This window comes from Pezoporus flaviventris, unplaced genomic scaffold, assembly GCF_033815535.1.
Source record: "Pezoporus flaviventris isolate CSIRO_AGI_PZ_B2104156 unplaced genomic scaffold, CSIRO_AGI_Pfla_v1 ptg000083l, whole genome shotgun sequence".
Taxonomy (NCBI): domain Eukaryota; kingdom Metazoa; phylum Chordata; class Aves; order Psittaciformes; family Psittacidae; genus Pezoporus; species Pezoporus flaviventris.
In genome coordinates, this window is record NW_026892631.1 from 13,083,767 (window position 1) to 13,327,559 (window position 243,793).

The 243,793-nt window shown below is 42.5% G+C and overlaps 3 long non-coding RNA genes across 5 annotated transcripts; all 3 read right to left on the reverse strand.

Moving 5' to 3' along the window:
• Positions 1 to 79,359: 79,359 nt before the first annotated feature.
• Positions 79,360 to 89,297, reverse strand: LOC133280494 (uncharacterized). The gene is made up of 3 exons (XR_009747186.1): positions 89,156 to 89,297; positions 83,205 to 83,282; positions 79,360 to 80,084 (listed from the first exon to the last, which is right to left on the reverse strand). It is a non-coding gene; the product is annotated as an uncharacterized LOC133280494 (long non-coding RNA).
• A 12,518-nt stretch (positions 89,298 to 101,815) lies between these two features.
• LOC133280534 (uncharacterized) lies at positions 101,816 to 185,335 on the reverse strand. Its single transcript, XR_009747209.1, has 3 exons — positions 184,973 to 185,335; positions 183,982 to 184,146; positions 101,816 to 102,313 (listed from the first exon to the last, which is right to left on the reverse strand). It is a non-coding gene; the product is annotated as an uncharacterized LOC133280534 (long non-coding RNA).
• An 11,131-nt stretch (positions 185,336 to 196,466) lies between these two features.
• On the reverse strand, positions 196,467 to 243,522 carry LOC133280531 (uncharacterized). 3 transcript variants are annotated; one of them, XR_009747206.1, is made up of 4 exons: positions 240,779 to 243,522; positions 214,251 to 214,374; positions 200,022 to 201,170; positions 196,467 to 196,502 (listed from the first exon to the last, which is right to left on the reverse strand). It is a non-coding gene; the product is annotated as an uncharacterized LOC133280531 (long non-coding RNA). The 3 variants fall into 3 exon arrangements; XR_009747207.1 differs by lacking the exon at positions 200,022 to 201,170; XR_009747208.1 differs by lacking the exons at positions 196,467 to 196,502; positions 200,022 to 201,170 and adding an exon at positions 211,422 to 211,705.
• Between the last annotated feature and the right edge of the window lie 271 nt (positions 243,523 to 243,793).

Below are 243,793 nucleotides of genomic sequence, written 5' to 3' on the forward strand. Positions count from 1 at the left end.
CAAAGTCTTAAGAAGTGTTTGACTGCCCGTGGCTTTTGTGTGCATCTCCAGATGGCAGATGCCATTTTGTGTTTCACATTAATTGAGTAAATTTCCTTGCTCTTTGTACATATTGCAGAGGAAGCCATTCTCTGCTTTCAATAGGACAGAACAGCTCTTTGGCATCAAACCCTTCTGGTCTGGTGGTACTAAAACTGTTTTAAGGTGGAATTCTGTGAACAAGCTGTTGGCAATGCAGATTTTCTCTATTGTAGGTGGAAGTCAGACGTTTAACAGCTATCTTAGAAATATCTTGAGGGTTGTTCCTGGTGGATTGTGAAACAAACCCGTTAGGATAACCTGGAGGCTGAAGACATAATAAGTTATGCTTTTTCAGTGTTCATTCAACTAAAGGGAAAAATAACTCTTTAGTCTTGGTGGGCACCGTTTTTCATTCATTTTCCTGCTGGTTTTGTTTTTCCCCTCTTATTTTGTAGATATTAAGGAAAAAAAAAGAAAATCTCAAAACTTCACTTTGTGCCAACATTAGTGAAGTTGTAGAAATTTGCACTGCTGCTTTTGGGGGCACAAGCAGCAAACGAGGGTGTGATGGGGCCGCCACAAGTAATACCTGAGGTGCTCCCATATGGAGGTTAGAGTGTTCATAAAAGTTAGGTGCTGGTGATAAGGGGAATTTATGCACAGCAATGCTTTAGGAATGGCTTCATGTGTTTTTACACCAAGGTAGAATGAGTCCAGCGATCGGATTTTAAATCACCCTTTTTAATGTTTTCTGAATGCTCACTCTTCAAAACTCCCTGCCGATGGGAGGCAAAGCAGATATCCTGCCTGTTTGAAAAAGAATATAGAAGTTACTGCTCATCAAAGACACCAAGATTATATGCCATGTTATTAATCAGATTTTTATCATGGTAAGTGGTGTCCAGATATAGTTGAAGTGGGCAGTGTACATAATAACATAATTATGGGTGTTACAGTGACGTAACAGCAGCAGGAGCCCGGCTCCTGACTCCTTTGTTTTCCATTCACACCCACCATGATCTACTGCTATATTTAGTTGTTTTTCACAGTGCTACCTAATACTGTCATCCCAAGTGTTGTTTTGTGGTTTTTTTTTAAGGAAAAAAATAAAGATAAGACTGCATTGATTTTCCATGGAAGCCCGAATGCTGGAATCTGTTCTTGCAGATGATAAAGGGGGGGGGGGGGGGGGGGGGTATTTTTGTTATTTTGGGGGGGGGGGGAGGGAAGGTGGTTATATTATTGTCATGTTCTGTGTGTGAAATGCAATTGGAGTCGGGGCGGAGCGGCAGCTGGTGGAATCCATCCCAGTTCCAATGCCTTCTGTAGTCCGGGACTATCCGTGTCTGCTGAGGAGCTGCTCCAGACAATTGAAGGCAAGCTCGTGGAGCATGAAAAGAACTGAGATTATTATATAACTAAGTGGTGTTTGGGGATTCCAATAAAGGAAGTTTTGACTGCTGAATTGCTGCACTTCGGCAGTTCTCAGTCTATCATTTTTGGCACAGCTTGTTTGCACGGGCTTGCAGTTCCAGAGGCACCTGAAAAACACCCGTGTGCTTCTCAGGTAGCACTGGGATGATGTAGGGCAGCAAAGCTCAGACCCCAGGAGGTGTTTGCAGCAGGAGGTGTTCCATTGCGCTTACACCCCATCACAAGCTAACTTCCCATGCCCAGAAGTTAGGCATTGCGAGTGCCCCAGAGGAAAAGATCTCATTTTCAATCCAGAGCTTTTGTGGTGAGATATACCCTCTGTGGTGAGCTAATTATTGGTATATGGGGCTGTGTGACACCTGTGGGCATTGTGCTGTGGCCCACAACAAGAGAAAGAAGAGATTTAATGCTTCATGGAGCACTCTTTTTTTCCATCTCTGTTGTTGTTATCACAGAACTGGCTCCTAAAGCAAAGCAAAGTCTTTGTCAAACACCACCAAATCAAGTGCACCGTGAGTGAAGCTTGCAATGCGAACATCAGAAATGTCTTCTGTGTTTAGGAGCATAGCAAAGTGTGATGCTGCTGTCAAGAAAAAAGCCCTCTCAGGAGTCCCAGACTAGATGAAGACACAAGCCCAAGAGCCCCGGAAGGATGTTGTTTGCCAGCTCTACAATAGGTTTATTCAGCAGGAGTCAGCAGGTTTGCCTGTGTTCCTATGGTCAAAGCCTCATTCATTCTGTGCAGCATAGGTCAGCTCTGGTGCAACTATTGATATCTGTGGAGCACTTGCCCTGCTGCTGTGATTTAAAGAAAATTAGTGTTGTAGTTACAAAGCATTAGTGACTCCTCTGTGTTGTATTTGGTGTAACATTGCAGCTCCCTCTCTCTTTAGTGGAGTACACATGCTACGTCTCACCCAAAGCAGTGTGAACAAAGATGGAGAGGGGGTCTGTATAGGAAGAGCTTACAGAAATTGCAACCCTCCTCCCACGACCTCTTAAAAAGTATTTTAACAGCAGACAAACCAACCTGCTCTCCTCGGTCTCAGCCTCATTCTTTTCATACGTTCAATGACGCTGCCCTAAGGATCCAGGTCATTCCATATTTATTTGGATTTTAAATGACTCCAGAACAAATAAAGCGCTATTCTTGCCTTCCCCTGGATCTCTTTTGATCACCTCAGCTCTGTGTAGGAAAGTGGCTGCAGTGTATCACCAAGTCACTGGGTACTTGGGTGTGTTTTGGTCTGTTGCAGTTTTTGAGAGAGAGATGCACGATGCCATGCTGAGGCTGCCAAGGTGCAAGACAAGAGGATCACCTGTAGCCAGCCACATAGAAGGCAACGAATACATCGAATAACACTAGCGCAGACAACTGATCTTTGTCTACTGCCAAGATAAGCACTTCTGCTAATGAGATCAATGCAGCCTTCCGTATCTAATAAGGCTTACGCTCAGCTTGATGAAGGTGAAGACAGAAATTCCTAAAAAGCCTGATTTTAATAGCCGTGTTCAAGCAGAACTCCCTTTTGCCTCATCGGGCAGTGCAAAAGGCTCAGAGCATAGGACAGGAGATTAGGATCTTGGACAGAGGAATTCTCTCCATCACTTTGCATGGCGTGTGACAAACCACTGCCTCAGTTTCCCTGGCATCAGAGTGTTGCTCCCTGTTCCCCAAAAGAGTTGTCTGAACTGAGGAGCATGAGCGAGGTTCTCATACGCCACAATGCTTAAAGCCAGAGCAATGCCTATAAATATGTAAATGGGAGTTTTCCTTTATCCTGGGAAGGGCTGGAGCTTGCCTCAGGGGACCTTCTCTGACTTCAGGACTGGTTTCAGTAAGTACCCTTGGCAATGCAAAATGAAAGTGCAGGACTAAATGAATTGGAAGATGTGCATGCAGCTCCTGCCACTCCCCAAATACCTTTCCCAGCTCTGAATGCAACACAGATTTTAATCATGGAGCAACAGATGATTGATGGATGATTAATAGCTAATTTGTGAGATTCATTTAACTTCATTTTACTTATACACCATATGTAGAATTAGTTAAGGCTTGTACAGGAAAGGAAGTGATGAGCCATTGTTCCCATTAAATTATAATGACAGCCTTCCTCATCACTGTATATTTATTATGTAAGAAAAGGAAATGTCTAGTAAAAATCTGTATAGGTTAATAACACCTTCATAATATAGTCCCTCTTTTCTATTGACTTGAATAGCCCTCCTACTGACTTTTACTGGATTATTAGAGTTAATTACATCAATTGCAATATAATTGATTCTTAAATACTATGTAGGAACCTCATACAATTATGGAAAAACAAAAGTCATCTAGACATCTCCGATCAGAAAAGATTTGGAATTCCTGCACATTTAATTCCTGATAATCACCAGTCAGTTTGGACATTAAGATTGCAGGGTTTCTTGTTTTCTTTCTGTTAGGTTTTGACAGAATTGATAGTTTTACAACATTTAACTCAGTGTGCATGGAAATATAAGATTAAAGAGACGAATGTAATTTGCTCAAATCGTTACTTCATCTCCTAAAAGTGAAATGTATTACCTGCCTGTCTGTGTTAAAATACAACTCGTGCTCACACATGCATACTCAAGAGGGAAAAAAAACAACCTAGAAATACGTATTTATCATTGAAGGTTGAAGTCCTTTATCCACAGGTGCAAGTGTTCCTACAGATCTTGCTTGCTAAAGCCACCGCGGGCCCTCAATGTAATGACATGAAGCAAAGCTGAACACTGATCTCCAGGGAGCAGAACATCTATGTGCTATTTCACTGAGTAACTTTACATCAAAACGCTTTCTAAAGGCCGGTCCTCTTTTCCAGATGAAGATTACAGACCATTCAAAAGAAGGTGCTTTAAGATAAACCCTCCGAGGCACACTACAACATTATTAAGCGTAGTTCAACATTAAAGCCAGTCAGGCATCACATATTTTTGTGTCTGTTCACGGTCAGAGTCCCCTGTGGTACCAGTGGAGGAGATGTTAGTCATGGCTTTTTGGCTGGCTTTGTTGCGGTTCTCCAGTGGCCTTGTAGGAGCCATGCAGAGTTCTGTGAGAGGGAGTTTGCTTTGTGTTTGTAGCTAGATTGTGGTGCTAAAGTCTTCACAAGGTAAATCCAACACTTCTAATGTTGCTCCACTGAATGTCCTCAAGTCAATTCAGTCGGGGTGGGGATACCACTTCAGAGTTCCAGCTGAGCAATAGGTGCAAGTTACTCTTGTTTTGCAAAATGATAACTTCTGTTACTGTTATGACTTTTTATTATTAATAATAATACTTCTGCTTTATAGCTTAATGCACACACTTAACCACCCCACGGCAGCCGGCTATCAAAGGCTTCCCTGAGGAAAAATTAAGCCATTAGAGCAATAAATTATGAAAAGACTACGTCTAAGGGCACCATCCACCTTGTTCTCACACCCGCTTTATGCATTAAATAAACCATAACATCCTGTCCATCGTGCCGTCAGTAGGGGTTAAGTAAGTCACTGTAAATGAGCTCCAAATCATAGGACATAGCCGGCTTCCAAGTTTTTTGTTTGCAAGGAGAAACAGCTCCAGGCCTTTTGATGGTTCAGGTCTTTAAGGAAAGCCTTTTTTCCATTCCAACTACTTCCTGTTAATGTGGAAATGAGAGGAAATGAACATTAAGCAGAAGGATGGGCCCATCCTTTTCCAGTCGTGTGCCTAATTTGTCAGGTGCAATATTGGCACCTGGAGGCTTGTTTTGGCTGCAATTACATCCTTGCTGGGGAAATATCCGAATACTTGTAACTAACGGCATAGGACTTCAAAGAGTTTTTGTTACAGGGAGCAAGAAGAAAGGCTGCCGTCATTAGAAAAAGCAGTTGAATAGCCCAGTTTGTTTGCAATGGTGTAATGGTTATGAACAGCAGTAAGTTGAGATAAAAAAGAAGATACAAAGCATGTGACATCTCATTCTAAAGCTAGCAGCGACCACTGAGCATATAAGGAGGTCCACCTCCTAAACTTGTCCTTGGAAATATGCTCTATTTTCTGTAGCTTGACTATGGTCTTGCCCTTCTGAATCTTCTAAAATACCCCATTGCTGAGGACGTGTATGTGCATTTCAGTAGGAGGCGTAAGTGGTTCGTAATAGAATTATTTGTGGCCTTTGAGCTACAGAGATGGCAAAGCTGTTGTAAGGGGCTCCGGATCTTAGATCAAAATCTTCACCCTCAAGGTGCCAGAGCCTGTCTAGTGCCTTTATCTCATGCTGAATACTGCAGTCATACTTCGTTCTGTGGGGCTTTGGATTAAGGGAATGCCCAAGAGGAATAAGGGTGCCCATGTTGGCCAGTATATTAGTAGTGTACCTCTTTGGCTGAATCTGTAGAAAAAAATGTGTTTAAGGGTCTGGTAATGGAAAGGATGAGACTGAAGTAGAACTTATTCCTGAACTATGACGCAACTTGGGTTGATTTGGATTTTCGGAGCTGATTAGTTTTGGACCAAAGTAACCATTTATGTGCCACTTCTTACAGTCATGAATTGCAATTGATTAACATCTGGGTGTGGGGGGAGGGGAGGCAGTGTAACTAATTCTTATTTCATTTAGGTAAACTATGGTAAATCCAGCCATGAGTGATATATACAGATCTGCAACTGTTCTGAAAGCAAATCCATTCAGATCAGTGAAATGAGATAACAGACTTGGGAAATCCAGCTGCTGTGCAGATGTTGGGTGGAATTTCCCAGGGAAAAGCAGTTATGCCGTTTTTCGTGTCTGTTTCTGCATCCCTTGCTCAGGAGGGCGAGTTACAGCAGAGCAAGCAAACCCCCTCCTGGGGAAGCATCAGTGGATTTGGGATTCACTGACCCTTTTTTCCTAGGTTAGTTCAATCAGTACCTGGGTTAGATGGAAGCCTGAATACCCTGGAGGTATTGAAAAGAAGAGTAGATGTGGCACTTAAGGGCATGGTTTAGTGGTGGACTTGGCAGGGTTAGGTTAACGTTTGGACTCGATGATCTTAAAGGTCTCTACCAACCTAAATGATTTCATGATTCTGTGGTTTTCCTCTAGTAACTTTCCCTATTTTCCATTATCCCATAAACACCAGCAAGGATTAATGCTGCAAGACACCTGAGTGACCTCTGCCTCCACAGATGACCAATATTACTCTGATAGTTCCTGCGGCAGTTTGAGTGTGTACATTGCCAGCATACAGTGGCACTGCATGATCTAGGCAATTTACTTTCTTGCTTTGTAATTTTTAAGCTCAATTATGTCATTCTCTACAGACCCAGATGCCATGATTTTGAGGAATAGGTAATTTGTCCTCCTTGTAGATGGATGCAAGAGCCTCGCAGAGAGAATACAGCCTTGCTTGGGTGACCCATTCCACTTTATGTCTCTGACAGAGGCACAACTTCCTCCTTTGGTAGGTCTCCTGGAACATCCTTTCCCATTGCGTCAATTACAGCATTTCTCCGCAGCTCCAAGGAATAGGAACAAATAAATCAAACAAACAGGCTTTGGGGGATGATCCTTGACAGCAACAGCGATTGTCAGCTACTTAGATTCCTCATATCCCTGGGATCAGCGTGCTCCTGACATGCCATTTGCACAGCCTGGGAACGGTAGCACTCGGTACTTCCTTTTCCTTTGTTTTAGAGAATTACAGAGCAGGTCGTGTGCTGGTGCAAATAGAGCTGGTTGCTCTCCACACTGCTATCTTTTGTACCGTATGTATAGCTTTGATAAGCAGCACATGTGCCTGCTTCCCGGCTATACAGTGTTTCCAGTCTGATCTCAGGAGTGTAGCTAAATCAATATATCCTTTGTGATGTGCAGATGGAAATAATCTCCAGGAAGATGCATTTCTGAGTTTTGCCTAGGATGTATTTAGTTGAGAGGTACAGCTGGCTTGTGGAAAGGTATGATCCAAAACCATATTGGAGCACGCTGCTAACCCTGCCCAAGCAGCTTTACGCTGCCCTTGTGGTCCCACCGTGACCATCAGTAGGGCTTCTGGAAGGCTCCTTTGATGTGAAGGGGATTGCCAAGGCAGAAAGAGGGCCAGCCTACCTTTACAGCCCCGTGTGCTCTGTCACTGGCTGCCAAAGCCTCCACCACACCTCAGGGCATCACTAGCTGCCTCAGTATCTAATGCTCTTCAGTCCTGCTCCCTGAATTGGACCACATGCAGACAGGGCATTTCCATCCTAGCATAGCCTAGGTAAAGTTTGCTGATGTGCTTCTGCCTACTGATGCTCGTTCATGGACCTAAATCTAGATTTCAGCTTTGCAACCAAGAGCAAGCCCAAATGCCCCCATGTTCCATGACTGCTTGGGGTAACACGTGGATTCAGGTTCACTGTCCAAAGCTCTCTGCAGACTTGGAGTTTCCCACCTTATGGTGGAAGAGAATTACGTTCCTGATAGTTTTGCCCAATTCAAGCCCTTCTGGATGCTAAATGAGTAACATACACAAAGTAAAGGCACATCAGCAATGTAAAAACACCTTTGTTTCCTCAGAGGCTTGTGCTATGAAAAAATGACACTATGATTTGAATCAGAATACAGGAGGATCTGTCAGATCAGTCACACCTGTAAAAACACAGGCTCAGTATCAATACCTGCATCATTCATGACACGCTGCTAATGAAATAGCATACGGGTGCGATTCAAATAACCAAAGAAGAGCGACAGGCGTTTTTTGGCTGGATTCATCTCAGCTGTTAGAATGGGGCAAACGATGCCCCGTTTTCCCTCCATGGATTCCCAGTGAACCCAGGGCAGGAAGTGCTGTACCTGGGGTACGCCATGGTTTTAACATGTATTTCCCCTGTGCAAGACTGGCTGTGAACACCTGAGGTTTGGTCTCTCCCAGAGCAGTTCCACAAGAAAACCCTAGATCATGCAGTGCCACCGTAAGCTGGCAATGTACATACCCAATTGGGCTCAGGGACTGTCTTTCCTGGAGTGGACATTTTGCATAGGGAAACACACATCTAATCTTACAACCCCAACACTTCATTCCTATACACGCTTTCTAAGTACAAGAGCCCCTTGCTGTGTGCTGGAGTCATGTGGGAGCTGCTCCTTCTCCTTCTGGGCAATGAAGTGAGGCAGGGAGCTCAGTGCCACCACCTCCCTCTCCAGGGAGGCCAGTGCAGGCTGCCTTTTGTGCCACAACAAGGGCTTTTCAAGGCGTGCTCTCTCCCTTACAACATGGTTGGGTTATTGAGTGTGTACCCACATACACAATGCCTCCAGAGGGTGAGCAGGGGTTGGAGCACTTCCCATATGAAGACAGGCTGAGAACATTGGGGCTGTTCAGCCTGGAGAAGAGAAGCTGCGTGGAGACCTCAGAGCAGCTTCCAGTGTCTGAAGGGGGCTACAAGGATGCTGGAGAAGGACTCTTCATCAGGGACTGCAGTGACAGGACAAAGGGTGATGGATCCTTTCCAACCTGAACCATTCTGATTCATGTATGCTGATCTACAACAACTTTCACTGTAGGATCCCTTAAATACCCCCTGCAGATGTTATAGGGAGCATCTTTTCCTGTCTGAGGAGCCCTTTGGCACCCTGACAGATGGAGCACACATGGTAGCATGGCCCTGCTCCTCCTGCAATGCCTCATACCCTGGGCAGGATGGTCCCCCTTGCTCAGGCCAGCACGCTGTGGTGTGGCATCGTCTCCTAAGGTCATGCACCAGTCAGCCGCAGGGCGCTGGCATCCCTTCACAGCTCTGCTGTTTGTAATACGTATTATCAGCGCTGTGATAATGCTGGAAAATGGCTGCTTCTTTCTGAATAAAAGGAAAGTTGCTGCTCGTATCTCAAGGATAAAAGCATGTCTGGCTGGAAATCAGTGCAGGGTGCTGAAAGCAGGCAGAGCAGCTGAGCCAAGCACAGTGTTCTGTGTCCCTGGAGAGCAGTGCTTCAGTTCCCCAGAGCAAAGGCTGCTGCCTTGGTACCAAGTGAGATGAACTTCCCCCTCCCCTCACCATTGCAAGCAGTGGCAGAAAACCTGACCTGCTCTCCAGAGTTTGGTCTTTGCTGACCGCAGTGACAACCAGCCATATGTCTGGTTTTCACACCTCTGTGATTGATTTGCCTCCTCCTCTGGTCCAGCACCCCAAGTCTTCTTCCTTCACCTACCTTTATTTGGCCACCCTGAAAGTTAAGATCCTATGTTTTGTGTATCGCTTGTGATACAGCTGCAGGAGGTTTCAGCGGGTTTTAGGATGAGGGCAGCGGAGTGATGCTGCTGCAGGACAGCCTGGCAGGAAAGGTGCCTGCAAAAACTCAGGTCTCTGACCCAAAAGGAGAAGGAAACTTAACAAACGGAGTCTGTTTTCGCGGTGAACAGGGGCAGGGTGAGAAGGGAATATTTCTGTTCTGTTGCCAAGGTGTGAATTCTGCAAAATGGGGGGCCTTCCCCCTTGAAAGGTACTCAGTGTCCTTGAAGATACCATCTTAGTGAGCTCATCCGCCAGCACCATGCCCTCGCTGGGACTGTGCGTCTGTGCATGCACACTCGCCCAGCACAAATCAAAACCCCTTCCTTTTAACAAATTCACAGAGCCTCACAAAAACCTATGGGAATATCTGGTTTTGCATGCAAATATTTACCAAGTAAAAATGGATACTTTTCCACAGCTCTTAGTCCCAGGCTTCTTGTGCACAGAAACTGCCAACTGTACATGCATGCTGGTTTGGCACCGGGACAGCGCATTCCCTAGAGAGCAGAATGAAACCACAAACTCCTTTTGCTAGGGAAGCCCTTTCCATGGAGCAGGTGAAAGCATGCTAAAGTCACCCTTGCCTCCTAGCCTGGCTGTTTTCTGAATGCCATTTGAAAACCTCTCTCCCTCCTCCCGCTGTCCCCAGTTTTATCCCTCTTTCAGGAGGCAGCCATCAGCAACAAAACCACAATGCGGGGCTTGGCTGGCTGTGTACATTCAGCAGCTGCTCTCTTCCAAGTTCTGGGCAAGCCACAGCTATCCAGATTCCCACTTGTCCTATGTCTTCTGCCTCAGTTGCAGTACAGCATCTTGAGCTAGAAGGACCACTAATTGACCAGCTTGGACAGGTTGCCAGCACTGCAGTACAGTCAGCCTGCTGTCCCCTGTTGTCTGTGCCTTTCCCCCCTTAGCTACACTTCCAGCCCTTCCTGATCCAAAGCTTGTGACATCTTCCAAGTCCTCCTTGCATTCAAGACTCTAATTCGGCATGTGGTATGCTGTGCTTTTCCAGCAGGCTGCTTTCTGCCATTATCACTCCACCCAAGTGAATGTTCAGGATGGGTATGCTCTTTCTCCAATTATTGCAGAGAACCAAAATGTAAGCAATAAGCACTAAAGCCAGATTTGTCTAATACGAAACATCCAGCAAAATCTTTGTGTTCTTCTGTAATTACTCTGAAATAGTTACCAGCCTGGTAAATAAAAATACAATTCTCTATCTTAAGAACCGATCCGGTGTTTTCTCACAGGGTAAGGTAAGAATGTGATTGCAGTTTGCTTTAGCCCATTTCTTCACGTTGTTCTGCTGACAGGATTGTTCAAAGAAATTGTGCTTTTGGAAGGAAAAGGTTAAAGTTTGCTACTGATATTCATCAGGAGATGGATATTTAATCTTTAATCTCTTGTTCTAGGCCCCTACTTCGGATCAACTCATTATCCCGAATAAACGATGTGTCATTCCCATTATTTATGTTTCACTGCAGCCAAAGTATCTGGACCTCGTTTTGGTAAGCACCATTCATTTCGACCCATTCAGTATTAATCTCCCTTCTAACATCTTTCCTGTCCTATGTGCTGTCCCCTATTTGCTTTTATGTTTTCCGCAGAGTGTTTATAAAAGGATAATCTTTTACAAAGCAGACAGAATTTTTGTGTATAAACTGCTCTGTTTGAATGCCTCATTGATATACCATCTAAACTGAAGTGTTCAGCAAGATTAGTGCATCCACTGAGCCACTGAACTGGGGAAAAATATGGGAACTGCTCCTTTCTTTATAGTGAGAGAGGGTAGCTAATGATGCCATCTTCTTTTAAATAGGATACTTTTAGCAGATGGACTCAGAGAATATGAACACATTCCACAAATAAGAAGTAATCAACAAAGGAGGTGGCTTATTGTGGCAAATAAAAGGGGAAAAGGGCACAAAATGTATAGATTAGGTAAACACCCCCAGCCAGCTTCTATCTTAGTGAAAGGGGTGTAAATGCAGAATAATTCAGCCAAAATGATGCGAATTAGTGGTGGTTTTACATCATTGTTGCTCACATCAAGATCTGGTCTCTTTGCGACGTGATTGCTGAAGACTTCAGCTAGGATAGGGGCTTGCAATGCCTCGAAATGCAAATGATGCACTTTTCTCTTTCTCTTGCTGATATCAATTTCCAGTAAGAATGTGTTGAGCACTATTCCCTCCTTTTGTGTGAAGTAAATAAATGAAGGCTGCCTGGCACACATAACTTACGCTTATTTCGGCTGTCTCCTTTGCAATGTGTATCTGGTGACATCGGGTGCCACTGACACACCCTCCGAGATGCTGACGCTGTATGTTAGAAGAACACAGTATGCAAGTGAATCCGTGCCCGTATTCCCACACTTAGATGGGAAAAATCCCAAGCAGACATGTGGTAGTATCATTTGAATGGCATAGATTCTTAAATACATTTGTCACTTTGTACACTTGCCAGCTCTTCTTTGAAGATATAAACCACCAAGCCACTCCAAATTATATCCATCATGACTCCGTCAACATGTAGCACTGTTTAGTATGTTATTTTAGTTAAATTGCACTATTGTTGTCCATCTATTATGACATAAACTAGGATTGGTGCCCTTGCTTTAATATGAAATCAAAACGGGAAGAAAAATCCGGGAAAAAGAAAACGTTGAGAAAGTCATGCCATTCGTTCAGCAGCAAAGGAACGCGAGGAGGAATATTAGGGAGGCTGGAAGCACAAAAGGTATCGGGCACCCCTAGTTCCTGCTTTAAAAGGGATCACTGGTGTTTATGCTGGGGCTGTGCATAGAGAGGGATGAGACCCCTTTGGACGGCTCCCGTTGTCATTTTCAGTTCAGCTCCCCCACTGATATGACCCAGACCTGACTTCTAATAAGAAAACCCTGTCCATGGCTATTTCTGGAGCCTGTCAACACCACTGCAAGGTTAGTGAGAGCAGTCTGCGGGTCGGGGACAGGGGTAACCCAGCTTACTGAATTGTCATTGTTCTTTGTAGATAGTCCATGTAATTTAGTACACAGAAGCCATCTCAAGGAAATAATTGCCTGTGCGGTCCTAAGGAGACTGGTAATAAGAAAATGAATCTGTCACTTTCTGGTTGCCATTAGTTGAGGTTAAAATCTTTCCATTATAGCTACTATCCGCTGCCCTGTACGTAGTTTCAACACAGGAGAGAAAAAATCATCACCGTATTTGGCACAAATTGGCCTACATACCAGGGGGAAGCAACTTTGGACTGGTCTGGAGAGATCTAGAGCTACTCTTCCAGTGCTAGGACCGATGATCTCCAGACCTCTGTGTTCAGTGGTCGGATCTTCTATGGAAATGAGTGCAGTTCCTATTGTGCTGCTGGAGGTCAGGCATCCAGTGGTACAAACCAGAAGACATATACCCAACAGACCCCTGCAATTTCTAGTGGTTTTCACCAATGGAGATATGAACTATATAGTAAAGATATAAAGCATTTTTTCCTTGCAAAGGTGATCAGACATGACCTTTCTGGCCTTAAAGTTGCAGTGAAGGAGCAGTGCTTGTTAATGCAATTTATTGTCTAGCAGTTTTTTGTGATGAACCATCAGGTTCCTGGAAATCCCACAGGAAAGAACATCTTTGTAGGCACCGTAATCACTGCACAAGTGATGCAGAGGTGACTCGTGCCAAGGCAGGGTGCCCATGGCTCTGCAATGTGTCGGACTTGCTGTACCTGTGCAGGTCCACTGCACGGTGCATTGCATTCGCTCAGACCAGGATGTGGCAGCCCTGTTGCTTCTGGAGTCATCCCGCCGTCAGGTCTCATTGGATAGATTTCTCCCAAGCACAAATTCAAGTCAGTAAAGACCTAATGGAACACTCTTTGGAAAATATTAATAAGCAATTCTAGGTGCAGCGGCATGGGGACAGATTTCTGGCTGATTTCTTTGCACTTAATTAACCTGCTTTTCTCACGTACCCTCTGAAAGGGAATTCCTCTCTGCCTGACCACATGGTGGGACTGGGATAAGCCCACCACGTGTTTGTATGCAAACCTGGGGCACTAGGTCTGCAGTAGAACAAAAGAGAGAAGAAGATGAGTGAGAGAGGACCAGAGGCAGACTGAGGGAGGTTGGGCTGGATCCCAATAGGCCTGCTTTCATAGAGACGGGTAAAGCAGAGTCAAGGAAGTAATAATAAAACCCATAGGCTCTCAGGCACAGTGTCCATACAGATTAAAATAGGCAGGAAAGTCGGAATGGGCTAGTAATAAGTGTGCAAATATAAGACCAAATGAACATACACTGAAGAGATGATATGATATGGTAAAATATGATGTGATGATCTGAAATGATATGATATAATGTGCCTTTTTGCAGCAGGCATAGAATCATAAAATTATTAAATCATAGAATCATAGACTTGGACATTGGACAGACCTCCAAGGTGGAGGTAATCCTTGTTGGAATAGTCTGTGCCATAAGGAAAGGATCATGTCCACCACCAAGATACACTAGTGAGGTACCTGTATTCTCCCTGCATCCCTTTGACTCCTGATTAAACACTTCCACACTGTAAGGTGGGAGGATGAGCAAGTGTGGATTGGTTAAGCCTCTTTTTTCCATGGAGTCATGACTACATAAGGAGATGGGATGCCCATGTGGAGGCTGCATGCCTCCGTTTTCTCATGTAGGATTGTGGATAGCAGGAAACAGACCTGGCTGTCATTAATGGAGATTACTGAAAGTGCTCATTGCTCCTAATCTGGGAATACACTCACATAAACGTTAAGCAGCGCCTTGATTTGATCCTGACCTGTAGTGGCATCCCTGGTGCTGCTGCTGTGAGTTGTATTGATGCTGGGGATGAGGCAGCTCCCACATCACCTTTTCCACACATCTAGTCCTAACCATACAGATATGTAGGCAACGCATGGGGGAAAAGGAAGGGAGAATGCTGGAGTGACAGTGGTTAAAGAACCAGGCTAAGCCATTTCCTCTGAGGCATGAAATCTGTCAGAAGATAGTGTATTTTTAGGAGCTGACTGCAGACACTGAAGCTGTACATCTCATTGGTAGAAGAGCATAGAGATCTAGGCACTAACACGATTAATACCATGTCTCAACAGAAGGGATTTCCCACACTTATATTGCTCAGAAATAGCTTTTCATAAATTTGATGTGAGCACTTGGCAAAAGAAGCAGCCATCAAATACCAATAAAAATATGTTTGTGATACCTGAAATGCACATCTAAAGAACCAGAGAACATTAATATTCCAGAAGGATTCTTCAGGTACCCATAAAAATCGGATGTTACAGGGGCTCTGTCAAGGTGGAGAGCTTCAACCCTCAACTCATCATAAAATGTACATTGTCAAATTTCTTACTGTGAAAAATCAGGACTTCACACTAGCAGCACTGACCAACCAGGTGGCTCCGGCGTGCCTGGGATGCATTTGCTCTGTCAAGCACATATGGAAATCCTTTCCTTGTGGATCCATTCAGGTTTTGGGCAGTGAGGGGCCTGGATGTCTTGTTGGAAGGGGGGTGCAGCCTCTCTCTTTATGCCTGAGGTGGTGCAAGGTGTTGCTGTGCACCCAGGGAAGTCTCTTTTTAAATAGTATTCCTCATAGGACACCATTTTTAGCTCCCCGGGCAGCGTGGCTCCATTGGAGGGTCCCAGGGGCTAGCGAGTGCAACTGCTTTTAAGGTTTGCCAAGCCAAGAGGCTGCTGTAGCTTCTACATCAGGATTGTGCTTTTCTCTTATTCCCTTCCTTCTGCTCCCCCCTCAAGTCCCTCCTCTGTAAATGAAATGAAGCTCTTCCGGGGGTCCCACCTGGGATAACCAGCCCCGCTTGAAGAGCATAATTGGGAATGTTTCGTACAGATGCTGTCTGAGCACACAGAAATGACAGAGTGATAGACACAGCTTAAATCCCTAGACTGCCAGACAGATAAAGATGGTCTGTCCCAAAACCTGCCAATCCCTCGTATCACCATGTCAGAATGAAGCAGAAAATTTTCACACATCATCACTTGTGTAAGCTTGAGTCCAGATCCTTGCACCCTTACTCAGAGTTAATAAGTAAGTTACATGGTTGGCACGAGTAGTGCTGCCAACTTCTGCAGAGCAGCTCCTGGAAAAGGAACCTACTTAAACCTGCAACTGGAATTTAAATACCAAATCTGCAACAGTTCTTTAGCTACACTTAAGGCAGCACTACACTGTACTTTAAATTAAATTAGGAATCAAATTCAGCGAAAGAAAACTGCACTTTTTACCTTGCTGTCTCTTCCTATGGCTATTAGTACGTTGAGGGCTCAGATAAACAAATATGAATGCACTAATAGCTTTTTTTATTGCCCTCACTAAAGAATCCTGTTAGGTCTGGAAGGCAGGTTTTAAATCCAGAGCAGACAGTTGTAATTGTGCTGCCTTATGTACACAGCCCAGGCCACTCATTTTGCACCCACCATTTCACTTCATGGTATCATTTCACTTATGGGGACATTTCTGCACATCTGAATACATCCCTACACAATGTGCTTTGCCAAGTGAGGTTTTCTGGACCTGGCTTTCGGGTCCCTTCAGAGTTGAGGAAAAATTTCTGATGAAAGCTAAATCAGTTAACACCAAATTGGGTTGATAGGGGGATCCTTGTCTTCTCAGCTAACGGTATGAAACCAGATAAAGGGGTTGATTTGACAGCTGAAGAGATTTCCAAAGAGGGGTCATTTTCTCCCATGACCAAATAATAGAGAGATATGCAAGAGTATGTGTGTGCCTTTCAACAGCAGGCAGAGTCCGAGAGCTTACTTATCTCTAAACGGCTTCTCTGGTGTCTAAAATAAAGAATGAAGAGTTTCTGAACAATCAGGGAGCAGAAGCTTTCTCTGGCTTGCCTTGAGTGACCAACCGCACCGGGAGAACGTGTGGCCATGTTCTCGGTAGTGCCGTGTGTGTTTTCATTAGGCACAGAACCTCCTCAGCACCATGAAAGATCGAGCCTTTACAGCTTAGCAGTGTAAGTGCCCCCACACAGTACTCCACTGACCACCTCACACTGCATTTATCCCACAGTTGTTGAAATATCTCAATGCGCTCTTGTTCGTCTGGGGTTGTCATTGTCTTCACGGAAGTCTATGGGGGAAAGAAATTGGATGGTAAATACCTTAGGGACAAATTTGGGCTCCTTTGCACTAGCTGATGTGGAAAAAAGTCTGTGGCTCTTCCTCAGTTTCTTTTCAAAGGGCCTGACGACTGTACTATTTATTTGCTTACTGTTTATTCATTTTACTAGTTATTTATTTACTATTTCAGTTTTTGTGGTGTTATCATTCTCTCACTCTTCCCTTTTTTTGTTCTTCTGAAGCCATTAATGTGAAGAAGGATTCTTGGACTCAATTTCTGTCAAGGTGATCTTCTCTTTGATCTCCATTTTCTTCTCCCCTTTCCCCATGCCCTTTTCAGAAGATAAGAGGGTTTTGCATGTTGCACACCATCTAACCAGTCTTGAGGTCTGGATGTGGAGGCTCTGAAACTACCAAGGTTGAATTTCTTGGATACCTCGATCTTCTTTAAGGAAATAAATACACTCTCATTCACTGAGGGAGAGGGAGGTGGAAGGCAGTCGGTTAGTAATGGGATACAAACCATTTAAATCTAAATTGACAGCTATTTGCATCTGAAGGTTGTTGCTGGGCTGTGTGAAACAAGCTGTGGTTTCCATCCAGTTCCTCATGAAAGGCAGCACCACCGCAGCGTTCAGTATCATTGGTTTCATTCCTTCACACGATTTCAACTAAAAGTGCCAGCTTTGGGGGGTTAGTGAGAGTTCTGCCTTCAGTTTCAGTGGCCCTGGATCATGCCAGAGTAGAGAAAGAGCCTGAATTTCCCAAGATACAGGAAAAAACCTTTAGGGTCAGGGAAAATGGGTGCCACAAAGAAATGTCGCATTGCTCTTATCCATATTCTGGATCACAGTCTCAGTGATTTTTAGCCTGGCACTAGTGTTCATTTTTAAAGATGTTAACAGTTGCTGGAAATTCGTTTTCTAGTGGGCTACTTCTAGTTATTTCTAGTGGGTTACTTATAAAGTTCTGGCTAGCTGCAGAGCCATACGTAACTAAAGAGTCCTTTCTCACAGAGACATATTTTAATACCCATCAACAGCAAAACCACTGAAGAATTCCAGGGGTGAAAACCAGGAAAGTAGAATAAGAAACACACCCTTCTGATCCGTGAATGGATCCGTGTCTTCTTCAGAATGGTGTCTCTTATGATGCTTTACGTTGAAACTGAAGGCAGTGTTTTAACACAGCTTGCATAATCTTTCCATGTGGTTTTCTGCTGTGCCATTACTGGACCCCTCTGTGCTGGCTAACTCCTCGTGCAGAAATTGTTGACCTGAGCACTCTGTAAAAAGTACCTTATTTCTTCTACTAGGATTAATGAGGACATTTTATGCACGTTATAAAGTTTTGCTACATCCCCGTTTGATTTGCAGAAATTAAATGCTTAACGTAGTTTACCACCATTGACAGTATGCAAGCTAGTAAAGTAAGCAGCATAGGGCTGACATAACTGGTACTATTGTGCTCAACTGTATTACCAAATAAAATACAAAAGAGCTGAAGCAATCTGGAATGACTGAAGTAGGTAAATGACACCAAGAATTATGCAGGGGACAAGTGGGAGAAGTTTCTCTCTCTCTCTCTCTCTCAGTGGGTAGCTGTGTGGTTTTAAGGTTGTGAACAAGTGCGTAGCATGCTTATATTGCCACAGAATCATAGAATCACAGAATGGTTTAGGCTGGAAAGGATCTTAAGATCATCCAGTTCCAATCCCCTGCCATAGGCAGGGATGCCTCACACTAGACCATGTCACTCATCCCTGCCAGGGATGGAGCATTCACCACTTCTTTGGGCAACCTGTGCCAGTGCCTCATCACCCTCACAGTAAAGAACTTCTTCCTTATATTACTGTTTTCTGTGGTGCAAATGAAAGTGGTGTCATGTTGTCCACTTAGGAGGGAAACTGGAAGCTTGCCCCTGCAAGCAGAGCCCTGTTCCACAATGGATTTTACTTTCATTGTGACATTTTGAAGGTACTAAATGGTAATGACACATTGCTCCAGTAATTTTTGTACAATGTCTCTATGAGCTCTCCCCATCTGTCATGACAGCATTAGTCTTGGCATCTCTGATGAAAGAATCAAAATTAAAAGGGAGAACAAAAAGTCGATTTCTAATGGGTTCCAAATACCCATATCTTACAAGCGTGAATTAAATATTGCTCTCATCTTGCAGCCTTTCAGCCATATTACATGGATAAAAACCTCAAAACTATTTAAAATTGAAAATCCTGTTAAAAGATGAAATATATATCAAGTAAAATAGTATTCAGCTGTTTAACCTGTTGATAGGCTGTCAGCTGTCATTTCATTTGCACTTCATTTGAATTAATAAAGAGTAAACCATAAACATCATGATTTACAGTAATATAAAAGCTATTACAAAGGACCTTCATCATAAGCTTCTTTGTCATAAAGCTATTGTATCTTAGTTTCAATCACTAAACACTGTTAAAAACATTTCCTAATACAACACTGCCTGATGCAATATACAAATTCCTTTGCTTCAAGGACTACCTATAGAGATATGACTTAGAATCGTAGAATCATAGAATGGGTGGACCTGGAAAGGACCTTAAGGTCATCCAGTTCCACCCCCCTGCCATGGGCAGGGACGCCTTGCACTAGACCAGGTTGCCCAAGGCTCCATCCAACCTGGCCTTGAACACTGCCAGTGATGGGGCAGCCACAGCTTCTCTGGGCACCCTGTGCCAGCGCCTCAGCACCCTCACAGGGAAGAGCTTCTGCCCTAGATCTAACCTGAACTTGCCCTGTTTCAGTTTGAACCCATCACCCCTTGTCCTGTTGCTGCAGTCCCTGATGAAGAGTCCCTCTCCAGCATCCTTGTAGCCCCCTTCAGACCCTGGAAGGTGCTCTGAGGTCTCCACACAGCTTCTCTTCTCCAGGCTGAACAGCCCCAATGTTCTCAGCCTATCTTCACACGGGAGGTGCTGCAGCCCCTGAGCATCTTTGTGGCCTCGTCTGGACTTGCTCCACCAGCTCCATGTCCTTCTGAGGTTGAGGACAGAACTGCACACAGTGCTGCAAGTCAGGTCAAAGACTTGGAGCCTTTAGAGATTAATTGGAAGTTTCTTCTTACATAAATATTGTAAAAAACAAAAAGCATTTTCATGCTGGTATTCTTGGTCTTTTCTTGAGGCTGCCCCCCTTTTCCCCCAGCTCAGGTTTGCCCAAAGCCATTAAAGTACCTTTATGCCTCCTCCTTTATTTTAAGTAACCCTTGGACAAACAACAGCTAGTTACTCAAACACACCAGTTTGTTTGCTTCTTTCAGAAGTGTCACGGACTTCATGTATGTCATGGATATACGTATATGATGGCAGCTTCATATCTCCTCTTAAAGATTGTTTCCTCTTTTCCTGGATGTGCTGTTCTTTGCAGTTAATAATGGGACCGCTTTTCCCCTCATATTATTTTAAGAACTAGGGTGATGTACACTTGTAACTAAAAGAGATGGTCCAGAACCTGGAAATGAGGCTAAGAAAATTGCTACCCCTCACTTTTGTTCACTGTATTTCTACGGACGTTCCTCCAAGGATGCTCTTTGCTTTTCGGGTGTCTTCAAGACCAGGGTACGACCTGGCCTGTGTCCTTTGGTTTTAATCTCTGGGTTTTCTATGTCATGGCTTAGAAAGGATCTTTAGGTGTCTTTAAGTTAAATGGACTCAGCTTGACTTCAGACAGCAATGGGAAAGAGGGAAAGTCTCCTCAGCACTCTGACAAAGCTGTGCTCAGTATCTGTTGGTCCTGGGAAGGTTTGTCCCATGTACAAATTAATTCTCTTGCTTTTTACCTCCCTATGGGGCAAGTAATGCTTGGTGAGCTCAATGCCATTGGTTATACCTGGAACACAGGAGGGAGTTCTACATTTGAGAACAGTTGTGAGCAAGAGGTTTGGACTAGATGTCCTCCCAACTTGAATCATCCTAAGATCCTGTGATCCTATCTGTGTTTGATGATACCATGGATAAACACAAGTTTGATACAATCAAACTGAAGAAAACTGTCCAAATCCTTTGGGATGCATTTTTGGTTCCCTGGCAATGAAAGTGCAGCTGCTCCAGGGCTAGCACAATAACCTGCTTCAGGGTCATGTGGTCTTTTGCCTTCCCAAATTAGCAGTGATTAGCTGATCATTCACAGCTGGAGGGCAATGTGATTTCTCTGGGAGGAACTCCTGTGCCCACAGCCACAATAAAGAGACAATAAAAGGCCTAGTTTGGGCATTTAGTAGTGTAGTTGTGGGTTTAGTGCATCGATTTTCTGTGTCATGGTATGCTTCAGAATTGGTCTGGCAAAATTCAGTGGGCTTGTGGAGTGACTGTACCTAATAATACACCGTCAGGCTGACACTGAGGAGCACCTCGCTGCCTTGCTTGTGAGCTGGTAAGTTTGCTTCTCCTCGGGTTGGTTCTCCTTAAAGCCTCTTGCTGCCTTCCTTGCCTGCTCTCCCAAGTCAGCGTGTCACGTCGCAGAGCCGATACAGCTGGGTATGCTGCTGCAGGGTTTCAGCAGATCCTGTGTTTGGAGTAGTTTGAGAAGTGTCTAGTGGCTTCATCACGGGATTTCTCTGTAGTGTGAGACCAGCCGGCAAAAAGCCGTGAGCTCGCATGTTTAGGTGGCTTAGTTTGTGCACACAGATAACGTGAGTATCTGCTTGGCAGGGTTTTACAGCAACTGAGCATTCCTGACGCTGCTGCCTCTTTTCATCCTTCTGCTCCCCCTTCCTTAACAGCAGAATCAGCAGCTGTAACAACACATGGAGGACACTTGGCAGCTGCAAGACACAGATGCTGGGCTCTGTAATAAACTTCTCCTGTAGAAGAATCTGAGTGCTTTTGCTGGCTGCTTAAAGGTCCTTATTGCTGTCTGACTCACTTGCTCAACAAGCAGTTACAGTGTGCTGATGGCTGTTGGTAATCACTTGGGGTTATAAGGACCAATCTAATTGACCTGCTCAGTCCTTCAGGGTGCTGCCATAGCCTAGCTTTAATAATTTGTAAGTGAATTGTATGCTTTTCTGGTAGATGTTTAAGAATAAGATATTGTGCAGTGTTTCAGGGGGGCATTGTTTTTGTATCTAGAGATAGGTAATAGGCCTGGTTTTGATCACAAGTCACAATGTCCAAACCAGAAATAACTTCACTGTTGTTAAAGGGGTATAAGCTGTTGTAAATAAGTGTGAGTTGGGTCAGAGGCAAAGGAGAGCTTTAAATGAAGTCTGCATAGCATTCCAGGGCAAGGAAATGGTATATCTTTAATATCAGTAACTGGTGTTTGTTGGAATTGGCCTGTGATAAGGATGTGGGTAAGGACTCACGGCAGGAGGCTAGTGTTAGGATGGTAGTGTTAGGATTCATTTCAGAGAAACCTTGCAGAAGTGTGTTTTAAGGAAGCATTTGAATGTGCAGAGAATGGCCAACTTGAAAGGTTGTCCTCAAGTCTAACTGGGAAAGAAACCAGAAATGGATGCTGGTGGAGATAAAGGCAGGAACTGGGCAGCAAGTCTGGTACATGGCCAAGAAAAAAGGAGGGATGCTAGAAAGAGATGGTTAGAAATGCAAGCAAGAGAAGAGCTCTAAACATCAGGACCCATTATAACATGAGGGGACGTGCTGAAGGGAAATGAGTGAAGAGTGGCAAGGTCAATGATGTGGGGAATGACTTTTTTGGGCAAAAGCTCCTTCTATCTCTGACTAAGAAACTGAAGTAGTGATAATAGCGAAGATATGGCACCAGTGGGAGTGGGAAGTGAAGCATAGGCAGGAGGGAAGGTGCAGTGTGAGGTGGACAGGACAGACCTCCTATTCAGTGAAGCATGACTAAAGGGGCCCAGCAGCAGATAAGACCTGCTCTAGCTGACCACGCTTTGAAGCAGGGCATTGAATTAGGTCATCTCAGCAGTTTTGCGATGCTCTGAATGTGCTATATACCAATACACAGCTCAGGCTAGTGGTAGCTGATGGGAAATGGTACCCACAGGGCACGTCTCCGTAGTACGTGAGGTGCAGTTCCTTATCAGGGGAGAGGTCTAAGGATGGACAAGGGCACCAGCGCAGAATAGGCGGATGCTTCCTCTCAGCCAGCACTAGTGTCACCTTGGCAAGGAGCTACCACCTAATCTATGCCTGAGGAGAAGACTCCTGTTTCCACTTCAGTTAGTCCTGTCTCCTTCATAAGACTGACATTCACATAAATATTTTTTAACTGGGAAAGGACAGTCCTATTTCTAGTTTGTACAGGAGATGTTTTCCTGTGACCTTTCTGTGTCCTTGTATTTGAGAATTTAAAGACAAACAGCTGTCCCAAGCTTCAGTTGGAGGAGGAAAAGGAAGACACCATCGAGCATGAATGTTAGTAACTCACTTTTCCTCTCATTGTCTGGTATATCTAGGATGATTTTTAGCCTTGGAAACAATTGTCTCCCTGATCCCCTTATACTTGATATTAAGTACTATTAGACATCAGCATTTAAAAATCACTTATTAAAGTATGAGTTTTGTTTCCCTTGATGGACATCAGAAACTGATCTGTTTCTTTGGTGGCGGCTTGGTAAGCATTTCAGAAAATGGCTATTGATGCTGAATTTTATTTGATGCAACAATTGGTATCCTGCAATTTTATGATATTCAAGGATTCTGGATCTAAACATACTGCACCTAAATTAATGTGTTACAAAACAAGTCTAGCATTCCTCCAAATAAACCACAGATTAGGAACAAGAAAATGCTAACCTTCGAATAATGGGACTTAAATACCTGTTTCAGCAGTGCTTTCATGCTGCTTTGCTTGCTTGAAAACATGTGAAGTATTTATTTTTAATTCCTATTATCTCGTTATTGCAGGTTTCCTTTACAACGTGGCTCATTTCTAGTGTTAAAAAAAAGGCCTAGTGATTTTTATCTGAGTCTTAGATTTTCCAGTAGTGATCAGTCACACATAGTGCTGTTGGAGCTGATGTTCTAATGTAGTAAACTGGGTTTGGTTTTTCCCTTTCATCAATTTGGTTGTCCAGCAAGCGAAATATTTTGTGACAATTGTCTCCAAGATGCAAAGATAAAAATTAAAAGGTGCCAAGGACTATTGTAACTGAACTATTGCATTAGGAAGCTGAAGGTGACCATTGAGAACTTCTTATTCCTGCTTACATAATGAGTGATGGCTTTCTGACACAAGAACTCCCAATCTTTTATTAAGTAGGCTCTGATTTTGCTAATACAGGCAGGAACACATTTTCCTCCATGTAAGCAGCCCCACAGAGGTATCAATGCCTTGCACAGCATTAAGATCTTCACAGCAACAAGATCAAAAACTACAGGGAAGGGAAATTTGGAAGTCCAGAGGATTTGCTCATCAAGATCAGGTGCTATGGATATCCTACCTTTAACTGATACCATAATGCATGCTTAGAGAGCTCCTCTGATATGTTTCCCCTGCTCAGGGGTAGTCCTGTGCACCATGTCTAAGCTGATGGTTGCAGGCCATGGCAGGATGCAAAGTGTCAGGGTCCAACCAGAGAAAAACCGCAGTGCCAGACCCTGTTTCAGTTTGTGATACCAAGAGTGAAATTCAGGCACAAATGAGGTCAAGTACCATAATCAGACAGTTTGTTCATTACAAATTACAAAAAGACAGTTATAAAAAGGGGAAATTATTGTAATAACGGGGATAGTGATAGGACAGATTGGAAAAAAGGTAGAAAACGAAGCAAGGATTTGGGGTGAAGAGAGAGTCACCACTGTGAATCCAGCCATATCCTGGGCATCCATTGTCATCTTTGTTGATGGTGGGAGTTCTTCAGGGTTTGGAGCAGTGGCCCCCATGAGTCCTTTGGCTGTGGGTGTTTTCTTGGAGGAGTCCTTCTGGAGTCCCCTTGAAGGTACCCATTTTGGCAATGTTTTACTCCCCCTTTTATCATGAGCTGGGGGAGTACTTCTTCCTGGTGGACCAGTTTTTCTGGTCTTTCAGGTGTCTGCAGCAATTCTTGGGATAATGGACAGCAATTCCTCATACCAAACTTCGAGGTAATGGAAGGAAGAGTCTTTATCAGCTCTTTCTCATTCATCCCTCAGTCAGTGGATGGTGGAGTCCCAGTTCAGCTCCTCACTCCCTTCTCCCAGGCAATGAATGGAAGAGTCTTAGCTCTTCCCACCCATCTCTGGGGCAATAGTCATTGGTGTCCCATCTCAGCTTCTCCTACCAATCTTTGAGGCAATGGACAGTGGAGTCTGATTTCAGAGCAGTCTCTCACACCAGGTCACAGTCCCTCCTTGTTCAGGGACTGCTGGCTCTCCCATCCTGCTAGGCACTCAAGCTCCCTCTACTTCCGTGCAGAGACCTGGGTGCAGCCTGGGAGGGTACCAAGCCCCTGAGTTAAGTGTCTAGTTCACATTGCATGAAGTGGTGAGTTGTCCATGTGCAGGGAAAATTAATTTAACCCTTTGGAATAGAAGCTGTAACGACCCTTGGGGTCTCATCTTATTTGCCTGTGATCACACAGAGGTGAAAATTAAGGGTTAGCAGTTTTTCAGCCAGATGAAGACTAAGAGGAGGGTGATAGGAACAACATGAGGCAGCACTGGTAAAGGAAAACCACAAAGGAAGTAATGAAAGAGGTGGTGGTATATTGATAGGGATGGGCCTGTGGAAGGGGTGTTGGTGAATGAGATACAATAATAAAGGGAAGCTGTTGAAGCTGTTTGGTCCCTTGTAGTTCCTGGGTCAGTAGCCGCTGCACCTGCAACACCTCAAGGCTCCCTGTGTGCTGGCCAATGCAGTGGCTGATAGTGCCTGCTGCTGTGCAAACACAGGCAGCTCTTCCCCTATATATCACTGCATGAATTGAACATCTGGACTCCAGAGATACCTTATTAGTGCTAAAAAACCTTGATTCAATTAGACTACAAGATGCACACAAGATAATATCCCTTGCAGTGTGAAGGGCTTATAGGAAGTATAGCACTGGGGAAGGGGGTGGAGAGCACGGAAACTCAATTATTCTCTTATTTCCACAGTTGGTCCATAATAGTGCATAAAAAGGGTGGAGGTTGGAGAGTTTGTATAGCCTAATGCCAGGGATAATTCGAATGATTCCATGTTTTGAATGTTCTCGGTCCTACTTGCTCCACAAACACTGTCTACATAGATGAAGATAAATTAGGGCATGATTTTCAGGCCTGGAATTTGAAAGTCAACTCTTGGCTTATGTGATCAGAGCTACTCCGTTATACATCTGCAGCTTCTGCTGGTTTAAAACTTGCTTTTCTTTCCTGACATTAAAAGATGGATCAGCAAAAACACCATCAGTAAGGCTTTTGCAAAGAGCAGGGGTGCGAAGTACACTGCCTGGGCCAAATTCCACACCAGATAATTCCATTGAGGCTGAGGTTTCAATTGGGCATCGTTATCTTCACTTCCTGTCTCATACTGCAGTGCCGTGCTACTGAGCAGTTGCTGATTTCCTCCTCCCCAGGCCTGGCTGCATGTCATGGTGGGGCTGCAATGTCTCCTCCCTGCTCTTTGCTTTGCTTGCAGGAGTTGTATGGAAAGGAAGCAAAGTGGTGGAAAGTGCCTTGAATTCCTCCGTTGAAATTTACGTCTTCTGGTGCCATTATTTTTGCTATTGTGGAGCAAAGTCATATTTTAAAAACTTTCCTGTTGTTTCTGCAGTTCTATCATCCATTTCCATGGATACATCAGGGGTAAGAAGGCAGCCAGAAGCTGTCAATTCCAGCCACTCACTGGCTGCCCAGTGAGCAGTGAAAAGCTGCTGAAGTCATTAGTATTTTACACTTGAATATAACACAATAGTTTGGACTTTTCTGGTACTCTTCATTCATGAATCCCTCAGCCTGGTAAATGAGCCACTGCTGTAAAATAATTAATTGGGCCTCATAACAGCTTGGTGAGTGTGTTAGGAGGATGTGAAGCCTGGGAGCACTAAAACAACCTGTCGAAGGCCACCCCATGAGTTAGTGGCATGGGTAGTACGGTATTCAGTTCCCCCATTCTGACTCCCTTAGCTCATCCCTGAATGTATCGGGTGTAGACAACTGGAAAATCAGGTTGTGGGAATATACCCATCCTCATCTGCTTAATGATAAAGCATCTCTTTTCCCCTCCAGATAATTCAAGACATCTTTGATTTAGTGAGTTTCAGCTGCAGCAAGAACCATGAGATAATAGAAGGGATGCGTTCCTGCAGGATATAGCATATGCTAACTGTTCATTGAATGGGTTTCCCTGTCCATCATGTTGAATTCCTCAGTGAAATTCTTGCTAGCTCTTCTCTAAGGATAAGGCTTCTGCCACTATGACAGCGAGATTATTCCACAAAGATGAGAGATAATGTGTCATTCTTATCTCTGAACATAGAGTTATTTTTCTGGACATCTCTGACATAAAATATCTCTTAGTTGTGTTTCAGGGAACAAAGTTAAAGAGAAAATTAGTGAAAGGACTTCTTTTTCTGGCTTTTAATATGTCATTACAGCATGCTCTGGTTTTACAGTTTATTTTTCAGTGCACGCTCTTTCAGCTTTTACCTTCTGCTCTATGAGGTGACACACATCAACTGATGATTCTTTCATTCTTGTGCCCTGACATAATCGACTGAAATAAACAGATCTTTGCACGTTAAACAACTGTTTGCAGGTAGGTGGAACTGGTCTCATCAGCATGCTTGCTTTGAATCCTCATTCTCAGTTCCTAAAAGACCCCACAGGTGAATATCGAAAGAGTTATAATGTGTATGGTGTGTGTATATGGAAAGGGTTAGGGTCTTGATAACATGCGCTGCTCAGTAATCCTTAGCTAACTTTCCATCATACTTCTCATTTTGCCAGCAATACCTCTGGAGTTCTTCATGCTCTCTTAGAATTACTATTAACCAAAAGTCAATCCCTGCAAAGACTGTGGGGATTATACAACTAGCTTTTACTCACAGCCTACTTGGGTTCAGCAGTTTTACTTGAGTGAGTAAAGATAGATTACAGAGCCAGGCCTTAAAAATATGATGGCATTACCCAAGTATCCCCAATAGCTCTGCATTGTCTCTTTTGAGTCATTCACATGCATAGTCAATAAAAGTTGTGCCAACACAGGTGGTAATGGTGCCCTACCATCAACCTCTTTTTATTCTCAGAGGATGCTCTTTATTATGACCCTTTGTTTTCAATCACTTAATCTGTTACTAATCCTTACCAAAAACTTCATCCCTAGCTCTGATTATTTATTCCCTTCAATAGTCTATGACGAACCTTATCAAAAGCATTCTAAAAATTCACGTAAATTAATATCTTGCAGATCACCTTTATCTACTGGTTTATTAACTTCTTCCAAAACTGTTCTGCCCAACATTATTTAATAGCTTGGGGAAGGCACACAAAAAAATATTCAGATTTATTTTGACAGCTACTGTAGTGGTTTAGCAGAGCCGTGCTTGGATTAGCACTGTTCTTCTGTCTGTACTTAAGAACTCCATTTCCTGGCATCTCTCTCTTCAGGTCAACCACTAGTTCAAGGTGGAAGTGATAAGTCTGCAGCATCTCAAGTATGCTGGTGTTAGCTCTTGGGAAATTGAGAGGAAGGAAATAACAGTCCATAAAGTTTTGATTGCTTGGAAAAGAAGAGACATTTGTTGAAAGTATGAGCAAGGCCAGCTGCAGAGAGTTCAGGAATGAGCAGAAGTCTTCCTGCGTTGGCTTCTCACTCACTTTAGCTATTAATTGACAGCATTTCGTATTGGGGATTGAGTAGAGGAAGGCTATTTTTCTCAGGCCTGTTAGGGGGCTATCTTACTTTTCAGTTAGTAGATTGGTTCTCTTTAAAGATGGATAGAACAGCGTGATCTGGGATGGTGTGGTGGGGAAGGTTTTGGCAAAAATACTGGCATGGAAGAAGTAAAATAAATGTGCCATGCTCTATTCCTCCCCCAATTTTAAAATATCAGCATTTTGCAAGCAATGGGCCATATGCTCCCAGGGCTTGCAAGCCAAAAAGTATAGCAACTTACTACAAAACCGCTCTCCAAATTCTACACGCAAGCCAAAACCTCCTACTTGGTATGCTGCCGTCATGCCAACTTGCAGAACAGAGATGGAGCCTGAGCAAGGAGATTTGCAAAAGAATAGCAGGTTACACGCAGGAACACATAAAGGGGGACAGAGGTTGGGGTCAGGACATTTGTCCGGCAAAGCCAGCTTGGGGAGAGAAAGCAAGGTAAATTGCCACTGGTAGCAAGCACATATTTCCAGGCCAGAATGGCACCTCTCCACAGAGGCAAGGCAATGAAGTCTCCTTGGGTTGCTCCTGCAAGGCTTTCTATGCACAGGAAGTAGAGTGTGGGTCTGCAATGCTGGGTCCATCCAGTCCATGCTCTTGGCTCTTTGGCATGGACACCATGGCAGAGTGGCTGCAGCAACTCCAGTCCCATCCTGCTGGATGGGAATCACCCTGCAAGCCTATGGTGTTCAGAAATACTTAACTAATTCTGAAACCAGGTTCCTGAAGAATACTAGTGCTGCCCAGAGATGTATAGGTGCTCTTCACCTGTACCTCACAGGACTGTCTGTCTGAAACAGTGAAGGAGAGATCTTTGATCAAGATTTTCCTGCATGGCAAAGCAAGGCAGGAATTAGTCCCACCAGTGTCAATTTGCTTTCAGAAGGAATATACATTTTACTGTGGCAAGACTAATACTCTAGGCACGTGCAAGTACTGGGGAATGCCACCCACAGATGATGGTCTTATGTGTGTTAGACATTTGAAACCTCAGGAGGCTTTTTCCCATGTTTCCTGATCCCTTGGTACAAGGCTCTCCTGTATTTTCCAGACTCCATTTCTCCATGACAGAGCATCTGGAGAGTACTTCATATTCCTCCAGGGATAATCCCGGCAATATTTTAGCCACTGGCTAGCTCAGAGCTCTCCCCTTCTCTGGCTGGTACGCTGCATGCTCTCTGGCAGAGGTTTAAAGCAGTACAGATGCTCAACTTTTCTGAACACTTTTGTGGGCTCAATATGATGGAAAAAAAGAGGTTAAGAATGCCTGTTTGAGAACCTGTACTAGCCCCTATAGGCAGAGTGAATTGGGGTAATAAAGTCACAGGCGAGGATGTATGGAGTGGAGCATATGCTGTATCTTCACCAGGAGCGAGCCAACTGCTGCTGGGAGGATGGGGCTGTGAATGGCCTCCGGACCAGACACTTGCTCAATTTGCACGCCTGCACGGCTGCTGGTGGATCCAGCTGCTCCTTCCCTGGCTGCCTCACACAGCACAGGGATGCTGAGGCTCAGAGGGGCAGAGCAGCTCCTTGGGGACCTGGGAGCAGGCGAAAGGAAAGGACCTGGTGTGGGGAAAATGTGTTCTCTGACCCCACAGCTGTACCAGAGCACTGTAGGTAAAGCTGAGACATCACAGGCTGGTACTTGAATGAGATGCTTCTGAGAAGAAGCCTATGCCTCGGGCTTCAGGCTACAGTTCTCTGCTTTCAGTGGATGGTGGCTTCTACCCCTTTGAGGCTGGTGGAGGAATGCCCAAAGGCAGTTGTTGGGAGAAGCGATAAAGTGAAGTTACATTTAAGCTTCTGCTGAACACTGTATTGCACCATGATTGTGTCGTTTTTAACAGGGCAGTCACTTCTCAGCCCTAAGAGAGCAACCATTGCTGTGCTGTCCTGAGACAACAATAGATGTCAGTTACTGTGATTTTATGGGGTTGAGGTGTAATTATGCTCTTCTTATCAAGTCCTCAAGTGAAAGACAAGATGTACTATGTAAAGCATTCAGTTTTGGCAATAATAATATAATATTTTTTTTCCAGAATGCTTTTTCTTTTTTTAATGTTGGCATCAAAAAAACTTTGAAGAGCAATGAGAATATGTATGGAATTTTCTCATCCTAAAATTTATGTTCCTCTATTTTCTGCAATGAGTAATCAAAGGTGTTGTGCAGGAGTACATGAAACAGGAATGCTCTTTTTTATTTCTTGGGAGATGGCCATCATTGCATTGGGCCAGAGCTATGAGTCAGGGCTGCTGTTTCCTATCCTGAAGTGAGGCATCTCTCTCAGGAAGTCCTGTGTTGTGCTGGAGATCAGAGCAGGTGATAATGGTCTCATCTGGCTTTGAAATTTATGAGAAGAAGATAGAACATGTAATGGAGTCATTATTTCATTTTAGTTCCTTCTTCACATTGCAGCACTTGGAGATGTAAAAGCCGTGTGGTGACCAGATGGAAGGAGCAGGAATGGGGAGTAGTAGTAGGGTGGCTTCCCCATGACTAGTAAGAAAATCCTGAATAGAAGCAAAACATGCTGGGAAAATATGGAAGTCATTTTATCCATACAGAGACCTTCAAAAGAAGTATAAGTTATGAGAATGTGAGCCCTAAACTGAGAGGAGATGGATAAAGGAGGGAAGGGTCAGGGGAATATGGACTAAAAATATGAGAGAAGATGAGTGGTTGTATCCTTCAGAACCGGAGTCCCCTCTATCTGAGGTGAAAACATCAGCAGAGGACTCTGAAGATGAAAAAACCTGAGGAACATGAACTTAAGGTAACTCTAGGGATGAGAGGAAGGAAATAGATGCCGTTTATGTGAGGTTTAGAAATACTCCAAATTGCAGGAGTTAAAAATCGATCTTCCAATCTTCTCATAGTCTTCCACATGCATCTTTCAGAACCCCGGGGCTCAAAATTTCCACCCAGCTTCAGAATTTGGGATTATTTGCCAAGGATTTGTTTTCTTGTTCCCTTTAATTCCATTCCTAAATGTCCATTCACTAAGTCTTGGTTTCGAGTGGTTTCTTTTTTGGAGCTGGGCAAAAGAATTTCTTCTATCAATTCTTAAACTTTCAGTTCATTTTCTGTTGTGGCTATGAGGAGAAAATGCAGTTTAAAATCATTAGAAACTATTTTCTTTGAAAGAATGCTTATTTCATTGTGGACCTAAAATTAATTTTAAGGGGACATTAAGTAGCTGAAACTTTTCAATTTAATTTATACTGAAATGTTTCTTTATATTCTGAGGAAATACTGAACACTCTTGAATTGCTTAATATAATAAAACTAAGATGGAAAGGGGATATGAGTTCTCATAAAGACATTTAGAAGGTAAACTTCAAAGACAGAAGGAATTAGGTAAAGAACAATCTTGGCATGGGATCAAGTTAATGCAAGCCAGTTAAAGAATCATAGGAAGGACCTTAAGATCGCCTAGTTCCAACCCCCTGCCATGGGCAGGAGCACCTCACGCTAGACCATGTCACCAAAAATCTTAATATTAATTAAAATATTAATTTATTAATTAAATTTATAGTATTGATAATATGAAAATAATATGAATACAGTCACACTGGGAATTTAGAGAGAGATCTCCATCCACCCATCCAAGAGGTGATGTTCTAGTAATGGGAACTGAGAAATTCCCTGGTTTAGGCTGCAGCTGGGTGCGCTAATGAAACCAATTGTATCGCAGAATTCTTAGGGACAGAAAATGAGGCTTGTGATGTGGATCAGTTGGTATCTGATGTTTAGGAGTCAGCAGCTGAGTTTGAAAAGAGACTTGGTTGTTTATTTGCACCATTGCTTTATTCTATTAATCACATGCTTCAGGACTTTTGTTTGCAGTCTGCAGAGGTCAGTAAGGGTCATTTTTACTTTTCATTTCTGCACTGCTAGACTTCTAGGTTGGTCTCTCTTTCACTTTTGAACCATGAAAGTGCAGGAGGTAGGCTAAAGCCCTTAATCTCTTGCATGCATCTCACTCGTAAGCTCAAGTTTAAAGAGATCAGCAGATCTGGGGTAAGGAAGGCATTTCCCTATTGATCAGATTGTCAAGGACTACTGCAGAAGAGGGGATTGTCTTAATTTCTTAGGATTTGCAGGAGATTCCACTTAACTGCTCCCTAATATTGCAAGGGTTTGGACTATTGACAATACATTGGATCTTGCTTTTTTGTCTCCTGGGGCTCCTTAAGTTTGCAGCTGCTTTATGATGAAGTGTAAGGTTTGCTACAGACTGCGGGGGGGGGGCATTTTAGGGCCAGTGGTACGTGGACACACACTGGGCAGGATGCTTGTGGACTCTATCCTGCTTCATGTTAGGGCAGCCCAGTGGACCGATAGCATTGGGCTTTCTAAAGCTTGTCTGCTATAGATCAGAAATGAACTGTCCTGAACTGGGCCAAAGAGGAAGGGAAGCAACTGCATTTCAGAGGAACACATTAAGGGTGGTGTAGGTCAGGCACTGCTGCTGGCTTGGGGCTCAGGTGGAAATCACTGTCAGCCCTAAAACAATGCTTGGACCTCCTGCCGCCTAAGGGACGTGGGCAGTGCTTTGGGAAGGGGACAAAATGGCTATTCAGGAAATGGGAAGGCAAGAGGGGGCCCAGCTCTTATCACTTATAGATCCACTTGCCACACCAGGTGGCTCTGGCACAAGAAAGCATCACAGGGCTGCTGGAGAAGTCTTGCTGATGAATTATTTTGGAGCCACCAACAGCTTAGCGATTAATCAGGGAGAAAGATGAATCAAAATTACAGTGATTTGTAAGATGCTGGTGCTCTGCTTTGTAACTTGCACATGCCACAGACATAAAACAGATATGATGGTTTCTTCCTTTCCAGTCTAAACACAGTAAAAAGCCCCCCCCTTGTGCGAAACAGCCAAGTAAGCTGCAATGATTCCTGTGGTGCACTAATACTTGCTGTTTAATTATACCTTTATGAGTGGGAACAGGTAAAAGCGTTCATGCTAAAAATATTTAAACATATGGGTTCTCCTTGTATTTGGAGTTGTTTTTATCTACCAGACCCATAAAGTAGAGAAGCTACATGATAATGCCATATGTATAATAAAAGCACATATTTTGAAGCCTACATAAATGCATACTACTAAAATACAGATCTTTTGCTAAGGAAATTAAAAATGAAAGATAGGTTTAAAACATTGTTAAAGACTATAATGGGAATGGCAAGTGGCATAATGGGAATAATGCCATGGGATTATCCTTGGTCAATAGGGAATAACCAGAATGAGATAGTATTAAGGACAATAAGTCCAATCCTGCAGAGCACGAGCAATCCTGAGATGTGCTGAGCCTGCTCAGCTCATGGTGAAGTCAGTGGGAGCTGAGGGCATTGAACATGTTGTCAGAATGAGGCCCGAGTCAGGGACTTCCAACCTAAGGCTGTAATTTTTAGCCTGGATTTTTATGCAATGCCAATTTGATTTTTATGCAATGCCAATTTGGATGTCTTAGTGGGACCCTGGCACAATGAGAACCATTCAGAGCAGCAGCCAAGTTTTTCTGAGGGGGCCTGATCCCCCTGCCACTTCCATTGAAAGACAGATCCCTGTTGTCTTCTGTGGGGTTTGTTTCTGGACCTGTTATCAGGAGGCGCCCTAAATGCATTGAAAATTGACCGAGTGAGGTACGGAAGCAGCCCATCTCAAAACCCCTGTGCTGCTGGCACTCTGGTTAGGTGGAGCCAGCTTAAGTCTCTTTACAATTGTGAGATGGCCAAGCTGTACAAGTGCTTCTGCCCATTTCATTCCTTAGCACAATAAACCCCTATTTTACATGCCTCAGATAGCCAAGGTTACAGAGCTGTAAGGACAGTGAGAGTCACGTATCTTGATTTTAAGCAAACAGTTTCCTTGGATGGAAAATAACATTTTTGACTCCCTGAACAGAAAAAACCTGGAAAAGCTATCTCCCCCTTTCCCAGAGTCCAAGCAGGATTGTTTTAATAACCTTACTAACAAGGTCTATGTGAAATAGTAGTGACTATGGCCTCGATCCTGCAGTTCCAACACAACTGTCCATGACCGTGAAGGAGTGCCTGTGAAGTGTTTGCAGAGCTAGGGGCTATGACCCTGTCCCACTGAAATCATCAGAGGGTTACCAACTGTTGTGGAGTTTGGGGGTGCAGGATCAACCCCAATACCAACCCCCCTGTGGGCTTCCACAGGGCAAGGCCAAAACTAGCCCATAGTTTTGGCTGCTGGAAGTGAATTCAGATCTTTAATGTGCTTCTTCCCTCCAGCCATGCTGTAGAAGCTACTGTCAGAGAAGGGGGCTTCATTCTGGCCCCTGCAATCTCAGGGTATCTCCTGGGGCTGCATTTCCTTCACCATGCTGGGCTGCAGTGAGCCTGTTGCCTTGCAGCCTCATCAGCAAGGGTTTTTCTTCCTTTTCTTAAGTGGAATGTTGAGAAATTTAGCCCTGTTGAGGCCTCATGGCCACCAAACCTCATTGTATTTACCTGTGTTTCCATGCCCATTTGGAGGTCTATTTTAGCTGCTACAGCAAAATCATGCATGTAGGATGAGGGCAGTCAGAAGAGTCCTCTCTTCCAGGAGCAGCCTCTTGAACTTCCAGGGCAATATGGACAGCTTCCAGAGCTGCTCCTAAAATACTGCTGCCTTGTCCCTTTAGGAGGAACCTGAAGGTACCTCTCAATTCTTCAGTGCACTTTCAGCACTCTGGAACTACTCATAAATACCCTTGTTAAAACATGCGTTTCAGTATGATCATGATGAGCCTAACTGCTAAGTCTGGCCTTACAGGGAGGATGGCACTTACTTCCTTAAATGTATAGTATAGAGCATCCGCATTCATATTTTTAGTAGCATATAGCAGTGGTCCAGCGTTTAGTGTACTGTATGTACTTTTAATAATCTCCATAAAAGCCTGATTTTCAATCCCTAGGCTCAAGCTGACAGTGTAAATAAAATCACCCAAATCCACAGGGTAAGAGAAATGAAAATGACAAGGATTAAAATTTTGTCAAACCTCTTTCTTTTTAAAATTCTGCTTCCCTTCCAATTGGATCATGACCCTCTGTGTGCACAGCTTAAGACCAGACGGTATGCTTTCACTTTTATTCCACTCTGCAGCAGGCTTACAGTATTTAGTGAAAGTCTGTAAAGAATGTGTGCTGTGTAGAGAGTTAATACCATAATCCCCTATCGTTAGGGTCAAATGCTGAATAGAGCAGAAGAATTAGAAAATATGTTACATACAATGGCAGAAAAAATGCATCAGCATGCTGTTCTGTTAACACATGCATTCATTAACCACAAGTAAATGACAATGAGGTAATAGGGTGTATTAGGAGATGTGTACTTCAAGTCTAGTGCGTTTGTTATGAGAACCTAAGACTTGGAGTGAGAATCTAACTGTGAATACACACACACATCGCAGGGCTCTTCTTTGGATATAATTGTGTCCTTCTAGGAAGCACTTAGATGCAAAGATCAGCTTTTAAAATTATTTGGCAGAGATGAACTTTGAATACTCCTTTTTTAAATTTCCTGTGAAGTGCCATATCTATATTTTGCTATCCAAGCACAACAATACATCTGTCTCCAGAGAAATCCCAAGCGTGAATTGCGGTAATTTTAGCTAAGGAAGTATTCAGAAAACAACCCTAGTGCTTGCCTTTTCAGGAGATCCTTAGGGGGCTTGCTACTTACATCGTATAGAATTGGCATGGGCGTTTCATTCCCTTGGGTTTTCAGGGAAAAATGAGCTCGTACGCACTGGAGGAGTGACAATTTGCTAGAAAGAGGAGAGAGAAAACACGTGTAGCGTAGCCTGGAGGACATAAGAATCACACCATAGAAAAATCTTACTGCTATGAGTTAGTTTATTGTGCCTTCCCGTAAGGAAGAGGCTGGGCTTCACAAGAAGGGGGGTGGCCCTATGCAATAGGAAGAGATATAGAAGTTATTTGGCTGCCTGTACTGACACTAAGTAGTGTCTGATTCCCTAATTATTCCTGCTGATTTAGCTGGTTATTAAGGGAGAGAGACAGTGCTGGGCTGGAGATGGGATGAAGGTACTTAAAAACCATCATGCAATAGCTGGTTAATGACAAACTGTGGAAAGCATGGCAGCAGCATGTAACCACAAGACTTTGTCCAGTGCAAGAATTTTATCTTATCTCAGCACTGATCAGTTGTAAATAGGACCAGGCAGCACTTTACCAAGCAGTGTGCGTATGATCTTATGTAGACAAGTGTGCTGGTTCTGCACTGTCACCTGCACAACGTTTACAATTTTGTGCTATTTTCCTTCAGTAGGAGTTGGGAGTGGTCAGGAAATTACCTTTATCTGAAGAAATAAAACAAGAAAAGAAAATTTACTTTAATTTCTCAGATTTCTTTTTCAACAAATTCAGAAAAATCTTGGTTAAAAAAAATTACTTTTCCAAGAAAAAGCTCCTTTAAGAAAAAAAGAGGGGAAAAAAGTCTTCAGAAACTGCTTGACTAGTAATTGAAGTTAAAGAGACTTTAATTTTTAAATCTTTTGGGTTTCTGAAGGTAGAAAAAATGACGTAAAGGGCTGTTGTTTCTCATTAAGTTGCGCGTTTCTTTTCATTTTGAAAGCTTTCTTAAATTCTCTTTGAGCATTTTTGAGTTTTATGAATGGGGCTTTAACAACTGCTGAGCCCTTCCGACAGCAAGTGGCAGGCAACATCAGCAAGGGTCAGGTCTGAAAGGGTTAGTGTCGTATGCCTTGAATGTTGTGTCCTGTAGCGGTCTCATCAGAGGAGTGAACTGCTGAAGGCTTTCTTTCCTTTTAATCCTCATGATAATTTGTTTTACCTACTTCACCATAGTCTGGCTGTTCTTCCTTCAAAGTTGCACTCCTGAAAAAACAAACTTGGAAAAAATAAGTTAAAACAGGAGCCTCACCACTGAAACACAAAAGTCCTCCCCCATGGAGGTGCCTGCTTTTCCTGTGCTTCCCTTGGTGTCAAAGATGTTTTTCATCTGGGTAAAATTCAGCTTTATGGTTTAGTCTTCATAATCTTAAGTATGTATTTCTTTCTACCCTTGGGCAGTAAATGTAGAGTTTATAAATTAACTGTAGTACTCAGTTTATTTCAACATACTTACTACATCATGGTGGACAGCCAAAGCCAGGCTGTGCCAGACTGCTGCCCAAGTAAACCCTGGGGAGGAGATTCACAGGGACCGAGCTGCATATATCTGACTGCAACTCCTGGTTGCAGGAGTGCTGCATATTTTTTAAGGGAAGAACACCTCACCTGGAAACTGCAGACTCCATGAGTAGATACTGTTTAAATCAGTAGATTTTGTGTATTGGTCTTGACTCAGTTTAATATCCTACTGAGTCAGTAGGCTGAAACAATTAGAAATTGTGACTAGAAAGAGAAATGGGGTGTGATAAATTAAATCAAAGACACAAAACCTGTTATTTCTTTGGTGACAGGAGAATACACAGCAATAAAAGATGAAGCATTTGATGTGGAGCTCTTTCTCCAAGACAAAAAAATACACAAAATTCAGATGAAGGAAGGATTATTCAGGTTGGTGCTCGTCATTCAGCAAGTGGCTCAGCTCAAGAAATGAGCCAACAAACCTAGAGCAAGAATCCGATAATAATCACTGCTGTGACTAATTTTCAGGCTAAAAAGGCACAAAAGAGCTTTGTGAAGTGGCTGAGGGCACTGTCACCCTGGGGCAACAGGGTAGTGAGTGGGAGCTATGGCCCTGTGCTTGGTCCCTGGTCTTTGCTTTCCATACAGCCCTCTTGGTCAGGCTCAGACATTTAAATGCCCTACTGGTGGGTTGCTCACGTTTTGTGCAAGCACAGTTATTGTCCATTCACTAGAAAAGCCTGGAATGAAGTTGATTTGTCTTAGATACAGTTATTTTCTAAGATCTGATTTCTGGTTCAGCTGAGTGGAATTGAGCTGGAGGTCTGACTGCCGAATTCTTATGTCTGTGAAGAGCAGATGCAGCCATTTTTCAGACAAATAAGTGAAGAGACCTCTGTGATGCACACAAACTAATGATTATGAATATTGTTTGGATGCTTCAGCGCTCATGATGACTATATGGGGTTAAATCAACAGTGCTGTTGGGAAAACAACCAGAAAAGGGAAAAGAATGGTATCATTTGCTTAAATGATCAAGTTGTGCATACTCCGCTCACCATCAATTTGCATCTTCTTGTGTGGTTCCACACAACTCCTTCCTGTGGTTCAGAAGGGGATTGACTCAAGTTAATCACCCAGGAAATGTTCTCCTCTTGAAAATTACTCAAGAAGAAAGGGAATGAATTCTTCCTAGCAGTATCCATGCCTTGTTCAGGTCAGTGGCAGCTTTGGGTGCTTTTGGAAAGGATCCAAGACCAGTGTGGTGTGGAAGAAGTGATGTGTACCTTATTTCTTAATGTTGGTCTGTAATGATAGCAAAATAAAAGCGAGCAGTTTTGGGTTAACCTTGAAGGAATTTACTGTTCTGAACAAGTGAGGTGACAGTGTGCTTTGTGGAAGTGTTTATGAAGAAGTAGTATTTGCTTCTCACAGTAGCTAAATACCCTCTACCAGAACAACACCTGACCATCTTTCAAATACCTAAATATGCCAGCATCTTTAGTTTTTCTTTTTGTAGGGAAAGTGGCTTGATTAGCATGGTTTTGTTTGCTTGTGGTTGTGCTTAGATGTGGTTGTACCTGGCAACTGTGTGTGAGGAAATTAATGAGGCAAAGTTAAGTCGGAGAGATGAGTTGTGCAATTAATGCTGAATGGGGTGAGATCTATAGTTATTCTCATCTCTTGTGAAAATGAATGAGCTTGCCATAGGAGAGTTGTGCCTCCTGCCTTCATGGGTTTCTCTACATTGATTGGCATTTCTTGGTTTTGATAGCACATCCCAGCTGCAGGATGTAATTTGATGCAAAATCCACCCATGAACAGAGAGTCAGGAAGGCTGGATGATCAGCTACTCATGCCACTACTCCATCTTCACAAAGATTGCTGCAGATGCACCATTAGCAGAGAGGAGAAGCATCATTTGTTTGAACAGAAGGATTCTGACTGATTTAGAGGTTGCCCAGCAAAACATGAAGCGCCACATGTAATACTCCTTTGCCCATTTGCAAATAGTGACCGTGCACAAATCAAACTCTAACATTATATTACAGAGGAAATAAAAATGTATGCCTCCCTTTGAAAAGTAACTCAAAGCTTGATTTTCCCCACACGTGCAGCCACAGGCAGAACTCATCGCTGTCACCAGATAGCTCTTGTGAATGTGGTACGCACATGTTTTCACTTCCATGCTTTTCATTGTAGTGTTCCTGGTAACTGGCAGTTTATTGCCTTGGAAGCTACTGTCTGTGTGCTTTGTTAAACCTGTCTTCTTATGAGCTGCTTCTCTGCCCCTCTGTTAGATTTGGTGTTGGAAAGTGCTATGTAAAGCTGTTCTTCATGCTCAAAGGAAGCGACCATAGTGCAGGACAAAGTATTTCTTAGGAAGTTCTGAATTCACACATACAAAAAAATCCTCCAAGGAACTAAAGGAACTCTAGATCATGTTTAGTGAGTAATCAAAACAGGTATTTGATGGAATTTAGGAGAAACTAAGAACATTTACCAGCATATTTCTTGCCTCTCTTTTCAAAGCAAAAGTGTTATTAAATAATGTAAACCAAAATACCAATATCACAAAGCACAAATCTAATGCAGAGAAATACTATGTACCAAAATAGGTATTTTAAAACTTTTTTTGTTTTCTTAGCCATTTGTGCATCAAAACAAAAGGTGCATCAGAAATACATCTTCACAGTGCTACAGCATCTCCATAGCTTTGAGACTACAGGATCCCCAGGCTGTCATTAATGGAGTACTGGCACCAATTTCAAGCAATTTCTCGGAATGAGTTGTTCCAGTTTTTTGGCTGATTCAAGTTCCTTTACAGTGGCTTTAGGTTCATATAGGTTCCCTGATTTTTGTCTGTGGAAATGAAAATACAGGTCATAGACAGCCCCAGCCAATGAAGGAAGGGGAAGCACAAAGAGCCGGGCCTTAACCCTGCATAGTGTTTAACAGTCTTGGTGCTCTAGGTACCTCTATCACAATGAGGATTATGGGGTACAAATGTAGTTCTGTAATTTAACCCATCCATAATCTGCATCTTTATAGAAAAGAGCTCTGACGCTGTGTTTTGGGGCAGAAGTCCCACTGGGACACCTGAAAGTAAAGTTTGCTGCAAAGATCTTTGCACATTTTGTGTGCAAAGTTTTACTTCTTGCGTTAGATCCAACATGCGTCAGAGTTGCTGTACATCACCCTGACTGGTTCCAAAAGAAACCTTCAAATAAACTAGGATTATTGCAACATTGTCTGTTGAAACGTACCCAGGTAATCCAGCATGGCTTAACTTGGGCAAATGAAATCAAGTAAATTTTATCCGTCTTGCACAATTCGGGTTGGATTTGCTTCCTACCTGCTGTGCAGGATGCTCACAAAGCACCAGAGTATTCAGGTAATGCACGCAGCATAGATAGGGGTTGTCACTGTATCTTAACAATTTAGGAGATGAAGGGGAGAAATGTTAATGCTTTGCATTTATTTACTTTTACAGCATGCCATAAAGATTAAAAATACATTGTACACAAGTGCAGTATTTAATGTAGCACTTTAATTACATTCAAGTGTGTTACTAAATAGTCTTGAGAAAACCTTAATGACCAGCTGTTCTACCCTCTTCCCATATGTCAGAAATGGTTTCAGAAATCACATTCTGGGACAGTAAGGTTGTATAATTAGACAGTGTATAGTTAACACTTCTAGATTTTCCTCTTAAACTGTGGGCCCTTTTCACTAACATATTGTGGTTTGGTGCCAGTTTGGCACAACGCAATTATGCGATGTGCCAAACTGCAACTGAGATGTACAAACTCTCAGAGACATGTTATGATTGCACCATTATCTTTTTATATCTTTTTCATCATTAGGACTGGATGTTTTCTATGTTATGGAAGGTTCAGCTTTTTGTGGCCAGCGAACTTAGTAAATAGGACTGTAAATTTTTAATACTTCTTCCATAATGCCATTTGTCTAATCAAAATTAGATGGTTCCTGTAACCCCACATCAGTTTTCACCAAAAAAGGCATCATTCCAAGAACAGCAGCTATGGATGAAAATTCAGAAGGAGGCACCTTTTGGCTCAGTTCAGGAATGCACTTAAGCACATGCTTAGCGTTAAGCACATGAGTGCTTATATAGAGGCATGCGCTGAAGCTGGATCAGAATATGGTTTATGCAAACAAATAAACCCTTTCTGGAAGGAAGCACGTATAGGGGCAGCTCAGTCTTTTGAACACGTCTTTTCCTGAAAACATCTAAAAATGAGAGTGCTTTTTGTTGTTATTTTGCAAGACAAAACACATCCCCAGTTCACAAGGTTGTGTGTGGGGGGGAAGTCTATGGGAATACATTGAGCACAAGCCGGCAGGCGAGCCGTCAGCGCATAGCATGCAGACCATCCATCCTGGCTGAGCAAGGGGGGCCATGGGAGGCAGCAGCTTCACCATCCTGACAAGGGAGGTTTATGGCAGGTTTTGTTGGGGGGTTTTCTGGTGGTTTGGCTTTTTTTTTTCCTCCCTGAGCTTCAATTTCCAATGACTTATTTAGATGTAAGCAATGACAGCTGTAATCATGTTTTAAATCTTGCTTTGTATCCTTAGTTATCATGTTGTTCAATTAATATTCAGAATAATGGAAGTGATGTGCCCCTTTGAAAAAGACTTGAATGCAGGCCAAAGCTTTGGGAAACTGATTCTCAAGAGGATTAATCAGCATTTAAAACTTGCATTAATAAAAATCTGATCTTCTACTGTGTGGCATGCATAATACTTTTCATTTTTAAGCATTTTATTTTAATAGTGTGGTATCCTTTGTCCTGATTTTTAAAGGGATTTTAAAATGTAACTCCTTCAAATCAATCCTGCTTTGACCCCTGGGCATTCTTTTACTGAATATAAAAACAATGAAGAAATCCTTGGTTCACAAATACCTCTATTACTAAGGATGAGCAAAGTACAGTGCACAAGCACACTTGGAACAGAAATTACATAGAGCTTCCACAGGAATTTGTTAGGTAAGGGCTTGCCTTTTTATGTGAACTATTGGTGAGTAAGATCACAAGTTTACAAATCATTACTTAAAAGTTTGAAGGTAAATTATACTCGGAGAACACACGGAGAGTCCTGGTTGGGCTCCATAAACAGTGCTCGCCTTTTTTCACATGACTTTTCACTCTGTTATAAGGAATATTATTGTACCCCATGCCAACACAATTGAGTCTATGTCTGAAAGACAGACTTAATCTATGTTTTGTGGTGTTCTCCTGATCTTATTAGTGGGTTAGAGAAACAAGAGGATTTTGTATAAAGTTTCGCATATAAATTTGATTCTAGTAAACCAGCTAATTTACATGCTAAACAGCCAGCAGTTGGTAAGATAGTTCTGTCTCATGTCAAATGCAGAAGCTAAATGCATTTTAGAAATACTAGAAAACATTGTTTCTTGTGAAAAAGCATTTTAATAGCAAATAGCTCACTCAGATCTTCTGCGAAGCAGAGAAATCTAGTTGAGAAATTCCTGTATCCTTACTCATGTATTGAAAGGCAACAGTTTGTGTTCTGAGTGTGGACCATCTGCTTTTACTTTGTTTCATACCTAATGTGATGCTTCAGTTCATCATAAACACAATCGGTTTTCTAAATGGTGCCAGAGGTTCTTTAAAGATATTTATATAATCTTGCTGCATTCTAGAAATAGAAGGTAAATGCATTTTGTTTAAAAATGGTGCCTATAAAACGTGCCAAATGGAACGTCAAAAACTGTGTCTTAGTCCAGTCATCCTGCCCAGTGCCTTCGGAATACTGCAGAGAAAAATGTATCACAGAAACTACGCCTTCTTTACCTACAGTAGACAGTGCCGCCACCGTAGGCGGTGAAGTGAGAGAGGGAAGGGCTTTACACAGATGTGCACATTTTTGAACTAGATGCTGATTCAGATTGCCTGGAATAAAAAGCTCAAGATTCCATTCAAGATGCTCTGTGAGCTCTTACTCGGGGAGTTCCTACTGTGTCTGGCCCAGTGATACTCAATGCCATCAATGTCTGGTGCTATTGCCCACAGACCAAAGTACTTCCCCATGAGTGAAATCCTGGCCATAAGAAAACTGTAGCAAAACACATGGTCAAGATTTCCAGTTGTGCTAGGAAGTTTTTGTGAGCTGATAGATGCCTAGATTAAAATCCAAAAGGCTGGATAAAATGTATATGAGCTTTCTACTTACTAGATAAATACCCAGCCAATGGCTCTCATCTCTAGCCTCCCCTCATCCTTACTGTCCCCAAAGAACCTTGCTCCTGCCTGTCTTTGGTACTCTCTGAAGAGGAATAGAGAAGTCCCTCTGAAAGTCAGTCTGCAGCATTTAGATCCATGTTTCAGTTAGCACAAAACTTTGTGTCTAATTTGGAAATAAATACATGGGCCCCATCCTCTTGCACTGAGGTGCCATGACTTGGGTCCACACCTTAATTTTCTACAAACAGAGCGGTTGTGTCCAACCTACTGACCCACAGTAGTGCCTGGGAGTGAAGCTCTTGCCTGGCTCTCTGCATGAGCAATGCCTGAAAGCAAGCTAAGAACATGGCCTAAGTGCAAGACACTGTGGCTCCCCAGCCAGGCCAGCAGATCAAGGGACAGCCTTTGGGATTTTTGCCATACACGGATGAGAGAGGAAACATCCAAAATGATGGCAAACAACTACTGCAGCTCAGCCTGAGACTTCAAAGTGCAAAGAGGGCAAAACACCAATCACCCAGTGTGGGGGTTTGCTGTAGAAATTATTACATGCACTAAAATTATCTAAACCCTACTGCAAAAAATCAAAGCTACAGTTAAGTGAGAGTAAGTCTGATGCATCATGGAGGGAGCCTGGTCCCGTTATTCTGTGTTGTTGGACCACAGTCTTTCTTCTGCTATCGTCTACACTTGTTCTCTCTTTTTAGGCTCCTAATTGCTGTGAGGAACCAACCTCCTTTGTGCAGTCAAGGCTGTTAGTACTTCCACCATAGTTCCAGCCCTTCCTCCTTGCAGCTCTAGACGCCCCTTGCCTGGCTCCTTCTTCCTGCTTTCCTTGCTGTCCAGTCTGCATTGCTCTAGGCTGTGCCTGTACCAGAGTAGATGAGCACAAATCCCACATTCTTTATTATGGAGTCAGCATTTCTTCCTCATTCCTAGCCTGGCTGCTGCCCAGTGGGTTATTTTGGGAGCTACACTAGCTGATCCAGAGGACAGTCACATTAGTGAGCGTACTAATAGCTAACTACTGCTGAAGATTGTCAGCGCCTGAGCTCAATGCTGTTTTGTTTGGGACGTGGATATAGTATCTCCTCCCTGAGGAGAAAGGAGTTAGAGGGTAAAGTTTGTAAGTGCCCAGCACCCAAAGGCTAGCTGAGTGATGGGGAGGTGGCTGGGCAACAGCCCCTTGCAGTGCTTCCCTATAACCAGCAGCGCTGCAAATCTGCATGCTGGGGATGAGAGCAGCAGTGCTGTGAAAGGGATTAATGCTCTGTCCTTACCATCCCTTTCCCAAGCCAGTGTGGCTCCTCTGCTCCCTGGATGTGTGGTCTCCACACCTGCCCCTGCATCAAGATGAGAAGCAGCAAAACTGCAGCAGCACTGCAGGATTGTCCTGTGGGTCTTGGTAGGTTGGGACTAGGAAGCATTGGTCTAGCAAGGAGTTCATGGTTCAGGTGTGTCCTTTCACCCCATGCCTCCCCTCCTGAGAAAGCAAATATTGCATGGTGTGGAGACCAAGCTGTAAGTCAGGCAGAGCATGTAAGGGAACAGGCATTCAGTGGCAAAAGGGCACAGAAGAAAAGGGCAGGAAGAGGGGAAGGAAATGGGTTGGAAGACAAAGTATTCAAAACAACTATGAAATGGTTGGGAAAGACAAATTTGGCTGAGAGCTTTCTGGGTAAGTTTCAATCCTGCATGTGTTCCTTGAGCTGGTAAATAATACTGGTGTCTGGGTATAAAGTGGGGTTCCCTGACCAGGTACAGACCCTACAGGATCTTAGTTTGGTGTCCTGCCTATGATATATTAGTTTTCACTGGAATCGGAAGCAATTTTACCTTCTCTGGTCCACCTGCTGTCCTTGTGAACTGCGTTGTACTTCAATGTCCCTTATGCCTGTGGAGCCAGATGGCCACCAATGACTCATACCACTTTTTTCTGGGAGCCACCTTGGAATACCTTATATCATCCTGGATTAACAGCTCTTTGAAATGTCTTGAGCTGGGCAACTTCCAACACGTGCCATCAGGTGCTCAATACCATCGCACCTTCTCAGCCCTGCTGTCGAGGTGCAGGTCCTGGAGGAAGCCTGACTGCCTCAGAGCAGCCAGTGGGCAGAGGCAGTGGGGCTCTTGCGGTACCTGAGCTTCCTTATCTGGGGTAGATCCCCTCATAACTTTCAGTTGGGTGTTCTCTGAGGACATAGTAGCATCTGTCCTGTAGCAGAGTGCAACCGTGGATGCGTGGAGAACAGCATTAAATCCTGTGGCAGAGTCATGACATGTTGCTAGCTTATTTATTAACCTTTTACTTTCTATTGCAGTTTTTTTTGTGAAAAAAAGGTTATTGTTATACTTGAATTTATCATGCTGTTGGAGAACACTGGGCGTGAGTCAGCCTTGAGGCAGTAAGATAGACAAGATGAGCTCTTGAAGTACCTTTCCAGACCTATTTCTACAAGTCTATGAGCAGAACAAAATGAACTCAAGATGTTTTCCCAGAAGACAGCAAATAAAGGAACCATTTCTCTGAATTCTGCACAGATTGAATATGAGCAAAATGAATCCCACATCTGGTCCATTCTTCTTTTTCATTTCTTTAAAGAATAGATACAATAACGCCATGCACACACACGGAAACCACACACAGGGAAGGTCAAGTCTAGGGTGCCTCAAGTTTTACTTTGTCTCTTTTTGAAATGGCAGAAGATTAGAAAAAAGGAATAAATCTGCATGCCCCACATGCTGAAATAAAATGGCAGCTGCATCCTAAACCATTGCAGCTCCTGTGCTGAGTGCTCCAAAATCAGAATCTGAGAGGGGAAAGCAGCTGGCCAGAAAGGGCTGTTCACATGGAGAGGAAGGCTTCAGAAAACTTTTTGGCTCAGGGGGATTCATGATATGAAGGTGAGTAGTCAGCCTCTGCACACAGTGTCTGAAGGAAGTTGGACCCCTAGTGAAGATGACTCACAAAATCCAGAGTGCTGAGCAGGAACCTGCTTGTCTAAGCCAGTGGCGACCACTGGAGAGACAGGTTTGCCCATCATCCCAGCTCTGAAGGCCACTCAGATGCCCTGATCAGGCCAAAGAGCAGATACAGGGTACGGCAGCCCCTCCAAGTTGTGAATAGTGAATACTGTCACCTCCCAGATATTTCGGATGAGCCCAACCTTGCAGTTTGTTTGCTCAACTGCATTGTTTGCCTTTCCTGAATCTTGCAAGGCTCCAAAAAAACCATATACATTTGTCTTATAAATATTTATTAATTTCCCCTTTGTTAGCTAATTGTTTTGTAACACAGATGACTTTTTTCATTAAGCAGATTGCTAAAATGCTATTCCACAATACATTTATTGTTAATTCCCTAATTAGTTAGGAATGCATGTTTTTCGGATAGTGAAGCAACTTGTGCTTGGCAGCTTAGCTTTTAAAACTAACTTTGTCTTCAGGTTTGAATGTTCAGCAGTAAGGAAGATGCTTCTTAAATGCATTTTCAAAAAGTAAATTCATAAACGTAGGTCAAAATTAATGTAGAGTCAGAATTATGCAATTTGCCTGCACATTAACATCTTCCTACTCTATCCTCTAATAGTATTTCTGAATCAGATTGGTTGTACTCACTTTACCTCTCCCCAGAGAGCAAATTTTTGCTATGATGTAACTGTGCGATGCATTTTGACATAAAGTGAGTAAAAATGATGTCTTTTATTTTGTGCATCAATTTATTTTGTTCATTTTGCCCATTTTGGTGGCTTCTTGCTTTTTTCTGTTCTTGTTATGTATGTGCTTTAGAAAGAACGCATCCGCATTGGCGTGGTTAATCAAGGGGAACTAACCAAAATAATCACTTTCTAGTACTTCAAAATATTCTGTTTTTTTAATGGAGAATATGCATTCTTAAATTAAATATGCATAATAAGTAATAAGTAGTAATAAGAACAAAGCGGGCTCTGTAAGAATGAGTGTTATGTTTTAAGCAAAATGCATTTGATTTGCCAGGTTCAAAACTGCTTTGAAGCAGTAAGAATCAATGCAAAAACTGGGGTGAAGAGGATGGAGAGCCTCATAATGCTTATAAATTGTCCTTAATTGTATGGGTTTTAAATACGAAAGTTGGCAGTGACAAAAGCTAAAAGCCATTAGGAGAGATCCTATTGTGCAACACATCAGTAATTGTAAATCAGAATCTTTGGGGGGGGGGGAAAAACCAACTAGTTTTCTAAAATTTTCATAACTGTACTTGAGACTTGTCTTGATGTTTACTACAATGATGGCATTGTTTGAAATGACATAGCCTAATGCATATATAAACCCAGTTTGAAAAGAGCTCCTAATTAACATGAATAGTCTTCTTCTCTGAAGGTCATTTATTGCAAAGTTCATTTTTCAGCCGAGCATTGCTAAAGTAGTCACCCCACTAACAGCCATTAGATTAAGAGACTTAGGTCTGTTCTCTTCCTGACACTGGGTCAGGGTTTTCAAAGAAACAGGCTCTTCAATGCCAAGAAGCCCTTAAAAATAATATTTGAACAGAAAAAGAATGGATGTAATTATATTGTAAATATTTCTGTGGTTATTGAATTAGTGAAGATAACTCTATTCATTTTCTCTTAAAAAAAAAAATTAAAAGAAGGAAAAAACCCACACCAAGTTTTCCTTATGTGATGTTGCAGTGCAGCTCTTCCCCATGGGACCTTTGATTTCTTCAGTCATAACGATTCATTAAAACCGAGAGACATGGAATATTTAGCATCTGATGTGTGAGCATTTTCACCTATTGCCAAATATTAGGTATGTGAAGACCCAGGTGCCTCTGCTTCCCCTTTGGCGGCTCTGGAAAAGCTTTCTGTGTCTGCATGCATGCCAGCCACTGCTTCTTCTCCAGCAAGAAGAGCTCTCCAAATCCAAGGGGCACCAACTTACCTCTGCCAAACCTACAAACTGCCACTTCACCAGGACTTTAATGGCTGAACCATGACTATCTAATTCTGAAACAGTGTATGTCTAGGACCCCCGTTAACACCATTGACATGATACACATTTGAATATAGGTTTGGAAACTGCAGCGACAGAAAGTTACCACTTGGGCTACGTGACATCCCCCAGTGGGTTTTCTGGTCATGCCTGTGGACATGTAGTGCTAAACGGTCTTTGCTGTGATCCAAAAGCTTGTTCACCCGTGTCAGTTAGTTACAAACAGGTACAGCGTCTTTTGGGCTGGGGTGTGTCATTGCTCTCCTGCATCGTGGTGGCTACAGAGGCGGATACACCATGCCCGTACCACCTCAGTACACCACTAAGGTTCAGGTAAGCCTTTACTCTATATTTATTATGCTTGCCTCCATTTAATCAAGCCTAGGGTGGGATCTTTGATAGTCAATTGGAGCCCAAGTCATTCCCAACCTGGATTTGTATCCCCTTCTCTCCTGGCTGTGCCACTCTCCCTGGAGTCAGGCTTCCTTGGGCTCCTGGTGAGTACAGCTGGGCTGCAGAACATCAAAGTATGAGAAAACCCTTCCAAGTCTGAACAGCAATCGTGTTGAGACAGCAGCAAAGTACACCTCTGCCCCTTCCACTCCTCTCTGTCCCCACACCTAGGCAGAAAGGCTGCAGGTACGACGTCGGGGAGTGGGACACTCATGATGTGCCTCAGTTGTTCCTCCCTGCCAGCTTCCACAGGGTGTTTGCTCCTCTCCACTTGCATTAGCAGAGGGGAGCATATGGGCCTTGGAGATTTAATGTTTCATGGCTTACTTGGCTGTCAAAATGTTTTACATTATTATTTGTTGCAACATTCACGGTGATCATCTTTAAGGAAAAAAAACCCTGTGCGGCAGGTCCCTAGATGCCCTTGCTGGGAGCAGATGTCAGAGCAAGAGCATTGTTAAGCCTCTCTTGGATTTTTCATTTCCCACCCTTTGTACAGCCAACGCGGTGCAACGTGGTGCACGCACAGCCTGGCAGGACCCACTGGGGTGGTTTAGGAAGGTTGAAACGGGGAAACTTGCAGATTTATAGGGCGCCGAGACAGATTCGTAATCTGTATTGATGGCATCATCCCCAACCATGTGACAACCAAAGCAGATAAGCTTACGACTGAACTGAAAAGATTTTTTAAAGCTGGTAATCGATATTGAGCAGCTCAGTCTGTCGAGCTATCGGGTTTGGAGATCTCCACACATGTGGGTGGGGGTGAGGGGAGCTCTGGGTTTGTAAAGTGCTGAGATGCTGCTAAGCCGGTACCTGCTGTTGCTGGGGGTGATTTCAGCTGAGGGGAGACTCAGCAAAAGCCATGGGAAGACTTTGTCTATTAGGCAGGAAGATCCAGAAGCAAAGGGCTAATGAGTAAAGAACCTGAGTACCACTGGGTTGGGGACTTTTGTTGTGAGTGAAGCTCTCCGAGGGTGCTGCATATTGCCCCTTCAGTGCCCCAGGCTTGACAGTCAAAATCTCTTGATGATGCTGAAAGATTCCACAGGGGTTTCCTTGCTTTGGTCTGATATCCCATTACTTACAAGATACTTGTGTTTTAAAAGCAGTCACAAACCTGATGGACTTCCTGAAGGAGATATCTTCCAGTGCTTCTGATGGAGGGGACCTGTTTAAAAATGAAGAAAATGATCTTACTCTTATTAAAAGCATAATGACTTTCCAGGAAGCAACTATTCAAGCCACTGTTGTCCATGGTGCACCATAAAGTAGTCTCTCCTCAGACAGATGCCCTGCCTATCCTGTGCCTTTCAGAAAGGGAACGGAGCTGGTGCTTGTCGAGAGAAGTTGTGTATAGGTTGCACCTCCTCAGAAACAGCATTCCCATGAAAGGGAAAGAAGTTGTCTCCAGATAATCAAGCCTTGTGCTTTGTTTCCACAAGATGAATTGATGTTGTGAGGGCTGGACTGGTTAGACAGGCACATAAAGATGAAGGGAGAAGCTGAGCCTTTCTGTTTCTCTGTATTATAGGGCAAGACAGCTGGGGTTCAAATACACTCTGCATTATGAAGCACCTATTAATATCATCTCCTGATGGAGAACAGGGTATTTTTTTCTTCTTAAATGTTTAATTAGTAGGCATTGTGTAATGTCTTTACTTCAGTAAATTCCAGTTAAGAAAGATTTTGGACGCACATGTGAATGAAGGCTTGTCTTGAAAGACAGAGCAAAAAAGAAATTCATAATCGTGTTTCTCTTGTTGTATTTACTGTTTTGCTTCTAAAGGGAATATTACTCCACTAAGAGATTCATAATTAGGAGGATGCCAGATGGGTTATCAATGTGGTTTTAAATTTTTATACGTAGAGTGCTTGTTTTTGCAGGGGATGCTTTGGTTCCGTGTACAGTAGTTAAATATAAACGTCTTCTATGAGGGGACTGCTAACTATTCCATGATTTTGAATTTGCTCTTTATTTAATCCTTACTCCATCTCTTTTTTCTTCTTTTAGCTGCTCTGGTGAGCTAAATTAATAGAATGGACCTACCAGGTGGAACAATAAATCCTGAAAGCAGAACTGAGACCCACCTGAAAACGCCAACATCTTTACTCAGTAAAAGAAGAGAAAAAAACATAGGACTTTGGACACCTTTCTGAAATGCCAGGGAAAGGTGTGTCTGTGGGCCAGGTGCTTCAGAGGCCAATATGTGCTTTGTGCCATGACACAGAGAGGTGCAGCAGCGTGGAACCGGTGAGGAGAACAAGGTTGGTGCATCTCAGGTGGGAATGACATGCCTTCCTTTACAAAGGAAGGCTGAGAAGTCAAAGGCAAGCAGAAAACTGTGGTGTGACAACGCACCAGAGTCAACAGCTAGAATTGCTGTCCTGCAGAAAGCCTACACCCACTGGGGAACTGGGGGCTCTGCCTCAGAGGGTTTATGCTTTCCACATACTTGAGGGTGGGATGCATGCAGACACAGGCACACGGGTGTATATTCACTTCACCATTTACTCAGTGCACCTCGACCTTCAGCGCCAAAGTGAAACACCCCTCTCTGCAGGATTTATATCACATCTTCATCACTCACCAGGGCTTTGGATCAGACAAAAGGACCGTGTCACCTTTCCTCTCTTTTCTTCTGAGTCCCCTCTCTGTCGTGAGTTTTTAAAGCTGCGATAAACATAAGGGAGCCATACACACTATAATGATAACCCAGATGACAGTGTCAAATCTCCATTTGTTCCCTGTGGAAGTGTTACTGAAGGAGAAGACGCTGTTATTAAACACCAGGGAAGGGTGATCAGAACTGGCAAAAACAACCTCAAAGGACAACAGCAATGGAAATGGACTGAGGGTTAACCGAAGTCCATTAACTAACCAACCAGCTTATGAAAAATATGCATTAGGTTAGGGACAAACCTAAGCCTCAGCTTTAAACTTACCTTAAAAAAACACTTGGAGGGGTCAGCTCATCATCTCTGAAAGCGATTTTCAATGAAAGTACTTCCACATCGGGTCTTGTTCTAGGGAATCAACACCTTGCAAACTCCAAATATTGAACATGCCCTTCTTCTCTGGGATGGAAGGCTGATTGGTGAAAACAGATACAAAACATTTACTAAGGACTTTTTCATTTCAGAAATGAAAGGATTCTGTCATACATGTAAAACCAGACTGGGTTTACGTGTTGTAATCATGTTGTACCGGTGTAAACGCAAGCAGGAAAATGTTGGGCTATCAGCAGAAAATCCCAGTGCTTAATGATAGGGACAATTAGGGAAGTGTCACATGAGAATATGAGGTCATCCTCATTAGAGAAGTTTAAAATTACTTTAGATGAAGTGCAAGGGCGAGTTGTATGGAGGAAGCTCTTGCATGATATGGTGATAGGACTGATCCATGGTTATGTGCTGATAGAGACAAAACTTCATGATAGAGGTTAACTGGGGCTTTACTTAACTGAAATGTAACTGGAATTCAGATGCTGGCTCTGTGACTTGCCACCAAGAGCCTGGCCTCATGTTTTCAAGTATGTTCTAATGCTTTCCATTCCTCTTGGAGAGATTTTATTGATGTGATAGAAATTTCCTTCTTTCCTTCACCTAGAGCATCTTTACCTTTAAAGAAGTTTGTAGTACTGGAGCTCTCATTCAGCTCTGTACATCTGCGCATTACAAAGCACACGTCCCACAGTTTAGCATGGTTTGCAAATGGCAAATTGTCACTATATGCTGTTAATTCATCTATCCCTCTGCTTCTTTTTGGCTTTCCTCCCATGGGCAGGAGATGCTCAGGGAGAAGGCTGACATGACCTTGATTTCTGCAGCAGCACAGCCAGGAGAATTTCTGTGGTGGGGCTGAGGTGCCCTTGGTTTGCACAGCAGTGATAAAGCTCTCCAAAGGCAATGGGGAACATGATTACAATTAGGAGAAATGACAAGAGGTGAGTGGCCAGTGAAGGAATGTGCACCTTAGCTGGGTTTGGGGTAGCTTTCCAAAAACTACTGAACCTCTCGGGTCTTCTGGATGTGAATAAGAAGGGGGAAGTGGGGAGCCATAAACCCCAAAAGCTACTTGACCATACAGCTCCAGCTCCCTGTGCTCCTGTGTCCAGCCGTAACAGTGTCAGTAACCTCCTGCTAACATGGGGTGGTGTAAAAGTTTGTCTGAGCTCCCAGAACTGAGAGACTCTTACCTGCGTCTTTGTTTTCCTCTGTGTGCTAATAACGGCAGCTATATTCCTAAGAAAAACATTCAGAGGACCATGTTATGTCTGTTTCTTAAATTGTGATCATTATGTGACTAATCATAATAATGATATGGTATTAGGGGGAAAAATGTTGGAAGATATTCTCTAGAGGGAAATGAATTTCTTTTTATCATCTACAGTAGTTTATTTCACATATTCATGACCCTCCTGGTATTCTTTTTTCTTTTTTTTTTTGCCTTTTTTTTTATGATGAGCCATAAAAATGACAAAATACATTAGCAAAGTTCTCGGTTTATGCTAAAATGACCATATTCAAAAATAATAACAGAGACTTGTATCAGCAATGCAAAAGATGCATGAAGTAATTGGTGCTTAATTTGTACACAAACTGTCAAGGCAGTTTTCCTCACGGCCTGCATCTTCTGAATTCATTAGTCTCTAATTAAGGCCAGTTGGGACCAGCAGTTAGAAGGTTAAAGAGGTTCTGACAGCCCTAATCATTGCTCAGGAAGCTGAAAATGTATGCAAAGTCTCGGCAGATGGGGTGAGATCTGCTTCTGCCAAGTGATAACTGTTATTCCTTTGCACCTCCAAAGCTGTCATCCTAATAGGCACATTTTAAATTTATTAATGCTCTAGTTACAATGCATACACAGTCTCTAATGGTATGTCATTCAGAGTATATAAACTGAGCAATTAACACATATTACCTGGTAATGGTAAAATTATTTGTTGCCTGTTTGATTATTTTTTTTCCTTCAGTTTCCTAATCCAGCAAGAAGAGTCCTAAGAAAAGACTTTTCTTTGTTAAAAAGGAGGGATTCTGAGCTGCTTGTTTGTTGCCCATTAGTTCTTTTTTTTTTTCTACAGACAAAAAGCTCACAAGCCATAATGAACTTTACTTTGATTTCCAGTGCCTCAAAGATTTGGATTTCAGGGATTATGCGTTTTTTCAGACTTTATATATGAAAATGTGTGTTTTGAATAATTCAAATATAATTGTAAAATGAGATGTATTTTTTTTTTCCTAAATATGATTTTTTCATTCCTTTTTATAAAACAACGTGTGATCTGCTCAGCAAATTGTTGCCCTTCCCACCCCCCTTCACCACTACTTCAGTGTGGCACCCATATTTTGCTCCCCTCTGTGATGGTATCTCTCTCCTTAATCCTGTTTGGCTTAAAGCTGCCTAATCAGGAGAAAGGCTTGGGTTTAGGTCTCTCTGTCCATTTGAAGGCTTCAGCCATGGGAGGCCTTTAATTGCATGTAGCACTGGTGCAATGTTGGGTTGCAAAGGGGGAAGCCCACTGCAGAGTCTCCCATGCAGGAGTGGAGCAGGCACCAGAGCCCTGGCTGTGGTGGGAGCCCAGCAAACAGTGCTAATAATGTGCTGAGATGTTAATGTAAGCAACAGAACAATTATGTACCCAGTGACTTATAGACAGGCCAGGAACCTATTGCTCTGCTAGAATTAATTGATTGTGCTGTGTGTAATGAGCATAGCACAAATAGGGAGGGAGAGCGTAGTGTAATTGAACCGTGGGCCTGGCTCTACCGTCACCAGCCTGAGTCATGAGTGACTTCAAAAACATCAGAGGATTTCACATGGTGCAGTAGCAGCATGACACAGTCCCAGGCCAACTATTTGCTGCCGAGATTTCCCCAGTGCCATTTTGGACCGTAGTGCCCAATGGCAAGCCATCGGGGGTGAAACCCTGCCGGCCATCACCGCCAGTCTTGTGTTTACTTGACGCATCAGCAGTCCTGCTGAAGTCAAAGCAGAGTTTTCCCAGGTGAGAGCTGGGTGGCCAGGCCCTGTGTTAGCCCATGGGACTCCACTGGTGGCCACAAATGGTGCCGGTGCTGTCTGCACGCGGTGGTCCCTGCTTTGACCTCGGGTAGAATGACCCTGCTATACTCTCTCATTCTACAAAAGTACTTTATTCAGTAATCGCATGGCAGATAAGGATCATTAGTACCATTTTACATCAGGAGAAGCTCAGGAACAGAATGGAAAATTACTTGTGCCAGGAGTGAAAAGAATACCTGGAAAACCTAGAAACCCCTTTCTATAAAACATAGAAGAGGGGAAGAGAATCAAAGCTGATAAATTATATAGAACAACTTTGACCTAAATGGTTTTCAGAGAATAGGTAAAAACCTTGATCACCTTGACCTGCATCACTGTTGTATAGGAGAGCGGTACTCTAATGATCTTCACTTTCTGATGTGGATATACAACAGAGCTCTAATCCCAACACCTTTCAAGTTTGAGCAGCACATAACCAGCGTGGTGTATGCTTAAGCCTAAACTTTAGCTACCCCCCTGAGTTACGATAGCTTTATGCTAGGACAGTTCATTTCCACTGAGATCTGTCTTACGAGATTTACCTACTTTGCTCCTAGACCATCGCTAAGTGGTGCAGTACCTCCTGAACTGAGTTTTAGGCTGTACCATGCACCTTTTCCAGGGCTCTAAGCAAAGAAAAACGTTTATTTTCTCCTAAACAGAACACACACTGAGGCAGAACAAGCTCTCAGGATACCTCTGTGTACCCACAGTTTGATGTGTATTCCCATTACGTGGCTCCCCTGTCTCCTCTGAACCAGTATGCTTTGCTGGAGGGTTCTTACTTGCACCCAGCTACTGCTAACTAGGTTGTCCAATACACTTTCAATTTTGGATTGTTGTACATATAAGAGGGCAAGAGCTGAATTTCCTATACTGCTTCTAACCCAATAAATGAGGGTATTGAATTACAGTGGTATAATGTGGTGGGGCTCTGCTTTAGGACCATTTGAGCAGCCAGAAGGCACACCATGTCAATGCAGAGCTAGAAAACCACTCAGCTGTAGAGACACAGCTTCCCATTCCTTCAAGTACCTCTCTCCCAACCAGTCTGGAGCAGAAAAACCAGTGAATATCATGTGCTGCAGATGGACCAGCAACGGATCGTGTACAGCTAGCTGAGTCTGGCATGGTCTGATTCCTCTTGTGTTTGCTGGCTACTTACCCAGCCAACAGCCAGACATTTGTGGGGTAAATCATTTCCAGTTGTTTCACAGGAGAAAACTGTCCAGCAGTATAAATAATAATTCCTCTCTGACAGGGGTTTCAGTGTTTGCCTGTGGCTCTGGTGCTCTACGTCTTCCCTTCGGCCCCCCACCCAGCACATCTCCTGAAGAAGGATATAAACAGACCAGTTTATACCCTTCTACTACAGACCAGTCATCATAGAAAAAAAGAGGTTGGTGCCAACTATTTTCTCTTCATTTTTGTATCTATACATACACGGGGCACAAGTGGAGAGTGTTACTCAAGGCACCAGAAATTCTTGGTCAAAAATAACAGAGGCAAAATGGCTTATAAAATTACGAGTGGCAAAGTCGTTTGGTTCATACCATTTACAATTCATGAAACCTGAGGGACTGGACACAGACCAGGGCTTTGTCAGGAGAGAATTCAGGCCATGTGAAAATCGCTGGATGTTGTTGTGGCTTTTGCTGGCTGGTTTATGCTGAGGAGGCTCTAGGGATATGGAAAGCTCAGCAGCGAGAAGCTTGCTTTTGCTTAAATTCTGCAATCCGTTGCTTTTTCCTTTACTTTCCCCTCTAGGCTGTCCAAGGTGATGCCCTCTTCTCACCGCCTGCCTGGAGTCACACAATGGCCACCTCCTGCCAGCTAGCACAGAGATTTCTCTGCTACTTTCCAGCCTCCTGATGCTGGTGTAGGAAGGTGGCAGAAGGAAAAGGGCCATGCAGAGGATGACCCCATACTGCGCTGAGCCCCAGGTGCCATCACTGGCCCATTGGCATCTGGTGTGGCTTCGAGAAGTCAGGGTAAGCAGAAAGACATATGGGGAGCTGTTGCATAGGTTGGTGGTGTTACGGCTTTGCCCTGAGTGTCATCCTGGGTATCATCCTGGGTGTACCTGCCTGCAGATCTGGATTTTGTTGAGGAGCCGCCAACGCTCAAGATGCTATGGGCGATGGCCTCTGCAGCTGGGAAGAGGTGCTGGATTCCCCCATAGCTCGTGTCTGGAGTGGGAGGTATTCCACCAGCCCAACCACTGACACTGCAGTGTCCTGCTTATCTTCCTGTTCAACAAAGTGTCTTCCATGCAAGGAGCCTTGCCAGGTATTTACTCTGTACCAACTGTTGCCCAGAGCCAGAATCTGGGACCTGTGGTACCAATCCAGTCCATATTGCTGGGCTGCCACGTTTAGGAGGCATTCTCTTCATGGGTGTGCTACCCATCAAACATCAGTCAGGTGAGGACACCACATGCCTGGTGGCAACTGAGTTCTGTGGGGCCATATTGTGTTAAATCATAGAATCAAAGAATGGTTTGGGTTGAAAGGGACATTCCAATCCCCCTGCCATGGACAGGGACACCACACTAGACTATGCTGCCCAAGGCTCTGTCCCACATGGCCTTGAACACTGCCAGGGATTGGGCAGCCACAACTTCCTTGTTCAATGATAGCACGCTGAGGACAAGGCGAGGGTAAACTGATCACTGCTCTTGTGTCTGGTGTTTGCTGCATGGTGTAAGGAGGTGCAAGTTAAACAGGCTTGAAAGTGCCACAAAATGGAGGGCTGGTGCTAAGCTTCATTCAGTAGGAATTTACTCAGAGCAGGCTAGGAGCACAGGCATGAGCGGTTAGGGATTAGCTGCCTCACCATTGAATCTTGTGACATCTGGTACTTTCCTCAAGAGCGGGTGGCTTCTCCGCCTCAAGGCCAACCAGATTTTTCTGCAACCTTGTGCTAAGTTCCTGCAGCAGGGAGAGCCGGGGGAATTAATGCCGTTATAAACATTATTTTCCACAGGGATGGAGTCTCTTCTGGCTTAGCAAGAAGTCGATGGACCCTGTGACATTGCCGAGCCTTGTGGTTACACAGTGATGGTGGCCATGGCTTGGGATAGTCAGTAGCACCCAAGAACAGTCTGCAGGCTGAAAACACAAACTGCAATGCTGATTGCAGCCTCTGTAGTTGGGGTTAAGAAATGCTGTAGCTGTGTTTAAGGGGTTCCAGACACATTGACATTATTCTGTGTGCATCAGAGAAAGCCCAGCAGACTAACAACCACTTGAGAGGGTGTCTGTCCTCCTGCTGTGTTTTTCTTTCTGTCAAAATCCTTAGAAGTGTCTACCTTAATAACTATGATGCTTCATAGTTTAAGTATCTTTACTTGTGTAACTGCTTTATTGCATTAAATGGCCTCTGTTAGTGCTTGCCCAGGGATTTTCTTGCAGTGGTGGTGGAGCTTTCTAATGCTGAATTACCACTCTCATCTCTCTTTGTGGAAAATGGAAGATCAGAGCACCTAAATGAATAACCCGAAGGACTGGCAGCAGCAGAGCCTACTTCAGAGGAGACCTCTGTAAAGGGTTTGTGGGCAGATTCATATTCTTGGGTATATCACTGATAACATATATGGCAATCATCTTTTTCTGAATCATCTGGTGATGTTGGAAAGCTTGTTTTGGATGGTAGGCTAGGACCACTGCGCTCCAGAGAACACACTGTGCAACTCTGGAGCAAGTGAAACAGGGTGAGGCATACCAGGATGTATAGAGCTTGTTTTCTGGCCTGTCTTGGTGTGCTCTTTCAGGCTCCAACACTGCACATTTCACTTCAGTAGTACCTCAGTGCTTACACTTGTGGAAAACCATTCCATTGCTCATGGGACCGCTGATGTGAATCAGTTTTAAGGATTTTTTTATGGACCCTGGTCTCAAATCCTGGAGATTTGCACTGAGACCCTGGGATAAATAGGGGCTAAATGCCTTAGCAGCGGTAGCTGTCTGTATTGCCCTGTGTGAGCTGTAAAGTGCATTTCTGCTTATGCAGTAAACCCATCAAATACACCTCCCCTTTAGTACATAAAGAAGAATTTACTGCACCAGTCCTTGTGTCTGCCAAGATCTCAATTTCATGTTTTCAAGCTCAAACCCAACCTTAAACCAGTGGATATTTTAAAAATCAAAGCTACAGTCTGCTCATATCACCACAGTTTGGCCAATGCCTCGGGTAGTTCTTGCTTGCTGGTTTGTAGCTGATCTCCTGAGCTGGGATTGCCCATGCTACAGAGTTATTGCCATGGCTGCGGTTATCCCTGCACCAGTGCTCCTTGGAGCATCCTGTACTGTGTCTTCTGCCTTACTCTGACAAAGCAACCAGCCAAGCCTGCCTCCAGGTTTGTAAGCCTAAATTTGATGGCTCCTCTATCAACAACTTTCTGCTCAGCATGGACAAAATATGCCTAGATATTTCTCTTGGACCTGGGCATCTCCAGTTTCCAGGGACTACTGGAGGTCTTCCATCTTATTCACACCAGGCTCTAGATCAGCCACTAGCAAGCCCAGGTAAGAGGAAATCAAACTCTTCTTTTATAGTGCCAATTATCTGTCCGGTTAGCCCAGCTTGATGAAACCAGCAGAGATCTGGCCCCATGAGCTTAAAAAGTGCTCTAAAAGTTTTGGTGTAAAAGAAACTTCTTGTGGTAAATGACATATATCATAAAGTAGAAAAAAATGGAGGCATTTATAAAACTAAACAGTAGTGAGTTGTTCTGCTGGAGCTTTCCTGGACATTAAGCGTTTCTCTTTGGATGCATGTACAGTGATTTTAAGCAGATTGTATCTACAATGCTACAGCCTCTGACATATAGTTATTATAGTTGATGCTGCATGCAGTCAAAGCAAGATGTGACTTGTCTACTATACCATGCAAAGGTGAACAGCTCCGTAAGAATCAAGTAGCATAACCCATTAGAGTCCATTTAGAAACTAACAGATATTTTACAGACATTCAACAGACTTTCAATCAAATCATAATCTCAGAAACCTGCCAACAATAAAACCCATAAATTAAAATCAAGTTATATAAGCATGACTTGATGAACCTGATGTAATCTGGTGGCATGAGACGCATATCCTACATTAAGTAACAAATTCCTCTTCTTTTCTGTTATCGGTTAATAGGGCAGAAAATGATTAGCAAATGTTTTGTAGCCAGTAAACCTGAACCTGAACACATTGGCGTTATTTTATACAGGATTATTTGTCATTAATTTCTCCTTAGCATATCACCTCTTTATTAACAAATTGATGGCTGGATAGACTTCCCATTAAAGACAAGAAAACCGTTCTTTTTAAAGGGCTGCAAGGTGCATGCATACACCCAGACAAAATGACCTTTGCTTCTGGGTGGAGCTCCACATAAGCAGCAGAGAGCTGTGTCCCATAGCCGTTCTCATAGTTCAGATTCTTCTTCTCTGCTGGGACTCCAAACTTTGGCTCGGTCTTACTCAAGGGATAACTGATACAGTGCAAACAGTGTTATGGCTGCCTGTAGGAATGAGGGTATCTTGCAGGAATCATGATCCTTGACTTCATGGTCAGGCTTGATGCTTTAATAGTGTTGCCGGTGATGGCACAAAAGATGAAGCACACCGGAGATAGTGCATGAGTAGGTGTTTCTGAACGTGGTTAGGAGAAAAATTCCCATCTTTGTGAAACAGGAGGGTATGCAGGAGCCTGGGTTAAACCATCAGTGAACAAGCTGTCTAAAACAGCATGTAAAGGGCAATTTTGGAAGCGCGTGTTTATTACCTTGATTTTATGGCTCATACAGTTCCATTGCCCTTTGCGGTAGAGGTCCAAAAGCTGCTATCTCTGCTCTTTGCTTGGAATAGCAAGTGCATCCTGATCCTGGAACAAATGCTCCATTTCACACCCTCCGCTGTTCCATCCACCCCACGCTTCAGCCTGGAACTGGTGGAAATAGCTTTTCAAACACAACCAGGTAGCTGAGTAGACCTAATGGAGCTTAATTGCCACATGTTTATTACATTTGCAGAGTGGAGGACACTGCAGTCTGAATGTCTAAATTAATCCTGCATTACCAGGCCAGCTACCATGACATTTCTATGTTCCAGTATAATGCAAACATAACAATTCATTTGATTTCTTTATGTCAGAAGAGAGAATCATACAGAGTATGGAGGTCCCGGTCTTGACCTGGATCTTTTCAAGCAGACAAGGGGACATGAAAGCTGCAGGGCACAGGCAGGTACTGCATGGGGGCAGCTGGGCAGGACCTGGGCAAATAAATGAAACCTGCGTCTTCCTCTGACCTGTCCCTACCTAAGCTCTAGCTCACTCCACTTTATCGCTTCAGGGCTACAGCTTTTGCAGGAGGCAGAAAAAAGTGGGTGCTGGAATCCCACTGAAAGTAGATGCTACATCCCTTTATGTCTTAAATCAGTCTGAAATGTTTGTGGTCGTGATGGTGAAGCTGTTGAAATGTGTCCTGCATTAGGGTGACACAGTTCTTCCTGACTCTTAAAGATTACACCTAAAAATATAACCCTTAGGGATATTTTTAGAGTAACTCTGCTAGGACAACGACAAGCTCCCAAGAAGAATAAGAAGAAACAGTTTGAAAAGTAGATGAGAAGCACAATGCAATTTTATCTTTATTTAAAACGAAGATGCCTCATTTTAACCGAGGGCAGGAGAGTTTCCTTCACATGTCATTTCGCTTGTCTTAAATGGAAAAAGATTTGTGACATTACACGGTCTCTGTTTTGTTCAAGCGATGAAAGGGTGGCCTTATTTATAGACTTATAATATTGTTTAAGTAAAGAAGTCCTGGGTGGTGCAGGAGGTTTTTATCATTGCCAGCATGGTTATTTTCATCGCCCTCGTTTTGACTCAGCATGCAGGAAAGGCAGACAGGGTCCTTGCCCAGGGCTGTGGGAGAGGTGGGGAGCTCCCATGGCTAGGGCTGGGCTGGGAACCCCATGCAGGGGCTGAGCATTCCTGCCTTACAGAGATAAATGAGCTAAAAGCTGTCCAAGTGTTGTTTAAGTGTGAAAAGAAAGAACGACTGTCTCTAGACATGTTTTGCTAAGGTGCCGCTTCTCTTTTGAACAAGCAGCCTCTTCAAAGGGATTGGCTTTTTCATCTCAATGCCGTAGGGAGACAATAGTCAATTCTTGGTACTGAATATCTTCAATTACCACAACCCCTTGCAGGATATGACACTAGAAAGGCTATGCATAGAGAGGATAATTTTGGTTCATAGCCTTTAAATGTTCCCAGCCGCAATAGTGTGGTGAAAGAAGATGTCTTCCAAGAAGTTCACATTACTGGCTGTAGTAAAATAAAATAGCTATATTGTTTCAGCCGGCAATTTCTTCCCATTGTCTTCGTTTTAAAACCCATGCATACTCAAAGGCGAAGGGATGTGTTTCACTACAATTTGAGAACTGCACTGTAACCAAATATTATCTTCATTTTGCTCCTTGTTTCATGTTACTTTTTGGTCCTTGAGTTCTCCAAAGTTCATCACTGGCTGTGACATTACCGTGACTTGCTAACTTTCTCATTATTTCCCCAATCAATAGGAGAACAATATATGGTGTTATTCTGCATTTCAGTTACCTGTCACTCAGTGTTTTATCTCCATTGATACTCCAGGTACTGCTCACAGAAACTAAAGTAGGCTGTCTTGTCTTCCGCTAATCTTGAATGCCTTTTGTTCAAGAGGTGTTTTGTATTCATCAGTCAACTAAGGACTCATCCTGAAGAAGCCCTCAGTCAGCACATAGATCTCAGTGAAAAAGGGATATGCAGCTCTTGAAATATTCATAGCAAAAGGTACCTCAATCATTTTCACCTTTTGACCCTTTGAGGATGAAAGGATTATCAGCAGTAAGTGGCAAATCTTACGGATGTGAAATTTTCATAGACGAAATACCTTGCCATTCTTTCTCATCCACTTTTGGTATTAAGCCTATTCAGAAGGTACATTTATCTACCCACTCTATCTGCCACTACAGTTGTGTCAAACTCAAAACAACTTTAATAAAAGTCCAAAGTTGAAGTGGTAACGACCAAAACCTGGAAATAACCAGGACGCTTTTAAGGGAAGGAAAAATGCCGTGGATGCTTGCTGCTTCCAGCACTTCACTGAGGGGCAACGAAGAGCCCTTTTAGAATGGCTGTAACAAATACAGTGTAGTGCTGTTCATAGCCAAAACTGTCATTTGGGGAATCAAGCGACAAGTTGTCTCCATTTGTTAAGTTAAAATCTAGCACAATAAGTGAGATTTTCTGGTGCTTGTAGTCTGCTAAAGGAGAAAGATGAATGCTGATGGTAGGCAATTAGCTCCTTCAGGGGTCTCCACAGTTGAGAGCAGCAGGCTGCAAAGTCTGCAACAGCGGCTTTAGGAAGGATTGCAGGCAGAAACAGGCTTCTAAAACTGGATAACGTTTCTCAAAGGTAAAAACTAAAGTTTTGCCTGTCTAATAACATCTCTGCTTTGGTGCTAATCCAGGCAGTCCTATCCACAGACTGGCTCCTGTAAGTAATCAGGATCCATCCTTTCTAAAACAGATTAGCTGTGTGTTGGTGATGCCCTCCAAAGCAGTGGCTTTATAATCAAACAGTGGCAGAAGCAGCATTTCCAGTGATATTTCACTAATGAAAGCTTTAGTTAGATGAACATCCGCTGCTTAACAAGTTAATGTCCAAGTGAATATCATCTGGCCAGGAGAAGAAACAGCCTGAAACATGAAATGCAGTTAAGATCCTCAAAGATAAGACAGCATGGTGTCCCTAGACCAGGAAAAGGACAGGCAAAGTTATAAATGAGTGCAGGGATGGCCTGTGGCAAGTCACCTAACCACTCTGTGCCTCAGTTTCCCAAACTGTAAATCTGAGTTAGCATCCACATCTTGTAAAACAAAAAAAAAGAATAAACCCTTTTACTGTGGGGTAATTTGGCTTTCTGTGTTCTGCAGCCCTATTTTGCCTCCTGCTATCTGCATATGAAGTATATATCGCCAGTTAACAGAAGTTCCTATTGCATTATTTTACGTGTCCTTTGATTTCGGTAATGCATCTTTAGGTTCTTGCCATAACTTGGAAATGACTTTGCAGTTGTCTGTAGCATGACCATTGCTCCTGTATGCCCTCTGCTCTCTCTGCTTTCCTCCTAGAAGGGTTTTTGGTTATGCATTCTGATGAGAAGGACTCATGGAAAACGATAGGGGAAAGCAGAGAAAAGTAGTATGCATAACAAGCCAAAATACTTGTGTCTGTCTCCTAAATGTATTTACTTTAGGATTCGGTCCAATGTGCTACTTGGGGTGCATGAAAAAGCATACTTGGTGCAAATAGATAGTAAAATGTTTTTGATTTCTGTTAGTTGTATTCCTATTTAATAAGTATATTGGATAGCAGATTGACAGAAGAATACTCTTGGTTGGAGGCTTCCTTATGGATGACAAAATCACACTCCTGCTCAGCGATAAATCGAATGAATGCAGAAACTATAAAGATTTAGATTTCTCCTGGAGTTACCTCTTGTGATTGGTAAAGTTATTCTCTTCTCTCTATGGAAAAACTCAGGCCTGTGTTTTTTAATATGAATTAGCAGGTTTCCAGGGGTTATTTCAACACTGTTGCTATAGGGGAGAAATGAATTTCTCAAAGACCTCCCTATCAGGTTCAACACTAAAGTCTCTTTGAGACTCAGGGTTTCCAGCAATCTGTCTGTCAGCAGCTGAAGCTGGGAACTTAAGTCTATACCTGGGTACCTGGAAGGTACCAGGGTCTGGGAGGTGTCTAAAGTAGAGTGGCTCTCCCAGATCCTAGTGGGATTGGCTGAGCAACTTACACTGGAAATCAGAGCATGTGTTTGGGGATTAAACACTCGGTTTAGGGCATGTTTAGCTGGAAAGAGCTAGCTCTCTGAGGTCTGGATCATGCAGTAGAGTACATCGCTCCAGGACATTCATCTCAGATGTGCTGTCTCTGCGAGCTCTCTGGCATACTGTAAGGGATGGCATGCAGATAGACTGTCTACCCTGCATTGATGAAGATAGACATAGATAGATAGACATAGAGATATAGCTAGAGATAGATATAGAGAGTTATAGGCATCCAAAGGCTCAACTTCTGACCAGGCTGCGTTCTGCAGCCACTGGCACCCAGATACAGGTTATGCCTATACCCAGAGGTAGACTCAGGACTGGAGGCTGCCCCCTCCAGTGGGGGAAGAAGTCTTGAACATTCCGGCGAGGAGGAGCTATCTCATGCCTGAGGGTCCCAAATTGCCACCACAACTAAGCAGCACTGAGTAAAACACCTGTACTTCAGCCTGGAGCCACTGTCTTTTATGGGGATGGCTGCCTCTTCTCTTCCAAACACAAAGTAAGCAACACCCTGGTGATGGTGCAGCCAGCACCAGGACTTGCCTATGCCACAGTCAGGTTGGTTAGTCACCAAACTCACAAGAGATGGCATCATCCCCAAAGCTGTATCTTTTGACATCACTTCCATGTCTGCAAGGAACATGGAGTTGGAATGTTGTGGGAAAATGTTATGTGGAGAGAGTGCTCAGGCATTGGAACAGGCTTCCCAGGGAAGTGGTGGAATCACCATCCCTGGAAGTGTTCAAAGAACGTGTGAATGAGGCCCTTATTGGCATGGTTTAATGGTGGAATTGGCAGTGCTGGGTTATGGTTGGACTTGATGATTTAAGGTCTTTTCTAACCTTGCTGATTCTATGGTTCTATGGCCCACACTATATCTGCTTTGTGGATATATCTGCTTTTGCAATGCATCTTGCCAGCATCTGGAAAGATTAGCAGTATTGAGGCATGTCTGATCCTGTAGGTTTCATTGTGACTGAAGTTACACACTTGTTATGTGTCTGTAGGTCTAGCTCTTGAGCATAGACACTCAAGATAAACATAATTTAACCACTGAAAACAGAAATAGGAAACAACACAAGCAATAAAAAGCAGTAATTAGAGTTGCTGACAGTGGGCACAGAGAGAAGGTGTGAAGGACGGCATCTGAAGATCCCTTTTGCTTCCTGAATCAAGCAGCATCCTCAGAAACACAGCACAAATTTCTCTATTTTCATGCTTTAGCTGAAAAGATGCCAACCCATGCAAAAGGATTTTCTTTATAACTTTAATTAACATACCCTGTATGAAAAGAAAAACAAAAGCAGCACCTTCTTGTCACGTATCCTCAGTATTAAAGAGCAACAGCAACTAGAAATGAATCACAGTTCCCTTCTGCAAACGGGCTGAGTGTTTTCATGCTGCATGCTGAACCGATTGAGTCGTGAGGAGGGAGCAGCAATATTTTAATTCCATATAGTACATCCCCACCTCTGAATTTATTTACCAAGTATAACATTTATTTAATGTAATTTAGTTCTAAATATTTAAAAGCTCACTTTGTTTAATATGTTTTCAAGTACAAGATGTTAAGTAATTATGTATGATGTGGTGGTCTTTTATTAGGTAGTTAATGACCATCTGGGAATTCAAGCCCCAAGGCAATGCCAAGGGCTTCTGAGTATTAGGTGGCCATTAACATAGTGCTAATGGACTAGCATACTCTACATGATTATTAAGTAAGCATAAAAAAATAGCATTCAAATTAAAATAGGAAATTCAGGTTTAAGGCTTCTCTAGCATCCTTAATTTAATCAGATCATAGTGACCCATATGGCTGTGTCTTGTGTTGAACTGGATCAAACAGCAAAGACATTCAAGCTAGCATCTCCTCCAGACAAACTGGAGTTACATAGCCAGGTCCCTGCTGCTCCCAGGTGTGAGCATCCCCGTGTCACAGCCCAGGAGCCTGCTCACGTGAGGAATTCTGCTGCTGTCCCAGTCCTCCTGCATCACACGGGTGTCAGTAAAATGAGCATGGCAGGATGCTGCCCTTCCCCAGCATAATGAATGGAGCCAAGAGGGATGCCTTAACCTCCTACACACTGTGAGGTCTGGGGGCTCCATGCTGGACCAGGTGGCACCTCGGAGACTGGCGTTATACCAGAAGCATTGGCTGTTCTGTCAAGACTAGGACTGTATTTCCCCACTACTGCACACTTTGCAGTCATTGAATTTTTCTGGTGTTTTCTTTTCCCTTTTAATTAAGTGATGAAAGACAAAGATAATCAAAGATATTCATTGTAAACAAATCAAAGATAAAAAGGCCTGGTGCGTTTTAATATGCTCAGGCAGTGTCGTAGTGCATAAACAATATTTCAGAGAGGAGGTAAGAACAGATACGGATTTTGTTTCACTGCTGCCTCGATACTGTACTTCCCATATGCAGGTATCAACATCGCTTTCATAGAAGTTAGAGACATAAATGATCTATTAGATTATACTGTTCTCTTGACATGATAATGTGCTCTGTATAGACTTGTATTGAGTTTGTGTTGCCATCGTTTGTCATAAAGTCTCCACAGGCTTCAATTGCCCTCATTTTGCCATCAGAGTGACATCTTAATATGGTCTCTGCTCCTCCGAGTTGCCATGACATTATCACGAGATCATTAGACGATGCCAAGTCTCATGCAAGAGAGAAAACCACAAAGAAGAAAAAAAGAATCTAACCCAGAAAACAGTTGTTGGGATTTGAAAATTTCATTTCTGTTTCTTTCGTTGCACTACAGGTCTTTGGGCAGGCAAAAGAGGTGTTTGAACACAAGCTTCAGTGGTAACCTCATGGATGCCTAGAAACAGCCTGGGATAATCTGTGCAAACTATCTTTGCACAAGATGTTAAAACATTTTTATGAAAACAAAAGTGCCTTTATTGTTATCACAGACTTTTTGTTTCTTTAAAAAAAAAAAGGCATTTTTCTCTGGATCTGATTAAAGTTGGGTGTAGGAAATGTGAAGGAAAAACATTAAAAAGAATAAAAGAATCAGTGTCAAACAAGTGTACTTCCTAGAGAAGTAATGGCAGTACATAAAGGTTTAGCTAAAGACTTTTCCACCTTTCTTTTTTGCAGGCAGAGAAAACTATTTAGAAATCTATTGAATAGCACAGTGCATTCCAAAGGGACCCGGAGGAATCTGAGCTCTTAACAAGCTGTATACTTTTGAGGTAACTGATGAAGGCAGCCGTCTCTGGGCTGAAATACAGCTGTTTAATAGGACATAGCAATGCTTCACGAAGCCAAGAGCCAAAGGAAAAAAAAAAGCTATGCCCAAGGTGTGTGCAGTTAATGCAAAATATTTGTGCTGCTATGTCGCTGGAACACACATGATCTCAAGTCCAGGAAAAATTAAAAGGTTAATAAAGTTACAACCAAAGAAACAACAGGACAGTGCCAAGCGAAAGGTCACAAGACAAATGAAAAACACATCAAATGGCTCACCCACTGATGTGCTCTAATAGCAAAATGACCCCCATTAAAATGTTCACCATGAGTGCAGTCTCAGAAGCTCTCCAAAGAATGCATGAAAATGTTGGCTTCCTAAATTAATCAAGTTTTATGGCTTGCTTGGAAATTTTGGTTAGGACTTCTAAATACTAATGTACCACTTCAGCTAATACAATTTCCCCTTGAAAACACACCTTCTTTTCCAGTAATAGGAAGTCTGTTTATTACTGCCACCACCCCAATTTTATGGCATCCTATGTGCTCACGTGTATTACCCAATACTAGGAATGATCTTGGCTTAAATTTTATGTCCATTTGCCTTAATCATTTCGCTCCACTGTGCAAAAGGGAAAAAGAAAATAAAGGTTTAATGTGAAATCTGAAGGCAGAGGGTCCTCACTTTCTAACAGTGTGTACTATGCCCATCCAGAGCAATTATTATTGCTCATTACATTTCCATGCAGAAATCATTACATTTTATATCACAATATGCATTTTTTTATAAGTAAGCTTTAAGCAAATTAGAATACTTAATATGTTTTTTGAGCTTTTGCCAGGCGTGTGCTCCCAAGCCGGTTCCTCCTATTTACATTGTAGCTTTTATCCATTTCCAAATATGAGAAGATTTATCTATCAGATTCTGTGCAAATGCAGTACACAGATAATTTGTAAAAAGCTTTCTTTCTTTTTGTTTTGGTTTCTTTTTTTTTTTCCAAATGTTCTGTGGTTTTCCTAATCTCATCTCTTTTCTAATTTCCTAATCATATAACCTTGAAGTCTAAAGACACAGCCTGTGATAATCTGTGTAAACTGTCTTTATTGTTATCACAGACATTTATAAAAAACCCCCCAAAAACAACACACGCACACACGAGCACACATTCAAAGCTGCCTTTTAAGTCAGACTTTAGTCACAGTTCAATCAGATCCACATTACTGCTACTCATCAGATAGAAAGTGTTCGCGAGCAGGAGGGGGATATTGACTTTAAAAATTCACTGGCGAGGCGTACAGAGCCTGCAGGAATGTCAAAACTCCAACCTGCATTTTGATGTTTTTGCCTCAGGTTAGTCTTGACTGACATGCTTGGAGCACTCTTGTTTGTGCTCCGGCATCCATTAACTGTCCTTGACTCAATGTTATATGGGCCTTTACGGTCAGCTCGGTGCCTAATGGTTACAGCAGATTAGATGCCACGAGGTGTAAGAAAAGCATACGCCTCACTTTAAGGGATCACATTGGTTGGGCGCTGCTTCATTGGGGGGTATTGTTTGATCCTAAATTAATGAGCGCCTGTTAATTATTATTCTGATAACTCTGCTTCACGTGGGAGCATGCCAGGCAAGTGGTGCTGTAAAAAACCAGGGTTTTGCAAAAAGAAAACAAAATGTCAAGGTTGAGATGTCTTTGAGTGGGCTGGGTTTGCATGTAAGGCATTTCACTCGAGTGTGGATGCCGCTGGATGTGGGGAAAGGAAAGTCTTAGCTGTACTTTTGTTCAGCATTAAACAACTGCCTTGCAGAAACAGCTCAGGGAAGGCTTATCAGTCCAGCATAGAGATAGATGTATGCATCTGTAACCTCCTGCAATATGCATTGCTGACTTTCCTACTTTGGCTTTGTTCTTCCCTGGTTTCCTCAAAGTTTTGGAAGAATAATCCAAACCCCACTTGCACTTGGGTTCAAGGAAAGTCTCCCTTTCAAAAAGGGGGTAATGCGGGCACTAAAGCGGTGTTAACATTAACAATCATTTTAATCATTCTGATGTCACTCCCATTAATATATATAGAGAGAGAGAACTCTGCAGGAAGTGCTGACAGGTACAAATGTGCCCATAGAAATGTTTTTCTTTAACATCAAGCCCAGATAAGCTTCGGAGGTGCCTATATTCATTTACTGGGAAGTACTGAGATTAGACAGATGTCTCAATTTAAAAAGGGAGAAAAAAACTCTCATGTAGATGTGACACTTGCTCACCTGTGTTTTTCTGCCAGTCTATATAATGCTATCAGAACATAACCAGAGTTTTGATTTATACCCCTCATTTGACGTTGACTGGCAGCTCTACAGAGAACACATGCAAAGAGATGGTAATTTAGGAATATGGAGAGCTTATTAGGCCAAATGGAAAGAAAAAGATAAAAAAGATCATTTCATTTTACTTCTTTTGAAATTAAATGGGGACCAAAGCACCAAATCCAAACATCCCCACACTGAGGCACTGGGAGCATGAACCTGGACAGGGCCCAGGATGTGCAGATGGCCCCCATTTCTGCAAAAGGTCAGGTGGGGAATACAAAATGCCCTCAATTCTAGCTTTGGAGGGGCTAGACGTTTTAATCTGACTTAATAGTTGAGGGCAATCTAGGTTATTAAATTGACCTCTTTTACTTATCTGAGATATTTCACCGGAGGCGATCCTCACTGCTCTGTGACTTGGTGCTTCTCAGCTGTGGTTCATAGGTGGCAGTGTAGAAAGTGCCCCTTGGGCTCACCAGGTCACCCATAACCACGAAGCTGGCTGCCTACATTTAGCATATTTCCGTTTCAAAACCCTCATCTGCCTCAGCAAACTCCTCCACGTTGAAAAGCTCTAAGAAAAAAGGGTTCTGGATAGGAGTATAATTTCTTCTGGTAGTGTTAAAATTGGCTCAAACTGGCTAATGTTATTGATAATGGCTTGGGGCTTTTGAAACAGCAAAATGTTTGGAATTAGAATATGACAAGTGATTAAAAAACTGAGATAAATGAAGAAAAAGAAAAAGCCATATGTCCCCAAACAACTCGGTCATGAAATGTCAGGAGGTCACATAGCTGACTCCTTTCTTTCACTAGACCATAAATTTCATTGTCTTGGAATAATGTTTTTCTTTCACCCAAAACCAACTAAAGCAGCATTGGAATCCTGTAAGCACAAGGGTGGTGAGAAATGGCTATATATTTTTTCTCACTTTTTTGTGTCTCGCATTGCTAAAGCCACTTGAAATGTCTTCTGTCTTCTGTTTGTTTTCCTTTGGAATCAAGTTTACTGCTTGTGAATAGTTCTCAGCTGACAGCTCTTGAGACCAAAAGCCTGCTTCACAGATGCAGAATGAACCAGCACAAGAAGTGGCTTCGTTGGCAACTTCCCCACAATGTTAAAGACTCTCTGCCTCAGCCCTTATCTAGTAGGTGGCCAGTTTAGTTCTTGTGGGGTTTTCAGGCTTTGGCATCAGTTGTCTACTGCCAATAGAAAGGTCACCTCCTGGTTGGCGTTAATTTGCCTGGAAATTTAAAACCCCACACCTATGAGCATGCCGGGTTGTGTGGATCATCCAGTTGTGTGTTGAGTCCCAGATGGAAAGCATCTGGTATCTCCAAACTTGTGCCATTTTGCATACAACTTCCAAGTGAACCTGGGACTGGTTAGGTGGCTGGTTCTTTGCTATCTAATCTGCTCCAAGTCTTGTGCTGGGCTTCAAAGTAAAATCAGTTAAAATGGGCAAAATAGTCACTTCTTAGCTTGACAATGAACTCAACAGGTTTGGGGCATTGCTGAAAAGATTAATTCAATACAGGTCACAGCATCTCATGTAGTAGCATGGGGCAGGCATTAAGCCTTCTGCCAGGCACATGAATCGCAGTGGGAGCTGCAGGAGAATAAGCACGTTCTGCTCTGGCCTATTTCCTACAAATCTCGTCTTGCTTCTGCTTTCAGGTACTACAAGCACACGGGAACATCAGGAGCTGCATCACTGTGCATCAGGTCTGCTGGGCCAGACCTGGAGCTTTGTCACAAGCTTCAGGACTAGAGGCAGGAGAGTGTGACTATGAGCCATCACCACCTGCCTGTGCTGCTCAGACTCAGTGCTGCAGGGGGACTGGTGCTCACGTGCATGTGTTTGCAATGCACGGTGAATGTGGAAAACAAAGTCTATCCCTGGTCTGAAGACAAATCACAATGTGCTTTACAAACTGTGCCTACTTGAAAAAGGGTCTCAGTGACTTCTAGAGAAGCTCCGTTTCCTGGTGGAGTATCATCATCTTGAGGCTAAAATGCAAGGCAAAACTTACGGCTTCTGGGAACTTCCTTTGGGTGCAGTTTCTTATTAAATGCCTTAAAGGATCTATGTGGATGAGAGCAAGAGGCGTATCGCAAGGTGAAGCAGTCTTGCTTCATGCACTTTGCCACCACATGGCCGATGCCTTGTGTGTTTGCTGGGAGTGAGAGCAGCAAGCCTTTGGTCCTCAGTCATTACATAGAAGTAAGCAGTTGTTGAAATGGCAAGGAGGCTTTGAGCCCTGCATCTCTGCTAGAGGGTGAGACACGATGAATGGACACTGAGAATTGCCAAACCTTGTTGTATACGTGTAGACATTTCTGAATTACAGATGCTTCACCTTGTTACAGCAAGATCTGTTGTTTTGTGGCAATCTCTGCAGAAATCATGTGCCTGCTGGAAGCGTCTGTATCCTGGGGATTACCCTTGCAGAATGTATGTGCTGTAAGTGGAATTTTTTAGTCCTGGCTTTCATTGCTGTGATGGGGGAAGACTGGCTCAGCATGCACAGCTCCCTTCTGGCCAAGGGGAAGGCACTCAGGCTGGGGGCAGTCCTGTAGTCCCCAGTTCTTGACTCTTGATAACGCTGCAGTCGGGTGACAGGAATCGGGATCTCCAGGGCTTTGCCGTGCATTCATCACAGCCCTATTTGTTTTGCTCTGAAGTTTCCTGTGGTTTTCAGCTGCTGCGGTTCCCAGATAAGTGTGTTTGGCTGTGGGTGCGGCTGAGCCAGAGGAGGGTGCCATTTCGGAGGTTTTGCTTTGGGATATTTTTAGCTGGAGGAATAAGCACGTGCACGAGGGAGTTTTCCCGATGGAACGCATGATTTCAGCGCACTGTGGAGCTCACCTCAGTGTGAGATCAGCCACACGGAGCAGATGTGAATAAAAACAGAAGGTACCTTTAAGCTGGCCAGCACTGATACTGACCCCAGAGCAGCTCCCCCTAACAAACCACCCACCCACCACCCACCAATGTTGTTACTCATGTGCAATGCCCAGAAATGAGGAAGTGCTGTTTGATTTTGACTGTGATGTTTGACCCTGTTGTTTAACATGCATCATGCACACCTTTTTATAGATGGTACAGTGCAGTTTAAACACCCCCTAATTGCAGTGCTAGGGAAGAAACCAAAGACCATATGCACCTCAACAAGTGCTACAGCAAGATTTTAGACATGTAGAGGTACCTTGCATCGTGAACCTCTGCACTCAGCAGCCGCACCACCTCGGAAGCACCTGAGCATACCAACCTTCCTGCTGCTTCACCTTGGGGTTGCCTGAGGGCTGCCAACCCACTCCTGTGTGTACAGACCTGCTCTGATTTCCATGGTGAGGCATCCAGCCCACATGCAGCAGCTATGGGCATCCGGAAAGGAGGAAAGAATGTCACCTTGCTTTCCCAGGGTGTTGTACAGGTCTACTCATAGATTTACTCAGGGAAAGGTGATCACATAATGGGCAGGCTTATCTACCTTTTCTGCAGTAACCTACAGTTCTCTCACTGATCTGCTGGGATTTAGCCCATCCAATTTGCTTGCCAAAACAGTCCCCTTGCACCATGATGTAGTGATGAAGGAGTAACCTACACTAGTGTTCTCTCCCTGGTTTCAAGATGGGGTGCTTATGCCATGCTTAAAATGGTGCATGGGGTCACCCACAGAGCCAGTGAAAGGAGAAGAGATGACAAGTACGACATGTTGGATGATGGAGAGGATGGGGCAGAAGGTGCAGGGCTAGTCTTTTGGATTTTTCTTGTTGTCTTAACCCATGAATTTATATGCTTAAGCAGTGTTAGAAAATCCAGAACATCTCTCTTCTTCCCTGCAGCCTCGGTCATTTGGAAGGAGAGCCATGTACTTCTATGCCTGCTTGTCTCTAGTCCCACAAATCTTGCCTTCCTTTCTTCCCATTGGCACCCTTTCCCTAGGGGGAATGCTGGTGAATTGACATTAGCCTATAACCTGGTGCACTGGACCCTTTCCCAGGATGAGGATGTGAACTGACTTTGGCAATGCACTGAACAAAGATCTTGCATTTCGTGGCCAGATATTTGTCACAAAACTGTGAAGGTGCCTACTTCTAGGGTGGGACCCAGGTCTTGAAATGAGGAGGGGTATTCAGGTGCAGAGATGGCAGTAGAGCTCAGGCAAACACATGCTTCATACTCTTATTAGCGGTGAGCAGAAGTTTTAGAGCATCTTCCTGGAGCACTGACCTCTCAATGCACTGTTGTGAGCTCGGGCTTTGAAATTCCTGACTCGTTGGTATCTAAACCCTTCATTTCATCTGGCCCAGCCACGTCTGCAGCAGCCTGGAAGCTGAGAGAAGGGGTGATGAGTTTAGTGCTCCATTAATATCGTGGTATATGTGGAAGGAAAAGTATCAACAGCATCACCGTCCATAAGCAGTTGGAAAAGTAAATGCATCGTCATTTTTATTGCTATTATAGAATATGGCTTTTTATAACTCAACTCTGCAAACACTTACTGGTGTCAGAAAAAAACCTTTAAAATGTGCTACTTATGCCCTTCATTTACTGAAGACTGGACAGTCTTAAATCACCCATGCAACCCAGTCAAAGCTAGGTAGAACTCCAGTTTCCAAAGGATGGCTTAAGTTAATTCTCATACATACCGAAGAAAGCTGAAGTTCTCTAAGCAAATTTTGAGAAAGGGTAATTGCTGCTTGAAATATAGACACAGGGAAGATCGCAGATGATAAAATCAGTGCAGTTTAACGTATTAACACTCATAAATGTTTAAAGGTATATTTATAAAGGACAAATTAACTGTCCAAAGATAACTGTTAAAAAAAGAACAAATAAAGGTCTTCACTTTAGAGATCATCCTGTGAGGATGCTTTTTGAAGCCATTTATACCCTGGGCTTCTACAGCATCACTTGGGAATAAGTTGTAAGATTTAAAAGAGCGATGCATGTTAAAGTAATTCCTTTAGATTCTGCTGCCTTCTCACTTCATCAGGTTATCTTAGTTCTTATGTTCTGGGAAATAATAATCATCATTATCCCATAGTCACCTTCTTTGTACTTTTTAGAGTTTTCTAAACCTATGCATTTTCCAGGACAAAAGATTCTTCACTGTTTTCCCCTCTGTTGTCCTTCCTCACACTGTTTTGTTCCTACACTTGTGGGTTTTATTCTGGAGGAGAAGAGCAGAGCTGCTCTCAGCTCAGGATGTGGCCCCCTGTTGCTGGCATTCATCTCACCTCTTTTCTCAATGATTCCTTACATTGTTCTTTTCTCTCTGACTATCACCGAGTGCTGAATTGAGGTTTTTCGGTGAATGACTCTACAGCATCTATAACAACTCCAAGATCTCCTCCATGAATGACAACAGTGCATTCAGAGTTATTTTTTCCTGTTTACTTTATGAATACCAACGCTGAATTTCACCTGCCTTTCCCCAGCCCCAGCATTCAGTTTGTGAGTTTCTTTGGCAGTTTTCAGTCAGCTTTTGCTGCAGCTCTCCAGTGTCTTTTCTGTCAGAAAGTATTGCTATTTCGGAGTTCGCACCTTTCCCCCATGATTAATGGATGTACAGAACAGCCAAGTCCTCTTCAAATCACATCAGTAACCTCCACTCCACCATTAAAATGATGATTTCTACTTGCTCTTAGCCTTTATTTCATATCTGTTTGTCACTTACTAAACCACATTAGAAGTTCCTTACATTTCTTTTAATGGAATTTACAGTGAGGAAGGTTATGAGCAGAGTTTTGAAAACCCACTAAATAATAAGCAAATTATTAAGTTTGCGATCTCTTTAAAACTGGCAGGTTTGTGTGCATGACTTCCCTCTGAAGAATTTATAACTCTTTTTGGATATATACTTGAACTCAGTTATTAATCTCATTCCTTATGTATTTACTATCAATCCAATCAGGTTTACAGGATATTTATTCTAGTAATTTCTTTCTAAAATACTTTATATTATGCCATGAGTTTGAAACAGATCCACATCCTCATTCTCTCTGAAGAAACAATCTCCATTCACTGCTTCTCCTAAAAACAAGTATGCAGAGGACTACGTAGAAAGCTAATTCATACAGATCTGTATGTCTTACTTTTTTCTCATTCTATTTGCCTGGGTGTAGTTGCATGTTGAGTAAACTACTTGCAAATTTACATCAGAGTTTCTGGATCTGGCTGAATCCTTGAAATGCTTCTGTTTGGCTTTTGGTTGGTTGTCTGATGGGTTTTTTTTAATCTAGAAATAAATGTAGGCTAGTGGGACATTTCCATCCAGTTCTGTGACTCTTTCCACACAGCAAGCTGCTCCTTCTGAAGGTATTCCTCCAACACCAGTAGTTTCCATCTTGCATCACAGATTCCATGTAACCCTCCAGTCCCCTTTTTTGGTTTGTTCTAAGCACTGAACACCTCCTGGTAGAGTGCCTGGGATTCTTTTAATGCTGCGCATCTTTCTTGTTCTGGAAATTTATCCTAAGCAATTTCTATAGACTATAGAGGTATAAATCAGACGTGGGGGTTACGCCTTTGCGTTCTTCTGATGCTCTCAGTTTTCTTGGTCTGGCAGATATTTATCTTGGATTATGTCATCAGTGATTTTAAGAAAATACCAATCTCCCTTTTCTCATTTCCAAAATCTGTCAAGGAAACTATAAAGCCAAAATTCAGCTCCTGTATGTTCAAAATACATATATGTTGCTAAATTTATAAATATATATGATTGGATATACTATCCATATAGTAATTGAATTGCACAAGTATATTATACCTATATTGATATATATGTGTACATATGTGATATGGTCATCAGCTGTTCTGCATTCATCCTAAATCTTTTAGGGGCATTGATCCAACTGCACCAATGCTTTCCCATGCGTGTTCTTTCTGTTAGTATTTCTTGGTTTTCATGGGTAAAATGAAAAAACCCACCTCTCTCTTGTTCTCCACCCTACACAGGCACATTGCTTCTGTTCCTGTTCCTTTAATAGGCCCAAGCCCAGATTTCCCCTTGACCTGATCTGGTAAATATATTCTGAGTTTCCTCATCAAAGGAATATATCAGGGGAAGATCCTTACTTACATTTTCTTGTGATATCTTCCATTTGTAATTGAGTAACACATTCATTCATACGACAGTAAACTGGAATAGAGCCTACTTTCTAATATGTTCCAAGTCTGGAGCAAATAAATATACAACATCTCCCCACACACACACTTCTGCTAGTTAGCATGTGGCAATTAACACTTGTTAAAATGACTAAAATTCCAAATGTGGACATGCTCTGTGAGAAAACCTCGTTGTGATTATACAGTGAGCCTTCCTTCACAAGATAATGGGTATTTTTAGCAATCCTCGTCTCATTTTTGTATGAGTTTTGTCATATCCCAATCCAAAAGAAATCAACTTTGGATTCTGGCAATCGTGTTTTTCCGTCAGCATTTTCACAGTCCAGGGGATTCTCACTTTGTTGTTTTCATTCTCATTTTAGCAAGAGATGCTGAAACTAAACTACCACGGATTCCTGTGATGAAAAGGGTCTGGAAAGGGGTCAGTGGGCAGTGGCAGGGAGATTGGCCAATGAGGTGCTGGGGGAAAAACTTTTGGAGCAGCCTTTTCCCTGTTGCCTTGCATTGCACATAGCTAGTGGGAAGGAAAACACTTTGCTGGGGACAGGAGAGGGGATCCCCTTGGCAATTTTCACTCTTTTTGCACAGGCAGAAGCGACTACCAAAACGCACAGAAGCACAAGTTAAGGTTCAAATCTCTGTAAGATAAAGGTCAGTGCTGGTAATGAGATGCTCATCAAATGAGTTATGAGTTTAGAAGGTACCAGGAGGAATTTCTCCTTCCTAGTAGGTTCATCATTTATGACATTATAAAACAACCAATGAAAGGGGCAAGGATGAGTTTCCTATAGAGGACAGTGAGGTGACAAGAAAGAAAGCACAGTAGGTTTGTGGTCAAAAACTTGTTTGCATTTATTTGCTTGCTTTTACCTGAACCTGGAAAGCAGTGATGGGCAAACCCACTTGACAAGGCGCAGGGGTATTTCAGGTTCTGAAACTGGGAAAGACAGCCGAGAAACATGGAAAAGTGCTGTAAAAGTGAGAGTTAAACAGATTTTCTACCAGTGAGTCTGCCCTAGCGAAGCAGCTTTCAGGGCTCCATCTCAGGCTGAATGAAAGCTGCTGCATTAGGACAGCAGTGAAACAAGACTGGCAATTATCACTGGCGCTTTTACAAGTGAGGAGCTTACAGTGCTCATGTGATACCAAGTGCTTGTTGTGTGCTGAGCAGTTTTTCTGGAAGCCTTGGCTTTGTTTTCCCTTAGTCCTGAGAACAAAAAAGAAATGTTGCAAGGAAAGTGCAGAACGTATCCAACAAGAACAATGGAATTGCGCGTGATTTGTTTAATTCTGAAATCAAGGTCACTTAGAAGTACTACAGCTTTTTTATTTGTTTTATTGTTGGGTTTTGGGTTGTTTTTTTTTTAGGTTTTTTTTTTTTTTTAAAGGTTGTTTTTTTTTTTTTTTTTGGCAACATCTTTCTTGTCATTTGATGGTTCTGTCATCCCAGAACTGTATAGGTTACTGATCCTGCCTGTATTCAAAGCTGTTATTAAGTGGAGTCTTTTAGATTTTAGAGAAATGATAATGGTTCCAAAGATGACAGAAAGTGGCAGCTGGTGACAAAAAACCCCCTTGATAAGACGACAACAGTAAATCAAACTACTGCCACTTTTTCGTTTCATGTTTGTTAATACCACCTCGCCTTTTGAAGTTTAAAGCAAGGTTCAAAAGAGCCAGGTGCTGAATCATAATATTAAAGCAAGTAAGGAGCTCCATGAAAGAGAGGAGATCTGAGAGGGGAAAGCAACAAACACGGCTTTCAACTGCCTTTTGTCGGCCTTTCTGCAGATGTCACCAGTTGTTATCCCCAGCAGAGGCTTCAAGCTTGTAGCAGTGCCTCTGGCTGATTCCAACTCAACGTTTCAAGTGTCAATCAAAAAGGAAGGACGAAGCTTAGGTCCTGGTCATTGTCCTGTGAAAAGAGCCAAGCATTTAACATTGATTTAGCTCCCTCAATATACAAAGATAGAGCCAGCTTTGTGCAGCAAAAGGGCCTTTGGCAAGGTTGCTTGTAGAGCAATTCCATCGCATCCGATGCTCCTTGGTTTAGCTGTCACACTGCAGTGTCTGGAGTCCTATGAAAAGTTATTCAGGAATGAGTGAGCAAATTAAAAAGAAATAACATGCTCTCCTAAATAGCAATGCAAGCTATAGAAAATGCTCTTAACGTCATTTAGCCCTGAAAAGCATTTTTAATAAAAGTATTTTGTTCTTTTAAATGCCTTTTAACAAGGAGAATAAGATGTTTCAGGACAAGAGGAGGCCCTTGTGAAACCCATCTCCACTGGATTGGATTAGCAATTGTATCCACAAAGTGTCTTTGGTCAAGTGCTTGTTTATTTTGTTTTCAAGCCACTTATATTCACTGCCATCCATATACTGCATTATCCTTCCATATGGGTGTTAAAAATGCCCCCAAACCCAATGATGACAAAAAACGCCCTGCCTGAATGCCACAGATGCACCCATTCCGGCTTTCCCATACTTTCTCATGTCAAATTACTGCCTGCCTCTCTCATCATTTTCCTAAGGACACCTTGGGAATGATTTCCTTCCCAGCCATTACAGTCTCACCAGCTCTCACAGGCACTGCTGCTGTCTCTTGGCACAGGGATGGAAATGACGAGTCATTCGGTGTCCATGCTTGGACCATTTTGGCAGGGTCCTGGTAGTGGGTAAGTTCCCAAAAATGTGGTAGAAACCACATTTTTGTCATTAAAATACAAAGTGGAACTGGGTGAAACACAAATAAAGTAAGCCTATTGTTTCAAACAAAGTCAAGACAGGGTAGATTCATCCTTTGTACCTGAAAGTAATGTTAAATTCATGAGGAAAAAAGAAATACTGTCGTTTTGCTTATAAACGTGTTTCCTTATGGGGTTTCCAGCATCTTTCCATGCAAGTTTAGTGCATGAGCGACTGCCTGAGCCACAGGTTGACCTGGTGTCACAGATACAATAGTCTTGGTCCAACAAAATTCTTGTGCATGCATCCAGCTTCAGTCAGATGAGAAAAGAAGTTTAGAGATGGGGGAAATGTTCCCCTTTTGCTGAATCAGTATTGCTTCTGTTTTCTGTTTCTCGCAATGTTTTTCCCCAATATTTTAATCCTCCTCTGTGCAGGGTAAGTATCATGGGAGTTGTCGCAAGAAATAGAATGTTTCCATGATGGCAGTCATTTTGCAGAAGCTTGTTCCCCTTCTTAAAGGCTAGTTTTCTAGTAATACCTTCCTAAGCCAAAAGCACACTGACTGGCAGTACTTCTTAGCCCCAGTGAAACAGCCCAGCCCCTAATAGCCTTGTGCAATGGTAGTTTTTCTGAACGTGGGACAGGGTTCCTGAAGAGCCTCGAAGGAGCCACCTTCCTCAGGCTGCTCGTGCACTTGTGTGGCTCCTGTTACCTGTGATTTAGAAACTATCCAACAGAGGACCTCACAGTATTTGAGTCTATTTTTAGATGTATGTGTCATTATGGACATACTCATTTCTGCCTTCCTCTGTAGGCATTTCTAATGGTCCCCGTAGCTGGCACTTCAGTAGGCAATTCAAGAAAGCATGGATTGAGGGCCTGATGCACTTCTCTGAACTTCCATTGGGATTTCATTTGATCTAATCCATGTCATTTTCTTTTTTGCACTCCCTTTCTGTCAGTTGCTCGCAGAAATGTGCGCTAACTTTCCACCAGGCCCTTGGTCCTATGAGCTGCTCCTTTTCTGCAGCCAGAAAATGGGTCCCTTCCTCATATGCTTCCTCAAAGGAGCGAGGGAATGGGAGATGTTTGTTTCTCCCCACTCCCTGAATGCCAGGATGCCGTACTTCTCCCAGTGCAGAGAGATTATGAAGAGGTGCTGCACCAGAGATGCTGTAGCGCCTTTGCCCTTGTGCTGATGGAGTTTCTGCTGTGCCCTCCAGCAGCATGTGCTGTTCCAGGTGTCCACATGACAGGATTTATCCTGCTCCAGAGCATCAGGGAAATCAGGAGGCAGAGAGCAACTTCTTGCGTGGCAACTGGTCGTCCCAGAGTATTCCATAGGCAGCCAAAGATGCGCTTTGGATTTGGGATCAATGAGATATCAGAGAATACAAATAGGCAATAAGTAAGAAAGCTCAAATTTTGGTTGCATTTTCTTAGAAAGCAGCAACCTGTTGAATTTTTCTGTGCTGCTGTTGGCAGTGATAATGTTGAAACAGCATTTCATTTGGGGTCTTTAAAACTTGCTTGGATAAAAGATCCAGGAGAAGGAACCAGTAGAAAGCAGAAGGATCCAGCAGAAATGGAATCATGTCTGTATATGTGTGTGTGAGAGCAAAATGAAGGTGAAAAAAAGCTGGGAATGCTTTATTCTAAATCATGCATTATAAAGCAAAGCTAGGAAACTGTGGGCTCCAGTGGCCCTAAAAACACTAACAATAGAACAAAGGCTGAAGGTCAAATTTGTTTGCCAACTTGCTGATATAAGAAAGGCACAATTATGGTATGGAGATGGTTTTACCATTTCATTACAATAAGATAATGAGGAGAAAACCAAAAGAAATAAAAAATGATGCAAATGTCATCTTGATCTAGGTTTCAGTCATGGTCACTCACACCCATGTGGTAGACACAGGGCACAGTTACCATTTATGATCTTGGTGGCCAAATCCATCCAGGATATTTTTCACCCTGGCAGTTCCTGTCTTTCAGTGTGGGCTTCTCGCTGTGCTCTTCCAGTAGTACACCTCTCTCCTTGCTTTGCTGAGCCAAATTCAGGCTTAGTTTAAGCAAAGGCACCTTCCTTGAGCCAGAGAGGCTCAGCTTGCACAAGGACAAGATACGATGGACCACCACTGGTGAACGGCTAGTGGAGGTCTGGGGTGCGCTTTTTCAATCACCTTTGTTTAACTATTATTGTCCCTTGGGGAGCTAAAAAATCTCTTCAACAGCTTTGCTGCCTTGTTTGCTGTTTTCCCATGTGACCAAGCTTTTATTTCACTCCCGACCCACAATAGCTCATTTCTCTTATGCTTCCTCCACCTGCTCCCTCCGAGCCCTCCTGCTCCTGATATGAACGTGTTTTTAAGGATCATGTATGTGAGCCACTCATTCCCCTCGGAGGTCAAAACAAAACGAGTTACAGGAGTAATTGTCTATGAGCAAGTAGACATAAACACATCGCAAACCAGTTTCAAAACTTTTTGAACAGCAGTGCCACATACCATATCCTTGGAGGTCATGAGATAATGCATTTGCATTCTTCAGTATTGTGAGAGTAATGTTCCTGGTTGCCATTGTATCTGTTGGATATAATGGCTTCTGGTCACCACAAGTTAGTAGAGGCAAACAGCAAACGATATCACGGCAACTTCACTAATGCAGAAACCATTGTACACCCAGGCGTTCCTCCCTTAAGCATAAAGAATAATTGCCTAAGTGTTTCATTGGGAGAAAAAAAGGGCACAGTCCTGGGAGTGTCAAGGATGTAGCATTCACAAATCAATAATTTCATTTATGTAAGGATGTAATTTTTTCACTGTCATCACAAAATATCACCCTGCTTAAGTGCATGTGATTACCATTGTTGAGGACTGTGGCACAGAGAAATCAGGTTTAGTTTGCTTTTATTTTAGACAGTGGAACTCTGTATTTGCACTGTTTCTTGATTAGAAAACCTCAGCGTACGTAGTGCATTGTAAGCATTTTCATTCACCTTTCCCACACAAGCACTCTATTCAGACTAGTGATTTTCATACAACTTAATTGATGGCAGGCTGCAAAATCTAAATTACAGGGGGTGTCCTCTTCTTTATTTGTGAGGCAAGAGCTTTGCAATGATGCTTCCAGTCAACATTTTCCAGAGCTAGTGTGCCTACAGGAAGTATCAGTACATTGTTTTACAACAGTTAGCAGTGCTTCTAATCAGAAGTATGGCTCAACTTTGGCTGTTATTTTCAGAGGTATCAGGAGTCCTCAATCTAGGCTTGAACCATCTTTTTAATTGAAAATGTAAGTAAGTGTTACAAAATTAATAGCCAAAGCTGGACTCTTCTAACAGCTATGCCCACTTGGTAAGTCTCAGTGCCGGGGGGGGGGGGGGGGCATCTCCCAAAGCAAGGATCCCCCAGCTTCAGGCACCTGCTCTAATTCAGTACTGGGATTTTCTGGTCTCAGTGCTTGTTGTCCATTTACCATGCCAAAAAAAAACAAGATAATCTTTGCAGGATCATCTCTGTTTAACTTATTTACACAATCAAAGCAAAGGAAATATCAAATCACCAATGGGGTAGATGGCAACCATTGAAGAGTGTGTGCCTGTCTAACACCCTCCTAACTGGAGATGGGATATCATGACCAAGGCACAGAAAAGCTGGTTGGTGGGGACCTCAGGAAGTCTCTAGTCCAGCCCCATACTGAGAGAGGGATTATGCCCGATACTGGAGCAGGTCTAAAGCTTTCTTCCACGGTTTAAGCAGGTTGTTTTGCATTGAGTTATACACTGGTCCAGAGAGAGCTGGGATATCCCAGGATAACCCAGACTAGTCTAAAGGGTATATATGTTCCATCATTTCACTACTGCAAAGAGGATTAACATTATTACTACAGTCCTGATGCTCTAATGAGCGTTATCATGATATAAGGCAAGATTTTGCAGAGAGACAGGTAACACGTTAAGCCAACAGATCTACCAGCAAGCTATCAATCCTGCTCACAAACCACTCTTCATATTCAGTACACACCTGAAGAAGGGATTGTATCTGTCTTTGTCCACCAGGTTGTCTTTCTTCCAAAGGAAAATATTCAGTGGATGAGTCTGCAATTCTGTCTGCTCTGTAACAGCATTTTCATCTGATCCTTTACACTGATCATCTCTATCAGACATATCCCATATGGCCATCATCAGCAATCAGCTAGTTCCATGGTATGCATTAGAGTTTCTCATATGTTTGTCACACACTCCCAACCGGATTTTGTAGTCTTTGAAATGGTACCCATTTTCATTGTCCTTCTGTCCACCAGCACGCTGCCACTTGTACATTACCCCCCGTTCCTCCTCAACTCCTTGGTTTTATTTCATTGCTCATGCAAGTAGTCATGAATTTAAACAACAGGCTTGCAGTTTATATTACTCTGTGTAAGTGCAATACAGTTGTTTAGGTGAACTCCTCACAGAGCTAATACGGTTATGCTCAATCTTTCCATCTGAGAGCATTAAACCTCAGTCATCCTCCTCCCTGGGAGTTTGCTAGGTTTGTAGCATGCCATATATTACATGCCCCTGCCCAGGACCACCAATACTGGACTGATGCTCTCCTGCCACTAGCCATCAGGTTGCAGTTTCTATACTTATGCCGTTTCTATACTTTTGCAGTTTCTATACTTACACAATTTCTGTACTTTTTTTTCTTTCCATTTGTCTTCTGGACTTTGTATCTTTAAGTTTCAGGGTTGGTTTTTGTTTTGTTTAGGTTTTTTTAATTATTATTTCTCTAGAACCACAGGTATTAAAAACTTTGGTTTTGTTGTTTTCTAAAGAAATGATTGAATAAAAGTTGCACTTTCAAGGTATTATAGAAATATAAAGGAAAATATTTATTAAAAGCACTATAGAAAGCTGCCCACTGAAATTTAAAGTGTGCCTAAGGCTGTAACTGAGGTAGATAACATACCTCTGTCATGGAAAAGTACATGCATATATATTCTTAGCATTACATTTATGAAGAAAGCCATGTACACATGAAACTGCAGATCAGATCTTAACGCTGCTCTTTAAAAGTACTGATCAAGAAAAATAAAGCTGGTAATTAACGCAGGTCCTTAAAACGTGTCAAAATAATTTCTCTTTAAAGTAGCACTAATAATTAAACTAGCATTAAATGTATCAGAAAGATAATTATTGTATGCTTTAATCAGTTTTACTTTAGCCTCCCTTTTTCTTTTTTATTCTAGCTCCCGATAGGCAAAGTTTTCTCTGTGTGTGAAAGATGCTGCGACATGGCACAGGCTAAAGTACTCTGGGCTGTGTGTGACTGTGTGATATTCACATCCTCAGGAACAGCGAACTAGCTGAACCACCAGCATTACCAGTTCAATTCAGTTAAGGATCTGGCCCCTGCTGTGTTTATTATTAGGTGGAACTAGCAAGCATATATTCATTTCCTGCTGAACTTTTTGATGGTCTTTCTCTTTCTTCCTTTCTTTCCATTTCTCATACCTCATCCAAAATTTGTGCTGCCCAGATTCAACATCCCTGTTGCTTTTTTGTTTTTTTCATTTGAATCTCAATCGCAAAGCCAACTAGATTTCATCGTGGCTTATATGGTCTTCGACTTGCTATCTGTAATCACAGTCATTGTGAAACTCAAAGCTAAGTCAAGAATTGTTGCCTTTTTATGGCTCCCTCTTTTATATATGTTGTGTTGGAGAGCAGTCGTTACCGCTTTTTTGTCATTATTTCTGGGCTTCACTCCATTAGCTAGTGAACAGGCCTTCTCTCATTGCTTTCCTTCAGTAAATACTGTAACATTCAGCTTCCTTTCAGGCTTGTGCTTTTAAAGAAAATCTTTGTACAATTAAAGATATGAAATTGCTAAATACAAGGCTGCGTTCATTGTTCTCCCTTTTTAAAGGTTTAATCACGCTTAATGGCTCTCTTGAAAACTTGAATTTTCCATGTTGATGGTTTTACCCCACTGAAAGAGTTTGCTAATATACTTTTCAAGTGTTTTCTCCTTAAATGAGCTATTCAAGAAGTTTTGTGTAGAATAAGATTGAGGAAGGATATATCCAGAAACAATTATGAAAAGGGTCCAGGGCTATCTGCTTATCCACTGGCAGAGATTCATGAGCTTAGCAGCAGCCAGAAATACAAAAGAGAAAATATAGTTCTGTCCAGCTTTGGAGGACTCACTTGGAAATGTCTTGTGTTCCTCCCTTTGGACCAGTCTCAGAGCATCTGTTGCTCCATCTTGAACCCTCCCAAGATGCAGCTGCTGATCACCGCATGATGAACGTGGACCGCGGTGAGAACTAGGCTGAGAGCATGGCCCAAAGAAGTGGTAACTTTGGTACTGGATGTCTTGTTCCAGCCACAGCCACCACCACGTGCTCTGAGAGCACCTCTCTGAAGAGCTGGTCACTGCAGCACTGCCTGCTCAGGGCTGGAGGGATGTTGTTATAAAGAGGGGAAGTGCACATCTTTACTCAGTCCTTGGTGATCAACTTTCTGTCTGTAGCTGACAGTCAAAAGTACACAGCCGCCTCCAGGAGACATGGACTGGACACCTCTGCACTGTTTGACTTTGGAGTTCTGCCATGGCTGTTTATCACATCTAGGAATGAAGGCACGAGCCCTGTGAAAGCTCTGGAAACTTCCAAACGCAGCATCCCATTTACTCAGTAACACAAGTTCCTTTGGTGTGCCTCAAATGTCTGTCTTAATAGTCAAAGCCGTCCAGGGTATTGGACTTTGCTTACTGAGGTATCTCCTTCCACCCGCATGACCTCCCATGGCTTTTGGTGAGAACAGTCTGGACTGTGAACCAACAGGGGAAGTTTGTGAGCTTATGCAATGAAATTCTCACAGCTCCTGAAGCTAGATTCTACTACTTGCTCTTACCCTTCTGATAGCAATTGCTCTCAATATATTCAGAAATAAATGTGCACCTCTTTTGTGGCATATCTGTTTTCCCCCAGAAGTTTAAAACCAACCCAAAGATTTCTGGTTCCATCCACTTACGCACAAAACCTTAAGCAGAACAAGAGCAAACCTTGCAGGGCATCTTACAAACTACAGGAAAAGCAGGAAGGCAGAGAACAAAATAGTCTCTGCTATTTTATTTATATGTCTAAATACTTGGCAGCCACTCAGCTACTTTGGTAATGGGGACCATAGGTAGGTGCAAGTTTAGTGAGATGAAGATTATAAATTAAATATAGTAGGAGTACTATTTCATCTGTCTGTCTCAGGGCTGATATCATAACATAAATCCTGAGATACTTTAGATTAGATAGATGTGATATGCCAATCTCCACTTAAATATTTTGGTTCTACTCCCAATAAAGTTAATGGAAGTAGGATCAGCTCTTTATTGCTCCTGTGCTATCAGTGAGTCTTCACTTCCCATCAGGCAATCCCTGTTTTGTATTACGTCGATACAAAAGCCTCATTCTGCTCACCTCAAAGTCAGCAGGTTTCGTTTAGCAGTGGGAGCCCCATTAGGGTTTTAGTGCTTTAAACTGAAGCTCCCAGGCCTTCACGTGGCTCAGAGTCACTCATCCTCATTGCGAGCGCTCTGTCCTTACTGTAGCATGTGCAAGAGCACTCAGTTCTCAGGGGTTCTTTGACTGGGGAGACTGACGGACACAGACAACTTTACATCACCTTCCTACTCTCCCCCACTGTAGCCCAGGCTTGCCTGGAGCCCTTTCAGGCCCTGTATGCACATGGATTGTCAATGGCATCTTTGGAGCAGCTCTGTGTTGGACTGGGTTGAAACCATTAGGACATGGAGCAGCTGCACCCTCTGGGCAGCAGGAGATGCACCAAGGACACCCCACCACCACCATGAATGATTCACGATTACAGTTGTTGTATACAGTCATTTTAAATCAAGCTGTTTCACTTGCAGTCTTAGACCATTTGGATTAGCTCAGGTTGGGAATGGTATTGCCTAGCACAGGGCCTAAGGAGATGCAGGCAGAGTACCCAGGGAGCTTCCTAGACAGAACACAGCCTGATGGCAGCTGGTTGTCTGATCACCTGTTGTTAATGGCTTCAGTTTGTCTAATAGCCCTCTCACTGTCAATGAAGTAGAATTTTCAGCTCAGGTATCTGAATTATCACTTACTGTGATTTTGGAGACCTGCCAGTCATGTGAACCTGAATAGCAAACGCTGCGCACCCCTATATCACTTCTGGATTTGTTACATAAAACCAAATAGCTCGGGAGCTTGGAGAGGATCAGGTGGCGTACCTAACCAGTTATTATGGAGCATGGTTTCTGCATTTATGACGAACTGTTCCTGGAAGATTCTTATTCAAAATAACAGCACACAGCAAATAGCTCCCAGCATTTTAGCTGTAAATTGTATGAACAGGAAAAAGGGAAGCCCAGGCAGCAGAGGTTTTACTACGTGGCACGTTCTGCTACATTTACACATCACTTGGTACCTGAAGCGGTCCAGTCTGGTCACTGGAGCGGCCCACAGAAGTCTCAGCACATCCCAAAAGCACGTGTCCCGTTTCCACTCAAGCTGGGCATGTGTTTCAGGAGCAGTGATTTTAAGCACTTTGCTGAAGGCAGCTGTCAGATTTGTGATAGCCAGGTAAGACGGCACTCCAGGTGAGTGGCAAAACCCAGGTCTATGACCTTTTCCCTCACAGATGGTTAATAGGCACAATATGCTATCAGGTTTCTTACGGCTGCACTAACACACACTTCCCAATTCATCTTGGAGTGGGCATTGTCAGATGGTGCTTTGCCTTGTGCTCTGCTTCTGGTTTTCTTGCAGGCACTGTGCTGGAAAATACTCAGTCCTTTATCACCCCAAACCCACCAGGAACGTCACACGAGGATGCCTGTAAGAGCCATGTGCTGTTCATTCAGTTTGTTTTCTTCAATGCCGTGTCTCCAAAGTTACTGATTAATTTCATGCAGTGCAAGGAGAGCTATTGATTTCCCATGTCTGTTTCTGACCCTTTAAGATATAAAAATGCAAATACATTGCTTAAAGAGAACATGTATTTCTTCCTTGTACCTGCTATCGTGTGACTTCAAAACAAAAAGCAGCTATTGCTGGTTTTGTTTTGATAAACTCTAGCAGGTTTGGCGTTTCACTGAAACAATATGCTAACAGACTCGGTTCTAAGCTAGTCCTCACATCAAATTCCCCCTTTTGCTCTATTGTCCACGGCTCCCCAGCACTGTCAGAGCGCACACAGAGTGGTGGACCCGCAACTTTGCTGGCAATGTTTATTTTCAAAAGATAAATATTGTGCCAGCGTTAACTTCAATTAGGAGACTTATTTGACAATCTGACTACTCCATCTGATGCCTCAAGGGCAAATTTCAGCACTTTATGAGAGATCTTGGCCAAAGGCTGATCTAGATGAATAAAATAAAGGGGAGAAAAGTTTTAATGAACATTTGAAAGCAAAACTAGCCAGAAGGAATTGCAAATATTTACACGTGAGTAAAGGGCTTGGTTTATATGTGCAAAGGCTAGCGTGCTCCCAAAGAAAGCTGCCACTCCATCCCTCCACCCGCCCTGCTGCGCCTCCCTGTTACAAGTGTCTCAGGCTGGGTATAATCAATACCAGAGGAGGAACAATGTGTGGGCACCATGGGGGGCTGATCCTGCAGCCCTAAGGCAAAGCGTTCTGCCTGCCGGGAGCCACGCATGGGGGGGTTCACCTCGCCGCAGCTCCATGGGTTTGCTCTGGGTTTGACCGTTTTTATTCACATGTGATCATCCAATAAACCTGTTTTGTGTTGGGTTTGGATTGTTTAATGGTGTTTCACTTGCAAAAACATTTCCAGACCGTGTAAAAGGCTCCTGCGTTGTTCCATGACAAGCGGCATCCGATGGAGAGAAACTCACCTGCTGCAAAGAGCCTGCACAAGGCCTCGCACTCCTACATTTGACCCTCTTACGGCTCTTGTTCAGATGAAGCTCCAGATGACTTCAGTGGGAGGTTTGCTCGAGTGGAGACTGCTGTCTGCTTCTCACTGCTGCTACAAGGTCACTGGGAAAAGGTAGTGTCGGATCACAAGGAAGTATTTTCACAACTGCTTCTACCACCCTATTCAGGTGCTGGCAACCTGGATCCTCCGGCACAGGTCCCCCCGCTCCTCCAGAAAGCAGGAGCTGGTATTTGACCCAACCAAGGTGAGAACCATAAAATCAGAGGTGTTTCCAAGTCAAATCTGTACTCCTGCATCTGGAAGGAAGGGCGATGTGCTCAGCACAGACTGGGAGACAGCACAGGACACCGGTCATGGCCACCTGCACCTTTTCATCTCACACCCCGTCGGAAAGTGTGCTCAGGTCATGCACCAAGGCTCCCCGACATCCGTGGCACTGGGGCCTCTCTCTTCCAAAATCCATGGACATGGATGATACAGGCAGAAGCTACGGATCATTTTACCACCAGGAGAATGGCCCCCAACAGCATGCATATGAAACAGAGACAAAGGTGACTTTGCCGCGCTACGCTGAGTGAAATCCCACTTTTTCCCCTCTCCCTCGCAGTGTCTGATGTGCCGCTGCTGAAAAGGTTTCTATTTTGATGAGGCCACAAAAGCCTGAATACTTTTCTGAACCAGTTTGGTAGTAATTCCAAGCTGGGAATTATTCTCAGGAGAGTTCAGACCTGTGTAATTTATTCAAAAGAGACATAACCTTGCTATGTAAGTCTTAATTATCATCTCTAGTACTTCATAGTAAAGGTACGATCCCCTATAGCTCCTTTAAGGTCATGTAAATACCCTGGGCTTCAGCCTGAGGTGGTGGGACCCTGCGCATCGGTTCTCTATTTGCATTTGACTCCATTCACCCGCCCTTATTTCACAGCCAGGCTCACGAGTGGCTTTTTTCTATAGACTTTAATTCAAAGGTCTCTCAAACTACAGCAGCTGGGAATGTTCTGTTGGAATGACTTTGGGGGGGTGTAGGGTGATGGGGGAAGAGAAATATGCCTTTTATGAAACCAGGATTTCTTTTATGGGCAAATTTCAATTTTGCCAGAAATTTCTGATTTCCTATTAGGAAAAAATCAAACGGATGGCTCCGTGGCTGCTTTGGCTGGAAGGGCCCTGTCGATTTTGTTGTCGTCTGCAGGGAGAGAGCAAAATTGACAATAGTCTTCCAGGCAGGCAGCTGGGGAGATGCAGCAGGTCTGGAAGAGGGAGGAGGGGAGGTTGAGTGCCCTGGCGCTCTGCCGGCCCTGCAGCCCAGCTGCCTCCCCAGCAGTCAGGCTAGGGGGAAGGCGAGGAGGAGGAGGAGGAGGAGGAGGAGGAGAAGCAGGACCGGGGTGGCCAGCCTGCAGCAGCCTGCCGAAGAGGCTCCTGCCGCTCTCCCTTTTCGGCAGGCAGCTGGCAAGCCCCAAGAAATTCCAGTTTGTGATTCTGGGGGTTGTTTCAGGGTTTTTTGGTTGGTTTGTCTTTCGTGGTTTGCTTTTTGGGGGGTTTGTTTTGTTGTTTTTTTCCTGGGAAGTATTTCCCAGCAGAAAATAAAAACTAAAGTTTTAAAAGCAAAATTAAAAATCTCACACTTTGTGATGAGAAAAGAGAAGGATAATTTCTAAACTCCTTTTTTTTCACGAGGAGGAGTTTCCGTGGTTCAGCCAGCTCTGCCTTACACCTGGTATTACACTGGTAGGAAAAAAAACCCACAACACCCTATTCTTCCATAATTCATACATTGCTAAAAAGCACAGTGCAGGAAATAAATGCACCTGTATAGAGAAGGCCAGGAAAAGAATATTAGTCACACTTAAGATGGGTTTGGAGAGGTACACAACGAGGGTAAATATCTCCTTTTGTGCCCCAGAGTGGCTGGTGAGAGCAGTGACTCCTCGCTGAGCAGAGGCACTGGCTTTACTGACAAAGTCATACCCCAAAGTCCCTACCAGCTCTATGTCTTTGCCCACAGTTAAGCAACAACCAAAGAACTGCATTTCCATCAAATCTTGTAAAACTAAAATATAAGGGCAGCTGGATTGGCAAGCTTCACCCTGATGCAATTGGAAGTGGCTGAGTAATAAATCCTAAAATTCCAGGATTTTTATGGAATTGGTCATAGACCTTTAAGTACAAGGCACTGAGTGTGTCTTGCTATAACATAGATCATAAACTAGAAGCCGAGCTCATTGCAGGCTGTTTTGCAGGCTGTGAAGACTCTTCCATTGTGTGCTTGTGTGTATTTCTCAACCTCTCTGAACGTGTTCAAGTTATCCCCTGCTTAATCCACACTGACAAACAGCAGTAGAAGCTGTAGCTGTAATGATGGGAGGAAAACATATTCACTTCCTGACTCTAAAAAGTATTTAGCCCCTATAATGACTTCTGGAGGGTGTCCTTTGAGGTTTCACACACAAACACACAGAGAAGTGCTCTCATTGTTTCAAGACTTACCATTCTTTTGATCCTAAGCAGATTTTTGTAAGAGTAATGAAATCTCTGAATAAGTCTATTGAGGTAAATAAAATCTTTCAACAAGCACCTTCAAAATGAGAAAGAAAACAATTATACTCCTTTAACATTCCAATAATCCACCCCTGATTATTCTTATGGATACTGTGCAGCACATGATACCGGTATTGGTGAAACACCAAAAGGTAACAGAATCAGCCCAGAGCAACATCAGCAGAGCAGAAGAGCAAATACGACTTTAATTGTAGGCTCTCTCTTATTATTTTATAGTGTAGGCTTTTCGGATAATTTATTAATACTGACAAAAATGGGTGATTTGGAGGCTGCGTATTTTTTCTTTCTTAGGAGTTATTTTATTTGATAATGACATTAAATATTAGAAACTATAACAGCTGGTGTGTTTATCCTTACTTGAGTGTATTAACCTCTTTAGCCCTTTTTTCCAGAAGAAGGATTCAGCATTACAGATTTGACTGTCAGCTGCAGTGCCTGGCGGCCCGTTGGATTGGCATCCTGACAGAATCGAAAGTCCAGTGCTGCAAGTAAACATGGATGACATTGCAGAGAGATAGAACTGCCTGACTTGAGGCACCTGCAGCTGTTTGCACCAGAATAAAAGCAAAGGTTGTGGTCACTGGAGTGGAAAAACACTGAATTTACCTCTAGTTATTTTGCATGGGAATTCCCCCCCCCCGCCTTTTTTTTTTCCTGGTTGTACGTTTTGGAACCTTTCCACTAAAAGCACATTAGGCTGAAATACCTAAGTGAAAAAATCCACCAGACACCAGAGGGTTTTGTAACCTATTCCCCCCCCCCACACACACACCTTTTTCTTCTTTAAATTCACTGACCAGCTTCCCCACTAGTTTCTGCCTGGTAACACCTTGTGCTTCGCTTCCGGGGCTGCAGAAAAGGATGCAAACTCTGAATAAAGCAAACCCAAACCAATTGGCAGCAGCTTGTTTTTCAAGTATTGAATAGACAGAACCATTTCTTAGCAGCCGATTTAGTTTATTGAACACAGCCAGACTGCCACAAGTGACAGAAAAACAGCAACCCAAACCAGTTGGTTCTGTAAAAAAGCTCTTCATCTCCTAAGTGCTCCTGCTTCCCAGGACAGGTCCCCAAGGTCCTTGGAAACAAGGAAGATAGCAGAGGAACTCAGTAGCTGCTCTCACTAGTTTGTTGTGATTGATCAGCACAGCAAACCCGTAGTCAGAATATTCATTTCTGTAGCACGGAGGATCTCAGCGTGCTTTACAAACAGCATTTAATTGCCATAATCCTCAGTAAAGGTATTATATCTAGTTCACCAGTAGATAAACTGACGCATGAAGAGCTTAGGGGACTTGCCCAAGGTCACACTGAGTCAGTGGTGAGCCGGTGACAGAGCCGTGACTCGGGGTGGATCACAGTGAGGATCAGCAGCTGGACCCACAAACAAGCGGAGAGGGGAGGGTAGCTAGGTATGACAGAAATGAGACGTTTGATGGCTGGGCTTTTCCCCTATGCCACCTGCATCCCTTTATAACATCAGATCATTTACATTTTTAAAGGAAGTGTATTCTTTTTCATCATGGGCCACTGGTGAGCCTAACGCTATCTTTTGTGCAGCACCCCCGCTAACAGAGGTGGTGGAGTATCAATCACAGCTTTCCCTGGGGTCATACCTTACTATGCTGGCTCTTGATCAGAAAGAAGCAGATGGTTATTTACAAACAAAATAATCCAGACCTCAAGAAGGTTGGTTTGTGGGGCTTTTTTCCCCCAGACCCTCCTACAGATGAGGCCAAAACAAGGTAAAATTCCTTTTGTCCCCCTCTGCCAGTTTTCAAGGACACTGCCTGTCCTACCAGCACCTTTAAAGGCGTTAGCAGTTTAATTTGCCAAAGAAATGCATGGCACCTGACAGAGTCGAGTTGCCTTGGATTATTCAGTAGCTTTCATGAGAATCTGGCACTTAAATCACAGTGTGAATTACTGCTAGATTATTGTGCAGGAATATTGTTATCTGCCCTACACTACATGTTTGCAATCAGTTCTTTACAAGCAACACACAGACCGCCTTTGAATCTTTTTCAGTAGCCATGGTCACCCTCCTTCTTTATTTAGTGTTAAGTGTTATTCATTTGGCAGTAAAAAAAAATGAACAAAAGAGAAGAAAGCAGGTGCTCTAAGTTTACTCTACAGCCAGCTGTCAGGAAGACACGCGTTTACTTATTTATTTATCATTTTTCAGCACAGAAAAGGGATTTATTGAAAGTGTTTGGGAAAGAAAAAAAAATGAAGCATACATTCAATCAGTCTGCTCTGTAATCAATAAGGTTACTGAAGCAGGAAAACCTGCAATGAGTTGTCACAGAATCTGAACTCCCATTTGCTTCGTTTTACATGTCTTTAGGCAGAAAATCATCATGGAAAGCCAAAGTTGGGAAGTAAGGCCTGGCTACGACTTTTGGGTTGGATTTGGTTTGAATTTACCAGGTAGCATTTGACCAACTGCTTGCTGAATGACACAAGCCTCTAGTATGGGCAGGATAAATGAGTCACAGAGGTGCAATTTCCTTGCATTTTGGGTGAAGGAGCCTCCCAGGGGAAGTACGGCTGACCTTGCTCTCAGAAGGTGCTCAGCCACAATGGTACATCTCTCTGGCTTGACTGCAAATGTCTTCCCCCTTCTCAGCATTCAGCCTTTTCAGCCAAGGATCTAAGTGTTCCCAGCTCAAATGTAAAGAACAGCAGAGCCCAGCACATAGACTAAAGATGTCATTCCAAAGACGTCTGAGGGATATTTGACCATAAAGCCTGACAACCTTCAGGCTCTCCCTTCCTTCCCAGAAGAGGTTTTTAAAGGCATTGCCAAAGCATGTGAAAAGGGGAGGTGGAGGGTGTTTGGCCACCTACCCCGATGCCAGGATCCCTGTTCATGGTGTGATAAGGCCCACAGCTTTATCACATATCTGGTGGCTTCCACTTACACCTGAGCATCAGGAGGTTCATGCCAATGGTTGTAGGCTCCTGTGCTGCAAGTGGGTATGGGAACCTGCTAGCAGTCATGAATAGTGAGCTACTTGCTTCATAATCCTAAGACCTACATATCACATATTTGTTGACGGACACACGTCGCAATACTTCGCGACAAAATCCTGTCCTCGCTTACATGAAGGGACATCAGTGTGTGTCATGGACATAAAGCACACACCAGCTAAAGTTGCTTTGGTTTCTCAAATCATTTCCTTTAGGAATCACCCAATGTGGTATCACTTGTTCAGTTTGCTCGCAGGTTATCTTGTCTATTTTCCATGTGCTTTTTCTTACTTATGTGCCTGAGTGTCCCTGCTGCTTCCCAGAACACACATTCCCCCCTTCCCCCCCACTGTTCATCTTCTTGAAACTTTTCCAAATGCTCATCCAAAGGCTATGATTTTTGATTTTGAAATGTCATGGTACTCCATGGGCCTGCAGCTCGCATGTTCCCTAGTCAGACATTCACTAGCTCTTTGGCTCCATGATTCCCAGTGACAAACTGTGGAACAACTATTATTTTTAAGGATGTATTATATTTGTGTTGTAGAGGCTGTTCTGATCTCAGAAAGACGCGCCGACATCAACCTGGCCCACATAAAAGAGCAGGCAATTGAGGTATCTGGATTGCAATTTCTACCAGCTGACATGGTGGGGTTTTAACTACATGCTCCTGGTAGTTTTCAGTTTAAAATGAAAAACGTTTCACTTGTGTGTTTGCACATATTTAAAGAGAAAACTTGAAAACTTCCACACTAGGTAACTTCCACAAAGCGTAAAAAACCCCACCAGTGTAAATGGAAATTGTGTCCAGCTCTACACATGGTTCAACCTCTCTCTTTGAATGCTTCTGAACTGTACTGCCTCCATCATCACGTCACCCTTTGGCGATGGGGATCTGGACTAATCTAGATGATGCAGTCGAAGTCAGACTGAAGAAACCTCTTTATTTTGAATGACTCTTTTGAAATTCAATGAATTTCAATTTCTTTCTTCCTTTTTTATTTATTCTTCTTTTTTTTTTCCTGATCCAGACAGTCACAGAGTTGAGACGGGGAAAATACAGCACACTGCCAAAATCACATAAATTTTAATGGCTTTCCTGTTCACTTAACCCCGCATCAACAGCATGACCTCGCTAGCGTGCACCATGAACCAGCAGGGTGTGGAGGCCAAGAGAAGGGTGGATCTGGCCTTGCTCCAGTGCCTGTTGCACAGAGGAAACCATGGGACATTTTGTGGGGTATTTTTGAAAACACTGGGTGTCTTTTTCAAGACACTCGTGCCCTAATTGATATGGAAGCTGTCAATAGATTCGGTGACAGGTCAGCACCCGCCTCCAGCAAGGCTATCACACAATCAGCACTTGGGCAGTGAATGTTACTCGAGCTTTATCTAAACTAATCATCTTCAACATACCTTAACATTTTTATAGCCTTCATTTCCAGGATATTTACGCACCTCTAAGTTGTTCTTGTCTTGCAAGGATGGAAGGAAATTCATGAATTGTGGAAGGCTGAAAGAAAAATGTTCTAGCATCACAACATGTAGAAGCATGCATCATTTTGCCCAGGAAGGACAAAAGCTGTGGTCTTCTTTGACCTGTTGTACAACACAGGCCACTTTTAACTTCCCCAAGTCAGTGCATTTTAACCAGAGAACATCTTTTAGAAAACTATTCCAGCTTGACTTTAACATTTCCACTGGTGTAGAAAGTGCCCAACCCTTGGACGTTTGCTCCAGAGCTTAATTATGCTCCCTGAGAAATAGGCTCACCTGATTTTCAATCTGAATTTGTCCCTATAAAACTTTCAAAGCCTGTTATTTGACTGACTGAAGAGCCTTCATTTTAAAAACTACATTCCCCATGGAGGCAATTAGTGTGGGATTATCTCATTCAACTTTAACCGTGCAAAAACGAAGCATCTTGTCTCACCCAGTGTTTGGGGATCTTTCTGTAATCGACTGACAGAAACAGGCACTTCCAGAAGTCACTTCATTGCAGCTATCTCCCTTTGGGATTAGATGCCTGCTGGAGATACCCAACTTCTGCACTGACTGAATGAGGGTGACAAAGTAGTGAGCCTAGACCATCTCCCTATCATTTAGAGGGGGAAAGTTGGGCAAAACAAATCCCATGAGTTTGGTCTGTAACCAGCTCACCTCATCAGTTTTCTGGGCAAAACACTGAATTCATTGAGCTCTTCATGATAAATCACCTCTTCCAGTTCCTTGCATGCTCTTGAGGGTCTTCTCCCAATGCTCCTCAGCTTATCAACATTGCTCTTGATCTGGGATTCAGAATAGGACCCTGTACCCCCAAAGGAGTGATACTGATGCCAGTATTAGTCACATATAAACCCACCCCACTCAGACCTGACATTCCCTACTACATATTCAATGAGGCACCATGCTGCACTGGAAGTTTTGTTTTGCTGGTTACCCACTCATAATGAGTTCTAAGTCTTTTAAAAAAGTCACATCTATTACAGGAAAGGTCCTGTAAGGCCAACTTTTGATGTTTCTAGACAGAAAACCTTAGAGTTTGGCCAAAACACCTAACTTCTTCCTTTTATCAGTAACACACTAACTGTATTATTGTCTGTTTTCCTAGTGTTTGTGTGGTTTCTAAGCATAATCTATAGTGACTTATTTTTTTCTTGCAGGACATGGTTAGAAATGCTAAACAGCTTTGGAACAGAACCACTGCTCAATGGATTTTACCCATTTACAATTACATATTGAGATGTAGCAATTAGCTGGTTTTTAAAATCCATTTGATGTTTGCTGCAATGATTTTGTAGCATTCTCCTTTCTTAATCAAAGTGTCAGGTGATACCAAGTCAAATGCCTTACAGAAATCTAAGTACATTAAATCAGTGCTATTACCTTTCTCAACCAAGCTTGTAATCTCATAAAAATTACATCAAGCCAGTTTGACAAGATCTATTTTCCATAAACCTATGTTGAAAGGCATTAATTATATTACCTTCCTTTAATTCCTTATTAATCAAGTCTCATATCAGCTGTTCCAGTATTTTGCCTAGAATCAGTGTCAGGTTGACAGGCCTATAATTACTCAAGTCATCTCGTTTAACCTTTCTAAATGTTGGCTCTATATAAGCTTTCTTCTAGCCTCCTGGAACTCCCTGGGGCATCAAGATTTGTTGAAAATCATCATTAATGGTTCAGCATGTTCCTTTGCTGGATCTTTTAAAATCCTTCATTGGTTTCTATAGCCTCTGCTATGACCATACTTCATTGTTGTAGAAAGGTTTGGAAGCTCTACTAGCTACTTACTACATCTTCCAGTACCCAAATAGCTATGCAAGTCTGGCTGGCAGTGAGTTGCTTAAAGCACTTTAATTGCCATTTCTTCACATGAAGAGTGTCTAAATTCATATGAACTCTTGCTGCATAGTCCTGCCTTGAATAAAACCCTTATGACCCCCCCTCAATCTCACAGATAGAGGCAATGACTTCCAAGGAGTGTCACGCATACCTAGCACTGTAGCACAAGCTTGGTCTTACACACACTGCAGCACCCAAACCCCTGTTATTCTGGACCTTTTACCCTTTGAAGGCTTGGAGGTTTCCCTCTGTATGCATCATGGCACAGCTGAGCCTATTCAGGCTACAGATGTACCCCGGCAATCTGACCAGTTCTATTAAGTTTGTAAATACACGACTCTGAGAATTTAATGAAAGAAATTACATGAAAGAAAAGAGACTGGCTTATGTATATATAAAGTATTATCCCAGAGAACAGCAAACATCAGGAAATAAAAGATGTTGCATGGTGCATTAGTTTTAATACTGAAATATTCCAAATATCCAGTTGTGGATACATTTCCAAAACACTGCAACTTACAAACGGGACACTGCAGCATTATCAGTAGTGGCTATTGAAGTATTCTGATAAAAGAATTGGTGTTTTGGTGTGACTCATGTATAAATACCATCATAGAAGTGCATCTTCTTGTCATTTTTAAATGCCCTTGTCTAAGTCCAGATTTTCTGCTATTGATTTGTTTTGCGGATGCCCAAGCAGACCATCTTCAGACAGACTGAAGAACAGGTATCCCTGTGTTCCCTTTCCTGATGAACTAGCAGCCTCTGCGTGGCAGGCAGAAGGGGTGTTTTTAATTGTAACTGTGCACGCCTAATTTAACTTTGCCGGTAATTGAGCTAAGTTGTGCAAGTAGTAAAATGCATGGGCAATTTTCCACATAAAGGTTTTCTCAGGTACTTGATGCTATCCGAATCCTCTGAGTGTTCATTCTACAGATGAAGCCCTCCAAGTTTTTGTTTCTGTTGGGTTTGGTATTTTGTTCGGGTATCCTTGAGATTAGTTAATGAATTAATTATTTTCTAAATTGTCCTGTGCCAAAGCAGCGTGTCGGCAGGAGGCATGAAGGTAGGCTTGTTTGAGAAGCCCACTGAAATAAGCAGTCAGTTCAGGTGTCTCTGTGTGTATAGAACCATAGAACCACAGACTGGTTTGGGTCGGAAAGGACCTTAAGATCGCTTAGTTTCATCCCCCTGCCATGGCAGGGACACCTTCCACTGGAGCAGCTTGCTCCGAGCCCCTGTGTCCAACCTGGCCTGGAACACTGCCAGGGATGGGGCAGCCACAGCTTCTCTGGGCACCCTGTGCCAGCACCTCAGCACCCTCACAGGGAAGAGCTTCTGCATTAGATCTAACCTGGACTTCCCCTGTTTGTATATGTTTGATTATACAAACATATATAGCTAGATAGAAATAGAAATATCTCTGCATATATGTGTGTGTGTAGAATATAGTAGTGTGTGTACAATATAGTAGTGTATGTAGAATACAGAACTAGTCTGTTGCTAGTATTAGTATTTGGTTAGAGATAAAGAAAATCACCCCAAATTTAGAAGGGTAGAACTACCACAAAAAATTAACACATTTTTCTTTAAACTGACGAGTTTAAATAATATTAAATCTTTCCAGGTGGAACATTTTTTTGCATTGTAAATGTGTGTTAAGTGAAAGAGAATGACACTAAAAGCCTTATACTGTTAGAGTCAAAAAAAAAAGAGGCATCCTCTTAATCTAGTGTCACAGATCCAGCTGCTTCACTGCAAAAGATGCAGCAGAAAGAATCATTATCAAGACTGGAAACAAAAATGCCTTGATGTATGGGCCTTCTTGCTTCTGTACTACAGGTTAGCTCACATGAAGACGAGCAGGAGTGGATTAATGAATAATCTACCTGGGATAAATCTGAGACTCCTACATAAACTAATGCAGTGAAATTAAAACTGGAAGTGCAAATGGCTTACTTATCACATATTTAACTTATGGAACAGTCACTGTTGAAGGATGTGATTGAGAAAAATAACCAAGGAGATGGCTAAAAAGGCACTAATGGCAGTAATAATGGCATGAGGTGAATTACCACTGGCAGTTACAGAAACTTATACAAATACCTCAATATTATAAATTAGGGAATTTTTCCTTGGTCTCTGTATTTGGCAGTTTACCTTTTTCCCAGGGCTGTTCGTAACATCATTGGAGTCAAAATATCTAACTAGATAAACTATGGACTCATCAAAATGATTTTCTATGAGATTAATTTCCACTGTTTGTCCATTTTTTTGCTAGAAGTATGGTGACTTCGCACATAATTGTTAGCCAAGATAAAGCTATGCAGTAATAACACTCCCCTTATTGAAAGAGCATTGTTAACAGCATTGGAGCAGTCAGCTCCAGGCAGCAGGTCATCCTGGGAAGCAGTTGGTACCTTGAGCTAAACCAGCCAGCACTCCAATGTTGGCACTTTCTCGTTTACAAACTGCATCAGTCACAAATGGAAGTTGCCTTTTCAAAAGCTTTTGGGTTTTTTTCAGCAATTCACACGTGTGGAATAACAGTCACAAATCATAAATGTCACACCTTTGTCGCCAGGATTGGAAGAAATCTGCAGGGTCCCTGTTTGCACGCAGCTCCCAGTAGTTGCACCTCCTGCGAGTCACATCAAAAACACTTGAAAAGAGTTTGATTTTGGCAGCTGCTGTGAAGGCAAAACTTCCTTTCAACTCTCGCCATCCCAGTTTGGGGAAGGCTCTGCTTCTTCTGCACAGAGGTCTTGGCTTCCATCCTCCTGCATCCCCATCTTTGAAACCTAACAGGTAAATGGAATGTTAGAGATCAGTGGGTGTTTTTTTCCAAGGCAAGCAGGTCCCTTTATTGATTTCCACTAACTGTTAGTACCTTGTGACATACGGACAAAGTTTGCCTTTTCCCACACATGCCTCGGAATAATGACATGTCAAATTAAAATGCATTTGCCTTTTGTCAAGTGTAACCATTTTTATATATATATATATACAAATTTAATGTGTTTTAGGGCTCAAGAGAAGAGCCATGTTGGCAGCCCAGGCAAGAGAAGTTTTCCTCAGCTCCACAAGCCCACTACATTCAGACTGTTCCAAGAGGAGCTCCTCCATGTGGTCCCATACCTGTCCCCAGCACAGTGGGGAGAGCAGGGACTCACAGACCACCACTGCAGACCAAATCATGCATGTCCTTCCTCTAAGTCTAGGACCGAGTCTGAAGAGCAAGGGGCTCAAGGAGCTGTGCAGAGCACCCTGCCACAGAGGATGGGTGTTGTCACCCACCAAGCATCCCTTCACTGAGATGCAGGCAGAAGGAGCTGGGTGAACTACAGTAGCCTTGATGGGAATCTCAAAGAAACCAGTGCTGGGGAAATGTCCCAAGACATGGGAGTTTCCCCACCCCCAAATCCCCACTTCTCTGCAGGTTGTATATTCCTCCTCCTAAAGCAAACAAAGCTCTAAAGGAAACAAATTGACCTCTGGTTTCCTCCTCTGCTATTTTCCTTCTGTCCTTCAGGCTGGCACTGCTCAGCCTTCACATTCAAGCAGTACGCGTCTCCTCTAGAGCACATTTAAGGAGCACAGACACGATCATTTAAGAGCACACTTTACTTATCTATCCTTAAGAACACAAAATAGACCCAGAAAAAAAAGTGTCTCTACGCTCATTAAAACGCTTTCAGCCCAGGGCAAGGATTTGATCAAAAGGATTCCTGCCAATGGAAGGGCAGGCTGGAGCCATTGTAAGAAGTTGTGTGCAGGTGTCTGCCTTCCTTTCCTTTTCTTTCTTGTGCCCTGTCCCTTCCACTGCCACCTCCAATCTCTTTTCTTCCAGCTGGGGGAACAGAAGAGATTTTACTTCCTTGATGACAATTGTGTCCTTTGAGCAGCCAAAGCAAAAGGCACTTTGAGTTCAAATGAGACTGTGACTTAAACCAATATTAGCCAAGACCAACACATGTTTATTGTAATATAAGTAATCTTCGTTCTGATCAGCAGGTTTTCCTCACCCCACTGCAGTTTTACTCATTGCCTCTTTCATTCTTCCAAAATGAATAAATGAAATGGCTGCCCATTTTTCTTCACAGCAGTGGGTTTCAGAACTTCAAATCAGAGAGGCGTTTTGATTTTAGAAATAAACTCCAGAGGAAACAGTTTCAACCAGAACTTTCATATACTTTTTTTTTACCAGTTTAAGGTAACATCAAAACTCACCTTTCCAAAAAAATGAAACCTCACAGCATTCTTTTAATCCAAATTAAATAAAGTGTCATCCCTGTGTCCTCTTCCTTCATATTTAGAGGGAAAGAAAACTATCCTGCCCATACTTTAATGGTTTTGTCTGCAAATCCTAAATGCTCCACTGCTGCAAATTTCAAATGATCTTATACAACCAAAGTCTCTTTGGTGTCAGCAGCCACCCAGGTAGCAACACAACCATGAGAATGCTGCTGATCAGAACAATGAATGCCTGATCTACAGATGTCATATCAAGGTAGAAATCTTGATGAGCATTGTAGTGACATTACAAAGTGGATTACACATGCTGTATCTGGGTCAGAGAAGGAGTTATTTCAGTACGGTCAACAAAGTACTTTTGACCAAACTTATTTTTCTACGTTATGAGAGATACGCTTTTGTTTGTTACTTCATGTTGCAACTAATAACAATATTCTCTCCATATTCATCACCAGTTTGCAAGCAAAGTTAAAAGGAAGGCAAAATACCCCCATGCCTGGGGTTATGCAATCTCAGAGGCAGGTCCCATCTCCCTGCCCTGCTTTCCTTTGTGACCAAGGAGCCCAGCACTGCCACCCAGTCTCCCATTTAAGTGTTTAATACCACTTCAGAGAAGTTTCTGAGACACTTCCTGAAGTGTACGGCCCTCAGGTTCTCCCTGCTTTATTCTCCAGCCACCAATATGATGCAATTAGGACTTTCTTGCTTTCTGGGTGTGTTGGATCTCAATGAAACAAATATCACAAGGTTATAAGGTCCTCAGATACTCCAGCCCAGGGGTAGTGCAAGTGCCTAAACATTAAATGTTGGATGTGTGAGTCTCTGTGTGCCAAAGATGTCACTGTATGGCACAAAACATGCCTCACCTTCAACCTTCTTTCCCAGGAATAGACAACAGGCCAAAGGCCTTATCTACATGGCAGACAGGAGATGAAGTTGTCCTATCCAGGGATTGCAGCATTTCAAACCTGTTGACTTACAGTACTGTGTGTAGGAGTTAGGGATACTTGTGAGACTTCTTCTGGCTGTACCAACTTCTTTTCTTGTCTTAATTTTGAATTTTTTGAATTTTTTTATTTTTTACAAGATTTAATGCAAACCAAATATAGTTCTTGACAGCTGGTATCCCGTGTTTCCAAAAGCAGGATGCTCCTGGGACGCTGACAGACACAAACAAAATAGGAAAGGCTGCCCATCCCTGCCAGCTGTGCTGGGGCTCCCAATGCCAGCAGCTGCATAGCATCCACCATGCACCCCAAGCCTCCTGGATCCCCAGCCCTCCTGCAGACAAGAGCCTGGATCTTGTGCCTAGCCACTGGTAAGGCTTGGGCAAGGTGAGCTGTGCACGCTAAAAACTTTATAACAAGGCTGTCAAAGAACGATATCCTTGTGTTGGAAAGAGACTCTACAGGGCATGCTGGAGCTCCCTTAGTCCTTACCCAAACCACAGGGTACAGATGTAACTTACAGACATACTAGAATCATAGAATCAACTGGGTGTGAAAAGTCCTTTAAGACCAAGTCCAACCATTCCCCAGCACTGTCAAGGCCACCACTACCCCATGGCAGGGACGGTGACTGCAGCCCTGCCCTGGGCAGCCTGTTCCAATGCCTGAGCACCCTCTGGGGAAGGAATTGTTCCTCAGCTCCATCTAAACCTGCCCTGGGGCAGCTTGAGGCCCTTTCCTCTTGTCCCATCCCTTGTTCCCTGGGAGCAGAGCCCAGCCCCTCCTGGCTCCATCCTCCTGTCAGGCACTTGTAGGCAGCGATCAGGTGTCCCCCCCCCAGCCTTCTCTTCTCCAGACTGAACCCCCCAGGTCCCTCAGCCGTTCCCCATCACACTTGTGCTCTGGGCGCTGCACCAGCTCCGTTGCCCTTCTCTGGCCCCACTCCAGCACCTCAATGTCCCTCTTGGAGTGAGGGGCCCAGAGCTGAACACAGGATTCAAGGTGCAGCCTCACCAGTGCCCAGTGCAGGGAGACAATCACTTCCCTAAATCCTAGGAATCACATCAGATAATCTAATAGCTAATTTTTCACCATTAAGGGCCTTGAAACTTACTCCCAGTTTCAAACCCTGGGAGAAAGCTAGTTTCATGCTCAAATACTACTTTTAGTGAGCTCAGATGTATTTACTTTCATACAGGTTATCTGCACCTCACTAGCTAGCCTAAAACAGCAGAGGCTTAAACTGAAGCATTGATAGCAGCTCTGAATACCTTAAACCTAAAAGTAGATATATGTGCTTATGTATCTATCAATACTGAGAAAAAGTGTTTTGCTTATCCAACCTGATTATTGACCTAATCCAGTTGTGTTCTTTCTGCTTATTTACTGGGGGGGGGGGGGGGGAATACAGGGTTACTTCTACTCACTTGAAGCGCTGGGAATCCTGACACCACAAATCTGCACATTTCTGTAAGGGTGAAAAATGGAAACCAGATCCATAACTGAAAGCTGTAATGATCAAAATCAACCTTTCCTGAGAAATGCAGCATGAAAAAATAAATCAGCAAGTTAAGAAAAACTGTTCAAGAGCTTAAATAATTGAAAGCACAATTGTTTCTTTTGCCAGTTGCTATCATACGTATCAAAACCTGTGTAATCCTATAGTGGTAGTAAGAAGCCTACACTATGTTTATTTCTTGGTGATGATGACGGTATACGTTATTCCAGAGCAGTGGTGCATGTATCAGAAGCACCTGACTTGCAAGGGTATGATCCAACACCCAAGGAGCACAACCTAGATTATCCCATTGACTTCTATAGGCATTCCTCCAAGATAATACCCTCCTGCTGCTCCATTGCTTTCTTTAATGGATAATTCTGAGCTCACATCTGTGTTTTAGAACGTTGCTGGTGGTACTTAAAGAATGAGTTTATTTGCTTTTATTACTGTGTATGGTTCATATTCTACGAATATGCCACAATCCAAAGTTTAAGTTTGATGTTAAATAATCAACCTATTTAAGAAGAGAAACTAAAGCCATGTTCTAATAAAGCTTTGCCACATATATAAATAATGGGCACAATGTTTCCCTTAGGAAGATAAGCTGTCTTCAAAGCAATTCCATGTTTAAGGCTTTAGATTTTGCCAGCACTTGCACAAGGTTGCAACAAACCTTGACTTATTTACAGAGAGATGTTAAGTGGAGATAAAGCCACTTAATAATCCACCAGTTCTTGCTAAATACATTTTTCTTCCATGCCCTTTCTGAAAGCAGGCAGGAATGCACACTATCCTTAGTTTACTTGAGCTAAATCTTTTACAGAATGGTTCAATTAATGATGCTTATGGGCTGTCTGAACAAAGTAATCCTGAAAGTATTTAGGGTTAAAAACAACCCCCAAAAAAATCTCTTAGGCATTTCTTTGAAAATAATGATGCAGTAACAACAGCAAAAGGGAACACCAACAGCACAAACAGAGCAAAGATCTGTTTTGCTATGGTTTGGTGCCTCATTCAAGAGCTCAATTCATTCAGGACCAGGTGCCCTCTGCGACAGAAACTTCTGATTTCTTGAGCTTGTGTCAGATTTGCAGCAGCACCAACAGCAAACAACTGCCCCAAATGCCGAGGACAAGATATTCCCATCCACAGAAACATCTGACCTCTGCTCACCTGAGCTCATTCCAACTTCTCTCTCTGTTTGTTCACAAGGACTCTGCTTGAGTGGGTAGCTGCGCGCAGCAAGGGCTGACTTTGCAGAAGTGATAAGTTGCCATAGGGGTCCTGATACATATATCAGAATTTCCCCTTCCTTAGTGTTTGGCTGCTCCTTCAATGGGATAAGGCTGGGTTTGGTGTTTGGTTTTGTTTGCTTGTTTGGGGTCTTTTTTGTAATAAAAAAGTTAGTCCAGTGTTCATTTCTTACCATTGCATTCAGTGCAGTTCTCAGGCAGCCCTGCAGTATCTCTCTCTGCTCTCTTTAGAAATGCACAACTAAAAGCTGTCTTTTGAACCCCATGGCAGGCCCTTGGAAGTCCAAGGAAAGTCTTTGTGTGCCTCTGCCAAGCTCTTGTTCCAAGACACAGATCATTGTCTTAGCTATGGTTTTACTTATCCTGCCACACTCTTATCATGAATATCTCTGTCGCTCTGCACCTGGGTGCTGCTCCTGTCCTGAGGACAATGCTGCTGCCCAGGAAGTAATAGAGGAGTTTCCCTCCATCGACCTCATTTCTTTGTCTCCTCTCCATGTGGGATTAGTGATGGTGACCCCTTACACAGATACCTGGGAGGTGAAATGGTGAGACTGGCTACTCCAGCTCTATGGAGGAACTTGATGTTAAGAAGCGAGGGAGAGTTTTGGTTTGGCGTGATTTCAGGACTCCCACATTGAATAAGGTTGTGTATTCCCTGTTCGTCGCTGCTGCAACCACAGCAGGTGAGGCACCGCTCTGAAACCAAAGGCTTTTGTACCCTGCAGGAAAGTGATGAGCACCTGGAGCGTTAGTCATCACACGTCTTACACTACATTCCTCTCCCTCGTTATTGCCTTGGCCTTTTCCCTGGGGAAAAGCGTCTCTTTGCCCACATGATCTGAAGCTGACCAGAAAAGCCCTTTGTCCCCCCTCCAAGCTGCCAGAAGTAAAAGCAAAGCAATCATCAGGGTCTGTTTGCAGACAAGGTTTGAGAAAACCCCCTTCTGCTCCCGCAGGCTCCGCACACACAAGTGCCACATGGGAGACAGCAAACACAGCGTTAGTCATTTCCTCCACGCTGCCAGCTGCTAAGGTTTGCATAAGAAGAACCCTTGGACTTCAGATTATTTCTTAAAACACCTCTTGGCCCAAATCTTTCGACAAACAGAGACTGGAGCGGTGCCAGTGAGGCCAGTTGAGTGTTGTTTGCTGGTGTGCCCTGCCACCTTCCCCACCGTATCAGCCCTGCATCTCCCACCCTGCCAGCACCTACCTACACCACCAGCACGACACACCTACCGTCTGTGGTGTGAAGTCTTCTGCCTATACTGCATCTGTGCAGGTCTAGGGCAGAAGCTCAGGCTTAACTGCCTCTTTTGCAATTAATACCTAGGTGATGGTGGCATCTACAAACTTCACTTACGGATCAGGACCCGTGTGACACTGCAGGGCTAAGTGACAAAGGAGACAGCCTTTGTCCCCAGAAAACAGTCCCCATTCAGTCAGGAAATAACTCGTGTGTGAAAAAGGAATATGGGTGGGAGGAGCCGATAACGAAGAAAACAGATTTAGCAAGAAAGTCAGAGCCTCGTCCTCGTAAATAAGATTGTAATTTTTATATGATCCTTGCTTCCTAATCAGAAGGTGAAAGCACCGTGACCATCATACTTTTACTGCTCTCGAGCACTTTGTCTTGCCTCTCATTTGCTCTGGCCTGAACCTGTGTCCTCAAGCCTTCCTTTGCCCTCCTCAGAGAAACTTATGCCTGGGGAGACCTGGCACTGTCTTTTCCTGACCTGAGCAGTTCCTATACTTTGGTATATAGCTTTCTGCTTTGCTCTGTTGGTCCACAGTTTCTTTCTTTTTTTATCTTTTTATATTGTATTCACTTCCTGGCAAGTTTATTACTGGGGTTGTATATGGCTCTTTGGCACCGTGCTCATCCAGTTTAGCTTAAAAACATGCGTTTCCTCCCTGTCACCACTTTATCCCTTTACTTGACCACCATTTCTTACTTCCACCAAACCACTTTGTGTAGTAAATTGCCAAATCTGCATTACTTACCTGCAGGAAAGGCACGTCGCTCTTCAGCCCTCGTGATAAACCATACCTTTTGGGCAATGTGTTCTGATAGGGAGCAAGCTGGTGGGAGCTTTCTCATTTTCTTTATTATTTCTTTTTCTTCCTCCTCCCCTTCCAGCATCACAGTCCCAGGAAATTATTTTCTGCCTCTGTACCAGTTCCTCACCCTCTTATGGAAGCACACTGAGGCAGTGAACCCACTAAGGTTTCCTGCTATGTCTAGCTATGCTGTCAATAAATCATGTTCTCTGCATCTCCTTCACTGACCCCCTGTTCCTTACATACTTGAATACTTTCTTATTATTTATGTTAACCTCCTCTGCAATCTTACTGCATTTTTTACCTGTTCTTGCCTTGTCACTGTTTTACTGGCTTATTTTGCAGTCATGCTCAGAACCTCTTTTTACTATTGCAGCACTTCTCACGTATTCGTTATGTATTTGTTCACTAATCATTGGTCTTGGAGGAAAAGTGATCTTCACTTACTTCCCTTTGAACAGATTTCTCAATCTTTGCTTCCTTCTAAAATACTCAATCAGTGTTAATACCGAAATACCATTTTCATCTGAACTCAAGCTGACCATGGTCTCAAGCTGACCCACAGAAAATTAGCTTGCCAGGAACAAAAGAAGTTTCAGTAAACAATGGAAATACATGAATATGGACTTCCTTGCTGAAAACTGTCTGCCAGGCTCCTGGAGTCCTATTGCCTCAGGATAATTTTCTAGGTCTTATACAATGAACTCTATTTTCAGGCTCTAAAGCCTAACTTTTTGTTTTCTTCTTACTTTAGGGTGTGTCTCTGCCATGTATCTCCTCATTGCTGGTCCTTCCTTACTTCTCCATCTCCTCATGTAAATGAAAAGAGTAGGTAGAATTTGGCACACAAGTAGAGACACATGGAAATACACGGGTTGAGCTACCCCCTGATATTCAGACGTGGGATTCTGTTGGTGTACTAGAACTAGAACGCCTAATACATCAGAAGAAAGGCTATTTCCACAGTATTCACGCCAGATTTGCAGATGCTAATCTTTGTAACCACCCATGCTGCTGAAGGCTAATGAGAACTAAATGTGTATTCCAAAGCATGAGGGAGTATCCTAAATATAACTCCTCTGACAACATTATACACTGATGTGTCTTTCAATACCCACAGAAAAGGGCAGCTGCTCAAGTTAATACTGCTTATTGTGTGAACAAACTTTCCATTCTGTATTCTTTTTAATCCTCTTATTCTGATATTTCTTGTGAATTTGGGAAATAGTCTTTGCCTTGGTTGCAAGTACAGATGCATCCGGAACCACTAAAGTAAGTGGGGATTCCTCTGTGCAGACCAAGATACACCATCAGCAAGTGATACATTTTCAGGAACTGTTGTACACTCTTGGTAATACTATTAAAATTATTAGAAATACTAACTTTATTAATAAATATTAATTATTAATTAAATACATATATTAATAATATTAATTTGTATTAATAGATATTAATACCAAGATATTATTAGAAAGCAATGGGTAATTTCATATTGCATGTTCATTTGTGTGTATGTCTTAGGATATTCTTTTGCTGGATCTTCCTTCCCATTGATCAATGAGCAACAAAGAGGGACAAAGCTTCAAGCAAATGGTTTCTTACTAGAATTCACTGGGAACCATTCAATTGAATGATCTAGTCAGAGCAATGCCCTTCATCAAAACTGACACTTTTTATTGACAGGTATTGAAACAGAACGCAAGAGAACAGCCCAGACAGCCAGAAGCCCAGTGGATATGGCAGTAATGAAGGAGGTAGGAGACATGAGTCTGAGTTCCTGCTTTGCCTAATATAATCAGCAGCTTGGCATCCTACAACCTAAACAGTTGTCCTGATACCGCAGGCTGAGCGTAAGCTTCATCTGGCCCCTTATAGATGCCTTCAATGCAGGCTTCTACATCTGAGCTTGTCATCCATACTGCCTTATGGATGCTGGAAAGAAGCAGGAATCTTCAGCACATGTTATTTAAGCCTAAAGTACGATTGCTGCTCTCCATCAGCTGTAAGTGGAGCCAGAGGAGGTGAGACAGAAGGAGAGGTCTACCCTGCAACTGAGGAAGAGCCCCACTGACCACTCAGCTCTACAAAATGTACCAGTTTGAGAAGGAAAGGTAGATAAGCTCATTCCACCACCTATAGGCATGGTCAACTGCCTGGACCAGTGACTGCCTTTTCCAGATACTAGCTGCTGCAGTACTCCAGCATCACCTCCCCTTCTCTGTTGCGTGCAGGCCACTCTCACATTGTGAATTCTCTGGGCAATGCCATGTCCTGGTCTGTTCTCCTGCTTGCTTTCCTTGCTCTAATCTTAGGTCAGTGATGTACTTTATACCTGTCAGCTCATCCTCTAGAAAGTCCACACCAGGTCTTGTGCTCATATTGTAGTTGCAACTGAGTTTTTAATGTTGTGGTAATGCATAGTGATTTCCACACTTCCCAAAGGCTTCATGGGCTAGCCTGCATTGGGAGCTATCAGGTGCTGCCAAATAATTTCCTTTAACTGAAAAAAATGCTAACATTTTCCATGCTAGGGATTTGTCATATCACCTGTGATATTTAGTGGGTTTTATTATCATCAAGGTAAAACCCCATCTACTACTACTAAGAGAAGGAACAGCTCACCTCTTTCTTAATGATGTTGTCATTTCCTAGCCCAATTAAATCCTCTTTTAGTACAAGAATTAGCTTTCTTTTGTGTTTCTTCTTTTGCCAAAGAGACACTTATGTCTTCAAGCTACTCATGCCATAAGTACTATAAGGGTATGTTGCAGAAGCTTTGGAAAATCAATTGATGTACCTGAGAGGGACAAGGTGTAAAGGTATTATAGTTGCCAGGGACAGCCAGAGACAGCCCCATAATTGAGAGCGGTGTTTGGGCTGCTCTAAAATATGCAGGTGTTCATGACCCCCAGTGAACTCTCCATTAGCCAAGGATCATTGCAGCTATTAGCCTCTGCTGCTGAATTCCCTCTCTAGGCTGAACTAGGATGAATTTCAATTACTGCTCCATTCCTTTCCCTCTTTATGGCCTCTTTCAAGAAATATCCCCTATCGCACTTCCAACACATTACAATAGTCCAGTCAAATTTCATTAGGACAAGTTTCATTTGCTTCATCTTGTGTCTGAAGTGTTCGCGTCGCCTCCTCTTGAGCATTTTCTTTCTGACAATAGATGGTGTCACTGGATCCTAACTACTCCTCAACTCCAACCTAATTGATCAGACTTGGCATGCTTCCTAGAATTAGGACCTGAGTAGCCTCAGACTATCCAAGTTTGGCTGTTCAGCTAGCGTGTGAGATGGCAATCTTGCATTACTCTGCAAACCCATTCCTCTGCTTCCCTTCTGCATCGTGGTTGTCCCAGTCAATAGCTGAGTAATTAAAATCCGTCCTAATCAATGTTCTAGCTGTTTTACAGACTTCTCTTATCTGTAAAAACATTTCCCAACCTACTTTCTTTGCCTGCCCTGGGGACCTGTGGCAGCATCCAGGAATAACACGACTGCATTCATTGTTCTTCCCCAGCTCCTGCGCAAACAGCCTCTGCTCCAACAGGCAAAGCATTCGTGGTGTTTCCTGCTCTGGACATGGAATATACACTGCTGTCTCTGCTGACCGAAGAACACAGTCTGTTCTCTTTCATAAACTTTGCCTCCCCCTACTCTGTTTTAACTCCCTTCTAGCTCACATGTTCCAGGAATATCACACTTAGCCTTGGAGATGCGTGTTTTCAATTGGTGACCTTATTAATATGCTCACTGCATTTGTATAGAAGATATTTTCTCCTCCCACCTTTGCTTTACATTCTCATTATCTCCTACAACGACAACCAGTGGATACATTACTGAGAGATCCATGCTTTCCCTCCTTTAAATTCCTCTCCTCCCACATCACTAATCTAAAAGAATGGCTAGATCATTTCCTTATTAGTGGACAATCTGGTTGTTCCCATAGGGTTGGGGATAACACAGGCTATGCCTCCTTTGCCATTTTGCCTTCTCTGTTTTGTTGTTTATAATTCTCCACACCTCTCACTTCAACACCAACACCCCCCAGTCTATTCATCTATCTGGTATAATGAACCACTCACATACTGGAAAAAAACATTGTGCTGCTTTCTCCTTCCACCGGCTAGCTAAGCGGTGTGAGGCTTTCTTTTTACAATACATGCATGCCTTCCCCTACATCGTTTATAAAGATCACCAGCATTATGCTAGCCTCTTTCTAAAGCTATTTCATCTGCCATTGCCCACTGACTAAAAATTCCCAGCCCCTTCTCCTGGAAGCGTTTGACTCATGTGCGTTTGTGTGAGGATTTGGCGTTTTAAACAGCAGTGACTATCTGCAACATCAACTCTGCCATCAACACTTCTCTGATCTAATTTTGCTGCAGATTTCCCCAGCTCATTTCATCATTTTGTGAGATCCTATTCTCTGAATTGTTACAACTCTGCGAAATGCACTGGGTGCTGGCACAAGCCTTTCTCCCCTTATTATATCTTCCCTCCCTTACTACCTCTTCTCAGTTACCCAGACACTGCCCTTTATATCCTCCTGCTTCTGCTGGAACAGGGCTACTTCTCCTGCACAAGGCTGTGTGTGCTTCCAATGCACTCATCCTGCAACTCGATCACAGCTGGTTCTCCTCCTCCTCTGTCACTCCTTCGGAGTATGAAACCAGCCATCTGTCATCAGTGAACCTCTCATACTCATTGATCTTCCCCAGCACATCAACCTGTCTTTGTAATTCCACTCTCCAGTTTCTTAGTGCCACAGCTAACTGGCAGTGTACATGCATACATGTGTGCATGCACACACACACATACACAGAGTATTATTCTGTCTTTTCCAGTCCCCACATGCAAAGCAGACATCAGCTGAAGAAAAGATCTTTTTAGCTTTTGGTTTCTGAAGCTGGGACAGTACAGGATAATTGTGATCCAGTTACAGGCAAATTGCACATTACTTCATGAAAGAAATAAATGATGAAGAAACAAGAACTCCAAAATATCACGAAACATCCCTGGTTATTGAGGAGTTCCACTTAAAGGCAGTGGGGCAGAACTATACAGAGCAGGTCCCAGAGAAGGTGCTGCAATGAATTACAGAGCCTTTTTTCCCCTTCTAGCATGCAGTACAGGGTTGGCTGCAGACACAGAGCTGTGCAGTCTCCTTGACCACCCTGACCCATTGGGATCTGTTCCATTTTGAAACCTTCTCCAACTCTTTTTCTAGCTTCTCTTGTGGTCCATTTTCTCACCCTCTGACTGTAAGCTCTTGTCCTGTATTTGTATGGAGCAGACCGGACCTGCGCCATGGCTAGTGCCAGCAGCCCAGTGCTGTGAGAAACAACAGTACTACTACTAATACCACTGTGAGGTCAATCCTCTCATAACAGAATTAAAACCAGGAAACCACTGTTTTCTGGTTTCAGGTTTTTCTGTTTAGGAGCACTCCTAGTTAATTAATATAAAGGTTGGACTTGATAACATTAAAGGTCTTTTCCAGCCTAGCTGATTCTATGAGTCTAATGCCTAATGCTTAGATCCAAACTGTCCTTGTTCCAGTAATTCAACCCAAGGCTGCTGAACAGGGAAATCAGGCTGGCTGAAAGTTGTGTAGAGGCATTCTGGTTTCTTGGATCTATTTCTCTTAAAGGGTGTGATAAACTCCTCTGCTTTATGTGTACAGCTCCGCTGAAATCACTCATACACTAGGATGAGAGTGACTTCTGCTCCTGGACAGCACCGTAGTTTTCAAACAAAAATCTACGAAAATATGATCCATCTCCTTTCACCTGCCACTAAATCACACTGCAGAGTCCCGTGTTCTCCCTACAACAACTGATGACACCAGATTAATACAGACACAATACAGCTCGCATCAAACCTCATGGGCCTGTTTATAATCATTGCAAAGTTCTTCTGTGTCAGCTGCCTGCTGCCTCTGAACATTCTATCCCTCTCTGAAAAATCCCTGTGATATTTTAGTGCAAGACATTTTCTGCACATGAGCAGTGGCTGATTGTTTTTAAAACCTTGGCTATCTTGTCTGACTATTTTTTCCCTCAAAACTGATTAAAACATATGATCAGTTAATCTTTGTCACGTTCCATCATTATGGTAAGAGGCCTTTGCAGTCGCGTAATGGGAAAAAAGAGGCATATTGTAATACCCAAGGGCCTTGTTTTGCACACCTATGCCTTGTCTTACTTTCTTTTGGACCTTGGCCTTAACCAGTAACCATGACCTTGCTAATTCAGCTAAAGAAAAAAAGATGAGCATTTATGGAAGAGGTTTCTTTGACACAATCCATCTCCTGTTTCTCCAGAAGAGAAAAAGCAAATTCGCCACTCCAGAAATCAAGCCTGCCTCTCTGCAAGGGCTTTGGCCAAAGGTCCTTCTCTTTCCTGACTTCCTTCCAGGGCTATCTCACACTGTTTCTACCTCCTACTTCACTCCCACCATCTGCTCAGCACCCAGGTCTTTACAATGGCAATGAGAAAATGCTTGGACCTGCATGGATTCAAGGTGATTGGCTTCCCCTGAAGCCTAATTCCTTAGGTGAAGTCTTTCATTGTCTTCATCTGTCTTTCTTCATAAAGAAACCTTTTCTTCTATGTAACACCAGTGATATGTGACTTGGAAGCCCATTTGCTTTAATGAGGTCAGCCACTGCCTGCAGATGAAAGACAACTTGATTGCAGCCATTAGCACATTCCAGCACGACAAACATATTTTAAGTGAATGTTTCAGTAAATGGTGCTGGATTAACATTTCTGTAAAGGGAGGTTCTCTCTTGACCTACAAAGTCGCTCCTACACGTGCACTTTGTGCATTTCACTCTTGCCACCTACTCATGCATTTGGCAGCCCCAGTGGCCTGACATGGGCTGCCAGCCTTTACATCTATACAACTTCTTCTGCTGGGGGATGCACAACTGCATCTTGAACTGGGTCAGGGAATTGACCTGACTGAAAAGTAATGGGAAAAAAAGATCATTTTCAAGAATATAATTTTTTTTCTGAGCTGGTCCACCAAACCCCCACAAGATCTTGGGCTGTGGCTGGGGAATTCATGCTGCCACTTTTGAATGAGATCCTATGGAAGTTTTAACTAGTCAAAGCCAAATCCTGCCTCATCCCACTCCAGCTGACCCTTCTCCCCATGTGGGCCAGCAGGTGGTGGATGCCACTAAGGACATTGACACATGTCCAGTAGAACCTCACTGAGATTTTCCACCTATTTCTTAAAGCAGTCTGATAGCTGGCTTTGGTTTAGACTCAATTCAAACAATTGACTATTTCCTCCTCCACATTTGATTTCTTATGATAAAAACTTGCTTGTTTTTTTTCTACTTAAGGAAAGTCAGATTTCATTTCATCTCCTTCAGTAAGTCTAAAGAATCAGTTACCGAGCAGTCGTACAATTTAACTGACAAAGATTTCTCCATGCTTGCAGGTGCTGATATTCAAGCAGTAAGAGAACTCTTGACTCTTGCAACAAAATACAAACAGGACAACCAAATAAAAAGAGAAGAGCAAAACCACAGTCACAACCAAGGTTAATATAGGAAGGATAACACAGTCACTCACAGAAGCATCACTCATGTCCATACCTAATCTTTCCAGCTTGGATGTGTAGAACTGTTTCAGTTAAAATAAACACGAGTCCCAGAACAGTTATAACCAGTTAGAAGAAACTTTCCTCAGCTCTTCTTAAGCCTATATTGGAGTTTCTGATGGGACGAACAGAAGGTGCTCAATTAATTTGCCTAATGTAGGCAGCTCATGCCATGATAGATGCTGCAAGGTATTCCACCTGGTGGCCACTACTGCTCCAGGAAGGTGTGCGTCCTTGATAGATCCATTACCATGCCAGCTGACCCCAAGGAAATATCTCAGATAAATATGGTTGTCTCAAATGACAGAATAACACTGGGTTTAAGCGACCGATCTTTTCCTCTGTGTGTATACCTGTTGAAGCACAATGTAGTTGTGGGGGAGGGAACACTTTCACCTTTGTCTTCAGGCTGGGATATATGTTGTGGCAATGGGCACACAAGGAAAACCATAGGGAGATGAGCTGTAACAAGTTGTGCCAGCGGCTCTCTCACAACTCACCAGCCAAGCAAAAATGAACAACAAGAGATCTGGGAACTGATTCTTTTCTATAGCTGCAATTCACTCACTCCCTCAAATGCTGAGCATGCCAGAAATCGAGACAGCTCTAGTACCCTGAATACTTGCTTGGCTCAGGCCCAGCCACCACAGTGTGAAGCAGGGCTTTCTGCTAACTGGGGACAAGCCTATCTCTGTACAGCCCTCACGTTAGCAGAGAACAACCTCAATTCTTAGTGTGTCTCTCCTGGGATTGTCCTCATTTCCTTGCAATAGGGCAAGGATCTCAATGTCTTTGTGCATGGCACTGATGTCTTAAGGACACTGCAAGATGCTGTGATCTTCCAGACTACTGCTTCCACCATTAAGAAACAAGTTTCTGCCTAGTCTTAACTATGACAAGCTCCTGGGAATCTGGTTCACCCACTTACACATGTATGCAGACTTAAGTGGCATGCTTTCTTCTAAGAATTAATTGCAGCATTACAGTTCCTCACTTCTTCCTCTATCTTCCCATACACTTTTGCTTCCCTGCACGTTAAGGAAAGCTTACCTTTTGCCACTTGAGTTGTTGGTCTTTCCTCTCAAAGTTGTAGACACAACTGAGCTTCTTGTAATTCAAGGAAATAACCTCACTGCAGAGACAGTCACTTAAAAGTGCACCTATAACTGATGAACACTGCTAGTGCTGCTCAGGGAAAAGACACAAATACATGGGCTGTGGGTGGTGAAGGGAGGTAGCTGAAGCTGGAAAGAGCTGATGGTGGAATGGGCTGCAGAACAATTTAATTGCTTTTTCTGTTTTGCTGTGGTGGAATATGCAATGTAGCAACCTCATCTCATCTGCCCACTTTCTGTGCAATGACATATACAATTAAACATAGGTAGTTGCACACTTAGTTCTGCACTATTTAAATACTCCCTGGTACAATATTGTGTCATACTTCATTTCCACGCACAAAGAATAAACCACAGAACTCGTGTGGGAGCCAGAGATCTCAACCAACCAGTCTCTGTAAACCCTAGAGGGAATGCTAAATTGAGCTGAAAACTTCCATTCCAGCACTACACATCCACTTTCCCTGTTAACCTGTTTTTTCCCCCCAATCAGGGTCCTTTTGGGTTTGCTTCAGGCAATACCTTCTCAGGAAGGAGAAATTATGTGATGAGATCCCTGTCCTGATTTTCAAAGCTATCAGGAAAGAGACTGTGGGAATACACAGACTGGATAACAATGAACTAAAAACAAAGTAGAGGAAAAAAGCAGTTCAGTCCTGAAGACTCCAGTGGCTCAAGAATTTGTTCCACTCCAATCTAGAGTCATGAGGAGAGGTGAACCCCTAAAGCAGAGGGGGCAGTTTGGTGTACGAAAGATGGGACTTCATATCCTCCACCTGCTTGCAGTGATTTGAAACTCTTTATTCTAGTTTGCAGAAATTTGTACTAACCACTGGTCCATAAAGGAGGCTGGCAATACTGGCATTAAAGGACACTGGCGATACTGGTGCTTCACTACATGTGTAAGACTTTGGTATTCAATTGGTTAGAGGACGAAGGAGCATGACTCAGAGACTCCCTGATCACATCAGACTGCTAGCCAGCATATTGACATAGATAAAGCAGAGATGGGACTTGGAGAATTTCTTCTCATATTTATATTCAACACAGTACATATGGATAGGAGCTGAGGCGTCCACTCTGAATTGTATGACTAATCATGTAAAGCGAATGAAGTCAGTAACTCATCCCTTACTCTTATAGCCCAATATAAGAGACTTCTGAAAACATGAGATATTCAAACATGACTTCCAAAAGCGGCAGTCTGCATGAAGAAAATTCCTTGGAACTTCAGCCATTGGTCATCTGCTTCTTGAGACAGCCAGCATCTGAAGCACCATGTTACCCCAAGGAATGATACGTGGCAGCAATACAAGTTCAAGCAATAGGGCGGAAAAAACCTGTCAGATGAGGAAATGTTTGTGAGAATTGGCTATTGGATAAACAGTTCTTTAAATCTTCATAGTCCTATCATTGTTCCTCATTTCCTGTCTCAGTCCTGTCTCAACCAAGAACAAGTGGCTGCAAAGCAGTTTCCCAGCACCCAAGTTAGTTCTACTAGTTCATTTCTATTTTACTTCGGATTATGTCAGAAGTGGCTGTTTTTATGGGAATGAAAGAATGTGAATTGAGGATGAAATGAAAGTGTGGTAGAAGTAACCTTAGACTCTGGGGGAAACAATGCAGTAGGAACAGGAATACAGCCATAACAGAAGGTGTAAGAAAACAGCCAAAAAGTCTCCACTGTTGGTTTGGATGAGAGAGATTGCACAGAGCTCTTCCCACAGAAAACTGTACGTGCCAATCTCTTTAGCACTCCTGACTTACAGCTAACGTGGGTCATCAGCAGACAATTCATTTTTGGCCAAATCAAGATAGATTTCCAAAGCGATGTGTAGGAGGAACAGGACTGAGCGAGGCTTGTGTGTTAATCATCATTCTGACAAAAGGCATCTATTTGATCTTTAATTCTTGGTCACAGGCAGCATGTGATGTGGTGGACGTTACAGAGAGATGATGAGTGTGAATCCTTTTTCATTATCAACGTGCTCATGTGTATGGAGAGACAGTTCACACAGCCATCTGGTCTCACTGTGCAGTCATGCAACAGTTTTTCAGATCTTTGTCTTCTGATTGGCCTTCTTGTGCTCTAATTTTCTGTCTTGTTTGAACTAAGAAGGACAAATGGCTAGAAAGCAATGCTTGCTTTTGTCTGGCAGCTCACAGTACCACGGGAGTGCATTTACAGTGGTAGCGGCTATAGATGACTTGTAAATATGAGATGGGACAGAATAGCCTTAGAGCATCCCCAAAAGGACTGAAGACATTTATTGTGTCTTTTCCTCCCTTTTCACCTGTGCTCTATCTTGGCATACATGCTTAAAGATGAATCAAAAATAAAACTGGGGTGTATACAAGCCCTTCAAAACTGCAAAGTGCCACAAAGCAATCTATATTTTGACTCTATTAATCCTGTCCATCTTCCAGCTTGTAATGACAAGTAGGTAAAGTGTCTGATCACACCTCTTGCCTTTGTTTTACAGCTGAAACTGACTCTGGTCCTGAGTTTCTGCATACAAAGGAGCTGGTACAAATAGTAGCCTGGTCCTGCACGTGTATAATGAACATTCATATGCTTGAGGTGATTCTAATTTGTGCTTTCAGAGCTTTGGGTTTTTTTTTTTACCCCAAACCCCCTGCACTTTGTCAATTAAAACAAAGCAGGTTACTATGCTGTAGTTCCCTTTCGGCCCGACTGGGAAAGCCTTCGAGGCCAAGTGTTTTGTGTTTCCCACCCTGCATCTCCAAAGCTTGCAGCTTCTCAGACTTCCAAACAGCCTTAACTTCATCTTGAAACAAAAAAAAAAACATCTTGAAACCAAGAAATGATCTGAACATGTAAATTTGTCTGAAAAAAATGGCTAGACATGGACCCTATGGGGTATCCAGGAGCAGCCTATATTCTTCTTGCTCCATGTACTTTCTCTTCTGGATAGACAACTCGCTAACAACCGGTGTGCCAATTGCTTTAAGGAGAGGAAAAGACAGGCTTGGGGATGAAAAGAGACAACCAGAGAGATATAATTCAGACTTTCACAGAGCTTTTTAGACTCAGATGCTCCTGAGATTCATTTGTAAAACCATGTGAACTTTCTCACTGAAGGAATATCAGCAGTGATACCATTGTGGGGGAAAGAAAAGATCTCAAGCTTTGAAAATACAAACGTAAGTGCTTTGCTGAATAGTGTTCCAGTGGGTTTGAAACTAGGCAAAATGAGTTTGTCTGTCCCTACTTAAAACCACAGATTAGATAAGTATGAAAATATTTTCTCTTCTAAGCTATCAGCACTTGGCTTCTCCTGTAATTATAGTCAAATAATTTAACAAAGGGCAATTTCCATAACATTTATTCCAACCTCTTTTTTTAACATTTTACATCACAAAATTATTCTGAACTTTTCTCAGGGCACATACGACACCTGCCACCTTGCACTTTCCCTTGATGCTGATTCCTCTGAAAGAGCAGCAAAAGAGAGGTACCTGTTAGTTGCCTAGCATCTTCTCTTCTGAGGGCTGTCCAGACAGACGCTGTAATTCTTGGACACCATACTCCTAAATGCAGCTGCATAGGTCTTTACTGATAAGCCATCTCACAGTCTATACTGAAATCACTTGATTTCTGGGAATGTGTTGACTTTATTGTCTCAATTTCCACTTCCCAGCTTGGACTACAGTGAAAAATGGTGAACCCCTACCACTTGTCATGCCAGCCCTGAGCCGTGTCCTGTCTTCTCCCAAGATCTGAATCAAGTGCTCCTTCTGAGACTGAATAATGATGGATCCTGGTTTACAGACAGAGCCATATTCCAGTCAACAGAGAACTCTGACTGAAGGGAATGCTTAGTGAAAACATCAGTGGCATCATCTTTTAGGGGACAACATTTGCAACCATAGAAATTATATCCTTGAAACAAAAATGGAAGTGTGAGGGGTCTTTTGCATTATTATTTAGTGAAATGTAATAGAAAACCAAAACATGAAATATTTATAAACTCTGCTTTGAAGACCCCTGTAAAAGTGCTACTGAGTTTCTTTAAATGAATATGCAGTCCATGATTTCAAAGATTACTGCATCAGGTCCTCAAGGCCTTTTGAAACAATTCATTTTCACTTCAGACATGAAAGGGGAAATGAACCTAAGAAGTCTCAAAAAAAGCTCAAATCTTTGCATTTCAGTCTATAGTTTTGCTTTGCCTTTTTTTTTTATCATTATGCACTAATTCTAAAATGTAATGCTCGTATTTAGCATCATACACTAGAAAAGCTGCTCATCTGTGCTGCATTTAAGGCAATAATGTATATTTTTTAAACTTATATCATTTTAACCTATAGGCTAAAGGAAAAAGAAGAGAAAGCATCTCTAAAAAGTGCCAAATATTAGAAATAATGCTATCTAGCAGATATCTTCTCAAGAAACTTCTGATCTCAAACGCTCTTTTGATTGTTGTTAAAATTGAACCCAATATAATTGTCCCCTCCCCTACTGTAAGAACAGTGTCCCTTCCGCAGCCTGAGCCAGTGGCAACAGACTTGTCAGAAGCCAAGTGTTTTATGTCAGGTCTGTTAAAAGCAACGAAAGGAACGTTTAAATTTGGGACAAAATCTCCCATTGCTGCATGTTCAAAGGGAAACCAGTCTTTCACAAGACAAATCACCATTTTTCCTACAGCAGATAGGGATTGTCTTCCTGTAAGTGTATTAAACCCCTAAAATGTTACGCCCTTGCTGAAGCCTCGAACTCCTCTACTCACAGCACATCAGAGAAGCAGTATTTCTTTGTTTAATGGAAACCACATCCCCAGCTAACCAGGGCTGCTCATCCTCCCTTCTCAGAGCTTTCTTCTGCTCTTCAAGATATTTTCCTGCTGATGATTTTGTTCATTTCCATCTGGGAGGCATCGATTAATTTTTCCTACTCGGAAAGGAACTGGAGTGAACATGGCTGTTTATTTTTCTACTTAGATAGTGCCAAGACAACTCTGAGCACCAGCCTCATCAATTACTATCAGCACCACTCCGAGAATGGTGTTTGCTAAGAAACTGTTGCTACAGAACAAGCAAAATGAGGACAAAACATTGGGCCAAATGCTAGAAGAGGCAGAGGGGAGCCAGGATCTGTGGATCCTGGCCCAGGGAGCACAGACGGGGGAGTGCTGTCTCCCTGGCATCCTCCCCTCCTCTACTGAAAGCCCCCCCCAGGCTTTGGGCTCTACACCTGGATAGGAAGGGCTGTGCTGGGATGCCATTCACACACCATATGGAGCCTTCCTCCATGTGCAAACCAGCACAGCTGAGCGCTGATTCAGCTGGGGATGTGAAACCGGACCTCGAAAGGGACCTGCAGCATTGGGGCACCCCTTCATCTAACCAAGCCTTGAAAAGAGACCCTCAGAATTAGCTCCATGCACCAGCCACCCTCCTCAGATTTAAGTTCACCTTCCCAGGTTACACATCGAATATACTGGAAGCCCGAATTGCTGCTGCCAAAATGCTGCTGAACTGACAGCGCCTGGACAGAAAGCGAGCACTTTCTGTGCCATTTGCCACTGTGTTTTCTTCATCTGGATGGAGGAGGTTGCTCAGTGGCCTGTCTTTCCTCTGTAGCAGCACACATGTACACATGTATGCATGATTCCTCCGTGTATTTCTTTCCCTTTCCCTGTGGTCCCTTGCACCAGTCTCAGCAGGAGTGCTACACTAGTGACCATTAGCAATTGCTTGTCTTGATTTCCTCAAGTAACAACCCAAGGTATCTTTCTGATGCCATCTGCAGTGGTGAAGGGCAAAGAGAAGTCTGTATACTTTGAGCAGTGAGGCATAAATGCCTTGTGGGACTGTAACTGTGAGTGTGTGTGTGTGTGTGTGTGATGACAGTCAACTGCTCATGGAGGAGTTTACAGACTAACTGGGAAGGCAGGGATTGGAACTGGGTGATCTTAAGGTCCTTTCCAACCCAAACCAGTCTGGGATTCTATAAACACACAAACATGAATGGAGAGAGGAGGAGGGGAAAGAGAGGCTAAAAAGTGGGAGAAAATTGTGTGATTCAGATCCCATAGAAAGGTACTGAAAGAGCCAGAGATAAGACTCATTTCTTACCTCCCAATTCACTGCTCTAAGTACTGTTGCACACAGGCTTGGTTGCTTTGCTGCTACAAAATCCCATTCACTGTACACTTGAAAGCTGACATTAATATTTTCTCTGCTACTTTACACAATCCTATAAAAAAGAATATCTCTGAATGTAAAAACTATTACCAGGCATTCGTTGACCAAACTCTGCCCAGATGTTGCAGCATGGTTGCAAACTATATGTCAGCTGTTCTTCTTGCTGCTCACCATGCAGCCAGCCTGTTCATCTGGCCATATGGAAGATCCGTGGGATAAAAAAAGAAAGCAAAGCTATTTGTACATTGGCATTGAAAGTCACAATACAGCCTTTAAGATTTAATGGGTACTCAAGTTGGCTTACAGATAACCTGCTTTGTCTGCGTTATTTTGTGGTGTCTTTCCTTATGAAAAACAAAGAATAGAAAAGAAAGATCAAAGACTGCAAATGCAGCTTTGTTTTGAAAGCCAAAATGTCTTACTCCCGTCAAAGAACAGGGAGGGGTTCTATGCACAGGCTTTATGCTCTCACTGTACCTTGGCCTGCTGCAGCAGATGAAGGCTCCCCAAGAAGTGTTTAAACTCCCCACATCCCCCCTTCCCCGCAGACCCAGAGCCCAGCAAAGCCTGAGGTTCAGTGCTCCTCCTGCCCAAGGTTATCCTGCCAGCCCACCTGGAAAGCCTTCCGCATCACAGAAATAGCAGCGGCTCCCAAGGGAAGGGGAGCACACAAATTATGAGAAATAGATATTTCCTGTTCAACAGGATAAGGCAGAAGTCCGTAATGTGATTCCCAGACATGACTGAAGCCAAGAGGAGATCTGAGGTGGCAACTTGAGTGTTTTATCGCACTGCATTTACAGGGATTGAGGTGAGGAAGAAGCTTTCATGGGCTTGGACAGCCCAAAAGCATCCCGATCGGGTACCTACAGACTCTGCACTCCTGAAGCAATTCAGAGTGCCTCAGCTGGGCAGGCATCAGTACCCGCATGCTTACAGCATCACCCGAAAGCCTCCTTTCATCCCTGTTCAGGCAGTCTAGGCTCGTAATTTCAGCACGAAATTCACAGTCTACAGCTAAAGTGTGCAAAACCATTTTCTTCTTTGTGGAAGACGACTTGCCACACCAAAAGCCTGTGCTTCTAACACTGGGGAACTGCAGGTAATACAAATACATAGATCTAAATACATAGAATCATAGAATGGTTAGGGTTGGAAAGGACCTTAAGATCATCCAGTTCCAACTCCCTGTCATGGGCAGGGATGCCTCACACCAGACCATGTCACCCAAAGCCCTGTCCAACCTGGCCTTGAACCCTGCCAGGGATGGGGCAGCCACATCTTCTCTGTGCACCCTGTGCCAGCGCCTCAGCACCCTCACAGGGAAGAGCTTCTGCCTTAGATCTAACCTGAACCTCCGGACTTGCTGAAACAGCTGCGTGTCCTTATGCTGAGGACATCAGCACTGCACACAGTGCTGCAAGTGGGGTCTCACGAGAGAGTGGAGGGGCAGGATCACCTCCTTTGACCTGCTTTGATACAGCTTTCAACAGTGCATAGCTGGAGGGGAGTCCTGCAAGAACACCTTTGCATGCACAGATACCTGTTTGCTACCCATTTTGCATGTGGAAAAGTGATCCTGTGCACGGCCACAACTTCAGCCTTTTGATAACCTGGCCCTGGCTGCGCTGTCAGCTGCTGTCACTTTCTGTTTAGCACGGCTTTCATAAGGCAGCAGCTAACGGGGCAGGAGCATGGGGAGGAATTCTGAGCAAAACAAGTGGCTGAGTTATTTATTTGGCCGTCCTTATGTAAAAGGGTGCAAAAATGGAGCAGTAAAATATTGCAAAACTTAAGCTGATATTTCCACTAATTCAAAGTGGCAGTTTTTAAATAGGGCTGCTTCTGTTTGTCACTTTCAATCATAGGATGCCGATAGTGGTACTTAGAAGGACTTAATAGTCTTAAGAAAACAAACTGCCCCCCTTCCCCTGGCCAGAACAAACAGAGCCATATTGTCATGCCTTGAGATCTATCGAGTGCGCTGCACAGGGGGGTGGCCTCGCGCTTCCTCCTCGCCCGATGCAAGCGAAAGTGACAACTTGTCAGCTCTCTCATCCTGTTCACTTTACATCCTGCTCCCTTTCTTGTGCTCTCTTGCCTTTCCTTGCCCGCTCCCCCCCCCGCGCCGGTTTCCACTCCCGGTCTTCAAAAGCAAAGGGCTCTCCCTTGCCGGCAGCTTTTAACTGCAGTTTAGTTGCGCACACCCTTTTCCTGGGTTAAAAATAACTTTTTCCCCCCACTTGTTTTCACGTACCCACAGGACTTGTACCTTAACTGAAACAAGGCGCTACCAGGACTTGGGCTTACTCAGGACGGGAGGTATTTTTGCAGGTAGGGAAAGGTATAGTGCTTTGTCACCTCCACACGGGCCAAGCTGGAAACAAGCAGCGAAGAGGGATGCTGCCATACCCTCTTTCCCGTCAGCAGGATGAGTCCGTGCCGCTTGCTGTTGTTATTCCAAACCCAGCACACCTGTGCAAAGCTTCCCGGTGAGGGCCAGGGCCTTGTCTTTGTGCACAACACAGTGTCAGTGATGTGCTGCCTGCTCCTGTTCACGCTGCACGGGGGACTCTTTGGCAGCAGCAGCCCGAATACAAGAGGCATACTACATTTTCCACATACACACTTCTTACTGTTCATTACACACCCTCTTCCCATTGATCTGGTCACAGCAAATTGCAAATCCAGTGCCTTCTTTCAGCAGAAAGCAGAAGTTACGAAAGAAACAGCAACTAAAGTTTGTGTTCTTTATGTTGGATGCACTTCCCAGGTCGCAGTAAGGGAGGAGAGGCTCTGATCTGCCTGGAAGGACACGCACAGGTATAACCCAGGTACGTCCTCCCAAGCATCCTTTGTCAGTTCCCTTCATGACCTGTTCGGAATCACTGCCCGAATGACTTTGCCCCTGAAAAGGCAACAGAGTCAAACAGCAGCAGGGACTGCTGTGGGAAACCTGCAGGCAGAAAGTAGAGGGGCATGGGGAGGGAAGTTGTTCAAACACCACAGAGGAGCTTCTCAGTGCAGAGACCATGTTGGCAGGGCTGGAGAAGGGCTACACAGCCAGGAAACACCTGAGAGAGGACATAGGGGTCACTCCAAAGCCCTTTCCCATCCAACCTTTTCAGCCTAATAAATAAACAAGCAACAAGAAAAAGCTGCGCAACTTCACACTAATTTCACTTGAATCAGAGCAGAGAGAGGCGGATTTGTATTGCAAAGTGAAACTAGGCTAAGAGCTAAGATAAGAAAGCATGTGTGTGTAAATCCAGGATGGGGAGTCAGATAAGAAAGAACGATTAAGTTCTTGCTTGAAAGTAGTTAAGCTGTCATCTTAAGCTCACTCTGTCAGAATTATTGCTGTTTATTCATAAGAGTACTAAGGAACAGATGTTCACCTGGCCAAGCAAACCTCCTGAAAGGGAGATATCCATATGCGGCAGCAATCAGAGTGTCCTCTGATTCTTAGGGAAAATTGTTTTGTTTCCCGGTATTTGCAGAAGCTTAGTAAAAGAGTGGGAGGGGGAAAATGAAAGGTAGGTGCAGGAGCTGGAGAGGAAAAACAAAGGGAGAGAGTGCAAAGACACAAGTAAGAGCCAAGGTGAAATTATAAAAGCTAGAAGGAACTCAGGGACGTTTCTTGAACATCAGCAAAGGCACTTGTAAGGACAACAGCTACACTAGACGCAGGGTAATTAAAAGAGCACAAGCAGGAAAAAAGAGAGATTAATTTCTTTTCATAGTTTCTTCATGTTGTAACAAGTTAGCAGGCAAAATGTACAAGCCTGCTTCTCCTTACTTCCTAATGAGCTTTCTTTGCTTAGCCTTTTGTCTTATTTATCTAATGGATTTAGAGCATTGGCATCCCTTTGTGTTAAAGTTTCCTGAATCAGCTCGTCTGCTTACAGCCAGGGACAGGCACATCTTCTAAACACAGTCCAGAAAGGAAAACACAAGAGATAAGAAAGATGCAGACTCATGGGTACCTTAGAGGTACCAGGAATTTCATCCTGTTTAATTACTATTGGGAGCTCATAGCATCTCTGGGTTGTCTGGGGCATGAGCAATCAGAACAAGTAGAGAGGGAAACCTGGAGCAAGGGAGGTGATGCAGGGCAGAAGAAAGCCAGAGAGGAGGTTCACTGTTCACTTCTCCTCATGCAGCAGGGAAGCAGGACACAAACGTTTGCCCCACCAGCAACAAGGGTTCAGGACCTAAATAACACTGTGGGGAAGATGCAGTGACAGTGCTCACCCTCGGAATATTTATCAATGGAAAAAAGCTTATTATATTATGGTATTGCATAATCACCCTCGGAAGAACGTGTTTCCTCAATTACTACTTCATAAGAATCCTATTTAAAAGCAATAAGCCAAACTGTAAGCTAATTTTGAGTGGTCTTTTTCCACCCAGCCATGTCCTCTTGTGTTCAGAGCAACGGGTGATGAAACTGGAGCCTGAACCATGCCAAGCTGTTGCGTGTACTCTGCAGTCAGTCGGATATTCCTTCTGCTGGAAGGATCACTAATTATTCTGTCGGCATTTGCCTGAATAAGGCCTCAAGATTTGGTCCAGAGACAGCAAATGCTCCTTCTTGATTATTTTTGCAAATTAAATGGGAAGAATTTAGAAAGAGAGCATATGAAGCTTATTTGTAAGACAGATGTTAAACAGCCTAGCAGCTCCCCAGTATCCCTCTAATACTTATCCCCAGTACCAAAATATATTCCCTTAGCCTTTGTAATGATATGGGAGTACTTCTGTCCTTATTGATAGTATCCTGAATGGTTTTACAGGTCGAGAAGCATGGAATTATTTATGCTGCTGATAATATTTTGCATCAACTTCAGGTCATTTTGGAGCAGACAGAATTTTTCAATTAATTTGTTCACTGGCAAATGCAAAAGTATTCATTAATATAAAGAGTCTCAAATGGGAGTAAAAACAAAAAAAGGAACTTTTTTGAAACAACTTTTTTTTTCTGTTTGATTTAATGTTTTGGAACTAAAGGGAAAAGCTTTTTCATTATAAAAGGGATTTTTTTCTTTTAAATGTCTCATTTTGAAATTCAGAAAAAACATTTCTCGTATCAGCTGGCCTAAAATAAAACTTTATCTTTTGGGGGTGCTTGGGCTAATAACTGAAAACCAAACCAAACCAAAGCAGGTTTTCCTACAGCTCTGAGCCAGTGGAGCCTTCGAGCTATCTTGGGGCAGGACTGTGAGCTCAGGGTGCATCACCCCAGCAGCAGTCATAGAACCATAGAATAGTTAGGATAGGAAAAGACCTTAAGATCACTCAGTTCCAACCCCCTGCCATGGGCAGGGATGCCTCACACTAAATCATGTCACCCAATGCTCTGTCCAATCTGGCCTTGAACACTGCCAGGGATGGGGCATTCACTACTTCCTTGGGCAATCCATTCCAGTGCCTCACCACCCTTGCAAGGAAGAACTGCTGCCTTATACCTAACCTGAACTTCCCCTGTTTCACTTTGAGCCCATCACCCCTTGTCCTATCGCTACAGTCCCTGATGAAGAGGACAGATGCGTGCCTGGTTCCTTTTCCCTCTGCCCAAACTTACTCAACCTGTTGGCAGCAGTCTCTGCTTTGCACACAATTTAATGAACATATACATTGCCTTTCTTCTCAGCCCAGCCAGTAGCAATAGTCATAACAGATTCCAAGATAGAGCATATCAGAATTGTAAAGCAACTACTTGTTACCCTGGAGTGGAGTCAAAATATTACTCAGCAATGTTAGGAATAGCAACTGGTATCTGAACAATATTAGGACACTAAAATAGATTTATTAGCTTTTGCTTAATAAAGTGCATCTAGCCTTCTGAAAAACAGTAATGCAAACAAGGAGGCATTCTGTATGATTCTTCTCATTGTGTGCCTTTCAATGAGCTTTTGTTCTGTCAGCAGACCCAGAGATGATTTTCCTAATTGCCAACTCTGCCATTTCATCCTAAGACTTGAAAATCTAGCTGTGATCTCTCTGCTATCAAGAGCCTCAGTTTCCACTGCTCAGACCTACCTGGGATCTGCACTGACTTGGAGGCTCAAGAAAGTCCCATTTGTTCTTCTACAGCTTTGCTGGATATTGAAGCACCAACAGAGATTCAGCCACACAAGACCTAAGTAATCATCCTATAATTTGGCTCATCGTCTGCTTTCACGATGATGAGTACAAGGCCACTGGTTTTACGTGGCTGCTTTGTTACGTTTTAAACCAAAGCACCTTTTTACAGGGGACAGGAAGAATATATGCCAGGTCTTTGGCTGCTGTATAACCTCGACAAGGTCCCACCAGCTTACAGGAGCTGAGAAAGCAGCTCAGAAAGCAAGGGAACAGTCACCACAAAGGAACACAGGAGACCTTTTTAGGCTCAAACTCCCGAACGCCGTGTGTGCAATCTTAATTGAAGTGAGTCATTCTTCCGACACGCACGGGGCTCCAACATGCTCCATAATGAACTTGTCCAGGCTCAGACCATTTGACACTGAATCTGTCACAGATCAGATTACTGCACTGTCCTACTTCTGAGTACATGGGGACATTATCTGGGCATTCTTACGTGCCCGTCTTGAAGACGATAGCCAGGGCTGTCAGCACGCGGAGGTGACGGATGATGTTTTGCTAAGGGGATGACACTCCCTGCGGGAGAATTCCTGAGATATAGACAACATGGATACATGTTGCTTGCAATTGCCAGCAAAACCAGAAGCTTCAGTTTATTTCTTTGCATATTAGTTCAAATAACTTGATTTTTAATTCTGGCCAGTAATCATGCAAAAATAGTGTGTTCCATCTGTAGCATTATTGTAATATAATGGATAAATATTGAAATACTGGATGCTTTCTGTCCTATAACTACTACTGTGCTCTCTAAAGGCTGGACTGAAGCACGTATTAAGCCAATTTAAAAAATGAGAAAACCCCAAAAATATAAAAATTAAATTTGTATAATGAGAATTTATTTAGCCACAAACATGGATGGACTTTTGCCTATCTTTGAGTCACTATCTATACCATGACCTTCATAACCACTGCCTCGCATTTGTCAGGGGCCCAGCTGATGCTCTGGTTTTCTCCAGCATGGAGAACTGGATCTTATCGCTTCCTGCCTATTTTGAGTCCTCTCCAACTTTGCTCCTTCCAGCAGCAATGTTTCTTGGACCATTCTTGATAACACCAGGGAAGGGAAATGGTCTGGAAGAGGCTATCATGGCAATTTCTTCATGTAACATTCTAAAAGGCTTGTGAAAAATCCCTGTAACATCCTGGTTCTTTCTTCCTTACTGATTAGCACATCGATGCCAGTCATTTCCTCTGCTCCTTGCCCCCCTCCTTTCCCTCTTTCTTAACCCAATCCCTCTTTCCTACCATTCCCACTTAGCTTTGAAATTAGACCACTTTTGCACACTTCTTCAAAGCCCATCTATAAATGTGGTGAAGCAAATCAAACCTAACACCAATTCTTGTTTCATTTCACTCCTTTGACCTAAATCCTGCCCATTTGCAAATGCCTTCTTTGATATCCTGGACCAGTTCTTTATCCACCGACTTACCTCACATCCAAACCTGCTTACTGACCTAAGAAGCAATCTCTCATGTGTTACCAGGTCAAAAATGTTTCTTGAGGATCAGATGAGTTGTACCCAGGCCTTTCCTTAGCCAATCTTTTGTGGCGCTGCCTAATATTCCAGTAGATTATTTCTTCTGTGCACCAACATCAGCAGTAATATCACAAGTCTCTTAGTCCTTTTCTTTCCTTCAGACTCTGATTTATGGTTTTATTCTTCTGCAAGTACTAAAATCAATCAAACCCACAGACATGCAATTTTCTGGATCTTCCCTAGATACTTTTTTGACGTACTAGCTGAATTTCCTGTACCCTGTGATACTGGTACTGTGGAATATGCCAAAGCATTTTTTCCTTATTGTACCACTGTGTTCCTGAAGCAATACCTACATGTTATCTTGCTGACTGCCATGCTTGTGAAGATAACCTTGAACACATTAATGGACCATAAACCAATATTTATCAGACATTGCAGAAAGCTTGAAACTATAGCTGGGAGAGGTGTGGACCGCCTCATTCCCCTCAATAGTGTGTTAATGCTGAAACAAAAACTGACAATTTAAATTCCAACGTTATTAATGGCTCCACTGATGATCATTTTAGCAGAAGCATCCAGATAATGCATTTAGTGCGCAATCCCAAACTGCCTCCCATGCCTTCCCAGGTGCCAAAAGCTCCAACTGTCCCCTACCCAACTGCCAAAGACTTCATCTTCCCCATGGCAACTCCTACAGTGCAGTTCTGCATTTTCGTTACAACACTGAACCAAGTAGGGAGGGAACGTCAGGAAAATAGCATCAATTAAATTGATTTCAGTATCAAAATAAATAATACTAATTGTTTTATTCACTTAGGTACCTAATTGAGTAAACTTGTCTATAAATTTAATTTAAACAAATCTGCCATTGAACTGCAGGCTGCTTCACCAGACGGCTGCAGGACTAAAGGCCCTGCCAAGTAATTGAAGTCCAGTTTGTTAGAGAGTCCATAATCCCCAGAACAGAAATGCCACTCTAAGGAGCTAAACTCAAACATTATATGCTGCTTCATTTTCTTATGTTGTCTTATAGGGAACACTTTTGATGCAGTCCACAGCAAGTTGACAAACATTATGCCACCACAAAAGCCAGAGTCCTCCTGATTCACAACAGTTAGATATCTGTAACCTATCAGCTATCTCTTTAGCCATGCTCTCTGCTACAAACAGGTTCTTTAATGTGCCTGCCTGGGGTTATCCTGCCTTTCCTGATGTTTTCTACTGAAAGCAGACTGTGTCCCATATGAACAAGTTATTTTGCAAGTCTTCAGATATTCTAATTTCTTAACAACCTGTTCTGGCATGACCCTGATTTCCTTCGGTGGTTTTTAACTTCTCTCTAGGGAAATCTACGCTTGTTTCTGACACCTGTGTCTGCCACCACTACCTTCTTTTCGGAGCATGAGAGCAAGAAATGCACTGAATATTTTAAGCAATAGCTACCTTTCCTTTCAATAATTTTTCTCTGCCGTGTCTTAAAGGCCCTCCTGTCTCTTTCTTTCCCTCTTTTGCCTTATGTACTTGGGAAAAGTCATTATTTTTCACAACTCCTCTGCAATCTTTATTTCATTCTTCACCTTTGCTTTTCTTATCATTTTTAATACTTTCTGAACTTCACTCTGTAATCTTTCTGGTCTTCCCCTGTACTTTATGCTTAATACCTCACATGTACTTCTTTCTTACACTTGATTACTTGGGGGGAGAGAGAGGCTTGCTCATCATAATGTGAATGCCTGCATATTGAATGGCCCTTGGGCATATATTCATTTCAGTTCTGCACATTTTCAGTTTCTCATCAATGCTACTCTCCTCTCCATTACTTTTCGGTCAGCTCCTCCCACAGACTTCTGAAACTCACACTGAAATGTTGGAAAACTGGGTGCAAACCTGAAAGGAAAACTTGCCTATCAACACCATTGCAACTAAGCTACCCTGGATGTGCCAAGTTCTCCGACAATTCCATGTCTTTCCCAGGGTTAGGATCAACAGACATCAAACAGGAAGCAGAAGCATCTTGTCAGCTGCGTGTCCCTTCTCCCAGAGGATGCTCATCAGACTGGAGCATCTTTCTGCCCTGCCCTTTCTGACACTGCTGTACCCCCTCCAGGTTGATGAGGTGGGCAAGTGGGTGATATGCATCAAGGTAGTAGCCTGCCAAGGAGACAAACAGCTCAGTGCCTTGCTTGCATCACTGAAGTGGAGCAAAAGCAAGCTTGCTGGACCAAGGCTGCTTCCCTCTACCTGTCCTGAAGTACTTTAGAGACACCTAGTCTCATCGCTGAAATGGGAAGTCATTTAAAGGGTATTTGAAAATGCCTTTTAGTCTACATCATTTTCAGCAGTGGTGTCCAGACACCAATGGCAGAAAAATACAAAGAGGGATATTATTATGAACCTACCCTTTTATCTCTGCTCACTCCTATTGAAAGCAGATGTCCACACACCGCAATTCACCCACAGTGTCTCTAAGTCATGCTGCTCTCTCTCAGCCTCCACGTACAAAATCCAGCACTTATGGGTGCCAGTAAGATTCACAGCCTCCCTATGAGCGCCTGTGATGAAAAAGTGGCCCCCGCCGCTTGCAGCTACTTTCCGTGTGATAGATAGATAGACTAGCTATCACGAAAGAATTCTAAGGTATTTTCCAATGTAACAAATACCATTTTTCTGTTTAGATACCAATTTTCTTTTAATAAACACTTCTCACATGTACAAACCACAGCCCTGCCTATCCCAGCCCTCCTGAGGCTGAAGACATCTTTCACTGCACCACAACCAACTCCTGCATGGAAACCGAGTCTGGCCTCAGAGGAGAGTGTGAGCCATGCACCTACTGCATTCCACAGGAAAGGAATGCTCAGAAGCATGGAATAAGGGGGCAAGGTTCTGGCACATGCTCCAGTCAGCACCCAGAACAGACATGTGAAACGCAGAAGTTTTCCAGTGGAAAGGGTTGAAAAACCTTGATTTCTTACCCAAAGAGGGAGCAGAAAAGAAAGTCACAGCCTGTGCTATGTTTGCACTGCTGAGTCAGCACTCATTAGCATCCATTCAAATAGTACTTCACCAAATAAACCTATAATGAGGTTATTACATGATTTATAGATGGACACATAGAGTACAAGGAACATCAATATCCTGACTCTTGTGACTATGTACTGATAACACAGACTTTTTTGATTTACTGCGCGTTCAGTGCAATGGCTCAGAACAAATACAGCTCACCCCATACATACACCTGAGCAAGAACAGTAAAGTTTTTTACCACACAAAACCATTTTAAAGTTATTTCTTATGGAAGATGGCACAGAATCAACTGAATTTTCAGCTTTTGAGGACTGCTTATCTTCTTCGTTCTTCCCATCCTTATTTGTTACTCTGCCCTAGAAAACCCTATGTAAAATAGGAAAAATTGAGAAACCAAATTTTCAGGCTTCAAAGAAATTAGGATACTTTCAGTTCTGAGGCTTAATCCTGCCCCTTGTGGCTGATGTCCTGAAACATTCTCTTGCATACAGAAAGATGACATTTTGCACAAGTTTTCATTCAGACACACAGTGACTACCAAGTAATACAGATTTTCCATAAGGAATTATTTTCTGGAAGCCCTTTTTTCCCTAAAGTCTCCATGTGAGATATCACGCTGTAACTATTCCCAAAGGTTATTTTTATTGATGGTGTTTCTAGTAGCCCTTTCCTGGGAACTCCAGCCACAAATTAAGGCCATTTGAACCTAACTGCAAGAAGGAACATAGCCCCTACCCCAAAAGCCTCACTCTCAATTCAGGTGGGCGTGGGGACAGACAGTTCAATGAGGAATAGTTTGATATAAAATAGACAAGTCTGGCAAAAAAAAAAACCAACCAAAACCTGAAACAAAAAAACACCACCAGAATCTTATTACCAGCCTAAAAAGTGTGTTAAAAATGATAACCTTCACCTGGGATGGTATCTCACTGCATTTGGGTAAAAGCCCAATGGAAGGTGATTGTTGAGAGAGATGCAACGTGGGTTATGTTTGACTTGTGTGGCTAGAACAGCGCTGCTCGCTGCCACATCTGCACAGCCCCTCACAACAGAAGACGCCAGTGTAAGTTGCTCCAGTCTTTACCATTTTCCCTAGCTATTCTTTTTTGTCTCTTACAAAGTTCAGCTCGAGCCCTAAGGGCACTAACAAAGGGAAAAAATGCTTCACAGCATTTTCCCCTTGTTATTGCTTTGGGGTATGTGTAAGATGAGATCAAGTCAGTATTTCATGAGGAGCATTCCTAATTCACTGTGTGGTCTGCAGGCAAACTTGGAATTGATGGTTTATTGTGTTTTGAACAGAGCACTGTGAAGTGAATTCAGAAGGCACTCTCATCACATCAGCTGGGCATTTGCCATTCAGTCTTCTTGTAAACTGGGAGGAAAAGGGGAAGATTTAGTTGTCTGCCTTTGGCTGCCTCCACCCTGAAATCTGTGAAAGCCTGATGTCTTCCTGCAGAGAGCAGCTTTTCCTGATGCTGGAAGCCCTCCTCTTCCTGATCTGCCCCAGAAATAGGGGAGGTGGTAATGCGAAAGAGCAGGCACGCACCTACTGACATCACTGCCTCTGGTCCCTATAGACACGTTCCTAAGACTGGGTTGTAGTAGAAAGTCACCTTTAAAAGGTCAGCATAAGCAATATTGCCACGTGCTGAAGTGATGGGAGATTGCTGGACTGTGCTAAGCAACTTAGTCTCGACCTTCAGATCTGTAGGACAGTGCTCATATTTGCAGTTGCAGGTGAAGGCAAGGCATCTCCCTCCCATAATGAGAAAGGGTTTAATGCAACAAATACCATACATGTATCTTGACCAGAAACCCCTCAGATCAGAAAGCCACAGGCACGGTCTCGCCACAGACATGGCTCGGGAGAATGTGCAAGCAAAGGGAATTCCTGTCTTGCTCTGATCAGCTTTACCCACATGTCACTCCTCTAAGGTAGGCCTTTTATCACCGTTTTCAGAAGAAAGGAACAGGCATGCACAGGAGTTTCCAAAGTCATCAAGGAAAACCGTGAGGCTGCAGGAGCTGAATCATGAAAGCAGGATCACATTCCCTGTGTTTTACTGTCGGTATCTGTGGTTCTACAACCGGTTTTCTTGATGTTTCATCCCCCCACACACACACACTGCTCACCAAATCGCTCTCTGTTTCCAAAAGCCCTGGCTAGCTCATGCATTCACAGCATTTACGGCCAGAAGAAACTGCTGTGAGCCACTGATCTGTGTTTGAGAAAATCAGAGCTCTTCAGTCTGCAGTTCCTGCTGCAAGTCCATGGCTTAGAATACTACTTCAAAAATGACAACAACCAGTCCTTTGGGTGTGTTTTTATCACCTCTTTTGATTAGAAATTTGTATCCCATTTCTATTCTGTAGCTATTACATTTCTAAGTGGCAACTTAAAGGAAAGAGTGAACCTGATTGGCCCAAATTGATGTTAAATTTATGAATTAAATAAGCCGAAGGAATTGGGATGAAGTTTTTATTTCCTAGCTCATGATAAAGAGACACTTTTAATGTAAACACCATCAGCCTTAGAAATGTAGATGTATTTTAGAGCAGTTACATATAATACTAGCTAGTGTTCCACTTTTATTAAAGAATTTTAGGAGCAGACAAATCATAGACAACTCGGAAATTAAATTGGGTATTGACCTCCAGTGAAATTTCTACATTGGATTTCCTCAGAGAATCAGTTCCCGACCTGCTGTTTGGAGCGCAATAGCTTTAGAGATGTCTGCCTGCAAAATCCTGCATGATTATTGCACCTGACTTGTTATTAAACAAGTCATTAAATCCACAATGTCTTATAAACAACATGAAATGCATTGTTTTGGTATCGACTGCCCTGATCCTGAAAAGGGTCCCAGTGTTCATTGCATATCTGGAAGCTACATTACCACTGCACCAGGCGAACATAAAGTGTGTCTGAGCAGACAAGGCTCAGAAATTATTCTCACAGTGCGATATCTGTCAAAGAAAAGGTATAATCTTGTTTCAGAAATGAGGTAAAATTACAGCATTACAGATTGTAACATAATATAGGAAGACCTTCCACCCTGCAATACCAAAATGAAAGCTAGTCCTCAATAAGCAGGGGTGGCTACTGCCAGACATAGATATTAAGTGGCATGCGGGTGATTCTTTCCCTAGCTCAGGTATATCTACGCAGTGCTCCACAGACAAAATCTAGTCACTTTTGCTGAATAAGGATAAACTTCTGAACTGAAGCCAGCACATAGTTTAATTCTCACATTTACAGCCATCACTGAAGTGTCTGTGTCCTGTGACAATCAGCTGCCTGTGAGAAAGAGTTGCCTATGAATTGGAAAGCGAGCTAAAAGACACAGGGAAAGCTCATCAAAGAGCCGAAGCATGTTGCATCTGCAGTTAAAACATTTTAAAGGATCATAGTTATTAGAAATTCAAGTTTTTCAAGTATTAAAAATAAATCTTTAATTCCCCCACAGATTCCTAGTATCCAGAGTATTTTATAGAAACATCTGGATAAAGGAATAAAGGCAAATCCATTGTGTTTCTAGACATTCCTGGAGCACTGATGTTCTTGAGATTATGCTATTGGATTACTGGTATAAAAATAATAAATATTTTCAGTACTTAAAGCTGTAATGCTTTATGTTGGATTTGAATTTTAGTCTCATTTGAGTAAAAGGTGGATGGAGATTCAGGGTCTCTTCCTTAGCCAGAAGGATGTAGAGAGTTTATTGCTTAGTGACCTATATTTCTCTCCTCTACAATATTCGAAAAGTTATTTAGCAACTTCCCTGCCCTTCAGTCAACCTTTCCAAATAGCTGTCAAGGCAAAGAATGGTTAAGGCTCTGCTCCTCATTCCCGTATGACATATGAAAGTGGGGGTTTGCTAATCTATGCTAAGAACGCTCTAAAATATCCCAATCTGCACAAGGCGCATTAATATGTGTTTATTCGTTTAGATGCGGGGCAATAACACATCACAACACACTGGGTCTCACATGTAAAGGGTGAGGGAGGCACTGAAGTGAGATCTTTGGGTATGTGTTCACAGGGTTTTGCAATACCATAAATATATTCTATACAGGTCACTAAGCTAACCAGGAACTTAATGACATTACTGGCTTAGGCTCCTGTTTGTGAACACAGAATGTATACAACCCTTGCCAGAGGTCCAAGGATTAAACAGTTATAAACTTCAGACTGCCCAGAATGTTGCTCCACCATAAACATATGGTACAGTCACACACCCATCCCAAGCCTTTCCCTGCCTGAGAGGGAAGCACAAGGTGCAGCAGCACAGAGCAGGCTTTCAAAGCCCCATTTGTGCGAGGTCTTCACCCTTCCTGCTTATCATTTCCCTAGGGAGCAGCAGTGTGTTGTGGAAAGTAGTGGTAATCACAGACAGCAACGCAACAGCCTAAGCCCGATGGCTCCAGCCCAGTTCTTTCACTTTATCCCCTTTACCGTTCCCTCTCCTGTTGTTGCCTGGGTTTTTTTTTTTTTTTAACATGCAAGTTGCCATGAAAAATTTGTTAATGAAATATTTGCTTAGAAGTCTGCTCTGGGCTAGGCTGATAACCTATCTGTGTTTGAGTTTGGCTTCCCATATTCTAAATACTCATCTTCTCTCTGTTTAGCTTATTGATTGGTTTGGCAGGAAAAGCAGCCTTGTCATCAGTGACCAAGGTCAAACCAAACAAAAAGGGACAGGAGCGGTGAGGGGGAAGGAAAGAAGTTGGATGGATGAGCTCAGCGACACAGGAACGGAATATCTGACCCTCCACAACTTTCCCTTGGGAGATGGGTCCCGCTCTGCCCAGGGGCCTGATGGCTTCCCAAGGTCACGAGAAGTCACTGGCATCATCACAGTCGCTATTTGAAGATCACAGGAGACCACAGAGATTAAAGGTGGACACGACCACACCAAGGCTGGGTCCACATGCCCACAGGAATAGGTCCTTAGAGCTCTGGTGCAAAGCAAATGGGGCGCTGAGTCAAATGCCTCAAACATCTAAAATTAGAAGCTTAAAGCCCATGTCTACACATGCAAGCAAGAGTCACCTGCCCCCAGAGGTGCCTGAAGCTCTGTTTCAGAGAGCACAGCAGCTGCATGGAAAACCAGGAGTTGGTGGTGGGATTTTTGCTTGAACATGCCTGGGTACAGGTTTACGGATCTAATCCTTCAAACACAGTTTACAGATTTTGGCTTCAGCTTCCCAGTTCCACTCCTAACATCTGGAAGCAAAAACCTGTGGAAAAGAAGTCGGGAAGTTTACAAAGCACTAACTCAGACACACGTAAGGTGTAAGCACATGCTCTCAGCAAGGCAGTGGCTATCTTCCTATCATGCCAAGTTCGGCCTTATTTTGGGAAAGCTTTATTTTACTTGAGAACCCCAGTTCACAAAACCTTATGCCCTTATAGCTATACAGTGCATTCTAGCTGCAGATGATTCAATGGAGTGTGTCCAGAACTGTATAAAACTCACTGGAAAAACCTAAGTGTAAGGTTATGCCACACTACCTGTCCCTTTCAAACCTCCCTGCAAAATATTCCTTGTTGATCGAATTTAGTGTGAATGGCAGTGGGCAATTTCACAGAAGATGCATGAAACTACAACCGGGAAGGTTATATCATGGCTGAGCAAACTGAGATCAACTGGATGGCGGTACCTTACTGTAAAGAAAATGTACATTACGGTTGTTGCATACAGTACAGCTGAGGTGTTCTGAAAGGAAGCTGCAACAGAATAGACCTGCTAAATAAAATACCCGACAATATTGTTATCTGGTACAATGCATTCATGTTAGTGGCTTCACAAATGAATAAGAGGGTGCCAGAGGCTAATAATTATGTGGCATGAACTAACTGTTAAATCCTGCAGTCTTTACTCAATATTTATATAGTTCTGACTTGTAGGGAGGTTAGCTTGATAAATGTCACAGTAAAAGAAATAAAAGAGAACTAAATCTGTTCCCAGGTTTCTCTTTAATCTTGTTACTTTCCTTCCCACTAAGGAACTAATTCAGTGATCAGTGTGTTATTCACAGGATATTGAAAATGTTATTTTAGCAGGAATCCTTCATAGTTTCTAGCACATGACTGTAGCAGTTGAGAAATTCAGCTTCACTGACCCAGCTGGACTGGTGGGAGGGAGAAGTCCAACTTCCTACCTGCCAGCATGGTCTCGTTATCAACCTAAATAAAAAGGATCCTCGCCAGAGCAAAGAAAACAGATGCAGAAAGATGCTGCTTGCCTATAAGAGGACAAGGTGGTGCCAGTTTATCAAGGAAATAATTCTTCTTTCCACAACACAGCTCACATTTCATAAGAAGGACTGAATTTTTCAAGGAATACAGGAAGCAGAACCGTCTTTTTGCACCCAAGGCACTGGAAACAAGGGTAGCTGACAACCGTCCTATTTGCATGAGCAAAAGCCAAAGGCTGGACAAGTACATAGACCTCTATTTTTAGCAAAAGCAAGTTCCTTTGGTGGACTGGCACTGAAACACATTGCAGAGGATGATTTTAAGGATAGGATGCAGGTAATGCCTCTGAAAAATGGGGCCCTGTCAAGAAGCATCTTTGGGAGCTCTCAACATCACTGGCTGTTTCTCATCCTTTGGGGCGGGAGGACCTGACCGCCCCAAATGGCTGTGGAAGAACCTCATGAGACGGTTTCAAAGACCTCTCTAATAATCTGGGCCTACGTGTATGGTGCTGATTTCCGCCGCAGAAAGATTTACTCAGGATTACCCAAAGAAGATGGAAAACTGGGTAACAAGATCAGAAGAAATGTGATGTCCCTAAATAAACCAAGGCTCTGGTGTCTGACATGTGGATTTAGCTGCCCTTCGCCAAGAGTGCTTTAATTTGTATCACTGTAATCGGGTTAAGAATTATTGTAGCCAAAGTAATTAGCAGCAAGCTACCAACCAGCTTCTTGACACAGAAAGCAAGCGGGTTTCTCCTCCAAGTGTCTGCCCCCCTGAGAGCTGGAAAGTAAAGAGCAGAAGGAGGGAATTAGGGGTGACCTTGCATTAATGAACAGGAACATGCTCCTGAATCAATGGGCAAACCTGGCATAGCTCAGAGAGGAAGCATCAACTGTGTCATCGAAGTATCTCTGATATCCATGGGGGTTTCGCGACGGATGCTTATGCTAAAGAGGTAAACACAAATGAGGTTGGTGCAACAGAAAAAAAAAGAGCTACAGGAAGAGAGAAAGAAGGTGTGAGGATGCAAACAGAAAATAAACAGAGAGATTGCTGCGCGATGGTTTATTTAAAGAGTCCCTACATTTGCATTATTGGATTAAACATTTTGACCAAAGTTTGTAGAATTTATTTTGGCCAAAAATTACTAATATGAATATTGGCCTCATGCCTGAATAAAGGAATGTAGTTTCTCTCTCTAATCAGGTTGCAACAGATAAAGGCTAAATAGAAATGAGTAATTCACCGTGACTCAATATTACATGGGCTGTATTTTAAGAGCTGAATTTCAAGTGCATTTCTGTGCTTTATTTCAGCTGTGCTATCTTTGCTCACCCTCACTACGCTGTGTGTCAGCCTGGCTTGGCAAACCGGGAATCATTTCCTTCTGTAAGCCTGATGTACTTTTTAGGAGACTGTCTTCCTGGAAGCAAAATCAATTCGAGTATTCAGGAGGCCTCTAGTGGCTTATAGTTTCAGAGGAAGTTTCCTCTGAAGCCTAGCCTGTGAAGCTGGAAAACATACAAAGGTCAGGGAAACAAAAGGGACTCCCCACTTGTTGATTAATGCCATTGACAATAAATAGCAAAGCTTGGTCTCTGACTTCAGTATCTAGGAATCTGGCCTTCAAGGCCCGAGATACATTTACACAACCGCTCAGAACGTGCAGAAGAGAACAATAGGGTCTCGGGCTTGTTGGTGTTTTACATGTTTCTAAGCATATACTGGGAAAGAATTACAATGTGATGAGTTCTATATTTGAAACAGCTGTCAAAGGAGAGCCTATGCCAGCTTCATTTTGATCCACGAATGTAGATGCTTTCTATTACTGACACTAGAATACGCAATAAGTTTCCAATGTGGTGCATGGGTACGTAATTCCCCATTTGCAACTCCTTACCCAGTTCTCACACCAGACTGAGCAGAAAGGACTGATCCTGGCTGGGGTAATTGGCATCAGTCAAGCTATCACTGTTTCCAACAGCTGAGGCTCTGGCCCATACCCTACTGTACACAAACACATAGTATTACATATTAGGTGAGAACCAGGATCACCTGTATGCTATTCTCACACGCAGGGTTATTAAAAAGTAGGAGAAGAGAAATCATAAACGGAGGCGAGAGAACTGAAGTCCCACCGTTCCTCTGAGGAGTTTTGGCCTAGACAGTCAATTCTTTCTTCACCACATATGTATTTCCCTCAGCCTATTTTTATATGTCATAGGATAGTCGAAGAAATGTCCTTAATTCCCGGCACTTTGATTCACCTCCACAAACTAAGCCTTGTTGTAGGTGACTTAGCAACCATGTGATCCACCTATTATTAGAACAGAGTTAGCCCTCCAACCCCCCAAACTCCTGCCTCCCCTTGTCCTTATATATATCTGTCTCCTAGCAGAAAAGTGGCACATGACCTCCTATCCTCAAGAATACTTGGCACAAGTCCCTGCTTCTCAGCCGAACCCATTGTTCTAGGAGAGAATGACACAGGCGTGCAAGAGTCTTGCTGACACTTCTGACTTTAAACATGAAATGCCATTAATCAATCAGCTGCATCTGTTTGGAAAAATTAAGTGGCTGGAATCAAGGCAAACACAATAAATAATCCTTAGGCAAACAGGAGAGAAAATAAGGGAAGACATGTTTTTGACTTCTTGTTACTTCAATTTCATTTGATTTGTCTTTCAGATCCTCCTTACAAACATTAGGCTTACCAAGTGTACACTATTAGGATACCAAACTCAAAAGGCTTATGCAAAGTACTGCCACCAAATTAAAGGTGCTAAGCTTGCAAGATATAAGTGTCTGCCACGGAATTTACACATGACATGGCAGCAGAGGGTGTCTGAATTCACAGATGTGAACTGGACCAGACTAAAGAAAGATTGTGCCCAGGCATCACTTGAAAGGTTGATTTCTCTAGCTATCTTGCAAAGTTGCAGATGTGATTTATGGGCTCAAGAACACGTTCGTCCCTGCTACAAATGCCTCAGAGTCTTAATACTACGTGGAACAATTACTGACAGGTGCTGATATCCATCAAGATCAGCATTTAGTGGAGTTTCAAACTACGCATACTTCCTCGCAAGATGGGCACCCACACAAGCAGCACCTCAATATTTAAGCACATGCTGCTGCCACCTCTGCAGGAATCAACAGACAAGTACTAAGCTGCACCTTGCAGTGCCTAGTGGGAGAGTATCTGCCTCTGGCAGGGGAGAGAAACAAGGAATAGCTGCGGTCAAGGCATCAGGCTCAAGCGGATCCTTGTTTTCCGCACGGTCTCCAAATTGAGTTTGACACTTCCCAAACCACCAGGCTCATGGCCACCAAGACTGTAAAGTCTGGTGTAAAGAAGCTGTAGAGAAGACTTATTCCCCTTGTCTGGGGAACGGATCACTTGCTGCTCTGGGGCTGGACCACTACTGCTCCCTGCCCATGCAGGTTAGGAAACACAAAGCTGACCAGTTTAAAGAGTGGACATGGTCAGAAACTGAACTGATTCCGCCAAGCCACTGAAGGATGAGCCAGCTCAATCCAGGCTCATGACACCCTCAAATGTCTATCTTGCTACCAATTTCTGCTACAAGTATCTGCCTGAATGGTGTAAAGTAATGACATAAGCAATATAAACTGGTCAGAATGCTGCAGGAGCAGGGGGTGGAAAGAGACACTCACAGGAGCAAAGCACTGTGAGACCCAACTTAATTGCTAAGATGGAACAAGTATGTATGTGGCTTGACCAGATTTGGCTTAATCTGAAATCAGAATTTCTTTCCCTTCAGGGGCTGCTTAATCCCTTTAGAAACAAGATTTCAAAACGAAAACATCCCTTTGAACTCAACGTTTGCTTTGTACTGTCTGAAACACACCAGGGCAAAACACTTCATCTTTACAGAAAAACAAACAGACATCCACCACGAGGAGGGAACTAATCTATAGATATTTTTGGTCCCTTGCAGAGCCTGCATTTCAGAGTGAATTTCCTGTTTGCTCAACAACCGAGCTTGTCAAACTCTATGTGTTCCTGGAAAGCAGCATGTACCTATGGCTCAGCAGCCATGGACAGAGATTCAGCTGAGATAAGTTTAACTCTCAGCTCTGCTAGTGTCCTTACAGGATACGCTTTACCTGTGATGCCTCTCCTTCCTCTCCCACCATCGTGTTTAGGACAGAAACACTCTATTGCTCTCATGTGTTTCTGCCATAAAGCTGCCACGATGTTCTTGTTACTGATAACAACATCTAGATGAATAAGGGTTTGTAGGAAGAGATAATATCTTTTATTAGACTAGCTGATACAAGCAACAAAAGTGAACAAGTTGTGGGGTTAAGGGTCCTTCACGCTAGAGTGCAAGTGAACACTAGAGAATGTGCTAGAGCACTCCAGTTCCAACAGCATCACTGCTATTGGATAGGTAAATAGACAGAAAGCTCACTACACAAAATGAAGTGCACCTTTGAGCTGTCCCTTATCACTTCCTCTGGAAACATCAGAAAAAGGAACAGAATGACACAGTCATTTTTGAAGGAAATATAAGGTTGAGAAAATAAGTGTGAGGAGTCTTCTTTATCCCCAAACCCCTTTATATATGTAAAATGAGCCTTCAATAACAGCTCTCCACAGCACCAAAACCCCAAACTGCTGTCAGTCATTCCACTTGTAGTTGCCTGGGGCAACTGCTTTCACAATCATCAGTGGATTCATGAGCTTGCTGCAGTCACAAATGATGCAACTGATTCTTTTCTCAGTCAGGTTAAAAGTAAGGACAAAAGTATTTAGATTTTCTGATCAGCAACATTAAATATGGGAGAAATCCTCTTTATACCAGGCACACCTACCAGGCCAGGCCTTGTCAATTTGATAGATACCTGGCAAAACACATGGATGACAGGAATGGAAACTGGGTCTGTTGCTACCAGGGTGTTCCAAACAAGACAGTGATTCCAGTGAGACTAGGATGAAGCTGGTACACAAGACAGCACGGATTGAAAGCCCTGATGGTTCCTTTGACTAGTATTAAATAAGCTCTTTTCTGTAGGAATAAGAAGCTTGCTTTACAATTTCTGACCTCTACCAGAACCCATTCAGGCATGATCCCTCTCATATCACGGGTATTAAAACACACTCAGGGTCAACAAGTTCACTATAGGAAACAGCTAAGAGTTTTCATTCAGAAAAGTCAACTCCTGAACCCCAGAAGAGGGTGACGTTCCCATGTACTCATCACTGCTCTGCCACAAGCACTTCACAAACTTCTTCAGTGCCACAGAACTCTTCTGAATACAGGGAAACTGAGGTTACACCAAGTTTAATTTAAAGAAGGAAACTTCCTCAATGGTTACTAAGTTGCTTCAACTATTGCAGTAATCATCTGCCTCTAAGGTTTACTGGGTCTTTGAGTTTTTTCCTTAACTTGTTGTAGTTTTAAAATCAGAGTTTATCCAGTTATTTCTGAATATCCAACATTCGGCTCACGGGAGCTTTGACTGAACACACTGAGACTTGCAGTGAAAAAACACCAAAATAAAAGCTTTTGCAATGCTTGTTATCTGACAAGTCTGCACAAAACTAAAGGCCCAGCTAGTGCAGTCCCTTACAGATGACAGGAGCAGCCGCTAATTCCATTATGATGAAGATGCTTGACACACCAAGTCAAGGGACTTTTTTAAGAGGAAAAAGTTTTTTTAGGGGTATAATGCACCAAAACATAAAGCCCACGATAGATTGGTGGCAACTAGACTACTGAATGACAAGAGACAAAACTCTCAGTTGCTCCAGGGAAAAGACATTTAAATGCATCATCTTTTTCAATGTCATTCTTCTGGAGACAGCTAATTTGTGTATATAGTAATATTTAAACCTTTAAAAAATAGTATTAAGTCATTAAGCCTGGCCACAGTGTGCTGCTTTACAATTAAAGTTATGTCAGAAAATAAAAGAGCCTTTTGGAATCGCACAGGGACCAGCCTTCATTCTCATTTACAGTGGTTCTATCTAGAGACATTTCCATCATTTTCTTTGGAATCAATCCAAAGTTACATTAGGTTAATGAGAAAGAAAATAAGACAACAATAGGAACACTGATGTGCAGAAACTTCTACTCAAGTTTTGATGGGAGGGCTCTGCTTCCAGGAGCTTCCCAGCTCAGACTGGCAAGCTTGTTTGCTGCCTTTTGGAAGAGCTGCAGGTCTTTTAGTACTTCAGCTGCAGTCATTCAAGGATCTGGTGGAGAGTATGAAGTATCTGAGCACCATGAGTATGATGTGCTCTTTGCCATCACTGCTTCATAGAGGCTTTCCATGATTTGGACCAGTTGGAAATTCTCTAGCAGACAAAGATTTCCATCTTATCTGGGTTGTGCTTGAGCCATTTCCATTTCTACCTCGAGCTTAGCTATAGCCAGACACGTACTTAATCACACTTTTTTTCACATAGACTTAAACCCACTCATTTTCTTTCTGTATTAAATGCCTTTGAATCTTCATCCTAACCAGACACAGTGTCTTCCTCTGGAGTCTACTAGTGTACACTGAGGAACATGAGTACAGATTTTACAACATACAATGAAGCATTTGATAAAGTGACTTATAAATTCCCAGGTGAAAGTAAATTTCTGCTTTTATTATTAATTATATGATTTAAACCTGTGTTAAACACTGACTTCAGAGGCTGTGAGCCACAGCCAAGCCAGCAGTGACATTTGTCATCCTTTCTCAGACCTGAATCAAGGCCCTACTACCAGGCATAGACTGATATGGATAGAAGGACATGTAAAGACATCTTCTAGGTTCTCACAACTCAACAAAACAAAGAACTTGGACTTTCTATGAAGGAAAACAGTCTACAGACATTTCAGATACATTAACCCCATAGGAATGGAAAAGATGATCTGTGCTGTACAGGGACATAGCTGGGAGTTATAAGATGAAACCAGGAAGACCAACAGTGAGGAAATTCTCCAGCTACCATGAGCAAAACAGACCAAGTTACTCTAGTTGTCAGTTATCAGTTTAGATGGCATTATAGATTGTAGATTAAATTATAGATTCTGATAGCATTATAGATTTAAGAGTTTTTATTCCAACCCAGTCTTTGGTATTAAGAAGGTCTCTTCTTATTTACATCAGCTGGAATTTATGCTTACATGCTGTATTTTGCTATTGGGGCAGGTTAATGTGTTTTTCCCTGTAATTACAGTGGGCTACTTCATTAAGCCTCACTAACCTGACTGATCTGCTTGCAAATTCACCCTCTGAAGCCGAGCAAAAGACCTGTAAGGAGAACACTGGAAGGCTGGCTGCTTGAGACTTTCAAGACTAAATTAGAAAGAGCATCACAGAATGTAAGATAAGGAGCATTGTACTGGCAAAGAGATGGCCTGGGTGATCTAACAGGTCTTTTCTATCACTAACATCCCGTGTCCAGGAACAACCCATTTAATTTCAGGCCAGTCATTTATTATGACAGAGAAGCAAAGGAGAAGGACATATTCTACTGAGGAAAACAGTATTTTATTATGCCAAGTGAACTCAGAGGACAGGCAGTGAAAACATTCTTTCATTTTGTACCATTAGCTCAGCCAGGCCTCTGCAATGTAACATTCTGTCACTTTCTGGGGATTAGCTCATTTACAAAAACGTGCTGTTTTACTGAAATTAGCACACAGAGAATATTGCACTTCTCGAGCCGCCGCAGCCTAACTGTTTGTCAGGAGATTTATGTAATGGATTGTTTTCCTGCAATCCAGGATAAGGGAAATACTTAAACAATAACTGCCATGGGGAGTGTGGACAAGGCAGTAATTACTTTCCATGGTGTTAATAAACCTCAAGGCTACTGGCCAAAGTATATTTGCACTGAAGGAGATGTCTATGGAGATTACATAGGAAATTTTAAGATAGGGTCAGGAAGCCCATCTAGGTCTGCTTCCTCTGTTGCAGTAACAGGCACCCCCCACCCACCCATAACTGCTCCCAGCAAGGCTCTTTAATCAAGCACTGTCTAGCGTTCACTAGCTCCTTCTGTTGTTGTCCTCTGCTGAGTGACTTGCCTGGTACACCAGCTAGAAGCAGCCATAATTTGGTTATTATCCTTTGTTTCCTGCTCAACTTCTAGTTAGGTAGGGTTTTTTTTAAGCTGTAAAATTGGAACTTCCACTCCACAGGAAATGCCTCATTCCTGTATAAATAAGATTAAGAATGACTGAAACACTTCAAACCTGAGTGATCCTTGGAAGCTCAAGTTCTGTAGCTTGACTCATTCATCATTGCCAGAGTGCTGTGCTCCCAGTTCTCTGCCAGCCCTAGCAGGCCATGCTGGGGAGACCCACAATCCTAAAAGTCCAGCTGAGAATTTTCAGGCTTCCAAGGCTCCTGTCACAGCAGCAAAGAGATAAGCCTTGGCTAAAATTAGAGACCCCTGGGCTTTGGAGCAGCAGGTAGCCAAAAACCAGGCTCAAGGTCTTCCAATGACTGTAAAATTCAATAGAACCCCTTTGCATAAGGAAGACAGTATATAGCTTTCTGTTTGCAATCACAGAATCAACTGAGTTGGAAAAGACCTTTAAGATCACAAAGTCCAACCATTACCCCAAGACTGCCAAGCCCACCCCTAAACCCTGTCACTGAGGGCCTCATCTACACAGTTTTTGAGCACTTTCAGGGATGGTGATGGGATAATCAATCCCGACATACAACTTGTAATGGCAAACAATCAAACACCCCAGACCTCATACAGTCCTCTCCCTTCTCACAGAGGTCCATCCAAGGGGATGCTCATACTTTAACCACTAGTCTGCAGGCCGTTCCTGTGGAAGCATCATGCTCTTTCTTTGGTAGTTGAGCAAAGCAGGAATGAATTTACTGATAGTGACACTAGTGCAAGTCTGGAATGAAATAGAAGTCAGGTCCTCTGTACCACCCTCTGGAAGTTATGCCATGCTGCTCACTGACACATATAGCTTTGTCTCCAATGGTAAATTAAAAGTACCTTGGACTGTTCCCTGGCACCAACACCAACTGGCATGGAACTATTGCATCTATGCCATCAAACTCTCCTTGTCTCCAAAACATGGTGGCTGCATCCAAAACACCCACTGGGAAGAGTCTCTGGGCTGTGTGAAGCCCCTGCAATGCCAGGGAATTGTTTGGATAATGGTAGGTGACAAAAGACAAAGCTTTTTCTAATAATTTCACCATAGAAACAAGCAGGTTCCAGTGCCTGATCCTAACAACCTGGTACCACCTGGTTTCCTGGGATAGACCAGTCTATCTGAAATCTACCCAGGCCTTACACTTGCTGGTGTTAAGCACTGCAAAGCTAACAGTTGCTTGGTTTGTCCCCATCACCCTGAGCAGGGCTTTAAAAGGAGATTGTCAGTGTTCTCAGCACACTGACACTGGTTATGCCCATAGAGGTCTCCAAGAAAATGTGCTTCTAATTTAAAAGCTGTGTCAAATAAATAAGCAGCAACCAAAACTGAGACTGGATACTGTGAGCTACATTCAACTGAAGCAATTGACTTAGACCTTCCCTCACTACAGTAATGACTAAGTGCACAGCTATTTGTGGGACAGAGCACATCACCCTTGTTCGCATAAGTGGGCATGCACTAGCTCACACATCTCATCCCCAGAGGAGCAAACAGGGGGTATATAACCATGAGAAGAAACTCTCATCAAAGTAAGGGTTATGTGAGCTGGCAGTACAGGCTCAACCTACCTGTAGTGAAGTACATGAAAGAGTTCCTCTTGCCTTATCAATTCAAGACTGGCTTTCTCTTTCATCTAAACTGCCTCAAGTAAACGGCTCTCTTAGCTCTGTTGTATTCTGTGTTGTGCTGCTGGAGCAAGTACCTCTCTACCAGCTGATGACTGAGCAGAACAAAACACAGCTGTGTTCTATTCCCAGAACACTCCCTGTCTTCTGCCTTATACAGGGAATGGAGAGAACACCTGGTGCAGGAGGCAGATCCAGTGATTCCCATCCTTAGAGATTCTCTGCTTCCAGATAGATTCTTCACTAGAAATTGTCAGACAACAGCTGAGAAAGGCCTTAGGAGAAAAAAGAATCTGGCTTCACAAGTCTAGACTGAGAAAACAACTCCAGAAACCATAGGGAGATATAACAGCCTTAAGGATCAGCAAAATGACACATAAACAGTGTTGAGTATTGCCTCAAACTCCATTTGCCATTCATTGCAGCAATACTCACTTGTACTAGCTAAGATTCAAAGCCCTGGGCTTTTTCAAGAAAAGATCTTTTCTAGGAATACCCAGAAACATCTGCAGAAAGTAAATAATAAAAATGCAACATTTTAAAGGTAATTTGACTGAAGCTTAGAGCTATATTTCTTATTTTCCTATAATGAGAAAGTTCCCTATACATATTCACAATTATTTCTCAATGAGTAAGAAAATCTTGGCTTAAAGCCCTGGCAGTTATCAGTACCATGGGAAGTCATCATTGCCTTCAACGTATTCCCCACAACAGTTAAGTATTTCCCTTATTTCAGGGCTGCAGGAAAACAAGACGTATATAACTCGTGTAACTTAAAGCTAGCGGTGACTTCAGAAGCACTTTATAGTCTTTTCACCTGCATTTGGCAAAATAAAGTTCAGCTCCCAGACAGACTGGCTCCCAGTGGGGCTGCAGGATGCTGCACAGAAGCAACTCAGATGTGTTGGTAGAGGCCCAAAGCGACAGGCAGGTTTTGCTTTCAGTTCTCTTCAGTTCAGCTGGCACAATGCTAAGACATTATTTTTCTCAATTAATATCCCATCCTGACACTGTTTGCCAGTCTTCGAAGGTCACAAGGCAGTCCTGTGTCAGCCTGACACCTTCCCCCTTCCCCATATTTCTTCTTCCTCCCTGGGGAAATTTATGTCCGCCTGTGGCATATGTCCCCTGTCCTCCTTTTGTGAGTACCCAGCCACAGCATACATTACGTTTAGAAATGTTTTCTGGCAATAAATTACCTTTGCAATGTCTTAGAGGCCTTATGCTCTCCTTCACTGACCTCATGGCCCTTACACTCTGGAAGCATTTCTCATTATCTGTCTTAATCTCGCTCACAATCTTCCTTTCATTCTCAGCCTTTCCTTTCCTTATCACTTTTTTGCACTCTTAATTTCATTGCTCAGTCTTCTTCTTTCCCTGGTGTTTTATACCGTGTGCTTGGTTACTCTTTACACATCCCTGTCCATCTGTACCAATCCTACACAGGCTGCTGTTCTGTTCACAGCCCAGGTAAACTCCCTCATCTCACCCTCCCTCATCATCCTCCCTTGAATCCAGCGTGGAGTGATGTGAAGCAACTGTCCAGCATGAGGAACCAAACTGGGAACCTGGGAGTTTGCTCACATCAGTGTTGATCCACACTGGCCGTTCACTCACCCACCCCAGCCTTCAAACCCACCCTGTCAGCCTAGCACTGGAAGCAAAATGCTTTTCTTTCCTGGGTTTTGACACAGAAACATTCTTCCTTCTGGTATTTCCCTCTTGCCGCTATAAATTGTAACACAGCCATGGAAGAGAGTCACACAAATGTTAATCCACTCTCTTTTGAAACTCGGAGGGAGTTCAGGCTCAGCGCAAGAAGCAGAGAAAGCCTCCAACTGGTTCCCATTTTCACCCTTCCCAAGGAGAGGTGGGCTACAGGAAAATGTTAATGTTGATTCAGAGCAAAAACAGGCAAAAGAACTTCAATCTCAATATTAACCATGTTAAGGTTTTCCTGTGGTACCCTTTTAAATCATTGGGCTAATGCTGTTGCTATTGATTACAAGTAAAACTAATCCAATTCACACATAAAAGTAAATAATAAACTTCCCTTTCTCCACTTATATTTCCCAGGAGATGTTTTCCAGCAGAAAAATCTCTTCTACCGACTGAAGAGGGAAGCAGCCTGCAATTTGCCGTGAGGGAAGTTTGCTTCTGTGTGAACCAGCATCCTTCCAGCAAACACCATGAAGCAGAAATTCCACATTGCTCACGTTTCCAAGAACCTGACACAAAAAATGATCTAACCCCCAGCGACGAGCTGCTTGGTCTCTTATTATGCTTAGACTGCTTTGCTGCCTGAGCTCACCTTAAACAGTGTCTTGTCCCAATCACCCAGAAAAGGTGAATGTGAACAAAGTTGTGGAACTGAGTAGCTGGCAGGCAGCTAACGTACAACGTGTGCACGCATTCAGTTCACATCAAAACCTTCTTTTGCTAGTGATGCTCTTTTCAATACTTGATCAGCCAAAGACATACCCTTCCTCTTCACCTCCTCATCAAACTGTGACAAATGTAGTCCTGTTAAATACTAGAGACAGTGATCTCTTCTGACTACAGCTGGTGATTAGATTATGCCCTGAAGCATAATGGCTGATAACACTTCTCCCTTTCATCCCAATTACTGGCCTTTCTGCTAGGCACCTACCCCGTTCTTCAGAGAAGCTACTGCAACAGGCATTAAAATAGTAATTTCCAGTTGTACTCTGGTAGCTAATCTGAATATATTGTTATGTTGATAATTACTGGCTAATAAATTATGTCCTAAAGATGAGAGACATTTTTCAGCAGAACTGCCAGGGAAACAAAATGAACTGCAAAGATTACATTTGTCAATAAACAAAATGGACCCTTCTGAAGCGTAAAACACTGAGGTTTTAACATACCTGAAATGTCATCAAAACCAACAGTAGGCACCTTTGGACAGCGAAAAACCAAACATTCTCCACCGTTAAAAGAACTTAACTTTAAACTGATTTGCACTGTAAGAAGCAGGAAAAAAAACCCTGTAAATACAGAAAAATATGTTTAGGGAAAAATGCAAAGCTGTTTCAGTTTTAAACTGGATTAGGAATGAAGGAACAATCAGGCAATGAGTAATACTGTTGAGGTGTGAAAGAGTTTCAAAGACAGCAACACAGGAATTATGACAGCATTTCAGACCCAGGATCAAGGAAGTAGAGAAGCACCCTGTCTGCCACACGGGATTAGGTCGGGAGCTCATCTGCTTCCAGTAGCTTGAACCAATGAATCTCTAATAGCGGATCAGTGTTCAGCAGATCTCAGGTCAGACACAGCATATTTCATCTTAAATCTTTGCCTTTAGCTATTATATAATTTTTAGGAAATTCATTAGCCAAATAAGAACCTATTCTAATCCTTAATCTCACTGAATTAATGCTCTCAACAACATCCTGTGGCAATGATCACTACAGTTTATATGCTTTTTTCCTGTACATGTTCCCGTTATTTGTCTCCTTCCTAAGGCAGACAAACCGAATCCTTCCATTTGCTCTCATTTAACAGTTCTTCTCACTCTTTCGTACAATCTCCATTGCCCTATATGAAGAGTAACCACCACCCCTGTGCCGAGGAGCAGACCCTTCTGATCCTACATAGGACGTTTTAAGGCACTGTTAAGACTTTTTAAAACACTGATTCCCTTCCTTGGCTCAAAAAATACATAGGTGGGTGCATATACTTTGCAAGAAAAAGCTATCTAGGAACAGAGGAGAGTACGTGGCTAAAGAACTGCTATCTTTGGCTTTCCTCATGAATGTGATCTCAGAAATCCCAGATGGCCAAAGCACAGTTATTGACTGGTGGGGAGCGTCATGCTACAACCTGGGGATAGCCCCAGATGCAGGTGAGCAAAGAGGGGATTCACACAGCCACTGGAAGCGATACCAGCCGTGGCATTATGAGCTGGTTCTTCCCATATACGTGTATTTTCCTTCACTTGCAGTATCTGTCACTGCCACTGCACTGCTCAGTCTCACCTAACCCTGCCAACACAAATGAATGCAGTTTTGTTTAATCAGCAGACTGTACCAACACAGAATCACAGAATCAACCAGGTTGGAATAGACCTGTCCCCATTGCAAAGATATTCTCTCATTGCCTTGGGTTCTAAAACATAAGAGTTATACTTCAGCCACAGCCTTCCAGACCATCTTTTATTGGTTGTCACAAACTACCCATCCCTGCTATCCCTGTCATCCCACCCACTGAATTTTCCTTCTTATTTACTAAACCTTCGCTTTCCCTATAATAAGCAAACACTCAGATCAAACTGCTCTGCACTAAAGATCATAGACAAGGAATTAAATATTGTATGTTCTTCATTCATCTTTAATATCATTACAAGTTTGTTAAAGGATTTATGCCCATTGAACAAAAAAGCTAGAGGCATTACTGCAGCTGAATTCAGGTTGCTAAATGTTTAACAAGGATGCTGACATTACAAAAGCTGGAGTCTCTGATCTCTCCTCTTGAAAGCTATTCAGGTTGGTTGCAGGGGAAAACTATGTCATGGGCACCTGGGCACCTGCATTTTATTCTGTCTCAGTAACCCCCTCTCAGAGGAAGTGAAGCCATAAGGTCCTGTCCCAGTAACAATGAAGAGAAACTAATGAAGAGCTGGTTTATAGCCTTTTCCCAATCCTGATGTCCTGTCTGTGTCTGGAGGGCAAGTATAAAACATGTTTTTCAGTGCTACAGAAGGAAGTACAAGTAATTAGTCCTCACCAGGCAATTCACACACAAGGTTAATCGGGCCCCTCACTGGTTTTAAAGCAGACAGGACAAACTGAGTGCTTGGTGACATGAGGAGGTCAGCACAAGCAAAGGGAGAGGCAAATGGAAGCCTGTGTGCATCAGCAAAAAAAGGACCTGGGTGAATGGCTTTAGGGAGCCTGCCCTGGCCCTGTCTCCTGTCCATTGTCCTGGTCCATCAGCTCTGTGCTCTGTGAACGACTGCTGGAGGAGCCTGTTTAACCCACCAGTCACACAGCTGTGCAAAAGGGCTTGCTCCTCCACAGAGGTGCTGCCTCAAGGACCCAGAGAAGATACCACACAAAGCTCTTTCCATCCCCAGGCCAGCAGCCCGCTGCCCTTCTCTCACCATGGCCGGAGGTGGCACTTTGGGCTCCCCCGAGCTCAGACTTGGCTTGGAGCACACCAGGTAACACATCAGGGACAGACTATGTGGGGAGCAGTTATTTCTGTGTTCAGGAATATAAGTACCTGTGCTTGACTTGGCATAGGTGCAGTTCCCTGTTAAGGTAGGAGATCTTCCTCACCTTAATACCCCACGAAGGCTGAATACGGAATTTTCTTCCTGAAGCACAGAATCATATGAAATCATGGAATGTTCGGGTTGGAAAGAGCCTTAAGATCATTTAGCTCCAACCCCCTGCCATGGGCAGGAACGCCTTCCCTTTTATTCCTCCTTAACACACACAAAACCAAGCTGGCTCCATAATGTCTTATTCAAATCAAGGTTTTGTAGTGAGTGGCAGAGGCTCTCATGGTGCTAACCTTTGCTCCGGGGCTCTGCATACGGCACAGCACACATGGCTGCACTATGGGGCATACCTATCTTCCTGTTCATTGCTGAGTCTATTGTTAGAGAAACTGGACTAGGAGCCCACTGAGCTCATTAAACTTCAGTAACTACCATAAGATACCAAGATTTATTTGGTCCTAAGAACATACCATCCTCTGAAATTAGGCATCTTGACTCAAAGATACGTACTTCTGTGTCAGAAACACCCACAATGCCTATTACTGGCTTCAACTCTAGCCTCTGTTTCCAGGTTTTCCTGATTGCAGAGCGTTTCCCCTCCACCACCATCTTTAGCTTTCTTTATCAAGCAGGTATACTAACTGTATCACAAAGATCTAGCTATATTATCTGAGGCTAGAAGAATTCATTCAGTGCTTACCTTGAAAAGCCACAGAGCTTGGACTTTGCTCTTGAAATACAAGGAGCAGCCAGCTGCTGTTCATGGGTTTGCTCAGATGGAGCAGCTCCCTGGCTTTATGAACACAGGGTTCACTGCCTGTCCCATAAAAACCACAGCAAGAAAGTGCTGCCTTCTGCAGAGGAACCACACACAGTATTTCTGGAGCAAGTCTGGAGCAAGGTTTTCACTCTGTTTCTACAGGCCATTCACAACGTCCTTATTTAAACAAGTGTGACTTCACTTCCCATCAGGCCTTAACAACTGTACGGCTTTTACAGCAATAAAGTGTTCAGTCTGTGCTTGTTTTACACTCTTGGTGAGATCCCTTTATCACTGATGTATTCCCCTCAGCAGTATGTTTTCACACTCACTTCTGCCACCCTCAGTTTGAGCACTCGAATGTAGGATCTATGCACATATTCTACAGTTGCATGCACATCATCTTTCAGCAACAGATACAGCCCAGATGATCCCAAGGCTGGTGTACACAGTCCTTCTAAGAAGCAGAGGAGCAGAATCTAACCTCAGACTTTTCTGTATTCTGTTGACTATTCTGTATTCTGTTGTATTCCATGACAAGATGTTTCCTCTCCCTCTTTCAGGCATTGTTCACATAGTATCGGGCTTTTTTCCCCTAATTCCTTTATTCATGCTGAGTAGTATTTTACTCCTCAACCAGTCCTATTGACTTCAGTGGTACTCCAGACAGGGTAAAGGATTTGCCAGCGGGGATCAGATTGCAAGGTCAGGGCCTCAGATTGTAAAATCATGCTTGGCTGGCATACATACCATTGCAAAGTACTGCGAACACTTACCATACCCTGAGACGGATTGCCAGCACAACAGTACCCGTAGTGTCGGAAACATTCACAGTGCTTTCCAACAGTATGCCAAGCAAGGAAGATTTTCAATCTACGGTCCTCACCCTGCAATCCAATCCCCACAAATAAACCCTCACCCCTGTGCAAAGTGAAGTCAGCGGAGCTCTAAAGAGATGCAGACTATTTCTTGGGTGACAGAGATGGCAAGAAAGGGGGTTTAAGGCACAAATGGGCTAAAACTTGACAAAGTTCCTGGTTTCTAGAGCTGGAGGACTTTAAAAGTAAGTGAGCTGTTCGTGAGTGTTTTGGAAGCGACAACAGAGAGAAGTTGTAAGGTGAAACAGTTCATTTCCTCTAGAAATGTTTTGCACTATTGCCCACAATGCTCCAACACTCATGTCACTGCTTTTTACTTCACTCTTGGAACTGAAGCTCACATGTACACCCTAGATCTGATCCCTTACTGGCTGGACAGGAGTGCATTGCTGATTACCAAACCCACCCTTTAACATCTAGTACAGCAAAAACCTTGTGCCCATGTTACTTTAAGCATGTGAATCTGTGCCACTGTCATTAAGTCTCCCCGAGTGTCTGCAGTTACACACATGCTTAAGTGCTTTGGTGGATGAGCGCTCTTTGTTTCTGGAAGGCAGAGGAGCTGCAAGCCTGGAAATGCCAACCAGCACAGGCCCACCTCTCATTTGTCTCACTTTTATAACTTTGAAACTCTTCCTTCACTTTGGTAATAATGTAAAGTATCAACTAAAAATTGCAATGCATGCATTTCATTTGAGTTTTATTGCCTTAACAGACAGCATTAGATTACAAAAGAGGACATTTTTCTTCTCAGTTTTAGCTTATTCTTATGATTTATGATTAGATACAGCAAGAGTTCATAAACTTCCCTGACCTGCTGACAGTTTTTACAGGCTCCTTGATTTATTTCCATCTCAAACTTAACAGCTTTCATGTGACTGATATTCCTAGAGTCCTGGCATGGCTGCAGCACAGCCTGTGAGAGCTCTTCTAATCTCCATGTTACTAATTTAAATGAAGTCTTGGTCTGTTGTTTAAAAAAGACATTCGTCATCTCACGGAGGTTTACAGATCCTCTTGTAATGTAATGTCAGACACTTCTGAGATATGGGTTTTATAAAGCCTCCTGATATTGAGTGTTGTAAGACACACCAAGGTCACTTCAATATGCCAAAGGAAAAAAACATTTGCAAAGGGAGGGAAGAGGAATTCCTAAGAAACTGCATTGTACCGAGGACATTTAGAAATGATTTATACCATCTGTGAGGACATTTCAAAGATAAATCTGGTATTGGGGATAAAAGGGGGGCAGAGGGGGGAAGGATAAATTTGAATCCAGAAAAATCCACAGACATCCAGCCAACAGCTACGAGTTCCTGATAAAAAACAACTCACAGAGCAATATTCTCACAGTCATAGAGGTTGCAGCATCAACAGTTTCCCAGTGTGCTCCGAAGCTACTGTGCTAACTAAGGCTGCTCTTTCAGCAAAGATGCAGCTGGCATTCTGTTTTCATTGTACACTTTCCAAGCAACAACAACAAAAAGGATACATTTTGTAATAACAAAGACCAAACTAGTAAGAGAGAGAAAAGGGAAAGAGAGCACAAGCGAGATAAGAAAAGTGGGTGTCTCTCTAAGCTGATTCCCTGCCCAGCTGAAGACAGAAAGATGCTATTTTTTGTCTCCAGAGCCTTTAGAAACTGGCAATGTGAAGGTGTATGAAGGTGGAAGGAACCTAACTGGAAAACATCAGGCAAGTTTTCTCTGATACTGATGGGTACAGCAGAGAGAGAACAGCACCCGTAAATAGATGTGGAGCTTGCGAGGTTCTCCGGTGAATATGCTTTAGGTGTTTGAGGTCAACTGTGATCAAGCCTTAGTCTGACAGAAAATTGCTTTAGTAATATTTATAGATCAGATAAGAAATGACAAGCACCACTGGGTTATGACACACTGGAGATACAAATGCAGGTTGCCCAGATCATATGATTGATGGAACCCTTTTATTTTTGCTAGAGAAATTTAGCTGGTGTTACTGGCAACACACACCGAGCACTAAATAAACCTCACGTACAGTAGCTTGTCAGAACTTATAAAAGAGCAATCGACATTTGCTTTACTGTCAAAACAGCAGCCTACGAGTTTCCTCTCTCTGGAAGGAGAATCTAGGAAATCAAAGAACTCTATACAGCGTAATACCTTCCAATCACAAATTCCATGGTTAAGTCTCAACCAGAATCATAGCTGCTCTCTTGCAATGAGCTCTGTATGTCCTCAAACAAAACAACGTGCTTGCGGGTCTCATTGCAGCAAGCCAGCAGCAGCAGTTGCTGTATGGCACAGACTATAGAGACAAATGTGGATTTAGCACAGAGCTTCCTATTCTGCAGTCCAAACGCAGATACTTTCACTGCAGACAGATGTGGAAAAACAGTATTGCCAGGGCTGTACTGTGCCTGCAACTGTATTGCAGCAAAGTGGATTATTAAGAGCACAATGAGACTTTATGCCTGATTTCAGAGTTTGCACACACACAGGAATTGAAGTCCCAAGATCTCATTCACAATTAGACTGAAAAACTTCTAAGGTTTCTTTCCACTGTCCAAGCAATGTAAAAAAATTCATATTGGGCATGAAATAAAAACTCCCAGCAGTTTATCTTCCTAGGCTTACATGGCGTTTTCAATGTGAAAATCACATCCTCGGTCGGGCAAAGGTTCATCTTACAGACCAGATCCATTGGATCAAAACAAAGACTGCAATAAATCAGTTTCGTGGAGCTGTGCTGATTTTCCCGTGCTGGTCTATATCTCAAGAAGCATCTTTCAGTCATTTGTGTAGGAAGAAAAGTTTGTTTAATAGTATTATTGTGGGAGATAAGTATTATTCTACAGGGAGCAGAAAAGAAAAAGAGCCCAGCATCCCACGAGCTACTTCTCCTCATTCTGATAAGGGCATAGGACATGTCTGCAAGGACAGATCAACTGTCAGCAAAATTCCTTCCCTCTTGAATTTAAATGCATTGCTCATTCTAAATGAATATTGCTGAAAAAGTATTTTTGTCTCTGTCGTACATCTGCCCTTTCTTAGAATCATCTCTTGCAAGGAAATCCCCCCTCTCCCCGAGTGATAAACCCACCTACACCAAGCCTCTGGAGAACAGGAAGTTCAGTGGTCTCTGGCATCCATCAACCAGACTTGTAAACCCACTAAAGATGTATCTGGATCAACATTCCTTTCCTCCTTTCCTCCCACGGGCTCACCAGGGGACAACAGACCTGGGCAGCAGGTCAAGGACAACCACTTTCTCATCCCTTGTTTCATTCCTAACTTTATCTGACATTAGTCTGCTTCTATCCTTCTTTGAAATGAGTAGTATGTGCATTTTCGGTCATGTAGAGCAAATGCTGTCTCTGGCTGGAGGAATATCCATGCCTTCCTATAGAAAGGTTTGAGGTCATAGGATCAGTAGCGTACTCCACTACCCCTGTGTTAACCCTCTTTCCTATGATTTTCTTTCCTTTTATTGGAAAAGGAGACTTGACAACAACCTAGCACTTTATCAAGAAGGCATGTTAAAGTCTCTCATTTAACTGTATAAGTATCAACAATCACAGCCCCTGAGTTTTAGTAGAAGCTTTTCTTCCTGTCATTTCCACAAGTTCCAAGGCAAAAAAGGGTATGTTTGCAGCACATTCCAGGCCAGACAGTGTTACAGCAACTCAAGACTAGACAAACTCTTCCAAACACTCCGAGTTATATCATGAACAGCTTCTGCATATTTCAGTCAGATAAAACACATCCATCTCTGGGGCAGCACATAAAGTCATCCATCTTCTTCCTTAACCGGACGGAGTGTACATGTGTCAATCTGTGTGCAGAGTCTTCTATCATGGTTAAGAATTGGTACCTGTCTCCCACATTCCATAGCCTTCTAATGAGAAAGGTCAACAGATTGGTGGTAAGAGGCAAGCACGAAATAGAGCTCAGAAACATAACAAAAGAGGGAGAAAAGAGAAAAGAAAGAACTTCAATACCATCCACTAAATGCCCAGGTGTTAATAAAAAAGTTCTCAGTGGTTTACTTGGCAGGGTCTCACAGAAGGAAAGCTGGGGAGGTAAAGACCTCTCCATTGTGCAGCGTTTTCCTTTGTATCTCAAATGTATCCTTTATATCAGCCTTTCATCTTCCCAACAGCTAACTCAGGGTGTATTTACAATAAAAATAGAAGTTGGATTTGTTACAATTTGTTGAGACTGCAGATTTCCAATGAAAGGTGGTGGCATTCCTTCTGCCTGCACCGTTTTTATTTGGCTACTGAATGTAAGCTAACTGACCCTTTAGAATAGCCTTAAAAAAGTCACAAACACTGGTCTCCTTAAGAACTCATGAAGGATGAAAGAGGAGAGGTTCTGCTTTGTTGTCTAAGGTTTACTCAGTAACAGGTAGAGAATGTGAGACTTCACTAGCTGTATACGGATTGTATGGCTTTATTTCCTAGAACAAAGATGCTGTTCCTTCAAAAACCACTGCTAGGAGCACAGGGAAATCATTTTAATATTTGACATCCATAGTATTTAATGCTGTGGGTGGATTTTGTTCAAGTGAAAGGAATTTATCCATGCCAATTAAATAATTCATTGCATAGTTCAAAAGACCCTGATAAGAATTACACCACAAACCATATTGCTTTTCCTGCTCTAATTACAAACCTGCAGTTAAAGCACATGACAGGGTTTCAGGGCTGGGTTCCACTTCCTGCTCTGTGATGGGTTACTGGGGGCAATTTCCTTCATCTCAGCCTTCCTGGGCCACATCCTTTACTGGTGTAAATCAGCAGAGGTCCACCAACTGGAAAGGTACTCTGCTGATTTACACCAGCTGTGAATTTGACCTCTTGACCAGGAGAAAAAGTGGGAATGCAAATGGATTTTCTGCATCAGAAGAGTCACTTGTTGATGTTGGTTAAAGTATTTAAGAAGTTTCATTCTATTTAAGCAATGGGACCAATATCTAACTTCAAAGACACCTAAAAAAGGATGCTGTTGAGTATCTTAGAGCCTTTAGAATGACTAAATTACATGTTAATTTAGGAACAACACGCAGAAACACAGTCCAGGAACAGAATACCCAACTACACTGTAAAATTTCTTCGATTTTCTTCCTTATATTTGTTTATTTTCACTCTTTTGGACCAAAAGAAATAAAAATGCCTAGTTCAGCTCTGAAAACAACACCTTGCTGCTTTTGCTATGGCTGCTCCTAGTCATCAAGTGTTTTAACTAACATAGGGAAAATAGCTATTTCTTACTGATGGGGCTATAATATGAGTAACTGAACTTCAAAGATGCCGGGCCAGATTGGATAGCAAACATCAAAAGCTTTTGACTCGTGCTGAGTAAACTTTGTATTCTGACACACAAGTTCTTATCTGTTCTGTTCCAGACTTGAGAGAGAGAGGGGCTGAATCTAACCAAATCACATTGTTTTTCCTTACAGCTGCCAACTTGGAAAAATATCAGGGCACAAAGGAACCATTAAAAACAAACCAAAAAAAGACATGTTTTTGTTAGTTCCTAAGCAACACAATATTGCCAAGATGGTGGCTCCTATGAAAATTAGAAAATATTAGTTACACATCACACTGTTATTTATTTATACTGCTCTAGGAAGCATTATTTTTTCCCCCTTTCTGCAAAGTGACAGATATTATGGAAAATCTGTTCTTCTGAGCAGGGTGTTTACACCACAACTGTTCTGTATGTTTTGTCAGCAGCTTATTCCATTTGTTAATTCCCATTTCTATTTTAACATTTATTTTGCTAGTTACTGGGGTGAAAAAAATAACCAATGCAGAGAATGAAAGAGAGGAGGAAGAGAGAAAAGGGGAGGGAGAGGGAGAGAAAGAATGAGGGAAGGGAAGAGGAGGGAAGGGAAGGGAAGGGAAGGGAAGGGAAGGGAAGGGAAGGGAAGGGAAGGGAAGGGAAGGGAAGGGAAGGGAAGGGAAGGGAAGGGAAGGGAAGGGAAGGGAAGGGAAGGGAAGGGAAGGGAAGGGAAGGGAAGGGAAGGGAAGGGAAGGGAAGGGAAGGGAAGGGAAGGGGGGCTTTAAATCCACCTGCTGTTGAGATTCTCAAAGCCATTGAAAAAGAATGGAAATCCTATTCCATTACTATTAATTATACAAATTTAAGAATAATCTTTTAAAACTTCACCCTGCTTATTCATAGCACTCTAGGGCCCTGCGGGCACAGGAAACAAATGAGTTTCACTCCAGCCTTCTTCATCATTCAGCCACAATGCATTTACCACATAGACCCTCCTATTCATGACAAAGCCTTGATTACATTGATGATGCTCCATGCTAGTGAAGGACTGAAATTACAGTAAGGTGACAAGGCAGTTTGATAGCTCCTAGGAAGTGTAATCGCAACATCTGCATTGGAATCAAATGGCCAGCCCTTACTTTTTCAAGAGTTTTACTCAAGAATTCAGCCCCTGAACCTAGGAATTCTGACTGCTAACCTCAAAGGTGGAAGTCACATTATGCATCATTCCAATATCTTGATGAAAAGCTTTAAATCACAGCTGCTAATGAATGGACAGCAGAATACCATTCCCAGTCACCACAGAGCACTTTCCTCCCACAAATACTCCACGTTAGTTGTAGCACGCACAGTCTTTCCGTTACAACTGAAAGGTAACTTATGAGATATGGAAGAGGGAGAAGAGAAATGGAAACTTCTCTTATAGAAGTTTTCATTTCTTGATCCACAGTTCACAGGCCTCCTGAGACATTGCAGTCTACCATACCTAACTCCCACCTTTGAATTAGGCTGAGGAGTAACTGCTGCAAGGATAAACTCCAACATAAACACACGACTCTGAGCACATAGGAATACAAACACACCTGAATATGATTCATCTGCACTTGTTATCACAAGTTGGGTAAATTGGAAACTGGAAAAATGGAAAGAGGCCTTTAAGGAGCAAAGAGCACAATTAGTGCACAATGCATAACACAAGACCACAGCTTTTTCAAGGAAGCCTCTGCAGCCTATAGAGTCAGACCCTTTCCAAGCCATGCTTCCAGGATTTGCCACAAGTCTTCCAGCAGCACTCACGGTGCAAGGTGAAAAATGGGTACTGTTTGGAGCTCAGCACTGCACAGCAGCAACCAGGGATGCAAACCCGAAAAGAACAGTGCCTCCACTAAAGTCACGGTGGGGACTGTAGCTGTTTGGACTGACACAACTGCTGTACAGAGGGAGAAGAGCCACATTTTGACCTTCATCCTCATTTATCAGTGGGGAGAAATCCCGTCAGCATCGTGATATGAGCAGCATCCCTTGGAATGGTCTTGTCTTCAGAAGTTCCAAGGCTCATTCAACAGAAAAGCTTAAAAACCTGGTTTTGAAGGTGCACATGGCTGAGGAAGGACGTAGAGAGCAAACAGCTCATCCATAATCAGGGTTTGACATGAGATGTGTTGCTGTATTTTTCAGCTTGCTGTAAATTCACCTCCAGTGCACTCCTGTCTTAGCTTTATGCCCTGAAACAGGCACACTTGAGATGATTGAATTAATTGAATGAAAAATATTAAGAATTTTAGATTTTGTCCTGCTTCCAGGTAATCCTAAACACCAGTGAGAGACTGGGAGTGTAAGGAACTATGTGACTAGACCCAATTAGACAATTAGGCAATGGTTTCATGTGGACTTTCAAAAGCTACCCACAACACTAATACAAAATCCTGTTTTCAAGCTTGTTCCACAGAGTGCTTCAGGAGTATTCAGGTATTTATGAAGACCTGAGTTTGATTCATTGACCACAGTTCTGTGTGATTACTGGAAGCTGCTGTTCCTAGGTCTCTGTCCTCCATCCATGTAGCAGAGGTACTAATCTGCTTTTCTCTCTGGGGTATCATGAAAATTAATACCGTTAAGATAAGGAGATGCAATAATAAGAGTACTAGAATAACACTAAACATTCTAGACAAATTTTCATGTACAGCTATCCAGTTAGGGACCAACATTAATCTCATTTCTGTATAATCATATCCTTTATATGTTAAGGGTAGATCTGTTCCTTTTTTGTGTAGTGTCTATGTTCCTGTCCTTGCCTTGGACAGAAAACCCCACGATTAGAAGAATCCAGTAAAGAAGGAGTTTGCAAAACAGAGAGAAAATATATTTCTTTTGGAAATAAAAAATAATTGAAAATCTAAAAAAGTAACTCATGAAAACAGCCAATATTCAGTCCAATTTTAAATATTTTCTTCAGTGACATGGTTTTGGTAATTCAGTGGCGAATCGCTTGGAACCATTCAAAGATATAACCTTGCTCCTTATTCTGCTGTAAAACTAATTTTTGTGGAGATGTCAGGCAAGATGCTCTACAATGCATATGAAGGATGCAGACTTTTTCAACTAAAAGAACAATGCTCAGGGTATTCCAGGCAAGAAAGGCTGCAGATAGATTTCAAGAACTGTTAACAACACTTGAGTAATCAAGAAGGACACTTAATCTGCCCTCCTTGGCCAGATTACAATGCGTTTTACTGACACAAACCCGGTTCTCCAAACTAAACAAAACCAGTGAGGTTGGAGATTCACCTCTCACCTCTGCTGCCGTTCTGCATGGAGAATCTACAATGGGGAACAGAGCTGGGTTTTCTTAAGCATTCATGTCAAGAAAACTACTGCTGGATCTCTGTAAACACAAGGGAAATCGCCCCTGGGATTGTTCTGAGACTCCTCAAGTCGACCTTTGATTTCTCCCCACACCCTGCTAACTCCTCTGGATTTTATTACTGGCATCCATCAATTTTAGGCTATGCAGATATTCCAGGGTGGAATGTAGGAATCCTACAGACAGACTGTAGGAGTATGAGAAACACTTGCTTTAGGAGAAAATTTGGAGAGCTCTAAGTGAACAAGTATTAACCACATCTTGAATTTTCTTCCCACATCTACCCTTTAACCAGTAAATTTGAACACACTTTGAGTCTTCATTGCTCTGTGGCAAAAATAGCTCACGTCTTATTGAATGATGAATTTGCAAGCACCCAAAATGACCTGAAATGAACAAACAATCATTTTGCCTGCAGAGTTTGCACAGATACCTGCTTTACAGAGCTCTAGGACTAAGGTAAAAATCAAGAGAGAATAAATATTTAGCTTAGGACGCAAGGGGAGAGTATGTTAACACACCGCTGCATTACTGGATTGGTACTGGAACTTGGGGCAAAAGTAGCAAGAAACCACAAAGAAAAGTGATTTCACACTGTGCTCAGATTAACTGCAAGAAAGACTTGCCGTGAGCCACTTGTTACATATCTGCTTTACTGAACAGAAACATTCAAGACAATATAAACCTGCACTTCTCAGCATTTAATAAGCAAAGGTCTACAAACACCTCAATTTATGTGATAAATCTGATCTCATAGTTTGCCATGAGGCGTTTTGTGGCACAGCCATGAGCCCCATATTACGGGTGAGAAACTAGAGCATCCAAGAACAGTCACACCGAGCAACAGAGCAAAGGGATTTATGGCAAAGACATGATTTAACCCAAGTTCCCTGATTCCCAGTCTGTCTCTAAAACCCAGCTTGGAAGTTTATCTGAGCCGAATGGGGGGGTGTGTCTGACTATTCCGACTGCATATCTCAAACTGGGACAAAAATAACTATAAACAACCAGGAACAAGAGAACTCATATTTCTTAGCTGCAAGGACATAGGCACCTGCTGTTTGGGCTGGGCACTGCCTCACTGAAATCTTGCCCTTGCAGTGTCTGTGGAGAAGCATTGCCCATCACTGCAAAGCTGATTCCCACTTACAACACAAATACTCAAGTTTTTCTAACTAGGCTGCTCGACGTAAGCCAGTTTTGTTGTCCCAGATCTCAAAAGCCAGTGGCATCTGAAGGCAGAGCCAGTCTTACCCTCATCAAGCTTGAATGAGGACTTAGTTCCTTTGCTCTTTATGGAACCTGAGGATTTTCCTCAGGTTTTCCCTGCCTTTTTTTGTTTTGTTTTTGACTTGAAAAGCAGTCTATAGGAAAAGGTATGCAGGGATTTCGCTTTTGACACTGTTGACATCATTATGTCTGACTGCCCTCTTCTGTAAGGGCTTTGGAAGAGAACTACCACGTAACCCAGCCCAGATCTACAGCCATTATACACTGTTCTCTCACTTGATGGTCTGACAGCACACTACAAACACAACCTCAGCCCTTGCAGTGCACGACTGAAACAGGCAAGGTCCCCATACTTTTAGAAGTAACAGGCTCCCTGGTTGTCCTAGACTCCTCACATGGGCAGGGCCATCAGTGCGTGAACCCAGCTAGGCTTCCGGGCATCTTTGGAAAGGACACCTGCCAAAGACCTGGTTTTATCTGGTTTCCTCTCTATGCCCAAAACCAACTGGGTGAGCAGATGCTGCTTGGTGAATGGGGGTTGTGAAAGAGGATGAACACTGGTGTGTGCAAACGCGGCCTCTCTCGTGAACCCCCAGTACTGTTTCATTACCTGAATTCTTGTAATTAACAAACATCTGCCAACTCCTGCACCCTGTCAGAATATACCACTGATGTTCCCTTTGTAGTGCCTTTCATAACATATGTAAACAGGCAGAAGAAAAATCTGTTATCAACTTTTGATTTTGTGAGCAGCTCGGGCTGTTTAAACTAGAGATTAACTTTTACAGGCTCATCGCTCTCTCCAGGTACCACTGCCACCCCCCTGCACTGTTTGAATAGCCAACTTCCTTGTATAGGTGTGTCGAATAAAGATGATTTTAGTACATGTTTGAGAAGGAGGGAGTCTTGTTTCACTGAAACTAAAATCATAACACTCATCAGGTTAGATCTAAGGCAGAAGTTCTTCCCTGTGAGGGTGCTGAGGCGCTGGCACAGGGTGCCCAGAGAAGTGGTAAATGCCCCATCCCTGGCAGTGTTCAAGGCCAGGCTGGACAGAGCCTTGAGCAACCTGATTTAGTGTGAGGCATCTCTGCCCATGGTAGAGGGGCGGAACTGAATGATCTTAAGGTCCTTTCCAACCCCAACCATTCCATAATTCTATGATTCTTGATTGCATATTCCTGCATGTGCTTCGTCACCTCTCCTCCAGACAGTCTTGGATGAGTCTATACTCTTTGGGTCAGTAATGTGACAGGTCTCCTCTGCACTACCACAGTTGCAAGTGGGGGTGATGTCTTTGAGCAGACTGAAAATAATTAGTCTTTACGTACTCTTTCCATGTCAATAAATTTCGCGAAGCCACACTTCTTACCCCATACATCTCCAACCCTTCAACAAAGCAGAGAGCAGATTGTGAACGTATTGTCAAACCCAAATGTGAATTACATGTCCAGGATAACTTTCTGCCACACCCACATATTCCTGGGAATGCTGAAGGGTGTCTGCAACAGCAAGTCTGTGAGTTGGATTGCATAGCCAAGCATGTTCCAGAGTAGAGGCACCCTACATGTGCTGCTTCTACAGCCTTGCAGCTCACAGAATGTTTTATGAAGACATATTATTCCCTGGCCCAGCTAAGACGGTTTTGTTTCCCTTCTGCCTGAAACCTGGTTGTGGTTGAAAAAAGCGGAAATACCATACATTCCCTGACGCCCATTCCCTTGACTGCCTCTATTTCTGTTGCATTATAATCTATTTGAACTGTCTTCCTTTCAAGATTGCCCAAAGAGCTAAGTGCAAAGAACACATAGTAGCTATTCTGTTTAAGAGATCTTGTGACGTGGTCTTCTCTCTCACTTCTGTACACAGCAAATAAAGCATGTACTTCTAGGCTTTCACTTTAGGTGGTGCAAACCAGCAATAAGAAATAAGAGTATGATATACACAGTTTGAAGTGTTAATGTGACTCAAAGTCCTAGTCCCCTGCTTCTTTTCCCACTCAGTCTTTCGCCTTTAAATACCTCTATTTTCTCTTGAAGCATTACTCCACTCTAATCTGCAGCCTTTGCTTTCTGTTTCTAAACAACTTCTACCTCCACAACCCCTTTGGGCAACCAACTCTTCCCCTCAGCACTGGAAGGAGCCTTAAAATCTACCAACCCCATCTTCACTTGCTAGCCCCATTTTCTCCCCCCCCCCCCCCTTAGTGTTCTTTCAGCCCCAGTCAGCCCTGCCATTTCTATGATCATCTCCCAAGAGGACCTCAAAAGAGGTCTTAGGTGAGACATACACAATTCTTTTCCTGGTCACATCATAATAAGTTTCATGGATTCTCTAAGGCTTTGAAGGTTCAAAGCATTTTCTATTACTCATTAAAAGTGAAGTCAGCAGCTGATGTGGCTGAGCTAGGTTTGGATAAAGAACATAGGTGTGCTGCAGGCAGACAGAAGGAAGTGCTTGAACATTTCTTAGTTCAGGAAAAGGTACAAACAGTCCCACTGGAAACACAGAGGCAAATTTCGGTTCCCCCCACCAATTTCTTGCAATCTAATTTACTTCATTTTTTAATTCAAGATATTTACAGCATCTGCTCTGTGCTCGGATTAACAAAGTTAAACTATCAACACAAGCACTTGTGAAGAAAAGTCAGTCCATGGACACTACAGAGAGATGGCTTTTCTACATCAACCTTTTCTAAAGTGCTTGCAGCCACACAGAACATCTGAAGTGTTTGAACTTGTGCAATTAGAACAAGTTGTCAGGGACACAAAAAGCTTTTCAGAAGAGCACAGAGGCTGCCTGTATGTTATCTACCAGTGTCATATACCTTCAGCCTAGGAATCATCAGAGCCTAGGCAGCAGGGTATGAAATAAAAATCTTCTACGCCAACCATATTCCAGCAAGCTGAGATTTTTTTCTCTAATAAACCCTCTTCCCTGCAGCTTTTCCTTCTGTCTCTAAGTTCTTCTTTTTTTTGCTCTCTGCCCTCTGTACCTTTTCTATTTTTCCCCCATTTCTTTGTCTTGTCCTTCCTTTCCCCTTGTTTCTTTTCCCCTTTCTTTCTCTGCTCCTCACCAGTGTACATTCTCTCTGCATCCCAGTCCCTCCTCAGCCCCAGTTCTTTGATTCTCCTTTTCTTTCTTGCCTCTTCTGTATTCTCTCTCTCCTTTCCTCTTTGACCTGAATTGAATTGTTATAGGTCTCTGTGCAGACTCAAGAAGCCCTTGCTTCCAGCCTCATTCCAGTACACAAACCTCTTTCCTATCACAGAAACAACACATTCCTCCAAAAATTATAATAAGATATTTAAGGAAAAGTGCAAGACAAAAAGTTCTCCTCCTGACTCAGTATTGTCAAAGACTGAGTGCTTGGGCCTAGAGCTGTGGTCCCGTGCCCTCTGAAAACTAGGTCTAGCTGTGAAAGTCAGATGAATTTTCCCAGATCTTGGCAATGGCTGGTGGGTGGCTGGCAAAGATGGACAGAACAGGCAGGACCTCTGCATCCGCTTCTGAAGTGGAGCTTGAGGCTCAGACTCCTGCAGAAGTCTGTCACCAGTTAACCTGTGTATAGGGGAGCATGTAGGCAGAAAGTTAGGGGCAGACTGATGGAAATACTGGTCCAGATAGTCAAAATTATAGAATCATAGAATAGTTAGGGTTGGAAAGGACCTTAAGATCATCTAGTTCCAACCCCTCTGCCACCATGTAGAAATACATGCTTGTGCAGCAGGACCGTCCATTACATCTGCTTTAAGAAAACAGAGCTGCTTAGACTCCCCAAACCACTTCCAGGTGACAACTCAGTGTTACAGAATTCCTCCTTCCTCCTCCCAGAGCCCACCTCTAAATGGCTGTGATAATTGTCTGAGTTTTGAAATGTACTCTGCAGGTCCATTAGATTAAATACGTAGAGAGCAAGGAAAAGAAGCAGTAGAAATACTTCAACAGACATCTCTGAAAGAAGAATGGCTGGAAAGAAAACAGAGGCAGGAGTGGAAAAAGGTGAAAGCTGACAGACTCATCAGCTGTCCTGATGAGTCAGGACAGAGCTGATCAGGAGAGTGGATGTCAAGGGAGTACAGGAAGATCTGGTTCACAGAAGCCATGGAAATGTGGTCCTTACTAGCTGAACAAATCTGTCAAAGGACCTGGTTACAAATCCTGGCCAGGTCTTAGGCTGTGGCCAACTCATTCTTACAAATGTTCTCATGAACTCAACAAGACAGAACTCTAGAGCTGAGTCAAGAGCAGTTCATAGACTTCCGTTGGTAGACACTAAGCATGGGGCACATTCACTCAAGCTGGAACTTTTGCAGAGACTGCAAGGCATGGGTGCTTCCCCTTGATCTAGTCCACATCACTGTCAGAGGAAAAAACAGCTCAGAAAGCACCACAGATACAAAAAGCTTAGTGACTCTTTTAAATACAACAGTCTCACAAAGGAGGGTATTTCTACAGATTATGAAGCAGAGGTGCCGAGGGACCAAGCGTCTTGACTAAAGATGAGTGAGCAGAACCAGGGAGTGAAGTGGCCCTCCTGAGTTCCAGCCCAGTGCCTCAGCAGCCAGAGCAAACTAGCTTGAATACAGATACTGTAAATGCTTCCGAGGGATGAGATGACACCATTTGAAAAGGGTTTTCCCTAATTTGCATAATAATAAATACATGTATAAGTGGAATTAACTAGCAGGTATTTTTTTTCATCTGTTTGTTTTAATTATTTCAAGCTGCAGTGTTTGTAAATGTGATCAACACTAAACCTTTATTTAGACTGTGCTTTGAATAAATGTATCGACATTAAAATTAGTCACCATAACCTATAAATCACAGGATGGGTTTAGTTATGAATGCTACAAGTGCGATATTAAGCTTCCAAATAGGATGAATTTCTTGCTCTAGGAGACCTTGAGAAGATGTGTATCTCCCATGCAGAATGAGATATGCATCTTGGAACGGGGTTGCTTTTTTTTTCTTGCAATAGCTTTGATTTTCTTATTGCAGCCAATTTAAGGACATGCAGGGAGACAGAAGACCTTAAGTTTAATTCCCAATATTGCAAATGTGAACTCTGCCACAGCAAGGGAGATTTTCAGTAGTGAAGCTGAAAATGTGCCATCTTACTCCTTTCAATCGTTGTTACTGGGAGTTGGATGCCTTTTACGTTTTTGTTGATGTTGAGCACCCAAAAAAAGACTATTTGTAGTTATTTATTTTTATGGCAAGGACAGAGCTTGATATCTCAATACCTGTTAACTTACACAGTATCCAAAATCCAAGGATACAAATTATTCCAGAGGGACTTCAGTTTCTTATGTTTTCATTCTGTGGTTCTCAGATCAAGACAAAAAAAAATCAAGATGATGTTCTCTGCAGATTATTGCTTTCTATATTGATCCTGCCTGTTATCTCGATGGCTTATTTGTTAGGCAGAAAAGATATGACTGAACATATGTCATTGTAGAACACCGGAAGATGCACTGAGATTGATGCATAAGCAAAGGACAAGCACATTAACAAATCTAGCTGTCCGAAAGTCAGGGCTAATGCTAACCGAGCAGCACATTTCTGTGATTCCATCAGAATGTTCTTTTATTTATTTAACTTTCCCATTTTCAGTTTTTATTTGGGTAAGATAATTGCCTGTGATAAGCTCTCTCTGTGTAGGTTGAAAGCAGGTAGAAAGCAAGCCTTTAGACTAGAATATTTACGCTAAGCCTAAGCATTAATGATGTGTAATGGCCAGACCATATTTGCATATTGAAATGATCTCAATTAAAATCCTTTATCAGCTGACTTCAAAGAGAGGACCTCTCAAACTGCGATATATTTTTCCATGAAACACATCCTATTAGGGATGTAATGTGTTTATCTGCATTTCTAAAGACAATCATCATAGTGTTGATTTCATAAGGAATAAAAGATACATTTCTTTCCTTAGGCTCCATGCCACAAAACTCTTTTATCTTTCTTTATAATGCACTTACTGAGCCCTGAACTTCTTTGAAGGACAAAAACATAAAATAGTCCACGGAACTTGAGCTAAATAATGCCTTGGCCTTCAATATTGTTCCTCATCCTGAGAATCTGAGTACATGACAAAGATTTATAATACCTAAAAGAGATAAGAGACGTACAGCGTTCTTTTCACTCACTGCTGGAAGACAATGATCTCTGAGTAGGCACACAAAAACTTTTTATGGCATTGGGGAACAGAATGCAAGCAGAGAGTTTCTGCAAAAAGTAATGAAGTAACGTACACAAAGAGGGTAAACAGCTAAAAAAGGGGGAAAAAAAACATGGAAAAAGTTCTCATGATTCCTCTAAGGGATTTCAGTTGCATTCACAACATTAAAAAAGGTCAGTTTGTTAAAATAAAGACAGCATTTCATTTATTAACAGAAAAGCCCAAAAGTAATGAATGGATAGGCAGGGGAACAACATGCCAGTTAAGGTATTAGAGTCAAAATTAATGCATACTAATCATTGGAAGACTGGAATCTCATAACAGAGATTATTTTCTGTTCTGTAGCTGGGATCTGTCACTGAAAACCTGTGTGGCAAGTATTTGCTTGATATTTGGCTCTCTATTGTTTTCTGAAGCCACCTGAGTTATTATCAGCTAGGTCCTGGCCAAGAGCTGCACACTCACAAAAACAACCCTAAGGAAGTCCCAAAGATACAACTATTTCAGCACAAAGGTTTCTCATCCAGAATTTCTCAGGGGAACTAGTGCCACCTGCAACTTGCAAGAGGCAAGGACTGACACAGGACCACGATTTCAGTGACAGCCCACCTGCTGCACATAAAAAACAGCCAAAGAAGAGGCTTTAACTCTTCAGATCTAATACAACGCTTTCTCATGCTGTAAGCAGTGACAATCCTGAAGTCGCCTATTAGGGATAAACTCCCACAAATTATCTCACATATATCACAATACACAGCGTACACAGGGAAGCAGCTGCCACATATCAGCTGCTCTGGGGTAATTATCACTGTATATTCTCACGGTTACGGTGAGGATACTTCCTCATCCTTCAATTCAGGGTAAACTACCTTGCATTTATGACAGGGTAACAGCACAGAGAGCCTAGTTACCACACAGACACTGATTTACAATAGCTTGCTCCCTTGCGTATGTACACTCTTGCTCCTCAGCAAATACAAAGTAAGTTGAATTTGCTCACCTTGAACTTAAAACGTTTTCATTATTTGAAATCCTTTCTTATCTCTCATGCCAAGGGTCTTTCACTAAAGAAAATGAAAGCTATTAAATCAAATCATTTGCTGTTGCAAGAAAGTGCAGGCAAGGGCTTGTTTTTAAGGTGTGAGAGAGAAGGATTTGTAAGAGAAAAGGAAAAGAAAGGGAAGGAAAGAAGAAAGCAAAGAAGAAAGCAAAGGGAGAGGAAAGGGAAAGGGGAAAAAGGAAAAGGGAGAGGAAAAGGAAAAGAGGAAAAGGAAAAGGGAGAGGAAAAGGAAAAGAGGAAAAGGAAAAGGAAAAGGAAAAGAGGAAAAGGGAGAGGAGGAAGAGGAAAATGTTAGTTTTAAAATACAGATAACATCTTAGATGCTGCCTTGTAATATGGCTATGGCACTATATGAAACCGGAAGTCACGGAGTCCATCAGAAAATAAAAAAGACAATATAATCGAATCAAACCAAAAATACTGGATGAAGTTTATTGTAACTTGTCTCTTGAACCAAATGTGAGGATTTATGGGATCAGCCTAGATTTATCCATAGAAAAGGGTAAATGTGATCAACTTCGCAAAGTCTATAGCTTGAAGTGTACTTATCCAAAGAATCTGTTTTAATACTAAATAGCATATATACTTTATGGTATATTTATGATTGTTATTAGCTAGTATTAGTGGGTGATAACTAATAGCAGTATTTGTACCAATCTTTCAGTACTACTAGTACCAAGCATTAGTATCAGTAGTAGGTACTAGTGGCTCTAGATAGTAGTAATAGTACTAAATGCTTGTACTAATAGGAGTAACATTCATCTGTTACACAACTGAAGACATTCAAGAGTAGCCTGCAAAGGCCCAGAGAGGGGTGCCCAGAGAAGTGGTAAAGGCTCCATCCCTGGCGGTGTTCAAGGCCAGGCTGAAAAGAGCCTTCTGTAACATGGTTTAGTGTGAGGTGTTCCTGCTCATGACTGGAGGTTGGAACTGGATGATCTTAAGGTCCTTTCCAACCCAAACCATTCTAGGATTCTATGACTCTAAATAGAGACACCAGTGTCAGTGAATCAGGGGGTGATGAGTACAAATTGGCCCATATTTTCTAACACACATTCATAGCATTTCCAATGTGCTCTTTAGAACTACTTATTCTTAACCAGACTTCCATTATTAGCATTGGTTTAGCAAAAGATCTCCATCAGCTGAGGCAGAACACCAAGTTACCACCCGTGTTTCAGCAGATGCAACATTCCCCTCTGGAAATAAGAGCAGGAAGAAGGGCTACTGAAGGAAGAAATTCAAAGGCATTTGCAGCAGAATAACAACATGCTATTTAGCTTAATGTTTCTCATTTTATTTGGAAGCTTGAAACACATTACCATCATTCATGCTTTGCTGTAATTGGACAGAGTGATTAGAACACCTTTTTATATTAAATGCACATTTTCCTTTCAATAATATCCATGCTAAATGAGAAGAATTCTATTCAGCCAGTCAGCTGGGTTTGGAGCCCTGATCTATTTTACCCCTCATTTTTAAAGGTTTTTCTGATCTGTGGTTTTGTAGACAAACCATACATGAAGTCTGTCAGTATACATGAGCTGAGGAAGGAGAAGAAACAGAAGAGAAGCTCTTCAGAAATGTAGAGAATCTTGTAAGGAGAAGAATCAGTTACTGCCAAATAAGCTTTCTGAAAGTTCCACATTCAAAACAAGAGGTCACAAAGAATGATGTTGACAAGGAAAAGACTGCAAAAAGCACTATGAGGAACTCGGAATATACTTCCGCAAAGGCCTGTCATTGCACAGAATAAAACGGTCTTTGCTGAAGTCAGTAATAGATGTAAACTGTGAACATCGGTTCAAGAGGGAGCTGAATATGTTTGGAGCAGGGAGTGAATGTAGTCATGCAGTCATAAGAGATAATTGTGCATAAGATGGTGAGCTACTATACCTGGTGATTTGTATTTTCTATTGCCAGAGGCAAGGTTTTGATGGACACCGTGCTTTTCTCTGCGCTGTTATTACTTGTGTATCTCTAAAAAGTGCCCTCTGCTATCACAGCAGCCACAGTAATAAAATATAAGTTAATAATATTATTTATTCTGTAACCATCACTCATGCTTACTGTTCAATCACTTCTTTTTCCCTTCCCACTATACCACCCTCCTATTTGCATTTGAAGTTTAAAGTCTCAACAAAAGCTATTTGGTGTCCTAAATAGGTCGTGCTGTCCCAGTACTGCTCTGTTACCACATGCATAATGCATACATGTATACATAGTCACACATGCACTCAGACACTGCCTTGGGATCTTTCTCTTCATATCTTCCCCTATCTAGCCAAAACTGTGTTTGAAATTACTGTGCAAGCCAGGCCCATGAGTCTCTGCATGCTTTGCCTCTACAGAGGCACGCTTTTCAGATACCTTCCCAACCAACAGCTGCCAAAACAATGAAACTCAATCGGCAAAGCCACGACCTCCCTTAGATGCTTACACCACCTTTGCACCAGCTGCATCTAAACGGGGATGTCCCTAACATCTCCCAGTGGAGTCATAGTGATTTTGAAAAGTAATTTAACTGAAACACAAGCTGAAGCCTAAGAATCTGGCCAATCACAACTCTCATATGCACCTAAACATCCCCTCTAGGGAGAAATGGCTGAATGCAAGCCAGAGGAAAGACACCAGTGAGTCTTGGAGGCATAACTAACTGTGATTCACCGCTCTGAAGACAGTGAGCATATGTGTAACACCCCTTTGTCAAAAAAACACTTTTTCAAAATTGTTTTCAAATTTTCAAAACAAAACCCAATTTTTCAATATAATTTTTCAATTATATATAGAATATATAATAAAATATAATATAATAAATAATATATGACAGTATATAATTAATATATAATATTATAATATATAATAAAATATATAATTTTTCAATTATATAAACTATATAAAACAGGGGAGTGACTCTAAACAGAAACCAGAAAAGTTGACTACCAGGTTGTTGTCTATCTGAGAATACAGTTGACTAAACATATACAAAATGTATTAAAGTGTTTTGCTTGTGATAGCATAGGATAGGCTAGGAGAAAAGCCATAAATGCACACTGACAGTACCAATTCTCTGCATTGCTACTGCAGCATCCTTCCAATGATCATGAAGCACTTTACAGAACCAGGAGCCTTGTCTATCTAGCAGAAATACATCATCCAGGAACCACTTTGGCCCACTTAGTGCACTTGTAAGACATCTTCTAACCACTAACATGAGTGTAAAACCACTTCACCCTTCATTTCCTGTAACACCTCAGTCTCAGTTTGCATTGAGGGATCCCATCCATCCACTAACCCCCTTCAAAATTCCAGTTTAAACTCACTTTTGTCCTAAAGAGTTTACAGTCTCCTTAGGTAAGGAAAGATAATAATTGCTTGTGTTCTGCAGAAGGGGAACTGAGGCCCAGGAAATGTTAATCATTACTGTTCACACTCATCACTAAGACTTAGAGTTGTTTCTCCACTAAAACATAGAACTATCAAGATCCCATAACTTAGATGGAGACTGAGCAAGACAATTTAGAGGCACTGTTTTTTACAGGAGCATGGCTTTTGGTGAGAATGATGGCAACTAAGCCTGGCCAGGAGATACACAGAGCCCACCACTGAATTTCATCTGGTCCCTGGGAGTGACGCCTGGGCAGCTGGTCAACAACACAGGGGCTGTTGTTTGCATATGCCGAGGGTAAGAAGGTGCTGGCCTACCCTGTGAGGACTTACTAAGACATATACAGCAGCACGCAGCGCAGTTGCTTTAACTATGCCCAGAACCAGCTCAGACTAAAAGCAGCTGTCAAATACACAAATAGTACCTTCTGCAGACTAATCAAGTTTGAATTGGTAGTCTCTGCTCATCAGGAAAAGAAACCCACCTCCTGAATCCCAGTACAGTGCTCCTTCCGTACGTGTATTTGCCAAAGTCTTCATACATTTGTACATATAATCTGTACATAAGAGTACAGTCTCTGGGCTCCATGTACTCACCAAGGATATTTGGAAGCGATACCTGAGTTACGCCAGCAATAGACCCACAACAAAACTGCAGTGGCTCAAAACATGATATTGTGCCCAGCATAGCAGCATTACATTCAGCAATCTCAGTGCTGCAGAAAAGTCTCTGCACTGAAATCCAGGCCTCCGATCATGCACCTCTCTGTAAAATACCCTGGTATTTCTAATTCTGTAGATGGGAAGACTGAGAGGTAATGACATAAGGGGAGCTACATGATGTCAAACTGACTTTGCTTCTGAGCACAGATGTGGTATCTAGGCACCTGAATTTGACATTTACATGAGTGAAAGTCTGTAGGCAGACACTGAGAAACAATAACAGCCTCAAGTCCAAGCAGCTTAGGACTGGAACCATACAGGTACAGGTATTAAAGCCACAACCTTCACTAGCCTCTTCCCCATAAAGAACATGTATTTTAAGGGTACATGGGGTCTCTCACAAATACGATGGAGAATTTTCTCCTACAATCATGCTTATTACACATTAAACTGGAACAACGCTGATTAACAGCAGGACTGCACAGATGCCTGTGCCTTCATTCACCTGAATGTACCGGGGTTTCTTTTCAGAATAGGCAAGTGAAATCTCTTCCTTGTTCAAGGAATCACACATTAAACACATGCATCCTTTCTCAACACTCTGAGCCTATCCACCTTTTGTTGCTGTCTTACTAGCACTTACACAGACTGGCAAGATTGCAGGGGGTAAGAGAAGGACCTAGCACACGGGTGTGCTTTTCTGAAATGGTATTGTGGGAAGATCAGTTGGGATGGAAAAACAGGAAATCAAATATTGAGGAAATAAACGAACTGTAAAAACACCTATTGTTGTATCAGTACTTTGAATTGAAGTTCCTCCTGGCCTATAAGCAAAGTTTTCTGTCACACTGGGAACGATACTTTCCCTTGAGAACCCTGTGCAGAAAGAAACTTCCTATAAGAAAGTCCAATGATTTTCCCCATGAGAAGATAAGGGCTCTTCACTTCTACCTTATCAAAAGAAAAATAGGTGATGTCAATCCTTTAACCCCCCTGTAATCAATTAAAATGCAGGAATTCATCTCCAGTAGTGTCCTGTTCTTCTTTAGACAAATTACTTCCCTATTCCACTCTTCCTCTTAACCCAAGATTCACTTCATTCACAGGGCTGAAACCAAACCCCAATTCCAAACACATTCAGCAACTAAAATTCCAACCAGTGCCAGCTTTAAAGACTGATTCTGAAAGACACGAAGCAATCTTACAGCAGACACAGAACACAAGGTCCTTTCAAAGAAAAAAAACCCTTTCCCTTCATCTGTGCTTATTAGAGCTCTAGAGGCTTAAATGAAAGTCTTATTGCACCTGCAGCTTGCCGGAGAAACACACCCTCCTTCACACCGCTCCCAAATCCAGGCCAACAACAGAGAAGAAGTAAGATTTCGTCTTGAAAACAATGAGGCTACGGGTGCGAGGGAGGTCATCAACCAAAGACAGTGCAGCTCACAAGTGAAAACGAGGCCAGAACTCAGCCTGAGCTCTTTATGGTGATGGTAGATGAGGGCTGGCTTTAAATTTCCCAGGCAGATTATTGCAAAACTGAGGTCTGACAAAACCCCAAACCTGGTGATTTTTATTCATAAACTAAGTAAATTTGCTCTAGAAAGCATAAAGATACAAACATCGAGGGCTGCAGTGCTGTTTTAAGCGTCCAGTTTTCAGTAGAATGGCTCATGAGGTATATTAAACATTCTTCGTCTCTTTGTTGTTTTTTATTCTGTGTTAGGATATCATTAATGCTCCTTTGTTTTATTACCATGGAGGGATATTCCCAGTGTATGTGCCAGACAGGGATTCCACACACTTCCATATCATCTTTATCTGAAACTGCTTCTTTGCTGAATATGAGCCCTACAGATAGGAAAGGGTAGAACCACAACACGGTGCTCTTTAAACACTGCATGGTTAGCTTTTTTTTTCGTAAGTGGGCCATTACCAAGTGTTAAGACCTTCTGTGTAAAGTCATTTACACTAGAAAGCCAAGACTACAGCATCCTGCAAATTTCCATAAATAACAATTGGCCATGACAGCTTCTTTTCACCTATTCCATAGAGGGGAACTTCCTGAGAAGAGCCAGAAAAGGTGGAGATCACTTTAAAATGCCTCTCTCTGTCATTTCCAATACCCCGCCTAATTTCAGCTAGGCCAAAATCTCACTTGAAGTGAGCTGAAGTAGAAGCTTTTGTGTGTGTATGGAACCGTATCCAGCTGGGAGAGCAGTTAAATGCTTGCCCATCCCCTTAACTCTGGGCATGTAAATTCAAGACGAAGAGAGCTGTTTTGACGTTCTTGGCTGGAAATCACTCTCCACACCTATACTTTAATGCATCTCCTGTACGTGGTAGTTTGGCTGCTTTCTCTCACTACCATCTGTTCTGATGGCACAGTGCCTGCTCACAAGTTGAATGATATATAGGTGCCAGGCAACAATGCGTTTTGATGGGCAGGCTGCACAGCACTGCAGTTGTCATCTCTTGTGCATGAAGGCCACTCTCCGTGCCAGCAATGAAACATTGGCACTTGGTACCTCCATACACTTGTTCACACCTGTTGACACTTATGTGCCAGGAAAGGAGCACTTGAACAAGGGGGGTTGCAGGCTTGCATTACCTGCACGTATATGCAGCCCCTGGCTCAACCATCATCCTGTGCCTCAAGCAAATGCTGGGTCACAGCCTGGAATACTTCTGTGGGTCTTCACCTTAGTACTTTCCTAGAGCTCTGTGTCTGAAGGGAAGAAGAAGCTAGCTGCTCATAGAGATGAAAACTTCCTGGACCAGGCAAGTCCTTTGTCCCATCCAGACATTTAAGTGCAAGTCTATGCAAACCTTACATTTCTCTCATGTCCCAGCTAAAGGCCCAATTTTAACAATCCAAGGTCTTCCACAAGCACACCCAAGCTTGCCGCAGGTCCATGCCAGGTTCACTTCTCCTTTTCACATTTCCATAGCCAGGTGGACTCCCACTCCAAACTTCACCTATTTTGCAAACTTCAAAGCAGTCTTTCTTCATTGACAAGATTTAACCACATCCACCCATCTTTCAACTCAAGTAAAGCTTATTCTTGTAGCTTCTAAGGTATCAATGATTTACATAGAGGGAAAAGTATGTCAAGAACTGAAACATAGGACATTACAGATGAGTTTTTAAAAGCAGTATATTTCGAGGAAGGGAGAGTTTGCAGTCCCTGCATTGGGTGTATGCAGAAATTCAGTGATTTAGGGAGGAAAAGAATTCCCACACACTAGTAGAGATAAAACACGTGATTTCTTGGGGAATGTGGAAAGAGATTAGCGAATGAGCAGGGACTGGACAACTGGATTCGGAACCCAAAGCAGGAATATTTTCAGTGGGAACTTTTGTTAGACATTGCTTTGGGTGTGGGCTTTGTCCCAGATGCATGTGCCCAAGACTATTAATACATTTTTAGTAGCTACTGAGTATCATAAGATTATGATGACTGTGATTTAGAAGCCTGGCTTGTAGACACAGATGGAGAGACTGAAAGGCTGTAGAGGCCCTCTCCAGCTTCTACTGTGGTTATATGCACTTGGTCAGAAGGAGGAGCTTTGTTAAAGCCTCTGCTTTGCAGCAATATGAGGCAGTATTTCCCTGAGCAAGGCTTAGGTTACGTGGGGGCTAACCAGCCATCGTGTACACCTCACACGCACACTTCGCAGGAAATAAGAGAGATGCAATCATGTGAGCTACTGCATATTTGCTGCAGCCGTTACCAGGTAGCTGCTATTTCATTTCTATGAAATATCATGACTATGTAAATAACTCAAGTAATAATTGTAAATGGATGACTGTACTAAGGGAGGTGGGGGCAGGAGCCATAACTGCGCAGCTGCTGTGGCTGTGAAAATTCAACCTTAAGCAGCCTAAACATTCGTTTTACAGTGTACACCACCGATTACTTAATTACATCTAAAATATAAGTCAGACTGACTGAAAACCCCAGGGATTAAATTACAAACAGCTATGAAGCAATGTGCATGCATACACCCTACTTTGACTTTAAAAAAATCATTGTTTTCCAATGGGGATGAAGGATTTTTCTATTTCTGTTCTGGAAAACATCGTTATGTTACAAACAGGTAAATATTTCTAAGTAATATTAGATGTGCGTGGGAACATCCATCTTCAGCCTTTCACTGTGGACTCTCACTAAAGGTTCTTATCTTTATGTATATTTGAACAAGAAGATCTACATATGCTTGATCTCGGTATGAACCTCTGTATGACCTGATTTTGTTGCCATGGCCACCAATTAGACCAGCCTTGTTGACTGCAGAACAACAGTCAAAGCATCTCTATTAAGTTCTGAAAAAGAATGTCATATTTTATCAGCACACTACAACAGCTTATCCTCGTGGCAGTGTTTGTTTCTTCCATTAGCTTTATATTTAAGCATTTAACTTAAAAGACTGGGATAAAAAAAGCGGGGGGGAGGAGAAGAGTGGGAAGCAGTGCCTGTGTCATTCACCAGAAGGCTCACATTGGGGTTTTGGTTTGGTACTTTTCAATATCTGCTCTTATTTTCCAGGTTTTCCCCTCTAAGAATATTGAGGACAGACAAAGACTGTGGCAGCATCTTTGCTTCATGAGAACATGGAGATTAGCAGAAACTCTTTCCTCCAGTTGCTTCTTTTGAGGATCCTCATGGAATTTTTTATAACAAACGCAGCTTTTTAAAACATTCTCCCTTCCAATTTGTGAGGAAAAAGTTGCCTCTAACGCTCACTCAGCAAACACTTTACCCAGCAGTAAGTGCGTGTGAAGATGCTGAATACTGTCACATGTACAAGACAGACAGTTCAATACCATCAGTGCTGTATTTTGTTAATGCCTACCTGGAAAAAAAAGAAGCAATCAACTTGTAATGTACTCAGTTTCCATCAAAACAAATAGAGAGGCTGGGGGATAGCAGAGTTCCACGACTAAATCTTTTCTTGCTCAGGCTTCCTCTTTAGAAAATAATTTTCTTACTATTGTTTTCACAAAAGCTTTCAAATGCCCTAAAATAATGCAGAGAAATTGGCTTTTATTTTGAACAGGATTTCTCAATATGTACTGCATCTCTTGGCATATCTATTATATTAACTCAAGCCTTAATGATACAATGGTTAAAAACAGAGTACAGATGTGTATAAATGAAAAATGTAATAGATTTCCCTCTTAATGTAATAGAATTGGCACGAGGTATTGGAAACAGGAGTGAAAGTAGTCACTCAAGCATTGTGTTTGCATGTTATTTAAATACAAGTGGTTGAGGTATAAGTACCTCTAAGTACACCTGAAAGAGATGGTGCCTTGTAATCATTGTTTCAGCAATTGACAGTTGTTTACACAACAGCAGCACATTCTCTACTGATTTGAATAATAAACATGTTTAAACACCAGCTGGATAATAGAAGCATAATTGAAACATAGTTTAAAGCTCTGATTTACAGGCATTGTGGCAACACTTTTATTTGTGGTACAATGCTATACTTCTGTGCAGCCTCTTGAAAAAATTAAATAGGCATTGTTTCAAACAACTTTGGGATATATTTAACTCGATTAATCTATCGTGCAGTTGTGTGCTCACAGGGACGGACAGACAGAATAAAGAACACACCATCAAAACTTCTAAAAGGCTTATAAACTGGTGTCCACATGCTACTTACTTGTACTGCTTAGTTGGCTGGGCCCTTGTGCATATACATCCCAAGTGTGAACCTGTAGTGCTTATGAAGTTTATAAAGCCCACAGAGGACAAGAACCCAGATGGCTGCATAGTCATATTGCCAGGTAAATTAGAGATAAAAACAGAGAGAGAAGCAGAACTTCTTCAGTCATTACATGTGACAGGCTGCGCGCAACAAAGGGACCATAAACATGCTGTGAGATTTGAGGTGCTGCCCACATCTCCTCGCTTCTTGTCTACACCAGAATTTGAACACTTCAGAGTTCACTGCTTGGGCTTGTCTTCTGAAATGAAAATCTAAAGAGAAGCCCAGGCAGCCCGACTGCTCTTTTTCTTACAAACATCTCTGCAAATACTTTCTTCATGCAAACCTACCGGCTGAGAAGCCTAAGTATGTGGCTGTAGATTGTCATCAGACCATATACTTTCTTAAATCCCAAGCATCAGCTAATCCAAGGCAGCCTAGCTCTCACTTTTTCATCCTGTTTCTGATCTCTTATCCCCATTCTGAACCAAATTAATTCACTGACAAGCATGGAGGTGTGGGCAATTTTTCCATGCATGCATTTAGGTCCAGTTTTCTGCCTCTGACATTTTAGTCAAAGCTATTGAGATTGCTTGATCCCAACCTGTACAAAGCCTACAACTTACTCGAGAAGATGACAGATACCATGACTAGCTTCTTTTACACACCAAGCCCTGTCAGTTCTTGCTGACTGACCCCTAAGTTAAAGGTTTTCAAGAGCCACATCAGCTCAGACACTGAGAAAAGCCTCAAAAGAAAGACCTTAACAGTAGCCCCTACTTTCATTCTTTACAATGTGTGAATCATATATCAGGTAAAGAGAGGAAGGCAGTTTGCAGGACTAGATTATGTTTGGGATCATAGAATCACAGACTGGTTTGGGTTGGAAAGGACCTTAAGGTCATCCAGTTCCAACATACCTACCATGAGCAGGGACACCTCACACTAGAACATGTTGTCCTGTCCAACCTGGCCTTGAAATATGCAACATTATATATAGATATATATATATAAAATATGTGTAATAGGTATATATAATTTATATTATATAAAATATAATATATACATAATATATAAATATGAGAAGCAAGACAACTTGTGTCAACTTTCAGTTTCCAGTGGAAATCTGTTTTCATTGTACTTATAATAATGTTACCAAAATCAGACAAATCAGCATGAGATATGTCTAAAATGACTATTTTTATTGTTATTATTTCTGCCTTGGTGTTTTTATTTTTTTCTAATGTTCTTTAAACTTCAGATTTAAAAAATAGCCCATTATTTTCCTTACCCCTCCTCCATTGATTTTTACCTAGTTATTGACTGAAAAAACAGGGCAGGGGGCACACACCAGGCTTGTGTGCTCATGTCGACCTGTGTTGCTAAACAGATGTTGTTGCCTTGCATTCCAGATGGAGCTTGTTTAGGCCATGTGACTTCAGTCTAGATATCCCAACTTGTACCTCTTACTAACTTTCAGAAAGCTAAAACCCTGAGATCTTCAATGCCAAGCCAAGTAGGACTTCATCCCTATGCATAGGTCAGTTTCATGGTATTAGAAATACGAAGACATGGGGAAACAAAGCATGAAAAGAAAACTATTTTACAATAAATCCTGAAACTGAAAGCAGTCCTTTCTTCAGCGATATTGATGTGTCTATAGTTAAACTTTTGTTGCTAAAGAAAGTAAAAATACACAGGACTAACCCTAAGTACTATTAAACCTGACAGTAATTCAAGAAACATTCTTCCCCATGCATATACACATACTCACTTCTTACCTTGGGGTTTCTCATGTGTGTGATATCTCCATAGATGGACCAGACCTTCCCTGGAAATAGTTTGTTAGCTGCTCCAAGGAATGCACACACACACCAGCAAAGTTCACATGGATCAGGCTGGAAAACAGTAGAATCCAGATGTAAAACATAGAAGAGAATAGGACACATCTATACACATCTTTCAGTCAATAAAAATGCAGCCTATGGATGCAGCTGGAAATTGGACTGCACTAATTAAGAGACACTAATCTCTTTATGATACAAAGCAAAGTTCTGTACAGTGTTGCTAAATACTATGTATGCCATACATTTTTATTTCTGGAAAAAAAGAATATTCCCAATGAGCACGTCCTATCACCAGATAATGGATGGATGCTCTGAGGTACTCTTGGAAGAGACATGAAAGAAGAAATGCACCACATACAACGATATAGGAAGAGGCACAATAGGAGAGTGTGGGTCAGACTTAGGGAGGCCTTTATCTAAGGAACTAACAAACAGAAGCTGCACTCGATAACAACGTACGGCTGGATAAGATGCATGGAAAAAATCACCATGAGCTTCCACAAGATAGGATGGAGGGACAATGGTGTGTTGTAGCTGTGGGATAGTGTTAAGCAGTTTCAGTAAGCTGCGTGTGTTATAGTTCCTGGGCCAGATTCTGGCCCCTTTGTGCTAGGTCTCAGGAGTGCCCTACAAAAGCTGGGGGATTTTCCTTCAAAAAAGGAGCATTGCCAGGTGGCCGAGTGCCAGGATGAGTCACTCTGCACTACCCATTCCTTACAGGAAGACAGAAGTTCCTGAACAGGAAAGGATGAGGCAGGAGTGCACATAAATCCAGCTGCCCTAGACCCAGAGGACAGATCTCGCCTCGGTAGCCCTGTTTGGGACTTTTGCTCTTTGAATGCCTAGAAAAACTGGGCCAGCTTTTTCCATTCCTCTCACTGACAGAACATATCTATATTTCTTGACTTGGGGCACAGGGGAAAAAATAAGGCTCAGGGCCGTGAAAGAAGCTATACTGATTAATTCTAACAGGTATAGAGAAAAGGGCCTGTTTCAGTGGCTTTCTGAAACATGAAACAAACAGAATAATAGGATTCAACCTCATGTAGTGAACAGCAGTTCAGAGAAAAGCCATGTTTGCAGCATTAGAAAACTTACTCTTACTTTGGGCCATGGATCTATGCTCCCTGCACATGACAGAAGGCATTCACAGATGTCCTGTTTGCTTGCTTGGCCACTCTAAATGTGCAAAGGAAAACACCTTCTTCTTCATCTAATCCATCATTAAACTGGGTGATTCCTGCAGAAGGGAAAAAGCATAAGCAGTGAAAGAAGGAATTAGGTGAAATCCAGGTTGCTAATGTCAGGATTAGGGAGGGGACTATGACCTACATGCAATGTCCAGCTCTGGAAATGGTTTGCCAGAAGCTCAGTAGCAGTGAATGGTCACTGTGTGTAGATACACCCACATGTGTCTGAAGGAAAATTGGCAAGGATAAGCCCTCCCAACCTACCTGCCTTACACAGCATACACTTTACTGGCATTACTAGGTGAGTTAAAGCACTGGGTCAAAAAGATCTTCAACTTCACTCATTCTAGCACTTGCTATGTTGTAATATCAGCCTAGCTGTGTTTCTTAATGCTGGATTCTCAGATGTTCACCAGTTTAGGGGGAATCACCAAACTGAGCGAGTACAAAAGGAGAACCTCACCACCATTTCGTCTTCCCCAATAAATTCATGACGTCATTTTAAATATATTTCACCAAACATTTTGAGCCAAAACTTTTTTTTTTTTTTTTTTTTTAAGGGTAAGAGATACCAGCAACAGAGGGAAACTGACATTTCTTTATCAGCTATGGTACATATAATGTGACATTCAAACACAAGTGCTACTCAATAGCTTTTAAGTCACAGAAGGTGACTGAGAACACTTCTCTCTTTTGTAAAATAAAAAATAAAGGGAAAAAATAAGAAAAAGAAATGTGACAGACAATCCTCAGCAGAAAGATCCACTTTGACTTAAAATATAGGGTAACAAGTGTTAGAAATTTACAAGCACAAAGCCCATCTATTAAGATTCTGAACAAATAGTAAGTCTAGCTAGGAAGAAGTGTTCCCATTAATGTATGGTTAGTTATGTCAAGGACAGTAAATGAAGCTGCCTTTCGTTCATCAGATTGATCCATCTAAATCAGGGCAAGCTATGCCATCAAAAATGCATTTTCATCATGTGTTACAGATCAAATAATAACAAATACAGAAGAACAATTAATAAACAATAGCTCCCCACTCCACCAGTAGCTGTTTAACTCACACATAGTGCTTCTGTGCTATTCAGCTCCAAAGAGTGCTGGAGTAAACAAATTGTACGTGTAAAGCTACAGATCTGCAGAGAAGCCAAAGAAAGAGAAAAGGATATTTGTAGTTTTTAAGAACTGTTTGGGTTGAAAAACTATTCCCGTAAAGCAACTGCAGCTACTACATGAGACCGTGCTGCTACCACCTGCAAATGAAAGCCAGACAGTCAGCTGAGGAATAATTTAACAGGAGCATAAATGACTGAGTGAAATGGTGGATTCATCTCCTGTATCTTTCAAATGAAAACAAGATGCCTTTCTGGCTGATCAGTTGTAGCTAAACACCAAACTGTATGGCCCCGTAGAAAAAGTGACTGGATGAAATGAAATGGTTTCCTCTGATATTACAATGCACAAAGTTTAGGTCAGTAAAGTGTTCAGGAATTTACTCACAGAACTCTGGCTGTATTTGCACCACAGAGGATGTCCCAAAAGATATCTTCTCTTGAGCTGGGCATCTCTGCTTAAAACTGTTGGGGATGTAGGAAATCCAAAAGCCAGTGTAGAAGTCCCTGAAGAAGTTAGGTATATTCCAAACATTCATTACTCACATTGGTGATGGTGCCTTCTTCTTGCCAAATAGTCCTGTGCTTGCAGCATTTATCTAGCTGTGAAGTCAGAATATTAGGGGTCATTTTAAACTGAGGCTTTTGAACTCCAAATCTTATGAGAGTGCACAGACCATGAAGTTATAGGAGACTTTGTAACCACTGTGCATCCAGGAATGGAACAATCATGGGGCCAGAAACATCTCATGGTCATCTAGCGGTGAAGCCAGGAGGGGAAAGGCTTAGGATTCTCATCTTTTCCTTTGGAAGAGTTTCTGGTTTGAAGTCAATAATTAGCTACCATAAATCACAATCTCACCCCCGCAGGAGTGACTTTACCTGTGCACCACAATGGCTGACTCCATGTACCTTCAGCTCTCAGGTGACCGGCAGTCTCATTCCAGCTAGAGAGATGCAAAATGTTGGGGTATTTTCCTCTGAAAATCTCACAACTTGATGCTTTGTACATATTCCTGGGACATGAAAAAATGCAACCCCAAATCCCACCTGGCCTGAGTAGGCTGGAACCATCCTTCCTCTTCACGTGCAAGTGCAACAGATACTGGATTTGTGTGAAAAAGTGATGCTTTCATCTTCTCTAAGGGAGCAGCATTCTCTATCTACAAAAAGACTGAATTCCTCCTTTACAGAGGTATTTGGCTGTGGTTCTGAATTTGATATCATTGTTCTAGACAAACCAATTTGTTCCTGCTGGCAGAGGTGTCTCCGAAGTTAAATTGCCCTGTCTAGAATCCTAACTCTCCCTCCTACTCTGCTTTTGGACCCTAAGTACTGAACTCAGCTCTGCCATCACTCCTGGGGCTGACCACTTCACTCTTTGTATGAAGATCTCCACACCTTACTTCAATTAGAGCTGTAATTTTTCAATGGGAAGAAACGCACTCAAATTGACCAGCTGTATGACCAATGTGAAAAAACTCAGCAACATCCTGTTACCTGATTTGGCTTCTGCAACCTCAATTTGAGTATAACTGATAAAAATCCTCCAGAGTCTCAAATAAAACACAAGGTTTTCCCACATCTCAATGAAGTGTGCCCTTGCAAGGGAACTGTCATGCCATGGTACCAGCTGCCTGACAACAAAATGCAGGCTAGGTCAAGAGTAATATATGCCTAGTAAATATACCCAGAAATTCCATAAGTCTGTACAGACTCTTAAGCATACATTTAAGCGTTTCCTTGGGTTACAGCTTTAATTACACCTTTCATAACTACAAAAGGGCCCATTTAAAATATATTTAGAAAACAAACATTAAACGTGTGTTCTCTTTGCCCACAGACTCTGTAGAAGGCTGTTTAAATCAATAGCCCAGGAAAAGACGTATATAATGCCTACTGTAACAAGCCTACCCAAAGGTAAAACAGACTTAAAATAGATTAACGTTCACATTGAGACCCATAGTAGTGTTGACTGCCACAGCTCCAATAAAATTCCACAGTCCTGTTCTAGTTTGCATCAGACCACAGTCTTGTCCATAACAGAAGATATTTCCCTGTGTGCTTCAGGCAAACGCATTGTATACTTAAATGGAGGTGTCTAAAAGGCATATTAGGAAAAGACAAATTAGCTTTGCATTCTGGCAGTCTCTGAGATAATGTTTCTGATGAGATCTGTTGAGAAAATAAAAGTGCAATGTTACTATTCCCAGCCAATCATTTCTCTATTGAGCCAGAGCTTTCTTTCTAGGAGCCGGTTCGCTGGATTCCTAATGTGGTTTACCCTTGTTTACACTTGCCAGTGGAAATCTGGGTTGCAAAAACCAACTGGAAAATTAGTATCATCTATCTCTGGTGTTTAATAAGCATCACAAGCAGCAAATGCAGCTGTGCCCACTGAAGGCGGTGAAGCACTGAATATAAGCTGCTGCAGCTAATACAAGGACTACCTATGGCATAGGTCATAGTGTAAAGCACCATCAGTGCTAGACCGTGGCTTTGTGTCACCAAAGTCCAAGACTAAGGTTTTGTCTGGATAAGCTGCAGCGTGAACTTGTTCACTTGACAGGTTTGCAGACTTCCAAGTGATCATTATTAGTGTTTGTGTACCCTCCCATAGGCTTTTCTAATGAAGCTGCACAAAGGGAGTATCAATTTCAGGGGTGAAACAAAGGTAAACTGAGAGCATGAGTGAACTGACAGAGCAAATATATCCAGAAAGCATTATCAAAATGTATATATTCATTTCATGTTAATGTAAAATTAAAAAAAAATGTATTTCATATTACATAAATCCATTAATGGAAAATGCAGCCTTTGAAATGTTGACACTGTTTCCATATTTCTCCTTTTTAGTTTTTTTGCTGCTAAATACCCACACTTTTTTGTCCCCTGAGAAAACACATCTTGGACATCACTGGCTGTATTGTACTTATTAGCAAAAAAGATAAATGTTGCTGTGGAGAATGAAAACCCAAACCTTAAACTGAATATTCATGCTTTGGTAAACTTCCGGAGCTTTTCCATAAAATGAAGCTTTCAGGTGAATATTTCATTTTGAGGTAAAGTGTCTCCTACACTGAAAACGTCTTTTTAATGGCAAAAAAAAAAAATTACAAAAAATAAATCTGTTTTACTTAAAAGGTTCTTATGTGGTCATAATGAATACAAAAATGGAACAGTACAAATGTAATAAGCAACGATCAGCTCATCTCCATACTGTCTGCCCACACCAGGGTTGTGTCATCTTCCTTTCCTCGCACTGAAGAAATTGAGACACAGGAAAAGTAATGCTAAGGTTTTCCAGAATTCCTGGTGATTTGTAACATTTTGGAGTTCGAATGTGCAGCAAATGACACTTCCATATTATTCATCAGAATTCCCACAAGAAGTCAGAATCCGGACCTCCTGAACCTGAATCCAGTGCCCTCAACTGAACACATCAGCATGGATTCTTCCCTTCCCTCTGGGGCTGCAGTACTGACTGGGCTTTAGAGCAGCCCCAAGTCTCCTCTAAATTGCACTGTGGAGTCAGGAAAGCTACCAGTTATAGCAGGTAGTGGAGTACACAAATAGGTACACCTTCACCCCATCTGTGATGGACACCTTGCACCGTCTCAGCAAAACAAGGTGAAACGTCTAAAGGAGTTTTAGAATCCCCGAAGCCCAGACTGGTTTGGGTTGGAAGGGACCTTAAGATCATCCAGTTCCAACCCCCTGCCACTAGAGCAGCTTGCTCCAAGGCCCTGTGTCCAACCTGGCCTTGAACCCTGCCAGGGATGGGGCAGCCACAGCTTCTCTGGGCACCCTGTGCCAGCGCCTCAGCACCCTCACAGGGAAGAGCTTCTGCCTTAGATCTAACCTGAACTCCCCCTGTTTCATTTTGAACCCATCATCCCTTGTCCTATCGTTACAGCCCCTGGTGAGTGCATTTCTTAAAGACAATCATACCAAAATGATTTTGGAACAGCATATTGTGCTGATTCATTCTTCAGATGTTATTTTCAGATATTCTTTTAAGCACTGCATTCTGTCAGCATTATGAATGTGGCCAATTTGAGCTTCATGTAACAGTTTTAAAAGTCTTGCAAAGACTTAATGAATTTTGCAAATATTTAGAAAGAGAATTAATGTAATATATGTAAAGATCTGCACATATTTGATAATCTTGAACCAATTTAATAAATCCTGTCCAGTTTTAATAAACATTGGATTAGGGTTAAACTTATTACAAACAATAAATGAATAATGAAAATATTTAAAGTGGAGTGTATATACAGTACCTTTTAAACATTAATTGTTTTTTAAAGATCAGGAAAATACCTGCAAGCCATGTTACAGCTTTAAAAACTTCGTTATACAGGAAGATATACACACAACCCATACTGTTAGCAGCATGACTACTTCTAACACACTAGAAAAGCATGATTTTGCTTACCCTCACAGAAACAAAACCTTATTAGAATCACAACTGTATTATAAGAATCTAAAACAAACATGATCACAATCTGGGTGAAGAAAGGGAAAAAAAAAACCAAAACACCGAATGTGTGAATGTATGAATTAGGTAATAGTTATAGAATGGTTTGGATTGGAAAGGACCTTAAGGTCATCCAGTTCCAATCCCCTGCCATGGGCAGGGACACCTCCCACTAGAGCAGGTTGCCCAAGGCTCTGTCCAGCCAGGCCTTGAACACTGCCAGGGATGGAGCATTTACCACTTCTTTGGGAAACAGAATTAACAGAAGAAAGTGCAACCAGAAGCATGTGCTTAAATCTACCTCTGTTTACGTGTATAGGCACTTCTCAAGGGCAACACACCTGACATTATTCATTTGTAGGGAAGCCCAGCACATTGCATAACCTTGTGTAGGGCCATCCCCAGCTTCTCCATAATCACCCTGGGGTACCTACTTTTCCAATCAAAGAAGGAAATGCTGCTGTTGGAAAAATTGCACTGTTACATTTCTCCCAGAAAAGTACCAGTTTCAACAGAACTGTAATTGTGGAAGGTTTCCTACACCCCCAGTGGAACGATTTGTTAGTGTAAGAGAAAGCCACAAAAATCCCACATTACCTTCCCTTTTAGAGCTGTTTTCTGGGACATCTGAGCCAAGAATGCTCTGTTATGGGCCTGTATTTCTGGGAGGTCCTTAAGAAAGAAAAAGAAGGGTGAAACTCAAAAGGATGTTTTTGGCAATAAGGAGTATAACATCATAACTCAAAAGAGAAGTAAAATACAAGGTAAGTATCAAGAGAAGATGCAAGAAAATAGCAAATGTAAAAACCATCAAAATACAGATCCAAAGGATTTGGATTTTAGGATATGTGGGGGCTGGAGACAACAAAAGGGATGTTTTGAGGGATACCTGCCAGTGTGGAAAGGTAAAACACCAAACAAGACACTGAAAGCATCCTACTGACACCTTAAGAGGGCTCTTATTCACCTCTTTTTCCCCCCTAAATAATGTATTTACTACAGAGTGTGAAATACTATCCCTGCTCTAATGAGACACATGCCCCCTGCAGAGAGGACAGAAATGATGAGTTTCATGTCATACCAGGACAGCTTCAGGACAAAGTCCATGCTAGTCTTGCAATTTGATTTCCATTTTACACTTCCATAGATAAGTTTTTGTGTGTTTGGAAACCAAAGGCTGTTTCAGTAAATATAACCTATTGTAAAACACTATCAGCAGAAATGACGTATCCTATGAGCAGTGATTTGATTCTTTAAGATGTTCAGGAGGGAATCAGCAAACTCAGTCACTGCTTCAGCTGCTTTTCACAGTGGAAGCTGTCCTAGAGGTAGTGTGAATGAGCTGGCAGCTAGTTGGAACTGAGAACTAACCATCTATCATTAAATAATTATCGGAACCAAACTGGGGAAATCACAGTGATTCTGTAAACAGAAAATCAGGATACATTATTCTCTGGGCTCTTCTGGTAACTAAATGATTAAATAATATCATGCATATAAAAGTTGGGTGGAACTAAATATTCACCTTAATTAGGCAGAAAGATAGAGCAATATTGTTTCTGCCTATCTAATTTTCCATTGGTTAATGTTCTTCATTTTTATGGCAGAACTAAGTATCTGAAACAATTCATTATGAATCTTGGTTTATGAAAGCTAAGAATTATTCTGAGGAATATACAGCAGAGTAAGTGAAAAAAAGTCTATTAGAGAAATGAAGAGGAAGACTATTACTAACATGAAATTGCTGTAAATGAGCCTTTTATTGCCTGAGATTCGAAAGCCCACCAACCATAGCATCTCAATGCCAACAAAGTTTGCAAAAATCTTCCATTGCCTTTCTCCAACTGTGATTTTTCTGGTTGTTCACAGGCTTCCTCAGTCTCACTAAACTGGTGTTCTGACAGAGTTGTTTCAAGCACTTAAGCCTGCAGTAAAACTATATTTAATTTAACAATCCTTCAGCAGACCTTTTGAATAGATTCTGTTATTATATCCTGCAGTGCAATAGCCCTTGTCCAACTTCAGGTGTGAAGCAGCAAGAACTGAATTTTAACCTGACTGCTAATCTGAGCACCAACATCACTGTCGGGAGGGTCTTTGCATCAGTATAGCTAAGTTTGCCCTTCATGCTGTTATAGATCAGTGCCTAATAAAATCTTTCCTGAGTAAATACTGACAATGAGAGGAAGTCCTGAACAGATTGTTATAATCCATCAGCTACAACTCTCCACAGGACAAGCGCCCATTCCCCACACTTTCCTTTAAACACTTCAGCCCTTCCCGTACAAATGACCTAGAGCAGTACAACAGCATTTTGCTTGGCAGGAAGAGGGTTAACTCCATGCTGCACCTTGATCACCAGCAGGTATCAAACTTTGTCAGTAAAGGAGATATCCTCCAAACAGGAAGAGACAAAGCACTGCTGAGAGTCCCCCATCAAATACAATAGAACATGAAAGTATGGCTCAGTTTTAGCTCTGGCACCCAATAACAAGTCAGAACCCTGAGGGCACTGTCTTACTCAGAGATGTGAAATGCAAATGAACAGTAACATTGACAACTCAAGACCAAGCAAAAAACAAAGGACTTGAAAGCTACCTGGAAAGGTCTTGCATGAACACACAGCTGGTTTTGTTTTCACTTTTTGTGGGGCAGAAACGTAGTCATTTATGTGGAGGAGTTAGATGGGTAATTTTAGTGATCACCGCAGTCCCTGAGAATATTTTAGCAGAAAGAAAACCTTGAGGTAGTAGTGTACAGAAATCCTTTAACAGTGAAAGTCACGAGCTCAGAAAAACAAGTTCAACATAAAAAGTTGTGGTGTGTGAAACAGAATGGATGAATTCACTTTCCCAAAACTCAGTCACACGACTTGCCAAAATATTTTCCTTCATGAAGATTTATACTTTAAGGTGAGAAAAATCTAAGTTAACTTAGATTTTCCCTGTCTGCCTCTAGCTTCTGTAGAAATGCTCTAAGGAAGCCAGAGTAACTCACTTTTCTACGCTTTTATAGTAGAATTAAATATCTGAAAGAGAAAAAGAAAACCCAGTAAGAATCTTGGTTTATGAAGGCCAAGAATTATTCTTAGGAAGCAGAGAAATAACAGCAAAAAGGCATATAGATCAAGACAGAAGTATTTTGGTAATACCTGTTTGGTTCACTCAACAAGACTCTCAGGGATGCTACACAGATGCTCCAGGAGAGGGATAAGTGTGCCCATGTCAGCCCCCACCATATCATTGGCAAGGCCAAGCCAGGATTTAGGACCACCGCTTGCTGAGCCTTCAGCCCTAAGATGTGATCCAGCATGATGGGACCACTGACTATTATCTCCAACATTCCAAGCTGCAACTTGGGATGCAGCTCGGGCACAGAGAAGTTTCTCATCAAGGTATGCATGAGCCCTCCCTGTTTTCACCGTGGGAGGAAACTCAGGCACAAAGGAATCTCAGCATCCTTGGCAGCCACCCCACAGAGGTCCATTGCAGAGACACCCATCCATTGTCAAGGCAGAGACCAAGAGAAGAAAACAGGAGGATCAACAGCAGTCCCATACTTAGCACAACACCCATACTACCGAAACCTGTGAGACGGGTTTGTAACCAGTCTAAAATGAGGCGGCTCTGGGTGCGAAAAATCAGGGTTCATATTTACAAACCTTTCTGCAAAAGTGGGGCCAAATTTCAGTAGCCAAATGTCAAGGCTGAATTGAACATTCTCAAGACTAGGGGTTGGACTAGATGATCTCCAGAGGTCCCTTCCGACCCTCATGATTCGGTGAAGACAGGGTAGAGTACTTTGTTAGAAACTGAGGCCAGGGTCATGCAAATTTGGCCTCTGTTATCTGAAATGTGAAGAACAGAAAAACTTACCAAAAAACTCAGGAGACCTAAGACTAATAAAAAATACAAAGTTGTTGTGAACCCAGAGACTGGAGTGTCTGAGGAACAATAGCTTCAAAGCCAGGAGAAGGGTAATTGCTTGCTGTTAAACCGGTAGAACATCTAGTGGAAGCAGTGACTGGGGGAAAGATGTCAAAGAGCAGTGAACTAATAAACAAGTGGAAAAGAAATAGTGAGAGCCCTTCCTGGACTGCAAACATTCTCCTCTTTTTTCCCCAGCAGCTGGTACATTTCCTGCTTTCTTGTCCTTGTGTGCTTGTGCAGTCACATCTCTCGGGGGTTTTTTCTTAGCTGGACCGCTCAGAGGTGAATGGGGAGGTTCAAACAAACGTCTCTTTGTTGAATATTGGAGGGACAAAAGAAAACAGAAAGTTGTTTTATGGCACAGCAGTCAATTCAGGAGGGTAAAGCACCTGGTACTGGCACGTTTTGCATACTTCCTAGTGCAAGCATACACATACTTCTTTATTCCATCAAGAGATTTCTTGAAGTTCTTGTCTCTCTGCCTCCCTTCTTCACATCCAAAGAGACAAAATTCCTTTGTTGACGCATCGGTCCTACCTTATCTGATAGCCAGTGACCCTCAGATGCCCACTCATATCCCTACAACTGGCCGTTTTCCACTAATATCCTCCTTCCCACAACAGAAGGACCGAGTTGTGAGCTGTTGAAGCTCTCACAACTCAAGCAGTGTTTGTCTAGTTTGCACTTGAAGCCTACCACTTGCTGCTGTTTGTATCCAAAGAAAGTTGGCTGACCAGGTAAGTCAGATGCATGAAGGACTTTGGGCTGACTGCCTTGTCCCAAGACCAATTACCAGAAGAGTCTGACTGATGCCATATGATAAATTGCTCTCTCCTGGCCACACTGGTGATGGAGGGAGCCTAAAATCTTGGTTGTAGAGCTCTGAACCTCCTTGTGAGGGCCACACATTTACCTGCCTTGTACTACACAAGGGCAAAGTCAGGCTCTAAGCAGGGCAGTTCAGATCAGGGAGTCTCCAAAAACTGTGCATGTTCCTAATTCTCTTTTAGGATCTGATAGTCAGAATAATATCACACTATGCAAACAATACATCTGAGCAATTCCATGTGCTCTGCCCACAGAACGTGCCTCAAAGTCCCTTGAGAACTGCACGGAGAAAAGCACACACCGTTTAGCAGATACATCACTACACACAAATGTATTCCATTCCTTTCCCAATAAGGCCTTCTAAATTTGTTAGAAAGTATTTGCAGAGAAAATGAAAGGAGCCCCTGGCAGCAGGAGTCCTTGGAGAGTAAGCTATGCACTGGCTAAAGGCTCTGCTGATCACAGTTGGAAGGACAGCCTGACTTTATCAGGAGGATCAAGGAGAAAAAGAGATGGAATATGGGAAAGGTTGGAGGAAGATAAAAAGGAGGAATTTATCCATCAAGGTCAGTTAATTGGAGAGAAGTTTCTGCATTGGGGTGGCTGGAAGCAGTATTAATCCAAGCCAAAATTTTGCCCTTTGGCACCTTATGTGTTCCTCTTGTAAAGCTTTTACATTGCCATAGAAAAAGAAGGGTATATTTTGGTACTGAATGATTCTGGGGTAGGTTTTTCTCTCCATATGTTTGCATGAATCTGCAGAGGGCAATGGGGTTACACCACCGCATGTTGGTGTGAGATCAGAGGCAAGCTCAGTATCTCACCTTGTCTGACAGACTCTTTGACTCATTTCACTCTTTTTGACTCTGCCAGCGCTCCAGGGTCAAAGACCATGCCCAAACCTAAACTCGATAGTAACTCGCACACTGTATTTTAAAGACAGAGGCTCCCTTTTTAAATAATGCATTATTTAAAATACACTTTCCTTTGTGTTAGCCTTCCTACCACATCCAAATGATCTTGACACGTGCTAGGGGGCACACATGTTTCCGGGAGGAGGGATCCCATTTCCTTTACACCAGTTTCCGTAGCATCGTCATCATCATCATCTGCTTATTTCTGCCCTTGATCACATCCTCTGAAAAGCTGGCAGATGTGAAACCTGAGCTGCCCATGGGCCTCCACACATCCCATAGCAGTAGGTATCCAAAATGGTTCAGATCATCTCTGATTTCTCTGTGGGTTATAGATCTCCTTCAGAAAAAGGGTGGGAAGCAGATGTGCAAAACAGAGAGAGGGAGACTATGACAGTCATATTTCTCTTCCACAGAAGGGAGGGATGAGTGTGTGCATTGGAGTAGGGAGGGAGAAAGATTAGATGCAGAAGAACAGCAGAAATCTGAAACACGGGTCAGATTTGATACATTAACAGTGCGCAAAAGTTTCTTAGTGAGAACATTTCCCTTTGGGTGATTTAACAAATGTAAGCTGGATCAAGTCTCCATTATGCAAGAAATATGTTAGGTTTCTTCTCTAGCTATGCACAAATGGCTGGGGAAAGCTGGATATACTCCCATCCTATAAACTGGAATCAGAAATAAATCGAGAGATTTATAAATTGGAGGTGCAATTCTTCAGCTACATTGGTTTAAAGACTGAAACGAATGACTAAAGCATTCACTCACAGTGTTTTATGAAGCAGATCTAATGTGCAGGTTTTGTGACCTGCAGTGACTTTAACTTCTCAGTAAATCAAAAAGCTTAACAAATATTAAGATGGCAAAGATTACCTGTGTGTGCCAGATTTCATCTTTTATCCGTTATCATTTAGGAAATGAAAAGCTTGAGTCGGAAATCAGACAGGCAGACATGTGACACAGGCAGTCTGGCAGCCCCACAAGACAAGAACCTGCAGGAGACACAGAAACTACACATTCGCTGATTAGTTTTTAGTCCTTAAGAAATGGCTCTTTTCATTGTTATTATTATTAGTGACCAATGAGCTTTAGAATCAGAGCAATTCCTATCTAAATTCCACAGCAATGAAAATTCATTATTGCAGGCTAGAGGAAGCAGCTGGGTGTGTAGCTCAGGCTTAGGGGCGGCTCCATACACAAGTGAGCTTTGGAGGTGTTGAGATTTGGTGGGCAGCACCCATTTGAGAACACAGAGGACAAAGAGCTCTCCTTTTTCAGCCTCGGCACAGAGTGGCATGGAACTGGCTGCCAGATGGGATCTTGGATGAGCCACAGGTTAGAGATCCACAGCATGTGGGGAGACCCGCTGTAGTTCAAGTAGAGCATGCCCTCAGTTTGGCAAGACTGTCTTGCAGTTCCTTCCTGGGATGCAGGAGGTAGCTGCATCTTTCCCAGCAGAAAGGCCTGCTCTTCATACCTACAGCCCTCCAAATACGCCATGGGCCTCCACGGTGAAACAGATATTTGTAGTCTACTCCAGCTTCTAACATATTCCAAACTAAGGGCTGAGGCAGTCACCTTGAGATTGATATTTAATGCTTAAGGAGAGTCAGACTTTTCCAAACATTTACTGATTCATGAAATTAGCATCAGCTCTACTGGTGGGATACTGAGGTGGAATGGATAAGGCCTGCTTCAAGGCCATAGAGTAATATAGAGACCGAATCACAACAAGAATTTGAGCCTAAGATCCAGCCACAACCCCAAACCAAATAACTATTAGCTTGTCACACACACGTGCAATATTTCTTTCTTCTGCATACAGAAATGAAGACAATCTCAAAGGCTAGGCAACCTCCATAACAAAATCAGAACTGTAACGACCACATCAACTACGGGTGCCACTGCAGGCTCTGGGTTTGCACAAATTGTCTTTGCTCCAAGAAGGTCTTCTACCCCTGTAGCCCCCTGTCCCAGCTTCCAAAGGCACTTATGGCCATCCTTTCCTCTTCCATCTGACAGCTGGAGATGAATATAAGTTAAGCATATATTGAAGTGCAAGGGAAAAGAGAATGGAAATGGAGAGTTTTATAAAATGGAGGTTTCATTTTTCCCTCGGAATGTAGGATCTCAATTTAAAAATGGCACCACTTTTCTTCAATTCTGAAGTGATGCTATAGCTGTTTAATAAGCTGGAGATAGATCTAAAGCACATAAAATAACAACCTAGTTCTCCTTTTGTCTGATACAAAAAAGAGGAAGAAAAGAAAAGCATTCAGTGTTGGCATATAGAACTGGGTTTAAACTGTTAGCTACTATACAACTGTCCCTCTGTCGCAGCCTGAAAGCCTGTGACCATAGGCCAGAAGCTGACAAAGTCAAGCGCACCATCACTTCTTGGTACGCACTGGTCAGAAAAAAGCATCCCTTCAACTGGGACAAGTCAGCTTCACTGCAACAGCATAAGCAGTTCACCATCAAGCAATATTTGGCCCCAAATAACTCTACATATCCAAATAAATTACCAAGCTGATTGCAGGTAAATCAACAGGGAAATTTATATACTAACTAATAACAACAAAATAGTTCAAGTATCAGACTTCAAAGAAAGAAACTGTGGGACCACATATGTTAAATGAAGAGTACTGCTGAAAGTTTAAATATGTGATAGTCCTCCATTCCATCAGATCTGTCCTAAAACTCCAGTGGAAAGAGCATTAATGATTAATAATTGTCATGCCATAAAAGTCAGGCCATCTCCTGTGGAAAAGATGGAAATACAAGTCTCCAGGGCTGTGCAGACAGGCATTTGTATTATAATATCCTTGCTTAGTGCATCATATAATAGATATATTTGATATAATTCATAAATAACAAGATATTTATGGAATCCTTGCATCTGCCTTCTATTTTTAAACTTCTGGATTTATCATTAAAGGAAGTTGTGAGCTGATGGCCCTGTACTGGAGTGTGAACAGAGCAAACTCTGTCAACAGCTAGCAAAGGGCTCAAAGGTAACTGTACAATCTGCTCTGAGCAAGGGATGCTGTGTATCTCTGTTCTGCTAAAAGCATATTGCAACTCAGCAAGTCCATTTTCTGCCATGCTCTCCCTGACTTTGGGAAGTTATTTCAGTATGTCTCATGGCATGCAGGCACCACAGCCACACACCCAGCCTGAGCCTCTGCCCAATGGAAGGTGTATGGGATGAGGGCAGCTTACTTTCTATGTCCTACTCATCTCTACATCACTCCTACCCTCATTGCTCTGGGGTAAAGCCTTGTTCTTCACACCAAAAACATGGCCTCTGCAACAAACTGAGTCTGAGCAAAGGAATTAACTGGCACCTCTCTGTCTTCACTTACCAGCCCTGGATTCCAAAGGAAAGGTATTGACAAAACCACACGCACAGAGCCTCAAAACCAACAATAACCCAACCTAACAGTGTACGGTTTCACCACCATGCTTGCCCACCTTACTCCAAGGCCTGAAATGACATGTAAAGACAGACTCGCTGTTAAAGATACAAGTGTTGTGTGTGAACAGAGCAGGATGGGGTGAAACACTCTGTTTCACCAGAGTGTGGGACAGTATTCCTTAAAGAAGCACAGCTGGTTGCACTGGTACACGTACCTGAGCCCTTATTTTCACAATCTTTGTTTAAACTCACCTAAGAAAGGACACCATCATATTGCTCTCTGCTCCCACTCATTCCCAGAACTGGTTTTAAATGGTGTCTGCACACCCACCGCTGACTTTGTAAGAGCTCATAAAGGAAGCTGGGGAATCAGAAGCTGGGGCACAAAAGCAGAGAACCTGCAGAAACAGAGAAGAAAAAGAAACTGTGTTGACAGATAAGAGTAGGAAGCTTCCATCTTCTATGTGGACAAGTCTGAGTAAGGAGTATGGCATGTCCATGAAGACTTTTACACAAACCACATGCAGTGGCACTGTGTTCTTGCTAGCTGCAGGGTGAGTCACTTTAATTATGGAAGTTCTGCTATTAAACGGGCTTTAATAAGTAAATGCATTGCTATTTCTTTAGCTCTTATTACGATTTAATTTACCTATTCATTTTTCTGTTCTTTGAGTTCTTACTAAAATGAATAGCTGGCATCTCCTAGGCCTGTTCCCTTTTGTATTCTTGCCAATAGAATAACATCACAACATTCTGTAGTAATGCTTTTTGGGCCGTTGGAGATAGAAAATGTCAAGTACCTTTTATATGCAATTCTAATATTTGCTTTACTCTCCATTGTTTCTAATATCCCCTGAGAACCTTGAAAGTAACATTATTTCCTTAACAAGTTTGGCCTTTCTTCCTTCTACTTAACAAATTGTTTTCTCGGGGCCTTATTACTTGCTAGTCTAGACTACAAGCAACTGCCACAAAATATTGCTGCTCATATATGTCTGGGCTACAGAAAAGAACCTAGAAACAAAGAAGCATCTCTCTTGTTTTCTTCCTGACTTGTTGGCACTCTGCAAAGAAGAACAATGGAGAACATTTCCTCAGATCCTGAGCTGATTGCATCTCAGCTAAACTTCTATTACACTTGAGCAATCCCTTAAGACTTTGATTCTCCAGCTATAAAAATAGGCCTATGATGATAATCCTGTACTTCCTTGTTATTTAAAAGGAGAGGAGCAATAATACTTGCTGGAAAGTCTTGTGGACACCTCTTTAACTTTTGAGAAATGCCCACACTTGGGAGCCCAACACGCATGACAGCGTACTACAGAGGCATAATGCAAGTTGATCAAGTGAATGAAGTTATACGGATTCCTAGATTTCATTTTCTAGGTTGCAGAGCTCCGTGCTTCTGGTTCAATTTCTTCATCAGTTTTTTGTTGTTGCCATTTGGGTTTTTTTCCCAGAACACAAAAATTTTCACTTGGAAATATCCTTACAGGTACTAAATGTCTTTTAGGTGTTTAGTGCCAGGATTACGTTCCTCAGAGTGGAACAAGACACATTAAAGTCTCTAATCAAAGTCCCTTAGTACGTGACACGTGGGGTTTAAAGTCTTTCCACGGGATTGCATGGGTTTAAACTCCAGCCATTGAGCCCATGAGGTACCATAGAGCTGTGTATCACAGGGACCTGGACTTGCATCCCCCTGGTTCCCTCTTATCTATGCCCTTTATTGCCCTCTAGCCTGGTGAAGAGAAACTGTTTCCAGGCTTTCCTCCCTGCAATGTAAGTGGGAAAATAGGCAAAGGTGGTTAACATTGGAATGTACTTGTGACAGCACATCTGCAAACGTGCCTTTCAGGACAATATCTTTCTAGCACACAGTGATTGTTAGAACTTACATATATTTGGGAACTGCAGAGACTGGAAACTCTTAGTTTCTTTCAAGGTTACGGCAGGAGAGGAAGGAGGCTGAGCTGAAGTGTTTATGGGAGGTAACACATATAATTGAATCTCACAAACTGTCCAGGATGCCACTTGCAGAGGCAGAGGGACAACAAAGAGCACAACACCCTGTTCGCATTGCACAGACCTTCATTGCTTTGCTTCAAATGCTGCTTCCTGAAGAAAGGACGTAGGATAAGTAACTCATCTGACAGGCCAAAGGAGTCACAACGGCTACTTAATTATGAAACTCTCCTAGGCGTTCATATATTAATTCATGGTCTAATGCGGTGTCAAGCTGAGGCGAATAAAGGTTAACATATTCTATTAGCCCCAATTGTCACAAGAATTTCATGGAATCATTCAGGTTGTAAAAGACCTTTAAGATCATTGAATCCAACTGTTAACCTATCACTGCCAAATCCACCACTAAACCACGTCCTGAAGTGCCACATCTATATGTCTTTTCAATAACTCCAGGGATGGTGATTCACCACTGCCTTGAACAGCCTGTTCCAGTGCTTGATAAACCTCTTGGTGGAGAAACTTTTCCTAGTAACCAATCTAAACCTCCTGTGGTGCAACTTGAGGCAGTTTCCTCTCTGCCTATTGCTTGATACTTGGAAGGAGAGACCAGCACCCATCTCACTCCATCCTCGTGTCAGGCACTTGTAGGGAGCTATCAGGTCCCCCCCCAGCCTTCTCTTCTCCAGACTGAACCCCCCAGGTCCCTCAGCCGTTCCCCATCACACTTGTGCTCCAGGCCCTGCACCAGCTCCGTTGCACTTCTCTGGCCCCACTCCAGCACCTCAATGTCTTTGTTGTAATGAGGGGCCAGAACCGAACACAGGATTCAAGGTGCAACTTCATCAGTGCCAAGTACAGGGAGACAAGCACTTCCCTGACCCTGCTGGCCATGTCGAACAATATGGTCCATTAAATGTTGAATCTAATAATTTCTATTATGTTCACTATAATAGAAATTATTCCTATAAACATGATCTGAATGGCTGTGATTTATTAATGCAGACATAAGTTTAATTAGCAATTGATTTCAATTGAGCCTCACTCTGAACAGTAGGTTGTGTTGTAAGCCACGTAATGGAGTCAATACCCAAAAGTAAATATGGAACTCCAAGGCAGGATATGCTTGTCAGTATTCTCAATTTATATCCCTGCCTCCCACCGTGTAAGAACAGCACTCCTGTTCATCATGGGATTCCATTCCCCTCTGTCAAAGAAGATTGGAAAACCTGTCTCCCACAAAATTCCAATAGTTAAAGATCTCTCTCAGAAAGCATTGCTGAGTAGAAGTTAAGAAGGTTCTCCTAGGACAGAGAACAGTGTGGAGCAGCTCTGCCACCATGAATGGGAAATGCCGTAAGAAGCCCATGTAGAGGAGCTGCAGTAAAACACATCACAAAATGACAAGATGAAAGAAACTAACTCTTAGCCAGAAACCACCAACACCAAACTCACCCTCCTGAGGTTCCCCTTCACCATATCCCTGCTGCTGCAAGTGGCACATCCTGCTCCCCACAGTTGTACCTACAGTTCCCTAACAGAGCCATACTGACCCAGGAGCACCCCACACAGCACCACCTTTTACTGTCACAACAGGGCCACTTAAATTCTTCATGACTCGGTTTTCTGCCTCTATACAACAGGGAAAAACCTGCAGTCTTGGCAGAGATCTGTGAACCTTAATTCACTAATGTCTATAAACCCCTCTGAGGTTCTTATTTGGAAGGCACTGTAAAAACGCAAAGTATTATCACTGATTCAAACTGACCTTCCCCTTGAAATATCACCATTTGAGCTATAATTCCAAATCCTGACTCTAACCAAGTGCTACGCTGTGGGATTAACCACATTAATGCTTAAAGCTGTTGCTCTTTTTTTCCCCCCCTAGTGTTCACAAGCTAATGCTTGTAGGGGTCTAATCTTGGACAATTCCTTAATGATACAGATTTTCAGCTGAAAATTACTGCTACATTTTCCTGATTTCTAACAGATTTTAGTCTCGCAGCTCATACAAATGTTGGAAAGTTATTTAATTCTACATCTAACATTTTCTGGATAGTCCTTCCTAATTTGAGTGTCTCTATCTGTTGTCTGCACACAAACTGTAAATCATTGTATTAAGAGTGATTACACACCCACTGACACAGAAAATTCGTGATCGGGTTGTGAGACATAAGAGGTTTACCAGATTGAATGTGGCATGGCCACATATCCTACAGAATTTATTGTTATTTCTAATCAACCCTCCTCCCCTAAACCAAGATCCCTTGGCTATAGGACTGTTGCTATACTTAAGAAGGACATTTCAAATTGAGGTATTTTAAAAGCACACTTACATAGCTGCAAGCAGGGATGTTGCAGTCACATTTTCAAACACGAGGTTATAGGTAGACAGCTGGGTTTTCATCACGAGGCCAAATCTGGCTTCCCTTGTACAGGGCTAGGATCTGAGTCTGTGTTAGGCTGGTTTACACCAGCAAAATACCCCCAGATCACAGGATGTAAAGCAAACGGGTTGACAAACCTACTTTTTCAATGTGTTGATCTGCCATAGGGCTCTGCCCAGTGCTTCTGCTGTGGTCATTTAGGCTGCCTCCAGTGAGGGGACTCAAGCTCACGCAATTTAACAGCTTTCCTCTCCCTTGCAATGTCAGGCTGCTGTGGCACCCATAAATTAGCATGGGGGATTATCATTATTGCTATTAAAGCAATAAGTAGTCTTCAATCTTATTAACCTGTGCATATTGATAAACAAGCATTCTAGACACCTGTGGTAAAGGACAAAATGCTGATTTTATCAATGATAAATGTGGCCAAAACAGAAGTTGCTCCCCAGCCCCTGTCCTTGCAGGAGCCAGCAATGTACTTGCAAAAAGCAGATATACCAGTGCCTTTATGTTAACTCTAGTGTAGAAAAGGTCAGTCCTGGGGAGGGGGCAGGCCCAGGCAACCACACTCCCTCTTTGGGATGGGCAACCGTGTGGAGGGCAGGTCTATGTCGATCCCTATATCCTAGTGAACCTGTGGTATGAGGTGCTGTCTGACTGCTGTGAGTGATCAAGGACTGACTTCTAAGGGTCCTCAGGGATCCCTGCAGTGCACTGCAGTGCTCTTGCATGCAGCTCAGTGCAAGGGCATCCTACCTGAGATGTGATTCGACATCTAGGGAATAAAAGGCAAAAAGGCCCCAGCAGCACAGGCAGTAGGACAATCTCTACAGTGCACTGCATTGTGCTTCGGGGCATGCCATCAGGTTGCTCCAGAAATACCTCATGAAGCAGTCTTCTCTTATGAGAAATAACTAAAGAGGCTTGTTTTGTCACTCACCCATTAAGCTCATTGGTTTTAGAGTGCCCAGAAACTTGGCATTTCAAGGAATACCCAAAGGACAAAGACATCTACATATTTTGTCCCAGAATCCTGGACTACAAAAGTCCAACAAAGGGACAGGCAGAGGATGAGCGAGATTAATAGGCCAAGTAGGTCAGGATCAGTGTGATTCTCAGGCCAGTACAACACAGCACATTGAGAAAGCTTCCAAGAAGCGTAAACAGGAATGGATGTTTGAGACAATGAATGCCTTAATTGGATGCCCATTCTCACCGCTTCTCTCAATTAAGGAGAATCATGGATAATTCTGCCATCATATTGATGGACAATGTAAGCATTGGCTTGAAAACTCTTGCAATTTAATGAACCAAACTCTACCCAGTTGTGAATTACAAGCTAACCAAAAATAAATCCAGCAGAAAACAGTCCAGTGATGGTTAAGTCAAAAGGTTACAAAATTATTACTAACTGAATCTTAAGAACTTCTCATCAGAGGTACTACAACCCACAGCTTTTGATATGATGTGTTGGCTTCATCAAGTTTTCTCAAAGCTTGGAAGACTGGTTATGTTCTGGAAGACAGAATACTGCCTTATCCCTTTAAATTAAGAAAAAGAAGAGCCAACATTTGCTCAAATTGGAGAAGTAACTCCACTGACAGTGTTACAAAACGGCTTACAACAGAAACACTGAGCCAACTGTAACCACGTCTCAGCCTTGAAGTGAGAGGTAACTAATACAGCCTCTGGACAGACCAATCCACAGAGATAGTGCATACACATCAGGAAATAGCTGAAGGCCTATTGAAAGGACAGTATGAGATTAACATGGAAATGAACAAGTTGTAGATGTTTCAGTCTCTTCATCAAGAGACTCAGCTTAGAGAGGAAAACTTTGAGGCCAGATTTACTCATTGCCCAGGCAGTTTTAATCTGGAGTGCATTGAGAGATGCTCGCCCGCTGACATTACTCAGTATTATACATTCTAAGACCAAATTAAAAGGGAAAAAAACCTGTTTAAAGTACAAATGTTCATGCTTAGAACTCAAACATGTGGACAAGAGGGAGGAGAAATTAGAGAGCTTCCAGTGTCAAAATTAACAGCACACTCTCAGTCAAAAATCTACTGATCAGATTTCATTGCAGATCAGGCAGTATTTGGCTGTTCCCAGTGCAGAATGGTTTTATGCTAGTTGAGAGTAGTCAAACCCCTTGCTTCATAAAAGAGAGGGGAAGATTGGCTCAGCAGCATCATTAAAACTTGCCCTCAAACATTTACAGATAGACCTTGAAAAAAAGGACATATAAACACATGACCTTGTATAATCCCATTCCTTTGGCTTCTCTGCATAAAAACACAGGCTCACGCATTTCATTTAACTGTATTCTACTAAATAGATTTTTGCAAAGGTTCTTTGCAGCCTTTCACTTCTGAAACTTGGTGCACAGAGCGTCACTGTGAAGTCAAAAATGACAAGAAGCAGAAGAGAGGGTTTGAGTTTCCAGCAGTCAATAGTAGCTCTCCAACATCTGGTACTCTCACTTACATTGTTGTTTTGTCTGATGTGCACATAGAAGCATTAAAAAAATACTGGAAATTCATGACTGCTCTGGCTCCTGGGAAACCTGACTAATCATTGAATAGGATTGCAGGCTGCTGACAGCAGCAATGAGAGATGTATTTTACTGAGTATGGGGTAAGTAGACCCATACAGTTAGAATAACTGACCAGAAATGTGGAAAGAGGATGCAGCTGATGAGCTAGAAAGCACTTGCCTAAACAAGAACATCCAGAGAGCACTAGTTAATGAGTCAAGTAAAGAGGAGCAAGCAAGAGAGTCTTGAAGGTGGGGCATTGGTATCCACTACACATATGGTATATCTACTTTGTTATAGAATCATAGAATCATAGAATAGTTAGGGTTGGAAAGGACCTTAAGATCACTCAGTTCCAATCCCCCTGCCATGGGCAGGGACACCTCACACTAAACCATATCACCTAAGGCCTTGTCCAACCTGGTCTTGAACACTGCCAGGGATGGAGCATTCACAACTTCCCTGGGCAACCCATTCCAGTGCCTCACCACCCTCACAGGAAAGAATTTCCTCCTCATATCCAATCTAAACTTCCCCTGTTGAAGTTTTAACCCATTACCCCTTGTCCTATCACTACAGTCCCTAATGATGAGTCCCTCCCCAGCACCCCTGAGCTTTGCCTTGGCACTAAAGAAATTAGTTGTACCGAACCCTGGTACTGTGCTTGCATTATGCTTGTAGACTTCCTGCTGCAAGAGGAGATGGGATTTGCAGGCAATGGCAAGGCCTGGTCTGATTTTGTATAGATGTCCTTCAAAGGGCAGATCATAGTCATGGAGTTGGGTTGGAAGGGACCTTAAGGGTCATCTAGTTCATCCCTACTTTGACCCTTTCAACCAAAGCTGTATTCTCTGGGCAATATTTTCTATATATCTGCTGCTCCTTCCCAACTGCTATGGATTCTGCTGAATATTAACAGCCTAATCCTACAACCCTTCCTCCCTGGGCAGATCTCCTTCAGCAGCACAGCAGTCAGAACAAATTGGAGAAGACAAAGACTCCCCAGGAAACCCAGCTCAGGCAGCTGGTACAAGATCTAGGTCCATCTTTGCCCTGTGTGATGGCAAGAAGGAGATATCACACCGAAAGCACTAGTGCTGGAGCAGGCACAGACTGCATAGCCTGTAAACAAAGAGGAGGACAAAACAAGATGAGCAGCTTCACAAAAAGATGCTATGAGTTATCAAAAAAGAAACCCCAGAGAATGATAACGGGCTTGTACCTCTGATGACATTACCCTTGGTGTAAGCATAGTCTTTTGAAATGAAGGGCTACATTATTAATGTTTGAACTTTACTAATGTGAAAGACTTGAAATGTCTGCTACTGTTTACTATAGCCACATATTTAGACAGAACTGAACACCATCAAGCATTTTAAATCATAAAAAAGCATCCATGTGGCTGTATGCTTTAAAAACCTTGAAAGCCCTCAGAAACTAAGCCACTCTTGGAGTCACTTCACCCCTATTTTCCTCTGCTTGCCAGCACACTCCAGTGTTCATGGACTGGGAAAGGTGAAATGCTGCAGATTTGGCTAATAGTTCATGCAAAGTATTTCTTCCTGCCTGCAGTGCATTCAGCTAACTTTCCATACCCCATTGCTCATAGTGCATAAGGGTGTCCTAAAGCAGATGATGTCATTACTGTCCCAGATTGGATGATGTCCAACCCCACAAGACCAAATTCAGTCCAGTTCTTAAGCCTGTGTCTAAACTGAGCACGTGAATAGCCCCTTGAGCCAAAGATTCACTTATTAGACAAATTACTAATAGGCTATGCAAGGATCTCTGAAGAAAATTCTAATGTAAAGTTACAAATGTAAAGCAAAATGCTTCGATTTATTTATATGAAGTGTTGGCAAGTGAGTGCGTGCAAGTATTTGTGTGTGCACATGTACACGGAGTCAGTCATTGTGATTGGTTTTTAAAAGAAAATAAAAATGGTCTGGAAAATGTTTCTAGAGAACAAAAATTATTACAGGCAACAAAGGATATAGTCACATTTTTAATTCAAATTACTCCTATCTATTCTTGCCTTGCCTAGCTTTGATCCTGAGTGTCCTTATCGTATAATCACAGAAATGTTCTTGTTACCCAACATTGCTTTAAATTGCTAGGTTTAGAGAGGGGTGGTTTGGGGTTTGTTTTAAGTCTCTTACAAATTTTACAAGGCTGCATGCACTTTCCAGGGCTCCATTTTCACACGTGTCTCTCTCCCATAAAAGCGGCTCACTTCTTTTAAACATAGCTACGAGCCAAGAGAAAATGATCACAAAGAGCACTATCATTAGTTTAGCATCATCAAGACAATGTTTATATGAGTTTATACTACAGAGGAGCTCATATTCAAATAACTCATGCGCATTGTCCTCAGACAAGGAAAAAAAAGTCCAACCAACCATGTAAGCCAAGTCACGAAATTTAATTAGGAAGATAAGAGATGGGGTTTTATTTCTGTGGGAGTTGTTTTAGGTTACGAAAAAGATAATTTTAGGCAGAGAATTAGCATCTTCTAATAATCTTAGACAAAAATGATTTTGTTTTGCTTTGGTTTGTAAATTAGCTCATGATTAAAGTATCTCTCTAGTTGAGCTTCATTGTCTTTTTGCACCTATTTTCTGAATGCAACCCTGACCTGAATACTCTCGTAGCTCAAGTACAAGATTTGAAAGCATGAGAGGAACAATTATTATAAAGTGAAGTACTTACAGTTTTACTGCAAAATCAATGAACTTTCAAGTGATTTGTATCATATTTTGCAGCTGTTCTGTTTGCTTTGAATGCTATTTGCCACACCATAAACTGTAGTACTTTTAAAGGGTGCTTTCTCTAGAAACTTCCTCCACCTGTATTTCCTTGCAGAACCCAGTGCTGTAAATACTGCTTCCGAAGGGTATTTTTATCTCATGCTTCAGAAATCCTCTCTCAACATTTAGGCCAGTGATTTTGCTCAGTCCCTGCCCTGTTCTCTCTCATGGATTCTTAAATGAGGAAAAGCTCAAAGTTCCCAACTTAATCCACAATTTTGCAGCAGTTCAATTATATGTCACCATTCAAAGCTACCTTTCTGACACTTTTATTATGGAAAGGAGCAGCCCCATGTGATCTAGGTGTGTAGGAGCTCAGACCATTTGCCAGGAACCATACAGTAAGAAGCAGCGAAGTGGCACTCCTCCCAGGGGCCTGATCCATAAGGTCATCCATGGACATTAGAGGTAAATATTCTACTGACTTCAGTGGTACAGGGTTAGAAGAACAGCTCAGCTTGCTCTCAGATACATTTCCAAATCAATCCTCTACCTCAAGCAGAGCTATCTCCTTCTCCAAATGGGATTGCAAAAGTTAGGACCTTTATGAAAAGACCTGCTTGGTTACCCTTCCCTACTTTGACCCTCTCAGCCAAAGCTGTATGCTCTGGGCAATATTTACTATAGATCGGCTGCTCCTTCCCAACTGCTGTGTATTCTGCTGAATATTAACAACCTAATCCTACAAACCTTCCTCCCTGGGCAGAGCTCCTTTAGCAGTCCCTTGCACTCCAACACAACTGATGTCATTATTCACAGAATAACAGACAGGTTTGGGTTGGAAGGGACCTTAAGATCATCCAGGTCCAACCCCTGCCACAGGCAGGGACACCTTCCACTAGAGGAGGTTGCTTCAAGCCCCTGTGTCCAACCTGGCCTTGAGCACTGCCAGGGATGGGGCAGCCACAGCTTCCCTGGGCACCCTGTGCCTGAGCCTCAGCACCCTCACAGGAAGAATAATGATTGTGTTACTGCACTGTATCAACCACTACACACACACTCACTAAACGGATGGCCACTTACCTCAGGTTAATTTACAGTCCTGGTTACAACCAGATGCAACAGGGGCAAATCAAACGAGAGGGGAGAGGAAACTCCAAAGAGAATGCAGTGACAATAAAAGGCAAACAAACAAAATAAACCCAAAATATATATCAAATGGCATAGTCTTGTGGGCCCTGCAGTGGAAGGGAGTTTATTCATGGTGCTATACCCAAAAGCATTGCATAATAAAATTATATTTCATACATTCACCAGTACATAAAATTAATGCAGCTGTGTAACTCCTATTATACTTCCTTATGTAATTCATACCACTCCTATCTCCTTTCTGTTTAAATCAATAGAAATTTAATTTTCCTTAAATGCTTACTGATCACCAGTAAAACCTTGAATTATTTGCTTTATCAGAGCTAATACAAAGATGTACTTAGGCTGGTTCACAGCTCCAGTGACTGGCAGTCACACCTACTTTTAAATCACATTCACTGACCTTCTAGACAACATCCTCAGACACTTCAGACCAAAGCACACATCGTGGAAGTTTTACAATGCGCTATTCCACTGCTCAACTTAGGAGTAGGTGAGCCTTAGTGTTGCTACTCCATGGTACCTGATGAGAAAGGTACCTCTCCTGTGGTAAATAAGGTAAAAGCATCTCAACTAAAACCACAGTAATCACAGCCCATCTAAAACATGGTAAATTGATCATACATGTGAGCCCAAAGAGAAGAACAGAGAGAGACTTTACATGCAAAAACTATGAAACCCCCGTAAGTCACATAAATACTTCAAAGATGAAGCCCAGAGGAAATACTGCTTTGAGGATGTCTACTGGCAGTTACACCAATACAGGGGCATTTCGTTTAACAGATCAGAGCCCGAAGCACTTGAACCATCTATTGGTTGCCTTCTGACCATCAGTATGATAACTGTCCCCTTAAGCCCCTCCCTGGGGCTGTCTAGGTCACCTTTACTTAAATTTACCTGATTCTAGCTTTGCAGTCACGGTTCCTAGCCTTTGTCCTCTTTCATCCAGCATTTCATCCTTCCACTTCTTTTTTTCTTCTTTTTCAAAACTGCTGTTAATTAAATTTAACAATTGACAAACCTAAACAAGAATAAAAGTGGGATTCTATCTACGGTACAAGTGATTTCAAGCAGGACACAAAGATGTTTGAATCCTTGGGATGCAGATCTCACCATTCCAAATGCAAAGAAAAGTCACACTTAGAGCTGTCCCAAATTATACTGTCACGTAGGTACTCCCACACACATACCCATCTTGATGCAAATACAAAAAATATGTGGATTGTGGTAAAACCTTCATCCAACAAAAGAAGGCACAATAAAAATTTATTAATTTCAGAATTGTATTTTGAATTCTTTTTATGTTACCTAAAACTACTGGTGTTTTCTCCAGCATGTCTATCTTTATAATGAGTACCACATACAAATATAGACTATTTCTATGTGCAATATACTTGGTGGGCTTTGTACTTTGCTGTATAAAGATTGAGACAGTTGCTATCTAAACTCCTGGAATCAAACCTTCTCTCCAGTTTCAGTGCCTTGAAACTATTTGGCACTAAAACAGGTCAGCTCTTAAGTAACATAACTTCTTAAAAGAGAATTATTACAGATAGGTAGAGACACAATAAAAACAAAATAAACCACGTAAAGATATAACAACAAAGGAATTTTTTGTTTCTGACTATACTGCTAAAAGAAAGAATATATATTGTGTAAATCAGATCTGATAAAATTCATTGTTTTAAACAGTAGACAAGCACCAGTGTTATCTCTTACTTTCATCTCTTCCATACTATCTGAATCTATTATTGCCCATTTTGAATCCAAAAGCCATGATTCAACTGAAGCACATCTTACAGCACAACATGCAATATTTTCCAGTGACAGAGAAACCACTTCAGCCCTTAAATTGTTCCAGCAGTTCATTATCCTCCCTGATAAAAATGTACCTTGTATCTAGTCTGAATTAGTCAAGATTTGCCTTCCAGTTCTGGACTTTGATAACTTTTTGCTCATGTTACTGCTTGTATTCCCCCCCCTGTCCCCGGAGATATTTTTATCACTGTTTAACCTTCTATTTGATGAACAGAATGTATGAGGATCCTTGACTCCCGCATTCCAAACCAGGTTTCCATTCAGGTAATTTGTTATGTCACTCTTCCCTGAACTCTAACCTTTTTAACATCGTTGTGAAGTGTGGCCCCTTGGAGCAGATGCAGTAGCAGATGCTTCCCCTCAAAGCTTTTCCCCATTTCCAAGAACAGGGATTTGTTCTTCTGGCCACATTCAGCTATTTGCCCACCTGCAATCCTGAATGTCTGTGCTGGGGCTTCAGCACATTCCCAGTATCAAGTAATGTGATTTTGGCTGATAGAAGAGCCAGGTAAAAAGAAACAGAAGGAAAGGTGGAAAGAAAGGCAAGTCTGTGCATCTGGTTTCTTCCCACTGCTATCCTGTACTCAGCTGTGCAGTTTATAAGCAGCTTTCTGCATCTTTGGGGCTTATTTCATTTGTATTCCTAATGTTACAGTGGAAGGAGCCACAGCAGACCTGCAAGCACCAAAACCTGAACATACGCAGCATCCCCTTTGGTAACCCCCCCACCTCAATTGTTCCCCATTACTTTTTTGGATACAAAGTATAAAAGAACAAAATCTGGAAGCAAATGTTCAATGTAGTCAGTGTACAGAGCACTAAGCTTGGGAAAACCTGTTATCTGGCACAAATTCTAGAGCACAGTGCTTATTTGAGCTGGTTGCAGCACAGAAGCTTTAAAGAACATTAAGGAGGAAAATGACACTAAAGACAGTTCTGTCTGCAGCATTACCTGCTCTCAGCTGAGCTAATACTCTCTGTGGTTTTGCAAAGCATTAGTGAAAAAGAAAACAACAAATCAACATTAAAACAAAACTCTAACAGCAAGTAAAGAGCCCTCGGGGCCTGGGCCAGAAACTGAGACTAAACCAGCACCAGTAGTGACTGTCAGCCTCTCTACAGAAGCTTTCAGGAAACAGAAGTGGCCAAGATGCTTACAGTTTTTAATGGGTTGTTTGTCTTTCCTAGGAAAGAACTTGCAGGGATGAAAGCAAGCCCTGCAAAAGCTGGAGTCATAGGTCTTACTGAGGGCTCTGTGTGCTGTCCCCATAGACTCCCTCGTTAGCTCGTGTGTAAATGCAGAACTGAACCAAAGCCTTTGTGCGGTGCCAGGGGATGCTGCAATGAAATCATCTGGAGGAGTTATAAAGACTCACATGCCTTTCGAACCATCTGTGTGTATTACACCATCACCGAGTCTTTTTACAGAGATGTCCTTGCATTGATCAATGCTGTCATTCACAAACTTTCAGGTATCTGGATTTAGGCTCCCTGAAATCATCGGACTGACTAAAAATGCTCCTACGCTTGACATAGTTGATGCTGAAGTAATGTATTTGATGGACTTCCTATTTAGATGGTAAATACTCGGGTTCTGTAGGGTATCTATTAAAAAAGTATAGCTTGCAGGCCTGAACTATTCCAAGTCACAGAAAGTGCATATAAAACACTAGGGTCTCCCTTACTCTGTGTAAGACGGTGGTGGGCTACGCTGGTGCATGCTTGAAACATTAGGGAAGACAGACTCTAGGTAAGTAATAAACTGCTGTATGTATTGCCTTAGGAGCAGGTTAGAACCTTCCCTTGCTCACCAGCATTTAACAACAACCCCTCCAAAGGACAATGCTTCCAAAAGCACAAAGTTGAACATGGTAATAAAAACACATCTTAAAAGCTCAAGCCCCTGTGTTTCAGTGCTTTAAAAGGTGGCAGCTTGGCAGACCTGGAGACTGACAGCAGCAGTGTCAGCTTTCCTCTCAGTGCTCTGCCAAAGCACCTCAACCTTGACCTGAGGAGAAAACCACAAAGGGTTTGAGTGGGATTTCATGCCCGTTCACTCTGGCATCTCTGCTGAGATTGCCAACACGGGAGCCAATTAGTGCTTGCTTCTGAGGAGCAGTTCTCCCACCGCGTGGAAGTGACACCTGTCCACTGAAACTAGGCAGAGACCCACCAATTCCCTGGGTGCCAGCGACTGCGCAGCCACTGCAAGGGTTACTGCTCCTGGTGACACCCCTTGCACCAGGCATGCAGCAGCTCCAAGTCGTTGTCCAAGTGGGACCAAACCCACTTTTCTTTCCCAACAAGTAGTCCTTTCTGATTCAAAATAGCAGCCTTGTGTTAGAGATTGAATTGTTGGAACAAGTCCGGAGGAGGCCACAAGGATGCTCAGGGGCTGCAGCACCTCCCATATGGAGACAGGCTGAGAATATTGGGGCTGTTCAGCCTGGAGAAGAGAAGCTGCGTGGAGACCTCAGAGCAGCTTCCAGTGTCTGAAGGGGACTACAAGGATGCTGGAGAGGGACTCTTCATCAGGGACCACAGCAATAGGACAAGGGGTGATGGGTTCAAACTGAAACAGCGGAATTTCAGGTCAGATCTAAGGCAGAAGTTCTTCCCTGTGAGAGTGCTGAGGTGCTGGAACAGGGTGCCCAAAGAAGTGGTGAATGCTCCAGCCCTGACAGTGTTCAAGTCCAGGTTGGACAGAGCCTTGAGCAACATGGACTAGGGTGACATGTCAGGGGTTGGAACTGCATGATCTTAAAGTTCTTTCCGACACAATCCATTCTGTGATTCTATGCATTTTAAAAGTGATTCTTACTACGCAAGTTCCTGGAGCCTCACTGCAGATCAAAAGGCCAGTTTCATTGTGTATCCAAGTACAGTCTCATCAAGGAATTGCGCAAGGGCAGAAGGAGATGAAGAGAGAGGTCTTCAGCCCTTTTTGTTAAACAGAGAGAAAATGCAACTTTCCTGCTGGGCTCTTTCCCTCCTCACAAGACCTAATTGGTAATTTTTTGGGGGTGTTTGCATCCTAAAGCGATCAAGAAGGAAGTAGCTGCAAATGTAACATGAGCAGACATAGGTCTCTTCAACTCAGCCACTATAAAACTCATCACACTTTAATTAATGTCCTTGCAGCACAGTTTGAATAGGAGCCCATTTGCAGTGTAAACTGTGGAAATATTACTCAGTGGAACAGGAAAATTCTTTGTGGATTAAAACAAATTTTATGAAGAATATCTTTCATAAATTCCAGTTCATTCAGCTTCATTTTGTCAAAGTGAAAAAGTCATTCTCTTTCAAATCAGACATCACCCTCCAGTTTATCTGTCACCAGCATCATCTTACTAACCCCTCTAAGGATGTCATCTGACTGGAGTTTTCTATCACTCTGTAATTCCAGGTGTACTTCTTGACAATTGTTTTAGATCCCTATCCAGAGTCTCCTCCAGGAATCTAGAAGGACCATGAAGATTGCATCAAGGACTTGATTAAACAACAGATAAAATGCTTACCCAGCATCCTAACCTCATTTGCAAGGTTTCACACAGCATGATTGACAGCTGATGCCCCAAGCAAAACTGCTGTTTATAGAGTCCTTTTCAGTCCAACCACATTAGTCTCTCCGCATAGCAGAAGTCAGTACACTGCTATCAAAACCAAATCTGTGACTGATAATATTGAACTCTTCATTACCCCAAGTGTTGCTGCAAGTAATACCATGGCTTTGGACACCACCATTCAATGAAGGCTTATTATTATAAAGATTCAGCTTATGGCATGATGAGAACAAGCAGCTTTGCAGCCAAGGTAAAAGAGGTGAATTGCAAATAGGTCTAGGTTATGAGAGAGACAGTGCCCCATTTTTATGAAGGAACCTGGTACCCTGGCACCCAACACAAGTTTAGTGGAACATGCTGGATCCTGTGTATTCAAACAGAACTGACCAAATTGTGTCTGGCGTTACAGTTCATGTGACTTATAAGAATAGAGACTTGTCCTGGCCTCCTCTCCTGCATTTACTTTCTCTCCCTCTTCACTCCAGAGGTGGCTGCATGCAGTACTGGCTGTTCAGAACTGGCTACACACCAGGATCTCTCAGCAAGATAGCTGCTAATCTCTCCCTGGGAACAGCACCCAGTTTGCTCTGCCCAAAGTCACAACACATCCTTCTGATTCCTTTGTCCACTCTGTATTTCAGCCTAATTAACCAACAGTTTCTAATGATAAAAATAATGAAAGAAAGAAATTACTTCCCAGAACGATGAATACATTGATTCACATGTGCTGGGCAGTTGCTCTGCCAGCTCTGCTGCAAGAGGAAAAAGAAATAATGGAAAAGACTTTCATTTGACTGAGTTCCTTATTGCACCAGTGTGCCGTGTGAGTCAAACTAAACAAGGACATCACTGGATCTGCTGATGGGTTGTTCATTGAAAATCTGGGGATGATAAGGGTGCTTGATCATCTAAGATGGACTATGGCAATGGTCCGTATTTACAAAACATGTTCAAATCCTGCAGGACCTCTAAAATGCAGCAGACATAAAGGGCTGCAGGAATACATACGTCATGTCCCCATCCCTCTCAGATTATGCCCTTTATATTTATTACCTCTGAAAGCAGCCCATTTTCACCTGTCTTAGGCATATCTAGGGTCCCTCTTAGGCATATCTAGGGTGAAAACACCCCAACTACATGGAACATGTATACTCTCTCCGAAAAGTAAAAGTATCAGGATGCTCCAAGAGTTAAGTGAGGACCCCAAGGCAACACCTTAACACTGTGGTCAGACAGGGAACTGAACTATACCATCAAGGGTGTAACTTTGCAGAGCTGTAAGGAACAGGTCTTAGCTGTTATACTAATGACAGCTGAAATACTGATGGCCAGCAGGTAGCTGAACTGATAGGGAACTCGGAGCAAGAAAAGAGGAGGATGAACCACTGCCTTGCCTTGCTAATTCTAAAGGCCAGCCCACCTGTCATTCATTCATAAAAGGAGAGGAAAAATTAGTTTCCAGAAGGCAGGAAAGCAGGAGAAAGAAATCACTTATTTTTAGGGAATGGTAAACTCTTGCATGGACAAGGAGTGCATGAACATCCAGTCAGAGTAGAACAATTCAACCCCTCTTCAACAAGAAAATCCCACTGACAGCAGACATCTGCCTGAGGAAAAAATTTAGACCTGAAACTGAAATCTTAATTTCTGAGAGTTTATCTATAAAAATGAAGCCTCTTCCTGCTGAAGAAGGAAGAGAAAGGTGTGCTGAGAGTTTTCCAGCAGTCTCATGAAAGATTAAATCCTTGGAATATTTTCCTTTCTACCTCATCAACCATTCCCCCGTTACAGAACTGCAAAAAAAGGTCATTCTCCCTGACTGACTCCCCCGGCAAAGTTCCTGATCTCATGTAAGACATTCAGGGCAGGATGAGCATCGCCCCTTAGCTGCTGGAATTTGATGTGGTACCTTTAATTACCTCTAATATTAGGCACTAATATGCTCAGTGAGGCAGATGAAGGATGAACACACATTTTCAGTGAGTTACGAGACAGGCGTGGGGCTGAAGAATGAGAGCTGTAACATTTAACCTGGTGCAACTGATCAATTCGTGTTCAAAGTCAGCAGTCATTAAAAACTAATTGGTTTTCTTTTGATTTACCCTGACTAACACACAACTGCCAGGTGAGTACAGAGGCTGGCCTACCAAGATGACTCTTTTGCCATAAATTCTCTAAACCAGAGGAGACCAAGAAGGAGAGAAGCATTCCACAGGTTCTCAGTTCAAACCAAGAGCTGTTTCCCCTAACCTGATTCAGCACAGCTTTTCCAGTCTTCAATAACCACCAAGTCACTATATGTTTTGATCACCTCACGTTGTCCTGCTTAGAACTCTCTGGTCTGATAGAAAATGTTAGAAGACATGGCATGTCCACTCCTGAAATGTCAGCTTCTCATTCATACACATAGTTCACCTCCCTGTCAGCACAGGCAGTATCTGCTCAACCATAACACTGGCCATTCATGCAGTTCAAGACACCTGAGACAGTTCCCATCATCAGCTTTCCCACAGCATCATACATGCCAGTTAATGTGCATGTATGTCTGAAGAGGGGAGTCATATTCAGCAGCAACACCTGAAGAGTGACCCAGAAGAAACTTTTTGTTACTCCAGCAGCATGGTTTTGACACCTATAATGTCATTCTCAGCTCAGCCTTTGATCTTTCCAAACAACAGGCCTATTCATGGCCAGCATTAATCCCTGCTCACCACTGGCAGGGGCTTAACACAGCAATGCAGCAAGAAGCAGAGCAAGTTGAGTTGTACTTGCTGACACCTCCAGCTGGGTCAGAGTAACGATTCCTGGCCTAGGATACCTGCCTGTCCCTCATCTCAGCGTTACACAATCTCTGAGAATAATAACCTCAGAGGAGAGAAGAATCAGTTCTTGAACTGCTGCAATTTGCAGGCCAATCTATGAAAGAAAACTACAGCCAATGCCAGTTTACTGTACTATGATGGTCTATAAATGGTTCAAGAGCTGCTGGGCCATCCCTGCTCTGAAGCCAGCAATCGCAGGAGAAGGAAGCATAGGGAAGGGTGGGTGACACTTCAACCATACCAGTTTAATCTCAAGCCGTAAGTGAGCCAACACCTCTGCTAAAGTGATGTGCCTCACCAAAGATTGCACAGCCTTTCCCTCGGAGAGGTCACTAGAGAGAAGGTGAAGATATAACACATGGAATGCAGGCATCCGAAATAAGGGTCTCGCAGTCCTTACACATACAAGCCATTCCCTGAAGAGCAGAATGCCACCTGAGAGAGGACGACATGCATAATAAGTAAGAGAGACAAAGTTATTTAAGGCCCTGTACTCATTCTGATAAACTCTAGCAGCTGACAGAGCTAAATAGCTATGCCGCATTGCCCAAGGCCTTCCCTCAGTTTTGCAGTTGATAAAACAGGGACACTGTTTTACAGAGATGCAGTTGGGAATCCCTTGATGGTATTCAGTGAAGGTTTTCAGAGTCTAAACCACCAGGTGCCTTTCATTTATCATGACACAACCAGCGAGCAGCAAAAAACACAGGACCTCACAAAATAACCAGAGCTGCTTCTGTGCAAAGGCAAGGCAGGCAATTGTCTGTGGCAACAGACTGCCAGGGTCAGCGAAACAGGCAAACAAGGGTAGCACAGACTTGGCTACATCAGATCTCCAGGAAGCCAGACCAGCTGTTTGTGTTCCCAAGAGGAATATCTCAGTGCCCAGGGCATTTGCTGCTGCTGCTGCTGAGGAGAGGAAAAGGGTTCCCCCAGGCAGAGCCACCACTCCTCCCAGACCTGCTGTGAAGAGCTAGTTCCATGGCTGGAATCAACCCTGCATGGCTGTTTCTCCTGCCTCTCTCCCTCTGGGGACAAGGGAGGCCTCTCCTGGCTGCTCACACCATGGGCATTCCGATTCAGTGATGCCCACGCTGCTGAGGATCCTTGACCCAAGTCTGCATTTCCTATGTGAACATTACTTGCATAAGCCACCCATGAAATGAAATACTGTGATTTATGTGACAAAGAACTACTACCTTGAGTTAAGCCTTACAGAATCAGGCTCACGCATCATCTGCGATGGCCTAAGCAGCGTTTATGGGGTATCAGAAATAGGCCTGAGAAGAATGTGCAGTTTAGGGCCTCTATCCAGCAATCCATGCTGGCAGGCCTGTGAAGGGGTTTGGACATCGTACAATGAGCGATAACAGCAAACAATGGGAGAGGAGAGAGTGGGGGTCATAACTGCAAGACCATCTGGTTGTTTCCCTTTGCTGTGTACACATCTTGCTAGTCCTGCCGCTAGAAAGTCAGAGAGGGTTGTTGGAGGATTGAGTTACTAATGAATAGTTGCCTTTGTGTCTTATACACCATTATTGACACCAATGGTTGCGGCAGCATTTCAGACACTGGTTTCTGAGGACGGCCAAAATCGCAACGTTTCTGACCGGTAATATATCAAGATGCAAAATAATTTGGTAAATGTGACAATTTTGTGACAGTTTCATGTGAATAATTTTTAAGCCTTATTTAATGTTTTTCCTTATCCTCTAAGGTTTTCATTAAGAGTTCTTCTTAATTCCCTTCCTGGGATCATTAGCACTTGGATGGTCAAGCCCATAACTGACATTCTATATACCCAGACAAAAGAAAAAACTACAATAAAATGAGGGATACTGTATGCTCTTCGGTAGGATACATGAAGGAGACTCACTTATTTGCAATTAGTCAATATGGGTCAATATTGGATTTATCTTTACTGAATCTCCGCTAAGCTTCCAAATCAATGAAAAGGAAATAGATCAGGCAGATGCATCTTGCTCTGTGCTCTACCTGAAACCAGATGTGGGCTTTACTAAACCACATGTGGGAGCGAAAACAGAGCCAAGGGCCCTTCTCAGAGAATCACCTGCCACTTGACCATATGGTTTCAACCTTGGAGTCGGGTAGCAAGGGCATTCCAGCCTTTTGCAATCTGCGAGTTGACCGGGTGGGAGACATGCTCAGAGATACTGTGGGCTATCTAGGAGGGGCAGAACCAGGGCTGGAAGTAGAGGATGGCACCTCTCACTGCTGAAGAGGAAATCTTAGATTTGAGCACCTCCTCACTTAAATTAGTTCAGTTTGGCAATAGCTCCATAAAGGTCAAGAGTATAAAACTGCAGGAAAATACAGGGTTCAAGCCAGAGGTTTGTTTGAACATCGTCCATTTGAATTCTGACTTGGCTATTCCCCAGCTTAGATACCCAGACAACTTTTTCTAATCCATAAAAAGAAGTGAGGGCAAACTTGGAGCTGCTCAGGAGATAAATCCCACTTTCCATACTACTATTTTAGCAGACAAGAGGATGTAAAGCAGACTGCCAGGGAGCTCGAGGGGCTTTCTTTCCTGCCGCTCATTTTTCATCACCAATCCTGAACAGACCCCAAAACTCAGACTAATTAAAGACAAATAATTAAGCACATTCAGACTGGGAAGGTTGGCAGACTCCCACTGTATTGTAAGACCACCTTGGCACTTAAATGGTTAGGGACTATATCCCACAACATCATGCTCATCTCATTGTGGTAGAGAGCTCTTGAGAATGTTATTAGCTGGGTGTTCGCCTTGCCGTTTTTCCACATGAGGCAGATGGGTAATTACGAAGCTAATAGTCTGATTGAGAGAAATCAGATGCAGTGGTTTGCCCAATTAGATGATACATTAGCTTCCTTCTTTGTAAGCAGCTAATGTGTGAAGCAAAGTGGTATTTTTGAGGGTCAGAATCCTTAAACAAGTGCCGAGTTGCAGATTATTGTGTCTCTCTTTTTTTTTCTAATGGAGGAAAAGTGCTAAGTCTTCATTACTAAAAGCATAGAAAATGCAAATCAGGCTCTGAAACAAAAGAGTGAAGGGACAGGCGAGAATATTTGGTGTCCAATGTGTCAACCTACAACATCAATTACATTGAAATGCAATGCATGGGAGCCTAATCAAGGATAGTATAATTGTAATAATTGCATGCTTTTGTTGGAGAGCTGCTGCCATTGTTATTGTCAACCATTTGTTTTTCTCTATTGTTTAAGGGGAGAGTATTTAAAATATATATATGTGTGTGTGCATATATAACCGTGCATAAGTGATTGAAGAGCAGCATAGGTAGAAGGTTGTGTTACTGCACATAGAACGTATTAAGTCTTTCTTATTTCTGTCTTTCAGATGGTGGAAAACCAAGAGCCTGAACTGCAAAGGCAGGTAATGCCAAGCACTGAGAAATGGACACTGACTTACAATCTGTGCCAAACAATGAGAGATACTTTTCCTTTTGCTGACGCTTTCCATGGCCTGGGAAGGTGAGCAACTCCCAGTGACTGGCAAGTCATGAAGTGAGCCAGTAGTAAATCATTCAAAGAATGCCCAAGGCACCTCCAGTCTGCCTTCTTACTTTGGAATAAAAAGGAAAGAGGTCAAAATAAACAGTTTCTCTCTTGTTATATTTCCTCCAGAACTGCAGTCTGTTTCAGCCATTGAAAAAGGAGTTTTTAAATCTACAATCTTGACAGAGGCATTCAAGATAAATGAACACAAAGGAGGGCACTGCATGGAAGAAAATATGACAGCATGAGTTTACTCAAGATCTTATTAAGGGAAAGAGGGAGTAAGAGCCTCCTGTAAATAAACCAGTCATATTTCCTGTATCCTGAAGTTGGGCTGGAGTTCTTGCAGCAAAGTGCTCAACATTCAGATCAAATGAGAGGTTTATTTTCTCTCGTCACTTGGGCTTGCCAATAGGTTGAAAGGAAGGCACAATAGAAACGGGCTAAAACATTTAACATAGCTGTTAAATCTCATTCTCCACAGCTAAAAAAGAACAATGCTGCACCGTCTTTACTGAGAATACACTCTCCTGCCATAGGAGGCTTTTCATGTATCTCTAACAATCCTGTACATACTCCAAAACTCACACTAATTAAAAGCAAATAATCAAATACATTCAATTTGAAAAGTTGGCAAACTCGCTTGTATTATTGTGTTAGCACCTTGGCATCAAAGCGATCACATCCTGCTAATCTCATTGTGCAGGAGAGCTCTTGAGCATGTTATTCAGTGGGTCTGCTCTGCTCCCTGCCCCCCACCTCCCAGACCCACTCCATCCTCCTCCACCACCAGCACTTTCTTTCTTTACCTAGATAAAGAAATGAAAACGTAAGCAAAGATAAGCAAACCCAGGACAGTATTTTCATCACATTTCACTCAGAGACAGACAGAACTTCTGCTACCTTTCAGGGAGATTTCCTTTCATCCTGGTTTCAGTTCATCTCCACAGATACCTGTGGTAAACCTGAGAGATGCTTTAAAATAAGCTAAGCAGACTGCATTTGTTTCTCACTAGCTCTCATACAGCATTATTATATTACTGTATCAGAGTACTTGGCTACCATAGCAATGTGAACACTATAAATGCAATAAATAAAAGCCTACAAAGTTAGCAGCTTATGACCGACTAGATGAAGAAACCAAGAAGAAAGCATCTTAGGATTTCTTCTCTTTGGAAGCTTTATTTTAAAGGTAAAACTTCTTTCCATTCGCTGTGCAGTAAAAGCAAAGCTGGTTTTGCTAATAGCAACATAATGCAAAGGAAAAAATCAATGTTTTTTCATACTTCTGCAGAAGAAGGCTTCATTTTCTTGACAGGCTTAATTTGTACAGAGGAAAACCTCTCTGTAGTGACACTTGTAAAAACATGCTTGCCCTCTTGGTAAGAGGCCACCACTTTCTGAAGGACATGATATATCGTAATCTTCAAACGGATAATATTATAGAAAGGCCACTAGTTTTATGGCTGAAAAAAGGTTCTATATGACACCTTATTGCATTATTGAAGCATTAGGTCTCTCTGGAGACTATGTTTTAAGATTGTGAAGCCTTTCACATGCCTGTGGCCTGTGCATCCACCTGAAGCTAAAAACTGACAAGATAGAGATGACCATTTGTGCACTATGAAGAAGTATCAGTTTAATTTTCTGCCACTGTCTGGGAGGAATTTTCCCCACACAGTCCAACAAATCAAGATCAAACAAATTTTCATGAATAAAGATGCTTCACTGCAGCCATTCCATTCTAACCACTGGATTTGTTACAACTGTGATGCCCACCACAGTGGGTAGGACCAAGAAGAGCTGGGTACTACTGTTAGCCAGGGCAGGTACAAGCACTCAGCACTAAATTTCTGCCTTGATGGAAAGACAGGTCAAAATCCACATATTTCTCCCAGCATTGTCCTGTTCTGGGCTAAGGACAGCATTAGCCTTCCCCATACGTTTCTGACTGAGATCCTGCGTCTGTGCATAGGTATGTATTTGGTTATTAAAAGTATGATCCTTAGGGTCCCTTCCAATTTGAGTTACTCTAAGATTCTGTGATATGGTTTGCCATCCTCCATCCAGCGTTTGCAGTGCAGGTCGTGTATTTTTGCTTGGGTTTCAGAACCTCCTCTGAGAAAGTGCTGCTTCTAAAGGACAGCACATTAGAAGTCTGTATCAGAAGAAATATATATTTTCTTCACTTCTTAACATTTACTGGATAAAAACATGTTAAAATCATGCAAAAAAAAGATGAAAAGGGGTCACCAAAGAACCTTTCTGACAGGACTGAAAGGGAACTTTGTGCTTTTAGCACAAAGACATTCACAGGAGAAGATAACATGCTAACATACTCTGAGATGCTAACATAGTCTCTAGCTGGGGAGGGTGCTACATAAGAGTCCAATTGATTTGTGACCTTCAAGACAGTTCCTAATAGCCCATTTGCACTTCATGACCAAATAATGAAGGAAGCCCATATGGTTATAAAACAAAAACAAACACAAGAGTTGTTGGAGAGGCAGTCCCACTCAATAGTCCCTGAGCTTCATAGAGGTGAACAAATTGTCCCAAGGCAGAACGGGAAGAAACATACCTTCCGTATACAGTGCTTCTCTAACTAGAGGTGCTAGGTAACTATAAACCTGACTTCCTAAAGCACACATTAATCCTTCTGTTGACTTCAGCACGTTTAAACCAGGCACCATGCTCAAACAGGCCAAAAGATACTGTTTACATTGATTACTATTACATAAGTACAAGGTTTTGTTCATAAAGTTTGCAGTTAAATCTTGCTAAAAGGAAAACTGTGATTCCCAACAAACAGTCACTTTACTAAGCAAGTTTTCCTTAGAACTGTTCCTGAATTCCTGTCTGTCATGAGGAAAAGTTGATCAGCCAACACAAAAACTATCAACAGCACTGCCCAAGCTTGGAAAGCCTTCATACTCCACAGGGAGAGCTCCCATTGATACTACCAGGAGAAATGCTTGTAGACATCAGGATAGCATATGGCCTCTGAAATCAATATTGGTTTGCAGCTTGACATATGGATGGATAGATACCACAGTGAGATTGAAATAAACATGACAAACTAAGTCATACAAAGAAAAACATGTATACACAATCACACTCGAACAGATGCTTTGGCTGAAATAGGTGATTTTAGAGGAACACATTCTAGATCTGAGAAATGGAAAAATTAGTCTAAAACTTGCAGTAACATAATGCACTTTTGCAAGCAAAGCTGAAGGAGGATTCAGAGAAACTCCTCAGGGACAATGCTAAGAGAAGATACTGGTGAAGAAGTTGTTGATGAACCTGCTGTAGATTTAACAGGAAATCTAACAGAACACCTCCCTCCCCCGGCTCCCATATCGATTGGAACAGAGAGATTTCAAAAGACAAGCAGCTCTATAGAATGAAAGAGAAGGTGGTTTTCTCCTAGGCATTAAGACAGGCTGGATGCAAACACCTCAGTCTTGTCTGTGGTTTAATGCGTTACCCCAGAGATCTGAATGTGAAATCTGGACTTCAGGAAGAAAATCTTCATTTAGCAAAGGAAGCACTGCACTAGCTATGTGTGAAAGTTCTCCCAGCACTGCTTTCTGCTTGCCATATGGCCAACTTCACCCACATTAACAGCAAGTACTGAGCAAAGCCTCAGCGTTTTGAAAGAGAGAGAAAAATGTGAAATTCTTATCAGCAAACATGGCCTGAGGAACACCCAGTTACCTATTTACACTTGAAACTTTATCTTTGATGCTGGTAAGTAAGTTATTTTCATCAGTGGTGCTGTAGCCACATACTTAGTTTCAAACCATTTAAACTATTCTGATGTCTGTTGCTGCAGATCTAGTGACTGTTAGGAGAAGTCATAAGGTCTTTTTATGGACTCTAAGGTTCAGGAGCTAGCAGAAATGCCCTATTTCAGTTACATACATATACATACATACAGACACACCCCCATAAAGAAGAGAATTCCCCCCAAACCTTCCATCCCATAAAATCACTCCTCACCTGCACTTAGCCCTTAAATACAAATGAAGAGAAGGTGTGTTGCTGCTTTCAGGGGAAAGAGATACGTAGAATTTACTTAGAATGCTATGAATTTACCCCAGTGGGAAAGAGTATTTTATGTTCCTTGTTCCCACAGATTCAGGGAACTGTTTGCTGTCAGCTAGGCCAGAAAACAAGTTACTGCATCCCTCTGAAATCCAGATGTTGTCTTTGCAATAGGTGATGCCATTTATCTGAAACAGGCCGCCTCACGCTTTTCCCCACAGACCTCAGCAACACAGCACTTGGAGACCAGCCTTGGGCAACACAGCGAGGAGCGTGATCAGCACCCACAGCTGCACGGGCAAGGAGCTGCCCTCCTACAGATTGAAGTCCCCAAACCTGCTGGTATCTGCTCAGCAGCACCTGAGACTAGCCAGGCTCTTACGTCCTGTTTATCTTACGCAGCCTTTTCTAGCTGGAAGACTCCTTGGCCAGAGCTTTCAAAGACTCAAATTTCACATTGCAACAAGCCCTGAAACAGAGAAACTTCAGACCTCACATCTGATCTATTGTTTCACATGGCTTTCTCTTTATTGTTTGCTAGTTACTGAAGCTGCTAATACCTGAGTATGTACTTTCTTCCCTTCAGCCTCCTTCTCTCTCATGTAGATCTCACAGTGAGAGCCAGAGTCCTACCCATGCTGCAGTATAGCCTGTTGGCAAAGAGACACCTTGAACATCACAGCCAGAAAGCACTGGAATTTCATTGACACATCACTAGGAAGAAGGGGCCTGCATCAGTTAATAAACAGCTTCATACTGTTTATAAATGAAGGCTGTACTCATAAATGAACTCAGACCAAAGAAAATCAAAACCTGATTTATCCAGAGGGTAAGTACTCCAGGAACAAAGTAATCATGTCTGAAATAGCCCTGCAGAAACACACCTCAGTCTTGAGCTACAAGAACCAACTTTAATGCCTCTGTATCTGAGATTTCCCTAAAAATTTCCCATTGCTGTTACTGCTGACAGGAGCTCTAGTGTGGACAAAACATTTATCACTGCCAGCATTTTTATGATCATGTCTTCCAGTCTTTCTGTTTCCCAGGTTGGATGACATTGCTTTGCTTATGCATCACTTTTATTTCTGGGAGCTGTGCTTGGGCTTATTTAGTAACAGTAGGAAATCTTAATGTAGAAAAAAAAGCTGCTCTGTAGCACTATCTGCTTAGCCCTTGGCCTCTCTGGTGAGAGCATCATCAAAGACAGCAGCTAAAGGAACGTGCAGATTAAAAATTGAACAGAGACCACCCATTCATTTGCCTGCCTCAATGAATAACCTTCATACACTCTAACGCATTTCAGGCTTACAAGAAGACTAAACCAGCTGCAGTTCTAGAATCCATCCCTAATTAGGTCCTGAGAAAAGTAAACAGAAATTCTTTGCATAGGTGTGAATGTTCCCTTTAAGAATGAAGCTGAAATGGTAAGCCCGTGCGTGAAAACCAACAAGAACCAGCACCGGTGCCATTCACATCCACATTGTAGTTATACTTTGTATAATAGTTGGAGAATTTTTCAGTTTTAACCCAGGCAAATAAAAAATCAAATTGCCAAGGTAAGGAACAGCTATGTTCAGTGGGCACTGAAGCCTGGTAAATATTCAGTTTTTAATGGCATCCACTTCTATTTTGTTCACTGAATTATTGGGCTGACCTTAAATTAGAGATCTGGATGGAGCTGAACTGCATATTGTGAAGATGAGTGTAATTACCTTGCTTCCCTTTGTTCCAATTCATTTTTACTTTTTTTAATTCTTCATCTGTGTGACGAACTGAAGGTCAGAGTGCTTGTGGATTTATTTATACTCACGGTAACAGAGAGCAGAACTGATAGGCCAGATAGTGGCACAAAGAAAGACATATCTGCATTGTGATCAAGGGTGGGACTGCAGAACCTTCCTGCCTTCCTCTTGGTGAAAGAATCATAGAATAGTTAGGGTTGGAAAGGACCTTAAGATCATCCAGTTCCAAGACCCCTGCCATGGGCAGGGACACCTCACACTAAACCATGTCACCCAAGGCTCTGTCCAACCTGCCCTTAAGCACCATAGTGTTCAAGAGCTGTAGTTGTGCATATACTGTCCAGGCTTCGGGAGATGCCAAACAAGACTGCCAGGGTTCTAGCACTTGCAAATGAGGCTCCTGTCTTCCCGGCACTTTCACCCAAACCAGCTACACCTATGTCCTACTCAAGCGTACCTGCCCACCTTAATCCACAGCAGAGGCATGGCCTCTGGCTGCTTTTGGGCTGAGGTCCATTCACTGCAGAGGTAACCCTTGCAAGCAAACATAGAGCCAACCCAGCCTACACCAGTTACAAGGGTGAAACCACCTCTGCTCAGTATCACAGGAGTCATACCACAGGCCACCTTTAGTATGCTACCAGTATGGTAGCCCTGCCTTATGACTAACGGATCTAGAGATTGAGACAAACAAATCTGTATGAGACTCAAGTGTTCTTATCACCCTGTCCTTGCGCCTCAGTTTCACCACTTACAGTCATTATCTCTTTGTACCTTCTAATTTGTTTCCAAACCTTTCTAAGGTATTTTTCAGGTATATATTTAAACCTTCAGCTGTTTCCTGAGCACCTCTTACAATTAGTGCTCTCACAATTGGAGCCTATATATATATAGTTGCTAACATCTCTCACAAATACCTCTCTTCAGCCTACCTCGTTCTGTGGAAAGACGACTCGATATTCTCTGGTCAGTTGTCAAGTAACAATAGCCTTCTCTAGGTAGTTAGGGAAGCTCAGAGTCACAAGCATGTGTGCAGATGCCTAGCAGAAGTAGATGTAGAAACAGAGAGACTCCAACTGGTTAATGAAAATCCATACAGCAGGCAAAAAGAAAGAAGGCCACCAGGAGGTCTTGATAGCCCTAAGAAAATGTGCAATGGCCCTAGCTGTATTTGATGGTAAATGTCACATCTCATGTCAGAGCCTGCCTGGATAAATTACCCCTGAAGACCATATTGCCTCAGAAGTGAAGTATTAGCAGCTGCATGCATGTCATTAACCCCTCACCTGCCACACAACTTTGTACTTGCCCAAAGCCAAATACTTTAAAGACGGGTTGACTGATTTCAGGATGTGGGGGTAAGAAAGCTTCAGGACATGCAATGTACAGCAAAGAGTGCCCACGTACGTGTGCCCTTTTGTAGGGCATTTGGGATGACTGCACTGAGTATTCCAGCAGTTTCAGCTGATTTGAAGGATAATACTCCTATTGAGCTGTTCAGCTGAATAACAGATTATATTCCATGTTCTCCCAACTATTTTGTAATTATATGTAAGTACATTGATTTATGACAATACTTCAGATTAGATCTAAGGCAGAAGTTCTTCCCTGTGAGGGTGCTGAGGCTCTGGCACAGGGTGCCCAGAGAAGCTGGGGCTGCCCCATCCCTGGCAGTGTTCAAGGCCGGGTTGGATGGGAATTGGAGCAACCTGCTCCAGTGGAAGGCGTCCCTGCCCATGGCAGGGGGTTGGAACTGGATGATCTTAAGGTCCCTTCCAACCCAAACTAGTCTGGGATTCTATAATGGTATGGGAAGGTTTGTCTAAATTGTTTTAATGGTTCTTGACTGCATATACATTATTTTTTATTAATTAAGTAAACTTGAGAAGCATATCTTGACCCTTAATGATGAAGTGTACAGTGTCAGTAGGAAGGTCCAAACACAAAACAAAGAGCAAGTCTGCAGAACAGTTGTGCTGTCCACAAAGAGCCATTTGGAAAACAAAGGACTTCAGCATCCTAACCCTCAGCATGAACCCCGATTTAGTTCACAGACAGCAAATTCAATAGTGAAAGCAGCCTGGAGAAGGGCATTAGGCTTATAATGACTAACGTAAAACTGTAGAAACATCCATAGGAACTCCAACAGGAGGAAATGGTCTCATATTTTAATGCCAGCATCATAGACTATGTCCAGGATTTTCTATTGTAGCCTCCCCATGATGTCTAAGACTTTACAATCCTATTTCTAAAAGCACAATATCCCCTGCTATTCTACAGAAACTTCTTAAAACTCGGCTAACTAGGGGCCATGGACATAAACTTTGATCCACAAAGGAATTCACCATAAATGTGAAACAGTACGGGAGGGATTTGTACTGTTTAACTTCAAAATCTAACTTCAGGTGCCCGCAATAAGACCCTATATAATCAAGGGAGAGGAATGAAATAGGTTCTTCTAGAAGACCATTCAAAGGAATTAACTCCAATGTTCCACAATTACCTCTAATTCCTGTCATTATTTTTAAATTTTGGTTCTCTTTTTCCTTTTGCAATTTTCAAACTGCATTTAAAAATTAAAATAAAAGGAAGGAAAATTGAAAACTATTAAAATTTACACTTTAAGTTTAAATTCAAATTTAAATTCCAATGAAGTCTAAGGAAAATAAACATTAATTCTGTCTAGTAATTAAATATATTTTCCTATGATAAATGTTGGTATTCAGTACATATATAAATACATATATATATATATATGTATATGGCTGAACATTTTTATTACTGCTTCAGGTAACACAGAGGACCAAGGAATTGATTGAAATATAGTTAAGTTCTAATAACCACATGAAACAACGAGAAAACTGATTTCATACCCCAAAATGTAGAAATGTTAATTAAAAGAAGTGAAATAAGACAGAATTTTCAGGCATGTTAAACAGCAGAATAATGGGAATTCAAAAATTCTGTAGTCATGGAATATTGAAAAGACGGTCAGGAAAAGTCCAGTCAAGCTATGCAACAAAGCAAAAGTTATATACAACAGTGATGACATGGTACCCGATTTCGGAAGTCATGCAAAAGCTACTTCTTCCACAAATCTTACTGAGGTTTCTAGATGTGAATGCAATGGCCCCATTACATGCTCTCCTGTATGTAACATCTAATATATATCAAACCTTATGGGTAAGATTTGGATTGATACAGAGATGCTGCCTTACTCTATTCCCTTTCAAGGAAATAGCTGGGATCTGGAAAGTCTTTTTGGTTAAAGCTCGGTTGCTTGGATCTTTCAGAGAGCTCATGGAAGAGAAGTATCAAAGCAGACCTAAGTGATGCAGCAATAAATGCTCAAAACTGGTGTGAGAATGTCAGAAGCAAACACAACTCAAAGAACACGCACAAATACTATGCATAAAACCGTGTCATTTTGCACCATTATTTCCCTTAAAATCTACTTCAAGCTTTTGAAATCTAAGATTACTCCGTTTCACATAATAAAACTGCTCCATGCTCAAAGCTATGAATGGATCTGAACATGCTCAGCTGTGTCAGATCTCTAAGCACTCAGTGGAGAAACACCCATTTCCAGTAAGCCCCACAAACAAGAATATAGTGTCAGATCTAATTCTTCCAACTCAAAGAAGCAATTGCACAGTTTACCGCCTTTTCCAATTCCCATTTAGAAATTAATGGAGAGGCTTTTAATAGATCCTTCTAGAGCAAAACAGGAAGTGACTAATAAATCGGGATTTATGAACAAAACATACAGGGAAATGTTAGAAAAGCCGTATTTCATGTTCTTCATCCTCCTTGAATGGCAGACCTGCGTATGAGCAGCAGAACAACTCCTTTCCAGATGACCAGCATTCACTAAAACTAAGAAAATTATTATCTACTGTTTGACCACAAGATGATCTGCAAGTTTGTACTCTTGTAGTGATCAGAAACTCAAGGATCTACCTCAAGCATCCAGACTAAAATACACGTTCCATAACGCCAGATCCTATTTGAACGCAGCATCTAGCTCTCACAGAAACAAATTCATTGGCTGACATTTGCACAGGGCTGAAGATGCAATCTGGGCTGAAAGGTCTTCCTTCCGAATCCAAGACACGGCAGTTCTCTGCAGGACAGTGTGCTATTCATCTGAGCCCAGCACGTCTGGTGCACCAGTAGCTTCAACTAAAGATTTCTAGGAGCAGCTTTCTGTAGATGTGGGCTTAAATCGCAAAACCCTGCATTCTCAATCAACAAGTCAGATTTGTAAGCAACAGTAAGCACCAAACTGTAGTTGAGCTTGTTCTGTAAGTCCCTATGAAAATGCAGTCACAAATGCTTCAGTGTATATATTGTTGCCCCCAGAGTTTTCTGTGTTGCTAGCAGACTCAGGAAAGAGGAGATGATTGATTCTTCAAAGGATTTATGGCTTAGATCTACAGTGCCAAGCATCAGTTTGTCTTACTAGCTTCAGGATTCCCCCCTGAGTATGACTAAGGTTTTATATTACCAAGCAGCAATCTTGTAAAAATAGCTATGAATATCTACTTTGGCAACAGATTTTAATCCCAATCACTAAAAGATGGTCAACTGCTGAGCAAATTGGGCAACCTAGAATGTATTTTAATGCTCCAGTACATGCACCCATTCAGACCTCCACCACGCACCCGAAGCCTGAGTTGCAACCATCCAAGCTATACTGTGGCCCCTGGAACATCCCAAGAATACAGACAGGTCCTCAACAAGACCAGACTGACCCTTGGCACTATGAAATTTGGGCATTTGCAAAGCTGGCTGCAACCTTTATTTCCTTCTCTGCTATTCCAAGCCCCACTGATCATATAGGAAGACAAGCTGAAGATTTGTAAGTGAAACTCAAATTTGTCAGTGGGACAGCTTTCTGCTGCAGCTACAGATTAAGGGGCATATTTTTGACTTCTTAAAACACAGCATGATAAACTGAAATGCCTGTAAAGAACCTGCTATGGTCTGGTAGATTCACACAGTGACCTGAATTATTTTCAGCATTAACCTGTGTTATCACAGTGGAATTATTGGGGTGAGAATGAGTTCACACTCCTGGTTGCCTTTGTTTCCAATGGTCGTTGATATGAAAAGCCATCCTGCATCTGCTGTGAAAATAAATAGTGTGATGATTGTATTTGGCATTTTAAAAGTATCTAAATAGATATTTCCCCTAATAGACAGAATCAAAGTCTAAATTCTAGACACTCCATTTCACTGGCTTGGTCAAACAGCAAGTTTGGTGTGTCCGAAACCTTATCTAGTATTTTTTATTATATCAGCTCATCTAAGACAAATCTCTCTATGAATCCCTCAGTTCTCTCTCATATTTTTAGACTATCACAGATATAACTCTATACTTCTTGTCTTTTCAACTAATATACTCCTCTCATTTAAAATAAACCTAAATAAATAATTGAAAAGAATCTGCTCTTGTTATGCTAATAGACCACATTCTGAGCTTGTCAACAATTTGGCATAAACTGAATTACAGAAAAGTTATGTCAAAGAGGGGTAGCAAGTGTTCCAAACCAAGCTTGAGCCAGCAAAGCCAGTAAATGCTGAAAATCTTATTAACAGCAAGGGTAGGTGAAAGGGTGGGCTTTAACTTCCTCATGTTAACCGGGAGATGTCTTTCATATTTAGTGACGGCAACTCACACCATTAAAGTGATGGCAAGAAATGCATTAGATACCTTACCAGAGTTCATTGCTGTAGAGGGTAGGAAGCTGAGATTGACAAGCACATATGTTATGTGAAAGCCAGGTATTGCCATTAATGGGTTTGCACCATCATAGATTTTTGAGTTTGGGAGTTACTTTTCCTGCAAATATTCATTTGGCTTTAAATGCAGCCAGACATACTGTGCTTTTCTGATTTCCTAGTCTGCGTCCCATCATAAGAACCCAGCAAAACCTCGTTCTAAATAGAGACATTTAAGACATCACTGAATCTCTGCCTCTGCTCAGAAAATGTCACTGTGTCCTCAGATGTTTGTTTCTGCAGTGAGTGGACATGGTTGTACAAGGCAGAGCTCCCAGGTTCTCTCAATCACATCTATCTCCTTCTACATCAGATTATTTCTGCCAAGCTGGTTATATTTTTTCCCAAGCAAACCCTAACTATCAGGGAAGTCTAACACATTGCTCCTTTACCATCAGCTTTGTTTTCAGACATACAATGGTTTGGCATGACTCCAATCACCACCAGGTGATTTTTGGCCCTTGCCCTTTTTATTATCTGGTATCTCTTAGGGAACCACAGATGAAACCAATAGAAAAGGAGAGAAAAAGAAAAAGCAGGAAAAAAGAGCAAGCTTCTCCTTCGCTTTCCTGGTAAAGTGACATCTTGCCCTCTTGCATTGTATATTTTTGTCCAGCTGATGCTTTGTCCTACTGGAATCGCGGTTCTAGTATTAGCTCCAAATGGTAGGCAGGCATTTTCATTAAAAACAATTACTATTTCCAAACAGGAGCTGGTTCCTCAGTTCCAGCCATTCTTGCTGTAAAATGTTCAGCTGAGAGGAGCAGATTGTTCCTGCTGAAAATGAATGGAATCTGGCAGGAAAACCTCATGTTTTTCCAATCCTAGTTTTTTACAAAGAAAACACTGGGATCTTGTTGAAAAATTGCAATTGTTTTGGTGGGCACATTATTTTTCTCAGTTGAGCTCTTTCCAGCTACAGGAGACAACTTTTGTGTATACATATGTGTGCGTGTGAATATAGATCCATGTATCTACACATACACACAAGCTTTTGTATATAATTGCTATGCAGAAAAATTATTAATGAGTCAAGGAAGAGTAAACACATTTTTGTTATTAAAAAGCATTTATGCAAATTGATTTTTCGAAACAGCTTCCACATTATGAACCTTCAAAAGAAAGTCAATGAGTAAAATACTATATCATAATAACAGCTAGCCTCACTTTTAATAGTAGGAGAAGAAAGAGGCCAAGGTGACTGAACTGTTTATCCTTTGGTTGTTCTCCCTAACTTAAAAACATTGTCAGACTGAATTACCCTGATAAAAATATCAAAGGAGAGAAAACAGAAGACACTATTACGCTCATGAAAGGAACAAGCTGCAGAGGTCCCCATATTGATCACCCATATGGATGCTGCCATTTGGTAATAAGTGATTTTGCTTACCTCAGACAGAAATAGATAATAGGGCAGGCTGACCTTGCATCCATATGGGGTGGAACACCTCCTTCCACTAGTTGCTTTTTTGTCTTCCATATGAACTATTCGTCCCAGACGGCAAGTGAGGCGGGAGGCTGGTGTGTCTTGGGCATGCTGCACCTTGAGAGTTTAAGGGCACTCCCCAGGCAAAGTTCAGCCTCCATGTTAGCAATAGTACCCTGCAGCCTTCAAGTCCACCTCCTCTGACCCTCTGCTCCAACAAACAGGCAGGATCCAGACACTTTAGCTGTGGCATATCCATCCATCCAACCTTCAAGACAACTCAACTGCCTTGACCTGCATCTAACAATCAAATTGGGCAGGAAAGGGACAGCAATAAAGCTTTCTCTACCAAAAATATGCAGCAACCTAGTATGGTAGCACAGACCAGCGCAAAAACTGATCACATCAAAAGATGGGCTGCCCAGCCCTCTGATGCACTTTAATCACAGCTGCACACTGTAACAAGAAATGCAAAACAACCCCCTTGAATTACTCAAGGCTGAGAAGTTGAGTCCCCAGTGAAGCCATCTGTAAGTCACCTATTTCCACTAGCCTTTTGGGCCACCTTTTGACCCAGCAGCAATAAGTGAGAAAGGAAATTATAACGGAAAGGATGACAGTGTTACAGCAACTGCTCGTTTTCAGAGTGGTCGCCTGACAGAAAAAGGAAAAATGAGAAGCATTTCCCTTTTCTGTTATTGCCCAGCTAATAGAATTTCTTGTCTCCTTTTCACTTGTTCTTACCCTGAATTTCATCATTATAATAACAAAATTAGGCAAGTTTACAGCCAAAAAGAGCCTTAAGAGATCTGCTGGCCCAGCTCCTTGCAGCTGGGCAGGATCAGCTACACCTAGACCTTCTCTGATGCTTAGCCATTCAACTTGGACTTGAAAACCATCACTGAAGAGTCCAAAACATCCCTTGTGAGTTTGCTCTTTCAGTTGTTTGTCTGGGAAATTAGCCTGCAGATCTACCCACTCTGCGTAAAAGCTACAACAAAACAAGGTGTAGCATCACTCCTGCCCCCTCTGCCACCTTGTGTCCTCAGCAAATCGCTCTGTTGAAGCCCTAAGTCTTTCCTGGGTACACAGGGGTCAGCAGCTTCACACTGTAGGGCTGTGGTGCACTCACCATCATCCCAACCCTAAGATCCCGGCTGCCTTGAACTGCACGAGGGCTGCAGTTCCATTGCTCTCATAGGATACAGGACTTCACAGTCAGAATCTGAATGGCACAAAGTATATTGAACAAGTTGACTCTTCATTTCTAAACATAATTTAAAATCAGACATTAAATATACTTAATAAGGTGTCAGGAGGCTTCCCACGAGGATCTAGCTGTTAAGTCTTTATTGTTGTGTTTGCTTTGAAGTCAAGAGGAAAAAAAATCTTGTTTGCCAACTTATAATTCAAAAAATGCCAGAAGAACCTTCTTGCAAACAAACAAGATGCAAAAGAAACGCTGGCACCAAAGTGGCGCAGTCTGTGAATTATGGAGTTATGGAATAATTTCAAAAGTAAACTGTAGGATGCATAAATGTTCACATAATTCTTTCTGTAAATAAGGTTAGAATTCTTCCACAGACAAGGAGACACAGATCCTAGGTACCCAATGCTGTTTGTGGTCAGCAATCTAGGACTGTTCACTTTGTACATAGGTATGCGGCACACAGCAAAAGATGCTGTTCAAGTGTGGAAGCACTATATAATAAAAAATTAAGGGAAGCCTTCTCTTTTTGTAAAGCACAGCTGAGCACAAAGTCCTGCACCTCACACTGTATAACAAAACCACTTCCATCACTTGAAAATCAAGAAGCCTGCCTTTGTCATCCATCTGCACATGTAAGAGATCCAGAGAGTGTATTGCCCAAATGAATCAGTTTCTTGTGAAGTAAATTAAAGCTCTGATCCCTGCTGAAGGAGTCCTTTGGTGTTGTTCCAGCATCTTCCTGATACTTTCTGTTTCTTTTGGGTTTGTCTGATTTATACCATTCTCCAAAAGATTTAGCCCAGCAGCATCCATTAGAGAAAACCAAAATATGGCAGGGACACTAAAATGGCAGACAGCAAATACCAACCTATCAGTTCGGTTAGAACCATCACAAGAGCATTCACCAGCACCGAAAGGCATACCTAAACCCAGCTACGCCCACTAGGGCCTTGCACGTACCTGTGGAAAACACCTCACTGTAAGTGCTGCTCCTGTTTTCATTGGATGTACGAAACCACATTTTTCTGCAAGCACCTTGTAAGTCTGAGGGTGGCTTTTAAATGTAAATGTGGAAAGCCAGCATCAAAGGTCTGAAATGTCATTTTGGAGCACTACAAAAACCAAGCAGACCATAAAAGCTACGTTAAGATTAAAAGAACTTTATATGGCCTTTGCTTGAGAAGTACCTCACACCCTCTGAAGGTGCACTAAGCCCACAGCTCAAGAACATATCACTGGCTGACAACCCATCCCACAAGCAGACCTCACAGCAACAGCCTCACAGCCCCAGCCTGTGGCAGCAATTCTGGGAACACCAGGACTATCAGGGAAGGAACACAAAGAAAAGCTTTTCCAACATGAATGTAAGCCCCAGAAATCAAAGTTCTTCACTTATCCTTAGGAATAAGATTTGGTTCAGGCAAGCTATTGCACCCCATATAGCACCCTATCCTTCTAAGGTTCTTCCTGAGAATAATTAGACCATTGTACCTTCACTTCATGGGCACACAGCTCTGGCAGGTAGTGCCCTTTAGCCACATCAAGCATATGAAGGAGCCACACTCTTCTAATGACCTAAACCATGTGCACATGGCCTTTTCCTAACCCAGGGTTTAACACTCACACCCAACTGTTTACCTCCTGTTTTTTGCTTTACCCTGATGAGGGCTACATAGCATCTGTGAGCACTCCCCAATTCACTTGAGGTCAAATATCCCATCTGAAAGCACAATTTCTGGTTGTATAAACTAACCTGGCTAATTTTCCCTTAATCAATTTAAAGAGTCAGGAAGAAGCAATCTTTGAGAAGAAGGACAGTAATTTCTTCTATTGGCACACTAGATACAAAGGAAAATAAACCCTCTTTGGCCATAAAGGTGAAAAATCTGAGGCCATAAAGGAGAAAGATCTGCAAACCCATGGAGAATTTCCACCCCCTGAGTGGAAGCCTATTTTTACTGCATATCTCCAATCCAAAGCTTGAATGGAAAATAGACATCACCAGTCCTGACCCCACTGAAGTCAAAGGCAGCTTTGTCATTGACTTTAACGAAACTAGGATTCACCCCAGGGTAAGGGGCATTGTGTTTTTCAGCAGCCACCCATGTGGAAAGTTTGCTTAGATGACTGCCTGCCTGGAAGGTAGCAGTGCTAAGCCACAAAACACCAGAAACATTTGTGTTAACCCACATGCTCCAGCATTTGAAAGTGCAGCTATCAGAGTACACCCTTGTCCTCTAGAAAGCATGTGTTCCTATACCCTTGGCTTCTTTACTCCACCTGACGTTGGTGGTGCACCTGATGTACCTAACCTGTTGTTCAGCTGTGCTACTGGCTCTGACTGTTTATCAGGAAACATCAGAGAGGTTTTTATGCTCTCACATTGTAAATAATGTGACAGACCTTGAAAATATAATATGTCTTTTTATAGCTACTGTACGCATTGTGAATGAAAACAGCTCCTGAAAATAGAGTTGAAAATAGGCTATTACATTCATGCTTCATGTTCACTCAAATTCTGATAAAAAAATCCAGTTACAATGTATGTTTCAGAGCATAGGGAAATGGATAAAAATACAGGAAGCGGGAATCTAAAAATTAATCCAAAAGCATATGTAGGAAATTCCTAAACTTATTTTAGGAATTTATCTGGTACTTATTGCAGCACAATAAAGCTTGGGCTTAGCAGGGCTGGTTTTACCTGCTTAATTAGACAGGGTCTCAGCAAACAAAGGAACAAATACTGAGATACGGAAGCAAAGCATCAGAAAATTGAGAAGGGTTGTGAAAAAGCAGGAAAAACAGAGAAATTTCAGGCTTTGCATCTTGGGCTTCTTTCTAGTTCAGAAGCATCCATGAAAACTTGAACTTGAAAGAAGGGTTGCTTCTTTCCGTTTCTTCAGTCTAGAAATTAAAGCAGGTATCTATCCACAAGAAAAAAGGTGCCTTATGAGATTTCCACCATTTCCTGCTTCTCCCATTTGCAGTGGGTTCCTTCAAAGCTCTCCTGTGCTTCCACTTTTAGGCCAAGCCACAGCAAGGCAGTTCAGCCACCTGAAGAATTAAATCCACTGTAGCAGCTAGAGGAGAGCAGCCCACTCCACATAAGATGCTAAATTTTATGGTTCTGAAGTGAGCCAAAAAGGAGTTTGGGGATAGGAAATGAGTCAACCTCGTTTGCTGCATCTGCCTGCAGGCACTGATCTGAAGGGCTGAATTTATGGCTGTGATTGCCCCTGTGCAAAGGAAGGTAAACTTTCCTCAGCTATGCACAGAGCATTCACAGGCTTACCCATTGGAACTATCACTGACACCAAGTATTCCAGCGCCTTGCCCTCCTCCAGCATCATCCATGAGGGAGTCTCAGTGAAGGGATGGAGAATGACTTGATGCCTTTTCAAATAGCAAAATGTTATTCTCACTTTACAGATGGGAGGCTGAGGCTGAAGGAGCCTGTGTGACTTTGGCCCACACAACAGGGCCAGAAGTAACCTCAGATTTCCTGAACACCATTCCTGAAGCACAGGAAGAGCCACTTGGCTCCTTCAACTTTCCTCACCCCCACAAAGAATTCTACCATCGCTATGCAAATCAGGGAAGCTATTCCCATAGATCCCTATCCCCACTTACAAACTGCCTCTCTTTGAGGTATTTCTTAATTCCATCCTCCCTCTTTGGCTGCCAAAAAGCTTTCTAGCTCAATATCAGTGCCTTAAAGAGCAACCACAAAATCCTGCAGTACAGCAGAGCAGAGGTTATATAGCCAAGACAACTGCTATTTTCATCAATTCTTCAGCAAACCAGCTGATCATAAAAGCTATTCTTGACTAGCCTGCCTTTGTAACACCAGTCGCCAGGAGAACACAGCACATACTATTGGCTGTGGCCCTCACTAAAAATACACTGCACTCTTGCACAACAACAAAAACTCCCACCAGGGCCAACGGACAGCAGACTAAAAACAGTAACCAAAGGCTTTAAATTGCACAAATTACAAAGGTAGAAGGACTGAAAGCAGCATGCTGCTAAAAGCCATCTGCCATCTTGGCCCGCCCATGTGTCCCTTCTCCCCAGCAGTGTTTTATATTAGTAATGATGTCTCTGTATTATGTATGACAGAGTCTCTGCTGCTTTGAGCAGCAGTAATATAGATGCTCCTTCAGTCTGGTGCTTTGCATATACACCCTAGCTGAGGGAGCAGAAGATCTGCCTTCTAGCCTCTCTGGCTGGATATAGTTCAGTTGGAAGGCAATATTCACATGCATATATTCTCTAAATCATGCTGCATTATCAGGACTCCCATGCACATCAATAATACACAAAAATACACAGAAATAAACAGATTCAGCCGTGGTGTGGACTAGAAAGAGTGGACAACATAGAAATACAGGAAGAAAAGCAGCAAATTATGGGCTTGTTTCCAGGATATAGAACATGGTTTCTTTTTTTAGTGATTAATTTTATCAACAGGTTAATGACTTTCCTATCACTGAAACTATCACTTAT